Source organism: Stomoxys calcitrans, chromosome 3 (assembly GCF_963082655.1).
Source record: "Stomoxys calcitrans chromosome 3, idStoCalc2.1, whole genome shotgun sequence".
Taxonomy (NCBI): Eukaryota; Metazoa; Arthropoda; class Insecta; order Diptera; family Muscidae; genus Stomoxys; species Stomoxys calcitrans.
In genome coordinates this window covers 180,740,908-181,029,265 of record NC_081554.1, presented here as the reverse complement: position 1 = coordinate 181,029,265, position 288,358 = coordinate 180,740,908, and the positions used below count along the sequence as shown (strand labels likewise).

Genomic DNA, 288,358 nt, shown 5'->3' with positions numbered 1-288,358 from the left:
TATAAATACAGATATGCCTAAGATAGGTTTCCAAGTCGGCGCCAAACCTAATGCTGATCAGAAAATGCTGATCAATCTCTCTAAACTTTCCACACTCAAGTCTCAGCTCACGTCTCGATGCTTCCAGCACTTAGATAGATCTGTGTTAAGCCTCTCTCTCTGTCTCTGACAGTAGTCATACTCTCATTGAATAAAGGTCACTTACACCCCAGTGGTCACACGCCCTCTAGTCAAATTGGTAAGTGGCAAATTCCGCCTTATTAGCAGCCATTATGACAATGTCACTAGAGCCCCTTCTCACACACTGAAATCATTCCCTGCCAACCACTAGCTATGGAACTGTTAAGTTAGCAATAGGGTAATTTTAAAGAACAACATCCAATGTATGCATTGGCGTCTAGACCAAGGATGAGCGATTTTCTACTCACAAGTTGTAGCACCGTATCCTCATAACTAAGATAGGGTTGCAAGTTGGTGCTAAACCTAAAATAGACGCTAGCCAAACATCTTTCCACACCTCCCTTATGTACAAATGCTTACCTAGGTTTATAGCAGAGTCACACCCGCTAGGAACCTGCGGAAACCCCAAAGTTGATTGCAGTATAAAGTATGATTGTACTAAGGCTAGCCAAACATCTTTCCACACCTCCCTTTTGCACAAATGTCTACCGCTTATTGGATATAGCTAACCACCGTACAGTTGATGTCGCTGTCATCCAGGATTGAAGCAAAGTCACACCCGCTAGGAACCTACGAAGAACCCGAAATTCATTGCAGTACAAAGTACGATTGTACTGAGGCTAGCCTCCTTTTTAAACAAATGTCTACCCTCCATTCGATATACCTAACCACCATAGAGTTGATGTCGATGTCATCCAGGATTATAGCAGAGTCACACTCACTGGGAACCTACGGAGAACCCTCAGTTCTTTTCAGTATAAAGTTCGATTCCACTGAGTTTTCCGACCAAGCCATACTGATAATATCCGTAGTGTTTCCAATAGACCCACAGGCCGAAAAGCAAATAACATCTTCAAAGCGAGGCCGAACGTCCAAGTCAAAAACATAACTGCTCAAAACATAAGACATCAGATAGTCCAGTAGTGGGTAAAGCAGATGGGACTGTGGAAGCTATGAAAGGTGTGAGAGTTGATAAAAGATTGCAAATTATGGTCTATAAATGCTCAAAGATAATGTGACAAAACTAAGCCGTTTTGCTGTTGGCTAACTTAAATTCACACTCATCACAACAAATCCACAGTCCATTTGCGGGTTTTTATATTTGGTAAAATTTCCAATAAAAGTTGCCGCAATTCTTTTAAGCCCTTTGCCACATTTTCCGGGGTCTCGCGAAGCTCCTTTCTAGCTACATCTTTGGCAAATTCTGTTGGTTCTCCGATATCCAATTTTAAATCACAACTATCACATTTTATGTGAAAAGAGTCATTTTGATAGCAATACATTTTCGCGTTAAATTTTCCGGTCTTTCCTTAGCCTTCCGTGGCAAATTCATTACTGTAGTTTTCAAATCGATTCGCTTTAAAAATTATATATTCAATAAACCGTGATCTTTGATTTCCATGGCACACTTAAATACGATTGCATAAATACTTATAAAAGTTTACACCCCGAAAAACTATAAATATACGAAAATTCGTTTAATTTAATTTTGAAAAATTTTACTTTCAAAATTTTTTAAAAATCATTTCTAGTCGCAATATTTTATGACAATTAAATTTGGAAGAAATTTTGTAAAGAAAGTTTCGGAAAATTATAAATCCCTTACCAATTGAACTGATTCAATACTCGAAAATCCAAGAACAACCGACACGGAAGCGACAGACCAATGAATCAAACCTCCGAACCCGTTACCAACTCAGCTACTGGGCGCTTTATCACCATATTACCAGTAACAAGTAAAAAGGCGTTAAGTTCGGCCGGGCCGAACTTTGGATGCCCACCACCTCGGGTATGTATGTAAACCACCTTTTGCCATAGTCCGGAGCAAAATGCATAATTTATGCCCATATAGCAGCTTTATCGAAATATGGTCCGATATGGGCCAAATTCGGCACTCATATTAACTGGTCTATTAAGTTCAAGTCACATTGTTCTATTTTGTAGAACAAAATATTGTGGCCTTTATGGTAGCCATACCCAAATATAGACCGATCTGAACCATAAACGACACGGGTGTCGAAAAGCCTAACATAAGTTACTGTGTCAAACTTGAGCGAAATCGAATTATAATGGTGCCTTTTATGGGGCCAAGACCTTAAATCGAAAGATCGGTCTATATGGCAGCTATATCCAAACCTGGACCGATTTGAGCCAACTTGCAGAGGGCTGTCAAAGGGCTTAACACAACTCACTGTCCCAAATTTCGGCGAAATTGGATAATAAATGCGCCTTTTATGGGCCCTAAACCTTAAATCGAGAGATCGGTCTATATGGCAGCTATATCTAAATCTGGACCGATCTGGGCCAAATTTAAGAAGGATATCGAAGTGCCTATCTAAATAATCCTAAATTTCAGCAAAATCGAATAATAAATGCGCCTTCATATGCCCAAGACCTTAAATCGAGAGATCGGTCTATATGACAGGTATATCCAAATCTGGACCGATCTGTAACATATTGCAGAAAGATATCGAGAAGCCTAACACAAATCTCAACACAACTGTCACAAATTTCGGCGTCATTGGACAATATATGCGCCCTTTCTGGCACCAAAACCTTAAATCGAGAGATTCGTCTATATGGCAGCTATATCCAAATCTGGACCGATCTGGGCCAAATTGAAGAAGGATATCAAAGGGCCTAATACAACTAACTGATCGGGTAATAAATGCTCCTTTTATGGGCGGAAGACCCTAAATCGAGAGATTAGTCTATATGGCAACTATATCCAAATCTGGACCGATCTGGGCCAAATTGCAGAAAGATGTCGAAAGGCTCAAGACAATTCACTGTACTAAATTTCAGCAAAATAGGATAATAAATGTGGCTTTTATGGGCCTAAAACCCTAAATCGGCGGGTCGGTCTATAAGGGGGTTATATCAACATATAGTTCAATATAGCCCATTTTCGAATTTAACCTGCTTATGGACAAAAAGAGAATCTGTGCAAATTTCAGCTCAATATTTCTATTTTTTAAGACTGTAGCGTGATTTCAACAGACAGACGGACGGACATGTCAAGATCGTCTTAGATATTTACGCTGATTAAGTATATATATTCTTTATAGGGTCGGAAATGGATATTTCGATGTGTTGCAAACGGAATGACAATATGAATATACCCCCATCCTTCGGTGGTGGGTATAAAAATATACCCACTAATACATATTGCAACATCGTCTTACCTTTTCTGTGTCCACGAAAATGCTATTCGCCTGCGATTCAATTCTTGTATATGAAACTATGTAAGGCAAGCCACAGGCATTCCCACAAGGGATACACAATCTTTCATGCGAACATGCGAGTTTCTTTTACAATATGCATAAATACGTATGGACGGGCCGATCCGTTGCGCCCGATAATGCTATGTTGGAGAGTAGTATTCTAAATTTGGAAATATCTGCTTAATATTAGTTGAAAATGTATTCCAATTTTCCTGTGGATTTTTATACCCCCATAGGGTAGGGGTTTACTAATCTAGTCATTCCGTTTGTAACACCGCGAAATATTGATCTGCGCCAAGTATGCTCCCAATCAATTCAAAACCTGATATTGCTTGCTCCTTTTTAAACCTGTTTCGAATCTTGACTTCTTAAGCATCTAGACGGCGCTTAAGAAGTCAAGATTATACGATTTGGCTAAAATTTTGCATGAATTGTTTTTTTTTTTTAACATCCAATTACTGTGCTTAGTATGGTTCAAATCGGTTCATAACCTGATATAGCTCCCATATAAACCGATCTCGAATTTTGAATTCATGAGACCCTACAGGGCGCAATTATTATCCGAATTGGCTGAAAGTTTTCGTTAAGTGTTTTTTTTTTTTTAACTTCCAACTACTGTGCTTAGTAAGGCCGCAATCGGTTTACAACCTGATATAGCTTCCATATAGGCCGATCACCCGATTATACTTCTTCAGCCTCTAAAGAGCGAAATTCTTATCCGATTTGGCTGAAATTTTGCACAACGACTTCCACTTTGGTCTCCAACAACCAAAGCAAGTATGAACCCAATCGGTTCATAACTTGGTATAGCTCCAATAGCATACGAGGGTTGCCTTTTATATTTCGGGATTAGAGAACAAAAACAAATATTAAATATCGAAAATCGCTTTAATGTTTTTCAAAATATTCCCCATTAAGATCTATTCACGTTTGCATTTGTTTGAATCAATTGTCGATGTACTTTTGCCACTCTGATTTCGGTATCTCCAAAACCTGCATTTCGAACGCATCAACCGCTTCTTCAGGAGTCGAAAAACGTTGTCCTCTCGTTTTATTTTTTACGTACCGGAATAAAAAGAATCATTCGGTGCCAAGTCAGGACTATACGGAGGATCGATGTTTTGAGTGCTCAAAAATGCAGTTGTTTGAGCCGATGTGTGAGAGCTCGCTTTGTCGTGGTGAAGAGTGATCCGTATTCGGCAATTGGTTTTCATGATTTCTTGGAAGACAAGTGGCAAACAAATGGTTGTGTACTACTCAGAATTGACTGTTCTGCCTTGTTCTAGTGGTACGATTGCGACATGTCCAGTTTTTACAAAAAAAAAAAAAAACAAGTGATCATTTGCTTGGTGCGCGAGCAACTTTTGTTGGATTTGGCTCATCTTGAAACACCCATATAGTCGACTGCTGTTTACTTTCGGACTCATACGCGTGAATCCACGATTTGTCACCTGTAACGATGCCATGGACGTGTTTCGAAGCACCGCGATCGTATTTTTGGAGCATTTTTTGCACGATTGACAAATTGTGTGGGATCCAACGCGAACAAATTTTTTTGGACGGTCAAATGTTCATGCAGTATAGAATGTATGCTGGACTCACTAATGCCTAAATTTGACTCAATCTCACCATAGATCACATGACGATATTGCAATATCAGTTGGCGCACAGTACAATGGTTTTTTGAGCAAAAACTGATTTTGGACATTCTTCACGAAATTCGTCTTGGAGTGAACTACAACCTCGTTTGAATTCACCATACCATCGATAAACACTGATCCTTGATAGAGCTTCATCGCCAAAAATTTAATTAAGTTCATCGATGCGCTATTGTTGAGTTAATCCACATCGAAAGTTGTAAAAATAATTGCACGAAAATGTTCACGATTTAATTCCATTTTTTGGGCGAGATGAATCTTTTAGATTACTGTAAACAACACAAATATCGCTCGTATGTCAAAGCGTTCTGAGTATGTATAACCTCAAAAATGTCAAGCTTTACGATAAAGCTGTCAGTTGGCAGATTGCAACACAAGGGTTGTCCAATCCCGGCAACCCTCGTGCATTATCCTTTGTTTGCCTATAAAGAGATATCGGGTAAAGAACTTGATTAATGCGATTCATGGTGGAGGGTATATAAGTTTCGGTCCGGCCGAATCTTACTGGTCTTTAGGTCTTACTTAGGGACTTACAAATTTTTACAGTCTAACTTACTCTTCTTTTTCGTTAGTGTATCACAATGGGCCAAACTGGATCGCGAGTGATCACACCTTTATGGTGGGCTACCCACTCAATCTAAACCATTACCTCACAATGTAAGCTTTCAAAACGCCGATACTCCAGTCTTTTAATTTTGACTTCTGTTTAGTATTTCTTTTTAAATTTAAAACAAAAGAGTTTTAAAAGCAAAGAAAATAGTTTAAAATTATCTTCTCTGTGTCTTTGAACACATCTGTATATAACTCTATTTGCTACAACCATATTGTGAAAATACATAGCGATCCTTTTCATATTTTTTTAACAATTCATAAATTTGAGGACCATACGATTGCCTAGCGGCCTTTAAAGTGCCACCATAGCATTCCGGCAAGCATTCGGGTGCAATGTGACGATGCAGTGATGCCATATCTGAGCCATGAAAGTGTAGACGATTGACAAATTTTTCCCTTATAAATGGTTTGCTCATGGTATAGAGAGCATTGACAATTTTCGGTTGATTTAGAATGTGGTAACCCTTCAAACGAATTCCCATACCATCTTGGAGATATTCTATCAGAGATTTTAAGAAACCCAAAGTGTAGTGTAGGGATTGGCGTATAGTTAGGTTCTCCATATCCAATAATATGACAATGCCGCAAATTTGTGTTTCAGGTTCGCATCTTAGACTTTCACATTGAAGAATAAATGATCTTAAGGGATATTCACGTTTCCATTTTTGGGTATCCCAATATTCTGAATAAGAAAAATAAATAAAATTATAGAAAAATATATATATATATATAGCACACTTACTGCCTGAAAGACCCACATATAAACGTCTTCCAAGTTGATCACGCTGTGGCAGCATGGATCCGGTATAGTCATGTAAGTGACCCTCGAATGTTTTTAAATTTAAATCCTTAAAAAGTTCTGGGTATTTGAGGCGATAGTTGAAATAGTTGCGTATCTGTGAAGTATTTTTAGGAATAGTAAAATTTTGCTGAAGGTCCTTTCACATTTTGAGAGACTTACCTTATGCAATGCCTCCTCGGGATAAAAGTGAGCAAGTCTTAAAAAACTCATTAGCCATAAGTCATTGTCTAGAGGGCAATTGAGATTGGATTCATCTGTAATAAAAACAATAATTCAAACATTATTATATATGATATATTGGGTTGCCCGAAAAGTAATTACGGATTTTTTAAAAGAAAGTAAATGCATTTTTAATAGAACTTAGAATGAACTTTATATATTTTTTTACACTTTTTTTCTAAAGCAAGCTAAAAGTAACAGCTGATAACTGACAGAAGAAAGAATGCAATTACAGAGTCACAAGCTGTGAAAAAATTTTTCAACGGCGACTATATGAAAAATCCGCAATTACTTTTTGGGCAACCCAATATATACATGATCAGTATACTGATAAAAAGAAATCGATATCAAGTATTTAAGATATGGTCTAAAATGAAAAAAATTGGGTATAATCACTTTTACGACAAATCACTTTTATTACGAAGATTTTCTTTTATTGTAATAGTGTCGCTTCGTTTGCCATAAATGTAGGAATATTGAAAGAAACTAACTTTGTTTATTGTAAAGACTTCAGCAGCTTCGCCTACGGAAAAAAACCTTTCTTTAGTTGTGAAGCCAAAAACTCTTTAATGGCAAAAGAGTTTCGATAACCGCAAACGATTCTTCGTTTAGCGGACCAATATATAATTCTCCCCAACTAGAGAGAAAAAATGAGGGGGTGAGTATTTGAGCGTATAGGCCAGTGATGGGAAAAAATTATCACATACACAAGAAAATAATACCAAGCTGGCCCATGGGCTTGTGCATATTACAATTGTGTGATTGCCACTGGTATAGACACGTTCTCACACACACCAATTTCTCTTTTTTTGACTGAGCAGAGAGAAGCCAGCATGTTGAAAAGATAGGAGCGGATTAAAACTTCGGAAAATAAAAATTTTTAAGTTTCGGATTAGGTAAAAAAGGCTCCTATGTCCAACAACAAAAATCATTAGAGCAACAAACTAATGGTTGCCCAGGTACAAGACAACAAAATAAAAATTTCTATGCCACATACATTGTATGGTAAGATTTACGCAATAAAGAAATACCCACCCAAAGTAGGAGTTGAAATGTGCGAAAACAAATTGCAAAGATTAATATCAAAAAAACATGTACTTTCATCTTAAACCAAGCCCAACGTTGTTCACAAAAGAAGTTTGCTTGTCGCAAATTTTCTTTATGAGAAACGAATTATTTTTTTACGTGTCGGTTGTTTTCTGGTAGAAAACAAAATAAGTCATTTTAATTTTAAATGTTTCTAGGAGTTCCTAAATGTGATTTTATTGAAATCTTAAGCAATTTTGCCATTCCAGAACGTTGAATCGTTGAGTAAATATGTTGCGTTGTTCCTCCTTTGGTTTTGTCATTCAAATTGAATGATATGTTTTGATAAAAGGCGATAGAAAGCGACGATAAGATTAGCCACTTAGCTAATCGGGGATAGCATTTTTATACCCCCCTCCATAGGATGAGGGTATACTTATTTCGTCATTCTGTTTGTAACACCTCGTAATATGCATCTATGTATTCTTGATCGTCTTGACATTTTAAGTCGATCTAGCCATGTCCGCACGTCCGTCTGTTGAAAGCGCGCTAACTTTCGAAGGAGTAAAGATAGGCGCTTAAAATTTTGCACAAATACCTCTTCTTAGGGTAGAACGGTTGAGATTGTATTGGGTAGAACGGGTAGATTGGTTGAAATTTTGAATAGATCATTTTGGTATGACTTCCAACAAGTATGGATGATAACCTCATCATCCATACCTGCCATATAAACGGATCTACCAATTTGACACTCTGAGCCACAGGAGGGTGCAATTGTTACTCGATTTGCCTGAAATTTTGGAGGAGGTATTTTTCTATATCTTCTAACAGCCATGACAAGTACGGTCCATATCGGTCAATAACTTGATGTTGTCCATACATATTGAAAAAGTCATTCAATGAACCTGACAAATGCGATCCATGGTGGAGGGTATATATGATTCGGCCCGACCGAAGCACGCTTTTACTTGTTCTTCATACAAACATCCCTAATAATGAACAAGTAAAAAGGCGTTAAGTTCGGCCGGGCTGAACTTTGATACCCACCACCTTTCGTCATAATCCGGTGAAAAATGCATAATTTATGCCCCTATCGCAGCTTTATCAAAATATGGTCCGATTTGGACCAAATACGACACGTATATTAATTGGTACAAGTCCCTTTGTTAAATTTTGTAGAAAAAAATGTTGGTCTTTAAGGTAGCCATATCCAAATATAGACCGATCTGAACATTATACGACACGGATGTCGAAAATCCTAACATAAGTCACTGTGCCAAATTTCAGCGAAATCTGATTATAAATGTGCTTTTTATGGGGCCAAGACTTTAAATCGATAGATCGGTCTATATGGCAGCTATATCCAAATTTAAACTGATCTGGCCCAAATTGAAGACGGCTGTCGAAGGGCCTAAAACAACTCACTGTCCCAAATTTCGGCGAAATCGAACGATAAATGCATCTTTTATGGGCACAAGACCTTAAATCGAGAGATCGATTTATATGGCAGCTATATCCAAATCTGGACCGATCTGTGCCAAATTGATGAAAGATGTCGAAGGGCCTAACACAACTCACTGTCCCAAATTTCAGCAAAATAGGACAATAAATGTGTCTTTCATGGGCCTAAATCGGCGGATCGGTCTATATGGGGGATACATCAAGATGTAATCCAATATAACCCATCTTCTAACTTAACCTGCTTATGAACAAAAAAAGAATCTGTGCAAAGTTTTAGCACAATATCACTATTTTTGAAGACTGTAGAGTAATTTCAACAGACAAACGGACGGACATGTCTAAAATTTTTACGCTGATCAAGAATAGATACAGAATGACAAAATGAATATACCCCCATCCTTCGGTGGTGGGTATAAAAACGCCACATTGATACCATCGCCTTCATGCAGTTGGCAACATTGGTATTAAAAGAAGAGGAAAGTCACAATTTTCCAATGTCATTAATAAAAGTGACTTCTGAGTACTCGCAAGTGTAACAAATAGTACTTTTCGGCAGTCACAATGAGCAAAGGAGTTAATGAGCCTTTCAAAAAATTATTACATGACTTTGAAAACAATTCTTTGAATTGTGGAGAGTTATGCAATAGTTAGTGTAGATCTTGCTCGGCAGCATTCCACAATAGTATCACAGTAAACAGCAGGCAGAATGGCATGGTCAGTTCTAAAGTTTGCTCTGGCTAACTCTTCATCAGGTTGTTCGGTTCTGTCCCTGTCTCTGGCGGGAGGACATAAAGGGTCATTTTTTTTGAGGTTAGGATTTTCATGCATTAGTATTTGACAGATCACGTGGGATTTCAGACATGGTGTCAAAGAGAAAGATGCTCAGTATGCTTTGACATTTCATCATGAATAGACTTACTAACGAGCAACGCTTGCAAATCATTGAATTTTATTACCAAAATCAGTGTTCGGTTCGAAATGTGTTCATTCACCGTAACGTTGCGTCCAACAGCATCTTTGAAAAAATACGGTCCAATGATTCCACCAGCGTATAAACCACACCACACAGTGCATTTTTCGGGATGCATGGGCAGTTCTTGAACGGCTTCTGGTTGCTCTTTACTCCAAATGCGGCAATTTTGCTTATTTACGTAGCCATTCAACCAGAAATGAGCCTCATCGCTGAACGGTGAATGAACACATTTCGAACCGAACACTGATTTTGGTAATAAAATTCAATGATTTGCAAGCGTTGCTCGTTAGTAAGTCTATTCATGATGAAATGTCAAAGCATACTGAGCATCTTTCTCTTTGACACCATGTCTGAAATCCCACGTGATCTGTCAAATACTAATGCATGAAAATCCTAACCTCAAAAAAATCACCCTTTATAAGATATTCCTCCATGCCAATACTTTTAATCCTAGTGGGTAAAGAAGAAACGGATCTTAAGGCTATATTGATATTAAATAATGTGTATTGAATTTATTCAATAGCAAAAAAATTTAATTTTTTTTAAACTAACTCTAAAAGCTTAAAAGATGATGGAAAATTTTTCTTATATTTGTATATTGGTATTTAAGCGCAAATACTCACAGTAGAAACAAATTCAATAAATCATTTGTTTCTAAATGCTTGCAAAAGTTACTTTGAATTTATTCATCGACACAAGAAAGAATTGTCTTTACAATCCAAAGTTACCGTTACAAGAGAATATCTAGTCTGGGTATGTAGCTGTACGAAACAGAAAAATGTGTGTATATGTGTAGGGAAAAGAGAAGAGAATAAACACTTTTAAGTCTGGTCACCTTATTTCATTGTGTACGAGTGCCAAGTATGCACCGTTACTTTACAGAAAAAGAGACACTTAAAACCTGCCTAATTGCGAGCTAATTAATCGGGTGGGGGAGGGAGGAATGTTAAATTTAAAGAGCTACACTATTAAGGGTTTTCTGTTTAAATACAGGATAGTTAGCAATTTTATTCTGTATGATGTGATTATATATAAGGTATTAAAAGTACACTTATATATATGCACGTAGAGGAGCATGTTTACATATGTGTATATGTATGCAGAGTATGTACACTTAAAAGATCATATGAATGTATACGTAGGGGTTTCACGTTAGAGTATAAAGTTAATAATAGTTAAAACATTTTTGACACTTTAGATAAAGTAAAAAAAATAGTGAAATTGTGGCATAAATAAGAAAATGTAGAAATTCAGAGAACCTTTAAAATATCTGGGAAAATTTAGGGATCTAATGATATGTTATAAAAAAGATTAATTTAGCAAAATTTTGAAGTAATTAGGAATTTTAGTGACCAATAGTGTGGCGGGTGGTTACCCGTGGTGCCGCTGGTCATTCGCGGCTGCATAAGAAAATATCGTCAAGGCAGTTGCCAGTAACAAGATATTGGTTGCCCAAAAGGTAATTACGGATTTTTCATATAGTCGGCGTTGACAAATTTTTTCACTCTGTAATTGCACTCTTTCTTCGGTCAGTTATTAGCTGTTACTTTTAGCTTGCTTTAGAAAAAAAGTGTAAAAAAAGTATATTTGATTAAAGTTCATTCTAAGTTATATTAAAAATGCATTTACTTTCTTTTAAAAAATCCGCAATTACTTTTTTAGCAACCCAATATATTCATTTACAGGTAGTGGCAGTTGTCCAACAACAAAATATTGAGTACACTATCTGTCAAAATCTGTAATTAAAGCAACTCCGATTTTGAGTATAGTAATAGTTCGCGCCATTTTTCGTTGTTTTTTGTGTGTCACGGTTCTTAACTATAATACACACACAACCAAAACTGGTCGACAGTTAGTACTCAGCTGTTTACGGTACTGGTAATTATGTCATGGGCAGTAGTGTCGCTGGTGCACATGGGTAGGTAAAATAGAAAAGGCGCAAGACTTCCGCGTTCGAACAATATTATGAAATCACTCTACTCCCAGAGTCAAATCAAGGAAGATTTATTAAAAATCCCAAGCACCAAACGGGTCGCTACCTCAAACCGCGTGTCGCCACTTAAAGCAAGCACTTAGCTTTCATAAAAGCAAAATATTCACTTCCACGATTGCTGATCGTTGACGAGTGTCTGATGCCCACTACCAGAATCAATTAAAAAAAATCCTCTTGTTCGGGGCAGCGTTTATTTCCTCTTATGTGTATGTGTGTGTGTACATTTAATTTGAGACCGACTTTAATTAAAATGGTATAAATTAAAATAGTAATCGGTACGACTTAAATAACAATCCTCGGCGATGCGCGTAGTAATGGGCACAATGAAAGCGATCCGTTACAATCTAAAATGGAACGATAGCCCTAAATGGCTTGATCATTTAAAAAAAAACTATCTATCGGGTTTTCCAACAAGAACTTGAACACTTTTTTACTCTTCAATAAATCGATTGTAACGTGTGCTGTGTAGCATCTTCCTATTGAAATTATATGTTGTCCAGGTCCATAATTTCCAATTTAGGCCAAAAATTATAAGTGGGCATGATGCGGCAGCGTTCTCGATTCATGGTAACGTGACGATTGGCATCATCGACGAAGAAGTTTGGCCCAATAACGCCGCCGGCATTCAAACCGCAACAAACAGTAATTGTGGCTACTGACGAGCCCATTAAGCCAAAAAAATTGGAGTTAACGCTCTTAAAGTAGCGGTAATGGACTCCGAACTTGGTATGATTTGCAGACGTGGTTTGTTCTTGTATTTTACCACGATGAAAATGTTGAGTTTAATAAGTAAGAGTTCGTTCAAAAATGAAATTCAAAGCTGTCAAGTCCGTATTAGAAATCCTTATATATTGGAGGTGGTGGTGAAAATTTTGTTTGTTTTGGACCACTAAACGAAGAGGATATTTTGGGAGCTTTTGAACCAAACAATTTTTCAGCGGAAGGGGAACACAACATACAAAATGAAGTGGGTTAATTATTTTCTGTTACGAATGAATTGTTTAGAAAAGATATTTAGACTCGGTAGAAAAAAATATTGCTCAGAGAATGAAACTGGAAGCAAATTTTGGGTCTTATCTTTCATATTTTTCTTAAAAATAAACATTGAAAAACTGCTAACCAAACTAGACATAATTGAGTTCAATGTCTAAAAAAGTTGCGCAACTATGGGTGTGGACTTTAAGCGAATACTACTGCTGTGATCTTTACTGTTTATACTATGGCTATTGAAAATTGCAGATTCGTACCATCCTATCCCCTTTTGTGTAGATACTTTTGTCCATTCTCTGCTGTATTCTCGGGCTCTCAAGGGTGTATCGTGTGTTCTTTCTTTTATTTTATCCAGTATTCTAAGGCTCTCAAAATTTACGATGTGGCCAGTCTTTTTGATAGGATCTGCCACAATGCTACATTTTACACAAGGATATGCGATTCAGTTCTTTTTTTTCCGATATACTAATACGTTGTTGTTTTTACTTTATTTCATACCTTTTAAAAGTCGTCGTAATTCACTTAGACCATTTTTCACATTTTCCGGTGTTTCGCGAAGCTCCTGTCTTGCCACATTTTTGGCAAATTCCGATGGTTCACCGAGATCAAGTTTAAATGTAAATCCTTTATATTGGATGTGATGAGTATCCTTTGGTGAGCTGTACATGGTTCGCAATTTTAACAAAATTTAGCTTGGCGAGCTATTTCAAAACTATGAATGTACGAGTATGTGTTCGATTGAAAATGTCCGACTGTACTTGGAAAAACCACCTTCTGCCGTATTCGAATTTCTGAGGCCGCTAATGCCTGGGAAATGACAATTTATTAATGTCAAGAAACAGAATGTTGACATAAAAACATGCTGTAGTTACAATTTAGCACAATCATAAATATTAATGCTATGCAATTATACGAAGCTTATAAAATATTTCCAATAAATTCATTGTCAACTTCATGAAAAAAAAAAATATGTATAAGGGGTACGTTGGATAGCAATGTGGGTAATGGTAAACTCAAATAACCTATCAGTGCTGTGAAAATGCTCAAAGATTTTTTTTTTTCATTTTCAAGTAGGGCAAAGATCATTAAATTTCACCTTTTTTACACCCACCACCATAGGATGGTGGTATACCAATCTATTCATTATATATAACACCTCGAGATACTGGTCTAGGACCCATAAAGTATAAATATTCTTGAGCCGTGTCCGTCCATCCGTCTGTCGAAATCACGATAGCGGTCGAACGAGTTGAGCCAGCCGCTTGAAATTTTGCAAAGATCCTTAATATCGATGTAGGTCGTTGGGGACTGCAAATGGGCCATATCGGTTCAGATTTGGATATAGCTCCCATATAAACCGATCTCCCGATTTAACTTATGGAGCCAATGGAAGCCAAAATTTTTGTCCGCTCTGTAATTTTGCACATAGTGTTCTGTTACGACTTCCAACAACTGTTCCAAGTACGGTTCAAATCGGTCAAGAACCTGATATAGCTCCCATATAAACCGACCTTCCGATTTGATCCTTGAGCCCTTAAAAGCAGCAATTTTTGTCCGATTTGGCTGAAATTTTGCACATACTGTTCTGTTATGACTTCCAACAACTGTGTCAAGTTCGGTCCAAATCGGTCTAAAACCTGATATAGCTCCCATAGAAACCGATCTCCCGATTTGACTTCTTGACCCCTCGAAACCGCAATTTTTGTCCGATTTGGCTGACATTTTGTACATGGTGTTCTGTTGTGACTTCCAACAACTGTGTCAAGTTCGGTCCAAATCGGTCAAGAATACGATATAGCTCCCATATAAACCGATCTCCCGATTTGACGTCTTGAGCCCCTGGAAGCCTCAATTTTCATCCGATTTGACTGAAATTTTGCACATAGTGTTCCAGTTTGACTTCCAACAACTGTGGTAAGTACGGTTCAAATCGGTCAAGAACATGATATAGCTCCCATATAAACCGATCTCCCAATTTGATTTCTTGAGCCCCTTGAAGCCGCAATTTTTGTCCGATTTGGCTGAAATTTGCTAAGTACAGTTCAAATTGATCAAAACCTGACATAGCTCCCATATAAGCCCTTAAAAGCCGCGATTTTTTTCCGATTTGGCTGAAATTTTGTACATGGTGTTCTGTTATGACTCTCAACAACTGCGCCAAGTACGGTCCAATTCGGTTTATAAGTAGATATAGCTCCCATATTTTAGCAGCATCCATGGAATTGGGTTCCCAAGATTCGGCCCGGCCGAACTTAGCTTTTACTTGTTTTATTTTTATACTCTACACCACTACTGTGGTACAGGGTATTATAACTTAGTGCATCTGTTTGTAAAACCCATAAGGAAGAGATATAGACCCATTGATAAGTATACCGATCGACACAGAATCACTTTCTGATTCGATTTAGATATGTCCGTCTGTCTGTCTGTCTGTCCATGTCCATTTGTGTACAAACTACAGGCCGCAATTTTCACCCGATCGTCTTCAAATTTGGCACATTAATTTTTTTTGGCGTAGAGACGAAACCCATTGAAATTGAAAAAAATCGGTTCCTATTATAATATAGCCCCATACATATGTTCGTCCAATTTGCAGTAATAATGTAATAAAATGGTCATTTGTTAACCGATTCTCTCGAAATTTGGCAGGAAAGATTTTTCTCTTGACTCCCACCATTATTGGTAGATTTCATGGAAATCGGTTCAGATTTAGATATAGTTGCCATATATTTATATCGCCCAATTTTAACTTCTGGAATCACTGCAAGCGCATTTATTGACCAATCTTGCCAAAAATTGTGCACAACATTTTCCTATACGACTTGCACAATATCTGTAATGTTTGGTCGAAATCGGTTCAAATGAGTATATGGCCCCTATATATATTTTCGTCCGATTTTAAGAAATATTGCAGTAAAGTGCTCAGTTGTTAACCGATTCTCTCGAAATTTGGCAGGACGGATTTTCCTATGACTCTCGACATTACTGACGAATTACATAGAAATCGGTACAGATTTAAATATAGCTCCCATATATTTCATTCATCCGATATGGCCTTTTGTAGATGTGGAGTTTTAAGGCTGTAGCAGCCACATTCTAGCATTACCAAATTTGGCACGGGTGCTTTATTTGACATCTTTTAAGATTTTTCTGTAAATAAATTTATTCAATGATTCCAACTTTGAACACTTTGGTAATTAATTGCTAAGTGTTATCAAATAGTTTAAAATGTATTCCATTTCCTGTATGTATGTTATACAATTGAGGCAATTGTATGGGTTATTTTGGATTAAATATGAATTTTTCCCATTTTGTTTTCTGCATGTTCGAGGGTGGCTTTCGTTTAATGAGAGTTCAGTCGATTGAATATAATTTGTATGGCTTATTAAAGTGACCTTAATTATGGAGGGCATTACAACCAGTGTTGCCACACTCTGCAGCCTATACAAATAATGTGAATAGTATAAGGATGACCTATATCTTGTTAAAGAACAATGATGAGCTCACTAACACAGTTGAAAATAATAAATTTTGTTTGTATGGGGGCAGCAAATCTCGACCAATCAACCAAGTGCAAAAAAACAACAATGCGTCCACCGAACAAAAGCACACGAACTTCTTACACTATTCGTGTGCTTCTATTCGTTTTTTCTATGCCTGCGGGCGTAGGATTTTATATGCGGTTGGGTGTTGTTGCCCACCTACACAAAAAAATAACGGCTTCAATCAAGAAATTAATTGATAACCACTGTGGTACAGGGTATTATAACTTTGTGCATTTGTTTGTTACGCTTAGAAGAAGAAGAGCTGATAAGTATACCGATCGGCTTAGAATCAATTTCTGATTCGATTTAGCTATGTCCGTCGGTCCGTCTGTTTGTCCATGTATTCTTGTGTTCAAGTTGCAGGTCGCATTTATTGTCCGATTGTCATTAAATTTTGCACAAGTCTCTCCTTGGGCCCAAGGACGAACGCTATTGATTTTGACCGAAATCGGTACAGATTTAGATATAGCTCTCATATATATCTTTCATCCGATATGGCCTTTTAATGTTGTAGATGTGGAGTTTTAAGGCTGTAGCAGCCACATCCGATCATTAGTCTTCTTTCTATCAAGAAATTAATTAATCCAATGAATTTTTTAATTGAAACTGCTTCAATCACGAAAATGCTAATATCAATCACAAATTTTGAAAAAAGTGATTGAAAAAATTGTCAATTAAAAAAATTAATGAAAATTCGTGCAATTAAGAAAATGATTGATATTTTTGAAATTTTTAATTAACCACTGTGGTACAGGGTATTATAACTTTGTGCATTTGTTTGAAACGCTTAGAAGAAGAAGAGCTGATAAGTATACCGATCGGCTTAGAATCAATTTCTGATTCGATTTACAATAGCTATGTCCGTCGGTCCGTCTGTCTGTCCATGTATTCTTGTGATCAAGTTACAGGTCGCATTTATTGTCCCATTGTCATGAAATTTTGCACGCTATTGATTTTGACCGAAATCGGTAGAGATTTAGATATAGCTCCCATATATATCATTCATCCGATATGGCCTTTTAATGCTGTAGAAACCACAATTATGGTCCGATCTTTACAAAATATTGCATGGTGTGTTTCATTCAACGTCTTCAATTGTGTGCAAAATTTCGCCAAAATCGGTCCAGATTTAGATATAGCTCCCATATATAAGTTTGATCCGTTATAGAATTTTATGGCTATAGCAGCCACAATTTTGGTCGGATATTTACAAAATTTTGCACGAAGTGTTTTCTTCGAAGTTTCAATACGACAGCAAAACTTTATAAAAATCGGTTCAAATTTAGATATAGCATCAATATATATCTTTTATCCGATGTGGAGTTTTAAGGCTGTAGCAGCCACATCCGATCATTAAATTTCCGACCCGATCATTGAAATTTTGCACAAGTCTCCCTTTTGGCCCAAGGACGAATGGCATTGATTTTGACCGAAATCAGTAAAGATTAAAATATAGCTCCCATATATATCATTCATCCGATATGGCCTTTTAATGCTGTAGATGTGGAGTTTTAAGTTTTAATTTTGCACAAGTCTCCCTTTTGGCCCAAGGACGAATGGCATTGATTTTGACCGAAATCAGTAAAGATTAAAATATAGCTCCCATATATATCATTCATCCGATATGGCCTTTTAATGCTGTAGATGTGGAGTTTTAAGGCTGTAGCAGCCTTTACCAAATTACCAAATTACACACGGGGTGCTTTATTTGACATATTCTATTGCGTGGAAAATTTCATAAAAATCGGTTCAGATTTAGATATATCTCCCATATATATCTTTCATCCGATTTGGACTTCAAAGGCTGCAGTAGGCATAATTTTGGCCCGGTTTCTACAAAAAATTTTAAAGTCCCAATGCGAGTGCAAAATTTCATATAAAGCGGTCTCGATTAAGACATAACTCCCATACATATCTTTTGTCCGATATGGTCTTTTAAGGCTGTAGAAGCCACTATTTTAGTCCGATCTTACCAATTTATAATACGAGGTGTTTTATTTGGCGTCTTAATACGTGTGCAAAATTTCATGAAATTTTGTTTTAATTTAGATATAGGTCCCCGATATATCTTTCATCCGAAGTAGACTTTAGCCTGTAGAAACCACAATTTTCGTCCGATTTTGCTTGAGACGTTTTACTTGGCGTTCCAGTACGTGAGCAAAATTTCATTAAATTCGGTCCTGATTTATATATAGCTCCAATGTTTATATTCTATCCGATTTGGACTTTTGAGGCAATAAAAGCCATAATTTTGGTCACATCTCTACAATATAGGGGGTAAGATGTTCTATTTGACGTCCCGGTATGTGTCATCAAAACTGGCACAGGTTTCGATATAACTACCTTATAATCTTTTATCCGATATGGCCTTGATGTGGAAATCCAAATTTGTTGTCCTATCGTAGGAAATTCTTACAAGGTTCTATTTGATATTTCAATAGGTATCTAAATTAAAGTCTGATTAGATTTCGAGGTAAGTTCTACATATAAAAAGTTCTATGTGCACCAGGTAGTGTAGGGTATTATATAGTTGGCTCCGCCCGACTTTCGCCTTTTCTTACTGTGGTTTTTAAACTAAGTTAGGTTGAAAAGAGGATGCGGATTTTAATACGCCCTATGCCACTATGGATATACACCTAAGCCCGTAATTGGCTCGAAGAAAATATCCAAGTTAGGAATACCGTGCTACTTACAAAATCCTTAATTGTTTTCCATGCAACGCCCCTAAGATGGTTTATATCTGGTATTGTGCCCCTAAGTGCCGGTATCTGTTACACGCGAAAGCCGAACAATGACATAGGAAATGCTCCAAAGTCTAATAATCTTCACCGCATGTCCTGCACATGCTATCAATAATAGCCTCGTCTTCTCACGATCTGGGTCTCCCATAGAAGTTTCGGCGTCCTACCGACCATTTCACTGCTCCACAGTGTTGCATGCGCATTCGTCGCCCACACCCTTAACTCGAACTGCCTCGACCCGAAAGGCTTCGGGTTAACCAAGCTTATTGTCGGCAGTTTTCTGGCCTTCACTGCCAAATCGTCTGCTTTCTCATTCCCAGTTACTCCGCTATGGCCCGGCACCCAAACGATGAAAACGATGAGATGAGTGCCATCTTCAGAGAAGGCGCTGGTCTCCTTCTTACATTTCAAGACTGTTCGTCTCCTTACCATCATGGTTGTTATTGCCCTTATGGCCTGTTTATTGTCCGTAAAGATGTTCACACCCGACGTCCTCGCGTTAACACCACACCACCTCACGCATTCCGCGACCTCCCGGATCTCCACCTGCAGGTCCATATTATGGTCAGGCAACAGATCTCAGTCCTTGGGAACTCTATGTAGACTACCAGGCTCACTCAGTCCTCTAGCTTTCATCCATCCGTGTAACATAATCTTTCAGATGGCAATACTAGGGTTTCGTCAATCAAAGACTGTGCCGCAAGCAGAAGTGCCTCGCAATAGGCCTCAAGTGTCGTCTCAGGTATCCGATCGGAAACCTCTTTCATTCCTTCAGGTTTCCTATCGTCGCCTCCATTACACCGCGATGGTATGACCAGCCCCTATCATCAATCCACTTGTCTCATCGCCTAAAGCCTCATAGCCGCAATGGCTGTCTTACACTTAATCTGTGTGTCTATGGATCGGATATCTAGAATGGCTTCCATTGCGCTAGTAGGAGTGGTCCTCATCGCTCCGCCTATGCCAAGACAACATGTTCTCTGAACCTATTGTATTATCCTTACGTTGCACTTTTTCTCCATAGCAGTCCACCAAACTACTGAGACAATCCTCGGATTCGGGCCCCATTTCGAGCCTACGGCCCGTCTACATAGGTCGTATTTTTATTTCGGGCAGATTAAGTTTGACTATAGGCCATATCTCAATGATAAGGGACCTCCTTTTTATAGCCGAGTCCGAACGGCGTGCCGCAGTGCGACACCTCTTTGGAGAGAAGTTTTACATGGCATAGTACCTCACAAATGTCGCCAGCATTAGGAGGGGAAAACCACCGCTGAAAATTTTTTCTGATGATCTCGCCAGGATTCGAACCCAGGCGTTCAGCGTCATATGCGAACATGTTAACCTCTGCGCTACGGTGGCCTCCATTATTGAGCTTTAACTTGAATCGGACTGCACTCATTGATATGTGAGAAGTTTGCCCCTGTTCCTTAGTGGAATGTTCATGGGGAAAATTTGCAATTTTATAGGCCATATCTTGATATCAACTGATCTTCAGATTTTACTTCTTCAGTTCACAAAAGGAGTATTTGAAACCAAATTTAACTAAGATTGAGTACAAAAAGTTTTTAAGGAGCATTTTTTTATTAGTCCAAATTTCCTGATGAAATTTCTTTCTCTCTTTTAAAGAGAGAATATACCCCCACCGAAGGATGGGGGTATATTCATTTTGACATTCCGTTTGCAACACATCAAAAATCCGTTACCGACCCTATAAAGTATATATATATTCTTGATCAGCTTAAAGATCTAAGACGATCGAGCCATGTCCGTCCGTCTGTCTGTTGAAACCACCCTACAGTCTTTACAAATAGAGATATTGAGTTGAAAATTTGCACAGATTCTTTCTTTTGTCCATGGGCAGGTTAAGTTCGAAGATGGGCTATTTCGGACTATATCTTAATATAGCCCCCATATAGACCGATCCGCCGATTTAGGGTCTTAGGCATATAAAAGCCACATTTATTATACGATTTTGCTGAAATTTGGGACAGTGAGTTATGTTAGGCCCTTTGACATTCTTCTTCAATTTGGGCCAGATCGGTTTAATTTTGGATATAGATGCCATATAGACCGATCCGCCGATTTATGGTCTTAGGCCCATAAAAGCCACATTTATTATCCGATTTTGCTGAAATTTGGGACAGTGAGTTGTGTTAGGCCCTTCGACATGTTTCTTCAAATCGGTCCAGATTTGGATATAGCCCCCATATAGACCGATCTCTCGATTTAAGGTTTGGGGCCCATACAAGGCGCATTTATTATCCGATGTCGCCGAAATTTGGAACAGCGAGTTATGTTAAGCCCCTCGACATACTTCTGAAATATGGCACAGATCGGTTTAGATTTGGATATAGCTGCCATATAGACCGATCACTCGATTTAAGGTTTGGGTCCCATAAAATGCGCATTTATTGTCCGATGTCGCCAAAATTTGGAACAGTGAGTTATGTTAAGCCCTTCGACATACTTCTGAAATATGGCACATATCGGTTTAGATTTGGATATAGCTGCCATATAGACCGATCACTCGATTTAAGGTTTGGGGCCCATACGAGGCGCATTTATGATCCGATGCCGCCAAAATTTGGAACAGTGAGTTATGTTAAGACCATCGACATACTTCTGAAATATGGCACACATCGGTTTAGATTTGGATATAGTTGCCATATAGACCGATCACTCGATTTAAGGTTTGGGGCCCATAAAAGGCGCATTTATTATCCGATGTCGCCAAAATTTGGGACAGTGAGTTGTGTTGGACTCTTCGACTTTATTCTGAAGCTTGGCCCAGATACGTCCAGATTGGAATATAGCTGCCACATAGACCTATCTCTCGATTTAAATTCTTGGTCCTCATAAAAGGCGCATTTATAATCTGATTTCACTTTTCGACATCCACATCGTATATGGTTCAGATCGTTTTATTTTTAGATACAGCTACTAAAAGACCAATATTTTGTTATACACAATTGAACAATGACTTGTGCTTATTAGTATTTGGTACAAATCGGAACATATTTCGATATAGCTGCTATGGGGCACAAGGTATGCATTTTTCACAGGATTTTTACGAAACGTGGTTTACATATATACCCGGGGTGGTGGGTATCCAAAGTTCGGTCCGGCCGAACTTAATGCCTTTTTACTTTTTGATTCTGCATATACTCCAAATCTGGAGTAATTTGGACAAAGCTGCCATGAAAATCGATATTTTAGAATTCTTCAGTTAATTTGACCGATTCGTTCGGAAGATTGGGCTATATTGGACCCATCTATATCCGTGGTAAATATAGTCGTACATTTTCCCACCTTAGAAGATAAAAGTTTCCAGCTTGTGGATAGGTGAAGAAATATTGGTTGCCCAAAAAGTAATTGCGGATTTTTCATATAGTCGGCGTTGACAAATTTTTTCACAGCTTGTGACTCTGTAATTGCATTCTTTCTTCTGTCAGTTATCAGCTGTTACTTTTAGCTTGCTTTAGAAAAAAAGTGTAAAAAAAGTATATTTGATTAAAGTTCCTTCTAAGTTTTATTAAAAATGCATTTACTTTCTTTTAAAAAATCCGCAATTACTTTTTCGGCAACCCAATCATTTGTAAGATAGCAAGGAAGAATGAATAGTTGTAAAACTATGTACTTTAAAATTGGCGCTGTCAAAATCTCGCTCTGTCCAGCTCTGTATGTCTATTAAAGCTTAACAGGAATCTGAGCAACACATCCTGCAAGAAACTAAACTACCCACCCACCGGAATTGTAATATAGATTTCGTCCCATACAAACTTTACTCTGCAATTTTATTTTCTTAGTTTTGTAACAACAAAAATCTCAAATCTTTTATTTTCTATAACCATATTGAGCAAATTGTTGGTAATCTTGCTCATATCTCTTAAACAATTCATAGACTTGAGGACCGTATGATTGTTTTGCCTCCTGCAGTGTTCCACCGTAACATTTGGGCAAGCATTCTGGTGATATATGGCGATGCAGCGATGTCATATCTTTGCCGTGAAAATAAATGCGAGAAACAAATTTCTCCTGTATAAAAGGCTTAGCCAGCGAATAGATGACATTTGTTATTTGTGGCTGATTAAGTACATGGAAACCCTTGATACGAATGCCCATGCCACTCTGGACTAACTCTACCAGACATTGAAGATAGCGCACAGTAATAAGCAAAGCTTGGCGTACTGTTAAGCTATCCATATCCACTATTATGTGTATGCCGCAAATTTGGGTTTCTGGTTCGCATCTCAGATATTCAGAATGCATTAAAAAAGATTTCAGTGAGTAATCTCTATGCCATTTTTTGTGATTCCAATATTCTGAAATGAAAATATAAAAAAAAAAATATTAGAAAAAAAAAGAATATTAAAGAAATTATAGCAAACTTACTGCCACATAGACCTAAATATATACGCCTTCCACATTGATCCCGCTGTGGCAACATAGATCCATGATAGCCTTCCAAGTACTCTTTTATTGCAGACAAATTCAAATTTTCGCATATTTCCGGATACTTGAGGCGATATTTATAAAAATTTTGTATCTATTAATGGAAAAGTACATCAATTAAAGCATATATTGGGTTGCCTAAAAAGTAATTGCGGATTTTTTAAAAGAAAGTAAATGCATTTTTAATAAAACTCAGAATGAACTTTAATCGAATATACTTTTTTTACACTTTTTTTCTAAAGCAAGCTAAAAGTAACAGCTGATAACTGACAGAAGAAAGAATGCAATTACAGAGTCACAAGCTGTGAAAAAATTTGTCAACGCCGACTATATGAAAAATCCGCAATTACTTTTTGGGCAACTCAATATTTGGATCCATTATTTTTATACCCACCACCGTAGGATAGGGGTTATATTCTTTTATCCATTCCGTTTGCAACACATCGAAATATCAATTTCCGACCCTACAAAATATATATATATATTTTTCGGATCGTCGTAAAATTCTTAGACAATTTAACGATGTCCGAGTGTCTGTCCGTCTGTCTGTCCGTCCGTCTGTTGTAATCACTCTACAGCCTTCAAAAATTGAGATATTGAGCTGAAATTTGGCACAGACGTATCTGATGCACACTGGTTAAGTTCTTGAACAGGCCAAATCGGACTATATTCGGATAAAGCTGCTGCATAGGCCGATCTGCCGTTAAAGGGTCTAATGCCCATAAATGCTTTATTTTTTATCCGATTTCGCTGAAACTTGAAACAGTGAGTACTTTAAGGCTTTCCGACCTCCCGATCTGCCGATAAGGGGTCTAAAGCCCATAAAAGCTTTATTTATTACCCGATTTCGCTGAAATTTGAAACAGTGGGTTAATTTAATAATTCCCAATATCTGACCCAAATAGTGTTCAGATCGGACTTTATTTAGATATAGCTGCCATATAGACCGATCTCCCGATTTAGGGTCTGAAGTCCATAAAAGCTTTATTTTTTTACCGACTTTGCTGAAATTTGAAACGGTGAGTAGTTTTAGGCCTCCCAACATAGGACCCAAATATGGTTCAGATCGGACTATATGTAGATATAGCCGTCATTGAACCGATCTGCCGACAAAGGGTCTGAAGCGAATAAAAGCTTTATTTTTTAACCGATTTCGCTGAAATTTTAAGCGATAAGTAGTTTTAGGTCTCCCAACATAGGATCTAAATATGGTTCAGATCGGACTATATTTAGATATAGCTGCCATACAGACCGATCAGCCGATAAAGGGTCTGAAGCCCACAAAAGCTTAATTTAATACCCGATTTCGCTGAAATTTGAAACGGTGAGTAGTTTTGAGCCTCTTGATATCCGAGCTTAATATGGTTAAGGTCAGACTATATTTAGTTATAGTTGCCATATGAACCGATCTGCCGATAAAGGGTCTGAAACCCATAAAAGCTTTATTTTTTATCCGATTTCGCTGAATTCGTTGATTTTAAACAGTGGGTAGTTTTAGGTCTCTCGACATCCGTCTCAAATATGGTTCGAATCGGACTGTATTTAGATATAGCTGTCATATAGACCGATATGCCGATTAGGGGTCTGAAACTCATAAAAGCTTTGTTTATTGCCCGATTTTGTTGAAATTTGAAATACAAAATTCAATAGTGACTTATATTTAGTAGACCACTCAATGTCCGTGCCGAATTTGGTTGCATAAATTATCCAATTTTAACCGGGTTGCGACGAAAGGGGGTTTACATATATATCCGAGTTGGTGGGTATCTAAAGTTCGGCCCGGCCGAACTTAATGCCTTTTTACGTGTTTAATGTTCAACCTTCTTTAGGGCTTCCTCCGGATAAAAGTGAGCTAGTCTTAAGAAACTCATTAGCCATAAATCATGTTCCAAAGGACAGTGTAAGTTGGGCTCATCTGCAAAGTTGAAGTTAAAAAGATAAAACAGTATTTTTAGATGTGATATGATATGAAGATTCTGATATTATCAGATTTATAGTCCAAATATGAAAGGAGAATATTTTTGCTGCATTTTAGGATTTTGTAACATGGGGTTTTTAGACCTCTTATTAGTTGTTGAAAAATTTGCAAATTATCCTTTATTTGAGTTAACCTCAAAAACGTGTTGATGTTGGTCTGTCTGTCTAGATTAATGAATGTTGGTCTGTCTGCCCAGCTTAATCTTAGTGTTATAGTTAAGCAGTATATAAGATTGATATATTCATTAAAGGATTGACTATTTTACAAATGCTGTACTAAAGGAGAATGACGTTCAGAGGCAGGAAATTCCTTCAGCCAATCCCCTTTCAGGATCTACAGTGCACAAAGGTCATTTATTTCCGCAATGACTGGTCAGTGACGGATTCTTGTTTGAACCGTTGATTGGAGCGGACGTATTGTTATTTCACTCCGCAAGAATTTTCCTGTAACTCGTAATAGGTCGTAATAGCGGCACATCTAGAGCATGGGAATAGGCCTAAAATGGACTCCCACGACCCAACAGCTGCGGTGGTGGTATCAGGTCGTAGCATGTTGTCTGCTACTGAAACCTCGACTTTTGGAGCGGCTGCTCCAGGCTCCACTAGCCAACAGACCACTGGTCAGCAGGGGCTTTTGACGAGTATACCTGGTTCGAGTCTAAAGGACAAGACTGAACCTATACTTTCTTCGCATGCCTATAAATTGCTTAGGCCATCGGCCTTCCCCGGCAAACCAACACGCTCTTTAAGAGGTTAGAATAATAGAAGACGCATCGCTTTCAGGTTTATTGAGAGGCTTGGTGCGAATGATCCTAAGACTCTCACTAATAGGGAGAGAGACTCCCTAAATTGGGCTCGGGAATTCGCTGCACAAGCTACCCCAAAGACTACATGTCTAGATTCGGAAATTGCACCACAGTCAGCCAAAAGGCTGCCGTCACATGGTGGGCATCTCATGCCTAAAAGAAATAAGGCGAGCAACAGTAAGATGGGTCCAAGAACCTTTGCTAATGTTGCTAGGGACAGTTTTGTAATGGCAGTTGACGATAAGGGAGAAGAACACGCCTGCATACAAATACAAATATTGCCCATGAACATTCCACTAAGGAACAGGGGCATACTTCCCACATAGCAATGAGTACAGTCCGATTAAAGTTTAAGCTCCCTTTTATAACCAAATCCGAACGGAGTGCCGCAGTGCGATACCTCTTGGAGAGAAGTTTTACATGGCATAGTACCTCACAAATGTTGCCAGCATTAGGAGGGCAAAACCACCGATGAATTTTTTTCTGATGGTCTCGCCAGGAATCGAACCTAGGCGTTCAGCGTCATAGGCGGACATGCTAACCTCTGCGCTACGGTGGCCTTCTAGGCCAGCATACCTAGGAATAATTGGAGTGGGATGGTCAATGAACTGTCACCAGTATACTCCGATGTGCTTGCGGAATTTCCTGGGTCTCCTCCAGTTTAGATACTGACTAATTGCCTTCGGGGATCAAAGCTTCATTGAAATGTATCGTTGTGTGCTAAAAAGATTGGTGGGATCTGGCCAGGTGCAGCACTATATTTAGTCAAGAAGGAATATATTCCTTGTTGACCAATGGCGCATGCTTGGATACCAAGGAATCCCTCAGATGCTGAAATCGATACTTGGAAGACTAAGGGAATGTAATCCCAATCTTTCAACCACCGACTGGAAGATTGGATGAGGCTAATGGTAACCGGAGACATGTAGTATTTGTACTAAACTCCGGCTGTCTCGCAGACCTCAATAAGTCTGATGATGTTGTATCCTACGGATTCAACAAGTTGAAACGGAAGGTCTATAGAAGCGGTGGGTTTGAGGAATCAGGAAACGACTCAGCAGTTGTTGCTGAACACTTGCCTGAGAAACTATCGACCACATCGCTAAAGTCTGGCGGATTGCAGGAGACTAATAATCTCCCTGCCACGATCGAGACAGGAAGGGATGGCATCGAAATGGGACCCCACAAGGGTCATAAAGTTGGACTGGGCTCAAAGTGTGCGCCAGCGGGAAAGCACGGAACTCAAAAAGTACTTCGACAGCAGCAGTTAGCGAAGCATCTAAGGAGAAATCGTCCACCCCGCAAGTGTCCAGTGTCCTGAGGAAGAGTGGTTCCACAGCTGTCTCACCTGCCCCTGGATGCGTACGGAAGCTCATCATGACAAATTCTAATGAATCTTGTGAGGATGAACTCCTGGTGGAATCATAAGAGGTGGCTAACACAACAGTGGTTGAAGTTTTGAATACTGACTATGGTCCGGTTTCTACAGATAAATCTCCACCATTGTAAGGCCACTTCGGCGCCACTAAAGGTCCCCGTACTTCTCAAGGGTACGGGGGAAAGTAGACACAGGGGCTGTATTCTTTGAAAGAGTAGTCTAAATGTTTTTCTTCTTCCGTTGCTAAGCTCTGAAGATTAAGTAGTAGCCAACCTTGAAATAAACAGGTCTCATTACAGGCTGGATTCCCTATATATGGCACACGATTCAGAGATGGCGCCTTCAAACCTTAATTCGCTGGTTGAAGCCGCTTCTGTATGGAAGAAAAGCCTCATTGTAGGAAGTGATGCTAATGCACTTCACCAGATATGGGAAAGTTCGGATGTCAACGAAAGGGGTGAGCTGCTTATTGAATATATATTAAGGTGCAATCGGACGATTTATAATTGAGGGGATATACCGATCGGAAGATGCGAATATGCGACTGGGATGTGTTGGATGAACACAGCTCCTCTGATCATCGTTATTTTACTTTCAGCATTGGAGAAAATACTGCAGTAGTGGTCCCTCGGCTAAACAAAAGAAAGAAGGATTGGGATAAATTTCTATCCCTTCTAGACCAGAAAAGGAAGTGGAAACTATGGAAGATATATACATAGTGGTCAAGCGAACCACGAAGACCCCGAATGACTCGCTTGTGTCAGCATGCCCTAGTGCCAAGCCAAGGGGCAAACAGCGACCGCCATGGTGGACCCCAGAGCTGGTTGGTCTAAGGAAGGACAGCAGAAAACTTTTAAACAGAGCTAAGAAAATATAAGGGCGAGCTGAGAAAGGCTCAGAACAAATCTTAGGAAGAATTATGCAGCTCCGTGGAGGATATATCTGAGGTCTCCAGGCTAAGGAAGATTCTGTCCTCGAATCTTGGGGTATATTCAGAAGACAGAGAATGTATGGTCAATCTCTTCAGAGGGAACAGGGTTGATACACATTTCCCGGGAAATTCTTCAACGGACAACATGACGCTGGAAAAGGTAATCACTGGTATGCATTAGTCGAAGGTTATTAGGGAAATAGTGTCTCAGCCCAAAATCCTTTGGGCGTTAAGAAGTTTCAACTCCTTTAAGTCGCCAGGCCCTGATGATGTATCACCGGTTGAATTACAAGCTGTGTCTGATAGACTGATCCCTGTCTTAGGGAGATATACTCTGTTTGTATCAGAATGTCATATATACCTGTGGTATGGAGGGACAGGAAGGTCGTTTTGATTCCCAAAGCAGGAAAAACTTACCATACGAAGGCGAAAGATTTTCGTCCTATTAATCTGTCATCCTTTATGCTGAAGAATCATGAGAGGATTATAGAAACATATCTTAGGGCAAAGGTCCCTGGAGATCGCCTGTCACGGCGGCAGCATGCATATGCAAATTTTGCCACATGAACAACAGGGGCAAACTTCTCACATATCAATGAGTGCAGTCCGATTCAAGTTTAAGCTCACTGATAAGGGGCCTACTTTTTATAGCCGAGTCCGAACGGCGTGCCGCAGTGCGATACCTCTTCGGAGAGAAGTTCTACATGGCATATTACCTCACAAATGTTGCCAGCATTAGGAGGGGAAAGCCACCGCTGAAAATGTTTTCTGATGGTCTCGCCAGGAATCGAACCCAGGCGTTCAGCGTCGTAGGCGGATATGCTAACCTCTGCGCTACGGTGGCCTCAGCATGCATATAGTAAAGGCAAATTCACTGAAACAGCCCTTCACGACCTAGACGGCTACATAAAGGGTTCTTTCGCTATCAAGCAATATACAATGGTAGCATTTCTTGACATTGAAGGTGCCTTGGAAAAATGGTAACCCGACGTCAATCATGAAGGAGTTGGAGTTTCTAGGCATCAATTCTACCGTAAGAAAGTTTATTTATAACTTACTTACTAAAAGATGCATTACGGCAGGCTGGGGATCTGTGGATCTAAAAAGATGGGTCCGCAGAGGAACACTCAAGGAGGTGTACTGTAACTGATGACGTGGCAATTTCGGTTAGGGGAAAGTTTCCCAGCATTCTAAGAGATATACTTCAGGAAGCTCTACGTGCAACAGCGAAGTGGGCTACCGAAAGTAGTCTAGGTGTAAATCCGTTCAAGACACATGTAGGTCTTTTCAGCATGAGATAAAAGGTACTTTCAGTGGCATCTGTTCACTTGGGAGGGGAGTATGTTTCATTTACTGAAAGCGCAAAATACCTGGGGGTTTGACTAGACAGGAAATTTCACTTCAAATCCAACATTTTTGAAAAGGGAAGAAAATCAACTCTTGCCCTATATACCTTCAAGAGGGCTATTGGCAAAAGTTGGGGGGTTTAAACCGCGTGTCATGCACTGGATATATACTGCAGCTGTCAGACCTATAATGCTATATGGTGTTGTAGTCTGGTGGACGGCGCTTCAATGCCTCTGGGCATCGTGGCTAGACAAATTGTTGCGACCACTGCCGTTAGGCTAAGGGAGCTTTCCCTTTGGTCATGCGGCGCCTACGTACACTGTGTTATTCTTCATACATTGCCCTATTTTCCAGGCATTATGGATTACACACTGTCTGAGCCGCTTATTGATCTGTTGGAACTACAATACAATATCCCTGGTAATAAAAGTAGAATAGACTTCAACACGGATGGATTTGTACTTGAAACTACCATTTTGTAGAAAAATTAGTTCTTGCCCTATATACCTGCAAGAGGGCTACTGGCAACAGTTGGGGGTTTAAACCGCGTGTCATGCACTGGATATATACTGCCAGACCTATAATGCTATATGGTGTTGTGGTCTGGTGGACAGCGCTTCAATGCCTCTGGGCATCGTGGCTAGACAAATTGCTGCGACCACTGCTGTTGGGCTAAGGGAGCTTTCCCTTTGGTCATGCGGCGCCTACGTACACTGTGTTATTCTTCATACATTGCCCTATTTTCCAGGCATTATGGATTACACACTGTCTGAGCCGCTTATTGAACTACAATATCCCTGGTAATAAAAATAGCATAGACTTTAACACGGATGGATTTGTACTTGAAACTACCATTTTGTAGAAAAATTAGTTCTTGCCCTATATACCTGCAAGAGGGCTATTGGCAAAAGTTGGGGGTTTAAACCGCGTGTCATGCACTGGATATATACTGCCAGATCTATAATGCTATATGGTGTTGTGGTCTGGTGGACGGCGCTTCAATGCCTCTGGGCATCGTGGCTAGACAAATTGCTGCGATCACTGCTGTTGGGCTAAGGGAGCTGTCCCTTTGGTCATGCGGCGCCTACGGACACTGTGTTATTCTTGATACAATGCCCGATTTTCCAGGCATTATGGATTACACACTGTCTGAGCCGCTTATTGATCTGTTGGAACTACAATAAAATATCACTGGTAATAAAAGTAGAATAGACTTCAACACGGATGGATTTGTACTTGAAACTACCATTTTGTAAAAAAATTAGTTTTTAGCTTCATTGACAGCCATAACTGTTTTCTACCAAAACAACGCTTTACACGCCAAAAAAAAAGTTTAATTACAATTAAACAAATTAGCAACACTGTTGGAAACATAGTGAGATTTCACAAAGTTTAATTGATGTTTACCAACTTTTTGCGCACAATCGAAGTCACTCTTTCTCTCACACAATTTCACACCAAGTTCTGATTTGAATTCTCTGATTATTTTACACTTTATTTTATTTTCTTCAAAGCCTCAATATTTATATCCTCGTACATATCCTTTTGCATACCTCTCAATAGCCGACGTAATTCTTTCAAGCCATTCTCCACATTTTCGGGAGTTTCTCGAAGTTCCGTTCTAGCCACATCTTTCGCGAATTGACTTGGCTCGCCAAAATCAAATTTAAAATCAAATCCATCATGTTGTATTACAAAAGGATCTTTTAAGGATTTATACATCGCCACGAAATTTCGTTAAATAATTTTAGAAAGCTACTCGTAAAGTTTCGTTATATATTTTCTGTGCCTGCAAAGCAACTAAATGTTATATTAAAATTTATATGTGATTTCAGTTTAATATAAAAATTTGTTGTTGGAAAGAATATATTAAAAATATTAACATGTTGAACAAATTTTCTCAATAAAAAGTGTTGGTCTTCCAAACACTCTACAAAAATAATGATTCAATTAGGTTGTATAGCAGGTTTGTTAGGCTGACGTTCAAAGCATTGCACATATGGAGCAACATATGAGTCTTATAGAGACTGAGAGATGTATTCAACTGTGATAATAAAGTCAAATTGCTTTATCAAGTTGGAGGCCATGACGCTGAACGCCTAGGTTCGAATCCTGGCAGGTACATCAGAATATTTTTCAGCGGTGTTTATCCCTTTCTAATGCTAGCGACTTTTGTGAGATACTTTGCCATGTAAAAACATCTCCCCAAAGTGGTGTCGCTCTGCGGCATGCCGTTCGGACTCGGCTATAAAAAGTAGGTCCCCTATCATTGAGCTTAAAATGGAATCGGACAGCACTCATTGATTTGTGAGAAGTTTGCCCCGGTTTTTTAATGAACAAATTTGGAATTTGCATTTGCTTTATCAAGGTCGATTTAGACCTGGCAGATACGACATAGAACAGTTAGTCTTCTAATGTCAAACCCAAAAAAAAGTATCCACACATACCATCTTTTCGTGAACTACAAAAGACTGTCTGACAATTACTAACACACTTTCTTCAGTTAAAATAGAAGGGAGCTTATACGAATCCGAAATGTGGTCTTTCTTATATCCGTTATTGCAATCCTCTTTGGCTACGATGCTTAGTTGAAAATCGTACAAATGACTTAAATTCGATCCATATTGGAGGGTATACAAGATTCGCCACAGCTGAATTTGAAAACAATTCTTAAACAAATCGATTTACAGTGACTCACAAAAGTATTCATTCTTCAGTTTTTTTTTCTTTTTCAAATACAAGTATATTCGATTTTTGTAAAAATGAGTTTAGTCATATATATTGGGTTGCCCAAAAAGTAATTGCGGATTTTTCATATAGTCGGCGTTGACAATTTTTTCACAGCTTGTGACTCTGTAATTGCATTCTTTCATCAGTCAGTTATCAGCTGTTACTTTTAGCTTGCTTTAGAAAAAAAGTGTAAAAAAAGTATATTTGATTAAAGTTCATTCTAAGTTTTAATACAAATGCATTTACTTTCTTTTAAAAAATGCGCAATTACTTTTTGGGCAACCCAATAGAAAAGCGAATTATGATTTCTTGGCGTATAGTTGCCCTTTTGATATTTTCATGACTTACTTAATGGTTTCGGCTGCAGGTCAGTTAAAACAAAGTGTTTTAGGGTGTTGTTTCAATTTATTTCCCGATATATCGGTGAACTTTGTCTAACCGTTTTCACAGGCTGTTTTTTTAACAAGATACAAAACAATAAACAATTAAGTAAAAAAAATCACAATAAAATTAACAAAAAATTTTTACATTTTAATTGATGACTTACATTCGAAGTGCTGCTCTTCGTCTGACTGTCAGTTGTCAACTATTTTCTCTTTCCATGTTTACTTTATACACTTTACGATATACTCTTTATTCTCTCATCAGGACGAATGTCAATAATGTGCATCATCTCAAGAGTGAATCTGCGTTTGTAATGATTCTCCTGAGTGAGAAACTTTACGTCTTTGAAGTTCGGTTTGTGGCCAGTTTAGGCACAGTGGGGAGCAAGGGCAGTTTTCTGCTCTAGTGGTTTGTTTACAGCCTTTTGGTCTGACTTGTGTCAAGAGAGTCTAGTTTGCAATTTTGTCATAGTAGTGCCTATATATGCCATTGGGCATATAATTGCGGATTTTTCATATAGTCGGCGTTGACAAATTTTTTCACAGCTTGTGACTCTGTAATTGCATTCTTTCTTCTGTCAGTTATCAGCTGTTACTTTTAGCTTGCTTTAGAAAAAAAGTGTAAAAAAAGTAAATATGATTAAAGTTCATTCTAAGTTTTATTAAAAATGCATTTACTCTCTTTTAAAAATCCGCAATTACTTTTTGGGCAACCCAATATGTTAACGGGGGGACGGGGGAGAGTAAACATATTGACCTCAGCGTTGAATTTTAGACAAATTTATGCTAACAAATATTTTTGGAACGCTTTGGAATCACTGAAGATAGATAATGTAAGTCCAACAGTTAAGTGGTGGTGTAATAATGGTTTGGGGTTGTATGTCGTCATCAGAAGTTGGAAATATAGTATTGGGTTGCCCAAAAAGTAATTGCGGATTTTTTAAAAGAAAGTAAATGCATTTTTAATAAAACTTAGAATGAACTTTAATCAAATATACTCTTTTACACTTTTTTCTAAAGCAAGCTAAAAGTAACAGCTGATAACTGACAGAAGAAAGAATGCAATTACAGAGTCATAAGCTGTGAAAAAATTTGTCAACGCCGACTATATGAAAAATCCGCAATTACTTTTTGGGCAACCCAATATTTATTGATGGAACAATGGACGCCAACATGTATTTAAACATTTTAATATTATACCTTCTCTCGAGCTCTAAAAAAATCGGTTTCCAAGATAAAGAATTTATGTTCCAGGAACATAACGACCCCACCAACACAGCATCGGACGTCAAAATGTGGCTTCTTTACAAAACACCACCGAAAAGTGCAGACACCAGCCCGATAGAAAAGCTTCGATCACTTACGGAACGCCGGATTAGACGACTCCAAATTTCTAGACCAATCCTTAAACAAGTGCTCCAGGAAGCATGGAACAAAAACAACATCACTCCAGAAATATGTCGAAAATTGATAGAATTGACACCAATATCTTGGTGTCTTATCTTTCTTAAAGATAAATTTATCGACAAATACTTTTGTCAGCAAGATTTTTTATTTTTTTTTTTCTATTTATTCAATGAAATTGTATTTTTAAATTTTTATACCCTCCACCATAAGATGGGGGGTATACTAGTTTCGTCATTGTGATTGTAACTACTCGAAATATTCGTCTGAGACCCCATAAAGTATATATATTCTTGATCGTCGTGAAATTTTATGTCGATCTAGCCATGTCCGTCCGTCCGTCTGTCCGTCCGTCTGTCCGTCCGTCTGTCCGTCCGTCCGTCTGTCGAAAGCACGCTAATTTCCGAAGGAGTAAAGCTAGCCGCTTGAAATTTTGCACAAATACTTCTTATTAGTGTAGGTCGGTTGGTATTGTAAATGGGCCATATCGGTCCATGTTTTGATATAGCTGCCATATAAACTGATCTTGGGTCTTGACTTCTTGAGCCTCTAGGGTGCCCAATTCTCATCCGATTTGAATGAATTTTGGCACGACGTGTTTAATTATAATATCCAACAACTGTGCCAAATATGGTTCAAATCGGTTCTTAACCTGATATAGCTGCCATATAAACCGATCTGGGATCTTGACTTCTTGAGCCTCTAGAGGTCGCAATTATTATCCGATTTGCCTGAAATTTTGTACGACGGATTCTCTCATGACCATTAACATACGTGTTTATTATGGTCTGAATCGGTATATAGCCCGATACAGCTCCCATATAAATCGATCTCTCTATTTTACTTCTTGAGCCCACAAAGGGCGCAATTCTTATTCGTATTCGCTGAAATTTTACACAGGTCTCCAAAATATAAATTAATTATGGTCCAAACTGGACCATATCTTGATATCGCTCTAATAGCAGAGCAAATCTTTTCTTATATCCTTTTTTTTGCTTAAGAAGAGATGCCGGGAAAAGAACTCGACAAATGCGATCCATGGTGGAGGGTATATAAGATTCGGCCCGGCCGAACTTAACACGCTTTTACTTGTTTTTTGCAAAGTACGCTTCTTTATACAAAGCATCTCGATAAAAATATTTTTTATAAAAAGCTTCATAGGCCTTCAAAAATCTAATATATTTGTAGAAAACAGAAGAACGAATTCTTTAGTGAGACACTGTATATACCCTAGGGCGGTCACATAATCATCATGCCTGTATTGCATTCTTTTTATGCCCACCACCAATGGATGAGGGTATATTCATTTTGTCATTCCGTTTGCAACACATCGAAATATTCTTATCCGATCCTATAAAGTATATATATTCTTGATCGTCATAAAAATCTAAGACGATCTAGCCATGTCCGTCCGTCCACCTATTGAAATCACGCTACAGTCTTTAAAAATAGAGATATTGAGCTGAAACTTTGCATAGATTGTTTTTTTGTCCATAAGCAGGTTAAGTTCGAAGATGGGCTATATCGGACTTACTTTAATTTACTTTAATTGGCTATGACAGAATATTTGTTCCACTAGCCGAACGTAGAATAGCGTTCCAAGCGCCTCGATCTTCTGCGCTCATTCTAAAATCTCTGACACCAAGTTTCGAGGTATCTCCCACAACTTGATCTTTCCATCGGGCTTTTGGTCTTCCCGGTTTGCGTGTACCACCGTGTTTGCCTTCAAAAGACTTCATTGCTGGAGTTTCTTCATCCATTCTGACAACATGACCTAGCAAACGCAGCCGTTGTATTTTGATGAGTGTAACTATGCTATCGTCGTCATACAGCTCGTGGTTCATACGTCGCCTATATTCTCCATTAACGCAAACTGTCCATATATTTTACAAAGAATCTTTCTCTCAAATACTCCAAACACTGCCTCATCTGCTTTCACAAGTACCCATGCTTCAGAACCATATAACAGCACGGGTAGTATCAGTGTGTTGTAAAGTGTAATCTTCGTCTGTCGAGAGATGGCCTTGTTTCTAAACTGCTTACTTAGTCCAAAGTAGCATCTGTTTGCCAGTATTATTCTTCGCTTTATCTCAAAACTGGTGTCATTCGTTTCGGTTACGGCGGTGCCGAGGTAGATAAAGTTGCTGACTAACTCAAAGTTGTGGTTCCCAACTTTCTCCATTTTCTTTATCTGCTCGGTTGTGCAAGGCTTTTGGGAGCCAACCATCCATTTCGTCTTATCTCCATTTACTTCCAGACCCATTTTCACTGACTCTCTTTCTATATCGGACTATATCTTGATATAGCCCCCATATAAACCGATCCCCTGATTTAGGATCTTAGGCCTATAAAAGCCACATTTATTAACCGATTTTGCTGAAATTTGGTGCAGTGTGTTATGCAAGGCCAATCGACATCCTTCTACAATTTGGTCCCGATCGGTCCAGATTTGAATATAGCTGCCATTTAAACCAATCTCTCGATTTTAGGTCTTGCTCCCATAAAAGTCGCATTTGTAGTTCGATTTTGCTAAAATTTGAGACAGTGAATTGTGTTAGGCGCTCCAATATTATTCTACAATTTCGCTCAGATCAGCCCAGATTTGGATGTACCGATCTCTCGATTTAAGGTTTTTGGGCCCATAAAAGGGGCATTTATTGTCCGATTTCGCCGAAATTTTGGACAGTGAGTTGTGTTAGTCCCTACGACAACTTTCATTTGGTCTATATTGGTTTAGATTTGGATGTAGCTGCGATATAGACCGATCTCTATGTCTATATTTGAATTTAGTTACCAAAAACACCAATATTTTGTTCTATGTATAAAATTGAACAAAGACTTGCACTTATTATACCACTCAATGTCCGTGTCGAGTTTGGACCAAATCTAACCATATTTCGATATAACTGGCATGGGGGCATAAATTATGAATTTTTCACCGGATTATGACGAAAGGTGGTTTACGTATATATACCCCAGGTGGTGGGTATCCAAAGTTCGGCCCAGCCGAACTTAACGCCTTTTTAATTATTATGTTTCTTCTGCTGTTTCAATTTGTACTTGAGACGATGACCTAATACATATTTAAAAGTATTTCTAATAATGCATTCAAAATGTCATAATGCAAATTTAGCGTAAGTATAACATAGACTATTTAAAATTCAATAGGTGGTGATGCATCATTTTCCGCACTATGTCAGAGGAGGCTATAGAATTTGACAATTTTTTTTTTAATGAAACGCAAACCATTTGAGATATTTCAAAAACTTTATTACCGCCCTGTTGAAGCCAATAATAATCAATAAGCATAGTGCGGCAGCGTTGTCCATTCACGGTACGTGATGATTGGCATCGTCTACGAAGAAGTATGACCCAATAACGCCGCCGGTATGCAAACCACACCAAACAGTTATGTTTTGTAGATAATGTTGATTTTGATTTTTACTTGACCAGTAACGAATATTTTTATTGACGAACCCTATTAGCCAAAAATGAGCTTCGCCACTGAAGATGATTTTTCCCGACTCCAAATTTCGGTAGACAATTTTTATGATTTTTAGACGTTGTTCGTTCGTGTACTTTACCATGATGAAAATGATGAGTCTACTGGATAAATTGACAATGACAGTTCGATGATTAATGTGCGAGTGCGTTCAACACATTAAATTCAATGTTGTCAAGTCCCTATTCGAAATCCTTTTATAACCAGCATGCCTTTGTCAAAAGGAGATCGGTGGAGAACGCCCTACTCGAAATTCCGCATAGAATCGAAGAACCTTTTGATTTTAAGATTTGCACATAAGCAGTATGTATTGACATCGAAGGGACTTCTAACAATATGAGGATCGACATACTTATTCTATCCATAGACCAGTATCATGTGGACCGAAGCCTCAGGGACTGGATAAGTCATAAGCTAAAGAACAGGTGGATAAATTGGGGGTCCCATGACATATGGATAAATTATAAGGTGGCACAGGACACGCCATAGGGGATATTTTATTGCCACTCCTATAGGTGACCACTAGTCTACTACGGATGCCAACTAAAGAGGGATTTGTTTTAATACTTCTTAGGTGTAGGAGTGCGAACCAGTTATACAGGAAAGCCGAAAAAATCCAGAGAAAGAATATGACTGGCCTGTTTACGAAAAAGACTATGGTGTGTCGATTCAAGGCGCCACGTTTCGTCAACAGAACGATTTCGATATCTGGCGAGGTCAAATGGGTATTTTTGGATGGGAAACTGAAGTGTCATAGTCACGAGCGTACTGGGAGGGCCTTATCTATGGATTGTACCATACGCAGCTTTCGGGTGCCGAAGTAAGAAGAAACGAGAGGATAGGTCACTTGTCTCTGACATCAGTAAATGTGATGAATACGAAGCTTTTCAAGGCAAGAGCATTATATTATATTATTACAGCAGTCCACAGAAAAATTTTACCTTTTTCGGAGAACTGAACTCGGTCGACGCTCAAGATGTCATTTCTGACAATTGGTTATTGCGACAGCTATATTAAGTTTAGATCCACAATCTGTGCTCATAATGGCATGTGTAGTAGAAGTCGTACCATAAATCATATAAAAGATACGCGCTTTAGAAGTCATGTAAGGATATCAGTTTTAAAGCAGCTAAACCATTTCCAGAAAAAGATAAAGATGTTACAGCAATTTCAAACTTGATTGAGATTTTTTTTTTGCATTTGTCGGAAGTTTGCAAAATTAAGAAATTTAGAGCAATAGCAAACTCACGTTGGTTTTTTTTTAATCTTTTGGATATGAGATTTTGAAGCAATGCTCTAAAGTTTCTAAGGAAACAGAAAAGAGTATAGCTTCGTCCAGCACCATTACGGAAAGAGATTTTCTTCACGAATCCAACGGTGTCCTCAGAATTTTGAAATTTGCAAAACTAAAGATGTTACAGCAATTTCAAATTCACCTTGATTTTTTAGCATTATGCGATTTTGAGCTTGTTTTTTGAAGAAAAAACATAGGAGTTGCACTAATCCGAATTTTTCGCCATAATCTTCAATACTGTATACTCAACTCGAAAATTTTTTTCGCATCAAAAATTGCAAATTTTCATAAGGGGTTAGCCTTTGCTAAAAAAATTCAAAAAAAATAAAAAGTGAAATTTTAAGTAATTTTGTTAATTGTTCAAATCTTCTTCGAATTTTGAATTGCGGAATGCTGGGAAATTTTCGAAATTCGAAAAAATTAAGGAATTACAGCGTTTTTGGTCTTGAAAACGACCTTGAATTTTTACGCCCAAAAAAATTTGGCTTTAGCAATGTTTTTCACAGAAAACTTTACAGTATTGCTTCATCTACGGAAAGAGTTTTTCCTCACGAATCCAACGGTGTCCGAAAAATTGTGAAGATTGCAAAACTAATGAAGTTACAGCACTTGCAAACTCACGTTGGTTTTTTTTGTATTTTCTGGATATGAATTATGCGTTTTTGAAGCAATACTCTATAGTTTTTAAGGAAACTGAAAAGAGTATTGCTTCGTCCAGCACCATTACGGAATGAGATTTTCTTCACGAATCCAACGGTGTCCTCAGAATTTAGAAATTCGCAAAACTAAAGATGTTACAGCAATTTCAAACTCACCTTGATTTTTTTAGCATTTTTCGGATATTAATTATGCGATTTTGAGCTTGTTTTTTGAAGAAAAAACATAGGAGTTGCACTAATCCGAATTTTTTGCCATAATCTTCAATACTGTATACTCAACTCGAAAAATTTTTTCCCATCAAAAATTGCAAATTTTCATAAGGGGTTAGCCTTTGCTAAAAAAATGCAAAAAAAATAAAATGTGAAATTTTAAGTAATTTTGTTAATTGTTCGAATCTTCTTCGAATTTCGAATTGCGGAATGCTGGAAAATTTTCGAAATTCGAAAAAATTAAGGAGTTACAGTGTTTTTGGTCTTGAAAACGACCTTGAATTTTTACGCCCAAAAAAATTTGGTTTTAGCAATGTTTTTCACAGAAAACTTTACAGTACTGCTTCATCCAGCACCTCTGCGGAAAGAGTTTTTCCTCACGAATCCAACGGTGTCTGAAAAATTGTGAAGATTGCAAAACTAATGAAGTTACAGCACTTGCAAACTCACGTTGGTTTTTTTGTATTTTCTGGATATGAATTATGCGTTTTTGACGCAATACTGTATAGTTTTTAAGGAAACTGAAAAGAGTATTGCTTCGTCCAGCACCATTACAGAAAGACATTTTCTTCACGAATCCAACGGTGTCCTCAGAATTTTGAAATTCGCAAAACTATAGATGTAACAGCAATTTCAAACTCACCTTGATTTTTTTAGCATTTTTCGGATATAAATAATGCGATTTTGAGCTTGTTTTTTTGAAGAAAAAACATAGGAGTTGCACTAATCCGAATTTTTTGCCATAATCTTCAATACTGTATACTCAACTCGAAAAAAATTTTTCGCATCAAAAATTGGAAATTTTTATAAGGAGTTAGCCTTTGCTAAAAAAAAATGCAAAAAAAAATAAAATGTGAAATTTTAAGTAATTTTGTTAATTGTTCGAATCTTTTTCGAATTTCGAATTGCGGAATGCTGGAAAATTTTCGAAATTCGAAAAAATTAAGGAGTTACAGCGTTTTTGGTCTTGAAAACGACCTTGAATTTTTACGCCCAAAAAAATTTGGTTTTAGCAATGTTTTTCACAGAAAACTTTACAGTATTGCTTCATCCAGCACCTCTACGGAAAGAGTTTTTCTTCACGAATCCAACGGTGTCTCACGTTGTTTTTTTTGTATTTTCTGGATATGAATTATGCGTTTTTGACGCAATACTGTATAGTTTTTAAGGAAACAGAAAAGAGTATTGCTTCGTCCAGCACCATTACGGAAAGAGAGTTTCTTCACGAGTTCAACGGTGTCCTCAGAATTTTGAAATTCGCAAAACTAAAGATGTTACAGCAATTTCAAACTCACCTTGATTTTTTTTAGCATTTTTCGGATATTAATTATGCGATTTTGAGCTTGTTTTTGAAGAAAAAACATATAGGAGTTGCACTAATCCGAATTTTTTGCCATAATCTTCAATACTGTATACTCAACTCGAAAAATTTTTTCGCATCAAAAATTGCAAATTTTCATAAGGGGTTAGTTAGCCTTTGCTAAAAAAATGCAAAAAAAAATAAAATGTGAAATTTTAAGTAATTTTGTTAATTGTTCGAATCTTCTTCGAATTTCGAATTGCGAAATGCTGGAAAATTTTCGAAATTCGAAAAAATTAAGGAGTTACAGCGTTTTTGCTCTTGAAAACGACCTTGAATTATTACGCCCAAAAAAATTTGGTTTTGGCAATGTTTTTCACAGAAAACTTTACAGTATTGCTTCATCCAGCACCTCTACGGAAAGAGTTTTTCCTCACGAATACAACGGTATCTGAAAAATTGTGAAGATTGCAAAACTAATGAAGTTACAGCACTTGCAAACTCACGTTGGTTTTTTTGTATTTTCTGGATATGAATTATGCGTTTTTGAAGCAATACTCTATAGTTTTTAAGGAAACTGAAAAGAGTATTGCTTCGTCCAGCACCATTACGGAAAGAGAGTTTCTTCACGAGTTCAACGGTGTCCTCAGAATTTTGAAATTCGCAAAACTAAAGATGTTACAGCAATTTCAAACTCACCTTGATTTTTTTAGCATTTTTCGGATATTAATTATGCGATTTTGAGCTTGTTTTTTGAAGAAAAAACATAGGAGTTGCACTAATCCGAATTTTTTGCCATAATCTTCAATACTGTATACTCAACTCGAAAAATTTTTTCCCATCAAAAATTGCAAATTTTCATAAGGGATTAGCCTTTGCTAAAAAAATGCAAAAAAAAAATAAAATGTGAAATTTTAAGTAATTTTGTTAATTGTTCGAATCTTCTTCGAATTTCGAATTGCGGAATGCTGGAAAATTTTCGAAATTCGAAAAAATTAAGGAGTTACAGCGTTTTTGGTCTTGAAAACGACCTTGAATTTTTACGCCCAAAAAAATTTGGTTTTAGCAATGTTTTTCACAGAAAACTTTACAGTACTGCTTCATCCAGCACCTCTGCGGAAAGAGTTTTTCCTCACGAATCCAACGGTGTCTGAAAAATTGTGAAGATTGCAAAACTAATGAAGTTACAGCACTTGCAAACTCACGTTGGTTTTTTTGTATTTTCTGGATATGAATTATGCGTTTTTGATGCAATACTGTATAGTTTTTAAGGAAACAGAAAAGAGTATTGCTTCGTCCAGCACCATTACGGAAAGAGATTTTCTTCACGAATCCAACGGTGTCCTCAGAATTTTGAAATTCGCAAAACTAAAGATGTTACAGCAATTTCAAACTCACCTTGATTTTTTTAGCATTTTTCGGATATTAATAATGCGATTTTGAGCTTGTTTTTTGAAGAAAAAACATAGGAGTTGCACTAATCCGAATTTTTTGCCATAATCTTCAATACTGTATACTTAACTCGAAAATTTTTTTCGCATCAAAAATTGCAAATTTTCATAAGGGGTTAGCCTTTGCAAAAAAAATAAAATGTTAAATTTTAAGTAATTTTGTTAATTGTTCGAGTCTTCTTCGAATTTCGAATTGCGGAATGCTGGAAAATTTTCGAAGTTCGAAAAAATTAAGGAGTTACAGCGTTTTTGGTCTTGAAAACGACCTTGAATTTTTACGTCCAAAAAATTTGGTTTTAGCAATGTTTTTCACAGAAAACTTTACAGTATTGCTTCATCCAGCACCTCTACGGAAGGAGTTTTTCCTCACGAATCCAACGGTGTCTGCAAACTCAAGTTGGTTTCTTTTAATTATTTGAAATCCCAACCATCCTATGATGTGGGGAATAAAATGATATTTTCTTTTTGGGGTTTTCCTACCTTATAAAAAAATACATTTTATTTATTCATAAAAATTCAACTTAAATTATTTTTTATATCCATAATTATAATTTCTAATAAAATCTTCTTCGAACATTTTTATCACTTCGTAAAATTGCGGCCCATAGTTAAGTTCCAGTTTCATGGTTCCCCCATAACACTCTGGCAAACATTCTGGTGAGATAAATTTATGCAACGACTCCATATTGTTACCATGAAAGTGAATACATTTGGACCACTCCTTGTTTAGAAAAGGACGAGCCAGTTTAAAGCAGGCATGAAAAAGCGATGGTTCATTGACAAAATGCAAGGCACAAGGACGAAACGATGATCCCTCCTGATAGGATTCCACATTACGTTTGGTATATTTCAATGTAAGTTTGAGAGCGTGTTCCACAGTCAGTCCATCCATGTCGCATATAGACACTAAACCGTGAATTTTTGATGCTGGCTCCATGGCGCAAAGTTCATGACACATTCCACCCGCTTGAAAGAAATCATCTTTGTGAACTTTTTTTAAATCCCAATATTCTGAAACCATAAAACATTAAATACAAAGATTTTTAATATGTTAAAACTGATTATAGTGAAATGTAAGGTAAACTTACTTCCTGACCGCACCAATACAATACGCCTTTCACATTGATCACGTTTAGGGAGTGGCAGAGCAAGGCTCATATCAAATATATGCTTCAGTCGGCTAGGCATAGCTGTTTTAGCCAAATTTTCGTAACGCTTTCTGAATTGATAGTACATTTTGATCTATAAATGGAAACATATACAATTAAGGTTAATAGGTACAGGTTGGTTAGGTTAGATAAGGGTGGCAGTCCTTTACGGGCTCACTTAGACAATTTTAAGTCCATTGTGATACCACAGTAGCGACAGACCAAGGCTTCTGGCGGGAATCGAACCCACGACCCCTGCACTGGTAATCCAGGCGCCCAGTCCTCAATTCAGCCGGGCTGAATCTTATATACCCTCCACTATGGATCGCATTTATCAAGTTCTTTGCACGGATAATGAATAGAAAGCAGAATTCCCCTATTCTCTATCTCTTGGCTCATATCGCTTACTGGCTCTGGCTCAGTACAATCGGATGGAGACAAAGCTCTGCGGTGGTCCTGAGCTAAATACAATACAGAGTAAAATTCGGTTTTAAACGAATGCATTTCTTGCAGTCATGCTCAGAAGACCTCGTTTCAGGATATCAACTGTGGTGGAAAATACAATTCCTTTTATCTACCCCACCACGCAGTCGTCCGTCCAGAACACAAGTCCACGAAAGTGAGAGTCGTGTTCAACGCATCTCGTAGGAGCAAATCGGGTTATTCTCTGAATGAGTCACTAAAATGTTTATATCCTCCACCATAGGATGGGGATATACTAATTTCGTCATTCCGTTTGTAGCGCCTCGAAATATGCTTCTAAGACCCCATATATTTTTTCTTGATCGTCATGACATTTTAAGTCGATCTAGCCATGGTCGTCCATCGTTCTGTCGAAAGAACGTCAACTTTCAAAGGAGCAAAGCTAGGCACTTGAAAATTTACCAAATCGGTCCATGTTTTAATATAGCTGCCATATAAAACGATCGTAGGTCTTGGCTTCTTGAGCTTCTAAAGGGCGCATTTCTTATTTAATTTGGCTGAAATTTTGCACGTGGTGTTTTGGTCCTACTTCCAAAAATTGTGCTAAGTGTGGTACAAATCAGCTCATAACGTGATCAGTGTTGCCACTCAAGAGTTTTTTTTTCTATGAGTGAACACATCAAATTATGCATCATACAAAGTATACATACTAGATCGTCGTTTGTTGAAATCACTCTATTGCCTAAAATTCAAAGATGGTCTATATGTTGATATAGCACCATTCATACCGATCTCCCCATAATAAATCTTGAAATTTAAATTTTTAATGAATGATGGAGTTACGAATAAAAGCCCATTTCCCTCTAGGATGCATAGTTTAGGAGATACAGTCATTTTAAGTTTGAAGAGTTTGGACAAACCGATCTCCCGATTGAAGTGTTTGTTCCTAGTAATACGCTTTTACTACCCATTTTCGCTTTTAAGGTAAGTTGCATACACCCTCATACTCAACATCTGAGTATGTACCAGACCTGAACATATTTGTATGCATCTACCATATAGACCTATTTTACGAGTGAAGGCACTGAACAGGTCAATTTTAAACTTATCCACAATTTACGAAATTTTAAAGAGATCTCTTAACACTGGTACTTACTGGTTACTGCCAATGTAAGAACTTACGCCCTGTTTTCTAAAATTTCAAGCAGTGAGACGCCATGTATCAGTATTTGGCCCCTCCAAATCCATGGTTTTATTCTGCACTCATAACGAATATACACAGAAAAAATTTTTTTGAAAAACAACTTTTGTCAAAAAAAACGACGACGAAATTTGTTAATTTTACTGCAACAATTTATTTTGAGTTTCAACGACCCAAAGTACAAAATTTGTTGTTGAAAGGCACTCTTTTCAAGCCAATATATGACAACAACAATATGTCCATAGGTAAAACAAGAAAACATTTAACCAGCCACCACATGTGCTTTGCTGCACAGATTCGGTGTGGTGGTGTTTTTAGTTTCTCTCGCGCTGCTTGTCTTGTTCGTTAACTGCTTTGCTCTCAGAGTTTTTCTCTGCCACTTTCTCTCTCTCTCTCTCTCTCTAGTAATACCCTAAAATCCAATTTTGTTAATTTTGCCGCCGCGTGATTTGAGCCCATGATTTCATATTCGGTAGTCTTGCTCGCATTCTCTACAGGGGCAAACCTCTCACATGTCAATGAGTGCAGTCTGATTCAAGTTTTTTAAGCTTAACGATAAGGGGCCTCATTTTTATAGCCGAGTCCGAACGGCGTGCCGCAGTGTGACACCTCTTTGGAGAGAAGTTTTACATGGCATAGTACCTCACAAATGTTGTCAACATTAGGAGGAGAAAACCATCGCTGAATTTTTTTCTGATTGTCTCGCCTAGATTCGAACCCAGGCGTTCAGTGTCATGCTAACCTCGCAATAAAATTCGATTTTAAAAATATATAAAAACCACTTTTAAAAAATAAAATTTATTGTTGACCAGCCTGGGGTTTCGAACCTGTGTTTTCAAGTACTTAATGGCATGGGAGTCTTGTGTGCGACATGGTAGAACGCACATTTTAACAACTAACCCATCAAAAGAATTTGTTGAAAATCCACAAAATTCCAATTATTTTGTTTGTCAAATCTCTACAAACCTACTTCAACATATAGTCTTCAGATCAATGATAAAATTCGTTGACAATTTAAAATTTCACTACCAATTCGATAGTTGGGTTTTTCTCTGAGTTATTTTTTCTTTCCAGAATCGACAAGAAATGAAATAATTTTGAGTTATCCACGGCAATTTGCTCAGTAATTAACCTAGTATTTATATGTTGGAAAAACCTACCAAAAATTGAGGTCAGCCAACCTGCCAAGAGAATAACAAGTAAAAAGGCGTTAAGTTTGGCCGGGCCGAACTTTGGATACACACCACCTCGGGTATACATGTAAACCACCTTAAGTCAAAAGCCGGTAAAAAATACATATCATATGTCCCATAGCAGCTGTATCAAAATATGTTCCGATTTGGACCAAATACTTATAAGTATAAGTCATTGTTTAATTGTGTATAACGATATAAACCGATCTGAACCATATACGACACGGATGTCGAAAAGCCTAACATAAGTCACTGTATCAAATTTTAGTGAAACCGGATTATAAATGCACCTTTAATGGTTCCAAGACATTAAATCTAGATATCGGTCTATATGGCAGCTATATCCAAGTCTGGACCGATCTGGACCAAGCTTCAGAAAAAAGTCAAAGAGCCTAACATAACTCACTGTCCCAAATTTTGGCGAAATCGGACAATAAATGCGCCTTTTAAAGGCCCAAAACCTTAAATCGAGAGATCAGTCTATATGGCTGCTATATTCAAATCTTGACCGATCTGGCAAAATTGCAGAAAAATGTCGAAGGGCCTAACACAACTCACTATCCCAAATTTCGGCGACATCGGACAATAAATGCACCTTTTATGAGCCCAAAAACCTTAAATCGAGAGATCGGTCTATATGGCTGCTATATCCAAATCAGGACCGATCTGAGCCATATTGCAGAAGTAAGTCGAGGGGCTTAACTTAACTCACTGTCCCAAATTTCGGCGACATCAGACAATAAATGCACCTTTTATGGGCTCAAAACCCTAAATCGAGAGATCGATCTATATGGCAGCTATATCCAAATCTGGACCGATCTATGCCATATTGCAGAAGTATGTCGAGAGCCTTAACTTAACTCACAGTCCCAAATTTCGGCGACATCGGACAATAAATGCGCCTTTTATGGACCCAAAACCTTACATCGAGGGATCTGTCTATATGGCAGCTATAGCCAAATCTGGATCGATCAGGGCAAAATTTTGGAAGGATGTCGAAGGGCCTAACACAACTCACTGTCCCAAATTTTGGCGACATCCGACAGTAAATGCGCCTTTTATGGCCGCAAGTCCTTAAATCGAGAGATGGGTGAATATGGCAGCTATATCCAAATCTGAACTGATCTAGGCAAAATTAAAGAAGGATATCGAAGGGCCAAACACAAATTACTTTCCCAAATTTCAGTAAAATTGGATAATAAATGTGGCATTTATGGGCCTAAGACCTCAAATTGGCGGATCGGTCTATATGGCAGCTATATCCAAATCTCGACCGATCTGGGCCAAATTGAAGAAGGCAGCCGAAGAGCCTAACACAACCCACTGTCCCAAATTTCAGCAAAATCGGATAATAAATGTGACTTTAATGGGCCTAAGACCCTAAATCGGCGGATCGGTCTATATGGGGGCTATATCTAGATATAGTCCGATATAGCCCATCTTCGAATTCAACCTGCTTATGGACAAAAAAAGAATCTTTGCAAAAATTCAGCTCAATATCTCTTTTTTAAAGACTGTAGCGTGATTTCAACAAACAGACGGACGGACATGGCTAGATCGTCTTAGATTTTTACGCTGATCAAGAATATACATATACTTTATAGGGTCGGAAATGGATATTTTGATGTTTTGCAAACGGAATGGCAAAATGAATAAACCCCAATCCTTCGGTGGTGGGTATAAAAACCTACCAACATTGGTAGGAACCTACCAAAAACGGCAACACTGAACCTGATAAAGCTGCCATATAAACCGATTTCCCAATTAGAGTTCTTGAGCTTCTAGAGAGCGTAATTCCTATCCAATTTGGCTGAAATTTTGCATATATCCTTTTGCTATGACTTCCAACAACTATGCCAAGTAATGGTCTAAACCACATAAACAAATCTCACGATTAGACCTCTTGGGCTTCAAAAGGGCGCCATTCTTATCGAATTTGGTTGAAATTTTGCAAGTGTCGGTTTGTCATAACTTTCAACAACTTTTGCAAGTATTGTCTAAATCGGTTGATAACCTGATATAGCTGCTATATTCACCGATCTCCCAACTCGACTTTCTGGGCCCCTAGAGGGCGTAATTGTTACTCGATTTGACTGAAATTTTGGAGTTGGCGTTTTTCTATGACTTCTAACAGCCGTGACAAGTATGGTACACATCGGTTAATAACTTGATATAGCCCATCTATGTATATTGGAAAAAGTCATTCAAACTACTTGACAAATGCAATCCATGGTGGAGGGTATAAAGGATTCGGCCTGGCCGAACTTTATTTGTTCTTACTCACCTTTTCATAGGCACTTTCTGGATCGAAATTACGCAGTCTTAGAAATCCCAACAGCCATGAGTCACTCTCCAGCGGGGTTTTCAATTGGGAGTCATCTGAAAATTTAAAAAAATACACAATTTCAGATAATGTCTTACAAGAATGATCTATCTATATTGACCTTTAAGTAATTGTCTCAATTCTCTCAAACCATTTTCAATATTTTCCGGTGTTTCGTTTAATTCTCTTCGGGCATACTCCAGCGTCAATTCACTGACCTCAAACAATTCTAATTTGAAGAGAAAATCTCCAAACTTGGCTAGAGGATCTTTGGTTTGAGTGGTAAGCATCGTTAGGTTGCAATGCTTGTAAAATATTTATTCCCCGCTTGCACAGCACTTCTGCATAGACTCGTACTTGACCAAAAACTAATTGTTGGACTGACTGTCTTTTGGGCACTCGAGCTTTGCTGATTATTCCCATGGTCGTTTGTGAGGTGATCGTTTGTATTGGGTTTTTATTAATTACTATTGTAATAAATGTGCATATAAACTGTTGGAACATATTGCCATTTGAATGGTAAAAAAAAAACGTAGAGCAACAAATGGAACCATACATGGGCATGACCAAAATACGAGGAAATAGTTGAGAAGGTTGGTTTGGGGGGGCTTGCTGTGACAAATATAAAACTAATCCAAACCATTCAAATAATTAATTTCATATTAGGCAATTATTGTGTGCTTCCAAAGTATGAAGACTGGCTTAATAGCAGGTAGATGGTAGGAAGGTTATGTTAAGCAAACTCAAATACTCACTACATTAAGACCAGGTGGTTACAAATATATCCCCAACATATATATAATCCCAAAAGACCCCATACAGATGCATACAACCCCATTTTTTGGGATGATTTCTCTGAAATTTATCGCAGCCCATACTGAAAATGTTTCAAATAGGACCGTATTTTGATATAGCTGTCTTATAATTATATTGCATATCATATTTTTCCATATATGCTGTATATACTGCATAGAGACCCGATCTCCGGGTTGTACACCTTTAGCCCACAGAAGGCGTATTTTACTTGATACTACACAGAAAAAAATAATTTTGAGAAACAACAACTTTGGTCGAAAAAACAACTATGAAAGTTGTTAATTTTCTCGCAACAATTTATTTTGAATCTCAACGACCCAATGTACAAATTTGTTGTTGAAAGGCACTCTTTGCAAGCCAACATATAACAACAACCTTAAGCAAGGCAAAAAAACATTTAACCAGCCAACGGATTTGCTTTGCATTCGGGTGGTGGTGTATTTGTTTTCTTTGTTCGGCTCGCGCTGCTTTGTCTCGTTCGTTTTACCGCTGCTCTCGGGTTTTCCTCCTTCACTCTCTACTATTACCCTTAAAAACAAATTTTAATAATATTGGTGCCGCATTGAACTGAACTCATGATCTAATGTTTGGTAGTCTTGCACGCATTCTCTAGTCTACCGACAGAATCTTCCTCATGATGAAATAAAGCAATAAGTACTGCTGCACAGTAATAAGTGTCTCAGTTAATTAAATTTAAAAAAATTTTCTGAATACGAAATTCATATTTTTTATGCCGAATTTTCTAGAATAAAATTAATGAAAAAAAATTTAATTTTTTTTTGGTCGACCGGGAACTCGAACCTGGGTTTTCAAGTCATGAATGGCATTGGGGTTTTTTCTCTTCATGGTAGTACGCCTATTTTAACAACTACCTCAACTAAAGAATTTGTTGAAAGTCAACAAAATTTCATTAATTTTGTCTATCAAGTCTCTTGTATTGACTTACTTACGTACTTCAATAAATAATGTCTTCGATTCAATGCTAAAATTCGTTGAGAATTTAAAGTTTCACAGATAAATCTGGTAGTTGGTTTTTTCTAAGATTTTTTTTTTCTGTGTAGCCATAAGGAGCCACAATGTTATAACAAAATGTATGAGCGTGCGCATATATATACTGTCTCTCTCTATTTCCCTCTCTTTTGCCAAATGAAAGAGATAAACAAGGCCAAGGAATTATCTTTACGCGCAACAAAGCTTATTTTGCTGTAAACGAAAAGAGTCATGCTTTACCGTAGGCCAAGTTCCTAAAGGTTTAACCATTAATGTGTGGGCAGAGTGAACCCGCTACTGAAGCCTAGAAAGTACACAGGTAAGAGAGAGTCCTACAGACTGATCTCACTTCTCTAGCCGTTAGTGAAGACACTTAAAAGACTTTTCCTCCAGAGCCTAGTTGGCAAATTCCCATTTGTTGAGCACCAGCATGGATTTCGAAGACTGCATAGCACAAGAACTGCTTAGCATGCCATCAGCGCACACATTATAATCAGCCCAAGCCATGTGATAGGACGGTCCTCATGGCACTGGACCTATCGAAGGCATTCGTGGCGGTCAGCTATGCTAAACTATTTGAGGACTTCGCCAACAGGTCCATTCAACCAGGCCTGAAACGCTGGGCAGCGAATTATCTGTGATGACGCCAGTCATTAATGAATTTAGGGATAATAAGTCGAAATATCGTAGAGTGAAACAGGGTGTTTCCCAAGGCGGTTGATATCTCCTGCACTGTTTAACCTCTACCTATATTTCAATTTGGCACAGATACTTTCTATTGATTGGTTTGATTGATCGGTTCAGATTTGGATAGCTCCCATATAAACCGATCTTGAGCCCATGGAAGCCATAATTTTTTCTGATTTGGCTGAAATTTTGCGCAAAGTATTCTGTTATGATTTCCAACAACTGTGGCAAGTACGGTTCAAATCGGTCTAGAGCCTGATATAGCTCCCATATAAACCGATCTCCCGATTTGAATTATTGAGCCCATGGAAGCCACAATTTTTGTCCGATTTGGCCGAAATATGGCATATAGAGTTCTGTTATGACAACTGTGTCAAGTACGGTTTAAATCCGTATATAATCTGATATAGATCCCATATAAACCATTCTCTCGATTTGAATTCTTGAGCCCATGGAAGCCATAATTTTTGTCTGATTTGGCTGAAATTTTGCATGCGGTACTCTGTTATGACTTCCAACAACTGTGCTAAGTACGGTTCAAATCGGTCTCTATCCTGAAATAGCTCCCATATAAACCAGTCTCCCGATTTGACTTCTTGAGCCCCTGGAAGCCTCAATTTTCATCCGATTTGGCTGAAATTTTGCACAAAGTACTCTGTTATGACTCCCAACAACGGAGCCAAGTACGGTCCAAATCAGTCTATAATCTGATATAGCTGCCATATAAACCGATCTTCCGATTTGACTTCCTGAGCCCCTAGAAGCCTCAATTTTCATCCGATTTGGCTGAAATTTTGCACAAAATATTCTGTTATGACTCCCAACAAAGGAGCCAAGTACGGTCCAATCAGTTTGTAATCTGATATAGCTCCCATATAAACCGATCTCCCGATTTGAACCCTTACAAGGCGCGTTTTTTCCGATTTGGCTAAAATGTTGCATATAGTGTTCTAGTATGACTCTCAACAACTGCGCTAAGTACGGTCCAATTCGGTCTATAACTAGATATAGCTCCCATATTTTAGCAGAATCAATGTTGGTATGTTCCCAAGATTCTTCCCGACCGAACTTAGCACGCTTTTACTTGTTCATAACTCCCCGTAAGCGGCGATGAATTCGAGATAAAAATACTACCAATCACCGAATGAAGGTTGTTTTCCAAATTTATCTACTAAACAGCAACTTGTGCGTTTTACTTTCTTCAGTGTCTCGCTCTTCAGTAGACTTGAAATACAACATCGTGTGGGTTCAGCGTTCACGAATAGTCACCAAATGGTCTTGTGCAGGCCTTTGTTTCTAGCGTCAAACGAAAAATTCCTCCGAAGGCGTTGTTGTAAGTCCAATAACTCATAAACTTTTAGAGATTTTCCAGACTTTTCAACATGTTTTTTGTAGGGGTTTGCAAGGTCCATAAATGGCTGTTTGTGAAGCAATTAAAAATTTGACATGCTCGTGGTGACCAAGCCCCATGAATCAACTTCTGGCTTATTTTCCGCTTATTTTGTGCAAGAAATTTTATCATATCCGCAATCAAATATCTTCATTCACACTGTTCACTGCACACTGTTCACTTGGGCAGTTAAATGTGAGAGTCGATGGTGTAAGGTTTCAACCACCAACAATCTCAAAATACTTGATGTCACATTTGACAGCATTTGCAGGTCTTCCGGCCAAGTCACTTCCATTTACGACGAAGTCAGAAGCATAAACAAGGTCCTCAACTTGATTGCCATCAAACAAAAATTGTTGACTACGTATAAAGCAATTGGCCTGCCAGTGGTAAACTATGCAGCGCCGGTGTAGACTCGCTATCTGAGCGTCACACAGTGGAAAATTCACACCTGCCATAATGCTGCCCTACACTCATAGTTCTACTATTACAGCAGTAGTACTGCAATTTCAGAGTAACAGGTTTTCAACAGTAAGAAAAGTCTGCTGTTGGCTGAAAATGACTGCTGCTTAATTATGAAGGGAAAGTTAGAAGAAAAATTGAACACATATGTAAATGTGTGTCTCAGTGGATGTTTATAATCACCACTGAATGCATACTTTCCATAATCTTTTTTCTTAAAATTTAGATACAAAAGGCCATGCAAGTCATGTGCACATTAGTAGAGCAATAACAAAAAATGCGAGCTGGCTCAGCTATATTTCGAAATGTATACCAATGTAAAGAAGCTACCCAATCCAGTAGCTTCTTTACAGTTATATTCCACAAATTAAAATCATCTCTTCCAACAAAATTTCTAAAAATATCCTAAAGTAATCAAAACAAGTAACACGCAACCATTAAAAGTAGCATACACATTTTTTCAGCAGATTTGTGTACTCAAAAAAAGCAGCTTTCCCATTTTCAGCAGATAAAAACTGCTGTTTTAGCAAACATTTTTGCTGTTTTGAAGAACAAATTTGGTTAAGTGTACGTGCTGCGACGGGAAGTCTCCCAGTTCTCAAATTAACCGCCTCCATCAGCAGCATACTACATGTTGTCTAAACAGTATCTACTGGGCTGCTATCACAGCCACAGATCAGAGACATCAGATTGGATCTTCAAAAAGAGAGCTAGAGTTTCAGCGCTAGAAGAGAGAACCTCTCAATCAGGCGGCGTTTCAAGCGGATATCAGACACATTTGCAAAAGTGGTAAACAGCTACCGAGTGAACACAGTTTGCGTTTCGGCCGATGCAGCCATCTCAGTTCCTACAGAGCTAGGATTGATGTTAGCTTGCTGAATGGGAGTCCCAATTGCAACCTGGGGCTATACAACATGCCCCAAATGCTTAACTGCGCAATCAATCTCACTCGACTCAGGGCTTAGATCCCTCTAGATGCACCCACTCTTAGTCGCAGAATCCCTGAATCTAGATATTTAACAGAAACTAGCAGACGAATGGATGAAATACAATACACCACAACCACACACCGACGACAACACAACCTGTACTTTGATTACATGAATACACCCAGAAAAATTAGTCTGCTGATATCAGCATACACTGTCTGCTGACATTAAAGAAAAATTAAATTTTTTAATTGAAAACACAATTCAAACCACACACAACAACAACACAACCTGTACTTTGATTAAATGAATACACCCAAAAAAATTAGTCTGCTGATATCAGCAAACACTATCTGCTGACATTAAATAAAAAATTTTAAATTTTTGAATAAATACATTCAAAATGTTTGAACTTTCTAGCAATTATTGGGGCATTTGCTACATATTCATACAAAAATTTGTCAATTTTAAACTTAATTATATTGTCTGCTGCTGTTTAAATTCGTTAAAAAATTAGCAAATTGTAGAAAATTTGACATAGCAAAATGGAGAGATATGCTGAAATATAAACATTTTTGAAACAATTATGACTTTTTTTGAACGTTTTTTAACTTTTTCAAATTTAAAAACAGCTGAAAATGTTTGCAGTTTTAGCAGACTTTCTGCTGTTACAGCAAACATTTTTGCTGCTTTTACTAACAAATTTCCCTGAGTGTACATAGACAGATAGACAGAATCAGGTTGTTATTCTAAGCTCATTAGTGTGATTGAACATGAGTCTAGCTCTTTTCCTTCTTAGCGTTGCCAACAAATGCACATAGTTATATTACTCAGCTACACAGTAGTGGCGTGGGGTATATAAACTAAAATTAATAAGCAATCATAGGCACTAAATTGAAGACATTGGATTTTTAATTTTCAGTAGGTAAATAACCATTAATATGTAAACATACAAACACAAGTTTACAAATGGCAGGTTTGAAGGTGAAATTCTAATGAGGGACAAATGTGCAATATTCAATATTCCATTTACTTTATATGAGTGCATACAAATAAGAAAAATCACACTCCCATATATAGAAGCTATTATTTTCGTTTTGGACTGATGTGGTATTTCGCTGATGTATATACATATGCTTCCGTACAAAAAGTTTTCTTTCCACCTTGAAAAGTTAAGAAGCTATTTATTTGTCGATATTGGCAAGCAGCTCCCTGCTTCCGGTCTTAAACCAAATATCTCCTGGTCATGTGTGTATGACTTCTATCACCAATATTTCTTTAGACTTTAATGAGAAAATATGCAGCAGCATCCTCACTGTAAAAGATCGAACAACGAAGCTGCAAACACAACAGATGGCAATAACATACTTCACCCCACTATACGAATAGCTTGAAGAAGCAATCCTTGTCCTGATGTTTTAGCAGCACAATGACAAACCATTGCCCACATGCCACAAAATCCAAATGCTACCCTCAAGGAACACCCATGCTTTTGTCAAATCAGCCACGTTGCCTTCGTAAGAATTTCGTACTACGAAAGCAGACGATAAGAAAAATACTTTGTCTGAAGCAAACTGTACCCGAATTCATGCATTGGGCAACATGCACTTACTGAAATCTGAATCAATCTCTCTTTTTTCATTCACTCGTGTCTTGTCATCTGTTTAACTCAGTTCTCAATTGTCTTTTACAATGTTGTATCTTTAAACGAAGAGTTCAGTTCTTGAAGTACTCTATGGTTGTAAGTGTATCTTAAAAAAAGAAATGAATGGTCTTGCACAGGCCTTTACTTCAGGTATCTTGCAGCTAAATAAGCGGCAAGTTCGTTGAAGAAGACATTTAACCTATCCCAGATGTCACAATAGGTCACACCGGCTTGGGGAACTCCCTGTTTCACTCTACGAGGTTTTGACTTTTTATCCCTATTTTCTACAAACAATTGCCGAGCACACAGATAATACGTGACGTCCCTGGCTGGAGGGACGTGTTGGCAATGTCCTCAATTAGTTTGGCATGGTTGACCGAATGCCTTCGATTGGTCCAGTGCCATGAGAACCGTCCTCGTCTGATTGAAGCCACGGCAAATGTGTGCGGTGATGGCATGCAAAACAGTGATTATGCTATGCAATATTCAAAATCTTTGCTGACGCTCGACGGATGGACTATTTTTTATGCATTATTATTGCAAATCGGACGATATATATGGGAGCTATATCTAAATCTGAACTGATTTCGACTAAATTTTGTAGGTATTGTGGAAGTCATCGAGGAAAGCGTTTTACAAAGTTTTGGAAAGATTGGTCAATAAATGCGCTTGCAGTTGCTCAAGGAGTGAAAATCGGACGATATGTATATATAAGAGCTATATCTAAATCGGAACCGATTTCTTTGAAATTCCCTCTACAACGCACAGTTTTGGAGATACAGCCATTTTATGTTTTTCAAGTGAAATTTCTATTTTTAAAGGATTTTTGATGGAGTCACGAATTAAGGCCCAATTTTTCCAAGTGAAATTTCGATTTTTAAATGGATTTTTTATGGAGTTTCGATTTTTAAAGGGTTTTTGATGGAGTCACGAATTAAGGCCCATTTCCCTCTACGACGCATAGTTTAGGAGATACAGCCATTTTAAGTTTTCCAAGTGAAATTTCGATTTTTAAAAGATTTTTGATGGAGTCACGTTTACCTTTACGACGCATAGTTTAGGAGATACATCCATTTTAAGTTTTCCAAGTGAAATTTCGAATTTTTAATGGATTTTTGTTGGAGTCTCGAATTAAATCCGTTTCCCTCTACGGCGCATTATTTAGGAGATACAGCCATTTTAAGTTTTCCAAGTGAAACGTCAATTTTTAATGGATTTTTGATGGAGTCACGAACTAAGCCCCATTTCCCTCTACGACGCATTGTGTAGGAGATTCAGCCATTTTAAGTTTTCCAAGTGAAATTATGATTTTTAAATGGATTTTTGATGGAGTTACAAATTTAAGCCCATTTCCCTCTACGACGCATTGTTTCGATTGGAGTTTCGATTTTTAAATGGATTTTTGATGGAGACACAAATAAAGGCCCATTTCCCTCTACGACGCATAGTTTAGGAGATACAGCCATTTTAAGCTTTCCTAGTGAAATTTCGATTTTTAAATGGATTTTTGATGGAGTCACAAATTTAAGCCCATTTCCCTCTACGACGCATTATTTAGGAGATACAGACATTTTAAGTTTTCCATGTGAAATTATGATTTTTAAATGGATTTTTGATGGAGTCACAAATTTAAGCCCATTTCCCTCTACGATGCATTATTTAGGAGATACAGCCATTTTAAGTTTTCCAAGTGAAATTATGATTTTTAAATGGATTTTTGATGGAGTTTCGATTTTTAAAGGATTTTTGTTGGAGACACGAATTAAGGCCCATTTCCCTCTACGACGCATAGTTTAGAAGATACAGCCATTTTAAGTTTTCCAAGTGAAATTTCGATTTTTAAATGGATTTTTGATGGAGTCACAAATTTAAGCCCATTTCCCTCTACGACGCATATTTGAGGAGATACAGACATTTTAAGTTCTCCAAGTGAAACTTCGATTTTTAAATGGATTTTTGATGGAGTCACAAATTTAAGCCCATTTCCCTCTACGACGCATATTTGAGGAGATACAGACATTTTAAATTTTCCAAGTGAAATGTCGATTTTTACTGGATTTTTGATGGACTTAAGGCCCATTTCCCTTTACGACTCATTGTTTAGGAGATGCATCCATTTTAAGTTTTCCAAGTGAAAATTCGATTTTCAATAGATTTTTGATGGAGTCACAAATTAAGGCCCGTTTCCCTCTACGACGCATAGTAATGTCGAGAGTCTTAAGAAAATCCTTCCTGTCAAATTTCAGAAAATCGGTTAACAAATGACCATTTTATTGCATATTACTGCAAATCGGACGAACATATATATGGAAGCTATATCTAAATCTGAACCGATTTTTTCCATTTTCAATAGCCATCGGCTCTAGTCTGAAAAACATGCCTATACCAAATTTGAAAACAATCCAATGGAAATTGCGACCTGTAGTTTGTACACAAACTACAGGTCGCATTCCATGTTGATTCCATGTTGAATCAGAAAGTGATTCTAAGCCGATCGGTTTACTTATCAGTGGGTCTATCTCTCTTCCTTTTGGGTGTTTCAAACAAATTCACTATGTTATAATACCCAGTAGTGGTGTAGGGTATAAAAAGTACGAACCCGTACACTGAGGCGGCAGCCCTTGCCAATGAACAACTCCATCGGGCCAATGCTGTACATACAACCGGCTGGATGGGGGAATGACTAACAATAGGATCCTCTGTAATTAGTCTAACGATTTTGTATTACTTCGACTTCCTCCCCCAAAAATAATCATAGATTTTAGTATTTCTTGTTTTATTCTTTCAAATATATATCCTCTTATAAATATACTACATACATCGTGTATTGTGTATGTAACATACATACATATATAATTTATATATGATCATATCATTACATTTTACAGTGTGATTTGTAAATTTTAATTATTTAATTCTTATTTTTTGTCTTGAAAGTAGGTTTTTCTTCACACATAAATTCTCTTGAGTTGTAACTAAAATTATTTTGGAAAAAATTTTATACTTATAAGTTTGTTCATCTATATTTATATCATATGCATAAGTTTTTATATAAAATTATATATATATATACTATATGTAACATTCTCGGTTTTCTAGTATTGTCAATAGGTATAAAAAATTTAATTTTTCATTTTTGTTTTTCGTTTTTGTCATTTATTTAAATGTAAACTATACTATAGTTTAAGGTCATTAATGTATAATAAATGACTAATATGGCTATACCTTGTCTGTTTTGAGTGTTATTACTATTGGTAGTATATGGGATACTCCACAATGAACCGATAGAATTGTATAGAGGAAAATTTAAGTCGGAAGCAGTTTCTCATAAAAAAAACGAAAAAATCCATGAAATTTCCTCCGAGAAAAAATTTCAAGAAAATGTCGTTTAAGACAAAATTTTTTACATCGAAAAATTTTAGAATATTTTTTTTATTCTTTTTCTGTAAAATTCTTTATAAAGACAAAATATCTGTGAAATTTCTTCTAAAACAAAATTTTTGTGAAATTTTCTCTCAAGACGAAAATTGTAGCAAATTTTCTCTCAAGATAAAAATTTTAGGAAATTTTGTCTCAAGACAATAATTATAGAAAATTTTATATAAGAATACAAATTTTGAAAGAAAAATTCTTAAGCAAAATTTTCTCAATAGACAAAATTTCTAGGAATTTAAAAAAAAAAATTACAAAATGTTTTCTAAAAGAAATATATTTAGGAAATATTTCTAAGAAATTTTTTTGGGAAATTTTTTTCTTGAAATAAAATTTCTAAAGTATTTTCTCTGAAGAGAAATATAAAAATCTTTAAAAGCCCTGTTCAATTTCAGATATGTGCTTTACAACCCACTTTAGTTAGTTTGGTATGTTAAGCACCATGATCCATTTGACAAATTCCGCTGATGAAGATTCTTGGCTAATCAGAAATCGCGATACAGATAGACGGGTCAAATGCTTTTTAGCAACATCACACATTTTGCTGTGCTATTCTGTGAGTAGAAAGCATTGAACGAAATGGTCTATAGCCGGACAATATCCTGCAATGGAATCTTAATAAGATTTTAAGACCAAAAAAAGAAAGCGAAGGTATTCATGGAAAATTTCCCTAAAGACAAAATTTATGGAAAGTTTTCTACGCGGACAAATACGTATTCCTGGAAATTTTCCTTGAAGACGAATTTCTAGAAAATTTTCTCTGAAAACATTTTTGAAAAAATTTCTGCGAAATTTTCTCTTAGACGAACTTGTTGAAAATTTTTTCTTAACACAAAAATTTTACAAAGACAAAGATTTTAGGACATTTTTAAAAAAATTTTATCCGAAAAAAATTTTGGAAAAATTTCTTTGTAAATCTCAGAAAATTTTTCTCTAAAACGAGATTTCTGGGAAATTTTCTCTTAGATAAAATTGGTCGGAAATTTTCCCTTAACACAAAAATTTTCTGCGAATATTTACCTGAAGACAACATTTTAGCGAAATTTGCTCTAATTACAAAAGAAAAACATTTTTGGGGTATTTTCTACACAGACAAACAATCCTTCAAATTTTCCTTAAAGATAACATTTCTTGAGAATAATTTCTAAAAACAAAGTATCTGTAAATTTTTTTCCAAAGAAACAAATTTTAAGGACATTTTTAAAAAAATTCCAATAAGTTCTCCATGAAAAAAATTATTGGAAAATTTTCTCTAAGGGTAAAATTAATTTAAATGAAATTTTCTCTCAAATAAAATTTCCTTTAGAAACTATATTTCTGGGAATTTTTCTCTTAAAAAAATATGTTGAAAATGTCTCTTAAGACAAAAATTCTACGAAAACACTTCTGGGAAATTTTTTGAAAAGACAAAATTTCTGCGAAAATTTCTCCAAAGACAACATTTCTGCAAAATTTACTCTTAGGACAGAAAAAAATATTTTTGGAAAATTTTCTACACAGACAAATATTCCTGGAAAAATTTTCGGAGAATTTTCAACTAAAAAAAAAATTTTCTCTAAAGACAAAATTTTAACGAAATATCTAACTGGTTCGTATCCTAACGCGGCTAGACAACTAGTTCGCATCCTATCGCGACTGGTAAGTAGTTCGCATCCTAACGCGACTAGGCAAATAGTTCGCATCCTAACGCAACTGGGCAACTGGTTTGCATCCTAACGCTGATTCGTTCGCATCCTAATGCGACTAGGAAACTAGTTCGCATCCTAACGCGACTGGGCAACTGGTTCGCTTCCTAATGCGACTAGGAAACTAGTTCGTGTCCTAACGCAACTGGGCAACTGGTTCGCATCCTAACGCGACTAGAAAACTAGTTCGCATCCTAAGCAACTGAGAAACTAGTTCGCATCCTTACGCTGATTCGTCCGCATCCTAACGGGTCTAGGCAACTGGTTCGCATTTTAACGCAACTGGGCAACTGGTTCGCATCCTAACGCGACTAGGCAACTGGTTCGCATTCTAACGCGACTGGGCAACTGGTTCGCATCCTAATACGACTGGGCAACTGGTTCGCATCCTAACGATGATTCGTTCACATCCTAACTTGACTAGGAAACTAGTTCGCATCCTATCGCGAATGGGCTACTGGGCAACTGGTTCGCATTCTAACGCGACTTGGCAATTGGTTCGCACCCTAACGCGACTAGGCAACTAGTTCGCATCCTAACGCGACTGGGCAACTGGTTCGCATCCTAATGCGATTAGGCAATTAGTTTGCATCATAGAACATAATTTTCAATTTTACTTACTGAAGTATACTATCAATTAAACCAGTACTGCGTACCCAGAAAGAGATTTATAAGTGTGTTATTATTTAAGGTTTGTGGGTCCTTAAAGGAAAACCCTGGACGACTGCTGGCCTACCTCAGCCGTAGATAAAACCACGTTACAAATGCCTATTAAATTATTGCAAAATCCGACGGTCTCTTTCTTTGTTAGAACACAAACAACAACAAAGACAACAGTATTGAAGCAGAGTTGTTTCCGCCCATTTCGTGAGCATTTAAATACATTTGCAATTAAAATTGTGCTAAATTTATTCTGATGCAGCGACCTGGCACATGCTACTATTTTGCTAGAACTTTTGCATAGAACTCAGTACCACTTGTACGGAATGTGTTCGCATTATCTTCGTCACCATTTTTATAGTGCATTTTGACAGTTGTTCCTTTGAAAAATCGAAGTCAGTACTAGGCGTAAAGACAAAATTTCTGATAAATTTTTTTAAGCCAAACTTCTTAAAAGTTTTCTCCGAAGAAAACATTTCCGGGAAATTTTCTCAAAGAACAAAATTCTCAGGAAATTTTCTTAACCACAAAATTTCTCCAATATTCTCTTTAAAGCTAAAATTTCTAGGAATTCAGTCAGAAAGCTAGAAGCCCTAAGGATTTAACCACCAATGGCATTTGTTCGCATCCTAACTGACGGATCCGTTGGTACCATAAATAATAAATAACAGCGAAAACTAGTTCGCATCCTAACGAGACTGGGCAACTGGTTCGCATCCTAACGCGACTAGGAAACTAGCGAAATATATTCTAAATATATCCTGATGCAGCGACATGTCGCTACTATTTTGCTCATAGAACTCAGTACCACTTGTACGGAATGTGTTCGCATTATCTTCGTCACCATTTTTATAGTGCATTTTGACAGTTGTTCCTTTGAAAAATCGAAGTCAGTTCTAGGCTTAAAGACAACATTTCTGATAAATTTTTTTTAAGCCAAATTTCTTAAAAGTTTTCTCCGAAGAAAACATTTCCGGGAAATTTTCTAAAAGAACAAAATTCTCAGGAAATTTTCTTAACCACAAAATTTCTCCAATATTCTCTTTAAAGATAAAATTTCTAGGAATTCAGTCAGAAAGCTGAAGCCCTAAGGATTTAACCACCAATTAACGGTATTTGTTCGCATCCTAACTGACGGATCCGTTGGTACCATAAATAACACGACTAGAAAACTAGTTCGCATCCTAACGAGACTGGGCAACTGGTTCGCATCCTAACGCGACTAGGAAACTAGCGAAATATATTCTAAATATATTCTGATGCAGCGACATGTCGCTACTATTTTGCTCATAGAACTCAGTACCACTTGTACGGAATGTGTTCGCATTATCTTCGTCACCATTTTTTTATAGAGCATTTTGACAGTTGTTCCTTTGAAAAATCGAAGTCAGTTCCAGGCTTAAAGACAAATTTTCTGATAATTTTTTTTTAAGCCAAATTTCTTAAAAGTTTTCTCAGAAGAAAACATTTCCGGGAAATTTTCTAAAAGAACAAAATTCTCAGGAAATTTTCTTAACCACAAAATTTCTCCAATATTCTCTTTAAAGATAAAATTTCTAGAAATTCAGTCAGAAAGCTAGAAGCCCTAAGGATTTAACCACCAATTAATGGTATTTGTTCGCATCCTAACTGACGGATCCGTTGGTACCATAAATAACACGACTGGAAAACTAGTTCGCATCCTAACGAGACTGGGCAACTGGTTCGCATCCTAACGCGACTAGGAAACTAGCGAAATATATCCTAAATATATCCTGATGCAGCGACATGTCGCTACTATTTTGCTCATAGAACTCAGTACCACTTGTACGGAATGTGTTCGCATTATCCGCCAATTTTTTATAGTACGTTTTGACAGTTGTTCGTGTGAAAAGTCGAAGTCAGTAATAGGCTTAAAGACAAAATTTCTGATAAGTTTTTTTAAGCTAAATTTCTAAAAAAATTTCTCCGAAGAAAACATTTCTGGGAAATTTTCTATAAAAACCAAATTCTCAGGAAATTTTTTTACCCGCAAAATGTCTCCAATATTCTCTTTTAAGATAAAATTTCTAGAAATTTGTCTTCAAAGACAAAAATTTTGGGAAATTTTTTAAAATCTGCTCAAAATACCCTAACCCGCTTTCCAAAAAAAAAAGAACTGGTCACCCTAGTTCATATTATACTTTTTCACAACATAACCAGGCTTTATGTAGCCAATGTCGCCAAATGAGTAGTAAAAGCTTAAGTTCTCAAAATTGGCTCATCAATTTCTTTAAGTCCAGTCTAGAAATTTTCTCGCAAAATGTCTATTTTTAACTATTCAATTCATAGCGAAATGTCCCATATGTACATGTAACACTAATGAGTTTTAAGACTTTCGGGATATACTTTTTTATCCTATAAAAATTAAAATATTGATATGCTACAATTTGCTACAGTTTTTAGTTTTTTTTTTCTGGGGGGACTTGGTACTTTATACAAGTTCTAGTTTGTTTGCTTAGACCTTATCATTAAGTATTGGTTTTTTCTAAAATCATGTTGAGTTTTTGAAAAAAAAAATACAAAAAATAAAACACTCTTTTACAAAATGTAAAAACTCAATAATTAAAGAAAATATTAAACATTTTGGCAACTGACAGGCAATCAGAAGGAAAAATGTCTAAACACTCCTTCCATTTCATACCAAACAAAAAAGGCATTAATACTAATAAGGCAACTAAAGAAGTTGAAACAAGTAAAAAGTCGTTAAGTTCGACCGGGCCAAACTTTGGATACCCACCACTTCGGGTATATATGTAAACCACCTTTCGTCAAAATCCGGTGAAAATGCATACTTTATGCCCCATAGCAGCTATACCGAAATATGCTCCGATTTGGACGATTTGGATCTGGACCGATCTGAGCTAAATTGAAGAAGACAATAAATGCGTCTTTTATGGGCCCATGACCTTAAATCGAGAGATCGGTCTATATGGCAGTTATATCCAAACCTGGACCGATCTGAGCCAAATTGAGGAGAGATGTCGAAGGGCCTAACACAACTCACTGTCCCAAATTTCAGCAAAATCGGATAATAAATGTGTCTTAAATGGGCCTAAGACCCTAAATCGGCGGATCGGTCTATATGGGGGCTATATCAAGATATAGTCCGATATAGCCCATCTTCGAACCTAACCTGTTTATGGACAAAAAAAGAATCTGTGTAAAGTTTCATCTCAACATCTCAATTTTTTAAGACTGTACCGTGGTTTCAACAGACAGACGGACGGACATGGCTAGATCGTCTTAGATTTTTACAAAGATCAAGAATATATATACCTTATAGGGTCGGAAATGGATATTTCGATGTGTTGCAAACGGAATGACAAAATGACTATACCCCAATCCTTCGGTGGTGGGTATAAAAACAATGTTTCGAGGGGTAACCCTAGAGCAATTAAAATCTAATGACTACTTAGAAAAATTATTAATATACAAAAATGTGGTTAAATATTAGAAACTATTGGGTAAGAAGGTCTTTTGGATGAAAAAGTCCTTACATTTTCTTAGCCTTAGGCTACTCTTTTTTTCTTCAACTAATAAAATAAAATAAATTAAAAAACAGCATAAATTAAGTACATACGATTTCCATTAGAGGAGCTACATGCAAAAACACAGATATTAGGCAGGGCCAATCGATAGATGTACAGTTACCATTTAGGGGAAGATTTTTTGTGTGGTTATTTACAACTGGGATTCTTTCCTTTACAATTCGGACATTCATTTACTTGTGTATGAACGCCTCCCCACTCTCCATAGCATCTTTTATTTTGGTTTGACTTTTTCATACATAAAACGTTGTATCTGTTTCTTATCCGGTTGCATCAGTTTCCTTTTGGTGAATTCAAATTGGGCCAATGCAAATTCATACAATTCTGTTTCCATTTTCCATATTTTAGACTCCATAATAGCTGCTACCGTTGATTCGCTTGGAGGACGTTTATTTAGAGTGTTGCGGAGATTGGATTTATTTGAATGTTGATAATATTCGCGGAAACCATGAAACATTCTAGAAAAAAAAATGAAGGATATAGAGGAGTTAATAAACGGATAATATAACCAGCACTTGAAACCGAGAAACCAGCTGTGCCGAACCCTCCACCATGGATCGCATTTGACAAGTTCTTTGCCTCATATTTTTCTATAGGCAAACAAGGATAATGGATAAGAATTGATCTTTTGGAGCTATACCAAGTAATGAACCGAATGGCACAATTTTTGATTTGACACTTGGAGACCAAAGATGGATGGGACCCATCCATAAAACCGATTTCTGGGGGAACTTTATGGCCATTGGTTATTTGAAGGCACATATAACTCGTATCGTAACTTCATATTGAGTATCAGTATTTAAGCAAGAGCAGATGCTGCCTGGCTGATTGTCCGGGACTGCAATTGCAGCTACTAGTCGGGAAAGGTTGTTGTTGTTGTAACAACATTTTCATGTGGAGGTGGCGATCCTCGTTAAGCTCCTATAGGTGAGCAAGCCCGCTCTGGAATAAAGAACCGATCGCCGCGGGCACAGGTTTGCCTTGGTTATTTAAAGGCGCCAATAACTCGCCTTGTCATATCGAGCATCGTAGGCACTCAGTATTTGTGCAAAAGCCGGTGCCACCCGACCTCTCACTGAGACTCTTCACTCTTTACCGCTGATTGTCCGCGGCTGCAGTTACAGCTACTCTGGATGAAGCATTCCACTATCCGCAACCAGTGGACGCACCCGGTAGCTCGCAGCTAAGCATCTCGTGACAGCAATGAACACCACACAGATCGGACATCAATGTTCCAGCTTGTGTGGTGTTACAGCACTTCCGTGCCGGGATAGGGCTTTTGTAGAAGTGTACGAATCTGGTATCCCAATTTAGCGCCAAGTAACTAGGGAACGCCCCAACCCAAAGGAAGGCACAAACGGAAAGTCTATAATAGTAATAAAGGACTCAAATAAAACGTCTTAGATAGTAAAGCATGAATCTGAAGGAAGCTCCCCACCACGAAACCCCCAAACTGAGATCTGGGAAGACCAGGACAATGTGGCAAATGAATGGTATATATGAGTAGGATGGGGTCCCGACGAGGGACCTACAAACAGAATTGTAGGTCGATCGGTACTTGTAAGCGCTAACTTTCTGGCGAGCCGTTCTAACCCAAAAAGAATATTAAAACGGATATTTAGGTTTTTCGGGACAATATGGGGCTCAAATGTAGTCATTGGGAGAAAAATACTAATCTCGTTATACAAATTCGGCGCCACATGGCTAGGCTCCATTCCACACTCACAAAAAAAAATCCAAAAGGAGATGGAGTTCTATCGGGGCAACATGGGTCTTAAATTTAAGCTCTCCGAGTTAAACGTCTACTAAGCGAGGTTGCTAGTCACGTGTCCCACAACTCCTAACTCTAACTAAATAGCAACTCCAATCTACTGACCCAATTTCTTAGAGTTTGATAGTAAGGACTAGCCAACCCATTTTCCATACTACTATAGTGGAGATGGATAGATTGGTAGATGGGTATTTTTACTCCTAATTCGCCTAGATGTTTGAGCTTTAATATTCCGTCAGGGCACATAGCCTTTGATGGCTTAGCCCTCCTAATAGCTTCGGCAACATTTACGCCTCCGAAAAGCTGTGGTTCTGCGTCGATCGGGAGACTTCTTGCATTCCGTAATACGCTCCTTTTGCCTTGTCATTCAATTGGTGCTCGACAAATTGTCTACTAAAATGGGCGTCACACGATTCCGCACTTGGTCACATAATTTCATTGAAGATTATCGAGAGAGATTTATTTGCACTTCCGATATGCGGACAGGAAATTTGATTTCATGGTATTCGACCGGTGGGGATGAAGCAGATGAACCTGTTCTGCGCTGCGAACATCAAAAGGGCGGACCTGCAGCTAACCCGTATGGAGCATTCCACTATCCGCTACCTGTGGACGCGCTCAGTAGCTCCCAGCTTAGCTTATCGTGGTAACAAGGAATATCACACAGATTGGAGCTGATGCTCCTAGTTATCCCGTGCCGGGTGATAGATGATAGACGTTCATGACAATTCCCATTGGTTTAATGTTTACCTTTTGGATTTTGACAGTTATTTCGCCGCAAATAATCTAAAGATATCAGCATCAGCTACAGTTTAACAAAAAAATATAGTTTCGACAGCTTGACAATACCGACCATAAACGGCGCCCAACTACATTGTCACTTCTGTTGTTTTCACCAGGATTCGGACTTTTTTATACCGAATGGTAACCCACTTACGTCGATTAAGTTATTGTTATAAAGCTTTGCTTATACAAGTAAAATTTTCTTTTTTACTACATAGCTTATTAATGGTCCAATGACTTGGCTATTATTCATTTCTCCTTACCTTGGCAGTGAGCGCTCCAGCAAATCCACAAAATCCTCCATTTGCTCCGTAACTCCAACAAGAAAATATTTATTAACTAAATTCGTCTTAGCCATGTCCAAAGCCCATTGACTGCCAGGTTCCCAACATTCGGCAGCATGACCGCAAAAGAAAGGAATTTGTAGCCACATATTTTTGGGATCACAGTCGGGTTGTTTCAGTTTTACACATTCATCAAATGTCTGTAAAATAAAGGCCTTTCGATTAGTACTCATGTTACCAAATATGATAAAGTGTTATATAAGAAGACTTACAATTTTATTGCCTGCTTTCTTACGTACTAAGTTCGGACGATAGTTATCACCATAGCGTAAAAAATAATAATAGGATACAAGTCTATCCAGAGGTTTGCGTACTATATTAATATAGATAGGATTATGGGCAATTTGGAATCTGTAAAAGAAAATGGTTTGCATTTAGTGAAGATAGAGATGTCAAAAAGCTCTAAATAGGCCCTCATTACAAGTCTTTCCGAGGTGCCCCTGCAATTTGTAACAAAGTCGGGTATAGAAATAAAGCCCTGAAATTTGGTTGGAGAAACCCTGTTTACTACACATAAGACAATTGGCCGCCCTACACTAAAACTCCTATCGGAAAGGGTTTACCCAACATCCATGAGGATATAGTAGAAGAATTAATGACAATATTGGAGACCATAAGCTGTCAATGTCTGATGATGAAGTTAAGTTTTTGGAACAAACTAGAAAATTTTTGGCTCAATTATCTTTCAGCAAATGCTGACGCCTCTTTTGCCATGAGTATCGAATTGATGTCAATATATTATATGTATGTACCACTTGTAATCAAAAACCATTCGAAACACTTAGTAAGTATAATTGATTTCTTTGTGACTAAGAATTTTGAAAATTCCTAGATGTTTTTATATATAGACGCAGACTCAAAAGCCACATTTCCTACATATATATTTTCTTATCAGCGACAAAAAATTTACAAATGCTTAGTAAGCTTTTTGTTACAGGTACGTTCCATTTCATTGAACTTACTTTGAAAAATCCAAATATGCCACATGTCCATGGTATAACGCCGGCTTCATTTCATGCCACTTGGTGACATTTCGAACAAAGGAGACCTTTTGACAAAATTTTTGTGTCATTAGAAATAATTCCAAGAAATTGAAATAAACACTGCCTACTAGATTACCTGATTGGGCAATGACAAGACATGACTATTCGCTGTTATATTAATATGCAGCACATGAAAACGATTTCGTTTGCATAGATCATAGGCGATATTTACAAAAGTGGTGGAACCCGTTTTGGGAACTCTATTATAGAGCACCACCAGTTGTTCCTCATAATCGAAATTGTCCACGGTTAACAACGAACCTTCCAAGGCAGTGGCTGAATGTTGCAATTTTGTTATCGGTTTCAAAGCTATTAGATAAAGAAGTTGTTATATTACTCATATAAAATAAATTAGAATTGCTCATACTGACCGGCTATCTTTACTTCGGATCCCAGCACCCAATAGCCTATAACCATCATTAGACATACGGCAGCAAACAAAAAGAGCCATTGCTTGGTAGTGGACATTTTCCTCATTCCCGGAAATATTTTAGCACTCAACTCAGCGGACACACTATTCTAGTTGTTTACTTGTTGGCAGTGGTTTTACTTTTAATTTACACATGTTGTACTTTGTTTAATACAAATACAAACAAGACAATCTGCTTAAAAGGGGGTGTTTGTCTGTATTAATTAATACTTTTAAGGTTTTATTTTGTGTTGTAATAGAATTTCAGTTGTTTTTTTTTGCCGAATACCAATGGAAAACAACAGAAGTGAGAGTGAGAACAAACTGTCATTTAAAAAAAATGACACTAGGAGCGAGAGAGGTTGAACAGATTTCGATTGATCTAATCAAAAACGCACAGCGCAACGTAAAATTATATGCAATCAGCTGTTGCTGGTATTAATTAATAAACACAGCCCAATAATTGAAGATTAAAGGCTGGTACCAAGGCGGATTTAAAAAGGTGGTCTCACGCGAACAGCTGTTAACAGCCGGCCAGATTTGACGGTATTAAGATGTAAAATTTTTATTTGCATTCTCTTTGTTGTTATCTTCTTTCGAATATTTTCTGGTTATGTACGCACAAACGCACACAATCTTCTTTGTCTGTGTTTGCAAAACGTCGTTCCGCTTGATGACAATCTGGCAAAATGCACCATATGATTTGTGGTTGTTGTGCAAATGAGACCACCTTTAATTGTTTTGCAATGGGCTAAAAAAATAAATAAAAGTTCGTGTTAGCTAACCGGAACATTAATTTACTGTGGGGATAAACCTCCTCTTAACAAATTTGGTTTTCTCTTACACTTTTAAGGTAGTTTAGAAGGTAAGGAAACATAACGCAGCAACAGCAATTAAGGTGGAGTTACATACCTCGCGCAGCATGAACGCGTTGAGATTTGTTTATGAGCGTTGCGTTGAAAATGCAACTATGCAAATAAATCCCACAAAAGCCACACCCAAGAGTTAAAGAATTTTTTAACTTCTGGTTTCTCTGCAAATTGTTTCTGGATAAGTACGCGAACACACTGTTATATTATGCAGCAATCGGTAAACAAACTACAGCTGTTTTTATCGGGACGATTAGTCGCTAAATGTGCTATTTCACGGCATGTACGAGGGTGCTTCGGAAACTTCTTAGCCTAGCACAAAAAGCGCGGTATAAACAGAAAAAAGTTAAGAGTTTTGAAAATTTCCATCTCTGCTATGAACACATGTTAAATTTTGTTTCGATCTGGCAACTCTTTCATATAGAAACAGTTGTTCACAAAAGACGCATCTGCGATTTTTTTACAATGGAAAAATTTGAAATGCGTGATGTCATTAAATATTTACATAAAAAATGTTTATCGAGACAAGAAATTCATAATGATATGGTGAATGTGTTAGGTGAAAGTGCTCCTTCATATGCAACATTAAAAAATTGGGCTACAGAATTTAAGTGTGGTCGTACAAGCACTGACGATGAACCACGTAGTGGATGTCCAAAAACAGAAACAACAACACAAATTGTAGCCAAAGTGCATGATACGGTATTAGATGATCGACGAATAAAAGTGTTCAAGATTTTCCAAATAACTGTTTTCTGTACCTGGACACTAGCTGCTGCCATGAATCTTCATTAAAAGTAAATAAAAATGAAACAAATTGAATTATTCCCAGTAAACTATTGTATATTTTTATTTGTTACTTGCCTCTGTCTTTTTGATCCATTTTGCATTTTCATATAACGACTGCTTTTCATAAAACAGCTGACCTTTGCAAAACATCTGTTCAAAGTTGCAAATTTTTGTTTCCAAAAAAAGTCCCAGTAGAAATTTGCAGGTTCTTTATTTTCGAACTGTCAAAATTTGCTCTATCTCACGCTCTTTTCTGATGGCAAATAAAGTACGCCAACGACTTTCAGTAAAAATTTGTGTAAATTTACACACATTTTTGAGTTCCCGAACACAGCTAATACCGTCAAACTAGCCGGCTGTTTTCAGCTATTTGCGTGAGACCACCTATATTAATCCATCTTGGTAAATACGCTTTAACGTTACTGCTTGGTATTACGTTAGTATAACTATTTAAGTAATGGCACGTTAACCCACAGTTGTAAAAATAGCATAAGCATATGCAACACTGGCAACAGCTGCAACTAAACAAACGAAAGCGGCTTTTTTGAGGTTATTTTTGCGCAAAGGAGACATTGCAAAAACTTTTGAAACACTTGGCGGTCGTCGTAATTTGCTAAAATTGTTGTTTGTTTCTTTTATAATTACATAAATATTGTTAAAAAATATGGCTGCTACTTTTTCATTTGCTAACATTGCCAAAGAATTGCAGGATGTTAAGGAGGAAGGTGTAACATTTGAAGATAAGCAACTAACTTGGGATACGGCTGAGGATGGTGAGGGCTTCTTTTTCCAACAACCAACAGGAAGCTAATTAACTGTACTCTGTATTTTTGTCTTTATCTTTATATTTGCAGTCAAGGATGTCGTCTCAGCTTTGGAAACACAAAAGGTGGTCCATTATCTAAAATTGGATGGCAATACTTTGGGTATAGATGCGGCTGCAGCCATTGGTAAGGCTTTGGAAAAACATCCAGAATTTCGCAAGGCCTTGTGGAAGAATATGTTTACGCGACGTTTAAAGACTGAAATTCCTCAAGCTTTAAAGCATTTGGGCAGTGGGCTCATGGTAGCGCAGGCTCAGCTCACAGTATTGGATCTTAGCGATAATGCTTTGGGTCCCAATGGCATGGTGGGGCTAGAAGACCTTTTAAGATCCAAAGTCTGCTATACACTGCAAGAGCTACATTTGAACAATTGTGGTTTGGGCATTGGTGGTGGACAAATGTTATCAAAGGCTCTGTTGGACTGTCATCGCACCAGCACGGCGGCTGGTACGCCTTTGAAATTGAAGGTTTTTATAACAGGTCGAAATCGTTTGGAGAATGATGGTGCCAAAGCAATAGCAAAAATATTTTCCACCATTAAGACTTTAGAAGAGATTGCTATGCCACAAAATTCCATCTATCACGATGGGATAGCTGCCTTGGCCGAGGGATTTAAAAAGAATCCCAACTTGAGGGTGTTGAATTTGAATGATAACACAGTGACCAGCAAGGGAGCTCAGCATTTAGCGGAGGCATTTAGTTTTACACCACAGTAAGTTTGAATTTAAATGAGTAACGAAAAAAAAAGGAATAGGAAACAAAGAGTTTAGAGAGTTTATGAAACATTTGGGTTTTATTTTTAGTGTCGGAACATATTGAAAACTTTCTTTTTTAATTTTCAGTCTTCGTGAAATAAATTTCGGTGACTGCTTGCTAAAAACCAATGGAGCCTATCATTTTGCCGAGGCTTTAGAAGAATCTCATCTCGAATTAGAGGTGGTTGATTTAGGCTTCAATGAAATTTGTGCCGATGGTGGTTTGGTCTTGGCCACTGCCATGCATAATAAACCTCATCTTAAAAGACTAAATCTGGATGGCAATCAGGTATATGAAAAAAAGTTATATACAATTGAAAAGAACATAAAAACTTTAATTTTTGCCTTTTATAGTTTGGCTATGAAGGTCGCATGCGTATAAAAGAGGCCATGGAGTCATCCCCTAATCCCAATGCTTTAGATGAAATGGAGGAAGATCAATCTGAAGGTGAACAAGACGAAGATGAGGAGGTTGATGATGACGACGAGGAGGAGGATGAAGACGATGATACTGTTGATGAGGAAATCGATGAAGAGGATGATATTTATGGTGAACATCATAATGATACCACTGAAGAAGCCGATGAAGATGACTATGCAGAAAATGCTGCCGAGGAGACAGCCTACACCACCACACAAGCCTTTACCTCAAAAATGCTAAATGCCAATGAGTCATTTGCCTCCAATAAAAGTGTAACATTTGCCGAGAATACCACCACCATAGCTGGGTCCACAGCAGAAACCTTTTGTCTCAGTCAAAAGCCATGTAGCCTGCAAATGTTTGAATCCCTTATCGAAGCGGACAAGCTGGAAGCCTTTAAAGGTGTTATAGAGGTATGACAAAACTTTTCATTTGCCCTATGGAAACCATGTAATTAAGCTATAATTTTTCCAGCAATTTAATGATGACAACTATTTGCTATTACTCATCTTTACTACCCTAAAATGTGGTCATTTGGCACAATCCTCTCCCGTTGCTCTAGATTTGGCCATGTCTTTGTATAAGGAATGCATTGATTATGCTGTAAAAACCAAACAAGAGCGTAGAGTTCTAAATTATATACTACAACAATTGGGTTTATTGCGCAGCGAGTTGAAATTTCAATCTTTGTATAATATAAAATCATGCCGTTATGCTTTAAGAGAAACCTTGTACAAGAAACCCTTAGCCAGTGAACATATGAAGAATACCTTTAAGGTATTTCTAGATCAATTGGATGTTTAAGTATGTATACTAACACTAGTAAGTAAGCAAACATCTTGTCTCATCATCGACATTCCCCCATCTGCCAAGGTTCATGACTACTACATTTTGATAATTTTTTATTTTGTTCTTCATGTTAATTCATTCTGAATGTCTTTTGTATTTCTATGATGTACTCTTAATTTTATTTATTAAAAGGCAAAATAAAAACAAAGAAAACCAAAAAAAAAACGGAAATAATAGTGCAGCTATTAAGCAGGTTGTCAATACAGAAAATAAAAGTGCTAGATGAAGCAATATTGTAAAGATTTCTGTGAAAAACTTTGCTAAAACGATTTTTTGGGCGTAAAAAATCAAGGTAGTTTTCAAGACCAAAAACGCTGTAACTCCTTAATTTTTTCGAATTTCGAAAATTTTCCAGCATTCCGCAATTCGAAATTCGAAGAAGATTCGAACAATTAACAAAATTACTTAAAATTTCACATTCTATTTTTTTTTGCATTTTTTTAGCAAAGGCTAACCCCTTATGAAAATTTGCAATTTTTGATGCGAAAAAAATTTTCGAGTTGAGTATACAGTATTGAAGATAATGGCAAAAAATTCGGATTAGTGCAACTCCTATGTTTTTTCTTCAAAAAACAAGCTCAAAATCGCATAATTAATATCCGAAAAATGCAAAAAAAATCAAGGTGAGTTTGAAATTGCTGTAGCATCTTTAGTTTTGCGAATTTCAAAATTCTGAGGACACCGTTGGATTCGTGAAGAAAATCTCTTTCCGTAATGGTGCTGGACGAAGCAATACTCTTAAAAACTATACAGTATTGCGTCAAAAACGCATAATTCATATCCAGAAAATACAAAAAAAACAACGTGAGTTTGCAAGTGCTGTAACTTCATTAGTTTTGCAATCTTCACAATTTTTCATACACCGTTGGATTCGTGAGGAAAAACTCTTTCCGTAGAGGTGCTGGATGAAGCAATACTGTAAAGTTTTCTGTGAAAAACATTGCTAAAACCAAATTTTTTTGGGCGTAAAAATTCAAGGTCGTTTTCAAGACCAAAAACGCTGTAACTCCTTAATTTTTTCGAATTTCGAAAATTTTTCACCATTCCGCAATTCAAAATTCGAAGAAGATTCGAACAATTAACAAAATTACTTAAAATTTCACATTTTATTTTTTTTGCATTTTTTTTAGCAAAGGCTAACCCCTTATGAAAATTTGCAATTTTTGATGCGAAAAAATTTTTCGAGTTGAGTATACAGTAATGAAGATTATGGCAAAAAAATCGGATTAGTGCAACTCCTATGTTTTTTCTTCAAAAAACAAGCTCAAAAACGCATAATTAATATCTGAAAAATGCTAAAAAAATCAAGGTGAGTTTGAAATTGTCGTAACATCTTTAGTTTTGCAAATTTCAAAATTCTGAGGACCCCGTTGGATTCGTGAAGAAAATATCTTTCTATAATGGTGCTTAAAAGCGGAAAAATCTTTTGTAATTTTCAAAACTTTGGTTAGCGATATATTTGGATAAGGGTAGTTTTAGTTCCCTTTCTCTTGGGTAATGGTAATTTTAGTACCCATGGGTAAGAGTAGTTTTAGTACCCATTCCCTTGGGTAAGGGAAGTTTTAGTGACCATTCCCTTGGGTAAGTGTAGTTTTAGAACCCTTTCCCTTGAGTAAGAGTAGTTTTAGAACCCTTTCCAATGGGTAATGGTAATTTTAGTACCCTTTCCCTTGGGTAAGGGTAGTTTTAGTACATATTTCATGGGTAAGGGTGCTTTTACTTATGGGTAGCCTCATGGGTAAGGGGCAGTTTCAGTATCCTTTCTCTTGGATAAGAGTAGTTTTAGTACCCTTTCCCTTGGATGAAGGTAGTTTTAGTACCCTTTCCCATGGGTAGGGGTAGTTTTAGTACCCTTTCTCTTGGGTTAGGGTAGTTTTAGTAACCTTTCTCTTGTATTCCCTTAGGGGAAAAGTTTATTACTTTTACTTAAAGCAATAAAACACATGAATATTTCATTTTCTAACATTTGAAACACACCCCTTCGATACACCCATTAAAGATTTGGGCCCCCGTTTTACATGGTCCATATTTGAAAATTGTTTATATTTTGTTTGTTTATATATTTAACTCTCAAATAACTTTTATTAGTATCCCATATTGTCCTCATTTGGGGCGTTATGTTGGGTTGGGGCGACTCCGCGAGAATTGACCCCAAATTTTTATATAATTTTAAAATTCTACTCTCAAAAACCTTTCGCTTGAGTTCCATCTTGTACCGTTCAATTTACATATCATTCTCATGAATAATTTTGGGGTAGGGCGACCCGCCTGAGAATTGATTCCAAACTTTTATGTAAGTTTCATATTCTTCTCTCAAGTACCCTTCGTTAGAATCCCATATTGTCCCGATAGGCCAACACGCCCGTTTGAAGGTGATTTATGGATTTTGGCGGACCCCCTAAGATTTGACCCCAAATTTGTATAGAAGTTCCGTATTCTAGTTAGAATTGACCCCATCGGTCATTTTTGGGCAGTTTTTGGTTCTTTCTCTTCTCTTAAATACCTTTTACTTGATACCCATATTTTCTCATTTCGGTAAACATGTCCGCTTGGGTGGGTTTTGGGGTAGGGTGTCCCCCACGGTTATTTGACCCCAAAGATTTTTACCAATTTTGTGTGTTTTGGTATGTCACCATATGGTGCCATGGGGGAGGATCCGCCACCCTCGCGGATATCACTAAATGAAGTACCATGTTTTCACGGGAGGGTCATACCCTACCATCTGTGAACATTTCAAGAAAATTGGTTCAGCCGTTTTTGGAACTATTCGGAACAAACAAAGCGCAACAAATTCATTTTTATAAAAAAAGATTTTTTAAAATTTTGTAAATTTATCTAATGCGGAAATTTGTTTAATTCGGGCTCATGTTTGGTTTGAAACGGCCAATAAAGATTACATTAAAACAAAAATGATTCTTGCAAGAGTGCTGACTGTTTCGTACTCCTAGACTATCTTGGCCACGTTAACAATGACCTTGATGAGGTGACTTGCACATGCATTGAAGTTATGACACCATCAGATTGTTCCGTGATTGATCACGGTATGGCTTTACTACAATAATCATTTGCCATCCAACATATTTTGTTTGGATGGGATATGTATATCTTCCCGATTTTCCCTTCTCAGGAAGATAGTCTGGAATCTTTAAAGAACAATTTGTGTAGCCTAGATGTCCCATTCGTGTCTTACAATCCCTTTTAGTATTTAGTGCAGTTTTATTCTTGCATATCTGTTTTCCTTTGTGGAATTGATAAGGTCTTCCCGGTATTTTTCCCAGGTTTGGACAAACTTTCCCACTCTCTTTGTTACTGTATGGCTATATGTCTCCATCAGAAGTGGAACCACTGTGCCCAGATTATCCTTAGTATGTGTCCATTATGGCTACACTGCTATCGCTGGCTTTATTTTGCCTGTCTGGAAAATTAGGTTTCCTTAGAAGACCCTGTGGGGAACACAACACAGTTGCCCAACAACAAAATATTTAGTGCACTATCAGTGATTAGTGCAACTCTGATTTTGAGTTCGCGTGTGTGCTATGGTTCTTAACTATAACGCATACACACCACCAAAACTCGTTGACAGATAGTAGACTTCGCGAAAAAAATTGTACTCAGCTGTTTGTTATACACCCAGGTAGGGTTAATACGTCTTGTAAAAACCCACTTAGGGTCATGGCATGGGAAACAATTAGGGATTTTGTTAGTAGATTTAATATTGTTTTTGGCAAACTTTCGAAGGAGTAAAGCTGAAATTTTGCACAAATACTTTTTATAAGTGTAGGTCGGTTGGGATTGTTAATGGGCCAAATCGGTCCATGTTTTGATATAGCAGCCATATAAACCGATCTTGGGTCTTGACTTTTTGAGCCTCTAGAGGGCGCTATTCTCGTCCAATTTGACTGACATTTTGAACGTTTGTTTTGGTATCACTTTCAACAACTGTGCTAATTATGGTTTAAATCGGTTCATAACCTGATATAGCTGCCATATGAACCGATCTGGGATCTTGAACCTCTACGGGGGCGCAGTTATTGTCCAATTTTGCTGAAATTTTGTACAACGGCTTCTCCTGCAATTCATATCCGATTTGGCTTTGCACGTGGTGTTTTAGTATCACTTCCAACAACTGTGCTGAGTTTGATGCAAATCGGTTAATAACTTGGTGTAGCTGCCATATAAACCGATCTTGGATCTTGGGTTCTTGAGCCGCTGGAGGGCGCAATTCTCATTCCGATTTGGCCGAAAATTTTGCATGAGGTATTTTGTTATGACTTCTAATAAATGTGCTAAGTATGGCGCAAATCGGTACATAACCTTCCATGACCTTCAACATACATGTGTAATATGGTCTGAATTGATCTATAGCTTGATACAGCTCCCATATATACCGATCTCCCGATTTTGCTTCTTGAGCCCCTACAAGGCGCAATTCTTATCCGAATGAACTGAAATTTTACCCAATGACTTCTACAATGATCAGCATTCAATTCATTCTTATGGTCCGAATCAGACTATAATTTGATATAGCTCCAATAGCATAAAGTTATTATTCATGATTCTTTGTTTGCCTAAAAAGATATACCGCGCAAAGAACTCGACAAATGCGATCCATGGTGAAGGGTATGTAAGATTCGGCCCGGTCGAACTTAGCACGCTCTTTCTTGTTGTAGCTGATTTTGATGAAGTTTTGATAGACATCTTTATAGGGTATTTACCCGCTAGAAACCCATCTCTAGAAATGAAAAATTGTTCACTTTACTAGATTTTCTCTGGCACTCCCTTGAGCGTTAACTATCTACTAAGAGCATGTCGATTTAACTTAGCCGAAGTTCAGCCATTCGTACCATTAAGATAAAGATCTTAATGGTCTGAGTGTTCAGCATCGCTAGTGGCATAAAAATGAGCACTTGACTATCAAAGTTTAAGGCCGACTATTCTTCTTATATATTGGGTTGCCCAAAAAGTAATTGCGGATTTTTTAAAAGAAAGTAAATGCATTTTTAATAAAACTTAGAATGAACTTTAATCAAATATACTTTTTTACACTTTTTTTCTAAAGCAAGCTAAAAGTAACAGTTGATAACTGACAGAAGAAAGAATGCAATTACAGAGTCACAAGCTGTGAAAAAATTTGTCAACGCCGACTATATGAAAAATCCGCAATTACTTTTTGGGCAACCCAATAACTTAAAATGGTTGTATCTTCTCAAAAATCATCAATTCTTGCTTCCTTTTTGAAGTTAAAATCTGCTCAGGACTTGTCCCACCAAATGCAAATTTGACCATGAGCATTCCGATTCAAGTTTAAGCTCAGTGATAAGGGGCTTCCTTTTTAGAGTCTAGTCCGAACGGCGTGTCTCAGTGTGACACATCTCTGGGGAGAAGTTTTCACCTGGGATAGTACCTCACAAATGTCGCCAGCATTAGAAGGGGATAGCCAGCGCTGAAAAAATTTCTTCTGATGTTCTCGTTAGTATTTGAAACCAGGCGTTCAGGCGGACATGCTAACCTCTGCGCTACGATGGCCTCCTTTATTTTTTTTTTATTACTTTGTCTAAAAACAAAAAAACATATATTTAATTTTCTAACATTTGAAATATTTATTTTTGATTTTTATTTAAAAATTTTTAAAATTTTTTAAATTTATCTAAAGCTAAAATTAATTTAAATTAAAATAAAATTTAAAGATGTATTTTTTTCGAGTGTATACAATATGGTATAGAAAGACCTATATATGAGGATAAATGTATGTATATAAAGTTAGGCATATATCTTAGAAACTAAAAACACAATATTTTAGAAATACTAGGAAGATTTATGGGTGGGGTGGGGGTTTTAGTTCTTAATGAAATTGCTCAATGATTGCCATCTTAAAAAAGAAAATTTTTTTTAAAACAAATAACTACAAATTATAGTTAGGGAATAAAAATAAAAATTACAAAACAAAAAATTTAAAATTTAAGAGAAATTCATAATTCAGTTTTACAAAAGGAATATTTAATTTTTTTCTTCTCACAAATTTAAAAAAAGTTTGCAACTTTTCTAATCTTCATTAGAGGTTTCTTTCTCTCTTATCACACAAAAGGTCCGGCAAAATAGATTTTTCTTTTGGAGGCATTCAAAGAAGACTTGCCGCCATTCACCATGGTCGTGTTTTCTATGAATTTTTCAAAATTGGCCAAATTCTTTTTGATTTTCTTGGCCTTGGCATGATTATTGGCCACTAGAATGCAATTGATGGCCTCATTGGGTTGCTGGTTCGAGCGTTCTTTGTGAGCCCTATCACCATCTTCCAGATCATCCCTCTCATCATCAGAGTACTCCTCATCCAAATTGTATTCATCGGCAGTGTTGATTAAACTCTCGCCATCCTCTTTGATATCGGCCAATAGGGAATTGGTCATAACACCATTGCCTAGCATATCCGAGACCTTGGGCCCATGATCTCCGGGTGTAGAATTTTTACCATATTCCACATCTAAATTGTACCAGTCAAATTCAGCCTGTAAAGGCAGACTGTTAAGGGATTCATTGGCCTCCAAAGAGGCGGAGGCGGAGGCAGAAGATTTGGAGCCGCTTTTGTTATTATTAACGCTATTGGGAGTGGGTGGTGTAACCGGTGAGTTGGGCAAACTCAAGCGTTTATTGATCTCTTGCAGAATATTTGGCATATGTTTACGCTTATATTGCGGCTGTTGGTAATTGTTAGGACTTCCCGAGGCTGTTAGCTGTCTCAGCACTGGCGAGTTTTCCATTTTGGGACTGGCCATATAGCCATTCTGGCAACCATTCAATGAGGACAAATTCAATTTCAAGGCCGAGCGGTCGGGCTTTTGTTTAGCCCCGGGTGATGCTAAGGCCATTATGCCTACGGGCTGCTTTTTGGAAACTGCCTCCTGCTTGGGAGTCATAACCAAATATTCGTTTTGCTTTAGGGCAGATTTTGGTGCTATAATGGCAGCCACATTAGGTAACTTTGGTATATCAGCGAAAATCTCTTCAATTTCTTCAGTCTTTTGGGAATTGGCCTCGGAAACCACAGTGGCCGCATCCAAATCATTGTCATTTTCCACCACCGATTCCAAATCGCGTTCTGACAAAGGAGCTCGATGTATATCGGCACGTATCTGAACACTGGTAATGCCCACATTGACCTCGGATATGGAGCAATAGTCGGGCTCCACCAAAACCTCACCCTCATGAGACTCAATTAGCTCATCATGAGTCTCCTCATCCAATTGTTGCAAGGATTTCTTAAATTTCAATAAATTTGCAGGTTTGGGGGGCAAAGCTGGGGGCAGTTTACTGGCCTTAACTGCCTCGCTTACAGTGCTTTTATCGCAACCGTTTTGGCCATTTGGGGTCATAGCTGTGGTCGATTCCATGTCCACATACAAATTGGAGGAATTCATTTCTGAGCCTATGGGCTCATATTCATTGCTGTAAATACTTTCGTAATTGAAGATTTCCAAACGCTCTGTTTCCACCTCCTCCTCTTTGTCCATCAGGGCCGGTGAATGGCTGATGTAGGAGGAGCTCACTGAGCTCATTTGATAATTTGAGATCACATTGGCCATTGCTTCGTGGGCCTCTTGCTCATCCTCGTCTTCGGTCTCATCGTTGCGCGGCACATGTACCATGCTATTTTTGGTGGAGAAATGTACACGTTTGCGGGTCAAAGTACCATTGCCTGAATTGGGGGCAGCACCATCGCTAGCACGGCTATTGTTACGCTGATTGTTTCTACGATCGCTTAAAGAACTACGTCTAGGTAAAGTTGTTGTCGTCGTCGTTGTTGTTGTTGATGTCGTTAAAGAATTTTTGGGTGTCTGAGATCTATCCTCCATGCCTTCCATGGATTGTTGTAATAGTATTTGATTGACACATTCCAGCACTGGATTTACTGCACCCTGGCCATAGCATTTAGAGGCATTTGCAGCCCCTGGCGTAATGGTCTCTTCCTGATCGGAAGCACTGGCATACCAATCATCGGTGGATGTTTCATAGATTTGTTTGGGTGAAGCCTCCGAGAAAGCTTCCAAAGCTCTACCTCTAACAATTTTCAATTTTCCCATTACTACATCCTCCTCTTCAAAATCCTCATCTTGTGTGGGTGAGAATATGCCATCATCCTCCTCCAAGGCATTACTCAGATCACTGGATTTGCTTGAAGAACTTTTGGAACTTTTCGTGCTGGCCCTTGAATTGGAACGCGTCACCGATGACGACGATGTATCCAGGCCGCTGTGTTCCTCGGAGTCACGTTCGCTCTCACATTTGACACCATGCATGCGTTCTATGGTTCTTGAGTAGATATTCTCTCGCGAATCATCGTGACTCAGGGTGCTTGGATATTCTTCGGAATTGTTGTCGGCTTCCAGGGAGGGATCATCAATGTTCATGGCACGCGAACGCATGTAATCGCGAAATGTGCCCGAGGTTCGTTTGCTGGTATAGCGTACACTGCGTCTAGCTCCAAAGAATGATGAGGAGACGGTGTCATCACTCGAAGAGCCATGTTCAGTTGTGGGATCATCTGGAAAGGAAGAGAGAGAGAGGGAGAGAAGAAGAAAATTAGGATTGTCAACAACAAAACAAGAACATGTTTGGTAACTCCTTGCAACAAAAGAGTGATTGGTAACGAAAAAGGGAAAATCATGATTGGCAATTCTTTGAAAGAGTAACGGGAGAAAGTTAAATACACATGTAAATGCTAAAATCAGAGAGAGAAGCCGAGTCGAAGCCGGCCAGCGGCCTGCCGCCTCCTTTTTCGTTGACTTATATTTAGCCGCCGATATTTGCAAAAAATCCGCTGAGCCAAAATAATAATATTAAAATCAAAATATGTCTCTCCCATGGCATAATTGCAAGGTAGTGTACCGTTAACAGCTGAGTACAATTCTTTTCGCACTATTTGTCAACGAGTTTTGGTTGTGTGTGTGTGTGTATTATAGTTAAAGCATTAGCGTGGATAAAGTGCAAGCTCAGGATGAATTTGTATACACAACCGAGTGCTGTGACACATAGAACCAAAAGGAGTACTGATTGCTGGTCCGTTCTTCACAAAACAATAAATGAGACTTTGTACTCGAATTTGTGCCGCCAATGTTGTGCCCAGGCTGGGGGAACTCTGCATGCTAAATCTGGTCAAGTGGGGACACATTTTAATTTTGAATACAATAGGCACTTAATAAAGTTTGGTAATGGTAGTAGACTATCAAGCGAAATGAAGCCTCACGGTTGATATTCCCAAAGTCGGGGACTGGACATAGTTTTGTTCTTGAATGAATATAGCATAAGAAATGAAAAAAAGGAAATCTTAGATAAGGTTAGGTTTCAGTGGCAGTCTGCCATCAGACTCACTTAAAAATTTTCTTCCATTGTGATACCAAAGGAACAGGAAAAGGAAGATGCCGTCTAGTTTCTTCTTTCTAGTTCTTAGGTTAGATAGGGCTTAAGTGGCAGTCTGCCATCAGACTCACTCAGACATTTTCGTCCAATGTGATACCACAGGAACAGGAGAAGGAAGATGCCTTCTAGTTTCTACCGTTGAAACATCCAGATAGCTTTAAAAATCCCCTACATTAGAACCTAAAGTGGAGAACCTTCTGACTGCCAGTACGGGCCACATACACAGCAAATGTTCTATACTCTTCTTCTTCGAAGTCCTCACAAAAGTCGAAGTCTGCCAGCATATTTTCCGATCAGACAATAAACTGTCATGACGGACATGTTGGGGAAGGGGCGGTGCCCCAAATACATGGTCCCACATTTGGATATCAGATTCGTATTCTACTCTCGAATTCCTTTATTTGCGCCCCATATTGCGATGGTGAGTAAATAATTGCTGTTTTAGGGAAGGGGTAGACCCGAATGTGGGTATAAATTTCGTGATCAACTCCACAATACCTTTCATTTGAGCCCCACATTGACATGGTCTCTAAATATTGGGTTGCCCAAAAAGTAATTGCGGATTTTTTTAAAAGAAAGTAAATGCATTTTTAATAAAACTTAGAATGAACTTTAATCATATATACTTTTATACTTTTTTTCCAAAGCAAGCTAAAAATAACAGCTGATAATTGACAGAAGAAAGAATGCAATTACAGAGTCACAAGCTGTGAAAAAATTTGTCAACGCCGACTATATGAAAAATCCGCACTTACTTTTTGGGCAACCCAATATGACCGATTTAGGGGTGTTTTCGGGAGTGGGGTGTTCCCCGAAACACTTAGCTCCGAAAATATATCAGGATCGTGCTCTACTCTCAAATATCATTTATATGAACCCCATATTGTTGCAATCTCATGGCAGCCGGTTGTACGTACCGGATTGACCTGAAGAAATCCTTCATCGGGCTGCAGCCTCGGTGTACAAAACACTTTTACAATAACAACAATAACGGACACTGACTGAGATGTCTGTTCTAACCTAAGCCACCTGATTTTGGAAAGCTCACAACCCCTCGCTCACAAGACTTTGCGCTTTAGTTGAGGAAACTCACTATTCTAAAGAAAGACTGGTACTTTCATATTTACATTTTGAATGGATCGATATAAAGGAACGAAAAAGGGATGGTTTCGCCATACCTAGCAAATATCCTATTTCCGGTGAGAATTTTTAATGTACATTTCTAAGACTTAGTATTATTTATTTTTACATATTATATGGTGTTAAAACCGTAAACTTAGCAGATGGCTCCAAGATAATACCTGGGATGGGGCATAGTTTTATTCCATTAGAGTATGGCAGAACTCATAGCCTGGAATCCTAGAAAATTTAAATAATTTACAGTGTGTTTTAAGCAGATACAACCATTTTAAGTTATTCAGAGAATTTTTAAGACTGGTAGTCAAATTTTAAGTTGTAAGATGGGTAGTTCGAGTTTGCACCTACAAACTTCGATTTTAGTTGCCCCGTGTCCACAGCCATTCAAGCGAATCTGTCACGAATTAATGGACCTACCGTCTCAATCCGACCATTGGTAAAACTCTTTTTGTGGAGTAAGGCTTTGGCTATGGTTTCAACCCAATTTCCAATTAAATCCGGGGAATCCGGTTCTATGAAAAAAAAATTTGTCCGAATTTTAAAGATTCGAGCAAACTTAATTTAAAGATGATACATTTTTTAAGTTAACATTTCCCTTGGTTAAAGATATTTTTCTTGTTTTTAGGGATTTTTTTTTAAATTTTATGTTAGTAGAAACTTTATTATGCCTCTTGTTATTAAAGACAAAAGTCTAAAATGAAGGTCAAAATATCGTTGAAAGTTAGGAAATTGACCTTGGGACAAGAAAACAGTGAACCGTAGTGAAAGACGCCAAATAGCCTAACAAATAGCAGCGTGTTTAGATGTTTCGTTTTTTTAGGCTAAGAAGCTAAGTTTATCTATAAAGTAAAATAAGAATCAATCAGCGAACAAAATTTGAAACGGATGATCATGTCCGCTAGTAAATTAAATTTAAATATAACATCTTTATTTCATTAGTTTTAGTTCTTGGGCTCGTTTTCATTACCAAAATCCTATGAAAAGGGAAAAATCTTAAATTTTGGGATAACTTTTTTTCAGTGAACTTCCCTATGTGCCCTGGGAAGTCAGTTCTAGTCAGTCTAATGGAAAGTTTCCCTTTGGCGTGTTGTCTACATGTTGAACTGAAAACTGATACAGAGTTAATGCTCGGAGTGAGCCTGTATTCTTTACCGAGTACCGTGGTCCACTGGAAAAAATGAGTTCTGGGAGATGACCAAGTGCGTCATAATTTTGAAATGTCTGTGATCGCTCAATTCGGCGTGGTTCACCACAGCTGGCTCTTTAATTCTAAGGGCTATCATTTCTTTACTCGCCTCTTTTGCCAAACTTACCAATATTTCTATTGCCACCGACATCCTTCAGGATACCACCGCTAACGTTACCGCCAGCACCTGCCATGGTCAATGTGGTCTGTGTACAGTTCTCTTGCACCTCAATATCATAGAATTGCCTACGGCAATTAATGCATTGCAGGGCTTCCAAAACAAGACAGTCTTCCAGTAGGTCCTTAGCATCTGCTTCATTCTCTGCCTCATCATCCTCCACCACACCCTCGTCGCGGGTACATGCGCTGGCCTCCTCCTGCAGGCGGCACATTTTCTTACGCAGGGCACGATTTTGTCTTACCAAACGGCATATTTCCACATCCTTATCCTGCAGGCGTTGGTTAAACGATTTCATGTCATTCTTCAGTTTTGATTCGAAGCATAGCAAAGATTTGACCACACAGGCCAATTCTTCGGAACGTCTACGTTTCTCTTTGGCTAGTTCACGTTGCAACAGCTTATTTTGTTGTTCATAGGCGGTCAACATTTGCAATAGCTTGCGTCGCTGTGCCTTATCCTGTGCGGAGGCGGGAGTTCCAGAGGTGGAGGAGTTTGGTGTTAGGGTTGAGGTCGTTGGTGTTGAAGGCTCTGTGGCCGATTTGGATTTTTGTGGAGATTTTGGTGAGTTTGATGAGAGGTTGAGTAGCTGGGAGAGAGGAGTTTTGGGGGGTTGTGGTGTCATGGCTCCTTTTTTACGCTCTCTCTTGGAAAGGCAATCACCTGATGAGGAGTTTGAGGAAGACGATCTATGCAGGTCGATTACCTTGAAACTGGGTATCAGAGAGGTTGTTAGATTCAGGGTCACAGAGTGATCAGTTATCTAGAAAGAAACAGAATTATACAAAAAAAAAATTATTATTATTATCACTTTTATTAAATAAACTGTAGCTACCCTCATTTTTGATAAATATCGTTTAAAAATAGTCTTTTTAGATATCTTGCGTTTCGTTCCTTTTTCACTGGCGCTGCCTTTTGTACTGAATTGCTAAATTGGCAAGGTGTTGTGAAAAACCAACGAACTCGTCGTCATCAGCACCACCACCATGAGCTTATCAATGGTCTATACAACCCCTTTTGATGTTTTTTTTTTTGTTTTTCAACGTTTTGTCACCCAGCTAAAGTGCTATACGCGAATTGCAAGAGAGTGATATGGTAGGTGGTTTCCTCACTGCATTTAGTTCAATATATTGTTTTTGTTAGTTCTTGCCAATTTTATTCATACCATGTTTGTTACAACCATATTGGTGTTTATACCACACAGACTTCATGGAAGCAGGAATGAATGTTCTTTTTATGGCGGGAGTTTATTTGAAGATTGATAATGAAAACCCCCCTGAAAGTTTGTTATATGATTAACTATACTTAATTTGTTTACTGCAAAAACTAATACCATAAGGAAGCAAGAAGAGCGGAGGTTTTTGTTTTGCTAAGGGAAGAATGGGATACTATAATGGGGTGGTGGCAAAACCAATTTTCTGCTAGGTGAAATTTGTGGCACGTGCTATGGTTTGCCCAAAAAGTAATTGCAGATTTATCATATAGTCGGCGTTGACAAATTTTTTCATAGCTTGGGATTCTGTAATTGCATTCTTTCTTCTGTCAGTTATCAGCTGTTACTTTTAGCTTGCTTTAGAAAAAAAGTGTAAAAAAAGAATATTTGATTAAAGTTCATTCTAAGTTTTATTAAAAATGCATTTACTTTCTTTTAAAAAATCCGCAATTACTTTTTGGGCAACCAATATTAATAATAAATATTATAAATTACTATACAAATTTTTTGGAAGGTTTACTCTAAAGTTGGGTAATCTTTCGGTCAATATTTTTTCCTATATACCTGCTTGACTTGATGTTGAGATTCCAAATGGAAAAACTATTTTTAGCGCTTCCTAAGAAGATACAACCATTTTAAGTTATTTGGAAGATTTTTGACACTACTAGGCAATTATTAATCCACTAGCCGACATAAAAATTCAATTGAAAAAATTATTTGGAACGGTTTTAAAGGGGATACAACTATTTTAAGTTATTTAAAAGGATTTTTAAGATTGGTAGTTAAGTCATAAGTGTCTACTCATAAAATACTCTATTAACTCAGCCCGAAGGTCTGGGACAATGGTTGTTGCCTGGCTATTAGGAGTAACCCCTTCTAGGGGGGTAACTTAGTGGCTTTGGTTTAAGCTGATATCAAAGCTATCTAAGGATAATTAAACTTTAGGTTTGTCCAGCGGGCCCAAGATTAAGTCATGGACGGCGGAAAGTTCTTTGCCTTAATAATCATGAAGTCAAAGCCTTGCATTTTTATTATAACAAATTTTGCGCAGTTGGGTTGACTTAAAGTTAAGATGGTTAGGTTAGGTAAGGTTAAAGTTGCAGTCTGCCATCATACTCACTTAGACGTTTTCGTCCATTGTGATACCACAGGAACAGAAGAGGGAAGATGCCTTCTAGTTCCTACCGTTGAACTATCCAAATCGCTTTAAAAAGCCCAATAACTTGCGAATGTTCACATCAGCTAAATCAGATAGGTTCTCAAAGAAATGAGAACCTAAAGTAGAACTCCTTCTGACTGCTAGTGCGGGACACACACACAGAAGGTGTTCTATAGTCTTTGATGTCCTTACAGCTTCTGCAAAAGTCGTTGCTGACAACTTTCAGTCTATCAGCATGTTTTCCGATTAGACAGTTACCTGTGATGATGGACACAATGACTAAAACATCTGTTCTAGCCAATGACAGGACCTGGTCCTGAAAACTTAGCTTACATGTCGCTAGAGGCATATCCACAGATTCCAGTATCCCTGGAATGTGGAGGGTAGTTCCATTTTTTCCGATTAGACAGTGACCTGTGATGACGGACACAATGACTGAGACATCTGTTCTGGCCAATGACAGCAAAGCGGCAGACCTCTTCGAACCCAGATTAGGCCATATAGTTTTGGAATGCTCACAGCCCCCTCTTTGTGACCATCTATCATTCGTTGTCCTTTGGAACTGGTCCTGAAAACTTAGCTTACATGTCGCTAGAGGCATACCCACAGATTCCAGTATCCCTGGAATGTGCAGGGTAGTTCCTAGTCTCGCGAGCTCGCAATTCCCTGGGATATCTCTGTGGCCCGGCACCCAGAAAAGGTGAATTTGAACTTTTCAGCCATCTCGTTAAGAGATCTTCGACAGTCGAGGGCGGTTTTCGTGTTCAGAATAAATTCTCCAGGGATTTAATGATCTGAGAAGATATTTATGCAAATCGTCGTAATGACATAATATCTTAGCCATTCCACCACTATCTTAATTGCAAGGATCTCTGCTTGATACACACTGCAGTGGTCGGGTAACCTTTTCGATATGACCAGTTCTTGATCTTAATGACCGATATGACCAGTTCTTGATCTTAAGAATCAATCCTACCTGGTCGTTTAGTTAAGATATCGAGAGGAAAATTTATTTGGAACACTTTTTAAGAAGATGCTATCATTTTAAGTTATTCAGTTGGATGTTGATGAAGAAGGACATACACGTACTGTATATGTGTATTGTATTGGCAAGCAGAAGTAGTTCCACTTAAGTTAAGGAAGGAACTAGAAATAATCTCCTTTTCCGTTCCTGTGGTTTCACATAGAACGAAAATGTCTAAGTGGGACTGATTACAGACTGCCATTAAAACTTAAATTAATCCAGCCACAGAAGTGGAATGTACCAACCCATTCATTTAAACCTGTGCCGGGCATTCGTCCCAACTGAATTATCAGATGTGGATACTTGTCGCGACAAAGTCGTTTGTCACGAATCCAAATCGCAAATTGCAAAATACGAAGCAGATCTCGGTCAAAATTGCTCAAAAAAAAAAAAAAAAAAAATCAAGTCGAAAATCTTCGAAACCAATGGAGATATTGTAGATGTCAGACTTCTTTTGTAGGGATTTTGGAGCACTATCTAGTAAAAAAGAATTTCGAAATCAGACCATAAATGAAGATTTGGCAGCTCGAACAATTTTTATACCCACCACTATAGGTTGAGGAATACTAATTTAGTCATTCTGTTTGTAACTCCTCGAAATAATCGGTCTATAGCTTGATACAGCTCCCATATAAACCGATCTCTCTAGTTTACTCTTGAGCCCCTAAAGGGCGCAATTCTTATTTGAATAAGCTGAAATTTTACTCAACGACTTCAACTATGGTCTCCAATATTCATTTCAATTGTGGTCTGAATCGGACCATAATTTGGCATAGCTCCAATAGCATAGCAATTCTTTTCATTTATCTTTTGTTTGCCTAAAAAGAGACACCGGAAAAAGAACTCGACAAATGCGATCCATGGTAGAAGGTGAGGGTATATAAGATTCGGCCCGTCTGAACTTAACACGCTTTTACGTGTTCGAAATAACGTGGTGATCAAATCTAGGATCCTGCCCGGACAACCTAGGGCCTTGAACTTTTGAGAACGATCTCGTTAATACTCCAGTTCTAACCATTTACAATTTCAAAGAGGTATCTCTACAAGTCGATTTTCTCCGACTGTGCATCGCTTCATTCAGTTAGAATGTTGATATAGCTGGTGGAGCTTCAATAGAGCACAGCACTACAGAAGAGCCTAGGGATGAGAGTATAACAACCCCTGACGCCTTTAGAGATTTGTATATCCACGTTTAAAGCTCAATATCTGTATTGAAATTCTAGTGAGTACATTACGACTTTTTCGTTCGAACTCTGCTTTCAAAAGAAGAGCTCTTGTCATTGCACTTAAACTTGAATAGGGTAACACTCATTGATATATCTCGGAGGAACATAAAAAACAATTCCCTGGTGTGAATTCTAAGGACTTATTAAGGAGATACAGCCATTTTAAGTTTTTGCTTTAAACGTTCTCGATCCATATATCATCGCATTGGGGATGTGGTTCCTCGTGAGCTGAGATGGCAGGGTCAATGCCGTCAGCGTATCCCACCATAAATGTGATTCTGTGTGTCTTCATCCTCAGTATTCCTTCATAGCTGACGTTTCAGAGGTCGGGATCAAATATGGCCTTGGGTATGACCCGACGTTACTTTATAGCTTCCCATACTTTCGGTAAATGCGTAGAAGAGCACTCGGTTTCTCAGATAGCTTCTCATGATCCTCATCAGATACTCTGGCACTTTACAGATCATCATCATGGCGCGCTGCTGCACTAGCTCAGCTACGACCATTAGGTCTATTTATATTACTGTCGACTTCTCTAAGCGAAATATATAATACCGCTTATAGAGTTCTCCTCCCGCGGCGATTTTCTACGTGAGTATAGGCTTTATTACACGCTCAAAAAGCTTGCCCGCTGTGTCCAACATACCCAGTGGCCTGTAAAGATCACCTTTCCCTTGTTGATGAAAACCATCCTTTGGAGTACATTATATTTTTTCTGACAAAAATCTGTTATAGATGTCCAGACCATTTCTGGTCGTCTTACGGCGATTATTTCAATACCATCTACTGGGACCAGGCGCATTTCTGCTTTGAAGGCTATGTGCAGAGAGTTGGAATTCTTCGAGTGTGAAATTGGGAGTGTGTTCGTCTACTCCAAAGATTTCCTCATGGAAATGTAAATTTTGCCAATGTCCGATTTAAGTTTAAGCTCATTGATATGGGCCTCCTTTTTATAGGATTCCGAACAGCGTGTCGTACTGCGACACCTCTGTGGAGAAATATGAACTTTAGGGAATAGCGTGGTTAAAATAATCCGCATTGTTTTATCACCATCTCCATATGTACACTTTTCATTTAAAAATTTTTCACTTCAATTTTGTAACCAAGTCCCTAAGTGTCCCGCCTCAGAATTTGTTTGTTCCTCCCAGTTGTCTCTTTCGATTTTGGTAATGGAGCTCCCGAGTGCCTTTTTCGCCTCTCTCGGGTATAATCTGTTTCTGTTGCTTCCTTGTTTTTAGCTGATTAAGTTTTAGCTGACTTAAGTTTAAGCTCATTGATATAGGCCTCCTTTTCATAGGATTGCGAACAGCGTTCCGCACTTCGACACCTATGTGGAGAACTATAAACTTCAGGGAATATCGTGATTACAATATTCCTCATTGTTTTATCACAATCTCCATATGTGCACTTTTCATTTCAAAATTTTTCACTTCGATTTTGTAACCAAGTCCCTAAGTGTCTCGGCTTAGATTTTTTTGTTCCTCCCAGTTCTTTCTTTCGATTTTGGTAATGGAGCTCCCGAGTGCCTTTTTCGCCTCTCTCGGGTATACTTCGAGGAAGGTATAATTTTCACACCTTCTATAGCTGGATTATGGTGTTCATAAAGTCGACAACCTTTGACAAAAAATGGGACAGCAACCATTTCTTTTGGATTTTTGGGTCCAATTGAGTCTTCATTTGTTATAACTACCTAAATCTTCCCAAAATATACCTTCCTAATTTCTTAGTAGTAGTTTTAGTAGTTCCTCGTTATGGAGTTCACAAAGTCTATGACAAAGAATGGTCAGCAACCAATTCTTTAGGATTGTGGGGTCGGTCCAAGCGAGTCTCCATTTGTTATAACTACCTAAATCTCCCCAAAATATACCTTTCCAATTTCTCCTCATACCAATAGCCTCTGGTAAAGTTCATGGACTTTCTATTGCAATATCAGTTTAATAGTTATTGAATATCTTATCTTGCTCCCAAAAACACCATCTGCCATAGATTCAAACTTCTAAATCCCCGATAACATTGATGATAATTTAATGAAGAATTAAAGAAACATTAATGACAAGTAGACAAGACAGGGAAACATCTATAATAGCATATAAATCATCGTAAATTTTTCATAGAATTGATAAAAGAAGTTTCAATTGGAGCTTTTGTAATGTGGAAATTCCCAAAATGGGTATTTTGGTCGCACGTTTAATTTTTCTAATGAAACACAATAAATATATCGAAAAGTTGTTGTGATTGGTATCAGGCAAGTTGTAGTGTAATTTATGAACTCTCTAGAAATGCTTGTTTGATGAATGGAAAAGATAGACAGTAAATGAGTGGTAAGAGTAACACTCTTATCAATCAACTGTGGGCAAAAAGTTATATTTTATACCGAGTACGAAAACTATGGGAACCTAGAATAGGATAAAGGGAAGGTTGTTGGAAAATGATATGGACCAATATCCACTTGACCAACTTTAAATTATATTTATTGACATTCTTATACCCACCGTAGCTCAGAGGTAAGCAAGTCCGCCTGTGACGCTGAACGCCTGGATTCGAATCCTATCATGAATATGAGAAAAAATTATCAGCGGTGGTTAACCCCTCCTAATGCTGGCGACATTTGTGAGGATTTGAACCATTTGGTATGATAGCCTTGTTAAATCTTTCATCCAAAGAGGTGTCGCACTGCGGCACGACGTTCGGACTGGGCTACAAAAAGGAGGTCCCATTTCATTGAGATTAAACTTGAATCTGTTCCTGTTCCTCTGTTCCATAATGGAACGTTCATGGGAAAATTTGCATTATTCCCTAAAAGCAATCACAAAACCCAAAACAAATTTTGGAAAAAACTTCTTTTGATTGCGCTACACTCAATAAGCTGAAATTTTACGCAACGACTTCAACTATGGTCTCCAACATTCATTTCAATTGTGGTCTGAATCGGACCATAATTTGGCATAGCTCCAATAGCATAGCAATTCTTTTCATTTATCTTTTGTTTGCCTAAAAAGAGACACCGGAAAAAGAACTCGACAAATGCGATCCATGGTAGAAGGTGAGGGTATATAAGATTCGGCCCGTCTGAACTTAACACGCTTTTACTTGTTCGAAATAACGTGGTGATCAAATCTAGGATCCTGCCAGAAGGCGCCCGGACAACCTAGGGCACTGTGGCACGACGTTCGAACTGGGCTACAAAAAGGAGGTCCCTTTTCATTGAGATTAAATTTGAATCTGTTCCTGTTCCTCTGTTCCTTAATGGAACGTTCATGGGAAAATTTGCATTATTCCCTAAAAGCAATCACAAAACCCAAAACAAATTTTACAAAATCTTTTTATGATTGCGCTACACTCCAAAAAAATCTAAAGCTGTTTGATAGTGTTTCTATATGGAAAGGATTCCGGCAGGAACAAAATAATTTTAAACTACAATTGAGAGACATTTTAAATGGCTTCTGCGAGGAGATGCAAGCATTTTAAGTTATTAAGTTTGGAGGCCTCCGTAGCGCAGAGGTCAGGAGCAAACTTCTCTCATTAATATGTGAGAAGTGTGCTTCTGTTCCTCAATGGAACGTCATGGGTAAATTTGCATTTCCAAGTTTGGATTTTAATGATTACCTATTGGAAATTTAAATTTCAAGTTAGTTAGTCGACTTAAAAGTCAAAATAAGGTGATGCAACCATATTTAGCTATTCAGTTTAGATTTCGATCACAAAGTGTTAACTTTGAAGACAAAAGGACCAAAAAGACTATCTTAAAGTCTGATTATTGAATTTGAAGAAGCCAGCATCAACTTATATGCTCCAGAGCAGAAATAGTTCGTCGACTTTGAAGTGAAAATGAGATGTTACAACCAATTTAATGAATTCAGTTTTTAGTATAACCGACAAAATTCAGGTTAAAATTGGTTAGAGGACTTTGAAGTCAAAATTACCAAAAAAGAAGATCTTGTGTGATTATTGTTTACACCAGCTTATGTGCTCCAGAAAATAAAGAGTTAGTTGACTTTGGAGTCAAAATGAGGTGATACAACCATTTTAAGTTATTCAGTTTAATGGAAGTTTGATTATCGACTTGAAGTTGCCAACAATAACTTATATACTCCAGAGCGTAAAGAGAGTCAACTTTGAAGACAAACTGAGGTGATAAAACCATTTTCAGTTATGCAGTTTAAATTTTTATGGCATACTGTTACAAATTTTCCTTCTAAAGGTGCTATTACACGGCATGTAGATGTCTTATGACATGTCACTTTTTGTATTCACATGTAATTGAAAATGTTTGTCAAATTTGTCAATTTACATATGATTCATCATTTTTGCTATCACACGTATATGTTATTTTCGTATGACATAACCTAAAAATTTGAGCAAAACCAAATTTTTTTAAGAGTTATAATTGTTGTGAGTAAGCTGATTTAATCAGCTTTGTGAAAACAGTTTAATTTGGGGTTGCTTTCATTTGACTGACAACAAAAACAGCAGATTTCTTTATATTTTTGTCAGAAGGAATAGAGTACGCTCTAATCGAAAAAAAATACATGTGCTATTTTGAAAAGTGATTTTCATAGGTTAGGTTGAAAAGAGGGTGCACATATTAATCTGCCCCATGCCACAATGGACATACACCTAAGCCAGTAAACGGGTTGTAGTGTGCTCTAAAAACTATAAAGTAACCTCTAAAAAGAAAATTTTAAGTTAGAAATTCCGTACTATTTACAAAATCCTTAATTTTTTTCAATAACACTCCCCTATGTTGGTTCATGTCTGGTATTGTGTCCCCCACTTCAGTGCCGGTATCTGTTAGACGCGAAGCCGGGCAATGACAAAGGAAATGCTCCAACGTCTCATCATCTCCCCGCATGTCCTACACATGCTATTACTTGCCGCACCGATTTTACACAAGTGAGCTCGTAGTCCTATGTGACCCGTTATGATACCAATAGCTATACTGACTTCCTTCCAGTAATAGCCTCGTCTTCTCACGAATGGATCCTCCCATAGGATTTTCGCCGTCCTACCGACAGTTTCGCTGTTCCACAATGTCGCATGCGCATTCGTCGTCCACTCCCTTAACTCGGACTGCGTCGACCCTAAAGTCTTCGGATTAACCAAGTTTATTGACGGCAGTCCTCTGGCCTTCACCGCCAAATCGTCTGCCCTTTTATTTCCCCTTACTCCGTTATGGTTCGCACCCAAACGATGCGGATTTTGTCATCCTCAGAGAAGGCGTTGATCTCCTTCTTACACTGCAGGACTATTCGTGACCTTACCGTCCTGGTTGTTATTGCCCCTATGGGAATTTTACTATCGGTAAAGATGTTCACACTCGACGTACTCGCGTTAGCACCACACCTCCTTACGCATCCCGTGATCGCCCGGATCTCCGCCTGCAGGACCGTATTATAGTCAGGCATTCTAAAACAGATATCAATCCCTGGGTTCTCAATGTAGACCCCCCAGACCCACTCTGCCCCCTATCATTAATCCATCCGCGTAACATGATCTTCCAGATGGCAATACTAAGGTTCTGTCAATCCAAGAATGTGCCGATGGCAGCAGTGCCTCGCACTCGACCTCAAGGTTCATCTCAGGTTTCCGATCGGAAACCTCTTCCCTTCCTTTCAGGTTTCCTATCGTCGCCTCGAATATCCCGCGATGGTATAAGCTGCTCCCATTCTCAATCCTTTCTCCCACCGCCTTAAGTCTCATATGTTAGTTTCGTTTGTATCACACAACATTTACAACTCCATATGTGCTACATTTGACATGTCATACGAAAACTACATGCCGTGTAATAGAGCCTTAAGTTGTTAGACTTTGAAGGCAAAAGGGTCAAAACGGAAGTTATTGAAGTTGGATTATTGACTTTGAAGTTGTCAACACCAACCTAGAAGATCCAGAGCTTAAAGTGTTAGTTGGTCGACTTGGAAGTCAAAGTGAGGTGATGCAATCATGAAAATGAAAATTCAACTTTAAAATTATTTGGCGTACTTTGAAATCAAAAGAACCAGAGAAGAAGACCTTGAAGTCTGATTATTGACTTTGTAGTAGCCAACACCTGGTTATGTGCTCCAGAACATATTAAGTCAGTTAGTCTACTTTGAGGTCAAAATGAGGTGATACAAGCATTTCAAGTTAATCAGTTTGAGTTTTAGGGAAAAATTCAACTTTAAAGTTGGTTGGTGGATTTTGTAGTCAAAAGTCTCAAAAAGAAGACGGTGAAACTTGATTATTGACTATAAAGTTGTCAATACCAACTCATATGGACTTCTATGAGTATGCAGCCAGATAGATTGTATATAGTTAATTTTAGACCCAAAATCTCTTTGATTATCTGGCACATCGCACTTTCATTTTCAACAGAATTGTCTCAATTTAATGAGTGGATTATTCATTCATTCATTCCTTCATTCTTTTTACCAGACAAACTTTCCTGGGGATCTTAAATCCTTTACTATACTTACCCCCTCCAGTTGTTGTTGCACCTGCGAATTTTCCCCATTTTTCTCCTGCTTCTGGGAACTTTGTGAGTTTCTAATAGCGCCAAACGACAGTCTTTTATAAATATTCGATGAAGATGTTGAGAAGCTAGAAGTATTGCCACCAGCACTAGAACTTTGGGTTGTGGTGGTGGTATCACTGCTGCTATTGAATTCTCCTGAGCTAGCACCACTAGAGGCCACCAATAGAGAGTCTACTAGCAAATCATGTTCACTTTCGGGAATTTTCTGATAATTTTGTAAGGTGGCAGGTCCTTGGACCTCAGGTTCAACAGCCAACAGATTTTTGGAGCACTTTATGGTCATTTCGGAGGATTTATGCAGATCCCGGTTAGTGGTAGATGATGTAGGTGTCACTATTCCCTTTAGCTCCTGCAAATCTTTGCTGGCTTTCTTCACGTTAGTCTTTTCATAGAATTCACCATCAAAACTGTGGCGATAGCTGCCCTGTAAGCAATTAAAGGTATTCGCAAACCCTTGCTGGCTCTGCTGACCCTGCAAGGGGTCAGAATGGCGTTTATTTTGAGCACCACTTGCTGAGAAATTGCGATAGTTCTTCAAGGTGTCATAGGTATTTAAAAAATCGTTTTTGAGAAATTTCTCCAAAAAATTTGTGGGACTTTTTGAGGTAAGATTTGAGAGAAATTTGCTGCTGCTGCTGCCACTCGTATCGGAAATGGAAGATGAAGTGCGACGATGCCCTTTGGAGGTGTGATTTTGTGGGGCAATAATGGTATTTGGTATGGGGGATGTTGAGGATATAGTAGTTGATCCTGCTATATGGGCATGGGTTTGAAAATTATGTTGTTGTTGTTGGTTTTGCTGTTGCTGCTGGTGTTCATGTTCTGAATGCGTAGATGCTGGATTTATGCCATAGATTTGTGTAGTGTTCAAGAGACCAAACATGCTGTACTATGCTCTGCACTAGCAACATGTAAGGTTCGTGTCTTAACTTAGAATACTGCCGAAGTTGAGTTGTATTGCCCTTTTAGAGTTTCCATAGTGGATGAGTGCTTGGTAAGTGGACAGTATAAAGATTCTGTAATGAGAAAATATGAGAAACAAATTAATATCATTTAAATAATTTAAGGAATTTAGACTATTAAAAAGAATTTCAAAAATTTTAATATCACAATGCATTTTTACATTGTTTTAAGAAATATGTTGGGTAATTTAAAACTCTTGCTTGTGGCATTCCTCAAAAGCATAGCTATCACGCCTGACTGCTTACATAATTATTGTGGCTCCATATTTCTGAAATTCCATTTCATCTGTTTTCGCATTGTTTTTCCAGCCCACTTTTGTGTGCAATCTAATATTACCCAGCTTTGTAATGCTTATGGAAAATATGGAGCATAAGCAATTGATGTAGGGTTTGATTTGATTTACATTTTCTGTTAGACTATGGAGTCTAGGTTTATAGGGAAGTGGTTTTTGATTTTTGGTGATGAGATTTTATTACTTCTTGTACTATTTTTTAAGTTATCACAAGGTGGTTGGAAAAAGAAGGAAAGAAAAAAGAAGAAAGGAAAGATATTGACTTACAATGAAGAAGAAGCTCACTCAAAATGGAAAGAAATGAAATCATCGAACAAATGTCCAAAACTAATGAAATATTTTTGACAACATTTACAATCGACGTTTTTATAAAGTCGAGTGTGAAAGATTGCATCCAGATGTTCTGCTATTCTATCATTGAGAACCCTCAGAGCCAACATTACCATTTTCACTGTGAAGGAGGACATGATTTCTTAGGTTGCATATCAAATATAGTTCTGATTTCGATTTCCGACCTTACAAGACTTGTGGGAAATAAAAACGAAGCCAGAAAATAAGCGTCTTCCAATGACAGTCTTTAAAAACATTTTGAACTGTAATTCAAGGGTTATCTTCGCAATTGCAAATGCAATTTGAAACTGCATGTAAAATTTTTCTTTAAACGATTCTTGGAGGGGATACAATCCTCTTCTGATAAGAGTGATACCTTTCCACGCACCAGCGAAAACTTATATTAGGGCAAATTACAGTTTTAATCTACAAGGTCACCATTTTCCGTAAAGGGTTCTTTAAGGTGATACATACATTTTAAGTTATTTGAGCTGGATTTTGATGAAGAGAAAAACAAGCAAAAAAAGGCGTTAAGTTCGGCCAGACCGAACTTTGGATACCCACCACCTCGGGTAGATATGTAAACCACCTTTTGTCAAAATCCTGTGAAAAATGCATACCTTATGCCTCATAGCAGCTATATCGAAATATGTTCCGATTTGGACCAAACACTTATAATTACAAGTCATTTTTCAATTGCATAAAAAAATATTGGCCTTTTTAGTAGCTATAACTAAAAATAAACCGATCTGAACCATATACGACACGGATGTCGAAAAGCCTAACATAAGTCACTGTGTCAAATTTCAGGGAAATCTGATTATAAATGCGGCTTTTATGGGGCCAAGACTTTAAATCGAGATATCGGTCTATATGGCAGCTATATCCAAATCTGGTCCGATCTAGGAAGAAGGATGCCTAAGGACCTAACACAACTCACTGCCCCACATTTCAGCAAAATCGAATAATAAATGTGGCATTAATGAGCCTAAGACCCTAAATCGACGGATCGGTCTATATGGGGGCTATATGATTCGTACCCAGGCGCTGAACGTCTGGCGAGAACAACAGAAAAATTTTCAGCGGTAGTTATCCCCTTCTAATGCTGGCGACATTTGTGAGGAACTATGCCATTTAAAAAATTGGATGCCATGTAAAACTTCTCCCCAAAACAGGTGTCGCGCTGCGGTACGCCGTTCGGAGTCGGCTATGAAAAGGAGTCCTCTTATCATTAAGCTTTAAACTTGAATCGAACAGCACTCATTGATATGTGAGAAGTTTACCCGTTCCTTAATAGTGTAGAATGTTGATGGGCAAAAACAGGTGTCGCGCTGCGGTACGCCGTTCGGAGTCGGCTATGAAAAGGAGTCCCCTTATCATTGAGCTTAAAACTTGGATCGAAAAGCACTCATTGATATGTGAGAAGTTTACCCGTTCCTTAATAGAATGTTCATGCGCAAATTTGCATAGGCGCCTATTGTTACCTTGTGTATATTTAAAACGCTAGAATTTCAAATTGTAAAATGTACTAGACCTTTTAAATTCCACCCTTGATATCAAATATTTGTTGCTTTGGGATCTGATTTACCTATTTGGCAAATTGAGTTGGTATTTGTTTTCCGTTTTTACAGAAATTTTGGAAGCCAACATTGTCTATATTAGTTTAGTTTTCCATACTCAAAGTATGAGTTTCATTAGAAATTTGAGTTTGCACTCCAAATGCAGATTAACAATAAATGAAGTTATTATAGTTTATAATTTATACAGTATTCCATATAAAGTCATGCTAGTTGGTATCCAAAGTTAAGTCGGTTTTTATAAATTATTTTTCCCTTCTCTCTATAAATTAGTTTGTTAATAATATTTTACATGGTTCTAGTATAAGCATATTAATAAAATTCCTTATCATGCATGTCTGCTTCTTCATGGTTGAGTTATGAAAATCAAAATGTTCTTGTGATTAATTATACCGCATCTTATAAACCGAGGTGCGAAGAAGTTGTAAAGTTTCCCAAAAACGTATATCTTATCTTGGCAGGTTGGGAAGATTTGTAAAGTAATCATGTAATTATTATGACTATGACTATGCAACATTTCAGGGTTATCATAATAAAGATATCAAACATATGGAGAACAGAAGAACAGAGATTAATTGCTTTATTTTATTTTTTGGAGCATGAAATTTATATCTACTGAAGGCTAAATGAAAATTTCGATTATTCTGAATGTTACCATACAAGTGGAAAATGAAGTAAGATACTTGTATTTACATAAGCGATTTAGATAAACATTTTTATGAATTATTGAAATGCAAAGATAAGAGTATTTGTAAGAATGAAGATTTCACATAATATTACCATATATGCGGTAAAGATACGAGTTATGGTAAAGAGTTGAATAACAAAAAGTGTGAAATCTTATTTTGAAACTTTTATGAACAATAATTGTACCTTGGTAGTGGTATTACAACTTTAAAAAATTAAATTTATTTAATAGGCTGCTACAGCAAAAAAAGCAAACTTTTTCACAAACATCCCATTAAGGAAAATGGAGTGGAAGAACTTCTTCTATTTTAGTGATTCAAGTTTTAGCTCAATGATGAGTTATCAATACCGCTTCAATACCGCCAGCATTAGTAAGACCATAACCTACGCTAAAAAATTGTTTTAAGATTCGAACTAAAACATTCTAGGTCATAGACATTATTCCTCAAGTCACTACAGCAACATTCAATATTTTTACATTATAATAATGCTATCTCATTCTTGAAAATCATCATTTAGAAATCCCTTGTCATGTTTAATTAATCCATATATAATTCTCACCGCCTTTATCCTTTTTTCCTATGCCATTTTGATGGCTTATTACAAATTTGGATGAAAACATTTGTACTATAATTTATGTTTTATTTGTGGTAAAGAAAACTCCTCTTCACGCACTTCGATGCTGGTGTCTATAGGAATTTCCAGGGATTAATCTTGAAAATGACTGCTACTTTCTTTAAACATGCTGGCAATTACCTGAGACAGTTGAGATAGTCCAACTAATCAGGCTGGATATTGAAATTCAAAGGATTAGCAGACATAGCACTTGAGTGGTATGGCATATTGACATACTAATTAGGCATAGGATGGGGTTCTAGGCACCATGTTAATCCACCACCACCTGTTAATAAGGAAAACCCAAAACCAACAGTAGCTGTAATGTGAAATTGTGGTATTAGTCAAGGATGTAATTCTTAATCAGTTCCAAGCAAGAACAACTTTACTAAGTAGGATAAACTCATAAATGTTGAAATAATAGAAGATTTGTTCTAATTTGATATTAAATTCTGTACTCCTTGCCACGGGATGAGGGAATATTTATTCAGTCATTTGGTTTGAAACATTGCAACTGGGATTTCTGACTCTACAAGATATATATATATATATATATTTTCTTCAATTGTAAATTGGCCAGGAACATTCTATTAAGGAACAGGGGGCAAAAATCTCACATATCAATAGGCGCTGAATCTCCTTTGAGATTCCTAGGTATTGCAGTACATTTCAGTCACAGATAATGACCACAAGAGAAGATATACTGGTCTACAAAGAGATGTGATCGAAATATTCAGGTTTTGTGTAAAAATTAAAGCAGAACTTGTTTAGTTAGATTGTGTGTCAGACGAATTTCTGTCTTGGATCTGTCTTGGATCTTAAGTAATCCATGTTTTTAAGCGATTCATTGAGGCGATATAAGCATTTAAAGTTATTAAGGTTGGACTTAAACGAGAGAAAAACAAAATGGCCATCAAAAACGAATCAGAAATTAGATTGTTCAGCTTCAAGCAGGATTTATTAGGGATTTTTCATGTTTCATGGGAACTCCAAAACTAAAGGTCTAAAAGAGACCTAATAATCCTTTCGCAATAGTTGTTTAAAGGTATAAAATTTAAAAATCCCTTTGTACATATCAATGAGTACTGTCCGATCCAAGTTTTAAGTTCAATGATAAATGATACATATTTTCTTGATTGTTGTAATATGCTTAGACGCCCAGCAGGTAGCGTCGTCAAGACGTCTTAAAAGACAGATGCATGTCCATGTTAAATCGTTGAAGATATATGGCCGAAAACCCATAAAAATCTTTGACGACATTATCATACAATTGTCGTGAAAATCATGAATGACATTTTAAACGACATTGTGAACGAACATGTCATCATGTCTTATGACAATTCAAGTGACAGGTGTGTTACGATATTCTTTAGAGAGCGTCCGTTTTTTCGAAGCAAAAAAAAAAATAAAATTTTAAATTTCTCAATAAAAAAAAAAATTGTGCTGACTTCTTCGTGGACCCGGTACAAGTAAGTGATCCATTAAACGATTCATTGAGGCGATGTAAGCATTTTAAGTTATTAAGGTTGGACTTATTTGCGGATCTGCATCTGGAATGTCCGCACTCTTTATAGAGAAGGTGCAGTACACTCGCTGGCGGATTTATTAGAGAAGTACAAGGCAGATATTATCGCCTTACAGGAACTGCGATGAAATGGGAATGGCGTAACTATAACCCCAAACGGTGACGAACTATACTATAGCTGCCATAACACTAGGCATTTGTTTGGCTGTGGATTTTTGGTTAGTCGGAGACTGAAACACCTTGTCTACAACTTTACTCCGGTGGATGAGAGGCTAGCCACAATCCGCATGAAAGCCAAATTTTTTTTTCAACATCAGCCTTATTTTTGCCCATGTCCCGCCGGGAAGTCAAAGACGAGCAGACCAAGGATATTTTCTACGAGCGCCTAGAGAGAGAATATGACCGCTGCCCCGCCCATGATATGAAAATCGTTCTGGGAGACTTTAATGCGAAAATAGGGAAAGAAGACATTTTTGGTCCAACAGTCGGAAAGTTTAGCCTCCACGAGATAACGTCCAGTAATGGGTTTAGGCTGATAGTTTTCGCCGCGGCCCTAAACATGGTAGTTAGTAGCACCAGATTTCAACATAAAAATATTCACAAAGCCACATGGCAGTCACCCGATCAAAACACGAGAAACCAAATTGATCACGTTGTGATAGATGGAAGGCATTCATTCAGCGTGTTAGATGTGCGATCGATCCGTGGAGGGAATATTGAATCGGTTCGCACCCGTTTGAACATGGCGAGGAAAATACGATTTGACGCTGCACGGAAGCTGGACATTGAAAAGCTGCAAACACAACAGATGGCAGCGGCATACTCCATTCGACTGAGCCAACTGCTTGATAAAAGCTCTCCTTGTTCCGATAATATAATGCCGCAATGGCAAACTATTGTCCACTCCATGGAAAATGCCTCGAAATCCGCACTTGGGTACCGGAAGCCTCCTCCAAGAAACCCATAGTACTACCAAGAGTGTCGAGATGCTACTAAAGCCAAGAATGCGGCATATAGAGGAACCCTGCAGTAGCAACGCGCCAGATGAAGGAAAGGTATCGGGGGAAAAGGAGAGAGGAAAAACGTCTATTCCGCAGAAAGAAAAAGGATATGGAAAGACGTGAGTGTGAGCGAATTGAGATGTATAGAGGTCAGAATGAAGTCCGGGAATTCTACCAAAGAATTAAACATCAAACCGATGGCTTTGGTGCAGGCACATCCTCCTGCAGAGACAAAGAAGGAAATCTGGTAACAGACACAGAGAGCATGCTGAGGATATGGAAAGAACATTTTACCCAACTGCTTGTGTCCGACGTTGGCGGCAAAGAGGATACCGCTGAACGAATGAGTTCCAAGTAGCAGTGAGGTCCAGTTAGCAGTACCCCGACTAAATAACTACAAGGCAGCAGAAGCCGACGGGTTACCCACTGAACTATTTAGGACTGGAAGCGACACGTTGATAAGGTGTATGCATTAGCTTTTCTGCGCAATCGCATACCCCGTGATTGGAACCCCAGCATAGTATGTCCCATACCAAAGAAAGGAGACAAGACGGAATGTGCCAACTACAGAGGAATAAATCTTCTCCCCATCGTATACAAGATACTCGCGAGCGTACTGTGTGAATGATTAAAACCTAAAGTCAATGAGATAATTGGACCCTATCAATGCGGCTAGGAGACAGCCTATCGTGTGATCTCTTTAATATCCAGCTGGAGAAGATTACACGAGATGCGAATAGATGTGAATAGATATGGCACACTAATCACAAGAGAACACATGCTACTCGCTTATGCCGACGACATCGACATCACCGGATTGTGACGAAAAGGGGTTTACATATATACCCGAGGTGGTGGGTATCCAAAGTTCGGCCCGGCCGAACTTAATGCCTTTTTACTTGTTTCTTTATATACCCTGTCTTGTATCTTTTTCTTTAAATACCCACAATTTACACCTCTGTTTTTCAATATTAGGGTATTATTTCCCAAATACAAAAGAATAAAATTAAGTGTTAATCTCTAAAATAAACACTTGCAAATATCTATAATAACAAAAGAAAAAAAAAACACAACGATCACCACCTTTTATGATTTAATTATGGCATATAAAGTTCCCTCCATTCGCCAAAAGTCAACACATTAAACTAATACCAAACCAAGCCAAGCTTTGAACTTCTGAAATGTCTGTTTTAAGACACACCAACGCCATTAGCAGACATTTGGTGGCATTTATATTTCAATATTTGCATTTCAACTAAAACAAAAATGGCAACAAGCAACAGACTATTGAAAATATTTTGTAAATAAATATGTTTAACGTCTGATATAGATGTTATTATAATTTTTTCTTCTTCAAACAAATGGCAGTTGTATAAATATGGAACAAATTCCCAATGAAATTGTTTGGAGTTTCCATTTGCAAATATAACAAGTATAAAAGGCGTTAAGTTCGGCCGGGCCGAACTTTGGATACCCACCACCTCGGGTGTATATGTAAACCACCTTTCCTCTAAATTCCGTGAAAATGCATACCTTATGCTTATGGCAGTTATATCGAAATATGTTCCGATTTGGACCAAATACTAATAAGCACAAGTCATTGTTCAATGGTGTATAACAAAGTCACTGTGTCAAATTTCAGTGAAATTGGATTATAAATGCGCCTTTTATGGGAGCAAGACTTTCATCGAGATATCGGTCTAAATGGCAGCTATATCCAAATCTGGACCGATTTGAGCCAAGTTGCAGAAAAATGTCGAAGAGCCTGACACAACTCACTGTTCCAAATTTCGGCGACATCGGACAATAAATGCGCCTTTTATGGCCCCAAAACCTTAAATCGAGAGATCGGTCTATATGATAGCTATATCCAAATCTGGACCGATCTAAGCCAATTCTAAGAAGGATGTCGAAGGGCATAACACAACCCACTGTCCCAAATTTCGGAGACATCGGATAATAAATTCGCCTTTTATGGGCCCTAAACCATAAATCGAGAGATCGGTCTATATGGCAGCTATATCCAAATTTGGACCGATCTAAGCCACATTGCAGAGGTATATCGAGGGCCTTAACTTAACTCACTGTCCCAAATTTTGGCAAACTCGGACAATAAATGCGCCTTTTATGGACCCAAAATCATAAATCGCGAGATCGGTCTATATGGCAGCTATATCCAAATCTGGACCGATCTGAACCAAATTGAAGAAGAATGTCGAAGGGCCCAACACAACTCACTGTCCCAAATTTCGGAGACATCGGATAATAAATTCGCCTTTTATGGGCCCTAAACCATAAATCGAGAGATCGGTCTATATGGCAGCTATATCCAAATTTGGACCGATCTAAGCCACATTGCAGAGTTATATCGAGGCTCTTAACTTAACTCACTGTCCCAAATTTCGACGACATCGGACAATAATGCGCCTTTTATGGGCCCAAAAACTTAAATCGAGAGATGGGTCTATATGGCAGCTATATCCAAATCTAGACCGATCTGAACCAAATTGAAAAGACCAATACAACTCACTGTCCCAAATTTCGGCGAAATCGGACAATAAATGCGCCTTTTATGGCCCCAAAAACTTAAATCAAGAGATCGGTCTATATGGCAGCTATATCCAAATCAGGACCGATCTGAGCCATATTGCAGAAGTATATCGAGGGACTTATCTTAACTCACTGTCTCAAATTTCAGCGACATTGGACAATAAATGCGCATTTTATGGGCCCAAAAATTTAAATCGAGAAATCGTTCTTTATGGCAGCTATATCCAAATCTGAATCGATCTGAGCCATATTGCAGAAGTATATCGAGGGGCCTTACTTAACTCACTGTTCTAAATTTCGGCGAAATCGAACAATAAATGCACCTTTTATGGGCCCAAAACCTTAAATCGTCGTATCGATCTATATGGCAGCTATATCCAAATCTGGACCAATCTGGGCCAAACTGAAGAAGAATGTCTAAGGGCCTAACACAACTCACTGTCCCAAATTTCAGCAAATTCGGATAATACATGTGGCTTTTATGGACCAAAGACCCTCAATCAGCAGATCGGTCTCTATGGGGGCTATATGAAGATATAGTCCGATATAGCCTATCTTCGAACTTAACCTGCTTATGAACAAAAAAAGAATCTGTGACAAATTCCAGCTCAGTATCTCTATTTTTAAAGACTGTAGCGTGATTTCAACAGACAGACGGACGGATGGACATGGCCAGATCGTCTTAGAATTTTACGCTGATCAAGAATGTATGTATATTCTTTATAGGGTCGCAAATTGAAATTTCGATGTGTTGCAAACGGAATGACTAAATGAATATACCCCACTATCACCGTAGGATAGTGGGTATAAAGAGGTAAATACAAGTTGTTAATAGAAAATAATAATGACTAAATGAGATGTGTTATAAAAAAAAATTTGTATTTTATTGACTTTTTTATACCATATCGATTGGTTTGTTTATTTAACGGTCATTGACAGTTTATTTATTGCATACATTTTTAATGCCCATAATTTAACATACATAAAAAAACGGTCATGCTGCTTTTATAACTATGATTTTTTATTAGTTTTCAAGCGAGTGTATTACACTTAATTCATTCACTTATAGGATTTATAAGGTGTTGGGTGCATGTTTTGGTTCATTATGCTTTATGCATAATAATTATTATTGTTATAGGAAAATGTGTAATAGAAAAAGAAATGTTAATTATACACATCTGATAGACAACGAGGGTTTTCTACTATGTTATGATATTGTAGTTTGAGCAAAAATGTGTTAATGTCATTGCGGGTCGTGTAATTTTTTGTCCGTCTGTCTGTCTATATCTTGGAAGGTTATTACAATTATAATACTTTCCAAAAAATTTACAAAATTTACTTCGAACATCCCGTTAAGGTATAGCGGGAAGACTTCTCCCATATCAATGTTTGCTGTCCATTTTAAGTTTTTGTTGAATGATATAATACCTCTTAGTTATAGACGAGTCGAAAAAGGGTACTGTTAAGCGACACTTTTTTGAAGAAAACTTTTAGGTGCCTGATGAGCTCATAATTCTACTGGCACTAGCAAGGGGATAACAATAAGCGCCAGGTTTTGAACCTAGGCGTTTAGGCAGAAATGGTAATATACAGAGATCCGGAACGGGTTTCATTTTTCCGCTCCGATCCATCAATTTTTTTTTGCTCCGCTCCCGCTCCTTTACATTTATTTTGACTATTTATATTTAAATTTTCTTCTTATACAAAAAGTACTCTATGAAGTGAAACATTAATTTTGTCATTACGCTTACAACATTCCACTTCGAATATTGTTTATATCGGACTATATCCTTGTAAACTTACAAATAAACCGATCTCCTGAATTGATTTCTTGGGCCTCTAGAGGTCGCAATTCTTATCCGATTTGACCTCCAACATTTTCTAAAGTATAGCCTCAATCGATCAATAACCGTTTACAGCCCCCATATAAAGCGATCTCCCGATTATACTTCCTGAGCCCCTAAAGGGCTCAGTTCTTATCTGATTTGGGTGAAATTTGCATAATTTCTCCAAAGACCTCCAACTCCAGTATAATCTGACCTAAGCGTCTAGAGAGCGCAATTATTATTTAATTTGATTGAAATTTTACATAATTATTTCTCCTTTAACGTTCAATATCCATGCCAAGTACGGTCTGAATCCGTGGCTATATAAACAGATCATCCGACTTTACTTTTTTAAGCATATACCGGAAGCAATTCTAACCAAAACTAAAAAAAAAACGTTTAAAAACGCATAAGATACCCACCAACTTTGGATACTATATTAATGCCCAAGTATGGGCCGATTTGGATCATATTCGGTTCAGGTACCGATAAGTACACAGTTTAAGTCACAGTTTAAAAACTTCAAGGAAATAAATTTATAAATTAGGATGAGGACGCTGGAAATCCCCGATCTTCAAATATGGTCTGTTATGGTCCATACGCGGCTCGGATATTGGGTGACCTAGTGCAACTCCATGCTACTAATTTATATAAAGCTTGGTCCGATCTGGACCAAATTGGTTCGGACAACAGGAAATCTAGTTCAACTCATTGCTCTTAGTTTTAGCGGAATAGGAAAATACGGCTTTTTATAGGCTTAAGACCCTAAAGATAGAAAGGTAGATCTATTGATATAATTGATATAATATATGACATCTATTTTCAAATATGGTTCAATCTGGACTATGTTCAGTTCGTACAATGGGAGGCCTAGTACAACTAATTGTTTCAAATTTTATCGAAATCGAATAACAAATGGGGCTTCTTACTTTACTTTAACTTTAATTGGCTATGACAGAATATTTGTTCCACTAGCCGAACATAGAATAGCGTTCTATGGGTTTAAAACCCTTATCGGAAGATCGGTCTGCAAGTCAGCTATATCTAAATATGGTCCAATCTGGACTATGTTCAGGTAGGACAACGAGAGGCCGACGGAAGACAAGGACCGGTAGACCAAGGATATTTTCTACGAGAGCTTAGAAAGGGAAAATGACCGCTGCCCCGCCCATGATATTAAAATCGTTCTGGGAGATTTTAATGCGAAAATAGGAAAGAAAATATCTTTGGCCCAACAGTCGCAACATTTAGCTAACACGATAAACTTCCGGCAATGGATTGATGCTAATAGACTTCGTCGTGGCAAAGAACTTGATAGTTAGCAGCACCAGATTCCAACATCGAAGGATTCACACGGCCACATGGCTGTCACCCGATCAAAACACGAGAAACCAAATAGATGGTGTTGTGATAGATGGAAGGAATGCAGCGTGTTAGATGTACTATCGATCCGAGGGGAGAATATCTATTGGGATCATAACCTTGTGGTAGCAATGGTTTGTACACGTCTTAGTGTGGCGAGAAACGTACGATCTCTCACAGCACGGAAGCTGGACATTGAAAAAATGCAAACACAACAGATGGCAATACTACACTCAACTGACCCAACTGCTTGACGAAAGAACTCCTTGTCGCGATGATATAACGGCACAGTGGCAAACCAATACCCACTCCAAGAAAAATGCTGCGAAATCAGTACTTGGGCACAGGAAGCCTCTCATAAAAAACCCATGGTGCGACCAAGAGTGTCGAAATGCACCTGAAGCCAAGAATGAGACCCTGAAATCTGTAGCAACGCGTCAGATGAAGGAGAGGTATCGGGAGAAAAGGATAGAGGAGAAACGTCTTTTCCGTAGAAAGAATAAAAAGGAAATAGAAAGGCATGCCTGTGAGCGAATTGAGTGTACAGGGGTCAGAATGAAGTCCGGAAACTCTACCACAAAATCGAACATCAAACCGATGGCTTTGGTACAGGCACATCCTCCTGAAAAGACAAAGAAGGAAATCTGGTAACTAAAAGGTGATTTTTTAGTTATTATCTTTTTGGCAACACTGGTTTTTTGGCTACACAGGTTTCGTGTTTTGTTTCACTGTCCAACATCTTCAGTTTGGTCTATAATTTAACCGTGAATCGTCGTACAAACGAACAACGCTTGCAAATGATTGAATTTTACTATCAAAATGCGTGCTCTGTTAAGAAAGTTCATCGAGCGCTTCTTCCATTTTACGTACTTAGCTCAATGGGTACGTAAATAAGCAGAATTGTCGATTTTGGAGTGAAGAGCAGCCAGAAACATTGCAAGAGCTAGAAATGCATCCAGAAGAAGTCACAGTTTGGTGCGGTTTATGGGCTGGTGGTATCATTGGACCGTACTTCTTCAAAGATGATGCGAATCGTAACATTACTGTGAATGATGAGCGCTACCTTGAGATGATATCCTACTTTTTTCGCCCAAAATGCAAGAGCTTGACTTGCATGACATGTGTTTCGTGCGATTTAACGCCTTCAGACTATTTTTTGTGGGGCTCATGTCTATACAGACAAGCCCGCTTCAATTGATGCATTGGAAGACAACATGGAAGCATTTATTCGTGAGATGCCGGCCGAAACGTTGGAAAGAGTATGCCAAAATTGAATTAAGCGGATGGACCATTTGAGGCACAGTCACAGGCACAGGCACAATCTTCAAACATTAAATTATATGGACCGTACTATCGATTCAAATAAAGATTTCATGAATTTTTCTGAATTTTATGTGTTTTTTTAAAGCTTTCCTATAGCTCTTAAAAAATCACCCTTCATTAAACATAGTATGCTGAGGATATGGAAATAACATTTTACCCAGCTTCTAGTGACCGACGATTGCGACGAAGAGGTTACCGCAGAACCAATCCCTGATGATGGTATAGAATATATTCCTCCTAGTCAGAATGAAGCCCAAGTAGCTGTGACCCGATTGAAGAACAACAAGGTATCAGGAGCCAACGGGTTACCCGCTGAACTATTTAAGACCGGAGGCGACACCCTGATAAGGCGTATGCATCAGCTTTTCTGCTGGTTCTGGCCAGAAGAACGCATACCCGATGATTGGAACCTCAGCATACTATGTCCCGTATAAAAGAAAGGAGACAAAACGGAATGTGCCAACTACAGAGGAATAAGTCTCCTCCTCCAAGAAACTCGCGAGCGTTCTGTGTGAAAGATTAAAACCTAAAGTCAATTAGATAATTGGGCCCTATCAATGCGGCTTTAGACCTGGCAAATCCATCATAGACCAGGTATTCACACTACGCCAAATTCTGGAAAAGACCCGAGAGGGACAAATCAACACCTACCATATCTTTGTTGACTACAAAGGCACTTCTATAGCTCGTTCAAAGATTTTTTAAGCAATACTTGCTGAAACACTGTCTTCAGAAAAAAAATGTAAATAATCTCTTCGAATCATTTATACCAAACGAGGTTTCAGACAAGAAGACAGCTTATCGAGTGATCTCTTTAATATCCTGCTGGAAAAGATTATAAGAGATGCAGATGCGAATAGATATGTCACACTACTCACAAGACAACAAATGCTACTCGCCTATGCCGACGACGTCGTTATCATAGGTCGGTCACCGGAGGTAGTAACTGCAGCCTTTGAAAGTATCGAAAGAGAATCAGTGGAAATGGGTTTGGCAGTAAATGGAGATAAGACGAAATGAATGGTATCAACTCCCAAAACGCCTTGTACAACCGATCAGAAAATGGAGAAATTTGGGAATTAGAACTATGAGATAGTCAGCAACTTTATCTACCTCGGCATCGCCTTAAAAGAAACGAATGACACCAGTTCTGAAATAAAGTGAAGAATGATACTGGCAAACAGATGCTACTCTGGATTAAGTTGGCAGTTTAGAAACATAGCCATCACTCGACTGACGAAGATTACACAATACAAGATACTGATGTTGTTATATGGTTCCGAGGGATGGGTACTTGTGAGAGCAGACGAGACAGTGCTTGGAGTGTTTGAGAGAAAGATTCTTTGTAAAATATATGGACAACTTGGAGTAAATGGAGAATATAGGCGTCGTATGAATAACGAGCTATTGTTATATGGTTCCGAGGGATGGGTACTAGTGAAAGCAGACGAGCCAGTGCTTGGAGTGTTTGAGAGAAAGATTCTTTGTAAAATATATGGACAAGTTGGCGTTAATGGAGAACACGTATAGGCGTCGTATGAATCACGAGCTGTATGGCGACAAAAGCGTAGTTACGCGTATCAAAATATAAAGGTTCCGTTGGCTTGGCCACTTTGTCAGAATGGATGAAGAAGCTCCAACAAAGAAGTCTTTTGAAGGCAATCACGGTGGTACACCCGGACGACCAAAAGCCCAATGGAAGATCAATTGGTGGGAGACACTTGGAAACTTGGGGTCAGAGATTTTAGAATGAGCGCAGAAGAACGATCGGCGCTTAGAACGTTATTTTACTTTTGGCAAATGGGACAAATGTTTTGTCAAAGCCAATTAAAGTAAAGTGAAGTATGTTTTGTTATGACTTCCAATTACTGTGCTAACTATGGTCCAAATCGGTTCAGAACTAGGTATAGCTGCTATATAAACCGGTCTCGGATGTTGACTGTCTGAGTCTCTAGGGGGCGCAATTATTATCAGAGTTGGCTGAAATTTATAACGACTTTGTTTCGACTTCGACAATTGTGCCAAGTATGGTTCAAATCAGATCATATAGCTCCCATATTTTTTGAGCTTCTATAGGGCGCAATTCCTATCCGATTACGTTGAAATTTTGCGCAATATCTTCTACTATGGTCTCCAACAGTCAAACCAAGTATGATCCAAATCGGTTCAAAACCTGATATGATAGCATAGCAATTCTTCTCCATTATCTTTTGTTTGCCTATAAAGAGATACTGGGCAAAGAACTTGCCAAATGCGATCCATGGTGGAGAGTACATAAGATTCGGCCCCAGCTGAACTTAGCAAGCTTTTACTTAATTCTAATGACTAACATTTAAGCTAATAGTTCATTGGGACAATGAACAGATATTTGTGGGAAGTTTGAATTTTAAATAGCTAGAAAAAGAGAGGGAGAGAGAAAAAAACCAGCCGCATTGTTAGATTTTAAATAGCAGGTATAACGGCTATGACATGTGCGAGGTCTTCAGCTAAATAAAATAGTTCACACTCAGCTATAAAAGGAAGATCCCTCATTATTGAGTTAAAATTTAAATTTGACATCTCATGCAAATGAGAAAATGGAATGTTTGGGGGGGCAAATTGCAATGAGATTTCGTTTCGTTTCGGCAAAAGAAGACGACGATGAGGAAATGGGTTAAATGTGCAACTGGGCCACACCATGGTCGAATAAACGAAATGACAATATAAGAACGGAAAAAAAACATTAGAAAACTTGAAACTATCTTCTTTCTGGACGTTTATCTAAAAGTTCTAGACGTCATGAATTAGAGAAAATTAAAAAAAAAAAAAATCTGGAGATAGTTTGCAAAACAAAATTAACAAAAAAAATCGAAAAAAAAATTAAAAAAAATCGATAAAAAAATTAAAAAAAACCAAAAAAATAAAAAAAAAAATTACGAAAATATTAAATAATAGAACTATAAAAAAAAACAAATAGAAATTGACAAAAATTTCTGAAGAAATTAAACTATTGAAAATAATTCTATAAAAAATGTTGCCTGTTTGTGCTCTTTAATTTTGACCTTTAAAATTCTCTGTTGATTTTTCGAACATATTTTAGCTCTAGGTCATTTAATTTCAATTTTTCTATTGAAAGATTAGCATAGAAAAGAAATTACAAAAGTTAAGCAAGTGTGTGCGTTGTCAAAAGCCTTTGACTGGCATGGTGGATCGCAATTTCTGATACCTTTGCCAAATTGATTAAGGTGCTCTACATACCCATCGACTATTGAGCACGTTGTAGAGCACGCTTTTGTTCTGAAACAGGGCTCAATAAGTCCCCTAGCTCTACCAAGCGCAGTATAAGAGCAGAAAGACTTATTTTTCATTATTCCGGCAGAAACTAATAATCATGCTTAGAACAACAAACCACATCAACATTGCCAAACTCTTTTTGTCAAATTCTAGTATTTCTAAATAGAATTTGACAAAAAGAGTTTGGCAATGTTGATGTGGTTTGTTGCTCTAAGCATGATGATTAGTTTGTGTCGGAATAGTGGAAAATAAGTCTTTCTGCTCTTATACTGCGCTTGGGAGAGCTACAAAAAAGTTGTATGTAAGTTGTATTTTGAAAACTTATTTGTAAACTTACAAAAAAAAATTCCACCAGTAAAAGCGTGTTAAGTTTGGCCGGGGCCAATCTTATATACCCACCACCATGGATCGCATTTGTCGAGTTCTTTTCCCGGTATCTCTTTTTAGGCAAACAAAGGAAAAATAAAAAGAATTGCTATGCTATTGGAGCTATATCAAGTTATGGGCCGGACTATTCGGACCATATTTGAATTGAATATTGGAGACCATAGGAGAAGTCATTGTGTAAAATTTCATGCAATTCGAGTAAGAATTGAGTCCTTTAGGGGCTCAATAAGTAAAATAGCAAGTTCGGTTTAAATGGGAGCTGTATCAAGCTATAAACCGATTCAGACCATATTTGACAAATATGCTGATGATCATGGGAGAAGTCGTTGCTCAAAATTTCAGCCAAATCGGATAATAATTGCGCTCTCGGAAGGCTCCAGAAGTCAAGATTCAAGATCTGTTTATATGGCACCTATATCAGGTTATGGAATGATTTAAACAATATTTACCCTCTAGAGGATAAAGAAGTCAAAATCAGTTTATTTGGCAGTTGTATCAGGTTATGGACTGATTTCAACCATACTTAGGACAGTTGTTGGAAATCATAACAAAACCTTTCATGCTAAATTTCAGCCAAATCGAATAAAAATTGCGCCCTGTAGTGGCTCAAGAAGTCAAGACCCCCGATCGGCTTATATAACAGCTATGTCAGGTTATTAACCGATTAAAAACATACTTTGCACGATTGTTGGAAATCATAGCAAAAAGTTTCATGCAAAATTTCAGCCAAATCGAATAAGAATTGCGCCCCCTAGTGGCAGCTATATCAGGTTATGGACCGAATTAAACCATACTTGGCTCAGTGGTTAGAAGTCACATCATGCAAAATTTCAGCCAAATCGGATTGGAATTGCGTCCTCTCGAAGCTCAAGAAGTCAAGACGCCGAATCAGTTTATATGACAGCTATGTCAGGTTACGGACCGATAACAACCATACTGAGGACAGTTGTTGGAAATCACATCAAAACATTTCATGCAAAATTGCAGCCAAATCGGATAAAAATTACGCCATCTAATGGATCAAGAAGTCAAGATCCAAGATCACTTTATATGGCAGCCAGGGACGTAGCCACGATTTTCTTGTGGGGGCCTTCTTCTTCTTTTAAAGCCTTCAAAATGTGTTTGTCTTCACGACTATCTTAATTTTATAGTGATAATTTTGGCGAACCAGCTTCAATATTTTGATAACATTTTTATACGCTACACCACCACTCTGGTACAGGGTATTATAGATTTGTGCATTTGTTTGCAACGTTAAGAAGGAAAAGAGTTAGACCCATCGATAAGTATACGGTTCGGCTAAGAATCACTTCCTGATTCGATTTAGCAATGTCCGTCTGTCTGTCTGTCCATGTATTCTTGTAATCAAGGTACAGGTCGCATTTGTTATCCGTTTTTCACAAAATTTTGCACAATTTTTTTTTTTAATTTTAAAATAAAAATTTCTTTTAAAAACATGTAAGCACTTAGATGTTTGCTTGGCTTTCTTAAATCTAGAGAAAGTTATCAAAGCACTTCCTTTTGTTTCCTTTATGAAAGAATTTTTAACGATATTCTTTATACGAAATAATTAAAATGGTCTTGAAAAGTCTAAAGAATACCTTAAAAACCCTAATAACTGTAATTTAAGAACAAAAACCTAAAGAAATCATTTAAATTGATTTAATGTACTCAAAATTGTAAGAACATTACACAGCAAATAATTGGTAACAATTAAAACTCAATTGTCCATTTTTCTGAGAATCTTTTATGACTTCTTTTCTACTTTCCAGAGAAAGCATTACTAATGCCCTTCAGAATAATTTCATTAAAAATTTAAATATAAAGTTATTTCGTTTTTCACCTCTTTAATGAGTTGACTCCCGCCCGAAGAAAGTAAGGTCCCCCCAATTCAAAGAAAATGGGAGAGAAAATCATCTTAAATTTCCATTAAAAACTCAAGACATTTGCATCAGTGAAATCTTTAAGAAAAAAACAAAAAACAAAAAAAGACTTTGAAAGCCCAAAGGGGGGGTTACTACATTCTCAAGCTTCATACTTTTGTTTTCTTTATGACAAATTACCCTTTGATGACAGACTGACCTATATTCCTCACTTGATGGTTTTCTTTGTCTGTCTCTCTGTCGTGAGCGGGAAAGGCCAAATTTCAATACAATTTATACGCCTCCTCTTGAGCCAAGTGTCAGCCGTTATGTTAATGTGCGTTCATGGCATGTCTTTGAGTTGTTTTTTTTTTTTAATTTTTTTTGTTGGGGCTTTTGTTTTATGGATAACCTTAACACCTTTTTTCCTACCTTTTTTCATTTTCTTTACTGGCTTTGTGTGTTTTGATGGTCAATGAGAGAGACAGAAGGAGGGGGAGATTCTTTGATGGATCATCTTAATGATATAAATTTCAATACAATACAAGGGTATTATAATTATTGTAGAGTGGTTCTTATTGTTGTAGAGTGGTTCTTAGCATTCTTAAAAACAGTATCCAAATTATGTATAACCGTTAGGAAGTGTGCTGCGCTCTATTTTTTCAATGCCAGAAAGTAGGAATTCAATGATCTGATGATTAATGATGCTGCAGATGGAAAAGAGATCACAAGAATTATTTTTTAAAAGATACTCCAAGCAAAGAAAAGAAGTTTCTTGGGACAAAATTAAAAGACTCCATTTGGGTTGTTTGAAAAAAAAAACTTGGATTTTAGGTTCTTAAATTTAAGAAATAAAAAAGAGTTTTGTATTTTCCTCTAGAGAAAAACTTTTCAAGTTGGTTGCCAGCATACATAAAACATGCCTTTATTCTATTTTCAATAATTCTACAGTGGCAAATAACATTTTATTATCAAATGCAGTAAACATTCTGCAATTTTCTTTACACGTTGGGCGCCAGTATGATGAAATTTGCGATAACTTAATTTTTCACAAGTTTTACGACATATTAAATTATTTAATGACAAATCAAGTTTGTTTTGCTATTCGGTATATGCGATTCAACATATGACATTTTCTTCCACGTTGGGCGCCAGTAAAAGCGTGCTAAGTTCGGCCGGGCCGAATCTTATATACTCTCCATCATGGATCAAAATTGAAAATTTTGCCCATGAACATTCCACTAAGGAACAGGGGCAAACTTTTCACATATCAATGAGTGCAGTCCGATTTAAGTTTTAAGCTCAATGATAAGTGGCCTCCTTTTTACAGCCGAGTCCGAACGGCATGCCGCAGTGCGACATCTCTTTGGAGAGAAGTTTTACATGGCAAAGTATCTCACAAATATTGCCAGCATTAGGAGGGGAAAACCACCGTTGAAAATTTTTCTGATGGTCTCGCCAGGATTTGAACCCAGGCGTTCAGCGTCATAGGCAGGCATGCTAACCTACGCCATGGTGCCCTTCAACCACCACCATGGATCACATTTGTCAAGTTCTTTGAATGACTTTTTCAAATATATATGAGCTTTATCAAGTTATTGGCCAATATGGCTGTACTTGTAATGCCCTAAAAGTCATATAAAAATATCACCTCCAAAATTTCAGGCAAATCGAGTAGTAATTGCGCCTTCAAGAGGTTCAGAAAGTCAAATTGGGAGATCCGTTTATATGGCAGCTATGTCAGGTTAAGAATAGATTAAGACCATTCTTGGCACATTTATTGGGAGTCATGCCAAAATATTTCGTGCAAAATTTCAGCCAAATTGGATGATAATTGCCGCTTATGACTCAATTAGTCAAATCAGGTGATCGATTTATATGGCGGCTATATCAGGATATGGACTGATTTAGACCATACTTGACACAGTGTTTGAAAGTCTTACTAAAACGATATGTCCAAAATTTCAACCAAAGCGGATAAGAAATGCTCCGTCTAGAAGCTCAAGAAGTCAAGACCCAAGAACGGTTTATATGGCAGCTATGTCAAGTTATTAACCGATTTAGACCATACATGACACAGTTGTTAGGAGTCATACTAAAACACTACGTGCAAAATTTCAGCCAAATTGCCTAAGAATTGTGCCGCGTAGGACTCAATTAGTCAAATCAGGTGATCGATTTATATGGCGGCTATATGGACTGATTTAGACCATGCTTGACACAGTTGTTGGAAGTCATACTAAAACGATATGTGCAAAATTTCAGCAAAAGCGGATAAGAATTGCTCCAAGTTTAGCACCAATATGATTAAAATATATGTAAAATTTATTTTCTAAAAAATTTACAGCATACAAACTTATTTTTAAACAACAAAGCAATTTTTTTAGCGTTTCTATTATTTTAATGAAAAATCGAATACTTTTAGTGATTCTGTCATAATCTAATGCAATTTTCTTCAGTTAAGGCTTTCAACGTTGGGCGCCAGTATGCCAAAATATGTGTTTACTTTATTTTCTAAAAATTTTCCCACATATTAGCAAATAAAATTCTTTTAGTAATGCTGTTATAAACTTAAGCAATTTTCTTTTGTTAAGCCCTTCCACGTTGGGCGCCAGTATGATAAAAATATATGTAAGCTTTTTTTCTGGAAATTTTTGGAACACTCCTACTTATTTTAATGGAAAATAAAATGTTTGTTTCGATTTTATTATAAATTCAAGCATTTGTATTTAGTAAACGTCTTCCACGTTGGGCGCCAATATGGCAAAATAAGTGTTCACTATCTATGCGTCAACTTTACGACACATTAACTTAGTTAAGCATCAAAGCAATTTCTTCTGGCGATTCTATTTTGAACTTAAGCGATTTTGTTTAGGTTAAAGCCCTACACGTTGGGCGCCATTAAGATATAATATCTGTTCACTTTATTTTCATAAATTTTGCATATATTAAGTTATTTTATGCAAGTTCGTTAAGAGATTTTGCTATAAAATTAAGCAATTATTTTCATAAATTTTGCATATATTATCTTTTTTTATGCAAGTTCGTTAAGCGATTTTGTTATAAAATTAAGCAATTTACCTTCAGGAAAGGCCCTCCATGTTGGGCGCCAGTATGATAAAAGATAATTTTTTTTGTCATTTTTAGCAACATATTTGCTTATTTTTACAACAAACAAAATTTTTTAAGCGATTTTGGTAAAAGCTAATGCAATGTTCTTCAGAATATGTCTTTCAAGTTGGGCGCCAATATGAAAAAAATATGCATAAACTTTATTATCTAAAAATTTTATAACAAATTAACCTACTTTTTAGGACAAGTCAATTTTTTTTAGCTTTTCTGTTAAAAACTGATGAAATATTTTGTTGCAAACTTTTTTTCAAAAAATTTTGCAACAAACAAACTTATTTTGACCGCAAATCAAAAAAAAAATAAATTTTACGACACATTCGCTTATGTTAACAAAAAATAAAGTTTTAAAGCGATTCTGAACTGTACTCAATTTTCTTAAGTAAAGGTCTTATAAGTTGGACGGTAGTATGCTAAAAACATATGCAAACTTTATTTATTTTGGTCGCAAATGAAATTCATTGGGCGCTAGTGTTATAAAATAATGAAATTTTCTTCAGTAAAAGTCTTCTACGTTGGGCGCCAGTATGAGAAAATATGCGAAAACTCTGTGTTCTAGAATTTTTGCAACATATTAACTTATTTAAACGAGAAATCAAATCATTTAGCTATTCTGTTATAAACTTGCTCAATTTTCTCTAGTACAAGCTTTTAACATTGGGCGCCAGTATGTGCTAATTTTAATTTTTACAACGTATTAACTTAATTTTAGTAAGAATTTTCCACGCTGGGCGCCAGTAAGATATTTTTATCCACAATATTAACATATTTTACATTATTATGCAATTTTCTTCAGCCCCCCACACGTTGGGCGCCATTTGGCCATATAAATAAACTTAAGATATTACTCTAATTTCACAACATCAAATTAACAATGCAATTTGCTACAACGCCCCCATTAGGTTTTGTGTTACGTTTGAATTTTATGGAGCAAGACATCTCAAAAAACCATTAATAACACGAATCATTCAAAAAAAAAACAGCACCTCATAAACGAGCAAATGAATGCATTGTAAGCTTTGTAGTCAAACAAAAAACACAGAAAAAAATTTACATAACTTCCAGACGACATACATAACTGTAGCCAATTTTATGTCATTTGAAATGTAATACTGGCTGCGTCATCGTCAACACCTACAACTTTACTAGATTTTATGCATATTTTTTATGTATATATATTACTGACATTTTCCGTTGCCTTGATTTCCTCTTTTGTCAAATCTACTATACTTCCATTTCCATTCGATGGCATAATTCATAGGAAATTCGAACAGGTAGTTAAGGTAACGGCATATCGTAGCCTAGAGTTTGGGAAAAAAGAGAGACAAAATTGAAAAAATTTCAGACAATTACCTTAGAGTGCATAATATTGACACCTTTTTAGCCGCATTGACAGTATGGTGCACTGTGCACGTGTCAAGTCAATGCAAAGTTGGACATTCACTTTTTCTGTGTGACTAGTGTGTGTTGGTGTAGATTTTATATGGAAATATAGACAAAGTAGTTATGCCACCTTTAAGCAGGTAGTCAGTTATTCTATATATCCGGTGCTTTGGTGACCTTAGGAAGCATAGAATATGCAATAGCAGAAAACACAGTAGGAAATAGCTATGAATAGAAGAGTCTTTGTACAATATGTTGTAAAAGAACAAGTGCCTTTCTTGGAAAAAAATAAACAAAATAGAAGGTTTGACTTCTTGTGGCAAATACTTTTTGCTTTATGAAACGTTCAACAAAGGTTGATTTTTTGCACTACTATTTGCCCTTTATATGGTTATTCTTCATTGAATAATTTCCATTGAATTTTTCAACTCGTGTCAGATATTCCAAGGTTTGCTTACAAATTCAGTGAGTTATTATTTCGGGCGCCTTCCCAACCAAGAATCTTTTTTTTGAAATAAAAAAAAAAAAAAAAATTAAATTGTGTTCTCGAGGTAAGCGGCAATCATAGAAAAAAGCTGCTTTTACCTTTTTTATAACAAATTACAAAAAATATATTTCCGAGAATTGAACATCAGATTTATAAATTCTGAAGAAACGTTTGGGCGCCAGTATAGAATAGTATAGATTTGCTCCAATATTCCATCTTTTCTTAAAAAATTTATAATTTTTTAATCATTTATATCACAATGTACAAATTTATTATGCGTCTAAAATGAAAAAATTAAACAGATGCTCGGGCGCCAATTTTATATACCCTATAGGCTATGGCCTCATATTAAAATTTATTATTTGCCGTTTGCTTATTTGTTGTGCATTAATAAACAATGTAACTGGGAGGCCATCGAAGCGCAGAGGTTTGCATGTCGACCTATGATGCCGAACGCCTGGGTTCAAATCCCGGGGTAAACATTAAAAAAATTCTCAAATGTGGTTATCTCCATACTAATTCAGGCTTAATAAGTGAGATATCCTGTCATGTTAAATTTTCTTTACCAAGTAGTGTCGCTATGCGGCACGTCGTTCGGACTCGGCAAAAAGCAGGCCCCTTATCATGAGCTTAAACTTTAATCAGACTGCACTCATTGTTATGAGAGAAATATTCCCTGTTCCTTAATGGAATGTTCATCGAATATTATATACTGGATAAAATACGAAAGCATTAAAGAATAAGAAAATGTTTTACCACGTTGGGCGCCAGCTTTATAAATTATAGCTTCGATATGTGGAAAAAATCTAATGTCTAGAAAAAGTGAGGGCCAAGGATATGTTGTACGAGTGCCTAAGAAAACATATGAAGGCAACCTTTGCGAGGGGAAAGGTTATCAAAACTTTTTTTTCCTAGAGGAAAGGATATTAATACTGCCCTTTGCGAGGGGAATAGGTATTAATACTACCACTTCCGCAGGGAAGGGTTTAATACTACCCTTTCCGAGGCGAAAGGACATTAATCGTACAACTTCGGAGGGCAAAGGGTATTAATTGTATCCTTTCCGAGGGGAGATGGTATTAATACCACCCTTTCCGGAGGGAAGGGGTTTTAATACTACCCTTTGCGAGGAAAGGGTATTAATATTACGCATTTCTAGGGGAAGGATATCAATCTTACCCTTTTCGAGGGGAAGAATATTAATCTTATACTTTTTGCATGGAAATAATATTTAAACTAAACTTTTTGTAAGGGAAAAGTTATTAAACTACCCGTTTTGCAGGGAAAGGGCATTAAAACTACCGTTTTTGTAAAGAAAGGTATTAAAACTACCCTTTCTGAGGGGAAAGGTTGTTTAAACTACCCTTTCCAAGCGGATAGCTATTAAAACAAGCTTTTATGAGGGGGAAGGGTGTTAATACTACCATTTCCGAGGGGAAAGGATGTTAGAACTACCCTTTTCAGAGGGGAAAGGATATTAGAACTACCCTCTCCAAAGGAAAAGGTTATTAAAACTGGATCTATCCTCTCCAAAGTAAAATGCTATTAAAACTACCCTTTTTGTAGAGAAAGGCTATTAAAACTACCTTTTTTGTAGAGAAAGGGTATTAAAGCTACCCTTTTTGCAGAGAATATGTATTAAAACTACCATTTTTGTGTAAAAAGGGTATTAAATTGCCCTTTCCGAGCGGATGAGTATCAAAACTACCCTTTCCAAGAGGAAAGGGTATTAAAACTACCCTTTCCAATGGGAGAGGGTATTATAACTTCCACCCTCTCCAAAGGAATAGGTTATTATAACTACCCTTTCTGGGGGAAAAGGGTATTAAAACTACGCTATCTGAGGGAAAATGGTACACCCATAGAAAAGATGATACCAAACGTGCTCATTTCAGTATACGGTATTGATAGTAAAGCAACACCGTTTGGTGCAAAAACAATACCGGATGGTATGGATGAAACATAAAATGATTAGTACCGCTTGGTACTTGCATAATACCTAATTGGTATTGGTTTTAATACCCATCTGTTATTGGTTTTAGCACCAGACCGTTATTGGTTTAGTACCAAACCGCTATTTATTATTCCAGCTCCTAATGAACAAAAAAAAAAACCATTGAAAGTAATTTTAATCTATTTGGTTGCCCAAAAAGTAATTGCGGATTTTTCATATACCCGGCGTTGACAAATTTTTTCACAGCTTGTGACTCTGTAATTGCATTCTTTCTTCTGTCAGTTATCAGCTGTTACTTTTAGCTTGCTTTAGAAAAAAAGTGTAAAAAAAGTATATTTGATTAAAGTTCATTCAGTTTTATTAAAAATGCATTTACTTTCTTTTATAAAATCCGCAATTACTTTTTGGGCAACATAATACAAAATTTTATAAAAATCTGTTCAGATTTAGATATAGCTCCCATATATATGTTTCATCCGATTTGGCCTCTTAAGGCTGTAGAAGCCACAAATTTCATTCGATATGAACTTTTAAGACAGTAAAATCCACAATTTCTATTTCATGTCCCAGTATGTGTCATTAAAATCGGCACAGATTTTGATATAACTCCCATGTAATCTTTTATCCGATATTGCCTTTTAAATATGTGGAAATCCAAATCTTTCGTCCTATGGTAGGAAAATCTTAAAAGGTTCTTAATTGTTATTTCAATTGGAATCTAAATTAAAGTCTGACTAGATTTAAAAAGTACTACATGCACTAGGTGGTGTAGGGTATTATATAGTCGGCACCGCCCGACTTTTCCCTTTCCTTACTGGATTTATTTGTTTAACAAATATTTTATAAAGGCGTCAATATTTTGTACGAATCTCAAAAACACTTCTGCCCCGATGACAAGAATACAAATGGGGACGCCGTCAATTCTTAACGGCCTTCCTTGTCAGGTATTGAATTGATACCAAATAGTATTAAAAATGACGCAAACAAAATAGTACCAGCCGGCATTGGCTGATTTGATTTTTACAGTAAAGATGAAATGTTTTCTCTTCCAAAATCCGTCTAAGCACCATTTACATTTGCTATACAAGCCAGATCTTAATGAGAAGAAAACGACGTATATTTTCATGGGCCAGTTAAATAGAAAACCTGCACATATGTAAATAAACAAATGACTAAAAAGTATACAAATAAATAATTATCTCTTATTGTTGTGCGTTATTCTTTTGTGAGGTTGAGTCGTAAAAATGTCACCTGACTTTTTTGTTTATCTTTGATCCGCCTACTTTTCCAACTAAAACGGTTGCCAGAATGCGGCAGTCAGGCTAAATTTAACGCCATTTAAGTATTTTTCTTTCGATTTTATCGCTATGAAAGACATTCTTGTTTTCATGTAAATCCATAAGAAAAAACATATCAAATTTTTTTATTACAAATATTTAAGGCTATAAGAAGTGTATTTGGTGCGCCTTGTGTGTAGACGGATATCTACCTGTTTCCACAGAGACTACCCATGAGATATATTAAAAATTAATAAAAAATTTTATGGATATGGGATGCATACAATCAGCGGCATATATAATCTTGTTATTATTGTCATATTGTTTAAGGGATTATTTTTATGACTTTTTTATGATTTGTATAATTTTTATAGAATTGATAATTATGTTGTATTCTAAATTTAAAATAATGACCTGATTGGGAATCACTTTTAGGCAATGAAATAAGAAAAATTGTATTTAAAAAAATGTTTTTTTTACCATATATTGGGTTGCCCAAAAAGTAATTGCGGATTTTTTAAAAGAAAGTAAATTCATTTTTAATAAAACTTAGAATGAACTTTAATCAAATATACTTTTTTTACACTTTTTTTCTAAAGCAAGCTAAAAGTAACAGCTGACAACTGACAGAAGAAAGAATGCAATTACAGAGTCACAAGCTGTGAAAAAATTTGTCAACGCCGACTATATGAAAAATCCGCAATTACTTTTTGGGCAACCCAATACTTCTTTTTAGCTAAGAATCGGGGCCATAAGAATGCTCTATTGGAAACCAGTCTATATTTTGTTCAATGATTGAAGTTTGTACTTATCCCGTACTTTGGGTTTTGTGGGCTTTTCAATTAACATTTTCTGTGTACTAATTTCAAAACTTCTTGGGCAAACACTTGCATTACAAGATCTCTATGTTTACCTAACTAATTATGATAATTATCTTATTTGTAGAATCAGTTTCAAAATTCACTCTCCCTCTTTAGTTGAAACATGTTTGTTTTTTTTTTATTTGTTTTCTTTCTTCTTGGTTTGGTTTAAAGTAAACAACAATGTCTCTCCATATAACGGAAAAAGAAACTTTTATTTCCTATTTGATTATAAATGAGAAGGCAAAAAGTCCGGTAAGGCATTATGCGAAAGTAATCAACATTACCATTAGAACTTTAAAATTAATCGTAGGCATTCTGGTTAGATTACTGGTAGTTCCCATATGCTTAAAGATTGTGGGGTTTTGTACAAAAATAAACAATTTCCTGTATATGTGAATAAAAATAACAGAAACTAGAAATAGTCAGTAATGACAGTAGATTATAACACTTGAATTTTATTAGGTAAAGACACTCGTAATTGCTTAGCAAAGAAAAGTGAGAAAGTTATGAAATAAGCGCCGTAAAAAGGCGTGTCAAAATTTGTAATGTAAGTATACAATTAAAATTTTTCTATTTATTGGGTTGCCTAAAAAGTAATTGCGGATTTCTTAAAAGAAAGTAAATGCATTTTTAATAAAACTTAGAATGAACTTTAATCAAATATATAATTGCCATTTTGTTCGATAACCTTTTGCCATCTTCCTGGTAAATTTAGTATTCCACGCTCATAGAACTTCTGGCCTTTATCTGCAAAAAACTGAACCAAGTGCGATTTTATATCCTCATCATTGCCGAAAGTTTTACCATTTAAGGAGTTCTGCAAAGATCGAAATAAATGGTAGTCTGATGGTGCAAGGTCAGGGCTATATGGTGGATGCATTAAAAGTTCCCACCCAAGCTCACTCAGTTTTTGGCGAGTGACCAAAGATGTGTGCGGTCTAGCGTTGTCCTGGTGGAATATGACACCTTTACGATTGACCAATTCTGGTCGCTTCTCCTTGATGGCTGTATTCAATTTGTCCAATTGTTGACAGTAAACATCCGAATTAATCTTTTGGTTCCTTGGAAGCAGCTCAACATATACCACACCCTTCCAATTCCACCAAACAGACAGCATAACCTTCTTTTGGTGGATACCAGCCTTTGAAGTGGTTTGAGCTGGTTCACCATGCTTGGACCATGATCGTTTTCGACTAACGTTGTTGTAAACAATCCATTTTTCATCTCCAGTTATGATTCGTTTTAAAAACGGATCGAATTCATTGCGTTTAAGGTGCATATCACAAGCCTATCTGGGATCACAAACCTATCTGGGATCTTGACTTCTTGAGCCTCTAGAGGTCGCAATTATTATCCGATTTGGCAGTAATTTAGCACGACGTGTTTCAATATAACTTCCAACAACTGCGCTCAGTATGGTTCAAATCGGTTCATAATCTGATATAGCTGTCATATAAACCCATCTTGGGTCTTGACTTCTTTAGCTTTTAGAGGGCGCAATTCTTACCCGATTTGGCTGAAATTTAGCATGACGTGTTTTGTCATGATTTTCAACAACTGTGCCAAATATGGTTCAAATTAGTCTATAACCTAACATAGCTGCCATATAAACCTATCTGGGATCTTGACTTCTTGTGCATCTAGAGGGCGCAATTCTTATCCGATTTGACTGTAATTTTGCACGACGTGTTTCAATATGACTTCCAACAACTGCGCTAAGTATGGTTCAAATCGGTTCATAACCTGATATAGCTGTCATATAAACCGATCTGGGATCTTGACTTCTTGAGTCTCTAGAGGGCGCAATTCTTATCCGATTTGACTGAAATTTAGCATGACGTGTTTTGTCATGATTTTCAACAACTGTACCAAATATGGTCAAAATTAATCTACAACCTAACATTGCTGCCATATAAACTGATCTGGGATCTTGAATTTTTGAGCCTCTAGAGGTCGCAATTATTATCCGATTTGTCTGAACTTTTGTACTACGGATCTTCCCATGACTATCAACATACGTGTTTATTATGGTCTGAATCGGTCTATAGCCTGACACAGCTCCCATATAAACCGATCTCTCTATTTAACTTCTGGAGCTCCTAAAGGGCGCAATTCTTATTCGAATTGGCTGAAATTTTACACAGGTCTCCAACATATAATTTAATTGTGGTCCGAATCGGCACCATATCTTGATATCGCTCTAATAGCAGAGCAAATCTTTTATTTTATCCTTTTAATACCTACCACCGAAGGATGGGGGTATATTCATTATGTTATTTCATTTGCAACACATCGAAATATCCAGTTCCGACCCTATAAAGTGTATATATTCTTGATCAGCGTAAAAATCTAAGACGATCTAGCCATGTCCCTCCGTCTGTCTGTTGAAATCACGCTACAGTCTTTAAAAATAGATATATTGAGCTTAAAATTCTTCACAGAGTCTTGTTTTGTCCATAAGCAGGTTAAGTCTGAAGATGGGCTATATCGGACAATATCTTCATATAGCCCCCATATAGACCGATCCGCAGATTTAAGGTCTTAGGCCCATAAAAGCTACATTTATTATCCGATTTTGCTGAAATTTGGGACAACGGGTTGTGTTAGGCCCTTCGACATTATTCATCAATTTAGCCCAGATTGGTCCAGATTTGGATATAGCTGCCATATAGGCCGATCTCTTAGTTTAAGGTTTTGGACCCATAAAAGGCGCATTTGTATTCTAATTTTGCCAAAGTTTGGGACAGTGAGTTGTATTAGGCCCTTCGACACCTTTGTGCAATATGGCCCTGATCAGTTCAGATTTGGATATAGCTGCTATATAGACCGATCTCTCGATTTAAGGTTTTGGGCCTATAAAAGGCGCATTTATATTCCGATTTTGCCAAAATTTGGGACAGTAAGTTGTATTAAGCCTCTCGACACCTTTGTGCAATATGGCCCAGATCGGTCCAGATTTGGATATAGCTGCCATATAGACCGATCTCTCGATTAAATGTTTTGTGGCCATAAAAGGCTCATTTATTGTCCGATATCGCCGAAATTTGGGACAGTGAAATGTATTCGGCCCTTCAACATTCTTCTTCAACTTGGCTCAGATCGGTCCAGATTTGGATATAGCTGTCATATAGACCGATCTCTCGATTTAAGGTTTTTGGCCTATAAAAGGCGCATTTATTGTCCGATTTCGCCGAAACTTGGGACAATGAATTGCGATAGGCCCTTCGATAACCCTCTCCAATTTGGCCCAAATCGATCCAGATTTGAATATAGCTGCCATATAGGCCGATCTCTTGAGTTAAGGTTTTGGGGCAATAAAAAGCGCATTTACATTCCGATTTTGCCAAAATTTGGGACAGTAAGTTGTATTAAACCCCTCGACACCTTTGTGTAATATGGCCCAGATCGGTCCAGATTTGGATATAGCTGCCATATAGACCGATCTCTCGATTTAAGGTTTTGGGCCTATAAAAGGCGCATTTATATTCCGATTTTGCCAAAATTTGGGACAGTAAGTTGTATTAAGCCCCTCGACACCTTTGTGCAATATGGCCCAGATCGGTCCAGATTTGGATATAGCTGCCATATAGACCGATCTCTCGATTAAATGTTTTGTGGCCATAAAAGGCTCATTTATTGTCCGATATCGCCGAAATTTGGGACAGTGAAATGTATTCGGCCCTTCAACATGCTTCTTCAACTTGGCTCAGATCGGTCCAGATTTGGATATAGCTGTCATATAGACCGATCTCTCGATTTAAGGTTTTTGGCCTATAAAAGGCGCATTTATTGTCCGATGTCGCGGAATTCGGGACAATGAGTTGTGATAGGCCCTTCGATAACCATCTCCAATTTGGTTCAAATCGATCCAGATTTGAATATAGCTGCCATTTAGACTGATCTCTCGATATAAGGTTTTGGGCCTATAAAAAGCGCATTTATTGTCCGATTTCGCCGAAATTTGGGACAGTGAGTTGTGTTAGGCTCTTCGACGTCATTCTTTTAGTTGGCTCAGATCGGTTCAGATTTGGATATAGCTGCCATATAGACCCATCTTTCGATTTGAGGTTTTGGGCCTATAAAAGGCGCATTTATTTTCCGATTTTGCGAAAATTTGGGACAGTGAGTTGTGTTAGGCCCTTTAACATCTTTCAAATCACCCAGATCGGTTCAGATTTGGATATAGCTGCCATATAGACCGAACTCTCGATTTAAAATCTTGGCCCCATAAAAGGCACATTTATAATCCGATTTCGCTGGAATTTGACACGGTGACTTATGTTAGGCTTTCCGACATCCGTGTCGTATATGGTTCCGATCGAGCTATATTTGTATATGTCTACCAAAAAGGTCAGTATTTGGTTCTACAAAATTGAACAATGACTTATACTTATTAGACCACGCAATGTCCGTGTCGAATTTGGTTTAAATCGGATCATATTTCGATAAAGCTGCTACGATATTCAACGGATTATGTCGAAAGGTGGTTTACGTATATACCCGAGATGGTGGGTATCCAAAGTTCGGCCCGGCCGAACTTAACACCTTTTTACTTGTTTTGCTTAAGAAGAGATTCCGGGAAAAAAACTCGACAAATGCGATCCATGGTGGAGGGTATATAAGATTCGGCCTGACCGTTTTTTTAAGTTTTGCAGGGGAATTTTCAAACTTCATCCTCAAACGATTTTGATACCCACCAACATAAGATAGGGAGTATATTCATTTAGTCATTTCGTTTGCAATACATTGACATATCAATTTCCGACCCTATAAAGCATAAATATTGCCCATCGTCGTAAAATTTGATTTAACGATGTCCGTGAGTCTTTCCGTCCGTCTGTTGTAATGAAATTAATACCTTTTCACCTGTTGTTAAGTTTAGTTTTGTAGAATAATCAAGACATCAAATTTAAGTTATCTTAATTACAAATTTAAGTAGACCAAACTCATGTATCATCAATGTAGTTATTTGACTATACGAATTGATAAAGCTAATCCCAAAAAAAAAAAAACACATGCCCCTCAAAATGTTACATTGGTATGCGACCATGGTAGTGGCTTAGGCTTAATCGCAAATCCCCAATGCGATTGCAATTAAAATGTAATTAATCATTGGCCAATGTGGTAGCAAAGGAGTATGCTGGCTCCTTCCACAACTTCCATCAAAATATTATAATACGATATTTTGCAAAAAATTGTTCGTTTCTTTGCTGGTCTTATTATTTGTTATATTTTTTTGGGAACAAAATCCACATAAATCATTGTTTTCTATGAATTCACAGTCATTCAATTAAAAATGACTTAAAAATGTGTTTGAACAAAAGCTTAGGAGTTTATTTAAATAGGTCAAAGAGGTTGCATAGAAATGACTTAAATTAAAAATTACAAGACTGAAAGAAACAAAGAAAACATTTATTGAAACTAGGGCAAAAAATGAAAAACATTACAAAAAAATGAAATAAAATAAATTAAAAAAAAAATAATAAAGTTAAATTAAATTAAACAAAAACGAATAAAATAAAATAAACAAGTAAGAGCGTTCCAATTTTGGCCGGGCCGAATCTTATATACCCTCCACCATGGATCGCATTTGTCGAGTTCTTTGCGTGTTATCTCATTTTAGGCAAACAAAGAATAATGGATAAGAATTGTTATGCTAATGGAGCTATATCAAGTAATAGTCCGATTTGGAACATAAATGAATTGAATGTTGAAGACCATAGTAGAAGTCATTGTGTAATATTTCAGCTATTCGGATAAGAATTGCGCCTTGTAGGGGCTTAAGAAGCAAACTCGGGAGATAGGTTTATATGGGAGCTGTATCAAGCTATTGATCGATTCAGACCATATTAGTCACGCATGTTGAAAGTCATGCGAGAAGCCGTTGTAGAAAATTTCTGCCAAATCGGATGAGAATTGCGCCCTCTAGAGGCTCAAGAAGTCAAGATCCCAGATCGAATTATATGGCAGCTATATCAGGTTATATACAGATTTACGCCATACTTAGCACTTATTGGAAGTCATAACAAAAGACCACATGCAAAATTTCAGCCAAATCGGATGAGAGTTGTGCGCTCTATTGGCTCAAGAAGTCAAGATCCCAGATCGGTTTATATGACAGCTATACCAGATTATGAACCGATTTGAATCATATTAAGTACAGTTGTTGAAAGTGATACCAAAACACTACGTGCAAAATTTCAGTCAAATCGGATGAGAATTGCGCCCTCTTAAGGCTGAAGAAGTCAAGACCCAAGATCGGTTTATATGGCAGCTATATCAAAACATGGACCGATTTGAACCAAACTTAGCGCAGTTGTTGGAAGTTATACCAAGACACCATGTGCAAAATTTCAAATCGGACGAGAATTGCGCCCTCTAGAGGCTCAAGAAGTCAAGACCCAAGATCGGTTTATATGGCAGTTATATCAAAACATGGACCGATTTGGCCCATTTACAATCCCAACCGACCTACAATAATAAAAAGTATTTGTGCAAAATTTTAAGCGGCTAGTTTAACTCCTTCAAATGTTAGCGTGCTTTCGACAGACAGACAGATGGACATGGCTAGATCGATTTAAAATATCATGACGATCAAGAATATATATACCTTATGGGGTCTCAGACGAATATTTCGAGTAGTTACAAACAGAATGACGAAATTAGTATACCCCCATCCTATGGTGGAGGGTATAATAAAAAATAAATAAAATTAAATTTAACAAAAACGAATACAATAAAATAAACAAGTAAGAGCGTGCGAAGTTCGGCCGGGCCGTATCTTATATACCCTCCACCATGGATCGCATTTGTCGAGTTCTTTGCGCGGCATCCCATTTTAGTCAAATGGATAAAAATTGTTATGCTAGTGGAGCTATTTCAAGTAATAGTTCGATTCGGGCCATACATTAATTGAATGTTGAAGACCATAGTAGAAGTCATTGGGTAATATTTCAGTCCATTCGGATAAGAATTGACCCTTGTAGGGGTAAGAATTTCGCCTTGTAGATTCTGTTGAAGACAACGATATGGATGCACTGGCGATGGATTTGGTGACCCATGACACCGTTCATTGGGTATTAAATACCTTTCGACCCTATAAGTCTCTTGCTTCAGATGTCATCTACCTCAAGATGCTATTAATGGGCTTTGACTGTCTGGCCGATGGCTACGAGTACTTTTATGTGCCCTAGTCTTGAAGCAGCGTGAAGGTCGCAATCATACCGAAGGCGGGAAAGCTGTAATGGAGTGCGGCCAAGAACTTGAGGCCGATTCGTCTCTCATCCTTCTTCGAGATGATATTGAAGAGGATTCTGTACTTTCATATCAAAGGAAAGCTAGGAAGAGATAACTCTCCAGGTGTCAGTACGCATATATCAAGGGCAATGCAAATCTGCTCAAGCACGTTCCATTAAATAACAGTGGCAACTTCTCACATATCACTGAAAGCTGTCCGATTCAAGTTTAAGCACAATGATAAGGGGCCTCCATTTTATAGCCGAGTCTGAACGGTGTGCCGCAGTGCGACATCTTTTTCGGGAGAAGATTTTACATAGCATAGTACCAGCATTAGAAGGAGATGTTCACCTATGACTATGCATTCAGAGTCATAAGTGGACATGCCAACGTCTGCTCTATGGTGTCCTCCTATGAGAGGACGGCTTATGCTGCGCTTCATAGAGTGGTGCATCAGTTCTCGGAATTTGAAGAGGATTCTGTAATGTGCATCCATCTGCCATAGGGGTGGCTTTTAAGGATACCGGGTGTAGGGAGCGGCATTACAGACTGGACTGTGAATATGCTTCCATATGGGGAGATCAAAGCCAATATTGGGGCCACCTCGGTGAAGGTAAATGAAACGATGGGAGTTATTTCGGGCAGCTTTAAAGGATACCGGGTGTAGACAGCGGCATTATAGGCTGGACAATGAATAAATATGCTTTCGAGTGGGGAGATCAAAACCAGTATTGGGGCCACCTCGGTGAAAGTTTATGCGACGAAGGGTGTTATTTCGCCTCTGCTATGGATTGTTGTGATCGATAGAATTCTATGGAGACTTGAGACGATGGAGGTCAGGATGTGTTCTTATGCTGACGACATGGTTATTCTGGCCGCCGAGCTGCCAAGGTCGGCAAGGTTCCTTGGGATTATTCTGGATAGTTAATTGAACCGGTGCTTGAATATGGCGTCTAGGGTGAGCAAATCTTTCGGGGCTCACTATATGTGCGGCTTGCTGGTAGTCAATCTCCGGCCTGAAGGTCTGCTACTTAGATAGGAGAAGGGAGATGAAGGCCAGTATTGGGGCCAGCTCGGTGAAGGTAGATGTGACGAGGGAAGTTATTTCGCATTTGCTATTGATTATTGTGATCGGTATGATCCTATGGAGACTTGAGACGATGGAGGTCGGGGTATGCTGGTGACATGGTTATTCTGACCACCGAGAAGTTCGTGCATACCCCGCTCTTGGAGTAATGGCGTCTAGGTTTACAGGGTGTGAGTAAGGCTTTCGGGGCTCTCTACTTGTGCCAGGGGCTTGTTGGAAGTTGATCTGCGGTCTATAGATCTGCTACTTAGATTGGGATGAGATCAAAGCCAGTATTGGGGCCTCCTCGGTGAAGGTAAAGCGACGAGGGGTCTTATTTAGATTTGCTATGGATTTCCATAGGGGCGGCTTTAAAGGATACAGGGTGTAGGGAGCGGCATTACAGGCTGGACAGTGAATATGCTTCTAAATGGGGAGATCAAGGCCAGTATTCGGGTCACATCGGTGAAGGTAAATGCGGCGAGGGGTCTTATTTAGCCTTTACTATGAATAATTGTTTTCGACAGGATTCTGTGGAGACTTGAGACAATAGGATCAGAATGTGCGCTTATGCCGTCGACATTGTTATTCTGGCTACCGAGAAGTTCGTACATACCCAAACTGGGGCCATTCGTGCATACCCTGCCTGGGGGTTTCGACCCCGCTCTTGGAGTTATGGCATCTAGGGTTACTGGGTGTGGTCTGAGGGTGAATGTCAGGCAGACAGAATTGGTATTGCTCACAAGAAAGGGGAAGTTGTCTGGGTTAAAATTGCCGTGGCTGCACTGCCTTGGAGCTGTCAAGGTCGGCAAGGTCCTTGGGGTTATTTTGGATAGTTCATTGAACTGGTGCTTGAATCTGGAGTCTAGGGTGAGCAAGGCCTTCGCGGCTCTCTCTATGTGCCAGGGGCATGTTAGTAGTTAATCTGAGGTATAAAGGCTGGCTGTACTCGGCGGTGGTGCGAACGTTGATGAAATATGGTAGTCATATTTGGTGGCCTTGAAGGAGTTCGCTTCGCATGTGAGGGATCTTGATAAGATGAATAGGGTGGCTTTGAGATATATAAGTGGGGATATGGGTGTTACTGTGACCAGGTCGTTGAAGATATAGCTGGGCGTTCAGCCGATTGATGTATATGCCAGGTAAACCGCCAAGAGGACCCCGCTGAGGTTACTGCAACAGGCTTCAGCTTCGGAGGCTGTCGGCCAAACATGCCGGTATACTCGACGGAGCTATGGCCGAATTGCAGATTGATTACCTGACGAGGGTGAAACTTGTGGTCTGTAGGCAGTGTTTGCTAATACCTATCCTGAGTGGCAGAAGAGACGTATTAGGTTGAGGGACTGTAATATATTTGCAGGTGGATTGAAGATGGATTCTGATACCGGATGCGGAAGTCTCAACGCAGGACTTCAAATCGAAGTCTCTCATCGCATGGGGGACCATTGAAGTATCTTTTAGGGCGAGTTCTTTGTGATTACCACTGTTGCGGAGTTAGAGCTGTCGAGAAATATTGACGGGTCAGATGGTCGTATATTTAGTGATAGTTAGTGATAACTGACCACTTTCAATTTGGAAATTTCGCAAAGTGAAAGTGTAACTCCTGTTGCAGCTGCGGTAGTGGCATTTGTACATTCTCCCGCTTAGCCCTAATACAACTTCAAATTCAGGCTTTGATTTGACAGTTTTATCTAACCATAGTCGAGTAAACGAAGATAGGCCTTGGAGAACTTCAGGATGGACAAAATCCTAAATGTAGTTCATATCCATTTGATTGTCTTCACTATAGCCAAGAAACATAATGTTTTACCAATATCCCGATTTTTGGGAAGCTCAGTAGAAACCTAATTGCATTGTCTTCCACCACCAGCTCATCAATGGGAAATAGTCGATAGGTCCCTTAATTTAAAGTAAATTTTTTTTTATCACATATTGCAAAATTTTGTGATCATTTTTAAAAACAAATGATTTGAAAGAAAAAAAATTAATTTGAATTCATCAGCTTAAAAATATGCATATAAGAGTATTTATTCATTTGTTCGCTATTATAAATGTTCAAACCCTCTTCCAATGGCAAATAAACAAAAAATACATCTGGTGCTGGTATCTGAGCCAATTTAACAATAAATAAAACACCACAATGATTTGAGCTTTTCATTCCTATGCTGGCTATTGTTAACTGTTATTAATTTTTTTTTTCATTGTTTATTTCCTTTTGGATGGAGTGTTAAAAAACAATTTTTAACAAAATATTTTGTATAAAAATGTTTTTATTTGTTTAGTTTTTATTATTATTAGTTTTTTTTATTATTGTTACCATTTATTTGTTTCTTTATTGGGCGTTTGGGAAGTGTTTTGAAGAATTGTTTTCTCGCCAAAATGGAAATTACATAATAGTTTTGAGAGCAGTTTTTTCTTTTATATGAATAATCAAAATGTTATGATATCTTCATATATTGAAATCAAAGTTTTATGAAATCATAGAAATATTTCATAATCGTTGCAAAGCAATTGGATACGGTTATGGATTTTTCAACACTAAATTACGTGCAAAAGCTTGACTTTCATTTAAACGTCAAAGAAAGGTGATAAGAAAAGGTTTTTTCAAACATATAAAAACATAGATGAATAGTTTTGAGGAAGAAATTTTAGATGGTTAGTAAATAAAGATTGATAACAAAGAAAATTTTTTAAATTTTCTCCTTTTTCTTTTTAACGTTGGGCGCCTGGAAAGCAGAGCCAAACAAACAAACCTTCTTTGTTTGTTTGGCTTAAATCATAAGAGTAAACTATTGTGGGTATCAATTTACCGTAAGTTTTAATTTTTCTTGTGCCCCACGTTGGGCGCCAAAAATAAAAAGTTCAAAAGAATTGTTTGATTTTAATTTTTTTTTATAAATTTCTTAGTCTATATTGGTGGATAAAAAATTTCAAAAATTGTCGGCTTTAGTTAGCGCCTCCACCTTCGGGCCCAAAAGTTGGGCCCCAGAAAAGCAAAGCCAAACAAAGAAGGTTGAAATAAGACTTAAATCATAAGTGTAAAATATTGTATGTATCACTTCACACTTATTATTAAAATTTTTCGTGCCCCACGTTGGGCGCCAAAAACAAAAAAAGTCATAAGAATTGTTTGATTTTAATTTTTTGTCAATTTCAATTTCTTGGACCATATAGGTGGACAAACCAACCACCTTGGGGCCCAAACGTTGGGCGCCAGAAAGGCAAAATCCAAAAAAAGAAGCTTGAAGTAAGACTTAAATCATAAGACTACAATTTTGTATGTATCGATTTACTGTAATTGTTAAAATTTTTTCGTGCCCCACGTTGGGCGCCAAAAATAAAAAGGTCATAAAAATTGTTTGACTTAATTTTTTTTTTGTGAATTTCTTGGACCATATAGGTGAATAAAAAACTTCAAAATTGTTCGCTCTAGTTACCGTCACCACCTTAGGACCCAAAATAGGAAAATGCATTTAAAAATTATTCGATCTCATATTTTTCTTTCTATATGAGAGAACTTTCTATTATCGGGACAAAAAATTATTTAAATTACTATAAAAATTGTGTGTTAAAGAATTAATGAAATTCGAAACTTGTTTCAAAGCATTTGTTATTCTGTTACTTCTAATAACCCTGGCAAGTTTAATACTAAACGGTGTACTTATAATCTGATATGTAAACTTGCCTATGAACATTCCATTACGGAACAGGGGCAAACTTCTCCCATATCAATGAGTGCTTTCCTATTCAAATTCGAGCTCAATGATAAGTAACCTCTTTTTTAACGTCGTGTCCGGACGGCGTTCCGCAGGGCGACACTTCTTTGGGGAGAAGTGTTTACATGTCATAGTACCTCATAAATGTTGCCAGTATTAGAAGTGGATAACCACCGCTGAAAAATTTTATTTCTGTTATTTGAATCCAGGCGTTTAGTTTCATAGGTGGACATGCTAACTTCTGTTCTGTTACGACCGATCTCCCGATTTGGCATTTTCGAATCCTGGAAGATTTGTGTGAAATTTTGCACGAAGTGTTCAATTACGAGTTCCAACAGTCGTTTAAGTATGATCCAAACCTGTCTTTCAACTCCCAATTAGCCTTCTTCTGCTCCCAGAAGCCTCATTTTTTGCCTGATTTTCAGAAATTTGGGTTAATTTTTGGACATTTTTTCTTATTTAAAACTAAATTCTACAATTAGGTATTACCGTTGGACGCCCATAGAGAGAGTTTACTTGTAACCAACCTGAAATCAGAAAGAAAAATAAAGTCATTAATTTATGGTCCTTATTAAATGTGGTAAAATAGAATTAAAATTTCTTTTGGTTTTTGTGTGTCAAAAGAACACTTTCCATGTTGGGCGCCATATTAACAAAATTAAGGTTTTATGAACAATTTTTTGGTGCATATTTAGTTTTGCTTAAGGTGAGTAACTAGGGTTCGAAAAAAAAATACTAAGAGTTAATTTAGAAACTATACAACTATTTTCTCTTTCGGCTCCCTCGTTGGCCGCCAAAATGTTATATTTAGGAAGAAACTTAAATGTTACATATAATGTTATCATCAATACAGATTTATTGTCATTATTATATCCTATACTACAAATGAAATTCAACAAGTCTTGTTTCGGTATGTGCACCCGCATTGGTCGCCAAGTGAAGAACCTTTCTATATAGTTTTATGACTGAGAGGTAGAGGTACTGTTTTAGAGAAACGAAACCTAAACAAGGTGTCAATATGTTCAAAATATGGATTTTTGTTTCGGTATGTGCCACCACGTTGGGCGCCAACTGAAGAACCTTAGTATAAATAGTTTCAAGACTTAAAAGTAGAGGTACTGTTTTAAGAAAACTATACCTAAACAAGGTGTCAATATTTTCAAAGTATGGATTTAAATATTTCCCAACGCAATAGAAATATAGGGTTTTCCAATAAGTAGTGTTATTTTGGTATTCAAAGAAAAATAAAATTTTTTGAGATAAATGATCGTATATTTATTTTATAATAAAGTGGAAGTTATGGCGTTAATCAAAGAGAACGAGAGCCATATGGCCACAACTACCGCACATACAGAACCATACCGGGTGATTCAAAATAACATCTCCTGTTGGAGAACCCTTCATTTTTTTCTTCTTTTTATTATTTATACAGAAGGTTTCCTCGCCTTATTGGCTCCATTAGCTTCTAAAAAGACAATCATATTCTTCTCACAGTTCCTTGTTAGTTTTATTATTATAAAGTTTTAATTAAAACATTTTTTTGTTTTGAGCTTAAACAATTTAACAGAGTTACAATTTTACTATCGTAAAACTGTTAAACAATTAAAACTTGCCTTCTTACTGTCCATTATTCTTAAATCTAGACAAACGTCGCACAAAACACAATAAGCCACAAAGGCGTGCTGGGTGATTTTGTCGTCTATATGACGCCCGTTCCTTATAAGCCACGATTTTATTTTACATGAATTCCCTTTTTTAGAAAATATGTACCACGAATGTTTTGTTATTTTTTTTTTTATTCTCTTGCTTTATTGGCCATAACCATAAAAAGCTAAATATATTAAGACATTTTGCACTACACAAAATAACAATTAAAAATAAAAAAAAAAAAATACATTGCAAAATAACAATGAAACAAGAATAAAGCATGGTTGGTTGGGTTTTAAGAATTGCGCATGCGCGCAGTTTCAAAAAGAAGATAACATCAAAGGTTTTTCCATCTAACATCATATTATAACACTTATGTACGCTATACATAACATATATTTAGAGTGACCGGCAAGCCTTTTAATGAAATTCAAGATGCCTTCAAATAGAAACCCCAAATTAAAAAGCATTCTGGGCATGATGAAACCTCACGATATCTCATAAAACTGTAAATTCATTCTAATTGTTTTTTTCTTATTTTTAATTTTTTTTTTTATATTTTTTGATTTTATGTGGGGTTTAGTAGTGTCATTCAACATTTCTGAGTAAATAGAAATACTCCAGAAAAAAACGTGCTTTTGAACTTCCTACCTTACACTACCTTGGTTTCGCCCTATATCTCACATTTCGGTGTTAATGACGGCCTATTAAAATGTAATTTGTTAGAAATTCTTTTATCGCATTGGAATTTTTTCATTGTGGGTTGTTGTTCTCCTTCCTATTTTTTTGTTTTAGTGTGCTTTATCTTTCCACACTTTCTTCATTGCCGCTCAACGCCTAGTTCTTCGTTATGGTTTTCTATGTTAATTAGATTAAAATGATGGCATTTGTGTTGTTCTGTTCTTTTTTGCTACCGCTCTGCTAATGTCTTAGAAATTTCTCTAAACATCTTGCCTTCTTGCTTGAGAAATGGGTTCTGGAACGCGAAAAAGGTCAGTGAACAGCTTAAGCAAAAATGAGAAGTTTTGCAATGTTTGTATGTCACCAGCATAAGACCATGTAATGTTAAGCTTAATTGCCGTAAAAGAGTATTATGGAATGCCAGCTAGAAATTTAAAACAAAAACAAAAAAACAAGTTATAGTCCTATTTGGACCATAAATGAATGCTGAACGTTGTAGAAGTCATTGTGTAATATTTCAGTTCATTCGGATAAGAATTGTGCCTTGTAGCAGCTCAATAAGCACAATCGGGAGATAGGTTTATATGGGAAATTTCTGCCAAATCGGATGAGAACTGCGCCCTCCAGGGGCTCAAGAAGTTAAGATTCCAAATCGGTCATAACAAAACATTTCATGCAAAATTTTAGCCAAATCGGATGAGAATTGCACGCTCTATTGGCTCAAGAAGTCAAGATCCCAGATAGGTTTATATGACAGCTGTATCAAAACATGTGCCGATTTAAACCATACTTAGCACAGTTATTGAAAGTCATAACAAAACACCTCATGCAAAATTTCAGTCAAATCGGATGAGAATTGCGCGCTCTATTGGCTCAAGAAGTTAAGATCCCAGATCGGTTTATATGACAGCTATACCAGATTATAAACCGATTTGAATCATACTTAACACAGTTGTAGGAAGTGAGAATAAAACACCTCATGCAAAATTTTAGACAAATCGGATGAGAGTTGCGCCCTTTAGAGGCTCAAGAAGTCAAGATCCCAGATCGGTTTATATGACAGCTATACCAGATTATGAACCGATTTGAATCATACTTAACACAGTCGTTGGAAGTGATAACAAAACAATACGTGCAAAATTTCAGTCAAATCGGACGAGAATTGCGCCCTTTAGAGGCTGAAGAAGTCAAGACCCAAGATCGGTTTATATGGCAGCTATATCAAACATGTACCGATTTAAACCATACTTAACACAGTTGTTAGAATTAATAACAAAACACCTCTTGCTAAATTTCAGTCAAATCGGACGAGAATTGTGCCCTCTAGAGGCTCAAGAAGTCAAGACCTAAGATCGGTTTATATGACAGCTATACCAGATTATGAACCGATTTGAACCATACTTAGCACAGTTGTTGGAACAAAACACCTCATGCAAAATTTCAGTCAGATCGGATGAGAATTGCGCCCTTTAGAGGCTGAAGAAGTCAAGACCCAAGATCGGTTTATATGGCAGCTATATCAAACATGGACCGATTTAAACCATACTTAACACAGTTGTCGGACGAGAATTACGCCCTCTAAATGCTCAAGAAGTCAAGAAGTCAAGACCCAAGATCGGTTTATATGGCAGCTATATTAAAACATGGACCGATTTGGCCCATTTACAATCCCAACCGACCTACACTAATAAAATGTATTTGTGCAAAATTTCAAGCGGCTACCTTTACTCCTTCGAAAGTTAGCGTGTTTTCGACAGACAGACGGACGGACATGGCTAAATCGACTTAAAATGACATGACGATCAAGAATATATATACTTTATGGGGTCTTAGACCCATATTTCGAGGTGTTACAAACAGAATGACGAAATTAGTATACCCCCATCCTACCCTGTAGGGTATAAATAATGATAAATTGTAGAAAAAGTTCTTATAAAGGCAACATTAATAAAGGTACCGATTCAACGTTTGAAGCGAGGGTCATTATCAAAGCCGGAATATTTACCGGGTACCTACTTCGGGGTCTGGTTTGGAGACGAATCAAAAGACGATGGCTAAATCCGGAATCCGAATTCTAGCAAATTCTCAGCAATGATAAAAGAATTCGCCGCAACAAAGATACCTCATACATTTCGTAATCTTACCAACTTGACATAATGTAAGACCTTAGCCTGAGATTTAGTTGGATAACTAGTCTGATATTTTTTATACCCTACACCACTACTGTGGTACAGGGTATTATAACTTAGTGCATTGTTTGTAACACCCACAAAGAAGAGAGTTAGACCCATAGTTAAGTATACAGATCGACCCAGAGTCACTGATTCCATTCTGATTCGATGTAGCTATGTCCGTCTGTCTGTCCATGTTAATTTGTGTACAAACTACAGGTCGCAAGTCTGCAAGACTAGCCTGCGTCGGGTTCATAGGGGCGCTGAGATCCGCAGCGCAGGCAGGCCTGGAGGCGATGCTGAATATGCCGCCCATTGGGGCCTATATTTCGAACTGCGCCGCCAGGGTCGCGCTTAGGCTGAGAGAGATCGGCATGTTGAAGGAGGATGGTTGCGGCCACTGTTCGATTCTGGGTGTTATGTATGCGGAAGGTAGACTGAGGAGTATTTCCGACTACATGCCACCGACTGGAATGAGGGCATTCGCGATTCGTTTTCCTGAGAGGGACGAATAGAGGGCGGATGGTGTGCTTGAGGAGGATGAGACCTCGATGTACACAGATGGCTCTAAGATGGAGTCAGGTACTGGATTGGGGGTCTACTCTGATGCACTCTATATCAGTATGTCTCTGAGACTGCCGGACGAGTGTACGGTCTTTCAGGCAGAGGTCTGTGCTAATGCAGTAGCCGCAAGAGAAATTCTGGCAAGGGGCCTACCGCCCTCGAAACTCAGAATTTATGTGGACAGTATGGTGGCGCTTAAGGCCTTGGGGTCGAGTATGGTGAGGTCGAGATGCGTGGCGGGCTGTTTGGAATCCCTGGATAGGCTGCGGGCCCACGATGTGACGCTGAAATGGGTTCCTGGGCATGAGGGGATTCCAGGAAATGAGATGGTGGACGTGTGCGCCAGAAGGGGTTCGTCTGCACCGGGTGGAACAGTCATCGGTCTTGCCTACGTGTCATTTGTCGAGCTACTGACCACAGTAGAGGGGATGGCCAGGGCGGCGTCGGTGGGAGACGGTAGATGGTTGCCGGATTGCGAAGGCGCTATGGCCGGTCATCGACCGGAGGAGGACGAGGGAGTTGCTGGCGTTCGATAAGAAGTCGATGAGTACATTGACAGGGATCATAACCGGACACTGTGCTGTAGGCCGCATGGCGGCGCGCATGGGCATACCGCACAATGACTTCTGTAGGAGTTTCCTCGATGAGGATCAGGAGGAGACTATTGATCACTTGCTGTGTTCCTGTCCGGGTCTGCAGAGACGTAGGTGCTCCTTTCTGGGGAGCCGTCTCTTGTGTGATTTGGGTGAAGTTGCGAACGTACTTCTGGTATGTCTCCTGAGGTTCGTTATGGGAACAGGATGGTTCCGATGGGGGGGGGGGGGGGGGGGGGGTGACACGCGCTCCGGCGTAAGTAGGTCCGTGCTTGCGTAGGGAAGGGCGGTTCTTCACCTCCCGCTCGAGTTTCTCCACTCCTCCTGTCTTTTTATACCCATCACCGAAGGATGGAGGTATATTCATTCTGTCATTTCGTTAGCAACACATCGAAATATCCATATCCGACCTTATAAAGTGTATATATTCTTGATCAGCGTTAAAATCTAAGACGATCTAGCCATGTCCGTTCGTCTGTCCGACTGTCTGTTCAAATCACACTACAGTCTGAAACTTTGCACAGATTCTTTTTTTGTCCATAAGTAGGTTAAGTTCGAAGATAGACTATATCGGACTATCTTGATAAAGCCCCCATATAGACCGATCCGTCGATTAAGCGTCTTAGGCCCATAAAAGCCACATTTATTATCCGATTTTGCTGAAATTTTGGACAGCGAGTTGTGTTAAACCCATCGATATTCTTCTTCTATTTTACCCAGATTGGTCCAGATTTGGATATAGCTGTCATATAGATCGACCAGCCGATTTAGAGTCTTAGGTCCATAGAAGCCACATTTATTATCCGATTTTGCTGAAATTTGGGACAGCGAGTTAGACCCATCGATATTCTTCTTCTATTTGGCCCAGATTGGTCCAGATTTGGATATAGCTGCCATATAGACCGATCTCTCGGTTTTAGGTTTTGGGCCCATAAAAAGCGCATTTATTGTCCGATGTCGCCGGAATTTTGGGACAGTTAGTAATGTTAGGCCCTCCGACATCCTTCTTAAATTTGGCTCAGATCGGTCCAGATTTGGATATAGCTGCCATATAGACCGATCTCTCGATTTAAGGTTTTGGGCTCATAAAAAGCGCATTTATTGTCCGATGTCGACGAAATTTGAGACAGTGAGTTGTGTTGGGCCCTTTGACATTCTTCTTCAATTTGGCTAAGAACGGTCAAGATTTGGATATAGCTGCCATATAGACCGATCTCTCGATTTAAGGCATTGGGTCCATAAAATGCGCATTTATTGTCCGATGTCGCCGACATTTGGGACAGTGAGTTGTATTAGGATTTTCAACATCCGTATCGTTTATAGTTCAGATCGCTTTATTTTTAGATACTAAAAAGATCAATATTTTGTTATACAAAATTGAACAATGACATGTACTCATCAGTATTTGGTCCAAATTGGAACATATTTTCATATAGCTGCTATGGGGCATAAGGTATGAAATTTTAACGGGATTTTGACGAAAGGTGGTTTACTTATATACCCGAGGTGGTGGGTATCCAAAGTTCGGCCCGGCCGAACTTAACACCTTTTTACTTGTTCTTTTTATTCGTGTATAACCTCTATAGTACGAGGTCTCGCTTTTTCCTTTTTCTTCCCTTTCTCCCTCTAGGGTACTACAATGGGCCTAACTCGCCTTTGGTGGGCGACCCATTAACCTAACAGGTCGCAATTTTCATCCGATCGTCTTCAAATTTGGTACAGGCATGTTTTTCGGCATAGAGATAAAGCCTAATGAAATGACTCTCGACATGTATCCGATTTTTAGAAATATTGCAATAAAGTGCTTAATTGTCAACCGATTCTCTACAAGTGCAGCAGGAAAGATTTTGTAATGATTTTTGAAATTACTGGTGAATTTCATAGAAATCGGTTCAGATTTAAATATAGCTGTCATATAATATTTCGCCCGATTTGCACTTCTATGGTCACTGCAAGCGCATTTATTCTTTCCAAAATTTTGTACAGCGCTTTCTCCGACGACCACCACAATATCTAAGAAGCGGTTCAGATTTTTGATTTTGAGACATATTGCTATAAAGTGCTCATTTGTTAACCGATTCTCTCGAAATTTGGCAGGAAGGATTTTCTTATGACTCTCAACATTACTGATGAATTTCATTGAATCAGATTTAGATATAGGTGTCATACATAAGTATCGCCCGATTTTCACTTCAATGGGCACTACAAGAGCATTTATTGACCAATCTTCCGAAAACTTTGTACAATGCTTTTCTCGACAACTTCCACAACATATGTAGAGTTTGGTCGAAATCAGTTCAGATTTAGATATAGGTCCCATATATATGTTCGTCTGATTTTTAGAAATATTGCAATAAAGTGTTCACTTTTCAGCCGATTCTCTCGAAATTTGGCGGGAAGGATTTTTTATGACTCTCAACATTACTGCTGAATTTCATAGAAATCGGTTAAGAGTTAGATATAGCAGCCATATATGTATTTGGGCACAACGCTTTCTTCGATGCCTACCACAATATCTAAGAAGTTTGGTCAATATCGGTTTAGATTCAGATGTTCGTCAGATTTTGTATAAATTGTAATAATGTTGTCATTTGTCAACCGTATTTATTACAGTTTGAACATATTTGCTCGAAATTTGATACGGATTGTTTAATAACCCATTTGAAAACATCCGCAGAGGAAATTGGTTCAGAATTAGATATAGTTCCCACTTTGTATCTATGGAGTAGGTGTAGGGTATTATAAAGTCGGCACCGCCATACTCTTGCCTCTCCTTACTGGTTTTTAATCTATTTAATCTACATAGCCTTGTCCAAATCTCTTTAGCCATATTAAACTTCTCCTACCTGTTTAAAAGGGGAAATCCAATCTTAGTTCAAAGGCTTACAAAGATTTTGTAGATCAATAGCCAAACAATAATGGAAATGCTCATTTCAATTCATTCTTAAGGGAATTTCCTTAACAACCTTCAAATGTTTTTTTTTTACAAAATATAATATTACCCTTACTTTGATGTGGTCTTTCCTTAATTTTTAGTTTAGAGCATTTAAAAACTACCTTGATTTAGTTTTTCGTGCATCACGCAACCCAAGACATCGGTCAGAGACCACCCACAATGCTTTGTTTACTTGTAGAGATTTTGCTTTTGTTCTTTGTTTTAGTTAATCCATTTTCGTGAAGGCCACTCCCGTTTGAGATGTAGAAATTTATGTCATCTGGTTTAGAGTCATAAAAGCAATGTTTATGCTAGTTTTTCTTTATTTGATTGTGCCTCTCAAAATCCATTGTTGGCAACACGTTCCTAGGTTTGAATAGGGAATCATCTGTATACCTGTGGGCATAGGATTGGTTTTAAATTGGGTAATAAATGTATCAAATTGAGGATAAGCAAGGAGATATGTTTATATGGAACGACAATAGGGAATATTTTATAAGAAACTAGCCGAACCTATCACGCTCCTCTGCGCCTTTTTTAACACTCTCATATCTTTTTAGGGTGGGGACAATTCGCCCTGAATGCGGATATCGAATTCGTGCCATTGTAGCCTATGATGCTGAACGCGTTCGAATTCTGGGAGAACATCGGACAAAGCGGTGTTTATCGCCTTTTATTGTTGACGACATTTGCGAGGTACAATGCCATGGCCATTTAAAAAATTTTCCCCCAGGAGGTGTCGCACTGCGTGATCCCGTTCTGACTCGGCTATTAAAAAAGATCCCTTATCATTGAGTTTAAACTTGAATTGAAAAGCACTCATTGATGTGTGGGAAGTTTGTCCCTGCTCGGTTCCTGGTGATTTTAAAAATTAGGGTAATGAGAAGTGTTTTTAAGGGGAGGGATGACACCGCAGACATTTCGACTCCAATATGGATATCAAATTCGTGCTGCACTTTCAAATCCCTTTAATTTAAGCCCCATATTGCCATGGCCGGTAAATATGAACAGTTTGGAGGGCGAACCGTTTTGGGGCTGGGGCGGCCACAGGCACTTTGCACTGACAACATATATCAAATTCGTTCTCTATTCCCAACGGAAATGAAGTTCTGTTTAGGGAGTGCTTTATGGTGTACCCCAAAACACTTGCCTCCAAAATTGGATATTAAATTCGTTTTTTACTCTCAAATACCTTTCATTTGAGTCCCATATTGTCATAAAGGGTCATTCGACGTATCTTTAGGAAGAAAAGCGCCACCTAGACTTGAACGCAAATTTTAATTTCATATTCGTAATCTACTCCCTAATACCTTTTAGTTGAGTCCCATACAGCCATGGTCGGCTAATATGCCCATTTGGGGGTATTTGGGGGTAGGCGACCTCCCATTACTTGGACCTAATGTTTTATACCATATTTGTAATCTAGTGCCTAATACTTTTCATTTAAGTCCCATATTGACATGAACTTTGAATATATCTTTTTAGAGAAGTTTTGGTGTGGCGGGTGGGGCACTGGGTACTTGGCCCCAAATTTTAATATCATACTCGTTTTCTGGTCTCCAATACCTTTCATTTGATACCCTTATTTGTTCCCATCCGACCACATTCGGATATGGATGGCGTTTTTGGGGTAAGGGTATATAGCCAATATTTCCTTCCAGACAAACGTACACAATCTATGAACATTTTAAGAAAATCGGTTTAGCTAAGTATCATGTAGTCATAATGGGTCATAATGGCCACCCCTCAAAAACTTCGATCTGATTCTGAATGCCAGATTCGAAATCTACTCCGGAATACCTTTCATTTGAGCCCCATTTTGAAATGAACGTCCAAAATGTCTGTTTGGGGCAGTTTTGGGGTTGGGGCGGCCTTTCGGTTCTTAGACTCAAATTTAAATACCATATTCGTAATCTACTACACCGATCTGATTCTGTATGTCAGATTCGAAATCTACTCCGGAATACCTTTCATTTGAGCCCCATATTGAAATTAACGTCCAAAATGTCTGTTTGGGGGAGTTTTGGGATTGGGGCGGCCCGATGGGTACTTAGACTCAAATTTTAATACCATATTCGTAATCTACTACACCAATACCTTTCATTTGATACTTATATTGTCCCGATCGGTCAACTTTTGATTTTGGGTTGTGTTTTTGGCATAAGGGGAAGGGTCCGTTCCCCTTCCGATACCGAAAAAATATACAGCCAATGTTTCTTTCCACACCAACATACACAATATTGCAAAAAATTCGGAAAAATCGATTCTGCCGTTTTTCAGTCTATACGGAACAAACAAACCGAGTCCCATATATCCGTGATTGGCTAATGTACCCATTTTGGGGGGTTTTTGTGGTGGTGGGGTGACCCCCTATACTTCGACATGAATTTGTATGCCAGATTCGTGATCTACTCCCGCATACTTTTCATTTAATACCCATATTGTCCATATCGGTCCACTTTTGATTTTGGGTTGTGTTTTTGGGGTAACGGTGGAGGGTACGCCCCCTTCCATCAATAAATAAAAAAGCCTATTCGTACTTCCTGACCATATTCGCAATCTACTTCCCATTACCTTTCATTTGAGTCCCATATTCATGATCGTCAAATAAACCTATTTTGAGGGGTTTTGGTGCTGGGGCGGCGCCCCCATGTACTTGGATCCTACTTTTATTATGAAATTCGTTCTTTACTCTTGAATTCCTTTCATTTGAGTCCCATATTGTCCCGATCGGTCCACTTTTATTTTTGGGTAGTACTATTGGGGTAAGGGAGAGGGTCCGCCCCCCTCCCGAAAGTAAAGAATTATATAGCCTATGTTTCCTTTCAGACCAACCTACACAATCTGTGAAAATTTCAAGGAAATCCATTTAGCCGTTTTTGAGTCTATACTGAACAAACACAAATTGAATTTTTTGTATAAGAGAAGATATTCTTGATCGTCTCGATTTTCTGAGTCGATCTAGCTTGTCCGTCCGTCTGTGGAAATCTCGCAAGCGGTCGAACGATTGAATCTATCTACATGAGATTTCCGGGGATGTCGTTGGGAATTGCAAATGTGCCATATGGGTTCAGATTTGGATATAGCCCCCATACAAACTGATTCATCGATATGACTTCATTATCCTCTAGAGGGAGCAGATCTTACCCCATTTGTCTGGAATTTCACACAATGACATCTACTATGACCTCCAATTTTCGTTTAAGTATGGCCTGATTCGGTCCTATAGCTCCCATATACACCGATCTCCCGAATGTACTCTTTGAGCGACTTTCTGAGTCGATCTAGCTTGTCCGTCCGTCTGTAGAAATCTCGAAAGCGGTCGAACGATTAAAGCTTTTAACTTGAAATTTTCGCACACATACTTTTTTTTTGATGTAGGTCGTTGGGGACTGCAGATGTGCTATAAGGGTTTAGATTTGGATATAGCCCCCATATATACTGATCCATCGATATGACTTCATTATCCTCTAGAGGGAGCAGATCTTACCCCATTTGTCTGGAATTTCACACAATGACATCTACTATGACCTCCAATTTTCGTTTAAGGTATGGCCTGATTCGGTCCTATAGCTCCCATATACACCGATCTCCCGAATGTACTCCTTGAGCGACTTTCTGAGTCGATCTAGCTTGTCCGTCCGTCTGTAGAAATCTCGAAAGGGATGGAACGATTGAAGCTACCTGCTTGAAATTTTGCACACATAATTCTTATTGATGTAGGTCGTTGGGGATGGCAAATGTGCCATAGGGGTTCAAATTTGGATATAGCCCCTGTAAAAACTGATCCATCGATGTGACTTCTTTAGCCTCTAGATGGGTCAGATCTTTGGAAAGCAGTCCTGTCTAAGATAGACGAGCAAAAACAAATGCGATCTATGGTGGAGGGTATAGAAAACTCGGCCGGGCCTACTGTGGCGTGTTTTCAAAAGGCGGACAGACGGACTAGAACGTCTAAGATTTTATACATACTTTCGGTTTAGGGGTCGGAAATGAATATTTCAATGTGTTGCAAGCGAAATGACAACATGAATATACCCTCATCTTTCGGTTTGGGTATAATAGACAACTAATTAAATTAAATGTTGTCCCAAAAATTATTTTTGTTGTTTTATGTCATCTTGATGGCTTAAGGAAACTTTTACTTTTAAACTTTCTTCAAGACCCATCACCTTTTCTAGTAGAGCACTTACATAAATAATTCACTCAGACTGTTTGATGATAATGCTGCCAACATTAAATTCATTTTCATCACAATAATGCCTCATAAACACATTTATTTTTTAGCAAAGGTCATTTGATTTAATGAAATAAACCTTCAAGAAAAAGTCACAAAGTCATGGTAAAAGTTTTAATTAAATGGCAACCAAAAACTGTCTTATCTCCCCCATATATTTAACATTGGCTTAAAATGGTTACCTTTGATAATAATTACGACTTGCTTATCCGAAAAAAATATTGCAAAATTTCCAAAACCCTGAAAAATGAAAGTGACAATCAATACCAAATAATTTAAAAAAAAATCTTAAAATGTGTTTCTTAAATTACCAAGAATTCAAAAAAAAAACTCAAATTATGAAATATCTCCTGCAGGTTTTGGTTAAGACCATGTTGATTGTTCCAAAAAATCTTTAACTTATGAGCTACTTAAATTTTCTTTTGGTAAATGCTTGGAGGACAAGGAACAAATCACATAGCTTGATAAGGCAATGAAATCAAAAGTGACCTTATGAGGGCGTCATTCATTGTAACTTTTATTTACCCAATAAGGTATCGTATCGCTCATTGGCTATGCTGAGGTTGGTGTGGAAGATAATGATGATCAAGTGCTGATGTTAAGAGGAGACTGCAACAGCTGTTGTACCAAGTTTAACCAGTCACTCAGCCAGCCACAACCCATTTGATGATGAGTCTGATAATGATTTCATGTGGGTTGACTTTGGAAATTATTAAGCTTAACCTTTTTCCCCCTGCGGCCAATAACTTCTGGCTGTGCAGAAGAAGACGCTTTACCAAGTTGGTGTCCCTTAAAACACATATTGTTTCTTGTATTTTAAGAAACAATCTTGAATTGATAAAGAAGAAAAAGAAAAAACTTAAAAAACAACTAAGTTGACCATGCTGCATACATAAACCATCAGAAACTTTCACTTTTTTCTCTTGCCAGACGTCTTGGCTGGTGGCTAGATGTTGAGGCTTAAGAAAGAAGAAACAACACAGACACACACACACAAAATAAACTCTTCTTTTCTTCTGAGTGAATTTGAATTTCTTATGGCATCTGCATGTAGTCACCTTCACCGAGCCTCTCTACTCTCCTCTAAGACCCACTAAGTCTCGGAGTCTGTGAAGCACATCTTAGTTATGAATATAAAGTTTTTTTTTTGTTTTTAATCTTTTTTCTGTTTTTTTTTCCAATGTGGAAACATGTTCCTCCATTATTTACTCCCCAATCATCCATGACGAAATGATGAGTTTTCAATATTCTTTAAGAAATGTTGTTCAAAATTCACTTTCATTTGATTGGTATGCCACAAAGTGGGCTAAACTCCATGGTGGTGTAAAACAAATTACTTCAATGATTCTTCTATTATGGAATTTCTAGAGTTACAATTGCATCACGCTTTTGAAGAGAAGAAGAAGAAGTTCAAAAAACAATTTCTTTTTCTTGCAGGCAATTATTTTAGATATTATTTAGGCTGTTGGAGAAAGATGATGATTGTGTGGAGTGGGAGCGTAGTCTCTGGAGTAAGAATTGAAATCTCGATGAGCCAAAGTCAGAACAAAGACAAAATTATGGAGAATTTTGTCTGCCTTGTTCCTCCAGTTGGGTTTATGATTGCAAACCCCAGGTGAAATAGAAAAGGAAAACAAAACACCGAATTAGGATTGTTGGAACAAAAAATGGATTTTTATTTTGGGTGCTGATAGACGATCTTACCAGTGCCAAGGTTGGATTTGAACAAGAAGGAGCTTAAGTCAAGTCTATCGGAAGTTGTATCTTCGACATGATTGGTAATTTCGTTAAATCGATATGCTATCTGCAATGATAGCATGAGTAGGGAAAGAAAGTAATTGGGGATTTCTTTAGAAAGTATAGGGATCGCGAATTGAGGTTGAGATCTGCGGGATTCTAGTTCGGCGTTAATAATTGTGTTTCAGCGTAAACATTGCCGCCCGCCTTGCAGTACGGCTGCAATAAATGCATTCCAATCATATCGACTATACAAGATCCAAATATAATTTAAATGTCTGAATGGTGTGTATGATTAGGATAAAGAAATGTAATTTAAATCAAGTTATTTCAAAATTTTAATACATATTATCAATTCATTCATATATTCCAATTATGTTTGAAATTAATTCAGCAGAAAATAAAAAATCAATTATGCCATTAAAAGGATAGACAAATTAGCTATACATATAAGTAAAAAATTCTTAAAATCGAATGAGGGTCTGTAGCTAGTTTACATATAATTCTTTGCAATTCAGTTGCTAGTGCGAAAATGGTTTCAATTATTTTGTTGGAAATCTGATTGCGCTCTAAATTATTGAGTTACTTCGAACAAAGCCCATAAAGGGACCACCCAAATATAGTGTTTTGAGCAGTGGGAAGCCCATATTTGTTCAGGATCCCTTCCCGGATTACCCGAGCGTAAATATCGATGCCCAGAATTATGTCAACGGAACGCGACTTAAAGAATTCTGTGTCCGCTAACAGGATGTTGCGAAAGTTTTTTCGGAAAGACGCTGGAATTGATTCGCTAGGAGTAAGCATGGATATGCGATTTTTTACTTTAAGGATTGTTTGTAATTGGACGTTGTGATCGTGGATAGAGATCATAGTAAGTGGACAAATGGTTTCGTCTTCTAGTGCCAAAGTGGCCAAATGTAATTTTTCCACAATGCGGGAGGTTATGCAACTTGAGCGAGAGCCGGAGTCAAGAAGGCACCTAACAACGTTATCTTCGGATTGGCAGCAAATCTTAACCAGGATTGTAGGCAGCAACGTTATAGCGTTTTGCTTTAGAAGAGCAGAGAGCGAAGTGTGATCTAAGTTGGAGTATGATCTCATCGGAGGTGTAGAAAGCTCTTCCTTCTTTGCGGTTTCAACTGCTTTAGAACGGTCCCCCGATTGCCTGGGAGGTGAGCTGCTAGTTTGACATCTGGGATGGGAATGAAGAAGGGTATGGTGTTTCTGGTGACATATTTTACATCCTGTTTTTGTGAAACATGAACCTTCGGAATGGTTGTGAGCTAAACAATTGACGCAGTATCCGTAGGTTTTCACAATACTTTCCCTTTGGGTTATGTTCATATCCAAAAAACGGCTGCATTTTCTTAGTGCATGTGGGTGTCGACATATTCTACAAACATAAGGCAAATCTCCCTTCGATTTCCTAGGATCGTTTTTGTTGTGGCGCATAGTTAACTAGTAAATACAAGAAACAGGACAATTTTTCAGATCTATGTACGAATTCCGGTTATATGTGGAGCAGAGTGGTTCATGCTGTTTCGTTTGGCAAAATTACTAATTTGGTTATTGGTCTAGTAATGGTTCCTTTGGCAGTCATAACGTCAGCGACTCGAATTCTGCCATCACTGCCTGAATACACCTTTGAAACACGGCCAAGTCGCCAGGAATTGGGTGGGAGATTTTCGTCTCGGATTACTACCAACATATCTTGTTTCAAGTTCTCCGTAGCTCGTTGCCACTTATGGCGTTTATGAAGTTCCTTGAGATACTCATCTTTCCAGCGAATACAGAAATGCTGATGGATTGCCTTGAGTCGTTGCCAACGATTAACAATGGATATGGGAGTCTCTCGAATGTCTGGATCGATGGGAGCTAGAATTGGCGAACCGATGAGAAAGTGCCCAGGAGTAAGGGCATCGAGGTCGGATGGATTTTGGGACATGGGAGAAATTGGACGGGAGTTCAAACAGGATTCGATTCTGGATAATAATGTTTGCAACTCTTCGAAAGTGTACTTGGAGTTACCTGCAACTTTGCGGAAGTGGAGCTTGAAACTCTTTACACCCGCTTCCCAGAGGCCTCCCATATGAGGTGCCCCAGGTGGGATGAAGTGCCAGGATATATTTTGGTGTGAATAATTGGAAAGGATCGCTTGGTGCGAAGTTTGAATAAAATCTTTGGCGAGGGTTCTGGAAGCGCCTACAAAAGTTGTCCCATTGTCCGAATGGATATGCAATGGGCAACCTCGGCGAGAAATGAATCTACTAAATGCCGCTAAAAAAGTGGAAGTGGAAAGATCGGATGTGGCTTCGAGGTGTATTGCCTTCGTAGAAAAGCACACGAATACACACACGTAGCCTTTCGTAATCAAACAAGCCCGTCCAGTGTAATTTTTTACATCAAATGGTCCCGCGAAGTCCAAACCAGTGTGGAAAAATGGGCGAGAAATCTCAACTCTCTCTGGGGGTAGTGCCGCCATTAGTTGGACCTGACATTTGTGCTTGTATAAAATACATGGCTTGCATTTGTTTATAGTGGCTTTTATTAGAGTTTTTACCTTCGGAATCCAGAATTTCATTCGAAGCAGCCTGAGAACTAATTGATTTCCTCCATGCAAGGATATTACGTGGATGAATCGAACCAATAACCGGGAAAGCGGACAATTATATGGCAATATAATGGGATGCTTCTCATTGTACGTCAACGTTGACGAAGATGCTAGCCTACCACAACTACGGATAATCCCATCTGAATCGCAGAATGGATTAAGACTTAATATTGTACTGGATTTTGATATTATCTTTTTAGAAGATAATGAAGAGTATTCGTTCGGATAATAAGCCTTTTGACACAACAATATTAACAGGTTCTCAGTTCGAACGAATTCCGAAGACGAAATAGTTCTAGAATATGTCTGACCATTTGACCGAAATTTAGAATGTGTCCTGAAGTAGAAGCGATAAACGTATGCCATGACACGAATGGCCCTCGGGAAGGATGAAAACCGATCAAGAACGTCCTCAAAGTTTTCGAAATAATTAAAATTGACTTTGATACTTTTCTGCTCTATTTCTACGATGTCAGTGGGAAGACGGTTCGGTCTAGGCCAGTCAACAGAATCATATTTTAACCAAGATGGTCCTCTCCACCATAGATCATTGTCAACAATCTCTTGTGGACATATTCCGCGGCTAGCCATGTCGGCAGGATTGGACTCTGATGGAACATGGGCCCATTTGGATGGATGAATAACTTCGCTAATCTTTGACACTCTATTTGCGACAAATGTGGTCCAATAGCATGGAGGTTTAGCTAACCAAGAAAGCACAATGGTGGAATCGGTCCAACAGTGCACAGTGTAGGCAGGCACATTCATCTGAGGAATAATGTTATCTATCATTTCGGCTAACAGGGCAGCGCCACATAATTCTAAACGTGGAATGGAGAGCGTTTTTATGGGCGCCACTCTGGTTTTGGATGATATAAGAGTTGTGAGAATGGAGTTGGATGCCTTCACACGAATATATAAGGCGGCCGCGTATGCCTTTTCGGACGCATCACAGAACCCATGGAACTGCACCTCACAATCCGGAGAATAGTGGATCCAACGAGGAATACTAACGGAATTTACAATTGGATAGTTCGTCTGAAAAGATCTCCATTGAGATAATGTCTGTGGAGAAATATCATCATCCCAATCCATTTTCTCCATCCAGATGCTTTGCATTATTATTTTTGCAACAACAATGCAAGGAGAAAGCCACCCGGCAGGATCAAATAGCTTTGAAATCTCGGAGAGCACCTTTCTTTTGGAAAAGGTCGTGGACTCAGAGAATGGTTGTATAGAGAAGAAAAAACAATCAGACATTGCATTCCAGCGAATGCCCAAAGCCTTTGCCGTACTGCTATCATCAAATTTAAGGAAGTCCTCACGAAGTAGATCTTCTTGGGGTATGTCGGACAGAATTTCCCTACAATTCGCGGTCCATTTTCTCATGGTAAATCCAGCAGATTTGAGAGCCTTAACTAGCTGACCCTTCGCCTCCTTGGCATCAGAAACTGTGTGGGCCCCCACCAATGCATCATCCACATACATATAATTACGCAGAATATCACTCGCCAAAGGATATTGCGTTCTTACATCTTCCGCTAATTGACAAAGTGTGCGAATAGCCAAATATGGCGCACAGTTCACCCCAAAAGTGACGGTCTTCAATTCATAATCTTGGATTGGACAATTAGGACTTCTCCGGAAAAGGATTCGTTGAAATGGAGTATGTTTCTCATCCACCAGAATTTGACGATACATTTTTGTTATATCGCCATTGAAAACGAATTGAAAAAACCTCCATTTCAAAATAAGGATCGTAAGATCATTTTGTAAGACCGGCCCGATGAGCAACACGTCGTTAAGACTGGTCCCATTGGACGTAGATGACGAAGCATTAAACACAACTCTGACTTTAGTAGTTGTGCTTTCGGGTTTTATAACTGCGTGGTGTGGCAGATAATAGCAATGGCTGAAATCTGTAGGATTAGAAGAAGAAACCACACGCATGTGCCCCAGACTGATATACTCCTCGAGGACATCATCATATTCTCGCTTAAAATCGGGGGTTCGTAAAAGTCGTGATTCATTTTTAAGAAATTGAGCCATTGAGCTTCTCCTAGACTCGCCCAAATTAATCTCCCCAGGAAATTCTCGCCGGAATGGAAGGGACACTATATATCTCCCAGTAGAATCTCGCGTGGTAGAGCGGGTAAATAAGTCCTCACACAATTGATCAGCAGGGGACATAAATCGTCTCCGTGGAGGCTCTTCCACCTCCCAGAAGCGTGAAATCTGTTTCTCTAATGAGATTTCACAAAAATTCGAAACAATTGTGGTAAATGAGCTAGTGGTTTGGATAGGTATGGGGCCCGTAAGGATCCAGCCAAATACTGTTTCCTGGGCTAGTAGCGATCCACAAATTGGATTTTGTATACCGGAAAGCATGACAAACGGAATTATGTCTGCGCCTATAAGAACATCTATTTGGGAGCTCTGAAAGAAGTTTGGATCGGCCAGAGGAATATTAGGAAGCTCTGAAAGAAGAGCAGGATCAATAGTCCTTGATGGAAGGCTGCCAGATAAATGAGGTACCACCAAGGCAGATGTTGAAATGTCTATGCTACTATCCGAGCAAGACCCCAGTGAAAAGGTGCATTCTTTCCGAACCGATGCAGAAACGGATTGGTTCAAGCCCGAAATCGTGGCTGAAGTCCGCTTAAATGGGAGTTTCATAACGTTAAACAGTCTCTCCGATATAAAGGTACCTTCGGACCCTGAATCCACCAAAGCCTTTGCTCTATAAGTCAGCCCATTGTGACTTACTTTTACAAGAGCTGTACCCAAAAGGACACCCTTTGAATTCGTTGCGAAATAAGTCTGAACTACACCATCCTGAGACGAACTAGTGGACTGTATAGGGTTGGCATGAAATGGTGCAGAGTTTGGATCGAGGCTAGAAGTAGAAGGTGATGGTGCCGATGGAGATGATGGACTGTTCGAATCGTCTTTATGGAGGAGGGTGTTGTGTTTTTTGTTACACTTATAGCAAGAAAACTTGCTAGAACAATTCTTGACAGTATGAACTTTCGAAAAGCAGTTAATACAAAGACTGTTTTTCTTGATCTCGGAGAATCTTTGTGCCTGCGTCATCTTCAGGAATTTCGGACATTTCCGGATTATATGGTTCTCCTTAGGACACAAGTGACAAACGGGTTCAGTCACTTTGTTTTGAAAGGCACGAATGTTGTTGGATGGGAATTTCGGATTGGACTTTTGACATGTCTTCGAACCCGGCTTGGAACTAGAGCTAGGAGTATCAACAGGTTTCCTAATCTCAGATACGGATTCCAGAGTCCTATGCCTGTTGGTCAGAAAGCTGTCCAACTTTGACCACTTAGGAATACATGATTTGTCAGACAATGTCTGTTCCCACAATGTCAGGGTCACATTTGGAAGGCAGTTGGAACAAACGAATACAAAGATGGGGTCCCAGCTATCCACATCAACCTCGTACAGTTTCAGCAAAGAGATACATGAGTTAATATCTCGTTGAAGAATCTTAATGTTCGAAGCAGATTCGTTGGAAATTGCGGAAAGTCCAAAAAGCTTCTTCAGCTGAATGTTAATGAGTACCCTTTTGTTCTCATATCTTGAACAAAGACTGGCCCAAGCTACCTGAAAATTTTCGCCAGTAAGGGGAAGTCTCCTGACAATATCGTTTGCCTCACCCTTGGTCTTCTGGTGCAGGTGGAAAAGCTTCTCCACTGAACTGAGTCTCGTATTTCGTATACAGACTGCCTCAAACATATCCCTAAATGTGGGCCAGGCTGAATAGTCGCCCTCAAAGAATGGAATCTCGCATGGCGGTAGCTTGAAACCAAAACTAGCTTGTCCGGACTTCGGAACAGTCGCGGAAGCAGAGAGCTCCTGGATAAGCTCGCGAATCCTAGTATTACATCGGCAATATGTAACATATGCACTCGAATATTTGTGCGTAACTGTGGTAATCTCCACCCGTTCTTCCGCTCCGTCATCTCCCGAGAGCTCACCCTCAATATCGGCCAGGCATCTCTCATATGACTCCTTTAACTTTCCCCAGATCGAGGCCAACTCCTCCTGGTGGACCTCAAGAGAGAAAACCGAGGACATAGGAAAATCCTTATCGTTCAAACTGGCCTCGAACACGACCAAATGATCGGATTGGCGGATGAACTTTTCTAGGGACATAGTGAGATCGTTCAGTCTCGAGAAAGAAACCAAAAGTGTAACGAGTGAAAGGACGGAAGGATCGAAAGAATGAAATCGGAATATTGTCACTGATAGCAAGTAATGGAGGATAATGTATATAATGGATAAGAAAATCAGAAAAAATCCAATTCAAATTCAGAAAATCGCAGTCAATGACTTCCTTTCTTTTCATCTGGTCATGAAATTCATAATGAGTTTACTAAAGGATAAGACTCTGAGAAAGTTGAAAAAAAAAAAAAAAAAAAAAAAAAAAAAAAACCCTGTCATAACGACAAACAAACTAAAAAAAAAATTTGGATTTATTTCTATTGAGATGTACGACGTTGAACGAATATTTAATGTGGTAGATCTATATAAAAACGAAATTTGAATGAAACTTTTTTTCATGGGAATCCGATTTAACAAAACAAAATCAAGTCTCAAAGAAATTCTGTACCAATAATTTTCAAAATTAGTCACTACGGATATTGGCCTTGGATCCAATATCTTACCAAACAAAGCGCAATTACTTTCTAAGAAGAACAAATTAGTCGACAATTTTTTTCCAAACCTTTAGCTAGTTTCTTTTCTTTTTTATTTTATTATTTTTTTCTAAATCGAATTTTGACACTATCTTAAGTATTTATTAAATATTTATCATGTAGGCTATATAAAAAAAAACATGAAAAAACCGACCTATTAAATGATCTCCTTGGTCCCAAAATAACCAAAGGGATACATCTCATATAAAATAGAGTAAAATAAAAAGATATTATATCTTTATCGCAGCCAAGACAGCGACAATAACTAGAAAACAACAGCTGTTCGAAAGTCAATGTCTTTCTTCCTCTCGCTTTGATACATGGATTAGAGGAACACATGGAACTACGGGCCAAATGACAAATGTGGAGTTCATTAACCTTTCCCTTTATTTCTTCACTAGAATCGTAAATAGAGGACGAATGGAATTGCGAAACAGAAAGAATGCAAATTACAGCAGCAACCAAACACCCACGAATCAACGTATCACAATGGACGTTTGTAACAAAGTGGGGGAGGTGTGAATTGCGGCTCACCAAAAGCAAGAGTAGGAATGATCAAAACAGAACCGTCTGTGTCGACTGCTCACTATTCTGCCAACGGCGCTTTGTCAGTGAGCACGAAAGAGGGTTTGTAAATGTCTCCACAAGAGAGTGGAGCGGTTCCAACCAGAGAGTGGAGTGGCTCCAGCCAAAGTGGGCTGATGTTAGAGAATGGATAAAACGTAAACACTCAGAATAAAATATAATAGAGAGGAGATCTCTGGATGATATTTGAGTGTGGCGGGAATTTAACTCCAATTACCAAACAATAAAGGCAAAATGTGGGAGGCAAGAACATGTAAATAAAAAACTATCGCATGCGATATATGGCATCCAAATATCATATGGAGCAAGATATAGCTGAAATAAATGTTGGCATTCATAAGCACATGGGTGCTTGCATTCAGAAATACATTGATGTTGATAACAGCGCTATAAATTCACAAATAGCGTGGCTTTGATAAAAAAAAACAGCATACGTAACATGAGGTGGCCAATCTGTTATATATAAGAACCTGGATTCCACGTGTTTTCCGTCTACAATATTCTTATGAAAAACTCACCAGCGTATGTTTTTTTCAGATTTCGTTCAATATATTCTCATATAGCTAAGATTCCTTACATATGTTCCATAATTTTTAATATCCTTTGCCTTTCTCGGTCTGTTCGGCTTTCAGGTAGTTTTTGCGGGAAATCTTCTATAATGGTTTTTCTTTTTCGGCTTTTAGGAACCCTCTCTTATTTCTTTTCAATTCCGTATAAAACAATTTTATTTCCTTTTAATTTTTGGCGATATTTTTCAAAATATTTTCCATGCGTTTAACCGCATGACCACTCATTTTCGCACTATGATACAACTAACCAATTTACAAAGAAAAAAATGCAAACTAACCTGCTTCAGTGTTTGTCACAATGGAGAGACAAAGTCACAAGATGAACTCTCTCGAGTATTTCCCAATATAAGTCTCCAAATAAACGCAGCAATCCGGTTCGAAGGACCAAAATGATTGTGTGGAGTGGGAGCGTAGTCTCTGGAGTAAGAATTGAAATCTCGATGAGCCAAAGTCAGAACAAAGACAAAATTATGGAGAATTTTGTCTGCCTTGTTCCTCCAGTTGGGTTTATGATTGCAAACCCCAGGTGAAATAGAAAAGGAAAACAAAACACCGAATTAGGATTGTTGGAACAAAAAATGGATTTTTATTTTGGGTGCTGATAGACGATCTTACCAGTGCCAAGGTTGGATTTGAACAAGAAGGAGCTTAAGTCAAGTCTATCGGAAGTTGTATCTTCGACATGATTGGTAATTTCGTTAAATCGATATGCTATCTGCAATGATAGCATGAGTAGGGGAAGAAAGTAATTGGGGATTTCTTTAGAAAGTATAGGGATCGCGAATTGAGGTTGAGATCTGCGGGATTCTAGTTCGGCGTTAATAATTGTGTTTCAGCGTAAACAGATGATGAATTGTTTGGGCAAAGATGTCTTAAATGAATAATAATGAGTTAATTTGGAGCAGGCCTTACAAGAAAGTTAAATATTTTTAGCAATGTTAAGTTGTAGAAAACTTTGGATGGAATGTATTGGGAGTATATAATGTATTGATGGAAGAACTATATTCAAAATCATTCGTATAGAAAAGATGAGCTAACAAAGTATCTTATCTTACACACATAATAACATTTTATAATATTCATGAATCCCAAGAACGAAACTTTCTACTAAGCCAAGCCAAAACAAGATATCAATTAAATGATTGCACAGAAAACAAAATTGATTATTTTCGTAGATATTCAATTTCTTTGGCATGAAAATTCAACACTTAAAAGAGCAAACAATAAGATGTTTTATATTTTTTTATACCCAAGATTTTTTTTTAAATTTAAATGATTGCACACATGGTAAAACTAAATGTTTTTGTAAAGCCGAAATAAGCAACATTTAGGAAAAAGCAGTCATTTCATGACATCAATTCATTTGGGATGAAAATTCAACATTAGAAATTATATGTTATGTAATACAATTCTTAGTAATAAATGAATGCACACATCTTACAATGTTAAGTCTTCAAAAATGTGAAAGAAATATCGTTTAAGTAAATGTCGTCACTTCATGACATCAATTCATTTGAGATCTTAGTCCAACATATGAAAGAGAAAATTATATGATGTTCTTGAGCACTAGTATTTGACCAATAGGTATTATATTATTACACACATAATAATATCTGATATATTCGTAAATCCAAAATAAACTACTTTCTCGGAGTTCTAGCACCTAAATAATATCAATTCATATTGGGTAAAAATCCAACATTTAAAAATAATATTATTTCAAATGCAACTCTTTTGTCTCAGGTTTTTTGGCACAAATATACTAAATGAATGCACACATACTAAAATTTTACATTTTCTTAAAGCCGAAGTAGACATCATTCCCGAATAAGTGGCCACTTTTTTAAAACAATTCGTTAGTGATGAAAATTCAATGTTTATTTGAAAGTGAATCCCGTTATATTATATTTTATACATTTTAAGGATTTTTTCATTATATATAAATTGCTTGCACACATAGTGAAATTTAGTTTTTTCATGAAGCCGAAACCTACCAAATTGTAGAAAAGCAGCCACTTCTGCATATCAATTAATTTGGGTGGAAAAATCAACATTTAAAACTAACATGATTTCTAATATATTTTCTGCGCCTTAACTTTTGCCCAAAGTGTACTGAATGCACACATGATAAAATTTGATATTTTCTTAAATCTGTAATAAACAACCTTCTACAAAATGCAGCTACTTCATTATATCAATTCATTTGGACTAAAAACCGTTATAAGATGTTTAATATATTTTTAAGCCTCAAGATTTTTTTTCCAATAAGTATTACATAATTGCACACAAAGTAAAACTTAATAACTCCGTAAAGCCGACACGATCAACTTTATAGAAAATGCAGCCACTTGCTCAAATCAATTTTTTAGGAATGAATATTCCAAATTAAAATGTCCTATAATGTCTAATACAAAACTTGTGCCTTAGGTTTTTGGCATAAATATACTAAATGATTGCACACACGATAATATTTTACATGTTCTAAAAGCCGAAATGGACGACATTGATGAAAAAGCGGTCACTTTTTTATATCAATTCGATAGGGATGAAAATTTAATATTTATTTGAAAAATAATCCCATGATATGATGTTTTATACATTTGAAAGATTTTTTCAGTAAATAATAATTGTTTGCACACATGGTCAAATTTAATTATTTCATTGAACCGAAACCAACCAAATTCTAGAAAAAGCAGCCACTTCTTCATATCAGTTCATTTGGGATGAAAAATCAATATTCAAAACTAACATGATTTATAATAAATTTTTTATGCTTCATCTTTTGGCCAAAAAGTACTAAATGATTGCACACATTATAAAATTTTATATTTTCATAAGTCTGTAATAAACATTGTTCTAGGAAATGCAGCAACTTTATTACATCAATTCATTTGCACTGAAAACTCAACGTTGGATACGGAATACCGTAACATGATGTTTTATACATACATGTTTTATACATATACATAGTTCTCACGATTTTTTTCCAATAAGTATTATATTTAGCACTCATAGTAAAACTTAATACTTTCGTTAAGCTGAAATACACATCATTATGGAAAATGAACCCACTTGCTGACATTAATTATTTAGGGAAAAAACTTAAAAGTTTAAAAATCCAAAAAAATGTTAAATGAATGCACACACAGAAAGATTTTACATTTTCTTAAAGCCGAAGTAGACAAAATTCCAGAAAAGGCTGCCACTTACTGATATCAATTCATTTGGGATGAAAAATTAACATTTAGAGCTAGAATAATTTTTAACACATTTTTTGTGCTTCACCTTCGACCAAAAAAGTACTAAATGATTGTACACATGATAAAATTTAATATTTTCGTAAATCTGTGATAAACATCGTTCTAGAAAATGCAGTCACTTCTTAATATCAATTCAATTGGAATGAAAAATCAACATTAAAATCTAGCAAAATTTGTAATACATTTCTTGTGCCTCAAATTTTGTCCAAGAATACTAAAAGATTGCACACATGGTAAAATTGTATATATTTGCAAATCAGAAATAAACATCGTTTTAGAAAATGCAGTAATTTCTTTATATCAGTTCGTTTGGAAATTCGACATTTAAAAGAAACACCCATAGCATTAATTCCCAAAATATTTTCTAATAAGTATGAAACGATTGCACACATAACAAAATTAAATATTTTCGTAAAATCGAAACAGGCACCATTCAAGAAAATACAGCCACCTTATCATATCAATTCAGATAGGATAAAATCAAACTATTCAAATATGTTAATGTATAATAAAACTCTTGTGTATTAAGCTTTGGCAAAAAAAACCAAAATATAAAATGTTTGCACACATAGTAAAATTTAATATTGTCGTAAATCCGAAATCAATATCATTCCAAAAAATGCACCCACTTCATGATATCAATTAATTTTGGATGAAAATTCAACAAAATTAAAAAATATATGACATATAAAGTAAAATTTTTTCAACCCTACAAGTATTCTGCACACATATCCAATTTTAATGTATTCATAGATCCCCTTTCAATAGCATTCTACTAAATGCAGCCACTCCATAATATCAATTCATTTGGTTTGAAAATACAACATTTGAAAGAGAAAACCACAATATGATGTTTAATACATTTTTATTCTCAAGATTTTTCCAATAAGTATTAATAGTTGCACACATAGTAAAGTATAGTATTTTCGTAACATCCGAACATCTCCCCAAAGAGATGTCGTACTACGTCATGCCGTTTGGACTAGTTTGTAAAATAAAGGTCCCTTGCCATTGAGCTTAAACTAAAATCGAAGAGCGCTCTTTAATAAGTGAGCAGTTTGCCCTTGTTCTTTTATGGAATGTTCTTGGGCAAACTTAAATTTGCTCATTCAATTTAATATATCCTCTTACTATTGCTGGCGACATTAGTAAGATATTCGGCCATGTAAAAATCTTAACAAAGAAATATCGCTCAGCGGCAACCTTTGGCATCATTGAGCTAAAATTTCAATCGTAGAGCACTAATTCATATGGGAGAGCTTTCGAAGAGGTTCCTTAAAGAAATTTTGTGAAAAAATTTGCAATGCATTCTATCAAAAACTTGTTACGCTTTTGCTTTACTCACAATTTTTTGATGTGATCAATGATTTCAGAGACAAAAAACGATATGATCTAAATGGACGTGTTAATGTGAGTGAAGTACAACGAATAACAATGTTCTTATCAATCCATTATGAGTTGAACAACTTCGTTTCATTTTAATTGAAATATTTAACAAGGCCATTTAGGTATAGTTACAATTTTTTGTGAATTTTCCGCTGGTTTTTTCTTTGATATTGCAAGAAAGTCATCATCATTCCAAAAACCAAAATACATCGATACACTTGCCCTATCATAGTCATCAAATTCTTAATGTAAGTAATGAATGAATATTGCCATTGAAGATCTTCATAAAAAACCAAATTGTATGAAATTGTTGTTATTTTTGCTTCGATCGTAGCTTCTTAAAGAAATGATGTAAAATGTGAGGCATTTTTGCAAAAACAAACAAATGAAGACAAAAAAAAAAAACTGAAACGCTTATGAGAATTCTGTATAATTGCCCTAACATGCTTTTTTACTTTACAGAGCAAAAAAAAATGAAACAGAACAGCACAAAAATAAACCAAACAAAATGCTATTTTTGCATTAACTACAACTGAAGAAAGAAAATTGCCGTAAGAATCTTATCTATAGAAAAAAATTCTATATGTACAAGAATGTTGATTAAGAAAAGCTTGACATTGACATTTTAGTAATTAAAAAAGTACAAAAAAAAACCATTGAGAAAATGTGTACTAAGGACAAATAGTTCTACAGAAAAATGCAAATTATTCTTAACGTTGAAAAAAACAACAATAAAAAATACATATGACATTGAATAAGATAGTAAATATTTTTGAATGAACAGAGAATATAATTGTTAAAAGTATCTGATAAATGGTTTCTTCAATAGAACTATATGGTTAAGTTTTTTTTTGAGGTAACAAAATTGATGAAATCCTTTATTTTCTACAAGAACAGTTACTTAAATTTTATGCCCAACCAGAAATTGTACATCTTCATGATGTGTGCCAGATTTGTATTGATAGACCTACTAAGATGGTTATCACAAAACTTTTGTTCAACTAGACGAACTAATATTGGTTTCTTCCCAGATGCCTTTCTCCACTTGATCTTTCCATCGGAGTTTGGGTATTTTCAAACCAATGTTGTTGTTCTTTTACAGTTCAAAGTGGTAAATACAATCATCTCAAACTATGTGAAGAAAAGTTTGTTAATGGATACCATGACTATGGCTCTTAAAGTGAAAATCGAACCAAACTTATATAGGTGAGCTAAAAGCAATAACTTTACAGCACTTCAAAAAATAAGGAAAATATTACCGATGGCTCTTCCCACAGTGATTACTAAAACTGGAAAACCGTTTTTTCAAATTCATATTTCAAGAAGAACTAATATTAAAAATTTACTCGTGTGCAAATTTTACATGGCGATCTGAAAAACCAAAATTTAAATAGTTGGCATGCAAAATCTGCAATCCAGTCTGGGAATCTGGGACTCTGCAAGTTTGTATGAGTCGGAGTCTCAGGCAAATAAAGCAAGTATTTTGACCAAGCATTACTTAGTTCAGAGATTATAAGAAACTGAGAAGTTGACACCTGCCAAGACACTGTACTTATCGACATCCACAAAAAAAAAGGAGAAAGGTTGACCATACCCTAAGAAAGCAAACAACCGACTTAATTTGACTGGTTGTTAAATGGAATTCTTGAGGAATATATCGAGGAGTTTGACTTTCTTAAGTCAGATTGTTACACTAACTACCCACAAAAGAGGGTAGCAAGGATTGATGTCAACGTGCAAGATGCATGTCCCGATTGTAACATGGGCCCACATGATACACGTCATCTGTTTAACTGCCCAGCCAGACCGACTCGACTCAGACCCAGATCAATGTGGAAGCACCCCATCTTAGTCGCAGAGTTTCTGGATCTTGACACTCAACAGAATCAATAAGACGAAAGAATACAACAAACTGCTACAACATCAACAATAGTAGTGTAAGGTATAAATTTAAAAAAGGGAATATTTTTGGGGAACTACCATGGCGGCGTATATCTTCAAGTCGGTCTATGATACTGAATGCCTAGAAAATCTTAGCAAGACCATAAACAATCAACGTTTAGAGAGGATTATAGATGCTCTCGGTGTTACACTGCTGCATGTAGATTGGATTTCTTATCAATAATTGGCCAGCAATCTTTTCAGTAAGGTAATTTCCCCTTGTTTCTTAAATATCTGTGGTTGTTTTGCGGTATTTGTACGCTAATTAGTCTGGAGAAACATTCCATAGGTGAATCTTAAGCCATACCGAATTTCAATATCCAAAATTTCTACCAGATGGATACGAACTATGTGCTTTAGATGCTCAAAAAGCTGAATGGGAGCATTGGGAGCTACATCAGCAGATCTATATTTATTTCTGTGCATCATAGGTAAGATGAGATAAGGTTATAGTGACTGTCAGCAACAGACAATTTGTGGGCCTCAATAGCGACAAGCTTAAACATTGGGTGGGAATTGAAACAACGAACCTCACGTTGGTAAGCCGAGCTAGCAACCGACTAAGACACCGGTATGCATGGATATAAGTAATACCAAAAGAACAACCGTTGAAATTTTAACCAAAAATAATATGAATTGTTCCTTACAGGATCTTAAGAAGTTTTAACCGATATTCAATTGATAGAGGGGTATATTAAGTAAAAGGTCGTTTTAAATCGTATTTGGCAAGATTTTGTTTTTAGTAGACCTTAACAATTGAAAATAACAATGCAGTTGTAGCTGATGGTTTGCCTGCTGAACTGTATACAACCTAAAGCGCTTATAAGGCATACGTTTCAGCTAGTTTGGGCAATCTGGGTAATAGTTCACTTACTTGCCAAAAGAACCTGCACATCAGTGTACAGTAGGGTGGAGTCAATTTGTGTGAACCAAAAAGAAATCCACCAAGTCGAAAATCGAAATCTACCACGGATACTAAGGAAAATTTGATTTTAGACCCATACTTTCTTAGGCAAATTGTTTTAAATTCCAATTTTGGATAGCAAGGAATTTCAAACATTATAGTCGAACAATAGAAATATGAGACTTCTTCTTTCAAAAACAATATAAAACAGTGTGTGTAAGAGATTGGAAGACTAAATCGTTAGGTTATTTGATATTATCAGTGCAGATATATGACTAATATAGTATATCGACAATATGTTAAATTATATACAGTGAGCTTCACAACAAAGAGCGCAATAGCATTTGTTTTGATAGGTTTTTATTCCAGCCTTTAAATTTACTTTACGAAAATAAATAAGTTTTTTTCTGGAACAACATTTTGTTTAGGAATGAAAGCAATTTTAAGGTATTTGATCAGAAACCCCAGCAAAAAAGTATGGCCTTTATACATTGCAAGCTGATGAGGCCCCTGGCATAGGCTGAAATCACGATCTTTGCAACCCCTTCCTAATACATTATACACACCACAATTGCTGAGACTCTTTAAAGGGTTTTTGTTGTTTTGCTTTTTTATTTGAAATAGAAGCAAAAAATAACAAGTAAAAGCGTGCTAATTTCGGCCGGATTCGGATTCTGCTTAAAATGTATTAAAATAAATTAAGTTGTAAGGCATAATTTTATTCTACATACCAAACTTCTGTCAAAAATTAAAGCTTCTTGGAAGCGAACAAAGATGAACGAGAGATCGGCTTACTTAGGGATATATCAGGTTATAAACTGATTTTTGCCGTACTTGGCACAGTAATAGGTCATAACAAAAAACACTACATGCAAAATTTCAGCCAAATCGGACAAAAACTGCGGCTTCTATGAGCTCAAGAAATCAAATCGGGAAATCGGTTTATATGGGAGCTATATCAGATTATAGACCGATTTAGACCGCACTTAACACAATTGTTTGAGGTCATAACAGAAAACTACATGCAAAATTTCAGCCAAATCGGACGAAATTTGTAGCTCCCAGGGGCTCATGAAGTCAGATCGACTTATATGGGAGCTATATTTTAATCTGAACCGACATAGACCATTTGGAACCCCACGACCTACAACGACATTAAGTCTGCGCAAAATTTCGAGCGTCTAGCTTTACGCGTTCGACCTCTATCGTGATTTCGACAGACGGACAGACGGACGGACATGGCTAGATCGATTCAGAACGACGAGACGATCAAGACCAATATTTCTTTTGAAGAGATGTTGGCTGTTAGATTTAAATTTTTTCTTATTAGTGAGTAGGTGGAGCATGTAATCTTTTAGTGGCATCGCAAGCTGATGAGGCCCCTGGCAAAGGCCGAAATCGGTATCCTGGCGGCCTCCCGCTTGTCTAAATATTCTAACTAAAACAAACCGATACTAGAGATGAATACCCCGATTTAAGCGGATTTTTCATAGAAATCTTTTGCCTTCACGAAAAAAAATCCAACTTTACCAAAAAAAAAATTGGGTCAAGCAAGCTGAGGGAACGCTCCATCCGAAAACCAACAAAGGGACATATTGACCAATTATGAAAGTAAAAATTACAAATTTGCCTATTAACATTTCATTAAAGAACAGGAGCAAACTTGTCTCATATCAATGAGTGCTGTCCGATTCAAGTTTAAGCTCAATGATAAGGAACCTCCTTTTTTTAGCCGAGTCGGCGTGCCGCAGCGCGACACCTCTTTGGGGAGAAATGTTTACATGGCTGCCATACCATTTTTATACCCTCCACCACTACTGTGCTACAGGGTATTATAACTAAGTGCATTTATTTGTAACACCCAGAAGGAAGAGAGATAGACCCATTGATAAATATACGAATCGACTCAGAATCACTTTATGATTCAAACTTTGTATGCTTTCCTCGACGACTTCCACTATGTCCATAAAGTTTAGTCGAAATCGTTTCCGATTAGCTCCATGTATATGTTCATCCGATTTTGAGAAATATTGCAATAAAGTGTTCATTCGTTAACCGATTCTCTCGAAACTTGATAGGAAGGATTTTCTCTTGTCTCTCGACATTACTAATGAATTTCATGGAAATCGGTTCAGATTTAGATATAGCTGTCATATATGTATACCGCCCGATTTTCGCTTCTATGGCCACTGCAAGCACATTTACTGACCAATCTTGCCAAAATTTTGTACAACGCTTTCCCCGACGACCACCACAATATCTAAGAAGTTTGCTAGAAATCGGTTCAGATTTGGATATATCTCTCCGATTTCTAGAAATATTGCAATAAAGTGCTCATTCGTTAACCGATTCTCTTGAAATTTGGCAGGAAAGATTTTCTCTTAACTTTCGACATTACTGATGAATTTCATGGAAATCGGTTCAGATTTAGATATAGCTGTCATATATGTATACCGCCCGATTTTCGCTTCTATGGCCACTGCAAGCACATTTATTGACCAATCTTGCCAAAATTTTGGACAGCGCTTTCCTCGACGACCACCACAATATCTAAGAAGTTTGCTAGAAATGGGTTCAGATTTAGATATAGCTTCCATATATATGTTCGTCCGATTTCGAGAAAAATTGCAATAAAGTGCTCTTTTGTTAACCAATTCTTTCGTAGTTTGGCAGGAAGGATTATCTCTTGACTCTCGACATTATTGGTGAATATCATGGAAATCGGTTCAGATTTACATATAGCTCTCATATATATATATATGTCGCCCGATTTTGAGAAATATTGCAATAAGGTGGTAATTTGTTAACCAATTCTCTCGAAATTTGGCAGGAAAGATTTTCTCTTAACTTTCGACATTACTGATGAATTTCATGGAAATCGGTTCAGATTTAGATATAGCTGTCATATATTTATACCGCCCGATTTTCACTTCTATGGCCACTGCAAGCACATTTATTGACCAATCTTGCCAAAATTTTGCACATCGCTTTCCTCGACGACCACCACAATATCTAAGAAGTTTGCTAGAAATCGGTTCAGATTTAGATATAGCTCCCATATATATGTTCGTCCGATTTCGAGAAATATTGCAATAAAGTGCTCATTTGTTATCCAATTCTCTCGTAATTTAACTAGAGGGATTTTCTTATGACCCTAGACATTACTGGTGAATTTCATAGAAATCGGTTCAGATTTAGATATAGCTGCCATATATGTATATAGCCCTATTTTCAATTAAAGAGCCACTGCAAGCGCATTTTTCCACCAATCATGCCAAAATTTCACAACACTTTCCTCGACGACTTCCACTATATCTGAGAAGTTTGCTCGAAATCGGTTCAGATTTAGATATAGCCGCCATATATATGTTCGTCATTTGGATATAGCTCCCACATTATACTTATAGGGTATACAGTCGGCACTGCCCCGACTTGCCCTTCCTTATGGGTTCTTGTTTGTAATCATCACCAGAAGTCTTATTTCCTTTACTTAAAACTTTTACATTTTTCTTGCTAATCATCAGCAATTTTGAGGTATCATTATCATTCAATTTACAGTTTAAACGTTGTTTTGTAAAGCTTCAAAAAAGGTTTCTTAATATTTCTTTGTTTGCTTTTGTGGGCTTTTTTTCTGTTGGCCTGCCTAAGGAATTCGCTAAATTGCCAAATGACGAAGGCACAATAAGCCAAATGACGAAGGCACAATAATCATGGGAGAATGTGTTATTCTCTTTTGGCCTTTAAAAAAGTAAGGAATTTTTGGCAACATTTTTTCGCTGATGGTATTGGTTAAATAAGTTAAGGATAGCTCTGTGTTTTGAGTCTAGAGTTTAGACACCCATGTTTTAGCTTGAAGGTTAATTGAACAACTTCCCTTTTAATATGAAAGTGACCTTAAAAAGGAAATACAATGCGTATTTCCGGTATCTGATACGTAAATAAATTGCAATTTACACAAACCCCCCAAAAGAAAACCTCAATGCTAAATTAACAAATTGTGGTTATTTTTTCTGATCTTTTAAAGAGAAACTTCGAAATTAAGTCACACGTGTTCCAGACTTTATGCGATCTTAAAATTGCTGTCAGAGTGTTTTTCTGGGTGTGAAATACAATTGTGTTAATCGACGACCTAATAAAATAAAATATAAAAAATTGATTTTCTGATGCAGCTTGGTAGAGTAATCATATAAATATTGAGGTTTTGTGGTGGGCCTATATGCATTTTGTGTTATTCTTAAATTAAGCGCATAAACCGAGTGATATACACGGTTTATGCGTGAATTAAGAAAAAGCTCTCAAAAAAACTCACTTAAAAATATGACAAAAAATGAAATTTTGCCATATAGCAGACAGACCATTTGTACCTAAAGTTTTCATTCAATTTTACATTTGCAACGTTTTTATTTGTTTTGTTTGGTTTTTTTCTTGTTTTCATTCGCAAAACAGCTTGTTTGGGCGATTGTAGTCTTTCTGGCACACATTTGACTCATAAACTTTGACAAGCCTCTGGAAATTGTGAACGTTGTCGTTGATATTAAAGTCTGACATCAGGTTACACTACTTTTATTCCTTGTTGTCAATGCTGCCTCCCCTCATCTCAACAACTCCTGTTGTGTCCCAGCATTAAAAGCCCATTTTTACTCCAACCCAAGACATTTTGTTAGCCATTAAGCAAACTTTGTACTCTAAGTGTATTTGCCATCACCTGGGCATATGAGCTCCATAATCGTATTACCCAGGCTAGTGAGGGGCCCCAAGAGGGTCCATGTAGAAACCAAAAAGTCTTAGTCTGCCTTTCATTAAACTGGCTAAGAAAATGGTACATTCAATATGGTCAATAGCATGAGTCATTGTGGGTTTGTGTAAGCCATACGCCGTAATTCATGCCCCACACTTTAACAACTTTGTGCTTGGGTGAGAAAAAAATTATGCTAAACAAATGTCAGTCATAAATTTAAAAACACAAACTTACACACTCTCTGTTATATTGAGGCAATTGTCAATTATAAATGCAAATTTTCAAGTAATAAAAACTAATTTAAAAAGAGTATTCTTTTTATAAGCACAAAACTCTTTCTGGTTTTTTTGACCAATATTCCTGATGAGGTCATGGAGAAATGAAGTTTTTAGAATTTTTAAATTAAAAAAAAAAAACGGAATTTTCAAAATTCTACTTTTTAACTTAACGAAAGGCAAAAGTCAGGCGGTGCCGACTTTATAATAACCTACACCTACCCTATAGGTACAAAGTGCTCGAGCTATGTCTAATTCTGAAACTATTTTGATGGACCTCGCCTAATGTTTTCAGATGGATTGTTAAACAATCCGTATCACATTTCGAGCAAATATGTTCAAACTGTAATATCTACAGTTCACAAATGACAACGTTAGTGCTATAGTGGGATCTATATCTAATTCTAAACCGATTTCGAGCAAATTTCTCAGATAATGTGGTACACGTCGAGAAAAGCGTTGTGAAAAATTTTGGCAAGATTGGCCCAAAAATTGCAATTGAAATGGTTCTAGAAGTGAAAATTGGGCGATATACATATATGACAGCAATATCTAAATCTGAACCGATTTACATGAAATTTACCAGTAGTGTCGAGAGTCAAGATAAAATCCTTCCTAACAAATTTCAAGAGAATCGGTTAACAAATGTCCATTTTATTGCAATATTACTGCAAATCTGAACAGATTTCAAGCAAACTTTATGGACATTTTGGCAAGATTGGTTAATAAATGCGCTTGCAGTGGCTCTAGGAGTGAAAATCGGGAGATATATATATATATATATATATATATATATATATATATATATATATATATATATATATATATATATATATATATATATATATATATATATATATATATATATATATATATATATATATATATATATGAGAGCTATATCTAAATCTGTACCGATTTCTAGGAAATTCGTCAGTAATGTCGAGAGTCAAGACAAAATCCTTCCTACCAACTTTCAAGAGAATCAGTTAAAAAATTACCATTTTATTGCAGTATTACTGTAAATCGGATGAACATATATATGGGGCCTATGTCTAAATCTGAACCGATTTCGAGCAAACTTTATAGACATTGTGGATGTCATCAAGGAAAGCGTTGTACAAAGGATTTGTAATTGGTTTAATGGTTGGATTGGTTAATAAATGCGCTTGCAGTGGCTCCAGCAGTGAAAATCGGGAGATATATATATATATATATGAGAGCTATATCTAAATCTAAACCGATTTCCACGAAATTCACCAGTAATGTCGAGAGTCAAGAGAAAATCATTCCTACCAAATTTCAAGAGAATCGGTTAACAAATGACCATTTTATTGCATTACTACTGCAAATCGGACGAACATATGGAAGCTATGTCCAAATCTGAACCGATTTCGATGAAATTCGCTCGTAATGTCGGGAGTCGTAAAAAAATCCTTCCTGCCAAATTTCGTGTTGAAAGTCAAAATAAAACACTTGGTGGAAAACTTCAGCCAAATCGGATAAGAATTGCGCCCCCTAGAGGCTTAAGAAGTCAAGATCCTATATTGGTTATATGGCATCTATACTAAACCGTGGACCTATTTGGCCCATTTACAATCCCAACCGACTTGCACTAATAAGAATATATGTGTGCAAAATTTCAAGCACCTAGCTTTTCTCCTTCCAAAGTTAGCGTGCTTTCGACAGACAGATGGACGGACGGACGGACATGGCTAAACCGACTGAGAATGTCAAGACGATCAAGAATATATATACTTTGTTGGGTCTTTACGACCCCATAAAGTAAATATAGTCCTGATCGTCTCGACATTCTGAGTCGATCTAGCCATGTCCGCCTGTCGAAATCATGTACGCGGTCGGACGCGTAAAGCTAGCCGCTTGAAATTTTGCACAGATACTTAATATTGATGTAGGTCGTTGGGGATTGCAAATGGGCCATATCGGTTCAGATTTGGATGTAGCTCTCATATAAAGTGATCTCCCGATTTGACTTCTTGAGATCCTGGAAGCCGCAATTTTCATCCGATTTGGCTGACATTTTGTATGAAGTGTTTCGTTATAACTTTCAACAACTGTGCCGAGTACGGTTCAAATCGGTCTATAACCTTATATAGCTCCAGTATAAACAAAACTCCCGATTTTACTTTTTGAGCCCTTACAAGCCATGATATGGCTGAATGCATGCGGTGTTCTTTTATGGCTTCCAACAACTGTGATAAGTACGGTCTGAATAGGTCAAGAACCTGATATATCTCCGATATAAACCGATCTCCCGATTTCGTCAATAACGCGATATAGCTCCCATATAAACCGATCTCCCGATTTGACTTCTTTTGACCGATTTGACTGAAATTTTGTACGCGGTGTTCTGTTATGACTTCCAACAACTGTGTTAAGTATAGTTCAAATCGGTCTATAGCCTGATATAGCTCCGGTATAAACCGATCTCCCGATTTTACTTCTTGAGCCCTTACAAGCCATGATATGGCTAAAATTTTGCATGTGGTGTTCTATTGTGGCTTCCAACAACTGTGATAAGTACGTTCAGAATAGGTCAAGAACCTGATATAAACCGATCTCCCGATTTGACTTCTAGAGCCCCTGGAAGGCGCAATTTTTTTCGATTTGTCTGAAATTTTGCACGCGGTGTTTTGTTACGACTTCCAACTACTGTGCCAAGTATGGTTCAAATTGGTCTATAGCCTGATATAGCCATATAAACCGATCTCCCGATTTGATTTCTTGGGCCCTTACAACCCTCGATTTTTGTCCGATTTGGAGGAAATTTTGCACATAGAGTTTTGTTATGACTTCCAACAACTGTGCCAAATACGATTGAAATCGGTTTATAATCAAATATAACTCCTATATTTGCACGCTTTAACTTGTTTTTGGTAAAAAGAAGTACAGGGTGCGCCGGAAAACCTTAATTATATGAAAAAACTCCCTAGTGGGGAGGCGGTCCAGAGTGGGAGCATCTGCATGAGGAAGTCCCCAAGTTTTTTTTTTTCTTTCCAGTCTGTTACTATCGTGCTCCAGTCTAGGGGCAGCAGCAGGCCTTCGCCGTCAAGAGCTTTTTTTTCAACGTGCCTTCCGCGCTCGTTTTGATACTCCTCCTAACAGACTGTTCCTATAAATTGATTCAGTTGTGGGTTAACTCATTTCGGGAGTCCGGAAGTGCCGCTAAACCCAGAAAGGAATTGCAACGGACCTTTAGAAAGGGGTAAATTATCCAAAGAGTGAGGTAGTCAGTTGTGCGTTCTACCCCGCGTTCAGCTCGCAAACAAACAGCTACTATGGAAATAAACAGCTACGAATTTTTGACTTCAACAGCTGAAAATTGAAGTTATTATTTCATTGGCATTATGTGCAAAATCGAGTTGTTTGGTTTTTGTAATATATGATGCTTGTATGTAGCTCATCGGTCAAAAAAGCAATCACCTCGATTTCGTTCATAATACCGACGAATTAAAACCGCGAATTCTCGGCAGTCATTGTCGAATATTCGAATTCGAGATACATAATAAGGGCCAATATTTTGTTCTGCATAAGAGTAATGTTTTTATACCCACCACTGTAGGATAGGGGGTATACTCATTTGGACATTCCGTTTGCAACACATAGAAATATCAATTTCCGGGCCTACAAAGTATATATATTTCGGATCGTCGTAAAATTCTAAGACGATTTATCGATGCCCGTGGACTGTCCGTCCGTCTGTTGTAATCACTCTACAGCCTTCAAAACTTGAGATGCAAATTGGAAATTTTGCCCATGAACATTCCACTAAGGAACAGGGTCAAACTTCTCACATATCAATCAGTGCAGTGTCAGTGCAGTACGATTCTCTTTTATAGCCGAGTCCGAACGGCGTGGCGTAGTGCGACACCTCTTTGGAGAGAAGTTTTACATGGCATAGTACCTCACAAATGTTGGCAGCATTAGGAGGGGAAAACCACCGCCAAAAATTTTGGTCTCGCCAGGATTCGAACCCTGGCGTTCAGCGTCGTAGGCGGACATGCTAACCTCTGCGCTACGGTGACCCTCAAAACGTGAGATATTGAGCTGAAATTTGGTACAGATATGTCTTTTTGGTGCACGCTGGTTAAGTTCTTGAACGAACTTTAAAACTTTATTTATTACCCGATTTTGATGACATTTGAAATACAAAATTCCACATTGACTTATAATTATTAGACCATTCAATGTCCGTGCCAAATTTGGGTGCATTAATAACCAATTTTGACCGAATTGTGACGAAAGGGGGTTTATATATATACCCGAGGTGGTGTGCATCCAAAATTCGACCCGGCCGAACTTAATGACTTTTTACTTGTTTTTTTTTTCCAATTTTTTCCTCATTGATATGAACAAAGTCTCCTTTTGTCCCTTAATGAGATGTTGGAAAATTGTTTCTTTTTTTCGAAACTTTTAAAATCACTTTCATTTTTCAAAACTTTTTCTTCTAGTAAACGTGAAAGTATGACAGAATAAAAGAAATTCACATAATTTCTTAATCGAATCCTGCTTTCTCGTCTACAACTGCAGTGACTGTGAAAACAATTCATTGCAAGGCAATTGTCTTTTCTAATTTCACCATTATTTAGAAAATTCTCTCATATTAGAAATGCATTTATGCATGCTGCCGATGTTTCGTTTCGCTTATATTTTTTTATGTGTTTTTGTTTTTTTAATGTTTTCAATTCTTTCTTAGATTGTCAGCGGCTTGTTTGGACGATCTTAAACCACCATGGTTGAGTTTTAATAAATATTTATTTAGAAAGTTTGTAAGTGCGTTTGACACACAGACAGCCAGCCTTCGAGAAGTCCATCATTATAGCCTAACTTGTCTCCACAGCATGTAGAATGAATTGCCACGGCGGTTCAGACAGTTCATTCTTATTTAGTGTCATTAAAGGCTATCCGCAAAGAAAGTTAAGCAACCAAGATGTTGTTGCTGGCATCTTTTGAAATACTCCACAAGGTGAAATGCAAGCGCACAATTTCAAAACAACAAAGAAAACTAAAACTAAAAGAACTGTCATAAAATAACAACACAACTCAGAGTCTAGGGTAAAAACAATTCTCAACATGAAAAAAAAGACCAAAATTCCCCAACATGTAATTAAAAGTCAACAGAAGAAAAAGAAGTGCTATGTAAGAGAAAAGTAATGTCGCATCTTTGAAAGGCAAAACTGCACCTCACCTCATCAACGTCATGATGGTTATAATGACAGGCGGTGGCGGCTTTCGTTTATGATGCTCAAACTGGCCATGGCATGTACTGTTGAATGTCATCCGCAAACAAGCCCAAAATCAAGACACTGAGCATCAGCTTGGGAATCAACATCCCTCAGGTGACAACATTGAAAAAAACTTTTAATGAAAATGTCTTTCTTCCTGGTCGGTCGGTGGGTTGGTTGGCACTTAACATACATTTCTTGTTTTTCTGTTTTTTTTTTTGGTAGTATAAACATTTTGGGTTCTTGTTTTCTTTAAAAAAAAATTATTAGGGAATTTTTACTTACCTTTTTTTGTTAAATCTTTAAAGTGTAAAAACTCGTTATTTGTCCGCTGAAAAAGAAAAAAAACAAAGGGAAAAAAGGTTAAGTTTAGTCATATAGGCAAATAAAAATCATAAAAAGAGGATATATAATAAAGGCAGTGTAAATTTAAAATGTTTTCATAACCTAATTTCAATAAACCGAGATCTGTTTACCATTACAGGGAAAAGTGGGTTTCCAAAACAAAAAATAACAAACAAAAGACAATATTTCCTTAAGAATTTTTGAATATGATTCTCAGGCTAATGGAGAATGTCGACGCACAGTGGGATGAGACAAGCAAAAAGTGGGAAAAAATTCACTTTTTTGGGCGCACCTCCTATTTTTTTTTTTAATTATTGCACCCCCCTAATTTTGACACGAGGAACACGAATCTGAAGTCCGATTTTGGGGCAAAGGCCCTTCTAGGTACATTTAAGGGCACCACCCCCCCCCTTGGGGAAAGTGCTCCAACCTGGGCAATAAGGATACCAAATGAAATGCATTAGCGGGTAGATTACAAATATGCAAAAACTTGCCTAAAATTGGACCCGGCAGGCACTACGGGGTCTTGAGAACTTTGGGGAAAGTTCTCCAACCTAGACGGGTACCAAATGAGATGCTTTAGCGGGTAGATTACGAATATGCAAAAACCTGTCTAAAATTGGACCCGGAAAGGACTACGGGGTCTTGAGAATTTTGGGAAAAGTGCACCAGCCTAGTCAATATGGGCACCAAATGAAATGCATTAGCGGGTAGATTACGAATATGCAAAATTGGACCCGGTAAGAACTACGGGGTCTTGAGAATTTTGAGGAAAGTGCTCCAACCTAGGCAATATGGGTATCAAATCAAATGCATTAGTGGGCAGATTTCGAATGCGCAAAAATCTGTTTAAAATTGGACACGGAAAGGACTACGGGGTCTTGAGAATTTTGGGGAAAGTGCTCCAAACTAGGCAATAGGGGCACCAAATGAAATGCTTTAGGGGGTAGATTACGAATATGCATAAATTTGTATAAAATTGGATCCGAAAAGGACTACGGGGTCTTGAGAACTTTGGGGAAAGTCCTCCAACCTAGACGGGTACCAAATGAGATGCTTTAGCGGGTAGATTACGAATATGCAAAAACCTGTCTAAAATTGGACCCGGAAAGGACTACGGAGTCTTGAGAATTTTGGGAAAAGTGCACCAGCCTAGTTAATATGGGCACCAAATGAAATGCTTTAGCGGGTAGATTACGAATATGCAAAATTGGACCCGGTAAGAACTACGGGGTCTTGAGAATTTTGAGGTTAGTGCTCCAACCTAGGCAATATGGGTATCAAATCAAATGCATTAGTGGGCAGATTACGAATACGCAAAAATCTGTCTAAAATTGAACCCGTAAAAGACTACGGGGTCTGGAGAATTTTGGGGAAAATGCTCCAACCTAGGCAATATGGGCACCAAATGAAATGCATTAGCGGGTAGATTACGAATATGCAAAAATTTGTCTAAAATTTAACCCGGTAAGGACAACGGGGTCTTGAGAACTTTGGGGAAAGTGCTCCAACCTAGGCAATATTGGTACCAAATGAAATGCATTAGTGGGTAGATTACGAATATGCAAAAATCTGTATAAAATTGGACACGGAGAGGACAACGGGGTCTTGAGAATTTTGGGGAAAGGGCTCCAAACTAGGCAATAGGGGCACCAAATGAAATGCTTTAGGGGGTAGATTACGAATATGCATAAATTTGTCTAAAATTGGACCCGGTAAGGACAACGGGGTCTTGAGAATTTTGGGGAAAGTACTCCAACCTAGGCAATATTGGTACCAAATGAAATCCATTAGAGGTAAGATTACGAATATGCAAAAATCTGTCTAAAATTGGACCCGAAAAGGACTACGGGGTCTGGAGAATTTTGGGGAAAATGCTCCAACCTAGGCAATATGGGTACCAAATGAAATGCATTAGCGGGTAGATTACAAATATGCAAACATTTGTCTAAAATTTAACCCGGTAAGGATAACGGGGTCTTGAGAATTTTGGGGAAAGTGCTCCAACCTAGGCAATATTGGTACCAAATGAAATGCATTAGTGGGAAGATTACGAATACGCAAAAATCTGTTTAAAATTGGACACGGAAAGGACTACGGGGTCTTAAGAATTTTGAAGAAATAGCTCCAATCTAAGCAATATGGGTACCAAATGAAATGCTTTAGCGGGTAGATTGCGAATATATAACAATCTGGCTATAATTGGATCCTAAAAGGACTACGAGGTCTTGAGGTATAGGTACCAAATGAAATCCATTAGAGGTAAGATTACGAATGTGCAAAAATATGTCTAAAATTTGACCCGGAAAGGACTATAGGGTCTTGAGAATTTTGGGGAAAGTGCTCCAACCTAGACAATATGGGTACTAAATGAAATGCATTAGGGGGTAGATTACGAATAAGCAAAAACCTGACTAAAATTGGAGCCGAAAAGGACTACGGGATCTTGAGAATTTTGGGGAAAGTGATCCAATCTAAGCAATATAAGTAAAAAATAAAATGCATTAGCGGGTAGATTACGAATATAAAAAAATCTGGCTAAAATTGGATCCGGAAAGGACTACGGGGTCTTGAGAATTTTGGGGAAAGTGATCCCACCTAAGCAATATGGGTAAAACATAAAATGAATTAGCGGGTAGATTACAAATATGCATAAATCTGTCTAAAATAGGACCCGGAAGGGACTATGGGTTCATGAGAGTTTTGGGAAAAGTGCTCCGACTTAGACAATATGGGTACCAAATGAAATGCATAAGCGGGTAGATTACGAATATGCAAAAATTTTTCTAAAATTGGACCCGGTAAGGACTACCGGGTCTTGAGAATTTTGAACCCCCCTTAACCTAAAGCAATGTAGGTATGAAATCAAAAGTGTTAGCGAGTAGACTAAAAATATGGGAAAACCTACCTAAAAATTGAACCCGGGAAAAACTTACGGGGTCTTGAGACTTTTGAACTCTGTAAATATAGGCAATATGGGAACCAAAAAACAGGTATTAGCGAGTAGAAGAAATTGTGCCCAAAAGTGGTTGATAAAAGGAGCTACCATTGTCATTGGCTTAACCCAGGAATTATCCCGTGGAGGTGACAATCAGATTTTAAACCCTTGCGCGAAATTTTTTGAAAAATTTTGCATTTCGGGCTTATAATATTTTTTTTGGAGCAATGATAAAAATTTATTTTTTTTCTAAGATATCTTTTAGATCTTAATAAATTTTTTTGCATATCTATCGTAATCTACTCCTTCGAACCTTTTATTTGATACCCACATTACCTAGGTTGGATCATTGCCCCCCATGAGGGCTTTTTGGCCCCCAGTGGAGTCCAGGGCCTTTGCCCAAAAACTGAATTCAGATTCATGTTTCTGGGGTCAAACCATGTCTGCATAGCAAATTTCAGCGAAATCGGATGTGAGCCCTATAAAGTGCAGTTGTGCCGCAGGGAAGTCAAAAAAACTTAAAAAATCGCACTATGCCAAATTTTAAAGAATTCAGGTGTGAAATGTGCGTTTTATGGGTCAGGACATTAAATAGGGAGATCGGTCTGTATAAGGGGCTATATCGAAATACAAACCGATCAGTATTAGACACGGATGTCGAAGGGCCTCGCACAGCTTATTGTGCTAAATTTTAGCTAAATCGGATAATAGATGCGCCTTTTATGGGCCCTTGGCTTTAACTCAGGAGATCGGTATATAAGGCAGCTATATCCAAATATAGTCCCATCTAGACCATGGTTAGGGTAGGTTTAAGTGCCAGTCTGCCATCAGACTCACTTAGACGTTTTCGTCCATTGTGATACCATAGCAACATAAGAAGGAAGATGCCTTCAAGTTCCTATGGTTGGACCACCCAGATCCCTTTAAAAATCCCAATAACTTGCGAATGTTCAAATCCGTTAAATCAGTTAGGTTCTCAAAGAAATGAGAACTTAAAGTGGAACTCCTTCTGACTGACAGAGCGGGACATACACACAGAAGGTGTTCTAAAGTCTCTTCTTCGTTGATGTCCTCACAGCTTCTGCAAAAGTTGTTACTGGCAACCTTCAGTATCTCAGCTTGTTTTCCGATTAAACAGTGACCCGCCATGACAGACAAAATGACTGAGACATCTGTTCTAGCCAGTGACAGCAAAGCGGTAGATCTCTTCAAGTCTAGATTAGGCCACATTGTTTTGGAATGCTCACAGCCCCCTCTTTGTGACCATATATCATTTGTTGTCCTTCGGGCCTAATGCTGAAAACTGGGATAACATGTCGCTATGGGCATACCCACAAATTCCAGTTTCCCTGGAAAGGTAGTTTCTAGTCTCGAAAGCTCGTCCGCTTTACAATTGTCTGGGATATCTTTGTGGCCCGGCACCCAGAACAGGTGAATTTTCAGTTGTTCTGCCATCGGCAGATCTGCGACAGGCAAATCTCTCAACGCGGGCGGTTTTTGTGTTCAGAGTTACGTTCTCCAACTATTTAATGGCTGTCTGAGAAGATATTTATGCCAATCGTAGATTGACATTATATCTTAGTCATTCCACCACTTCCTTAATTGTAGGGATCTCCGCTTTATAAACGCTGCAGTGGTCGGGTAACTTTTTCGATGTGAGCAGTTCTAAATCTTTAGAGTACATCCCACCTGGTCGTCTAGTTTGGAACCATCCTTGTGGAAGCCAATGTAACTTATATAACCAGGGACATAGTAGTTCCAATCGGTTCTTTCAAGAATAGTGGTACAGAACACAGTGTCTGTAGCCGCCACATGACCAAAGAGAAATCTGTCTTCGCCTCATGGCGTTGGTCGCACCAATTTGTCTAGCCACAATGTCAAGAGGCATTAGATGTAGCATTAAATTCAGTGCATCAGATGGTGTCGCCCTCAGTGCATCTGTAATGCACAAAAAAGTCATCATTTGGATCCGGTTGAGTATTGAAGAGTAGGTGGACTATTGAAGCGCCGTCCACCAGACCACAACACCATATAGCACTATAGGTCTGACAACTGCAGTATATACCCAATGCATGACGCGCGGTCTAAGCCCTCAACTTTTGCCAATGGCTCTCTTGCAGGTATATAGGGCAGGAGTTGCCTTTCTTGCCATTTCCAAAATGTTGTATTTTGAAGTTCAATTTCCCGTCCAGCAAAACACCCAGGTATTTTTCGCTTTCTGTAAATGGAACATTCTATGATCCCAAGGAGATAGGTGCCACGGTAGGCAACTTGTATCTCCAGCTGAAAAGAACTACTTCTGTCTTGCACGGATTTACACCTAGACCAATTTCGGTGGCCTACTTTGCTGTCGCACGTAGAGCTTCCTGAGGTATATCTCTAAGAGTGCTGGGAAACCTTCCCCTAAGGGCAATAGCCACGTCATTTGTATACGCGACGCTTTTAAACCTTCTTCCAGAAGCAATAATATATTGTTAATGGCTATATTCCAAAGTAGAGGAGACAGTACACCTCCTTGAGATGTTCCTCTGCTGTCCCATTTTTTATATCTACAGATCCCAAGCCTATCGTTTTGCATCTTTTAATAAGTAAGTTATTAATAAACTTTCTTACGGTAGAGTTGATGCCTAGAAACTCCAATTGCTTCATGATTGACGTCGGATTTACTTTATTGAAAGCACCTTAAATGTCAAAAAATGCTACCATTGTATATTCCTTGACAGCAGGAGAAACCCCTATTTAGCCGACTAGGTCGTGAAGGGCTGTTTCAGTGGATTTGCCTTTACTATATATGCATGCTGCTTCCGCCACAGGCGATCTCCAGGGATCTTTGCCCTAAGATATGTTTCTATCAACCTCTCAAGAGTCTTCAGCATAAAGGATGACAGACTAATAGGACGAAAATTCTTCGCCTTCGTGTGGTAAGGTTTTTCTGCTTTCGGATGAAAATGACCTTCGTGTAAGCAAGCAGAGTATATCTCCCTAAGCCAAGAAACCAGTCTATCAGACACAACTTGTAATTCAATCGGTGATACATCATCAGAGCAAGCAGAGTATATCTCCCTAAGCCAAGAAACCAGTCTATCAGACACAACTTGTAATTCAATCGGTGATACATTATCAGAGCCCGGCGACTTAAAGGACTCGAAACTTCTTATCGTTCAAAGGATTTTCAGCTCAGACACAATTTCCCTAATAACCTCCGACGAATGCATACCAGTGACAACCTTGGAGAATTTCCCGGGAAAATTGTATTAGTAGTAGTAGTTCTAGTGTTTCCTCACTAGACATTGTCCATACATTCTCTGCATTTTGAATATACCCCACTCGAAGACAGAAGCTTCCTTAGCCTACAGGCCTCAGATGTATCTTCCAGAAATCCACCCAGGATTTGTTCTGAGACATTTTCAGCTCGCCCTTATATTTTCTTAGCTCAGCCTTGTAGATGTCCCAATCGTGTGGTGCTCTTGTGTCTTTCGCTCTGTTGAAAAGTTTTCTGCTGTCTTTCATTAGACCAACCAGGTCTGGGGTCCACCAAGGTGGTTGCTGTTTGCCCCTTGGCCTGGATACTAGGACATCTAGACCATGCTCGGTACGAATATTGAGTGCCTTAAACAACTTGTTAGGACAAATTTCAGCGAAATCGGGCGCTTTACAGGGGTGGGTCTAAATTCAAATATAGTCCGATCTGAACGACACAAATCAGTAATGCCAAGAGGCCTAACGCAACTGTCTATGCAAAATTTCAGTGAAATCGGGCAATAATTTTTTGTTTTAAGGGGTAAAGGCCTTAAATCGGGAGTTCGGTCTAATGGCTGCCTTATTCTGTTATGGACCTTAAATCGGCAGTTCGATTTAGTGGCTGCTTTATTCAGTTGTGGGGGACATGGGTTCACTGAAGTTAGTGCAGTTTAACGTGCACCACTCAGAGGCAGCCACGTATGAGCTGCTGAGAACTATGTGAAGAGACGGCACTGATTTGGCCTTCATTCATTTACCGTGGTTACAAGGTAACAAGATTTTTGGACTCAGATCATGTAATCTAAATCTCATCTCCCCCCAGCAGAAGGTAAGATTAGAAGCTGTATCACACCCGGTAGAGATTTGATTCCAACTCGGATTTCTCGTTTCTGCAACAAAAATTTAGATAGATTAGACAGATAAGTCCAAGTTCAAATGTTGTTTTATGCAGGCAACTGTCGTGTTGGCTTAATCCAACAGGGCTCTTAACTCCGGGTGAATATAATGCGTCTACCAACGTCCCCCATACATGATCGAAGCCATCATGAGTATCAATTCGATCTTTCGTTGTTTAGACGTGATCTCTCCCTTGGTTAGGAGCACCATCTAAAACTCCTTCCGATCTGTTGGTCACGGCACCCGATTAATTACCTGCTACCCAACACAGAGCATCGGCACCCGATTGATTACCTGCAACACCACACTGAACAACGAAATTACCTTCATGCGAAATTAGGTCTTAATCACAGCCACCACGTTGCTCCTAACATGGGCCTCACCTTAGTCAGGCTGGAACCTACGTTCCAGGGGATCCTGACTTCCGAGGTACCCGATTAGGGAGTTTTGTCCTACCACGTAGTCCAACTACTCAAATCAATTAAACTTTATCGGTTGGATATGATATGACTATTTTCTCCAACACGACCTATTTTAAATGCGTTTACAGTTTTCATTTTGACAGAAGATACTTTTGACCTAATTTCAGCAAAAAAATAATTACTTAAATTGATCTTAAGTAGGATACCATTATTATATACAACTAAGACAAGCGAACAAGCTCCAGGGTAGGTTGTGGGAAAACTATAAGAGCGGCTTTTTTTATGTACAGCCATGCAAATTATCTTAAAGGAGAGGGGTGGAGAAATCAAAAAGCCAAGATATTTAAACTAAATAAATGCAAATGTGATTTAAAATTGTATCCAACTATGACCTAATTTAAAAGCGTTTTTTGTATTTAATAAGAAAGAAAAAACATTTGGCCTCATTTTAACAGAAAAAAAATATAATTACTAAAATTGATCTAAAGTAGGTTGCTGTTATCAATTTCTAAGCCACAAAGTTTGACCTAATTTAAGAAAACTACGTTTTCTTGAAATTTTTTAACATAAATTATTATGTTAATTTTGAAGATGCAATCAACTCTACATGACTTTCTATGAGTTTCCCACACGCCAACTGACAAAAATGACAACCAAAGCTATGCAATTAGGGATAGCGTGATATGTCAGCGAACACAATTGGTCTGTCCGCCTTTGAAGAAGACGAAGAAGGTGTTTTGAAAAAGACATCGAAAAAGGCGTTCGTGAGTGTCATATCATTTTACACCTTGTCATTTTATTATTTTAAGAAGATGTATGAATAGTAAAATATTGAAAATTTGACAAAAAAAAAAATTAGTCATATGACAAATTGGCTTTAACCCATTTAAATTTTTGGGGGTAGAGGTCCATATACCTTAAATATTGAAAAAGGTTAAAAGTTATTTTGAAGATGGCAGTTAAGCACTTGATCTTACATTGGTTGTTGCAACAAAAGCCACCAAATAACGGCTGAAATTTCCAATTCTTCAAGTAGCGTTAGGTTTCCTCATCAACAAAATGACAGGTTCAAGGTTGTGGGGACAATTCCGAGTTATCATATGGTAGTTAATTATTCCTACAATGAAAATTTTTAAAAATGTTCAACAGAATGGTATAGAATGCCAATAGGGAGAACTAAAATCCCGATTCGTCTTAATGTCATTTTATTTGACGAAAGGGTCGGCAGTTTTGCCAAAAATCTTGTTTCTACACTAACAGAATTTTTTTTGTAAAAACAGCAAAAGAGATTGCTGAAACAGCAGAATGTCTGCTGAAAATGGCATATCAGAAATTTGTCGCTAAAACAGCAAATATTTACTGTTGTTTTAAAATATTTAAAAAAAGCTCAAAAATTTTAAAAATTTTTATATTCAATATTATTTTTAAATTTTACAAACATATAACATATTTTTTATCGAATTTAAATAACAGCAGACAAAATAACTATTACCTTTAATATGTGCTTTTAAACAAAAAATTAATTGAATTAACAGTTCAAAACTTTTAATTTAATATCAGCAGTCAGTGTTTTGCTGATATAAGCAGACTAATTTTTCTGGGTGTATGATATTACAACATAATTATTGAAATTTAACAGAATGTTATAGAATACCAATATGGAGAACTAAAATCCCGATTCATCTTAATGTCATTTTATTTAACGAAAAAGGTCGGCACATTTGCCAAAAATCTTGTTTCTACACTAACAGAATTTTTTTTTTTGTAAAAACAGCAAAAGATTTTGCTGAAACAGCAGAATGTCTGCTGAAAATGGTAAAGCAGAAATTTGTCGCTAAAACAGCAAATATTTTCAGTTGTTTTCAAATTTTTAAAAAAAGCTCAAAAATTTTAAAAATTTTTATATTCAATATTATTTTTAAATTTTACAAACATATAAAATATTTTTTATCGAATTTAAATAACAGCAGACAAAATAGCTATTACGTTTAATATGTGCTTTTAAACAAAAAATTAACCACCAAAAGTTTAAAACTTTTAATTTAATAGCAGCTGGCAGTGTTTTGCTGATATAAGCAGACTAATTTTTCTGGGTGTATGATATTACAACATAATTATTGACATTTGCGCGGACAGGGGCCTTTGCCACAAAAACGGATTTCAGATTCGTGTTTTGGGGGTCAAGTCACACCTTCACACCAAATTTCAGCGAAATCGTAGGTGCACTCTATAAAGTGACATTTTGTCTTTAATATTAAGTATGGTATGCTTTTTTGTCTACAACGGCTTTTTGGTAATTTCAGGTGTATTTTTGAGTCATTCTTACTCCAGCTTTTTGGTAATTTCAGGTGTATTTTTGAGCCATTCTTACTCCAGAGCCCGGTTTAGATAATTTTTTTTGAATAATTTCTATATCCTGATGTCTTTGGAATGGCGTTAATGTCCGGGGATTGTCCTGGTGGCGTCATTAATTGTGAGCAGTTGTAAGTACACTGTTGGAATCACTCACCAACGTATCGAAGGATCCGTTGCGCCGTGTTTCCACATTCTGACTTCGTGGTCTCGTCATGTCTACAACCACATTCACTTAACAACACGTGAGGAAATATAGTCCGATTTGGATTAAATTCAGCACGAACATTGAGTGGTGTAATAAGTACAAGTCATTGTTTAATTTTGTAGTACAAAATGATGGTTGCCCAAAAAGTAATTGCGGATTTTTTAAAAGAAAGTAAATGCATTTTTAATAAAACTTAGAATGAACTTTAATCAAATATACCTTTTTACACGTTTTTTTCTAAAGCAAGCTAAAAGTAACAGCTGATAACTGACAGAAGAAAGAATGCAATTACAGAGTCACAAGCTGTGAAAAAATTTGTCAACGCCGACTATATGAAAAATCCGCAATTACTTTTTGGGCAACCCAATATATCCAAATATAGTCTAATTTAAACCATATACCATATACACGGATGTTGAAAAGATGAAGAAGGATGTCGGAGGTTCTAACACAAATAGCTGCCCCAAATTATGGCAAAACCGGACAATAAATGCGCCTTTTATGGGCCCAAGACCTTAAATCGAGAGATCGGTCTATATGGCAGCTATATCCAAATCTGGACCGATCGGGGCCAAATTGAAGAAGGATGGAGTGTGGCCTAACACAACTCACTGTCCCAAATTTCAGTGAAATTGGATAATAAATGAGGCTTTTATGGACTTAAGATCTTAAATCGGCGGATCGATCTATATGGGGGGCTATACCAAGATAAAGTCATCTTCGAACTTAGACTGCATATGGACAACAAAAAAATCTGTGCAAAGTTACAGCTCAATATCTCTATTTTAAAAGACTGTAGCGTGATTTCAACAGACAGACGGACGAAAATGGCTAGATCGTCTTAGATTTTTACGACGATCAAGATATATTAGGTTGCCCAAAAAGTAATTGCGGATTTTTTAAAAGAAAGTAAATGCATTTTTAATAAAACTTAGAATGAACTTTAATCAAATATACTTTTTTTACACATTTTTTCTAAAGCAAGCTAAAAGTAATAGCTGATAACTGACAGAAGAAAGAATGCAATTACAGAGTCACAAGCTGTGAAAAAATTTGTCAACGCCGACTATATGAAAAATCCGCAATTACTTTTTGGGCAACCCAATATATATACTTTATGGGGTCGGAAATGGATATTTCGATGTGTTGCAAAAGGAATGACAGAATGAATATACCCTCATCCTTCGGTGATGGATATAAAACCCCAAAGCAAAGGACAGAGTCCCACTCAATGAAGTTAACGCCGGCTCTATTCCTATGGGCAGGCGACATTCAGGCAGCGAGTAGTTTCAGTGAAAGCAACTGTCGCCAGCGGTTGGCTCCGCGAACATACATACTCTATATTTGGTTTTCGCCACACATAGGTCATGCCATCCGAGCCAAACGTGTTGAACTTTGACTCATCTTCAAATATATGTAACTAACTGTATTTCAGAAGTCTGGATAGTCCGTATTTGATATTCGCCAGTTTCATAGGCCATGATATTCGAGCAAAACATGTTGACTTTGAAAGGATTTATTTGCATTTAAAGTTATGGGAAATCTACATTTGCTGTCGTAATAGGTTTTAAAATCTTAAAACTTTTTGACACTTCATCAAGTTCATTTTATGAAAAGAAATTTTTAAATATATAAGAACACTAGCTGACCCGGGCCCGCTCCTATGCGCCTTCTTTTACTTTGTATGGAACAAAAGTTTCCTTGGAGAGAGGTGGTCCCCCAGATACTAGGCCCCGAAATAGGTTCTCAAATTCGTTTTCTAATCTCATTTGAACTTCTTATTGCAAAAGTCAGCAAATATGTCCGGTTTGGGGTATTGACCCTAAAAACTATAAATATTTAGTTCCACTCTCTTTAAGACCCAAATTGTCTTGGTGAACAAATACGTCTATTTGGGGGTTGTTATGGTGGTGGAACATCCGCTAGACAGTTGGAACCTAATGTTGATATGAGATACGTGGTCAACTCCCACATACCTTTAATTTGAGCCCCATATTTCCATAGTCGGTAAACATGACAGGTTTAGGGGTGTTTTGGGGGATGGGCGGCCACTCAGTGAGTTGGCCATGAAAATATATATGGGATTCGTGTTCCACTTTAAAACCCCTCTTATTTGAGCATCATATTGCAATAGTCAGAAAATACTTACTATTTGGGTTGTTTTGTTGGGGTGGCGCGGCCCCAGAGACACTTTGCCCGAATATTGATATCAAATTCGTGCATTACTTCCAATGACCTTTCATTTGAGCCCCATATTGCTATGGTCGTAAATTTGTCCCATTGGGGGGATGTTTTTGGTAAGAGGCGGCACCCCCAACACTTTGTCCCATATTTGCATATCAGATTCGTATTCTACACTCAAATACCTTTTATTTAAGCCCCATATTCCCATGGTCAGTAAATAAGTCCTGTTTGGGGGGAGTTTTGGGAAAGGGGTGGACCCTCAGAAACGTGGTCCCACATTTTGATATCAGATTCGTATTCTACTCGCAAATACCTTTCATTTGAGTCCCATATTGCCATGGTCGGTAAATATGTCCGATTTAGGGCTGTTTTGGGGCTTGGGGTGCTCCCCTTAGCACTTGGTCCGACAATTGGATATCAGATAGGTTTTCTTATCCTAAATACCTTTCATTTGATTCCCATATTGTCGTGATTGGTGTAAATATATGTTTGGTAGGTTTTAGGGTGGGGCAGCTCCCCTAGGTACCCCATCCGAAATTTGGATACCAAATTTTTATTTTTAGGGTACTATATGAGACCACACAAAATTTCGCTTAAATCGCACTACCCATCTTCGAGATCTGGCGTTTCTGAAAATTAGGGTAAGGGGGAGAGTAAATGTTCATAACATTTGAATATTCCGTCATAGTTTTTAGTTGTAAAAACTTGAGGTCGAGTGCGAGGCACTGCTGCCAACGTCACAGTCTTGGACTGACGGAACCCTAGTATTGCCGTCTGGAAAATCATGTTACACGGATGGTTGATTCATCCTAGGGGACAGAGTGGGCCTGGGAGTCTACATTGAGAATCCAGGGACTGAGATCTGTTTTAGACTGCCTGAACATTATGCGGTTTAGCAGGCAGAGATCTGGGCGACCACGGAATGCGTGACGTGGTGTGGTACTAACGCGAGGACATTGAGTGTGAACATATTTACGGACAGTAAAATGGCCATAAGGGCAATAACAACCAAGACGGTAAGGTCACGAACAATTTTGGAGTGTAAAAAGAAGATTAATGCTTTCTCTGAGAATAGAAAAATCCGTATGGTTTGGGAGCCGGGCCATAACGGAGTAAGGGGGAATGAAAGGGCAGACGATTAGGCAGTGAAGGCCAGAGAACTTGGTTAAACCGAAGCCTTTCGGGTCGCAGCAGTCCGATTTAAAAGCGTGGGCGACAATCATTGTGGAACAGCGAAAAAGTCGGTAGGGAGGCGAAAATCCTATGGGGTGATCCGGATCGTGAGAGAACGAGGCTAATACTGAAAGGAAGTAAGAAGGAGGTCAGTATAGCTTTCGGTGCCATAACAGGACACATTGGACTACGTGCTCACTTAGGCAAAATCGGTGCGGTAAGTGATGGCGTGTGGGGAAGATGATGAGATGTTGGAGCATTTCTTATGTCATTACCCCGCTTTCGCGGCTAACAGACACCGATACTTAGGTGGGGACACGAAACCAGACATGAACCAACTTAGGGGAGTGGTATGGAAAACAATTAAGGATTTTTTCAGTAGCACGGAATTCCTAACTTACATTTTTATACCCTCCACCATAAGATGGGGGGTATACTAATTTCGTCATTCTGTTTGTAACTACTCGAAATATTCGTCTGAGACCCCATAAAGTATATATATTCTTGATCGTCGCGACATTTTATGTCGATCTAGCCATGTCCGTCCGTCTGTCCGTCCGTCTGTCTGTCGAAAGCACGCTAACTTCCGAAGGAATAAAGCTAGCCGCTTGAAATTTTGCACAAATACTTCTTATTAGTGTAGGTCGGTTGGTATTGTAAATTGGCCATATCGGTCCATGTTTTGATATAGCTGCCATATAAACCGATCTTGGGTCTTGACTTCTTGATCCTCTAGAGTGCGCAATTATTACCCGATTAGAATGAAATTTTGCACGACGACTTTTGTTATGATATCCAACAACTGTGCCAAGTATGGTTAAAATCGGTCTATAACCTGATATAGCTGCCATATAAACCGATCTTGGGTCTTGACTTCTTGAGCCTCTAGAGTGCGCAATTCTTATCCGATTGGAAAGAAATTCTGCACGACGTGTTTTGTTACAATATACAATAACTGTGCCTAGTATGGTTCAAATCGGTCCATAACCTGATATAGCTGTCATATAAACCGATCTTGGGTCTTGACTTCTTGAGCTTCTAGAGTGCGCAATTCTTATCCGATTGGAATGAAATTTTGCAGGGTGTGTTTTGTTATGATATCCAACAACTGTGCCAAGTATGGTTCAAATCGGTCCATAACCTGATATAGCTGCCATATAAACCGATCTTGGGTCTTGACTTCTTGAGCCTCTAGAGTGCGCAATTCTTATCCGATTGGAATGAAATTTAGCACGACGTGTTTTGTTATGATATCCAACAACTGAGCTAAGTATTGTTCAAATCGGTCCATAACCTGATATAGCTGCCATATAAACCGATCTTGGGTCTTGACATCTTGAGCCTCTAGAGTGCGCAATTCTTATCCGATTGGAATGAAATTTTGCACGACGTGTTTTGTAATGATATCCAATAACTGTGCGAAGTATGGTTCAAATCGGTCCATAACCTTATATAGCTGTCATATAAACCAATCTTGGGTCTTGACTTCTTGAGCTTCTAGAGGGCGCAATTCCTATCCGATTTGGTTGACAATTTTCATGAAGTATTTTATTCTTACTTTCAACAACTGTGTCAAATAAAGTTCAAATAGGTTCAAAACCTGATATAGCTGCCATATAAACCGATCTTGGGTCTTGACTTCTTGAGCCTCTAGAGTGCGCAATTATTATCCGATTTGCCTGAAATTTTGTACGACGGATTTCTCATTACCATCAACATACGTGTTTATTATGGTTTGAATCGGTTTATAGCCCGATACAGCTCCCATATAAATCGATCTCTCTGTTGTACTTCTTGAGCCCCCAAAGGGCGCAATTCTTTTTCGAATTGGCTGAAATTTATATAGGACCATATCTTGATATCGCTCTAATAGCAGAGCAAATCTATTCTTATATCCTTTTTTGCCTAAGAAGAGATGCCGGGAGATGAACTCGACAAATGCGATCCATGGTGGAGGGTATGTAAGATTCGGCCCGGCCGAACTTAGCACGCTTTTACTTGTTCTTCTTCAAAGTTACTTTATAGCTGTTAGAGCGCACAACAAGCCGATTACTGACTTAGGTGTATGTCTGTAGGGGCATGGAGCGGATTAATATTACCAACCTCTTTCCAACCTAACCTAGGGCATCAACAAGCTCTCTCCTTCGTTAGCCAAAGCCTTGGCTTGATTCCACGATATATGTGTTGACTCCAACTCTCTTTTAGTACAGCGGATCCATGTGTTTCTTGGACGTCCCCTTCCTCGCTGTCCTTGCTGGTTGCAGTTTAGGACATTTCTTGTGTACATGCAATAATCTCCCAGTCGTTTTCAAGTGATTCGTTTATAACGATTTGTTTGGATACTTGAAAGGAATTTGGCAGCACTGCGCTATTCTCTTTCAAATAAACCTGGCATCACTTTTAAATATTCCTTCCTTTAGCTTCGTGTTACTTTTTTGAAGTTATGTTACTGATATGAGGTTGTGGTTTTTCGGCTCACCCGTCTTTGGATTCATTTAATATTCTTGCTGGGCTCTGTACTCATAAAATTATCTTTAAGATAAGGTCGGCAGATTTCAACAATTTACTTTTTTTTTTGTTGTTTTATACAATCCTTGGCTTCATTTAAATACTTTACCATTCATTGCTTCTTGTTTTCGAACTCTTTAGGATTCCTTTGAGTTTAAGGTAAAAATCAGATTTCTGATTTGTTTTTTTCATTGAGCAAATGAGTTGACACAAAGAACTATGGCTTCATGCTAGTTTTAAGCTTACGAAGCCCTCATGTCATATGGGGCTATTAAGGCATTGGAGGTGCGTGATTTTATATCCACTACCATAGGATTTTTTCTAAAGAAGAAAAAGAAGAAGAAAAGACTAATAACTTCCGCTTTTGTTTGAGGTTTTTCCTTGTTTTATTTTATTTTTGTTGTCTTATGCCCGCAATTCTAAGTAATAACATGGAACTGATGATGACTGGGGACAGACCGACAGACCGACAGACAGACAGATGAGATGGCTGGAGGTGGAAGGAAGTCTTACAACATACGGCTATAGCCTATGCAGCATGGTGTTCCCAGACTGACTGCGGGCTTCTTTGCCAATTGCAGATTTTATGTCTGTCTATCTGTCTCGTTGTCTTGTCCATTTGTGTAGTGCTGTCTGCTAGCTGCAGTTTTGCCTGCAAGTGGTCCCTGCTCTTAGGTCTTTCAGACAAATGTGATATATTTGTTTTGTGTCTCCTTAAAAAGCCCACTATTCCCAGTGCCCCAAACAGAACGCAAATTGCATACAAATTAGCAAAAACTGAAGAAAAAAGCAGGCGCAAAATAACCACACAAAAGCTAAACCAAATAAACTAAATAAGAATACAAATACAAATTTTTACAAAGAACATGAAATTAATGATGGCGGTAAATAGAACTCCACTTTTGTTTAAGTCATTCATTAACCCAGAACATTTTCGCTCAGACTGCCTGCCATAGATGTGGTCATAGGCAGTCATGGTGTTGTTCCCTTTTGAAGGTGATAAAAGAGTAGTGGTTCCATGTCTGCTCTATTTCCCCATGGGCGTTTTGACATTTTTCCATATCATCATCACCACCATGAGTTCTTTGGGGGGTTTTTTGTTCCTTCATTTTTGTGTGTTTCTTTAAAGCCAGCTCTGAAGTAGGTCTGCTGGGTTATCGCTTTATGTGGGTTATTTATAAGGTAGTCACTTTTGGAAGCCATTTAAGTAGAGCTAATTTTCAGTTGTTATATGATAAGTAAAGTTGAATGACATCGTCAATAGGGGTCTATAGGTGATAAATTGAAAATAAATTCAAGCGATTTTCTCACGATGGTAGTTTTAATAAAAAGAAAACAAAAAATTTAAATAAAAATTTTGAACAAATTTAGAAGAATGCCTATAGATGAACTAGAAAACATATTGTGAAAAATTTTCTATATAGTCGAAAAGTTAGCTACAGTTGCCAATAAAATCTTATTGGGATATTGCAACACAATTATTTTGATGATCGGACAATGACAATGACGGTGTACTGAGCAATGACCGATGTACTGAGCTTAGTATGGGAGTTGACACAACACAATTACTGATTAAGGACTCCTTACCATCGGAACGTTTTTAAGGACGACCCCTATTCCCAACTGATCGTACGTATACGAAAAAGCTGAGCTGAGCTCAATGGATTCTTTCAGCATTTTAATTGGAAACTTTTTTTTCTACATGACGATATAAATGCTACTGCTGAAATGATTGAGAAGATAATTTTAAATGGAATGAGGACATTTATTCCCGTTAGACAATAACGGCTAAATCAGACGACAAAAGTTGGTTTAACCAGACATGCAGAGATGCTGTCAGATCGAAAGAGGTGGCATTCAGGAACTGGAGCTTGGATAAAAATGCCAATACTGAACTGATGCGCAAACAAGCAAGATCTTCATGTGCCAATGTTTTTAGGCGCGAAAAATTTCTTTACGAACAGCGTCTGCGTACTAAGATTCTTGCTTCTACACGAGGAAGTAAGAGCTTTTGATCGTTCGTGAAAAGAGTAAAGAGTAGTTCTTCTTCTATTCCAACTTAAAGACGATCCAACGTTCAATGACCCAGTTGATAAGACTAACCTGTTGGCTGATATATTTGCAGGGAACTCTTCCTTGCCGGATAGCAATCAACCACTCGCCTCAATCGAAAATGTATCTGGCATCATGACCCAAATATTTTTTCGAACTCGTGGAGTTAAAAGGGTTCCTGAAAATCTAGACGTAAATAAATCCCCGTGCCCGGATGGCATATCAACACTTGTCTTACGCAAGTGTTCTTCGACGCTCGCTCGTCCCTTACGCAACCTTTTCAACCTTTCCTACCATGCGGGAGTCTTCCCGGCGCGTTGAAAGGTTGCTAACGTTCACCCAATACCCAACAAGGGTGAGGCAAACAACCTTGCGACACATCAGCCAATTCCGATATGCTCCGCTCTCTCCAAGGTCATGGAGAGCATGGTTAATCACCATCGTATGAGGTATTTAGAGTCTAATGGACTTCTAAGCGACCAACAGTATGGGTTCGCTCTACGGACGACTTCATGGCACTTCTGTCGAAACGTTGGAGTCGCTTTATCCACCAGTTGGGTGAGTGTAAGTTTGTGGCTCTGGATATCTCCAAGGCATTTGATAGGATTTGGCATGGTGCACTACTATCAAAGCTTGTCGCATTTGGTGTCGGTATTGGCTTTGTTCGAGCTTTCTCAGAGATCGCACTATACGACTTGTTATAGATGGGTTCTCATCCAATGAGCAAAAATTGACCGCAGGTGTACCCCAGGGCTCTGTTTCTCCTTCTCTTTTTCTAATTTTCATCAACGATCAGTTGGGTCAGACATCGAATCCGATCTACTCATTTGCGGATAACAGTAATCTTGGTCATTCGTACTCAATCGACCATTGGCCGAGTCTTCGAGAGATTGAGGACAAGAGGCGGGTTATGGACGATACACTCTGCCAGGATTTGCTGGCCATTTCTGAAGACTCATTGCTGCTTGTTGTCACACAAACGATTCTCTGACCCATTTACGATCATCTTTGTCTATCAACGGTGTAGACGTTGAGCAATCCAGAGCTCTTGATGTTCTGGGCATGAAAATACAAAGTGATGTCCGTTGGACTAAACATGTATTTGAAGTGTCGAAAGAAGCATTTAAATGATTAGGCTTTCTTAAACGGTGTAAAAATTAATTCACTCCGTCTAATCTTCTTAACTTCTACACCACTTTCATAAGGCCGAAAATGGAGAAAAACTCACATGTATGGACTGGAACTTCAAAATCATCCCTGGAGCTACTGGACCGTGTACAGAGGAGAGCGATGGCGTTAATTGGGGACAGTGGGGTATCCAACTCTATTGCCTCCTTGAAGATCATCGCAATGTGGGTTGTTTGACACTGTTCTAACAGTACTTTCATGGTGTGTGTTCGTCTGATATTAGTCTTTTTATTCCTGATGTTAGGAATATTAATCCGCCCCATGCCACCATGGACATACACCTAAGCCAGTAATCGGCTTGTTGTGCGCTCTCGAAACTATAAAGTAACCTCTAAAAAGAAAATTTTAAGTTAGGAATTCCGTGGTAATTACAAAATCCTTAATTGTTTTCAATACCACTCCCCTAAGTTGGTTCATATCTGGTATTCTGTGCCCACCTAAGTGCCGGTATCTGTTAGACGCGAAAGCCGGGCAATGACAATGAGGAAATTCTCTAAACATCATCTTACCCGCATGCCCCACATATGCTATCACTTGCCGCACCGATTTTACATAATTGAGCTCCTAGTCCAATGTGTCCCGTTATGATGCCAATATCTATACTGACCTCCTTCTTGCTTCCTTTCAGTAATAAACTCGTTTTCTCACGATCTAGATCCCCCATAAGGTTTTCGCCGTCCTACCAACCGTTTCGCTGTTCCACAATTAACTCGGACTGCGTCGATCCGAAAGGCTACGGGTTAACCAAGTTTATTGACGGCAGTCCTCTGGCCTTTACCGCCAAATCGTCTGCCCTTTCATTTCCCCTTACTCCGTTATGGCCCAGCACCCAAACGATGCGGATTTTCCCATCCTCAGAGAAGGCATAATCTCCTTCTTACACTTCAAGACTGTTCGTAAGCTTACCGTCCTACTTGTTATTGCCTTTATGGCCATTTTTCTGTCGTTAAAGATGTTCACAATCGACTTTCTCGCGTTAGCACCACACCACTTCACACATTCCGTAATCGCCCGGATCTCCGCCTGCAGGACCGTATTATGGTCAGGCAGTCTAAAACAGATTTCAATCCCTGGGTTCTCAATGTAAACCCCCAGGCCCACTCTGTCCCCTGACTTTGATCCATCCGTGTAACATGATCTTCCAGATGGCAATACTAGGGTTCGGTCAATCCAAGACTGTGCCGATAGCAGCAGTGCCACGCACTCGACTTCAAGGTTCATCTCAGGTATCCGATCAAAAACATCTTCCCTTCGAAAGATAACATGAAAGATGTCTAAGGGATACATATAATACTACAGAGCTCAAAGAGGAATATTGAAAGATGTGGAAGAAATGTTAGTTCGGTATATTCGAAAGGAAGTCGCAGTGGGCTGAGTACAATCGATACTATTTTGGTGAAGAAGGTTTTTTTGAAATGCTCAAATCTGACAGTTATTATAGAGTGCAGAAATCCTTCTCTGGCATCCTTATGGCATTCTTCTTCACAATTTATTTTTTGGTAAAGAGAGTGATTGCTGACATCCAAGTCGGGCTGAGTTTGAATTCTGCTGAGAAATTCTCTTGTTACTAAATGGCAGCTATATTGCGAGCACTTTATGTTTATAAAACTTTTTTGGAAAAAGTTTTCTAGGTATTAGCTTAAACAGTATCCAATGGTTCTCATTGATATTAGAAATCTTTTTGTCTCTCATTTTCCATTTAGTCGCCTACAGCATTTCCACCTGAATATCCAAATGCAAATTAAAATCAAACTCCTGTTTTTTTGGTGAAATTTTGACAAATCATTTCTACTTGGATATATTTGCATTTAAAGTTATGTAACTAAACAAATATTTGCTTATAAAACACATATATTTTTTTAAATGATTTAATGCCCTCATGCCTTTCTGGTGGTGTTTTTTTTTCGACAAAACCAAAGAAAAGAAAGTATAATTCTCATATTTCACAAACAGTTATCAGTTATTGGCTATGTTATAATTATAGATTTGTTTGAAGGGTATATATTAAGCATCTTCTTAACTACAGCGAATGAGTTTGCCAAGACTAAGGAACTTATTTAAAAAAAAAATTTAAGCGTTTTGTGTGCAAAATTCCAGTTTGTGGTGAAGATTTTTTTGATCTTAAAGATATTTTTGAAAAGTAAAAAAGGAAGAGCTAAACATCGATCATGAGTAGGTGATTTTGTTATACAAAGCGTACCTAAGCAATCAGGAGAAAAAAGAAACAGGCTATCAATGGGCTACACATTGGCTACACATCAAAAGTGCTGCTAAGTTTTTTCAAAATTACAGGGTTCATAAGCCGTTTGTGTTATACAAAGCAAACAAAAGTTATCGTTAGAAAAGGAAAACCAGGATGTGTATAGGATACCCATTGAGATACCCCTTTGTTATTTTTTGTCAAAAGTGCTGCCAAATGTCTTAAAATAGTGGTGGTTTTGTTATACAAAGCAAAACAAAATATATCATGATAAAAGGAGAACTAGATTATTTAAAAAAAAACCCATTGGGCCATTCCTTTGTTGTTTTTTGTTGTCAAAAGTGCTGCCAATTTCCTTAAAAAAGTACTATAACTATCAAATGATTTGTTATACAAACCAAAAAAAAATTATCCACAAGAAAGGGACAACTACACTATCAAATAACCATTGGGGCACCCTGTTATAGATTTTTGTCAAAAGTGATGCCAAATTCCTCAAAAAGTGCTGCCACCACACATATGGTTTTATTTTACAAAGCGAAAAAAAAGCTATATTATAAGAAAACGAGATCTAATTTAGTAATTAGCTACCCACTGGTACAGCCCTTTGTTGATTTTTGATAAAAATGCTGCTAATGTCCTAAGAAAAGTGCTACCCATAAAGAAGTAATATTATTTCATATTACGTTTAACCATAAGTTTTGTTATATCTAGCAAACAAAAGCAATCTTTAGCCGACTAACGCGTTAATTAGGTTATCAATACATCACTACTTTTGAGTGCTGCCAATTTCCTTAAACAAGTGCTGCCATCGCACATATGATTTTATTTTACATAGCGAACAAAAGCAATGCAAAGAAAGCAGAACCAGTTAAGTAATAAGCTAACCACCTTTGTTGATTTCTTGTAAAAAGTACTGCCAATTTCCTTAAAAAAAGTGCTACCCATAAAGAAATAAAATTATTTCATATTATGCTTGGCCATGATTTTGTTATACCTGGCAGACAAAAGCACTAAATACTACACAAAGGCACTAAGTAAGCTATCAATGCAACACTCTTTTGGAATGCTGCCAAGTTCCTTAAAAATGTGCTGTCATCACACGCATGATTTTATTTCTTCAGGGCGAACAACAGCAATCAAAAGAAGGGGAGAACCAGTTTAGTAAGGAGTTACCCACAATTGTTGTTTTTTGGTCATTAGTGCTGCCAGTTTTCTTAAAAAAGTGCTACCCATAAAAGACAAGATTTGATATGGCCTTCGGCCAAAAAGTTGTTTTTCGATGCATGCTAAAGCTTTTACCGGTAATAAATAGTGCGATTTTCAATAGGTTTTTTTTTTACATCACACCTTTAAGTGCTGCCAATTTTCTCAAAAGGTGCTGCCGATGATGAAATTTAAATATACCATATTGCTTTCAACTTGTATTGCATTTTTCCAAAAGTAAAGCTTTCATCAGCTGATTGTGTTATAAAAACCGAACAAAGGAGATTGCAAGAAATTTAGAACCGAGATATATACACTTAATGGGACACTCCTTTTTCGATTTTGTAGCAAAGTGCTGTCAATTTCCTTCAAAAAGTTCTATGATCACCAAATAATTTTTTTAACAAAGCTTACAAATAATATCTTGGGTAAAGGAGAACTCAACTATTAAAAAAAAGCCCATTGGAACACCTTTTTGTTGCTTTTTTTTGTAAAAAGTGCTGCCAATTTCCTCCAAAAAGTGCTATCATTATCAAATGATTTTGTTATACAGAGCAAACGAATATAATCATAGGAAAAGGAGAACTAAACTATTAACATAATGCCCATTGGGACATCCCTTTGTTGATTTTGGTCGAAGATGCTGCCAAATTCCTTAAAAATTTTATTTTATTTTACAAAGCGAACAAAAGCAATTGTAAGAAAAAAACAACCAGTCTAGTAATGAGTTACCCGTTGGTACACCCTTTTGTAGATTTTTTGTCAATAGTGCTGCCAATTTCTTTAGAAAAGTGCTGCCCATAAAGAAATAAAATTATTTCATATTACTCTTGGTCATGATTTTGTTATATCTAACAGACAAAAGTGCTCATAAGGCTATCAATGCATCACTACTTTTGAGTGCTACCAAGTTCCTTAATAAGTGCTACCTATAAAGGACAATAATTGATATGGCCTTCGGCCAAGAAGTAGTTCTTTGGTACATGCTAAAGCTTTCTCCGTTGATAAATATTGCGGCTGGGCTTTTCATGACATCACCCCTTTTAAGTGTTGCCAAGTTCCTCAAAAAGTGCTACCAATGAGGAAATTTAAATAAACCACAATGCTTTCAACTTGTATTGCATTTTTCTTATTTAAAATATTTTTCCATCATTTATTTATATTTCTCACTCCATTTGTAACAATTTTCCAACAATTTTTAAGGCATTTTTATTATGTATGGCTTTTTAACGGCTGCGGTTATGTGGTGAATTTAAATTTCTATGAATTGTAGGACTTTGACTTTGTAATCCACATTGTAAAGAAATTAAATTACTCTTTTCACTTTGTCAGGCATTAGGAAAACAAAATAATGGTATGATAAGAAGAAAAAAAAAAACAAATCAAGAGAAACAGTAGCGGTAGGTAGCATTGTTGACGCTGGTGGCAACCTCAATCTATGGTTAATATTGCACAGCGATAAGTTTTGTTTGTTTGCGGCCTGTGTGCCTACTAACCACTCACTCTCTGCATTACAAATTGAAACCATAAATATTTTTACACATTCCAATCGATTGAAATCAAATGGCATGGCGCATACAGTGCGAACCTCCGCGTTGTTTGTTTGCTTTGTGTGTTGAAAGAAATGTCAACTCAATGTAATCTCATATAGAGCAAACTTGAATTATAGTTCAGAGTCGAGTAAAAGACAAGACTCTTCAATGGCTAGATGGTTGGGTTGCTTGGACGGTGTTTGGTCGTTAGGTGGCTTGAAGGCGTCCCTGCCTTGGTTCGTGGTGGTAATTAGTTGCTGCTAAACATGCTAAGAATTTAATGCCATCAATAACAGCTGCCTAGATCCCCCTTCAAGATGTGGCAAAGACGTAGCAGCGTCAACCATGCAGCAAATGACTGAAAGACGACAGTTAATTTTCTTTTGTCACCGAAGCCATAGAATAAAGACCAACATACCGCGATCATGTCAATTGTTTTTACGATTCTGTTTTTATTATCATTTCTCTCAAGAAAGTTGATGATCTGTATTTTTAATGTCTCTCCTGTTGCAGAGTTAAAAAGTCAAAGAAGAGAGCTTTAATTGCTGTCAAGAATTGTAGAAAAAACTGCTTCACTTTCTTTTTGTGGAAACAATTGAAAAGAGAAAATAAATTTAAAAAGAACTTTCCATCTTATTAGAAGTGGCTTACATTCACTTGCCTGGACATTAAATCCGGCATGGCCATGATAAGTGTCATATCAAAGTCAGGTATCAGAGATTATTGATTGATAACTCTGAGCAGCCAACCAGTTTTTAGGGCCTAAGGTTATGAATGCTTTTTATAACCAGAAACAAAACTTGGCTTAGAATCTTGGCTTCTTTTTTTTTTTGGTTCCCATGTCAACACCATAACCTACCAAATACCAAAATAATGCATCAGCATTGAAATTCTCCAAAGCAAGCCTTTGTGAAACATTCAATTTTGCTGCTGGTCATTGCTCCAATTTATAACCTCTTTATTAATTAACCGTGCCGAGCTAATAAAACGCTGGGGAGTACGTACGTGAGCCAGCTGCCTTGCGCCAGTAAAAAAAATATTTGGCTTGGAGATTGTTGTATTTTTTGTTCTTTAAAAATAATAAACATGTTTCTGATCATGAACCCCAAAAAAAAAATTAGAGGAAGGAAAAGAATAAAAATAAAATCAAAAACAGCAAAATGCTGTACGTGTTACCAGGTCAATTGGAAATAAGTCAAACAGAACATTATTGAATTAGGGTACAGTTATGGCTTAAGATAACACTGGACTAAAAAAAGGAATGTCATATTTGAAACTCTTAACGAATTTGAAAGTAAAAATGAGAAAACTTTCAGTTTGGAGACATTCCAAACCTTGGTGGAGGTGATGAATTTTGGGACATTTGCTTTCAGGTGGATATATTTGCATTTGGCAATTGCTTTCGTGTGGATAAATAACATGCCATATCGTATATACCCTCCTTTATGGATTGGAGGATCCTGTCACAGGTTTATATTGGCTTAGTATCTCTCAAATGTTACCAACATTAAAGCGAGGAAAACCACCGCTGAAAAAATTTTCGGATGTTTTCGCCAGGATTCTGTCACAGGTTTTCTTAGGCTTTATGTCCGCTAATAACGTACACGCCGCCTTGGGTTCCAAGTTGTGCTTCCATTGGATATATTTGCATTTAAAGTTATTTGAAAGAGCAACTGAGCGGATGTAATAATTCATTCAAACCTGTCAATTGTCAGCAGATGGACGGTTGGAACTAACATTCTAAGACAATCCAACATGGAGTTATGGGTAGTTATTATAAAGTATCACTTCTAGCAGTGGCTCTAAGAATATCTAATAGAGCGACAGCTTCTAAGTCTAGGGTTTGGCTCAATATTATTGTGAAAGATTTTGCAACGGAAGATGTATGATGGCGACTGATTGCAGATATTCACAATTAAGCCCCAAAGTTGGTTAACTAACATTTATTGTATCCAACTATTGGGTTGCCCAAAAAGTAATTGCGGATTTTTTGAAAGAAAGTAAATGAATTTTTAATAAAACTTAGAATGAACTTTAATCAAATATACTTTTTTTCTAAAGCAAGCTAAAAGTAACAGCTGATAACTGACAGAAGAAAGAATGTAATTACAGAGTCACAAGCTGTGAAAAAATTGTCAACGCCGACTATATGAAAAATCCGCAATTACTTTTTGGGCAACCCAATACATTAAAAGCTTCTCTAGCTTCAAAAGCCTTCTAATCCTGCCGCCAATGTGAAGCAAAGAAATTTCATTCTGAAGACAAGACCAATCCTGGTGAAAAACGACAATAATAGGGAGTCCCGTAGGCATCAGAGGACAAACAGGTTAAGAACAAGTGACTATCCTGGAGCAGAGCAATCCCTAAGACCGATTGTGGAGTGTTAGGAAATAAGGATAATGTTACCTGATGAATGGACCGTATGTTGCCTCACCTACTAGGAATTACACGAAGGACCCAAGTGAAAGGAACTTGTGTCTGGCACCAGCTCTAGGAAATGGAAACAACCGCAAAGCAGAAGCGTTTCATTTGTCTTCAAAGCCCGTAAATTTCAGATGAGTGTACACCCTGCAAAAAATTCATTCTAATGACGATACCAAAACTGAAAGAAAAAAGGCAGCGATCGATAGATGCGCTATCAACTCAGGACAAACGGTTCAGGAGAGCAATCAGTCCTACATCAACGTCAGAACTTAAAGTGACTGTCTTGGTCCAAAACAATCACGAAGGCTAGTTGTGATTTATGGGAAAACACTGTCGTGGAACGTAAGTCAACCTATAAACCTTAGATTACACAAAGGCCTTAAGGAAAAATAAGAAGATTTCAAGCTTTAGGTCCAGAAGAGAAAAAACTGCAAATCTGAGGACTTTTAAAATACCGCCAAAGGAAAGATAGTGAGAATAGTGCACTCCCAGGAAAGAAATACTGCCGTCATTTTAATGACAAACGGCAGCAATCGAGCCTCCCGCAGGCACCAGAGTTCAAATGGGTTGAGAAGTCCATCAGTTTATCATGGATGTCTGAACTAAAAGTGACTTCCATGGAACGAAACAATCCCAAAGACCAACTAGGGATAAAGATTAGGCCGAGCTCCGCTGCCGGCGGGATCAGCTGGACGACATATAGGTCAGCTGTGAAGAATAAGCAGCCCCCCGAATACAAGCGGCAAAGATCGAGGGCATGCGACCAAAATACATTTATACCCATAACAAGGCGGACGTATGTCGCCAGTTGCCTAAACGTGGAAACAGCGCGTTGAACTTTGTTGTAAAAATGCAACTTTGCCCACAAATCCCAACAATGCAATGCGGAAAAGTAAACAAAACCAACTTTGATGCGTCATTCTGTGCTACCACACATGAAGTAGTGTTTTTAGTCATCAAAGTCAAAAATGGTTTAATTTTTCCGAGTTGGTTTTTTTGACATTTGTTTGCAGAGTTGCACTTTTCAACGCGACTTTCCTCAACGTTCATTATGTTTATGCCTTAAAAGTCCACTTACAAGGTCCCTTACAGACAACTGCAATCTGGGGAATTATGATGCCCCCGTGGACTCTGTTACCTGAGTAGGAGGGAGTGACATCCCTCACGAAATGGCTTTCAGATAAATGCCACAACTGCCTCCGTTCTGCTTAACTCCTAGGAGGGCTTGCAGAACGCTCTCTATCTCGTAACCATCAAGTTGGCAATATAGATATTCAGATTAATGCCCGACCTGGCCCTAAACACATGTACCCACAAAGACTTGTCTGAACTTTCGCGAGAACCTCACTGTCTGCAAAGGAACCTTCGGGGTCAACCTAAAGGGCGGACAAAATAGTAGCTCTACGTTGAGATAAAATCAAACTGGAGACACCAAAAAACAGAGCAGCAAGGGAGATGGAGTCAAGAAGATCAAAAGTAGTCCAGTCAATGGTAAAATCCCACGATCCTCCGGGCACAATGTCCATAAAAGGTAGTGAGAGTGGGAGAGATGTGATAAAAGGAAGAGAGTGAGACGTTAGACTGTACCCTAGCAGAGAATAACGCAGAAGCATTCGAGAACAGGACCAGTTCTCCTAAACTAGAGTTCAAGAGGAAGCGTTCGGAAAATGCAATAAAGTTCTTCTATAAATGCAACTGGACATATGTAGGTAGAAAAATATCAGCGAGGATATCCCAAATGTTGCGTCAGAGGTAATAGAACAACGTAGAACGTAGAAAGCTGCCGCAAAAACTAAAAACTTGTAGAGAAGCAGAAACAAAATAGCAGAGCCTCCTACGAGATTGTGGAACATGCCGACAGCTTTGTCAGCACAGAATAAGAGGAGCGCACCGAGTCCCGTCGATGATAACCCCGACAAGAAGAAATAGGATAAAGGTATAGAAAACGGTTGAAAAGAAGTACGACAAAGTGAGCGCCGAAGTTGATCTCGTTCCGAAAACGGCGAGCACGAAAACCTAGGCATTAAGCGGAGTCCGTTAACCATAAAAAAGCCGAAAGAGGGGAACATCTATGCAGACGCACATGTTATCGATTGGGATAAAACTGCATTGCAAATTATCTGGTGAGCTCAACAATACCACATTTCTACTGTTCGGGACAATATGACACTCAAAAGACCACATGTTTAGGGTAGTATAGGAGTCTGAGAAAAAGAGAAATGCTCGTCCCAAAAATCCCAAGCGGCGCACATAGAACAGATTGGGTTAATATGGAATTGTAGGGTGAAATTTTTCGTTCCTTAAACCGCACGCAGTGGACATGGGTTAGATTGGGTTTATATGGAATTGTAGGGCGAAATTTTTTGAAGCTTCCCCAGATCAAATACCAACGATGGGATATTTCGAGCGATCGGAAGAGGAAAATCTGCTAAGACTTAAACAAGAAAAAGCGTGCTTAGTTCGGCCGGGCCGTACCTTATATACCCTCCACCATGGATCGAATTTGTCTTGTTCTTTGAATGACTTTTTCAAATAGAAACACACAAGTCATAGAAAAATACCAGATTCAAAATTTTAGGCAAATCGAGTAATAATTGGGCGCTCCAGAGGTTCAAAAAGTCAAACTGGGAGATCGGTTTATATGGGATCTATATCAGGTTATATACCGATTTAGACCATACTTGGAACAGTTGTTGGAAATCAAATCAAAACGATATATGCAAAATTTCAACCAAAAAAGTAATACTGCGCGAAGTGTATGAATCTCACATCCATTTCTTCGGACAAGTGACTGGGGAAAAGTTTAAAGCTGAAATATACCCCGTTTAGGACAGAATGAACTAGAATAGGAATCTGTAATCCCAGTCGTCATAGGTGAGCATGCTAACCTCTGTTCCGCGGTAGCTTCAAAGTGGTTATATTTGCATTAAAAGTTATAAGAGAGAATAAGAATAAGAGGAACGGTCATTAAAGTAACTGGGGAAAACAATCGTCCCAAAAGAAACCCCAGCCAACAAACATGTGACCAATTGGGATGTAATTGTTGGGAAAAATTTTTGATAGTCTTCTTAGTCCCAAATATCAAATGACAGCCCAGTTTCTTTATTGGGGCCAGATCTTTGGAATGCCACATATTACGAAGATAGACATGCCTGACAATACCTGGCATAGGTACCGGTAGCTTCAAAGTGGTTATATTTGCATTTAAAGTTATTAGAGAGAAGAAGTAAGAGGAAGGATCATAAAATGAATTGGGATGAAATTGTTAGGAAAAGTTTTTCGTAACCTTCCTAGTTCCAAATATCAAATGAGCAGACATTTCGACCGAACGGGACAATATGGGACTCAAACCAGTAATACTTTGTTTGGGGCATGAATCTGACATCCAATGGACTTCAAATAAAAGTTATTTAAGAGTAGAATACGAATCTGTAACTATAGATGTCATAGACGGACATGTAAACCGTTGTGTCATGGTAGCCTCCAAGTGGTTATAAGAGTAAAATATGAATCTGTAATTCAAGACTTCTTAGGCGGACATGCAAACCTTTGTATCACGGTAGCCCCCAAGTGGTTATATTTGCATTTAAAGTTATTTGACGAGAATAAGAAGGAGGATGTATCTAATTCCAAAGAGACATATATATAGTCCGATAGGGATTAAAAGATATAGAGGTGGCTGAAAATTGAGAAGATGCTGTTAGCTCCATCGAAAGTTAGAAGAAAAGAGGAGGAAAACGGAGTTCGATGACCAATAGCCACCCATGACTACGTCCCTGTATCAGACATACAAAGAATTTATATTTTTCTGTGTACAAAAATTATCCGAAAATTTTATTTTCTCTCCTTCTTTTTCGTGGTTTATTTATCATTGTAGCATATGATAGTACTCCAAAATCAATAAGGGATTTAATTTCCCTCATTTCTTTAGAAAATTTTCGTATCAAATGGAGCGGAAATTTAAATTTTTTTTGTATTCCTCTACAACCAGTTGCTGATAAAATGTGAATGAAGTAAAGGGAAAGTTTTGTTTTGTATGTTTTTTTGTTGTTTATAAACCAATCTTGTCAATAAATTTCAATTTCCTATGACTTTGACCCAGTTTCAGACCCAGACTCAGTTAAAGATTAAAATTTTTTTTATGTTTTGTTTGTTTGAGAACCTTTATCAAAATTCATTCGAAATGTTCTGCTCCAATAAATCTTTACCTTGTTGTGAAGAATTAACCAGAAAACAAAGAAAAAACTTAATCCGCATTGTTTTGAATACGATAATTGCTACACTTCATTTGATTTCCTATGGCGATCATGATATTGTTTGTATATCATAAAAGCCATGCTTATTATTATAAAACTATAATAGTACCAAATAGTAGTTAAGAGCATGGAGATATACTTTAAGTACCATGCTGTTGTTTGTATTTTTCCAAATGCATGTGGCATGTTAGGAACTCCCATACCTCTAACCTTGATCTATCAATTCTGTAGCTGTGTTTTCATGTCTCTATAAAGATTTAATCTTTAACATGGATGTAGAAATAGAGGTATTTTTTTTTTAAGTAACGAACACCTTTATCCCCTAAACAAGATTTTTAAATTCATTCTAAATAGCACTTTCATTGTTTTGCTGGAATGACGACGATGACGATAAGATGACCTCTAAGAGTTGGCCAGCCAACAATGTTGAAGGAAAAATTTTTGGTGTTTTATTTGTGGATTTTTTTGTTGCTGCTAACATTGAATTGGAGTTATTAACCATTGACTCATGAGTGATATTTTTGGAGTTGATGTTTGTCTCTGATTTTGATCTATAGTTTAATGAACTGTCCAGCAGTGTCTGTCTGTCTTCTTGTCTGTCTTGCCTTACTTGTTCATATCTTTTCTGGCTGCCTTTCTTAAGCACTCACACTTGAAGTGTGGCTAGAAAACTAGTTTTGTTTAACAGATAGTCAGAGGTGTGGGAATGGAGGAAAAGTAGGCTTTTGAGTGGTAGATGTTGAAAACAATTTTGCTAAATTTTTATATGAAAATCTAATTTTCGTAAAAATAATTTCAGTACATGAAAAGATTTTTTGGGAAAATAATTTTTGAACACTTTTATGATATTTGTATAACATGCCAAGGTTATACAACAGAACAATTTTTTTATATCGCCAAGTCGCCTCAAGGGAGTTATTTCCAGAAGTCGCTATGGATTGCGACCCTGAAAATGTCCACTAGAAGTTCTCAAAAAGGCAATCGACGTAGTGCAAGCGACACAAGACATGAGTCATTTTACAAAACCGGTCATATTACTAGCGATCCTGAACATCAAGAATGCCTTCAACAGTCTAAGTTGGTCAGATGTAATACAAGCCCTAGTGACGATCTTCCATGTATGGACTTGATTACCATATGAGGAAGATAAAAATCTATCTGGAAGATCGGATTATGATCTACGACACGTTTTTAGGATAAGCCAAGTCGCCGCATGGGAGATCTCTTCAGAAGACTGTATGAGTTTCGACCTGGAAAATCGATACTAGGAGCTCTTTAAGAGGTAATCGGTACAAGACATCAGTCAGTTTACAAGACCGCATATATTACTGGCGACCCCAAATATCATGAATACCTTTGGCAGCCATCTATGATGAGACTATGAAGATAGACATGCCTGTCAATACCTGTTTAGTGGGCAATGCAGATGATATAATAAATATGAGGGCATGGAGCAAATTGACGATGCACTGACTATAGAAGAAGAAAAAAACATCAAGAGATGATAAAAAAGCTGGTTAAACGAGACAGAGGATAGGTGGACATATCGACTAATCTCCGATATCTTAATGTGGAGTGATAGGAGGCATGGAGAATTGAATTTCTACCTGACTCAGACGTTATACGGCCATTAGTATTTCAGGAAGTACCTACCTAAGAGATACATCAGCTTATCTCAAGGTATCAGAAGAACCAAAAATTGCAAATTTTGCCAATGAGCATTCCACTAAGGAACAGGGGCGAACTGTTCACCTATTAATGAGTGCAGTCCGATTCAAGTTTAAGCTCAATGATAAGGAGGCTCCTTTTTATAACCGAGTCCGAACGGCATGCCGCAGTGCGTCACCTCTTTAGAGAGAAGTTTTATATGGCATATTACCTCACAAATGTTGTCAGCATTAGGAGGGGAAAGCCACCTGATGGTCTCGCCAGGATTCGAACCCATGCGTTCAGCGCCATAAGCGGCCATGCACTACGTTGGCCTCCATCAGAAAAAGCCGTCCTTATGATCGCTTAAATGAACACCATTGACCTCCTCGTATTGTAGCGGCACAAGTTTTTAAAGGCCAAACATGAAGGCATGGAGCAAACTTACCATGTATAGGCTGTAGAAATAGGAAAGAAGATCGAGAGATAGCAACAAAGCTGGTTAAACGAGGCACGGGGTAATTGGACAAATCGATTTATCCCTATATCCATGAGGAAATGGACCAAAAACAAGAGAGTAGTGCCAATTCCTTTTAAAAAATAATTTGTAATTAGTATCAAGTGGTTATATTTGCATTTAAAGTTATTGAAGAGAAGCAATAAAAACGATTTAAGTTTGGCTTTGACAAACCTGTACGAAGAGCAAGGAAAGTATTATCGATTCATGGAACAGCACCTTTACAAGTCACATCAGTTTAACGCACAGTATAAGGAGGGGCCGTCTCAGTTATCGCTGTAATGACCATCATTAATCTCCTCGCAATGCATCAACACAAAACTTTTAACGCCTAAGCATGGACCAAACTGACCATGCACCGGCTATAGAAGAAGAGAACATTGAGTGATGGCAAAAAGCTGATGCAACGAGACATAGGGTAGTTGAACACAACGACTAACCCCTTATATCCGCATGTGCAGAGACAGGATAGATGGGAACGTGAATTTCTACCTGACTCAGATGTTATATGGCCAAGGGTATTTCAAGAAGTACCAGTTTACGAATCACATCAGCTTATAGCCCAGTATTAAGAGAAGCTCCATTGATCTTCTCGCAGTGGAGAGACACAAGATTTTTAGAGCCAAACATGAGGGCTTGGACCAAACTGGAGTATTGAAGAAGAGGACATTGAGAGATGACCACAAAACTGGCTAAAGAAGGTATGAGGTAGGTGGACACATCGATTTATCCCTGATATTCAAAGTGAAAATATCGAATGTTGCGATTATCGATAGTTTGTCAGCTCAAGCGCATAGGCTATAAAAGAGCGAAGATCGAGAGATGGCAATAAAGCTACATAGTTAAACGAGGTACTTGGACATATCGACATATACTGTGTGACGACGAAACTCAGCAGGCTTCGTTTTTGCCCAAACCTTAGGTTAAGAACAATGCATTGAATAGTAAATCAACGTATTTATCGAAAGCTAAGTTATTTCTTTTTGGTCTATTACCGAATAAAAGCAATAACAAAGCACACGGACTTGTTTACACGCCAGGATGGGCGCATACAGAAGGGAGTCCCAACGAGTACTCGAGCCAATCAACCAAGGATTCAGAAGCTGTGGAGTGATCTAAGGCCACTGTAGCGCAGAGGTTAGTATATCCACCTATGACACTGAACGCCTGGCTTCCAATCCTGGCGAGACCATCAGAAAAAATTCTGTACGCGCCCAAAAAATTCTGAGGCTCCCTATCATTTCTATTTGGTCTTTAACCAAATAAAAGCAATAAGAAAGCACACGGACTTGTTGACACGCCAGGATGGGGGCTTACAGTACTCGAGCCAATCAACCAAGGATTAAGAAGCTGTGCAGACGTAATGAGTAGAGTGATCTAAGGCCACCGTAGGGCAGAGGTTAGCATGTCCGCCTATGACGCTGAACGCTTGGGTTCGAATCCTGGCGAGACCATCAGAAAAAAATTTCAGCTGTGGTTTTCCCCTCCTAATGCTGGCAACATTTGTGAGGTACTTTGTCATGTAAAAACTTCTCTCCAAAGAGGTGTTTTTTTTGGGAACGTCGATGGGACTCGACTACAAAAAGGAGACGACTTTACATTGAACTTAAACTTGAATGGGACACAACTCGGTAAAATGTGAGATAATATGCGCAAATTTGCATTTACGAAATCTTCGTGTGCCGTTGATCTCTACATTTCCATACAATGCCATGTAAAACTTCTCTCCAAAGAGGTGTCGCACTGCGACACGCCGTTCGAACTCGGCATTAAAGAGGAGGCCCCCTATTATTGAGCTTAACATTTGATTCGGACTGCATTCATTGATATGTGAGAAGATTTCTCCTGTTCCTTAGTGGAATGTTCATGGGAAAATTTTGCATTTTGATCTAAGAGTACCTTACTGCCTCAAACCTATCAGGATGTTCCCATTCTTCGTCCAGTGCCTAATGTAAACAGAATGCCCTCTTGCCTCCTTGTGATCGCGAATGAACAGTGCCGTATATTGGACTAGGTTAAATGCACAAAGCATTTTTTTCCACCCCAAACCCAAGTGGTTATATTTGCATTTAAAGTTATTGAAGAGAATTACAATTAAAAAGATCAAAGTTTGTGCTAGTAGAACTTATACAAATCGAAAGACTTGGACTTATATGCCATTTTTAAGTGGTTTTTGGCTTTGCTCTCCTATTGGATACATTTCATTACCACGCCCCTGTCGAAACTTCAATAGCTATGTCAGTTTTAAGTGGTAATAATTTTCTGTTACCAGCATTTTTTCTTTCTCTCCACTTTGCAGTCTATTTTCAGCAAAGATCACATTTGTCATTTGTTATAAGTTTTTGTTAATAACAAAATTGAGTATTTGTATGTGAGTTGCTTGCTCTGGTCAACTAATTATTCATAGGAACGCAGCATTTTTGTATGGGTTGACCAACAAATTGTTGTAGGGGTTGGAAGGCAGTTACTACTCGTAAGAGTATGGCTGTCTAACTCTCAAGTATGTCATAATTGATGTCTTGGGACACTAACATCAGAAGAAGTGGAAGAAAACAAATGTGATTCTACTCCAATATGGGTGGGTTTGAGTTAAGAATCCCCCAACTTGAAAAATGTGGATAATTATTTTGTTAATATTCAGTTTTTTTCTACATCTTCAAGTCTAAAGAGTTGAGACCAGCTGTCAAAAAATTTACCTTAAATAGTTGCAAGGGAGTTGGTGTATTTCAATGGACCATCACAAAATATTTTGAAAAAAAAAAAATCTCCATAAAAGGCAGCAATACTTGTATTGAAAAATTATCCAATATCCGTTTAATTGTTTACAACAAACAACTTGGGCACTTTGTCAAGCTTGGGCACTTTGTCTCTGTTTTGGCCAAGAGTACGGAGATACAGATCATATTTCAAGAAATATTTGTGATTTGTCTTGTTTTATGAATAGAAGTTTTGTCTTTGGCATTTTGTCATAATTTCTTGTGTGAGTTTCTAATAGTTATGGAATAATTTCCTATTCCATAATATATGACATTTTTGCTTTTGTTTATTTTATGGGCTCTACAGAAAAACGCCCCCATAGATTTTTTTAGCTCTTTTGGGATTTCAAGAATGTTTGAAATTTCAATATTGTCAACATGAGCTTATAATTAATTGTTCTAAAGAAAAGATATTTAAATCGATAGTTTGTCATTCTTAGTAGTTTTCAAAAGTTTCATAAGGGTGTCACAGGAATTTGAGGAAATTAATTATGATCGGCTTAAAAATTTGGTTGGAGATATTTTGTTGGAGGCTAATGATGAAGAAAGAAGCTTTGAAATATGTATATAAATCTAGAAGTACTATACCTAGCATAGAATGATGGATGCCACCTAAGGAGGCATTGCGAAGGATGATATGCGGGAACAACTTGACCATGCTGTTGATCTTGGTTGCCATATTCGATAGAGAGAGTGAACCAGTTATCCAGGTTCTGTGGGGTACTCTTTGAGAAACCCTTGGATGTATTGTGAGAGACGACTGGGGAGCATTCTGAAAGTTGGCGGAATCTAAGTCTGAGAATTTCGAAATGCAGGCCGTCCATTATTGCGCCACAGTGACTATGTTTATATAGTGCCGTGGCGCGAATCGATAGAGGGAGTGAACGAGTCCTACAGGTACTCTAAAAACTCGCGAAACTCCTTGGGAACATTTTGAGAGATTGCAGAACCTGGATGGGTCTACCTCGAAGACTTTCGAGATACTGACCGCCTATGAATCTGACGTGTGAGCCAAACAGTCTAATAATCATTGTGGGTCGCGGCTTTTTCTTCACTATTACGGACCTAGTTCAGGGGCCATTGAAGAAGTTGCCTGGGTGAGGTTTATAGAGGTGATAAGAGCTATTCTCATCAATGGACGTGTAATATGGCGCGAGGCTCTGTGCAGCTGTCCCCTTCAGCAACATGATAGAGGAATTACACGATTCTGCACAGATGGTGATCTCTAGAGCAAGGAGGATTGGCCTTGAACAAAACTAAAGCAGTTTGAAAATTTGCGTTACTTAAACTTTAGGCGCTCTTCAATTGTAAAGGTTCTAAGTTATGGGTGTGGCGGCAGAAAATGTTCGACGCGACTTATTATGTGCCAGGTGAGTCCTTTCACCTTTCTCAGGAACTTCCATATAAACAGGGGACCTGTTGTCTGTGGGGTAGAGTTGCCTCTCAATCTGCAGGTCAATTAAATGGGCGTGATTCTTGACCAGAAACTAAACAGTAGAAGGAACGTCTCGAGGGTCAGAAGGGGACTAAATATGCTTTAATACTAAATATGAACATGAAGATTCCATTGATGAACAGTCCTTATAAAATGTATGCTCAATGATAAGGGGCCTCCTTCCTTATGCCGAGAAGTTTTAACATGACAGGATATCTCACAAATGTAGCCCGCACCGCTGAACATTTTTCTTGTCTTAACACCGGGATTTGAACCCAGAAGTTCAGCGTTATAGTCGGACATTCTTACATCTGCGTCACGTTAGCCTCCATGTGCTTGACATTCTTCTGTCCTTATGGGGTAGTTTTGTGGTGAAACTTGGTGCAGGTTACATACGGCGTGGCTGATTACACTGTGCAACAATTCAGGAAGGGGTTTTCTTAAGGTGCTGGCATTATGTCAGTAGAGCAAAACCCCAAAAGGGATTGGAATTCTGAGGCCAGTCTTGTTTGAGCCATTTTTATTTAATAACAACTTACATTATATCCCAAAAATTCAAATAAGGTACCCAATTTTGGATCTAGTAGATAGGGGGACGCCCCCACACAAAAACCCACGCACGGGCATGTAGACCGATCGGTATAATATGCAGGACAGTCAGGCGGGGCAGTGAGGAATCATGCGATTCGCATCCTTTTGGCATTTTTGTGTTCTGATGGGGTAGTTTGGTGATAAGGCTTAGCGGCAGGTTACAAACGAGGTGACTGATTACACTGTGCAATAATATCAGCATCAGCTCAGTAGAGCAAAACCCCAAAAGGGACTGGAGTTTTAAGGCCAATCCTGTTTCGGTCCTTTATATATAACATTTGCCAAAATATCCCTCACACAAAAACCCCCAGACGGTTATATAAACCGATCGCTTTAATATGAAGAACAATAAGGCGCACACTTTTGGCATTCTTAGGTTCTGTTGGGGTAGTTTGGTTATGAGCCTTGGCAGCAATCCGCTTGACTGATTACTCTGTGCAACAATTTCAGGATCAGCATCTTAGAAGGGGTGTCATAATGTCAATTGAAAAAAAATCTCAATGGAGATCAGAATTCTTATGCCAATCTCGTTTGGGCCCTTCTTATAAAACATTTACCAAAATATCCCAAAAATTCAAATAAGACATCCAATATTGGATTTAGTACCTAGGGGGACGACCCCACACAAAAATCCCCGTACGGGCATATTGACCGAACAGTACAATATGGAACTTAAAAGAACGATATTTGAGAGTAGATTAAGAATCTGCCATAAATCATAGGAACCAAGAAACAGGAGGACAGTCAGGCGGCGCTGAAGGCTCTGGCGTTGGGTCATGTAAAGTCAAATTTGGTTAGGACATACAAAGCGTTTTTTTCGAAACATAGTGAGATTTACGGGTCCGCAGGCTTTTGAACCATCAATAAGTGGAAGAAGAGATCACTGATGAGCGCTGATTGTGCCGACTGAATCAGTGAATCTTTCCCAGTGAGAGCTTTTTGACAGGGAGAAAGCTTTCTGCACTGATCTCGCAATTGAAGCCCTATTGTGGGTCGTGGGCTAATGCCCAAGCATCAGTCTTAGACTTTGCGCTTAATACAGAGGGATACGGATTCGGCGAGGACTGTGGGTAAGGGTAAGACTTGGAAACGGGTTAACGCCTTTTGCTTACATACCCCAAAAATGCGAGACGACACAAGATTATGGGTGGACATATTTTTCCGGGCATGGATTCCCCCCAGGTATTGACAATTTTACTATAGGCAGATTAAATTTGAAGATGAGCTATATTGGACCGTATCTTTATACTAGCTGTATCTGGCCCGCTCTGTTGTGCCTTCATTATCACCACGCGAAAAATAAGTTTCTTACTTACTACCATATGTATTTCCCCAGTACAATTTGTTTATCTACTACGAAATACCTATTATTGGACCCCATATAGCCATGATAGACAAATATTCACATTTTCGGAGGGGTTTTGAGGGATAGGCAATCTCCTATCACTTGAACCTCATTTTTAACACCTTATTTGTAATCTACTCCCAAATATATTTTATTTGAGTCTCAAATTATCAAGATCGTCTAATGTGCTCATTTGGGACGGTTTTAGGGCGGCCCCCTTGGTAATATCATTCAATTTTGAATATTCGATAATCATATTCGTACTCTACTATCGAATACATGTCATTCCATATTGAACCGATCGGCCCACTTTTGGTTTTGGGCGGTACTTTTGGTGTGGTTTTGGGCGTAGGGCGGCGCCCTAGGTACTTGGATTCAAGTTTTGACATCATATTCGGATTCTAATCCCGAATACTTTTCATTTGAGTCGCATATTGTCCCAATCGGTTCACTTTGATTTTGGTGCGGTTTTGAGCTTGGGACAGCTCCCTAGATACTTGGATCTAATTTTAAATATAAAATTCATACTTTACTCCCGAATATCTTTAACTGGAGTCCTATATTGTCCCGATCGGTCCAAGCTTTATTTTGGGTGGTACTCTTCAGGCGACGCCCTAGCTATTTGAATGCAACTTTTGACACCATATTCATATTCTACTCCCAATCACAGTCCAATTTCAATTTTAACGGTACTTTTGGGGCGGTTTTGGGCTTGGGACGACTCCCAAGGGACTTGAACCGAATTTCTAATACCATTCTAATACCATTCGTATTTAAATCCAAAATACCTTTCATTTAAGTTCTGCTGGGGGGTTTTGTTTTAACTCCAAAATACCTTTGCTTTGAGTTCTATATTGTCCTAATCGGTAAATATGTCCTGCTGGGGGGCTTTGGGGATGAGGTCCCCTCAGACACCAAGGCATAAATTTGTATGTCAGATTTGTACTCTACTTTTAAATACCTCTTATTTGATACCTACCCATTTTGCCCAAAGCGGTAAAAGTGTACTGCTGGATGCTGTTTTTGGGCTGGGAGACTTCCCCGACACTTTGGATGACATTTCTATGCCAAGTTCGAACTCTACTCTTAAATACCTTTCATTTGACACCCATAATGTCACAATCGGTAAACTTGTCCTTTCAGGTGGATTTTGGGATGGGGCGTCCCCCTCAGGTTATTTTTGACCCCAAAATTGTATACCAATTTCGAGTTTTTGGAGAACCATAAGCTGGCATTCAAAATTTGTTTAAATCGGCGCACTCATCTCCGTTTATGAAAATGAGGGTAAGGGGGAGCGTCCGCCCCTCCTCCCATTATTGGATATAGCTTGCATATAGATCGATCAGTTGATTTAAGGTCTTGAGCCCATTAAGAGTGAATATGTTGGAGATCGGACCATATTTGGATATAACTAACATAAAGACCGATCACCCGAATTAAGGTATTGGGCCTATAAAAGGCGATTACTAGAATTTCGTGTAATTGCAAAAAAACGCTCTTCTTAAGGAAAAGCCGTCGAAGTTAATTTCGGAGAAAATTTTTTTAAAAAAATTATTTTCTTAAATTTTTTTAAAAAAAATATTTTCTTAAATTTTTTTTTTATATCATTTTCAACTTTTAGACACAAATTTTAACTAAAAAAACCCCAAAATTTGTTTAACGAAAACCTTATTCAAAAATTCCCATGTCTTAGCTTCTCAAAACAAAGAAAATTAGCCCCCCCAAAAAATCTATTTGTATCAAAACATTGAAACTAAACCAAAATCATGTGTGACCTATTTCTCGATATAACCAAAAGAAAAAAAACACAGACAAAAAACGAAACCAAACCATAACAATGCCCAAATATGCGCCTCAGAGCTAAACATGAGCCATGTTACTGTTGTACTTTGAAAATTGGACTTGAATACGGTACGCTACTATGAAGCCAATGCGCTACAAATGTCAATTGCACTAAAAACGTGTTCGTACTAATAATAAAGTGAATGCTAAATAGTTGAAAATGTAGTCGCAAAAGACACGAAGTAAAATCGAAAAAAAATTAACAACATACACCAGAGATATCAGAGGAGGAGTTGGAGGGCAATCCATAGTATAGTGGTGAGAACACTGGACAAACGACCGAAGTTATAACTCAAGACAAATGTTTAAAGAAAAATGTGCTGAGCATACAAATCTACAATTCAGTAAAACAAACCACAAAAAACTTAATTTCATTAATAAAATTCCAAAAAAAAAAAAAAAATAAAAGAAGCGTACACAAAAGAATCAGAAGAGTCCAAGTTCAAAAAAACGTATCAAATAAATTTAAAATCGAGCAAAAGAAGAGAAAGAGAGACACAGTAGCAAGAAACCCCAAATAGCTCATATGGAAGGAAGGACAGACATACAGGTAGACTGACTGACTTACCAGACTATATGTTATTTGAGCCACTTTGCATCAGGTGGCTACATAGGCAAAATGTTTCAAACCAAAAAACAACCTCTAAAAGGAACAGAATTGAAGTCTAGAACCTTGTAAACAAACCGGAAGTAGTTGATAGACTCCACCACTCAGCATAAGAATTTCAATTTCTTTGTATTCTTGGTAGTTGTGCAGACAGGTAGTTACAACCGCAATTCAAGTAGCAATAATCAATCGTTCCATCAATTGTTACAACTCATAGTAGGACCAAAGGTAAAAGAACAAGGCTATTAACACCTTGGAACGATAAGATGGTAATGGAAGGCACAGAGATGTCAAGTCATTCATTATAAAGGGTGGAAGTGACTGACTAATGTAAAGAATATTAAAAAGAAACATTCTAAGAGATATGTTGGGAGAGAAAAATTATAAAAATATTTAGCAATATCTCTGATTTAAAAAAAATAAACAATTTCAGCAAAAAAAAACGTCAACATAAGATTTTCAAGGTCAAATGTCAACATAAAATTTTAATTTGAAATTTTGTAAAAAACTATTATAAAAGTATTTTAAAGATTTTTATGTTATTAGCAGATTTTTTGAAAATTCGTATTTTTTCACAATTTTTTTTTTTAAATGAGACAAATTGGGATATTTTTCTGACCCAAGAATTTTGAAGGTGAAAGATGCCAAATTTTTAGAGACCCATACGTTCGTATATGCTCAAAAGTTCTCACCCTTTTTTGGGGTTACTACAATCCTCAAATACTTAACTCCCAGTTTTGTTGTCAACTGAGTGCTATACTCTCAAATAACGTTCCTATATGGCCCAATGACTTGAGGGTAAAAGATGCAAAATTATTAGAGACCCATACTTTCATATTTGCTTAAATGTTCTTTCAGAACCATTTTTGGGGTTACTATGACCCTCAGATACTTATCCCCAAGTTTGGATGCCAACTGAGTACTATACTTTCAAATAACGTTCCAATGTACCACTTTTTTATGTTGAGACGACCCCTTAAATACATGGACATAATATTATTACCGGATTCGTACTGTACTCCTATACACCTTTTATTTAGCCCCATATTGTCCCTATCGTTAAACAAGCCCGCTCGATAGGATTTAGATGGGGGGAGTTCTCCACTACGAAGATAGATATGAGACCCTTTAGATATGTAGACCCCAATTGTATTATTAGATTCGTCCTCTACTCACAAATAACTTGAATTTAAGCCCGAAATTGACCATATTGGTGTATAGGCCACCTCAATTGGGTTCGAAGTCGGCGTACCCCACAGTGCACATGTCCGCTTGATGTCGTTTGAAAGGGGGGAGCTCCCCACAGAAATAATATCCCATCTAACTGCCATTCGAGGTCACCCCTAAATATTTGGACCCACATCTTTTTATCAGGTGCGTTTTCTACTTCTAAATACCTTTCATTTGACCCCCAAATTGTCCCTATTGGTGTATATGCCCGCCCGATGGCGTTTAGAAGGGGGAGCTTCCCACTGTAAGGTTAGTTTAGTATTATCAGTATTAGCCCAGCATCACAAAGAAGTTTTTATACCCTCCACCATAAGATGAGGGTTTTCGTAAAGCTCTCCTATATACCATTAATTGGAGCCCAATATTGTCTCTATAGGTGTACATGTCCTCTCGGTGCCGTTTGGAAGAGTCGAGTTCCCCACAGAATAACTATATTGTATGCCCCATATAAAGTCCCATCTATTGGTTGCCCAAAAAGTAATTGCGGATTTTTCATATAGTCGGCGTTGACAAATTTTTTCACAGCTTGTGACTCTGTAATTGCATTCTTTCTTCTGCCAGTTATCAGCTGTTACTTTTAGCTTGCTTTTTATTAAAAATGCATTTACTTTCTTTTAAAAAATCCGCAATTACTTTTTGGGGAACCCAATAAATGCCATTCGAGGTCATGCCCTAGCTATGTCAAGCCACATTTTTTTTATCAGATACTACTCCCAATTACCTTTCTTTATGCCCCAAAACATCCCTATCGGAGAGTGTGCCAACTAATTGGGGCATTCTCCACAGTTAGGTTAGGTTCGGTTATAGTGACAATCTCAAATTAGACTCTATACGTAGTATTCTCCTAGATATCCTATCTTTTGAGCTTCATATTGTCTCTATGGTTGTAAATGTTAGCTCGTTGGGGCTTGGAAAAGGGGAGTTCCCTATATAATAACTTTCCTGTGTGACACTTATACGAATATGGTCATATCTTAATACCCTTCGGAGGATTTTTGGGAATAGAGCGACCCCTTGGACATTTGGAACCTTATTTTGTTATTAAATTCGTTTTCTACTCTTCAATAACTTTCTTTGAGCCCCATATAGTCTTTATAGGTGCACATGCCCGCTCGGCGGGTGTTGAAGGGGGCGTTCCTCACAGTTAGGTTTGATGATAGTGGTAGTCTGAACTCAGATTTACTAAGACATTTTTATACCCTCCACCATAGGACGAGGTATTCCTTGTCTTCCCCTGGATACCTTCCATTTGAGAGTCATATTGTCGCTATCGGTGTACATGTCCGCTTAGTGGGGTTTGAGGGGGAGTTCCCTTTGTTAGGTTAGTTTATAGTAACAGTATGTACTCAAACTACTACGACATTTTTATACCCTCCACAATGGGATGGGGTTATACTGCTCTAGTCATTCCGTATGTAACATCTCGAAATAGAAGTTTAAGACCTTATAAAGCATATATAGTCCTGATTGATATGATAAGCCTTGGTCTTTCGCAAATGTGATATCATTATGGACTAAAATTGTTTGTGTAAGTCTGTAAAGAACAGCCACGCTTACCTTACTTTACCTAATCATCGCTCATCGCATTTTAGCACAATACAAATGGCCTGCTCTCCTCAAGTTTTCAGGATCAGTCTGAATTTCTTCTTGAGCTAGGATGAGCAGATCATTCCCTAACCCGATCCACATGGACCGGGAAACCTCTTCCTTCGCCAGATCGAATATAGTCCATGACAATATGCCTTTGAGCGACATTGTCAAGGTTTTGTCTCCCGTGGTTTCATGTATATGAACCCCTGAGGACTGCCTTCCTTTAGTAGAGGTGTTCTACTATTACAGAAGTAACTGTATCAGAGAGAAATTGGTCGACTTATAAGAATCCATGAAAGGTAATTGAAAGCGACTTTGAAATCGACAGACTTACATAGTCCTAAATAGGGATCCAGGTATATACAGCGCTTCTCTCCCATTTCACCCCGAATTTTCAAGACAAATAAAGGCAATCACAACGCTTCTTTCCGTGTTCCTAGCACACGCCTAGATTATGTTTAAACCCGCTTATACACTGATCTTAAAGGACTCAGCCAAAAGTCTCAAGAGGGGTACCTTTATGAGCTTTGATATACATATAAGGAACACATATTGACCTCTGATGACAGTCTACGCTATGATAATTATTTAAAAAGGCAGTTTAGATCAATAAATATGCCGCCCACGCACTCCTGTATAACGATCCAGAAGATTTCACACCGTGATACTTCTCCAACTACGATGTATAGGCTATCCCCATATGGACTGATCTTAAAGAACTTCGTCAAGCACCTTAAGACCTTACCCATCATAAGGTTTCATTTATATACAGCATAGACGGATCCCTAAGGGCAGCTTAGCTCAACATTCCAACCCAGAATTAAATGCCCAAAAGAGATAGTTCCGGACAACCTATTACTTCTAATCATGTGATAAGCCTACGCAATGAAAGGTATATGCCGAGGACATAATGAACTAAAATCTGGTACGCGATACTGGATGTTACTCTTGTAATGGGGAATATCATCAGGAAGGTGTGTGACTGGGTAGTCTTGAATATTTTCTTCTTCTCCGATCCTTATCATTTAAGTGCTTTTAAAATCAACAAATATGCCGCTCCCACTGACTTGTATAACGATCCAGAAGATTTCACCTCGAGTTACTTCTCTAACTACGATGTATAGGTTATTCCCATGTGGACTGGTCTTAAAGAACTCAGTCAAGCACCTTAAGAGCTTGCTCATCATGAATTTCCATGTATATGAAGCACAGATGGATCCCTAAAGACAGCCTAGTTTGACATTCCATCCCTGCAGTAAATTCCCCAAAGAGATAGTTCCGGATAACCTATTACGACTAATCATGTGATTACACTACAAAATGAAAGGTATATGCCTTGAACATAAAGGGATAAAATCTGACACGCGATCCCCATTTAACATGGAAGTTTAAGCCTAGGTGAATATATTTGCATTTAAAGTTATTTTAACCTTTACAAGAATAATGATATGAAATCTAAATATTTACGACACTCGGGAGTTTTTATTTACAGGCTATTAAAATCAACAAATATGCCGTTCGCGCAGTACTGACCAACGATCAAGTAGATTTCACCCAGAGTATGGAGCACAGATTGCTCAATAAGACAGCCTAGCTCAATATTCTATGCCAGAAGTAAACGCTTCAAAGAGACAATTCCGGACAACCTATTACGACTAATAATGTGATTACACTACGCAATGAAAGACATATGGCAAAGACACGTTTGGCGTTCGACCCGCATACATAGTTCTTAACATTAATCCAGGCATTTATAGTGTTTTTTTTTCGAGTTCCCAGCACGATTCGCACATGCGCTTATCGTAAGAACTCAGCCAAGCATTTCAAGAGCGGATTCATCAAGAGGTTTCATACATATATGTATATGGAGCATAGATTGCCACTTGAGGACAACCGCTCTTAACATCTGTTGCTACCACCAACTACTAAACCTCTTCTATCACAGAAATAATTTCAAGGACAAAGTTTTCCAAACCCTAATTTTATGATTACACTAGTACAACCGTCTTACCCAATCCTGCAAATAAAGCCTTTATATGGCAGGGACATATTTAACACTCGTATCGCTCACAAATTCCTGTCCTTGGCGTCTGGCATCCAGAATGCTCTTTTTCACTCTGAAGTCTAACCTGAACGGGAATGTGCCCTTATCATAGGTATCCCAAAGTTTTATCACAATAATAGTCTACAATTCTTTTGCACACGATCTTGCATTGCTCTTTAAAGCATCAGGCGATTCCAGAAGGACTACGACTTGAGCATATCCCCACCTGACAGAGAAATAACCATCTTCGAAATAGAGAGATAATCAAATCGCTTCTACTCGAAATGATGGTCGACAGGTGACCTTCTGCTACTTTGCCGAAAGACACTGCCCGTTTCCCCAAAAAGATCTCAGCCATTGTTAAGCCGCTTAGGTGGCTTTAAAGGTTCATCTGATGTCAGGTTGATTTCACCTTATTCTTTTACAGAAACCATAGATCCTTAGAAACGTTATTCTCGCCGGAAGTAATCTCAATATTTATCTTCACATACAGAGTTAAAATCTGACACGCGATCCCCATATACAATAGGTGGATATGTTTGCATTTAAAGTTATTTTACCATTTACAAGAATAATGATACAAATGAAATAGAAAATGTCTAAGTAAAAAACGAAGGAAAATGTAAATATTTACATGTGGAGTTGTCACTCTCCAATTGTATGTTATTTTTGTAATGAAGAATATCATCTGAAGAATTTGTGGCTGAGAAGTCTTGAATGTTTTCAGCTTCCCCAATCCGTATCATTAACCAGCTATGTTTCTTAAGATTGCAGCTCATTTTCTACAATCATCACTTAGTTTTGGGTTTTTTTAGATTGACAAAAATTAAATACACCAGAAAACTAAATGCAGACGAAAATCATTAAAAAGAAGGTCACCGTTACACCATACAAAAAAAACGCTCACGCAGTTTGAGCTGTTTTTTCCGAAACATTAAGTACCGTAAGCTGTCAATGAATGCCAGCGAATGTGCAACAACACCGAAAATTACAAATGTCAGTGATGACAAAGTGTCAACTTTATGGTGTTATTGTTTTTGTTGGCGATGAACTGAAGTGTCATTATGCGGACATAAAAAATTAACTGTAATTTACATATGAACAACGAAGACACACCAAGTGTATGTTTATGAAGTTTGTAGTTGAAGAGGTAGCTACACATAACTGCAGTAAGTATATCAAGTACTTTAAGCACAAGAGTACGCAACGTAACGTTAAAAATTTTCCTCTCAACACACAAAATGGTAATTATATGGCATTTTACAGTTAACCGTTTCATGTTTTATCTAATTTTTTTTTCAACCAAAAAGAAACTGGCGTTTGGATTTTCGTAATGGAGATAAATTTTGACCTTAACTTAGCTAGCTGTTGTAAATGGCCTGGGTTTAGCTTTAGCCTTTATGGCATAAGGTAATAGGGGTTTCTAATGTTTTTTTTTTTTTTGGTTTTTTTGTGCCTTGGCTTCCTTTGCCTCGAAAATAATTATAGTTTAGATTATATGACACATTTGTGTGATAAGACCCTGGTGTTTCATTTGCCCAGGGTATAGAGTCCAAAATTTTGTTGCTTTAGTTATCCATGAATACAAATAGAAAAAGCTACCCAATGACGACGACCCTATCGCAACTGCTTTATTTATTTAGGTTGAGTTGTTTGAGTATTTGTCTTTTAAGCAATTAATTCAATGCTATTTTAAACTAATTTTTTTTTCAAAAATGTTTTATGACCAACTGTAAGGTAGCTGCTATTTTTGGCAATTAAAAACGGAAGATATATATAATTCGAAGGTGAAGATAACACGTGAAATACCTAGCCCACAGAGGCAGTACGCGGCAACAAAAGCGCCGAAGATAACGGCCCAATTAGGGCGATTATTAGCGAACATCGGAGGACCTCTGGCAGGCAGACGTAAGGTACTGATAGAGGCCTGCAATAGTTTTCTTGTATATGGACACGAGATTTGGGGTTAAATCCTACACACCAGATGAAGGGCCAATGCGCTATTTTCGATACCGAGGACGTCCGCTCTAACAGCTATGTCAACTCATCAAACAGTGTCTTAATCAACAGTTCGTCATTGCCGGTCTATGGTGCCAATAGACATACAGGCCCTAAAGCATATAGAAATATTTGGAGCTAAACTGAACTTTTTCTCAATGTTGTCTATACTACCAGACAGTTCGCTTCTTCGGATGTTATTGTAAATATCCTGAGGTAAAGAAGGTGGGGAGTTTCCAAGATATACAGAAACTTACAACTCCACGATGACGATCTAAGAATTCAAAACACGGTTTATGATTGGAACATGGAATGTCAGAACTCCCTCAGATTCATAGAGACCAAGTCCAACATAATATCGGCATTTACGGAGACTGCCACCTCTATCATAGGAGTTGCTGGAAGACGCCAAAAACCTAGGATAATAAACGAAACTATAGAGACGAAAAACACCGAAAACCTCTAAGCAATACTGTAAAATGCAAATTTGTCCATGAACATTCCATTAAGGAACAGGGGTAAACTACTCAACACTCTGGTACGGGCAAAATCGAGTATAGGAAAAACCGCGGCCAAAACTAAATATTGTGCTTCCACCTTGCTATCACGTCTAGTTTGCAGGGGTAAGCGAATTTATTTTAATATGATAGCAGAGTAAACCGAAAATGCAGCTTATACTGAAAATATGCGTGACATTTACGATTCAAAAAAACATATGAGTGGCAACAACATAGGACCAACGGCAATAATAATGGATGAAGACAGATTAACAACAACCCAAAAGCAATTAGAGCTTTGGCGCTGATTTTTCAGTTATGTAGAACCAGCAAACGAGTTCGCAGGTTCTGACCCTCTTATTCCCCCAGTGCGCCGAAACCCACACAGTCATACATCTATAGCCCCACCAACCTGCGAAGAAGATGAGGTCGTTTGGTCTCGTTCAAAAATTGAAAATTAGCCAGACTTGACTTCTTACCTGCCCAACTGTTGCGATATGGAGCACATGCCATAGCTCAATCAATCACCCCAATCCTCAGAGAGGCATGGGATACAAATGTTATTTCCTCAGAAAAAAAGAAGGGAATTATGATTAGGATCCCAAAGAAGGGGGATCCTAATTTGGATTGGAGAGGGTTTAAATTGATAAACGCAATAAATAAGAAAATTGTAAGCCTTCTGCTTCAGCGTATTTCGCCTGCACTTGACTGCATTTTGCGGAAGGAACAGGCAGGTTTCCGGCCGGGACATCAACTCTCTTTGCGCATAATTATAAAACAGTCAGTAGATCTTTATACACATCTCTAACTACTATTAATCAAATTCGTGCCTGCTTAAGACACAGTATCGCGGGACTCTATGTGAAGCACGCTGTTGAATAAGGGAATCCCTATAAAAATCGAAATCTCAATTAGGGAGCTGTATAGGAATGCTGAAATCTCTGTCCGTTTCGATGGAAAAGAAAGACGACCTTTCGAGACTTATAGAGGAGTAAAACAAGAAAGTATTCTATCGCCAACACTATTTTTAATTTTACTGAACTGTATTTTCAAGCCAACGAATGCTCAGGCACGACATTAGCTGGGGCATAAACGACTTCCTTGGGGACATCGACTACGCGGATATTATATTCCTCTTTTCTCCACGCTTTGATCAAAAGAAAGCAAAATTTGAATGTTTGTCTTCAAGTGCTGCCATGGAAGGTCTGAAAATTAACAGAGTTAAGACCAAGTTGATGAGGATGGTCACAACAAATATGACCCGCTATGAACACCTATGCCATAGCAGACGTGGACTTCTGTTATCTTGGCAGCAAAATTACCAACGATGAAGGATCAGAATCATATATTCGCGACTGAGATTAAACTCAACAAAGTTTGGAGATGCAGTGATATATATAAGACAAAAGTCAGAATCTTTCAACTGTAGTGTGAAATCTATTTTATTATATGGCTGTATAACTGGGAGCTCGACAAAAGTGACTACCCGCAAAAGCCAAGTGTTTATAAATCCCTACCTACGACAAATACAATAATTCGAATTTTCTGGCTAAACCGAATTTCAAATGAAAATTGCAGCAAAGTCCATCACCTCTGTCGATATAGAAATCCGGAAGAGAATATGGACTTGATTGCTTCATATCCTACGCGATGTAGAGCAAAAAAGACCATTGTTGGAACCAGCGAGCACAACGAAGGAGGGGACGCCCGAGAAACAAAAAGAGAGATTCAATCCATACATCGTGGAATTAAATCAAGGCATTGTCTAAAGATAGAGCTAGATGGAGAGAGCTTGTTGCCCTATTTTTTGTAATATATTTAATATATTCCAATTGTGAGTAAGGAACATATATAAAGAAGACCTAAAACATATTTCTTGATGGATATATTTGCATTTAAAGTTCATTTTTTTTATACACTTAGAACAAAAGTTCATTGGATCAATGTTAACAATCAAACTTCCTAGCTCACGCCATACAATTTACACTAAGTTTAGACTTTGACATATAATTTTGGTTATTAATAAATATTGGGTTTTTAAGAACTTCTTATCACCCACAAAAAGGCCAAAAATTTGAAAACTTATCTCAAAAATAGATCACTAACCTTTATGCATATAGGAAGCTGTATGGCACAATGAACTGAAGGACTTTAATGGACAATCAATCATTCTAGCCATACAAAAATATAGCACATATAAAAAAATATATTAAATAGCTTAACAAAGTGTACTTGTTGTCCCTCCCTCATTATTAATTATCACCTGACATTTCTTAACGGTGGTTAAAACAATCTTCCGCTTGAGCTCATTGCATGCTCTTACGCATGCGTTCGCTCGCTCCTCTTTGGCAAAGAGACCAAACCTAAACGTTTTGTAGGTCATAACATCAAATGGGTAACCTTGACTTGACGCCGCCACAAAAAATGGTAACGTTCAAATATCATACCCCAAAGTTTTTTGGGATTTTGTTTTTCGAATATATGAAACAAAAGATATACAAGTATCGACTTTTTTCCTTAGGAAAAAAATTGTCTTTTTTATGGAATGTTAATTTTTCGGTTTGGGCCACAAGTTTTGTGTGCAAAATCACAACAAACCGTAGACAACGACAAAGAAAAAACGCTTAACAAAGCAAATAAATTTAATGTGAACCCTTTTGGGGGGAAACAATAGCAGTGACAACTTAACTGCACTAAAAACAAAAACCAATATTTTTTTTTTGGTAAAACAAAACAGTGATCGAAAGACTAATGTCTTTTTGCTGACCATTTCATGTTTTGTGGGATTTGAATTTAAAATTTTTTTGTGGGTTTTTGACATTTTTCTCCTTTGTGGGTAGCAAAGATACATTAATAACAACGAACCGTTACAAAAAAAAAGTATAATTGAATTTAAATTTGATATTTAAGCAACAACATGTGTATGTATGCGCATATGAGTAGCAGGAAACAATTGTCATGGCTAAAACATTGGATGAGGCATAGTTTAGTTGGTGTTTGTGTCAAAGGTTATGTTTAACACCAAAAAATTACGTTAAGACAAAAAAATATGAGCTTATTAGAAACTGTTTTGTATCCTTTTTTCTGTACTGATTCTTAGGTCATAAGCTATCATTTAATAGTTAGTCTTGCCAAGGAAGCTACGATTGACGTTATATTCTGCCAACCTAGCCAAGCCCCAAAATCCCTTGAAATTGAACCAAGGCTAACAAGTTCTAATGGGTATATTTGAATTTAAAGTTAATTGGGTCATGCCCTTTAAGTTTGGTTGCCGGGTACCAGACGACATGGCTGTAAGAACCAGAGGACAGCTATCAATAAACTTTGTGATTGAGAAGCATTTTAGGACGACGAGCTTGCGTATATCACTGTGCTTCATATAGGTGAATTCGGATAGTGGGGCCAATGTTGAGGGGAAGTAAGAAGTAGGTCAACATGGCTTTGTTTATCACTACACTGAATAGGTGAGGCAAGTGATAGCGTGAACAAATCATGTGGGGAAGATGATGAGATCTTGAAACATTTCGCAGTATTCCAATACATTGGTTCAGATGCGATACCCGACTTAAATCAACTTAGGGCTATGGAATAGAGAACGATTAGGGATTTTGTCGTACACCCGCAACTCCTAACATAGATTTTTCAGCTTTCGGTATGTATTTAGAGCCCACTACAATCCGATTGTCGGCTAGGTGTATGTCTAACTTCCAATATGGCGAGAACTTCAGAAAAAAATTGTCAGCAGTGGTTATGCCCTCCTAAAGGTGGTTATCGCCTCCAAAAAGGAGGCCCCTGATCATTGAAATTAAACTTAAATGGGACAGCACTCATTGATATGTGAGCATTTTGCCCCTGTTACTTAATGGAGTGTACATGGGCAAATTTGTTGTATTTGTGGATCAATATGTCGAAATTTTACAAACGTAATGACTAGAATGATCTCCCACCCTATGGCGGTGGGTATAACAACTCTTAATGGATATATTTGCATTTAAAGTTAATTTGGTACATGTAAAATTATTCTCCCAAGAAGAGAATAGCAAAAATTATTTCAATAACGGCATCAGTAAAAACCTAAATTTTGTAAAGAATTTTGTTTGCTGGAATCAAATTTCTAAACGACATTTGTTTGCCTCACAGAATTTTCTATATAGAGACTTGGATGCAACAAATGTTACGAGTTTACTGGAAACTTAAAGAAACTTATTTGTAGCAAACGAATTTCTTTTATAAACTTTTTTTGTCCCAAACAAATTTCACCCAGAAACTTTTTTCCTCAAACAAAATTCGTATAAATACTTATTTTTGGCAGACAATTTCTCTTAAATTTTTTTTTTTCGCGAACTGGAAGAAACTTTTTTATCTTAAGTAAATTTTATAAAAAAAAAACTTTGTTTGCGGCAAACAAATTTTTGATATAAAAATAGTTGGGGGCATATAATATAGAGTTTCCCTTATATAAAATTTTTAGAAATTAAAATCTGTACATTTTCTTACAAATAATTAATTCTCTATATTTTTGGGAGTGCCCCCCATATTTGTTTTCTTTTCCAAGCCAAACAATTACTATTGGCGCCTCTTAAGCGATTTGCTTTAAACTTGTTTTTGTTGCTTTTTTTTCGCTGACTGTCAAAGAAGAAATCGCTTTATTACCCATCTAGGTTGCTTTGTTGTTAAGCGCTTATGCAATTTTCTTTTTATTATTGCCAGTTTCATAAGAAACATGTGGTGCCACAAGATGGTCTCATTGCTGTGGCAGGTTTTCAAGACTAGAACAAGAATTAGATTCAAAAAAAGAAATACATATGCAAATTTTTTTGTTTTGCCATGGCGCCTTCTAGACTTGGTGCAAAAACAAAATTTTGCTTTACTGTTAGAAAAAAAAATCGAATTTATCGCTCATTAACACCCCTTGTAAGCTTCAACCAAGGTTTTCTAATGCACTTTTTTGTATGGACGGTAGTTTTTACAATGACTTGCCATGTTGGTTGCCTTTGGTTTGTCAGTAAAATCAATTAAGACTCATGTAGTCTATTTGTTTTGTAATGAAGTACAAGATAGTAAACTAAGGGCTAGAATTAGTAATGGGTTGCTCGAAACTAAGTAATTTTTTTGCTTAAGGTGATACATTCTAATTGAAGGGTGTTTTGGTATACAAAATGCTGAATTACAAGAATATTGTGGATAAGTTGATAGAATTTTACCTGCAATGGACGTCTAAACACAACGAGGCCCTTTTCAATGGCACCGTTTGCGTAATTTAGAACAAAGTTTTCAAAGTAAATTGATAGTTACCTGAAAAAAGATAAAAAGAAAAGAAATTAATGAAAATGTTTTAATAAAAAATTAAATTTAGTCAAATTGATACAAATTTCTGCCTGTTCATCCATAATGGTATGTGCCTAGACAAAATTGTAGGCACAGCTCTAACTTAAGCCCATAACAGACTTAGGTGTATAAGGCAGCTTCAATCCCACACCCTCATACCAATCAAGCTAACTTAATAAAGGATTTCTTTTCCAACTCCTACATTATGTGTTTATTGGCCACCGCTTTTCAAATATGACCACTCAACCCTAACTTAAATCAAGAATTAAATTCCATATCCGCAAAGTTATTGTTTTCCACATCAACAACATTATGATGATCAATATCCATTGACCTCACCCCTATTGTGGCTATTTAATGGTTGTCTTGTGGCATTCTCTCAAGTTAAACTTACCCAGCTATTCTACAATCTTCAAAGGCCTGAGGTTTTTATAACATGGTCCAAAGCGTTGAATTTTTTTCTTGGCTTAACTTGGCTTATGGCTTGACTTGATTTGTAGGAAAAGACAATAAAACACAAAGTTGAACATAGTGCACCAATAAATGGGTTTGGCTTGGCTTTGGCTATATAACCCCATCTGGGTATGTTTTCTCAGTAACACCATAAATAAAACATATAGTGTAAATAGATAAACACTGACTTACAAAGTTTTTATGACTTATTTTCATTTTTCTTGTCATATTTTTTTTAACCTAAGTTTGGCAAACCAGCCCTTAGTTTGTAAACTTGGCACATAGATTTGCTACTCGCCATAGGTAATACATAAGCCAATCTATTACAATGGCAGATGAAAGGCTCTAAATGTTTAAACTTTTGCTTGGGTTGGGTAATAGATCTCATAAAAAGATTGCAGCTATAGATTTTCTTGGCTGCACTACTAAGCCTTTCCAATAGAGGAGAGGTTTGAATGAACGATTTTATGACTTCAGTACCCACAAAGTGGCAAAATATTGTGTTATTACCATTCACAATGCTCACAGACTTAATGAAAGTTGTCTTTAATATTTGCCTCTATTCGCATTATCGATGATGAATAGAAGAACATTCGATTTTGTCTTATGCCTCTTTGAATTGAGGTCTATAATAAAGGGTGGTAATTTTAAGATGATAAAATTTCAGTAGGAAAAATTGCACGGGCAGAGTGAAAAACGACTGTTTAATTGGTTAAGGTTATTATTATTACCCTTTTACTAGAGGAAGGGTACCATGGTTACCCTTTCCCCATGGAGAGTACTAATATTCTCCTTTTCCTTTGGGGAAGGGTCCATTTATTATTCTTTACCTTGTAGAAGGGTCTATTTATTACCCTTTACCTTGGGGAAGGTTACTTTTATTACCCTTTTCCTTGGGGTGCTTTTGTTTCCTTTTACTTAGGAGAAGGGTACTTCTATTACTTTTGGTACCCTTTCCATTGGCTTTGCCTAGGGGAAAAGTATTATTATTACCCTTTCCCTTGAGGAAGTGTTCAATTATTACACATTCCCTTGGGGAAGGGCACTATTTTAATAATTTTCCCTGGGGAAAGGGTACTCTATCAAAACCATTTCCATGGGGGAAGGGTTCTGTTTTAACCATTTCCCTGGGGGACGCACACTATTATTACCTTCTTCTTGTGCATAGGTACTTCTATTCCCCTTTGCTGTGTGGAAGGGATCTTTTTTACCCTTTCCTTTTGGGAACGGGTTTTATTATCCTTTCTTTTGAGGAAGGGTAATTTTATTTTCCCTTCCCTTAGGAGAGGGTACTTTTACTGTCCTACTCTTTAGGAGAGGGTACTTTTATTGCTCTTTGCTTCAGGGAAGTGTGTATTTTACTCTTTTCTCTTTGGAAGAGTGCTTTTATTATCCTTTACCTTGGGAAAGCGTTCTTTTTTTACCCTTAGTCTTGGAGAAGGGTGCTTTTGCAACTTTTCACCTTGGAGAGGATGTTTTCATTACCCTTTCCCTAGGGGAAGGGTGCTTTCATTACCCTTTCCCTAGGGGAAGGGTGCTTTCATTACCCTTTCCCTAGGGGAAGGGTGCTTTCATTACCCTTTCCCTAGGGGAAGGGTGCTTTCATTACCCTTTCCCTCGGAGAAGTGTTGTTTATTACCCTTTCCCTGTGGGAGGGTGGACTTGTTACCCTTTCCCTGGGGGACTGGTGTTTTGGTTATTGTTTCTTTTTTTACCCTTAGTCTTGGAGAAGGGTGCTTTTGTAACTTTTCACCTTGGAGAGGGTGCTTCATTACCCTTTCCCTAAGGGATGGGTGCTTTCATTACCCTTTCCCTAGGGGAAGGGTGCTTTCATTACCCTTTCCCTCGGAGAAGTGTGGTTTTATTATCCTTTCCCTGTGGGAGGGTGGACTTGTTACCCTTTCCCTGGGGGACTGGTGTTTTGGTTATTGTTTCCCTGGGGGAAGGGTGGTTTTGTTACTATGGGATGAGAGTGGTTTTGTTATCCTTTCCCTGTGCTAAGATTGGTTTTATACCCTTTCCCTGGGAGAAGGGTGGTTTTGTTAACCTTTCCCAGAGCATTGTTTTTGTTACCCTTTCCCAGGGCAGAGATTGGTTTTATTACCCTTTTCCTGGGAGAAGGAGGGTTTTATTTCCCTTTCTCTGGGTAAAGGGTAGTTCTGTTACCCTTTCCTTGGGTTATGGGTGGTTTTATGACCCTTTCCCTGGGGAAAAGGTGGTTCTATTACAGTTTCCCCGGAGAAGGGTGGTTGTATTGCTCTTTCCATTAGGCAAGGGTGGTTTTGTTACCCTTTCGCTGAACAAAGATTGGGGTTACTACAATTCACTTGGGGAAGAGTGGCTTTTCTACTTTTCCGTGGAGGAAGGGTGGTTTTATTACCCTTTCACTGGAGGAATGGTGATTTTATTACCCTTTCACTGGGGGAAGGGTGACTTTTCTACCCTTTTCCTGGCGGAAGAGTGGTTTTTCCACCCTTTTTTTGGGAAAAAGGTAGTTTTCCTACCCTTTTCCTAGGCGATGAGTTGTTTTATTACCTTTTCCAAGGGGGAAGGGTGGTTTTACTTCTCTTTGAAGGGTGAAGGGAGGTTTTTTCTTTTCCCTGAGGGAAGAATGGTTTTTCTGCCCCTTCCCTTGGGGGGAGAGTGGTTTTCTACCCTTTCCCTGGGGGAAAATTGGTTTTTCTACCCTTTCCCTAGGGGAAGGGTGGTTTTTCTACCCATTCCTTAGGGGAAAGGTGGGTTTTTACCCTTTCCCTGGGGAAAATGTAGTTTTTCTGCCCTATCCCTCGGAGAAAGAGTGGTTTTTTACCCTTTCCCCGGGGGAAGGGTGGTTTTCTACACGTTCCCTTGAGAAAGGGTGGTTTTTCTACCGTTTTCCTGGGGGAACTGTGGTTTTGATACCCTTTCCTTGGGGGAAGTGTGGTTTTCTACCCTTTCCCTTGAGAAAGTGTGGTTTTTCTACCCTTTCCCATGAGAAAGGGTGGTTTTACTAACATTTCAATGGGGGAAGGGTGGTTTTTCTACCCTTTTACTGGGGGGAAGGTTAGTTTTATTACCCTGCAGGAAGAGTGGTTTTCTACCCTTTCCCTGGGGGAAGGGTGGGGGTTCTCTGCCTTTTTCCTGGTGGTAGGGTAGTTTCTCTACCCATTCCCTGGTGGAATGGTGGTTTTTCTAACCTTTCCCTAAGGGAAGGGTGATTTTTCTTTCCTTTGCCTAGGGAAAGGGTAATTTATCTACCCTTTTCCTGAGGGAAGGGTGGTTTTTCTACCCTTTCCTCGGGAGAATCGTTGTTGTATTACCCTTTCCCAATATTTCATTAGTAAGGAAATAAGCGATAAAATTTGTTTCTGATGTCAACGCAGGGATTTGAAACCAGTTGTTCGGCGTCATTGGATAATCTGTGCGTAACGGTGGCCTCCATTAGGCCTTTGAAACATACATATGTGTTTTAACTGTTTGCGTCTGAACATATGAACATTATATAAGGTTTAATATCCATTTGCAACCATAGTCAAAGACTTTTCCAGGAATCACAATTAAAAAAATTACAATACATTGCTCTTCATATATGCTTTTACTAATGCCACATTTAGCATATGTTCTATCATTTGATCCATAATATGTTCTACAATGTTTTCATCACACTATTAATAACTTTATCATATTATAAAGACAAAACAACAGAGTCATTTAACATGTTTCAGTCGTATGTCTGTGAAGACATTGAATACTTTATGTTGAAAATTCAGATGCTGAAAAAGTTCTCGTCTTACATCAGCAATAACTGAAAAAGATAAAAAAATTAAAGATGCCTTCATTCAACTAGCACTGAATGATGTGGTTTTTATCTTCGGTAAAGCGTTTTTTATTGCTACACTTTTGGGTTTTTCCTATTCTAATCTTAAGTCTATGACCATCTCAAGTCTCATTTCTCTCATTTGCCATGATATACAACACCTTAACAAGAAGAAACATTTGTTCTACAACTAATCTGAATGTTTGGAAAATGATATACCTTCAAATTACGCAGTCTTTACACAAATAATAACAGCTGCTAAACACCGTCATTGTCGCCACCACCAACAATGAAATCCAAGATAAACAAAAACTGAATTTTCGTTTAATTAAAAAAGCCCCCTTAGAATAATGTATGTGCTGTTTGAGAGATTATTTGGAATTTTCGCCCCTGAATAGATTTCTAATTACTTAACGGAGAACGTAAAACATTTTCTTTACCAAAGTGGAGCACGGATTATTACAACCCAGCAAACTAAGAGTAGATGAATGAATTTACTTCCTATTACTTAACGAAGTAGGTAAAACATAATATTTTCCTGAAAAAATAGCAGTGATTATCTTAAACCAGCAAATTAAATAGAATAGAACCAAAACATTAAAAAAACATCTATTTCCATATTAAATGAACCATATTAAAAGAACACTTTAGTAAGCGATAACCACTTATACTTATTGATGGAAAAATTGTCATTCTATGAAGCTCATGAATTATGTTTGAGTATGATCTCCTTAAACTTTTGCAATTCTGCGAATTATTTTCTTGATTGGGAGAATTTACCTTACCTTTAACACCTAGTTCAGTCAATCGTTCAGAAGGTGAGTTTTATAAAGAAGGAAAAAATTTAAAAAAAAGTATTACTGCATTACTCACCAAATCTTATTATTAAACCCAAGTTATTGTTTCCTTGTAATATCTGGGGATTTTTTTTTATTTTAATTTTCCCAATATTGATCCATTATTACATTTTCCTGAAATTATTTTGTTTCATCCCTCAATGGGTTATTGTTTATAATTAAAATGACATATTCCAACACTAAACTGAATTTAAACAACTTGAGCTTGGTTGTATTATTATCCACATGACTTGGTTTTTACTTTTAAACAATCTCGCTCAAACATATGATTTTTTTTTTTATTGATTTTTGTCTGCCACAAGGCGCCCTCTTAACAGTTCATGGTATTCGTGTAATTATTTAAACAAGTGTTTTTTACAGTATTTTTGTCTTGAAACTATTGAAAGGAATTGTTTTTGTCTTTGTACTTAAGCATGGCCAAAAGTTCTCCACAAGGAAGAACAATAATAATGACAGTGTTTTTTTGGAGCAAAAATCTATATAGGGTTAATGCACTACCAATACAGAAGGTTGAATATTCAATGTAAGCTGTGGTTAAAAAAGAAACCAATAATGGTTCACCAACAGAACAACAGTGCTTTTAATCTTTAACGGTTTGAAAGGAAAAGAAGGGAACATTTTTTTGCTTGCAGATTTAAGTAATAAATGGAGACTTTTGAAATATTCGAAAGGAAAATAATTGAAGTATGATGTTGATAGATCTTCTTTACAAAGCTTGAGGGAGTTGTTGATAATTCCAGTTATTTTCGTAAAATGAGAGAAGAGGCATGATTTTTTATGTTTAGTTAATTTTTGTAATTACAATGAATTTAACATCTAGGCAGGAAAAATAATTAATAAGTCTTCCAAACATGCAGTTAATTTGGTCTCATTTATAGAGATCAAAGGTATCATTTATAGAGATCAAAATACAACTAGATTTACAGTACATTGAAGTAGTAATACTCTTCATCTTCTTATTGAGGTATGTATACTGAGTTCGTAGTTCCATTCATATCCCCAATGTTGCTAAGATTTTGTATGATCTCAGCGAATAATGAAATGTAGAGCAAACACAATATCCTTGCCACTTCGAGAATAAGGTATTATAAACTCGGTATATTATGAATTTTCTCTATAATGATTGAATACTAAAAATTGGTATAAGGTGCACAATTAAACTCATTCCAAATATGTTACGCAGAAATGGTTTAGAAAAAAAGAAAAGTGTCCAAGAAAATGTCATTAAGGAACAGCAGATTACTTTACTTAATGGAAGAATTATTTGTCATTCCAATATTAAAGCTTGGTAAAGCTTCTCCTTTGTTGTATGTTGAATATATACTGGATGATTAAATTACTTAAACTGATGTTCACATTTAATCAGAACTTTATTACAAACCTTTCTTAATTGGGATAGAGTGAACATTTATGTTTTTCTTTACAAAGTTTGAAGGAATTATGGATAATTCCAGTTATTTTCGTAAAATGAGAGAAGACGTATGATTTTTTTTAATGTTTAGTTCATTTTTGTAATTACAATGAATTAAACATCTAGGCAGGAAAACTAATTAATAAGTCTTCCAAGCATGCAGTTGATTTGGTCTCATTTATAGAGATTAAAATACAACTAAATTTACAGTACATTGAAGCAGTAATACTCCTCATCTTCTTATTGAGGAATGTATACTGAGTTCTTAATTCCTTTCATATTCCAAATGTTGCCAAGATTTTGGAGGATCGCAGCGTATGAAGAAATGTAGAGCAAACACAATACCCTTGCCACATCAAAAATAAGGAATTATAAACTCGGTATATTATGAATTTTCACTTTCATGGTTGAATACAAAAAAAAAAAAAAAAAAAAAATATAAAGTGAAATTTAAACTCATTCCCAATATTTTGCACAGAAATGGAAAAGTGCCTATGAACATTTCATTAAGAAACAGCATTGCATGAATTATTTTCATTCCAATATAAAATCATGGTACAGCTTCGGATGAATAATAATTGCTTTCTCCATTGACGAATATTCAATATATACTGGATTATTAAATTATTTTAAATAACTTAATTCGTTTAAGGTTCCATCTGATACATTAATTAAACCATCCAATGTTGTTTCGGTTTTGAGTTGACTTAATTGTTAGTACATATGGGAGAAAGGAAGACTCATCTAAAGCTTGGAGTTCAAAAAGATAGACCAGTGGATCTGGACATAAAGGCCAAAATTTTCTGGATGATTAAATTTTTTCAAATAACTGATGTTCATACTTGATCGGAACTTTATCACAAACCATTTTTAATTAGTTGAAGGTTCCATCTGTAATACTAATTGAACCATCTAATGTTGTTTCTGTTTTGAGCCGACTTATGGTTCCATCTGTAACACTAAATAAACCATCTAATGTTGTTTCTGTTTTGAGCCGACTTATCTAAAATTTGGAGTTCAAAAAGATAGACCAGAGGATCTGATTTTAAATGACAGCTATATTCAAACAATGTATCAGCATCCGTTTCTTTGTTACACTTTAGTAGAGAGACTCCGGTAGATGAGAGGCTAGCCACAATCTGCATAAAGGTCAAATTCTTCAACATCAGCCTTATTTGCGCATATGCCCCGACGGAAAGCAAGGACGAACATACCAAGGATATTTTCTACGATCGCCTAGAAAGGGAATATGACTGCTATCCTACCCATGATATTAAAATCTTTCTGGCAGATGATAATGTCAGAACAATTTTAATATCAAGGGCAGGAAGCGCTCTTACCTGACGGTTGAATGTGACCGTGGCGCCGCATTGTTGTTGTAATTTCTGGTAAAACATTTGTCCGTTCCTGGTTGTTGTTGCTGTTACCTAGAATACTGCAAGATGCTCTATCACTTAAGAAGAAAAAACTTATTTACTCGGCCAAAATCTTCAACATCAGCCTTATTACTGCATATGCCCCGACGGAAAACAAGAACGAACAGAACAAGGATATTTTCTACGAGCGCCTAGAAAGGGAATATGACCGCTATCCCGCCCATGATATTTAAAACTTTCTGGCAGATTATAATGGCAGAACGATTTTAATATCAAGGGCGGGATAGCGCTCTTACCAGACGGCTGAATGTGGACGTGGCTCCATATTGTTCGGATAGTGCTTCACCAACCATGATTTGATCTTTCTGTCCTACGACTTTGAGATCCATAGAAGAGAGGAGTCTTATTCATTTAGAGATTTCAATAGTCTGGAGTACGAAGCCTTGCCTTCGCTAATTTCTAATATCGATTGGAGTTTGCTGTATCATATGGAATCGGTAGAAGATCAGGTGAAATGTGTGAGTGATCCAGAATCTTATGCTCCCGGTCAGAATGAGACGAATCTGTTCGAAGACTAAACCTTGGTTTTCGGTAGATATTCGTGTTGCAATTGAGACCCTAAACACTGCATACCGTAGATGGAAGAGTTTTAGGACGCCGCACCTACGAGAGGAATATCGGTCAAAGTCGACTACTACCTCAGATGTTTCACCTCTGCGATTGGTTCGAAGAAGACTTGGAAGACCATTCACGACATTGACATCGGTCGGAGATCAGCTTTACAAATATCCCAGCATACCCCATAGATCTTAGTTTCTATTATTTTGATTTGACTCTTGTGGATCGTCACAGTGAAGGTTTCGAATTCTCGGGTATAGAAAAAAGTAATGTGGTATTCGGTTACTCAATGGTGAAATCAAATGCAGTTGGATTCAATGGTATTGAACCAAAATTTCTTAAGGCACTGTTACCATATATTTTGCCACATATTACCCACATTTTTATACCGACCACCGAAGGATGGGGTATATTCATTTTGTCATTCTGTTTGCGACACATCGAAGTATCCATTTTTGACCCTATAAAGCATATATATTCTTGATCAAAAATCTAAGATGATTTAGGCATGTCCGTCCGTCCGTGAAATCACGCTACAGTGTTTAAAAATAGAGATATTGAGCTGAAACTTTGCACAGATTCTTTTTGTGTCCATAAACAGGTTAAGTTCGAAGATGGACTTTATCTTGATATAGCCCCATATAGACCGCTCCTCCCATTTAAGGTCTTAGGCCCATAAAAGCCATATTGATTATCCGATTTAGCTGAAATATGGGACAGCGAGTTGTGTTAGGCCAGTCGACACCCCACTTGGCCCAGATCAGTGCAGATTTGAATATAGCTGTCATATAGACCGATCTCTCGATTTAAGGTCTTAGGCCCATAAAAGACAGATTTATTGAAAGATTTTGCCAAAATTTGGGACAGTGAGTTGTGTTAGGCCCCTCGACATATTTTTGCAATTTGACCCAGATCGGTCCAGATTTGAATATAGCTGCCATATAGACCGATATCTCGATTAAGGCTTTTGCGCCCATAAAAGGTGCATTTATAGTCCGATGTCGCCAAAGTTTGGGACAGTGAGTTGTGTTAGACCCTTCGACATCTATCTGCAATATGGCACAGATCGGTCAAGATTTGGGTATAGCTGCCACATAGACCGATCACCCAATTTAAGGTCTTGGACTGACAAAAGACGCATTTATTGTCCGATTTCGCCGAAATTTGGGACAGGGAGTTGTGTTAGACCCTTTTACAGCCCTCTTCAATTTGACCGTGATCGGTTCAGATTTGGATATAGCTGCCATTTAGACCGATCTCTTGATTTAAAGTCTTGGCCCCATAAAAAGCACAATAATCCGATTTCGCTGAAATTTGATACAGTGACTTATGTTAGGCTTTTCAACATCCGTGTCGTATATGGCTCAGATCGGTCAATATTTGGATATGGCTACCATAAAGACCAATAATTTGTTCTACAAAATTTGACAATGACTTTTACTTATAATGCCTCTCAATATCCGTGTCGAATTTGGTTCAAATCGAACCATATTTCTGTAAAGCTGCTATGGGGAATAAATTATGCATTTATCACCGGCTTATGACGAATGGTGGTTTACATATATACCCGAGGTGGTGGGTATCCAAAGTTCGGCCTGGCCGAACCTAACGTCGTTTTACTTGTTAACAGTATCTTGGCTAGGGGTGCATTTCCTGTGGCATGGAAGTACACTACCTGAAGTCTAAATGCATGAATGTTAAAAATAGGCTTTCATGTTACTCTTGTGACCCTGTTGTTATTGTTGCTAAAGAAAGATTGCCTTGCGATAATTGTAATAATAATAAATTTATTCACTTGCCATATTTCTCTCTCAAGAATGTACATACATGTCAAATTTCCAATTTTCATAGATTAGCATTTTTTTGTTTGGTTTAATTATTTGATTGTTTTTATACAGTTGACTCTTTTTCTTCTCCCAAATATTACAGAATGACGATAATGGAAATTTTTCAATATAATTTGAAAATATCTTTTGCATAACTTAATTCTTACAATGCCATTCTATGAAATTAAAAAAAAACCTACGAAGAATTTAAAGACGTGACATACCACTGGTTGCAAATCATTTCATTGAAATGGGATACTGAAGAGAAAAATTATCTTCCAATTCATGGCTATTGTAAAATGTTGCAAGAAGGTTAAAAAGTTATGTATAAAAAGAATAGAATGCTAGTTTGTCATTAATATGAGATGATTACAAAGTAGAAAAAATGAAAAGTGTGAAATTACTGAGAACTGACATGGAAAGTTGAAAGAAAAAAAAAACAGAAATTTTTTTGGAGAGCCCTCAGTTAAGGCTTCTTATTAACAGAATGAGGCCACCATAAGATTCTTTAGTATTTAAAATGTCGGTCTGGGATGGTTTGGATTATTTTGGTAATTGAGTCTAATTTAAAGATATGTGATATGTTTCAAATTCTGGTGAATTAAACCACCGGAAGTACATGCTGCACTCGTACTGAAAAAGCATTCACAAATGAATGAAATCTCACCAACAAAATTTCATGACCTCCCAGTTTATTCCTACCAAAATTATAACGATAGTAAAATTTCCTCCTAATTAAAAGAAAGCTAATAAACATTTGAAAGTCGTTATTGAGATACCTTCCGCTTTTCAGAGCCAATAAAAAAATGCTAAAAAATAAAAGGGTTCCCTAGCTAGTTTTCGGAAATATTAGCTTTTTCCCAAGGCTTGTAAAGATATGTCTAATAGTTTGCTTCTATTTATGCAGAACAACGTCTTGGCATAAATTACCCATTTCAAAGCCGGCGAAGAAGAAGTTTCTTAAGATGATGCTTTGGTTTAATCTCATTTTTTCTAACCATCATTTGCCTCTAAAACACTGCAGGCTATTGTCTAAAATTTTGTTTCTATGTTTTATATATTTTTTCTACCTCTTTCGGAGTAGAATTTCTTTTGTGTGCTTTTTGTAATTTGTGTGTGAATGAGAAATGTCGATTTTTTGCTTTTGTTTAGAGAGACTTGTTTTAAAAATGAAGAAAAACGTGACTTTTAGCTAAAACACGAGATTTTGATTTGTTGTTAAGCTAATGTTTTTGTATGATTTTATTGGCATTATACCGGATTGCCGCAATTAAATCTGCTTTTGAATTGACGGGGAGGCAACAAAGGAAATGCCTAATAAAGCAAGCCAATGATGTATAATATGGAATGTGTTATAACTCAAATGAGCAACGAGGGAGGTGAGGAAAGGCCAAGTCTAAAAATTTTGTTATTGCAAAGCATTACATGCCAAATTTCAGTCAATCGGAGGAAAAAGTTTAGGAGAAACTTCAGCATAAGATAACTGAGCAGTGTTGCAACTGCATCAGGCTTAGATTTCAGTCAATCGGATGAAAAAGTTTAGGAGAAACTTTAGCACAAGTTAACTGAGCAGGATTGCAACTGCATCAGGCTTAGATAAAATAGATATATAAAAAAGCTCGCCACAAAAGCACACAGAGAAAAAATAGATCCATTTCAAGAAAAAGGAGGATTTTTGTAACTGGCACAAAAACCTAATAATAATGTGGATATTTTTGCATTTAAAGTTTAATCTAATATATAAAAATGAAATTGTTGGGCTTTGTTTGTTTGTCTGTTCCGTATAGACTAAAAAACGGCTGAACCGATTTTCATGACATTTTCACAGATAGAGTTTGGGCCCCCGGTGAAAATGGAGTACTACATTTTTTGATATCTGAAGGGAGGCGCACCCTCCCCCATACTCCGATTTTCAAAAATTTCAGATCTCGGAGATGCGGTTTAAGCGAAATTTGATATACCACCCCACGAAATTGGTAAAAAATTTTGGGGTCAAATAATCTGGGGGACGCCCCATCATAAAACCCACCCGAACGGACATGTTTACCGATTGGTTCAATATGGCTATCAAATGAAAGGTATTTAAGAGTAGAGTACGAATTTGACAAAGAAATTTCACTTTTAAGTTTTGGGGGGGTTCCTCCCCCAAAAAAAGCCCCAAGAGGACACTTTCCCCGCTTTAGGCAATATGGATATCAAATGAAAGGTATTTGAGTGTAGAGTACGAACTTGGCATTAAAAAGTAACCCTAAGTGTCGGGGGCCCCCCACACTTTAACCGCTTTGAGTAATATTGGTATCATGTAAAAGGCATTCAAAAGACGAATACAAATCTGAGACAAAAAATTATTATTGGTGTCCGAAGGCCCTCTCCACCACCCAAAACCCCCTAGCAGGATAAATTTACCGATTGGGAAAATATGGATATCAAATGAAAGCTATTTAAAGGTAGAGTCCAATACTGATATAAAAATGTATTCCTTGGTGTCTGAGGCGCCTCCCCACCCCTCAAAATCCATCAACAGGGCATGTTTACCGATTGGGACAATATAGTCCGTAAACGAAAGATATTTGGAAGCTGAATACACATCTGTTATAAGAATTTGGTCCAACGTGTCTAGAGGGCCCCCCCTAATCCAAAAAACCCCCAAAACGGGCATAAATGTTTAACGTCACAAAATGGGTATCGAATAAAAGGTCTTTGGGACTTGACTACGAATCTGCCATGCACAATTAGGACAGAGTCTGGGACCGACCCACCCACAAAATACCCTTCAATAGGACGTGTAGTTCGATCGGGATAATATGTCAATTAAAAGAAAGGTTTATGACATTATATTCCGAATCTAATGTTAGTATAAGGATTCAAGTATCTGGGTCACGTTCTACCATTCCGCATAACAGTAGATCGCGACATTAAAAGACTCAAATAAATTGTCGTTTGGTTCTTAGCATTGGGGGGAACGACTCTCTCCCCCCAATAAATGCATTGCCAAACTGTCATGTAGGATGACCGAGAATATATTGTACTCAAATGATCAAGGACGTGTCAGAAGGCAATCCCCCTCCCTGCTTTCTTACCCAAAAAAAAAGGAATTAAGAATAATATATGAATAATATGAAATAATATATGACGGCCGATCAGGATAGAATAGGACAGCAATAAAAGGTCTTTGGTAGTAGAGTGCACTTTTAACCCTCAAATTGGGATAGACATAGGAAGACCTGCGCATATTTAAGAATGTAGTTTCCCAAGTGGTCGCTTGGAAATATGATTTTGAATGTAATACCACCAAAACCACAGTAATATAAGGCTCAAATGAAAGGTATTTGGGAGTAGAGCACGAAAATGATACCACATTGGGGTGAAATATCTGAATGGCCGTACCAGCACCCCAAAACAGGACTTATTTCTCGCCAATGTCAGTTTAGGACTCAGATAAAATAGGAGAGTGAAAGAAGGAGTGGGAGCGGGACCTGTCCAGCTAGTTTTATATAAAAATGTGTTGCCTTGCGACCCTTGTGCATAAATTACAGATGCAACTGCATCAGCCTTAGACGAATAATCATATAAATATAAGAGAGGTCGCCACAGAAGCTCGGCGGAGATGTAATACGATCAATACAAGAAAGCTCTGAAGATTTCGAAATTGATTTTGAAAGATGACGAAAAATTGAGCCAAGCCAAATTTCATAATGGCCCCAAAAAACTGTGTGTATAACAACAATTAAAAAAAAAGTTGTACTCTGATTGTAGAATGACACCAAACATTTAAAGTACGAGAAAATCCTCTAAATGATTTACAGTTTGCCCCAATTTGGGGCCATTGATCCGAATTTGGGGCCACTGATCCGAATTTGGGGCCATTTATCCGAATTTGGGATCATTGATCCGAATTTGGGGCCATTAATCCGAATTTGGGCCATTGACTTCAATTTTCAGGCAGTTTAAATTTTGACCCCAAGAAATAACAACCAACATTTAAAAAGAAAATGTGCCCCAATTTGAAGATCAGCAACAAAAAATTTCGGGACCATTTTTGTCTTTTTGGAGCATGTTTTCATGTTGCCATTGGATTCAATTTGGGTTTCCTCAACTAAATCCCAACCTTTAGAACAAAATTAGGGAGCAAAATATGTCGGAGCATATTTTCCATTTACTGTGGGGTCTTTTTCACACTTTTTGGGATTTTAATATTAGTTTTTCCACAAAACCTTATATGGGGGTACATTTTCTCAAATTTAAATTTAAGAGGTATCAACAAAAACATTATTTTGAGAATTGTTTGAAATCTAACCCGAAATTTTACACCAATTTAATTTGTTATGTTTGGGATGCAGTTGCATACATTGGGGGTGAATTTGTTTTTAGGGTTATTTTTCAGTATACAAAAACACCCTAAATTTATGATCTTTGTACTTTCTTTTTCAATTTGGGGCGTATTATTACGGGTTTTTATTTGTTTTAAAAACCAAGTGGCTTAGGAAATAAAAATATTTTTTTTTTTAAATTCTTTTCAAAAATTAAATTTTTTTTTAATTTTGTTAAAAACCTCAACATTAATGCTCTAAATTAATTATATATGAAATTTCATAAAAATCGGACAAGGGAATCGAGGATCAGGCGTTAATGGGTAAATTTTGGGCAAGACCCTTGATTTATGTTTGGGCCCAAAACTTTATATTTCAACCCCAAATTTTGGGGCATTTTTCTCAATACGAATTGAGTAATTTTTACATGGGGGCATTTTGTTCTTATTCGTACCCACATTTGGACAGCTTTTGGGCTAATTTTTCAGGGAGTAATTTAAATTTTTTTAAATGGGACCACCTTGGAGTATAAGTGTCGGGTTTTAAATTCGCATGAGGGCATCTAAAACACTTATCAGAGGTGGTTGTATGTCAATATATGATATATAACTATTACAGCTCTTTAAGAGTTCTTTTTAAGATGTGTCATTTGTATGCTTTAAAATTGAGGGTAAATCACCTTACGGTAGAAATTTACTTATCTCCTGATTTTTCTTCGAATTTTTGTAATTTTTTTTTTCAACTTATTTTTTTTTAATTATTTTTAAACATCGCCTTAATAAGGAAGAGAAGACAATTTAATTTTTTTATTTTAAATAAACCACAGAAACAAAAACTCTGTAAAAATCACATCAAAACCTGTTTGAGACAAACCTTTTGGGGCAACTAACAACACACATAAACGACAATGCAAAACCCAAGTTATTGGTCAAAAACAGGCATCGCTAAGGGGGATGTAGAGGGGGGCATGGCAAATCAACTCAAAGACAATCAGTTTTTATTTTCTTAGAGCCCATCAAGAGACAAACCAAAAAAAAATCCAAGTCGTAACAAAACAAAACTGATGAAACTTTAAGCAAAGCTGGCAAAGAAGCAGACAAACCGCCAAACTAAATGAAACACTGAAAACTAAGCCAAAAATAAGCACAGAAGACAAGCAAAAGGAGAAGAGGAGGACAAAGGGGAAGAAGTTCCAGCAAAACGAAACCAACGAATGAATTTTGAAAATGTAAAGTCCACAAAAAACCAAAAGATCCAGCCATTAAGAAGGCAAGACAAAATCCAATATGGAAAAACTCGAATCATCATTGTTGGAAGATCCAGCAACGGCAGCAGCAGCCGCAGCATTACCATCATCATGATGGTCATGGTCATGATCATTGACGCCGCCGCCCAATGGGATTTGATGCGGCGCAATGATCATGATCAGCGGCCGCACCAAATCGATGGTTGCCTCCGCAGAAGCTTGGCTGCCTTAAACAAACCGTAAAGAACTAAGAAGACCCAATACTCACTCGTATCCTTAGTTTGCAGGCTGTGAAGTTTTAGTGAAGACTTGTGTTCTGCTTTGAGTTTTGAACAACCTGTTTGCTTGGGTTTCTTAGGAAATTTAAAGAAGCATTTCAAAAAAATGAACCAAAAAAAAAAAAAAAACTAAATGATAATAAAGACGAGCGAAAAAAAAAAACGCAGAACCCACTACCAACCTTTAAGATGACGAATAACATAAACCAGAGAAACTAAGCTAAATAATTCTCAGAGTCTTACCGTTTTTGTTTTTTTTTTTCAAAACCACACATCGAATCTTCCATGAAGCCTGAACCTGAAACCAGGAGGCTCGATTATTTACCAAAAAAAAATATATATCATTAAGCAAATGTTGAACCCATAAAAAGAGCGATGTCTGAAGACAGAGTTTCCTCCTCTTGAAGAGGAAACCCCAAAAAGGTCAGGTTTCTTATGAAGAATCCAATTGAGTGATGTAAAGGGGCAGATGCCTTACTCAAGACAGACGCTAAGGCATACTTCACACAGTTCCGCTTTGATGATTGGCAGATTAACAGCGACTTAGGGAGGTCCTACATGCTGGTTGTATGACGAGCCACAGGTTTAGCAGTCTTAATCATCAAAACAGGCATAAATGACCTGTTTGTGGCGAAATCCCAATCTGGCAAAATCAATGATGTAGATGACAGGGAAAGTTTAAGAGATCAAAACTGTGAAAAGGATTATGGCTAGTCATCATAATTAAAGTTGAATAAAATGCAGGTCAATTGAAATTTAATCAGAATAGGTCATAAATAGGACATAGTAGTTGGTTCATGGAAGTAGAATCAACAATCGGGGGTTGGGAAATTTTATGTAAAGATGATGCTATTAGGTCAGTCGAGCAAAGCCCCAAAAGGATTTGGAGTTTCAGGCCAAATGTTTTTATGGGTCCCCCTATTATATCATCTTAACCGAATAGAAAGGGGCGCGTGCGATATATTCGAGATATATCGTATTGGGGTCAAACTCAGGCGTTCAGCCTCATAGGCGGACATGCTAACCTCTGTGCTACGGTGGCCTCCGTTGTTGGTTAGGTTAGGATTAAGTGGCCGTCTGCCATCAAACTCACTTAGACGTTTTCTTCCATTGTGATACCACAGGAACAGAAGAAGGAAGATGCCTTCTAGTTCCTACTATTGAACCATCCTGATTGCTTTAAAAAGCCCAACAACTTGCGAACGTTCATATCCGCTAAATCAGACAGGTTTTCAAAGAAATGAGAACTTAAGTGGAACTCATTCTGACCGCCAGATCGGTACACATCTTCGATGTCCTCACAGCTTCTGCAAATGTCGTTGCTGGCCAACTTCAGACTGTCGGCATGTCTTCCGATTAGACACTGACTTGCCATGACGGACACAATCACTGAGATGTCTGTTATAGCCTATGACAGCAAAGCAGTAGACCTCTTCAAGTCTACATTAGGCCACATAGTTTTGGAATGCTCACAACTCCCTATTTTTAACAACATAGTGTTGGTGGTGTGGCATTTTCTGACTTTATTTTTCCATTGCGAAAAATTCTTCGATAATTAAGCACGTCTCGAAAGGGAAATAAAATGATAAGTCCCCAAGCAGTTAAACAGACCCAACGGTACAAGCTGTGACCCAAGTTAAAAATATTTGGGTGTGGTCTGATAAAAATAACTAGGGGACAAGGGTCAGGGGGACGCCCCACCCAAAAAACCCACCAAACGGGCATTGGAGGCAAAGTAAGAAGAAAGTAAGAAAGAAAAAAAATTAGGCAACACTGACTATAAATATATTACTAGATTGCTAACAGCTTTAATTTATGAAATTTAGTTGATTCTGGTTAATCTTAATGAGTTTGGGAAATTTCAAAAAATTTCTTAAAAATACCCAAAATTTCTATTAGTGGAAAAATTCGACGAAAATTAATTTATTACAACTACTATTGATTTATTTCCAGAAAAAGAAACCAAATATTTGAATTTCTAAAATTTTCAAAAATCCCGAAAATTCCCTCAAATGAGAAAAGTCGCAAAATTTTTTAACTATAGGTTATAAATACTAATTATCAGAAAAAATCTTTATTTCGGGATTCCCAAAAACATTTTGAAAATCCCCAAAATACCCAAAAATTGGGTAATTCAGAAATTAGGCTAATTATAGCAAAGATAAATAAATTTTCAGAAAAACCGCAATAAGCGAAGAAAATTTTTCAAATTTCAAGAATTTGCAGAAAAATGCAAAAATCGAAGAAGATTTTTGAAAATCCAAAAATAAAAATTTGTCGACAATTCCCATATTTTTCCAAAAATCCCCAATTTGCCCCAAATTAGAAAATATGCCAAATTTCAACAAAATTTAAAAAAAAAGTCCTCTCAACTTTTCAAATTCCAAGAATTTGTCAAAATCCCCAAAATTCCTTACAATAAAAAAATATGAAAAATTCTAAAAATATTTTTAAGAAAAATCCTCAAAACTACCTAAAATGAGATTTTTTAATTTCCAAGAATTTGTGGACGATCCCCAAAAATGTTTGCAAAATTTCAACAAAATAAAAAAAAAATCAAAAACTCCAAAAATTTTCGAAAAATCCCCTAAATTCCCCAGTATGAGAAATTAGCCGAATTTCAACAAAATTAAAACAAAATTTTTAAACTTTTTTTTTCTCAAATTTAAAGAATTTGTCTATTTCGGGATTCCCAAAAACATTTTGAAAATCCCCAAAATACCCTCAATTGTGGGAACTCAGAAATTAGGCTAATTATAGCAAAGATAAATAAATTTTCAGAAAACTCGCAATAAGCAAAGAAAATTTTTCAAATTTCAAGAAAGAAAAATGCAAAAATCGAAAAAGATTTTTGAAAATTCAAAAATTTGTTGACAATCCCCAAATTTTTCCAAAAATCCCCAATTTTCCCCAAATTAGAAAATATGCCAAATTTCAACAAAATTTAAAAAAAAATCCTCACAACTTTTCAAATTCCAAGAATTTGTCAAAATCCCCAAAATTCCTTATAAAAAAAAAAAATATATGAAAAATTCTAACAATATTTTTAAGAAAAATCCTCAAAACTCCCTAAAATGAGATTTTTTTAATTTCCAAGAATTTGTGGACGATCCCCAAAAATGTTTGCAAAATTTCAATAAAATTAAAAAAAATCAAAAACTCCAAAAATTTTCGAAAAATCCCCTAAATTCCCCAGTATGAGAAAATAGCCGAATTTCAACGAAATTAAAATAAAATCTTTAAACTTCCTAAAATAAAAAGTTTTCTCAAATTTCAAGATTTTGTTGACATTTCCCAAAAACTTTTCCAAAAATCTCCAAATTTCCCCATAATCAGAAAATATGCCAAATTTCAACAAAATTTTTAAGAAAAATTCTTACAACTCTCTAAAATGAGAAGATTTTTCAAAATTAAAAAAAAAAACTTTAAAGCTCCGTAGAATGAGTAGATTTATCAAATTCCAAGAATTTGTCGGCAACCCTAAATTTTTTCCAAAAATCCCCAAAATTCCCCATAATGAGAAAATAACAAAATTTCAACAAACTTAAAAAAATCTCAAGACTTCCTAAAATGAGAAGATTTTTCACATTCCAAAAATTTTTCGACAATCCCCAAAATTTTTCCAAAAATCCCCAAAATTCCCAACAAAAAAAAAATATGCCAAATTTCATCTAAATTATAAAAAAAACTTTAAATCTATCTAAATTGAGAAAGTTTATCAATTTCCAAGAATTTGTCGACAATCCTCAAAATTTTTCAAAAAATCTCCCAAAATTCCATATGAGAAAATATGCAAAATTAAAAAAAAAAACTTCAAAATTCCCTAAAATGAAAATCAAATTTCAAGAATTTATTGACAATCCCCAAAATTTCCTTTGCAATTATAAACATTGAACATTTTTCTCAAAAAATTTAATTTTTTTAAATCCTTAAAAAATTACCAAAATTCCCAAAAATGAGAAAATTTGGGATACTACAATATTCTTGTAAATGAGACAGTTGACCCATATATCAAGAAAGGTTCGGTCTCTTTGAGCGAGGCAGCGACCAACTTAACATATGTATGTGCCGTTTGTCAAACCTTGTGGACAAAATGGGCAATATGGGAACATAACCATAACTGATATGTCATCGGGACAATTTGAATTGGCCTAAGATTGAAAAAAAAAAATGCACAAATTGTCAAAAATTTTATTCTTTTATAAAGCTAGATGTCCCAATTTTTTAAAATGTGGTTGGATTTGTGACGAGATTAGACCAAGAGGTTTTTTGATTCTTTTTAGAATAGGTAAGAAAAATAATTTGTTAGGTCAGGTTGAACAGAGGGTGTGGATATCCGCCCTATGCCACTATGGACATACACCTTAACCAGTATTCGGCTTATTGTGCGCTCTAAATAATAAAAAGTAACTTCGGAAAAGTAAATCTAAGTTAGGAATTCGGTTGTACTAAGTCGGTTCATATCTGGTATTGCATCCCTACCTTTTATGTGTCCATTTGGATAAAATTTCTGTTGGAGAGGATCCAAAATCTTTTGACTCCAAATTTCAATGTGATATAGGCAATCTACTCGTAAATACATTTTATTTATTTTTTTCACGTTAATTTGGGTTTTTTTTTGGGCGGCACACTTTCTCATTTACTTAGGGCCAAATAATTAGACCATATTCATATTCTACTCCCACATACCTTTTATTTGATACCCATATTGCATCCGCCGACCAACATGTCCGTATGGGGGATTTAAGGATGGGGCGTTACCCCCAATTGATTGACTCCTAATTTAGATATAGGGGAGTAAGGGAAAGTATATTTCAAGGATTTTTTTGTTAAAGAGGATCCCAATCTCTTGACTCCACATTTCAATGTGATGTAGATAATTTGTCTTTAATACATTTTATTTTTTTCTTACGTTAATTTGGAGGTTTTTGGGACGGGACATTCCCTCATTTACTAAGGGCCAAATAATTATACCATATTCGTGTTCTACTCCTACATACCTTTCATTTGATTCCCATATTGCCGCCGATCAACATTTCCGTATGGAGGGTTTTAGGGTGAGGCGTTCCCCCCAATTACTCGACTCCTAATTTAGATATAGAGTTTTGTTACTATATCGAATTAGGGAAAGGGGAGTAGAGGAAGTATATTTCAAGCATTTTTTGTTGAAGAGGATTCCGAAATATTGACTCCACATTTCAATGTGATATACATTTTATTTTTTTCTCACATTAATTTGGATGTTTTTGGGAAGGGACATTCCCCCATTTACACAGTGCCAAATACTTATACCACATTCGCGTTCTACTCGTAAATACCTTTCATTTGATACCCATATTGCTTCCGACGAGCAACATGTACGTGTGGGAGGTTTTAGGGTGGGGCGTTCCCCTCAATTGCCTGACTTCAAATTTAGATATAGGGTTTTGTTACTATATCGAATTGAATAAGTAGAAGAGGAGTAGCGGGTAGTACACTTCAAGCTTGATTAAAAAAAAATAAAATATGGGATTTTTTAAAAAATTTTGATTTTCGCCACAGATACCATACATTAGACTGTCCAATGTTATAAAGAAGGTTTTTTTTTTGCAAATAGAGAACCGCAAACCCTTAAATTCTCTCCTAGCATGAAATTGGTAAACTAAGTCTATATTTAAATAAAATTTATTACAAAACCAAAACAGTACCCAGCACCACCACTGTAGCTGTGAAGAAATGTGTAGTTTGACTCATAAATTCTCGCAAGTTCGGCTTAGGCATGTTCGTCTGTCCGCATATCCTTTCTGTACTGATATGTCCGTCCGTCTGTCGTTTTTTATGCCCTCCACCATAGGATGGGGTTATACTAATTTCGTCATTATGTTTGTAACTACTCGAAATATTCGTCTGAGACTCCATAAGGTATATATATTTTTTATCGTCGTGACATTTTATGTCGATCTAGCCATGTCCGTCCGTCTGTCTGTCCGTCCGTCCGGTCGTCTGTCTGTCGAAAGCACGCTAACTTTCGAAGGAGTAAAGCTAGCCGCTTGAAATTTTGCACAAATACTTTTTATTAGCTTAGGTCAGTTGGGATTGTAAATGGGTCATATCGGTTCATGTTTTAATATAGCTGCCATATAAACCGATCTTGGGTCTTGATTTCTTGAGCCTCTAGAGGGCGCAATTCTTATCTGATTGGAATGGAATTTTGCACGAAGTGTTTTGTTATGTCCGCATATCCTTTCTGTACTGATCCGCCCGTCCGTCTGTCGTTTTTTATGTCCTCCACCATAGGATGGGGTTGTACTAATTTCGTCATTATGTTTGCAACTACTTAAAATATTCGTCTGAGACTCAATAAGGTATATATATTCTTTATCGTCGTGACATTTTATGTCGATCTAGCCATGTCCGTCCGTCTGTCTGTCCGTCCGTCCGGTCGTCTGTATGTCGAAAGCACGCTAACTTTCGAAGGAGTAAAGCTAGCCGCTTGAAATTTTGCACAAATACTTTTTATTAGTGTAGGTCGGTTGGGATTGTAAATGGGTCATATCGGTTCATGTTTTAATATAGCTGCCATATAAACCGATCTTGGGTCTTGACTTCTTGAGCCTCTAGAGTGCGCAATTCTTATCCGATTGGAATGAAATTTTGCACGACGTGTTTCGTTATTATATCCAACAACTGTGCCAAGTATAGTTCAAATCGGTCCATAACCTGATATAGCTGCCATATAAACCGATCTGGGGTCTTGACTTCTTGAGCCTCTAGAGTGCGCAATTCTTATCCGATTTGACTGAATTTTGGCACGACGTGTTTTGTTACGATATTCAACAATTGTGCCAGGTATGGATCAAATCAGTCCATAACCTGATATAGCTGCCTTATAAACCGATCTGGGGACTTGACTTCTTGAGCTTCTAGAGGACGAAATTCCTATCCGATTTAGCTGAAATTTAGCATGACGTATTTTATTATGACTTTCAACAACTGTGCCAAATAGGGTTCAAATCGGTTCATAACCTGATATAGCTGCCATATTAACCGATCTGGGATCTTGACTTCTTAAGCCTCTAGAGGTCGCAATTGTTATCCAATTTGTACGACGGATCCTCTCATGACCATCAATATACGTGTTTATTATGGTCTGAATCTGTCTACAGCCTGATACAGCTCCCAAATACATCGATCTCTCTATTTTACTTCTTGAGCCCCAAAAGGGCGCAATTCTTATTCGAATTGGCTGACAATTTTCACAAGTGTCCAACATATAATTTAATTGTGGTCCGAACCGGACCATATCTTGATATTGCTCTAATAGCAGAGCAAGTCTTTCCGTTTATCCTTTTATCCGGGAAAATATTCGGACAAATGCGATCCATGGTGGAGGGTATATAAGATTCGGCCCACCGAACTTAGCACGCTTTTACTTGTGGTAACTAAGATGGATATCGCATTATTTATCCAATCACCACGAAAATGAGCATTTATCACTTTTTTATTCCAAAGACTGTTCAGGTTTAGATTAACCCTTATTAAGGCGTAGTTACTACAATTTTCGGTGGATTTGCATGAAATTTGGTATGAAATGTTGTATTACTCATCTGAAAGTTTGTGCTTAATTTTATCTAAATCGGTTCAGATTTAGATGTACCTAAACATCATGTGGAAAAATCAAAACGGAGGATAGGTATATAAGCGAGTCGCATCTAATATGGCTTTATGGCCCATAAACAAATCCCAAACAATCTAGATCAATAAGAAGCATCAGAATTTGGACTCATCGAAGGACAGGTGGCCAGATATTGCTTGATGGACCAAATACGTCATGACAAGAAGCTTAGGAAATCGATGTCATTAGCCAAAGCCTTTGAAAAAAATTCCAAGATTTTACAAAAGCTCCTGCTAATAGTTGACCACATGTCTATATTTACCAAAGTCCGCTTTAACAGGAAATCATTCCCATTGCAGTCTTTAAAATATAAAAATGCTCTCATAATAATGTATTCATCACCCCATAATCTTTGTAAAAGCTCATCAACTCATAAAATTCAAGTTCTTATGATCCTACAACAACTTTATCTTACTTTATAACCTATAATCCCGTTTGTTTGGGTAGGGTGTTCAGCAGTGGCGTTCCATATGAAAAAAAACCCCATTATCTTGGGATAATTTGTCGCACATGTCGTCATATGTCGTCGTTTCCAACCAACCTATATTTATGAATATGCTTGCATATGCTTTAAACTCATAAATTTTCGATGATTATGACAAACACAAAGAACAGAAAATCCCAACATCCTATAGGGAAGTGAATAAGCGCATGCGTATGGGCCATTAGCGCAGAGCTGTACAATTTCACATTCAATTCAATAACAGCCGGCAAGCATAAGAAGTGATGCTGAGGTTGGAACAGGAAAAGAACAGCTTAAACGGTTATCATGTTGTCATTTAGTTGAATGTTAAGCTGCTAAGAAAAAGTTTAAGCCTTTGCCGCTTAACGTTTTCATTTGGGAACTTAAACGCGAAGAGAACAAGTGTCAAACCATTCTGCCAAAAGACAAATTGCCTTAGCATCCCAAATCATTGGTGGGTAGTATCATAAAAGTCTTTCATTTTCTTTTTTCTTAATTTTTTGGTGACTTTATATCTTGACTTATTGGTGTTAACTGACAAAATCAAGGTTTCGTACAAGTGTAAGACGATTTTATAGTTTAATGCCTTCCTTCTGATGATAGTGACATAAAACCACAACCACAGCAGCAGCTAAACGTTCAATGGCCCCGGGTGTAGAGGAAGAAAGTACTTTCAATTTTTTTTTTTATTTTTTTCGTTTTTGGTTTGATTTCATCGTTCGTTTGCTTTTTGAAAATTTTTATGTTCATGTAATTTTTTTAATTACACACACGAAAAAACGCATTCACGAGTCTTTCAATCACACAGCAAAATGTTTCAACAAAAAAAAAACACAAATTTCTTTAGAAAGTTTTAATACTTAATTTCCGTGGCTGTTGGGATTTTTATTTTGTGGTTGTTGTTGTTGCTTTCGATGGAATTTGATTTAAGTGATGAATAATGATGTGCAAATAATGCGACAAATAAAACTTGGAGCGAACATTTTTTAATAATAATAAAATCTTAACTGGCTGAATAAACTTTAATTCCGTCTGGCTGAATAAGGTTTCCCATAGGAAAACTTCAATTCAGCCTAGCTGAATAAGGTTTTCCATAGGAAAACTTCAATTCAGCCTAGCTGAATAAGGTTTTCCATAGGAAAACTTCAATTCAGCCTAGCTGAATAAGGTTTTCTATAGGAAAACTTTAATTCAGCCTGGCTGAATAAGGTTTTCCATAGGAAAACTTTAATTCAGCCTGGCTGAATAAGGTTTTCCATAGGAAAACTTTAATTCAGCCTGGCTGAATAAGGTTTTCCATAGGAAAACTTTAATTCAGCCTGGCTGAATAAGGTTTTCCATAGGAAAACTTTAATTCAGCCTGGCTGAATAAGGTTTTCTATAGGAAAACTTTAATTCAGCCTGGCTGAATAAGGTTTTCTATAGGAAAACTTTAATTCAGCCTGGCTGAATAAGGTTTTCTATAGGAAAACTTTAATTCAGCCTGGGTGAATAAGGTTTTCTATAGGAAAACTTTAATTCAGCCTGGCTGAATAAGGTTTTCTATAGGAAAACTTTAATTCAGCCTGGCTGAATAAGGTTTTCTATAGGAAAACTTTAATTCAGCCTGGCTGAATAAAGTTTTCTATAGGAAAACTTTAATTTAGCCTGGCTGAATAAGGTTTTCTATAGGAAAACTTTAATTCAGCCTGGCTGAATAAGGTTTTCTATAGGAAAACTTTAATTCAGCCTGGCTGAATAAGGTTTTCTATAGGAAAACTTTAATTCAGCCTGGCTGAATAAGGTTTTCTATAGGAAAACTTTAATTCAGCCTGGCTGAATAAGGTTTTCTATAGGAAAACTTTAATTCAGCCTGGCTGAATAAGGTTTTCTATAGGAAAACTTTAATTCAGCCTGGCTGAATAAGGTTTTCTATAGGAAAACTTTAATTCAGCCTGGCTGAATAAGGTTTTCTATAGGAAAACTTTAATTCAGCCTGGCTGAATAAGGTTTTCTATAGGAAAACTTTAATTCAGCCTGGCTGAATAAGGTTTTCTATAGGAAAACTTTAATTCAGCCTGGCTGAATAAGGTTTTCTATAGGAAAACTTTAATTCAGCCTGGCTGAATAAGGTTTTCTATAGGAAAACTTTAATTCAGCCTGGCTGAATAAGGTTTTCTATAGGAAAACTTTAATTCAGCCTGGCTGAATAAGGTTTCCTATAGGAAAACTTTAATTCAGCCTGGCTGAATAAGGTTTCCTATAGGAAAACTTTAATTCAGCCTGGCTGAATAAGGTTTCCTATAGGAAAACTTTAATTCAGCCTGGCTGAATAAGGTTTTCTATAGGAAAACTTTAATTCAGCCTGGCTGAATAAGGTTTTCTATAGGAAAACTTTAATTCAGCCTGGCTGAATAAGGTTATCTATAGGAAAACTTTAATTCAGCCTGGCTAAATAAGGTTTTCTATAGGAAAACTTTAATTCAGCCTGGCTGAATAAGGTTTTCTATAGGAAAACTTTAATTCAGCCTGGCTGAATAAGGTTTTCTATAGGAAAACTTTAATTCAGCCTGGCTGAATAAGGTTTTCTATAGGAAAACTTTAATTCAGCCTGGCTGAATAAGGTTTTCTATAGGAAAACTTTAATTCAGCCAGGCTGAATAAGGTTTTCTATAGGAAAACTTTAATTCAGCCTGGCTGAATAAGGTTCTCTATAGGAAAACTTTAATTCAGCCTGGCTGAATAAGGTTTTCTATAGGAAAACTTTAATTCAGCCTGGCTGAATAAGGTTTTCTATAGGAAAACTTTAATTCAGCCTGGCTGAATAAGGTTTTCTATAGGAAAACTTTAATTCAGCCTGGCTGAATAAGGTTTCCTATAGGAAAACTTTAATTCAGCCTGGCTGAATAAGGTTTCCTATAGGAAAACTTTAATTCAGCCTGGCTGAATAAGGTTTCCTATAGGAAAACTTTAATTCAGCCTGGCTGAATAAGGTTTCCTATAGGAAAACTTTAATTCAGCCTGGCTGAATAAGGTTTTCTATAGGAAAACTTTAATTCAGCCTGGCTGAATAATGTTTTCCATAGGAAAACTTTAATTCAGCCTGGCTGAATAAGGTTTTCTATAGGAAAACTTTAATTCAGCCTGGCTGAATAAGGTTTTCTATAGGAAAACTTTAATTCAGCCTGGCTGAATAAGGTTTTCTATAGGAAAACTTTAATTCAGCCTGGCTGAATAAGGTTTTCTATAGGAAAACTTTAATTCAGCCTGGCTGAATAAGGTTTTCTATAGGAAAACTTTAATTCAGCCTGGCTGAATAAGGTTTTCTATAGGAAAACTTTAATTCAGCCTGGCTGAATAAGGTTTTCTATAGGAAAACTTTAATTCAGCCTGGCTGAATAAGGTTTTCTATAGGAAAACTTTAATTCAGCCTGGCTGAATAAGGTTTTCTATAGGAAAACTTTAATTCAGCCTGGCTGAATAAGGTTTTCTATAGGAAAACTTTAATTCAGCCTGGCTGAATAAGGTTTTCTATAGGAAAACTTTAATTCAGCCTGGCTGAATAAGGTTTTCTATAGGAAAACTTTAATTCAGCCTGGCTGAATAAGGTTTTCTATAGGAAAACTTTTATTCAGCCTGGCTGAATAAGGTTTTCTATAGGAAAACTTTTATTCAGCCTGGCTGAATAAGGTTTTCTACAGGAAAACTTTTATTCAGCCTGGCTGAATAAGGTTTTCTATAAGAAAACTTTAATTCAGCATGGCTGAATAAGGTTTTCTATAAGAAAACCTTAATTCAGCATGGCTGAATAAGGTTTTCTAAAAGAAAACTTTAATTCAGCCTGGCTGAATAAGGTTTTCTATAAGAAAACTTTAATTCAGCCTTGCTGAATAAGGTTTTTATTTCTTCAATTTTTTGTTTAACTTAAGAATTTGCTCTGTTTTATAACTTTGGTCAATAGTCAATTCACATTCATATAAAAATGTCATGGGACAAAGACATTCCATGACATTTCTAACATATTTGTCTCTATTGTGGTGAGAATTCTTTCACACACAATTAAATTGTCAATATTTTTGATATGCTATTGTTGTTTTGATTTCTTAAAGCCCATGCTAAAATATGGCTATATCTCACACCATTCTGGTTTGAGGCTTTTGTGTTTTTATTTTAAACACAAAACATATTTTTTATTATTATATATTTGAAGAGATCAAATAAAATTTGCATATGGAAGAATTTTCGTCAAAGCCAAAGATGAAACCAAATACAGCTTGACTTAATTATGAATCATTAACTTACATATATAAATTTCTTGAATGAAGTGAGACTCAAACGTTTCTTTGATAAGTTAATCATGTACACATATTCTTCGGGGATTTTTGTGATGAAATTAATTAACAGATGTTATGAAATTAAGCAAAAATTGCTAAAGAACTAACGAAGTTTTAAGATACAATAAAAAAAATATCTAAATCTCAAAACATTTAAAAATATTCTAAAAACCCGTTATTTAGCCAGGATATATAAAAGTTTTCCTATAGGCCGAAAAACATGACTGTACCAAAATTGAAGACAATCGGATGAGAACTGCGACCTGTAGTTCCTACACAAATTAACATGGACAGACGGACAGAAAGACGGACGGACATACAGAATCAGAATCAGAGAAATAATTCTGAGTCGATCGGTATACTTATCAATGGGTCTATCTTTCTTCCTTCTTGGTGTTACAAACAAACGCACTAAGTTATAATACCCTGTACCACAGTTGTGGTGTAGGGTATAATTAAAAGAAAACCAGAGATCCGCACCGCGGGCAGGCCTGGAAACGATGCTGGATATGCAGCCGATTTAGGCCTATATTCGGAATTGCGCCGCCAAGGTCGCGCTTAGGCTGAGGAAGCTCGGAATGCTGAAGGCGGGTGGTTGAGGCCACAGTTCGATTCCGGGTGTTATGGATGCGCAGGGTAGACTGCGGAGGATTTCCGACAATCTGGCAACAGTGCCGACTGGGGTGAGGGCATTCGCTATTCGTTTTCCTGGGAAGGATGAGTAGAGAGTGAATGGTGTACTTGAGGAGAAAGGGACCTGGATCTACACCGATGGCTTCAAGATGGCGTCAGGGATTGGATTCGGGGTTTTCTCTGACGCAATCAATATCGGTAAGTTTCTGAGACTGCTGGGCGAATGTACGGTCTTTCAGGCGCAGGTCTGTGCCATTACAGTATCCGCAAGAGAAATTCTGGGAAGGGATTTACCGCACTCAAAACTCAGGATTTATGAGGACAGTATAGCGGCGCTCAAGGCTGGGGGTAGAGGATGGTGAGGTCGAGATGCATGGCGGATTGTTTGGAGTCTCTGAATAGGCTCCGGGTCCACAATGTGACGCTGACAGGGGTTGCTGGACATGATGGGATTCCAGGAAATGAGAGGGCGGACAAGTGCGCCAGGAGGGGTTTGTCTACTACGGGCGGACCAGCCACCGGTACTGCCAAGGTGCCATTGGTCGAGCTACTGAACATAGTATCGGCATCGGTTGCGAGATGATTGCTCGGTGGATGGTTGCCGGACTGCAAAGGCTTTCTGGCCTGTCATCGACCGGAGGAGGACAAGGGAGTTGCTGGCGTTCGATAAGATGTCGTCAAGTACCTAACCAGGGGTCATAAACGAGCACTGTGCCATATGGCGGCGCGTATGGAAGTACCGCACAATGACTTCTGTAGGAGTTGCTTTGATGAGGATGAGGAGGAGACTATCGAGCACTTGCTGTGTTCATGTCAGGGTCTGCAGAGACGCAGGCTCTCCTTTTCTGGGGAACCGTTTCTTCTGCGATCTGGTTGAACTTGCGTACGTACCTCTGGTAGTTCTCCTGAGATTTGTTGACGAAAGAGGATGGTTCCGAAGGGGGGTGCCATAAGCTCCGTCGTAGATACATGCGAGCTTGCGTGGTAATGTTTTTCTTTTATTCGTATATATTCTCTAGTCCGAGGTCTCACATATTCTTTCTCTTCCCTTTTTTCTAGGATACTACAATGTGCCTAACTGGCCTCTGAGTGAATTCACCTTTGGTGGGAAACCCACTCAATCTAACCTAACCTTATCTTAAAAAAAATTCTTTTAAATTTTATCTTTAGAAAAATTTTTTTCCATACTTTTTCGAGAAAATTTTATTGAACTTTCGTTGTAGAAATTTTTTATCAAAATTGTGTCTTTCTAGAAATGGTTTCCACGAAATTATTTTTTAAAGTCTTCTCTATAGAAAAATTTTATTTTTAGAGAAAAATTTCTAAGAAATTTCGTGTTTAAAAATTTTGTCCTAAAGAAAATTTCTTAGAAATTATGTGTTAGGAGAAACTTTCTTGAAAAATTTTACTTGATGCAAAAAGTCTTTAATTTTTTTTTTTGAAAATTTTGTCTTCGGAGAAAATTTCTTACAACCTCTGTCTTTAGAGAAAATTGCTTAGAATCTCTGTCTTTAGAGAAAATTTCTTAAAAATGTTGTCTTCAGAGCAAATTTCCTGAAAATTTAGTTTTTAAGAATTTTTTTTGGAAATTTTGTCTTTAGAAAAAAATCTTAAAAATTTTGTTTAAAAAAATCCTTAGAAAAGATGCCTTAAAGAAATTACGTTTTAAGAGAAATTCTAGAAAATTTTGTCTTTCCAGAATTTTTTTTTTCCAAATTTTGTCTTCAGAGAAAATTTGTTGAAAATGTTGTTTTAATTTGTATATCCTCCACTATAGGATAGGGGGTATACTAATTTCGTCATTCCGTTTGTCTTCCATCATAACCAACCAAGTATGGTTTAAATCGGTTCATAACCTGATATAGCTGCCATACAAACTGATCTTGGGTCTAGACTTCTTGAGCCACTAGAGGTCACAATTCTCATCCGAATTGGCTAACATTTTGCGTAAAGTGTTTTGTTATGACTTTGGTCGGTCCATAACCTGATATAGCTGCCAGTTAAACCGATCTTGGATCTTGACTTCTTGAGCCACTAGAGGGCGCAATTCTTATCCGATTTTGCTGAAATTTTGTACAACGGCTTCTCCCATGACCTTCAACATACGTGTCCAATTTGGTCTTAATCGATCTGTAGCCTCATACAGCTCCCACATAAACCGATCTCCCGATTATGTTTCTTGAGCCCCCACAAGGCGCAATTCTTAACCGAATGGACTAAAATATAACCCACTGACCTTCAATTCAATTCAATTATAGTACGAATTGGACCATAACTTGACATATCTCCAATAGCTTAACAATTCTAATCCATTAAAATTTGTTTGCCTCAAAGGAAATACCGCGCAAAGAACTCGACGCTGCGATCCATGGTGTAGGGTATATAAGATTCGGCCTTGTTTTTTTAAATTATGTCTTTAAAGAAAATTTCATAGAAAATTTGTCTTTAGAGAAAATGTCTTGAAAATTTTGTCTTAGAGACAATTTCTCCGCAAATTGGTCTTTAGAGAAAATTTCTTGGCAACTTGGTCTGTAGAGAAAATTCCGCGGAACTTTTGTCCATAAAAAAATTTTGTCTTTTTACAAAATTTCTTGAAAATTTTGTCTTTAGAGAAAATTTCTTGAAGATTTTGTCTTGAGAGAATTTTTTTTAGGAAAAAGCTTAAAAGTTTTGTCTTTGAAAAATTTTTTTTGCAAATTTTGTGGTTTTACAAAAATTATTGAAAATGTTATCTTTAAAAAAATTTATTGAAAATTTTGTCTTTAGAAAAATTTCATGGGATTTTTAGAGAAAATTTCTCCGATATTTTGTCTTTAGAGAAAATTTCGTCGAAATTTAGATTTTAGAGAAATTTGTTTAAGAAAAAAATTAATTTCTTAAAAATTTTGAGCTCCGAGAAAATTTTTTAGAAGTTATGTCTTTAGAAAAAACTTCTTAGAAATTTAGTTTTTAAAAATTTTTACACAATTTTCTACAAAATTTCTTGAAAATTTTGTCTTTCTACAAAATTTCTTGAAAATTTCGTCTTTAAGGGAAACTTTTTAGAAATTATGTCTTTGGAGAAAATCTTTTGTAAACATTGCCTTTAGAGAATTTTTTTTTTTTGAAATTCTGTCTTTTGAGAATGTTTCTTGAAAATTTTGCCTCTAGAGAAAATATCTTCGAATTTCTGTCTTTGGGGAAATTCTTTAAAAAAATTTCATTGCAATTTGTTTCTATTTTTGGAGGTCTACCCTCTTCCTAACTTCTTTCAGAGCCACAATAACAACAACTTCTCAATCAACTTCTTACACACAGCACACATATTATGCAAATTTGTTTTTCTTGGCTTTTGTTTTGCTCTTGTTCTTGGCAAAAAAACACACACACACACACAACTCTTTCTAAGCTCCTCTCAAACAAGCAATCAGCCAGGCATTCAACTTACTGCCAACATTTGTCTACCCCTTAGTTGTTGTTGTTCTTGTTGTTCGGTCAAGTTTTGCATATGTGAAAAGATTATTTGCTCCCATGGGCTGCTGAGAGAGATCTTTGAAGAAAAAAAAAAAAAAAAACAAAAAAAGCAACAACAGCTTAGAGGTGAATTGACAAAAAAAAAAACCAACACTAACAACAAACACAGTGTAAAGGCACTGTAACGATGACAGTGACGACTGCAACAACAACAACAACAACGGCGAATTGGCAACATGAAAAATAAGCCCCACATGACAGCTGGTCTGAACCAGTAAAAACAATCACATACACTCTCATAAATAAACGTAACGAAGAAACAACAGTTAATGGTGCTGGGGTATGTTTGGAGACATGCAAAACTCTGTTCATTGCATATCCAGCCACAGTAAGGCAGTATGCAAAACAGCAGCATTCAAGCGCCAAGTATACATTTGGGGGAAAAAAACACTTAACTTACCTTTGTATATTTCAAGTTTTTGTTGGTTTCTATCAGAGTAATCCACTTTGTGAAATAAAATCCAATTTAAAAAGTTTGGTTTTCAGATTTTTATTGTTGGTAACCTTCACTTAATTTCTTGTAAGCCAATTAATGGTTCTTAAATTTTTAAATTCTTTAAGATTTGTTTTTTTATAATTCTTCCTTAGTATGTATTTTTGAATTTTCCTTTTGTTGTTACGCGCACATATGACAACACTCACTCAAACACCTTAAAGCCTTCTATGTATTTTTAGCCACACTATTTATTTATTCTTTTTTTTGCAAATTTATTTGCCTTGGCTTACTCCAAAAATATCACTTCTTTCAATTTGTGGTTACCACTGCCGCTGTTGTTGGATGCGCGCTTCTTCACACAAACTTTTTTCTTTGCTTAAAAAGGAAACTTGTTTTCACGATTTTTCTTTTGCGGACATTTAATGATGTTTTTGTTCGAGAGCACTGGTTTGAGCGAGAAGGCAGCCAATAAAAGATTGCATGCAAAAACGCGTTCTTATTTAAAAAAACCAATAGCGACACTTGTTTAACAAATAAAGCAAGTCAAAACTGCCAACTTCTTTCTTATAATCAATTTTAGGTAATCACTTTTTGTCTAAATTTTAACGTTTTTTTGTGGTTATCATTTAAGTTTACGTTTCAACGGCTACAGCACCCCCGGCCCGGAAATTCGAAAATTTAAAATAATACCGTCACAATCAACCAACTCGCTCAGCAGTCGTAGAAGAACTGAGAAATAAAAGTCGTTGCTTTCTTTTCACCCAACAAACCAACCCAAACAACCAACCAAGGCTGGAAATGTCTTAAGCAAACACAAGCAGTGAGCAGGTAAATCGCAATGAATGAGTGTGTGTGCGTGTGGGGGGGATCTAACAGCCCTACTTCTCTTTAACCAGATGGTGTGGTGTGGTGTGTTGTGCTGGTGCCTTGAGAAAATGACTGGCTTGAAAATACACCACTCTGGGTAACCCTTTGAGAGAAACGTTAACATTTGTGTAGAAGTAGTCTTTTCCCCCCAACCAGGTGAGTATAATATGGGGTTATAAATACTCTCTCGCACATATATGTATTTGCAAGCTTACTCTTTCTCACACTCTCAATTTAAGAGTCTTTTTTAAATATGCTGTTACTTGTCTTTTTTCACCTTTTCTTATAATCTCACCTGAATTTTGTTGGGATTCTTAAAGGGTTGCCAGATTTTGACTGATGAAATGGCAGAAAAGTGGGAAGTACTACGGGATCATAGCAAGGTGAGACGATATGGAATAAAAGAAATAAATGTATGCATATGAATTTAAAATTTTTTAGCCAAGTTTAAGGAAAAAAATTCAAAGTAGACAAAATAAGTCGATATTCCATTTTTTAAGAAGAAGGTCTAAAAAAATTTAATTTTTTATAGAAAAATAATTTATATTTTATTTTTCAGAAAATAACAAAATAATTAATATTATTTAATTGATGTAATTTAATTATATAAAAATTAACTTAATAAATTAAATCGATTAACGATTCGTTTAACAAATTGAAAAGTTTAGAATTTTTGTAAAGTTTATTTAAGAAATCAAATTTGAAGAAAATTTCTAACGAAAACAAAAAAAATTTAAAAAAATTTCTACAAAAATAGTACTTTAAAAAAAATGTCATAAGAAATGAAATGTGAACAAAATTTTTTTCTATAATGAAAATTCAGCCAGGCAGAATCATACATGGATCGCATGTGTGGAGTTCTTTGGTATGTTTCTCCTGAAAAGCGAAAATAAAAAACGGTCAAACAATAAATACCAAGGTTTTTATACCCTACACCATGGGAGGGGAGGTATACTAATTTCGTCATTCCGTTTGTAACACCTCGAAATGTGCGTCTAAGACCCCATAAATCGGGAGATCGGTTTATATGGGAGCTATATCCAAATCTGAACCGATATTCCCTATTTGCTATCCCCACATCGATACTTGGTATCTGTGCAAAATTTCAAGCGGCTAGCTCTACGCGTTCGATCGCGTATCGTGATTTCGGCAGACGGTCGGATATGGCTAGTCCAAATCAGAATTTTGAGACGATCAAAAATATACATACTTTATGGGGTCCTAAATCAATATTTCGAAGTGTTACAAACAGAATGACTAGATTAGTATACCTCCTATGGTGGTGCCGTGCCGAACTTTGGATGTATAAAATAACCCACCACCATGGATAATATAACTCCACTACTATGTATGCATATAGTTATATCTTAATAGCGACTGGACTGGATCATATTTTATTCAGGTCCCGGGAACTCATATACAAGCAACAGTTTCAGCGAAGTCAAGCAATAAATTCGCTTTTTAAGATTAAGACCCTAAATTAGAAGGTCTATATGACTGCTATATCCAAATAGTATGATCTGAATCAACAACTCGCTACTTCAAATTTCAATAAATCGGGTAATAAATAAAGCTTTTATGGGCTTCGGTCACTTTATCGGCAGATCGGTCTATATAGCAGCTATATCCATGAATGGTATATATGGTCCGATTTGAACCGTTCAAGAACTTAACCTGCGTGCAGCAAAAAGACGTTGAAGCATTCTTGAGATACCGGCCGAAATGTTGGAAAGAGTATGCCAAAATTGGACTAAACGGATGGACCATTTGAGGCGCACTCGCGGTCAACATTTGCATGAAATATTATTCAAGCATTAAATTGTATGGACTATCGATTCAAATCATAATTTTTGAAAAATTTCCTATAGCTCTTAAATAGCGCTTCTTTTGAACAACGTTTTGCAAAAAATTCCGCTGGTAAATGAACTTAACACCAACCTTGAGAAAAAAATTTATTTTTGTTATTAAAAACAGATTTATAGATATTTTGTCCTTAGAATTTTTTGTCATTAAAATTTTGTCTTTAGAGAAAATTTCATTAGAATTTTATCTTTAGAGGAAACTTCATTAGAATTTTGTCTTTAGAGAAAATTTCATTGCAATTTTGTCTTTAGATAATATTTCATTGAAATTTTGTGTTCAGAGAAAATTTCATTAAAATTTTGTCATTAGAGAAAAATTCATTGAAATTTTGTATTTAGAGAAGAATTTATTGAAATTTTGTCTTTAGAGTAAATTTCATTAAAATGTTGTCGTTTTGTCATTAAAATTTTGTCTTCAGAAAAAATCCCATTGAAACAATGTCGTTAGAGACAATGTTATTGAAATTTTCTCTGTAGGGAAAATGTCATAGAAATTTTGTCTGTATAATTGAGTCTTAAATTTATTCGAATTTTTAAACCAATCCTACAATATTTCCTCATTCAAATAGAATAGAACGGCAACGCTAATATTATTAATTTAAATCTCTCTTAAGTAAACTTAAACATTCCCTCTTCTCATCAGTCAATTCAAATCTCTCTTAGTTGCTTTCCTACTAGTGGTGAATATGTTATACTTGCTTACACCTAGTCCCCTACTAACGCGGTAGTTGAGAGAACTCTGTTTAAGCGTCTTTTGAGAATACTGCTTGCCTATGGTAACAAATCCATGCTCTCCTGTCAACACACTGGTAAGTAGCACTTAACTGCCTGATGTTTTGTTTACATCAGAGCATGACTTCATGCTCTCTCACCATGTTGGAAGTGTGTCGTGGCTGAAGTGTCTACTTCTCACATTAGTTACAAAGTGTTTCTCACATTTAGAGACGAGAATTAAGTTTTTAGAATCGATTAAACAATGAATTAATTATACCCTACACTCTTACTGTGGTGCAGGGTATTAAAAATTAGTGAATTTATTTGAAATGTCCGATTTGGACTAATATTGCAAAGGAAGCATGGGTTGTATGTATTTTCAAGTCCTTCAAGACGAGTTAAACGACGTCTATAAATCATACATTCTACTCAAAATAAACACATTTAAAATTTCAGGCATATCGGATAATAATTGCGACCTCTAGGGATCAAGAAGTCAAGATCCAAGATCGATTTATATTGCAGCTATATCAGGTTATGGACCGATTTGAACGTTATTTGACACAGTTGTTGAAAGTAAGAATAAAATACGTCATGCAAAATTTCAGCCAAATCGGATAGGAATTGGGTTCTCTAGAAGCTCAAGAAGTAAAATCCCCAGATCTGTTTATATGACAGCTATATCAGCTTATGGACCGATTTGAACCGTACATGGCACAGTTGTTGGATGTCATAACAAAATACTACGTGCCAAAATTCATTCAAATCGGATAAGAATTACGCACGCTAGAGGCTCAAGAAGTCAAGACCCAAAATCGGTTTATATAGCAGCTATATCAAAACATGAACCGATATGAACCATACTTGCCAAAGTTGTTGGATATCATTACAAAACACGTCGTGCCAAATTTCATTTCAATCGGATAAGAATTGCCTACTCTAGAGGCTCAAGAAGTCAAGACCCAAGATCGGTTTATATGGTAGCTATATCAGGTTATAGACCGATTTGAACCATACTCGGCACAGTTGTTGGATATCATACGAAAACGTCGTGCAAAATTTCATTCCAATCGGATAAGAATTGCGCCCTCTAGAGGCTCAAGATGTCAAGACCCAAGATCGGTTTATATGGCAGCTATATCAGGTTATAGATCGATTTGAACCACACTTGGCACAGTTGTTGGATATCATAACAAAACACGTCGTGCAAAATTTCATCCCAATCGGATAAGAATTGCGCACTCTAGAGGCTCAAGAAGTCAAGACCCAAGATCGGTTTATATAGCAGCTATATTAAAATATGGACTGATATGGCCCATTTGCAATACCAACCGACCTACACTAATAAGAAGTATTTGTGCAAAATTTCAAGCGGCTAGCTTTACTCCTTCGGAAGTTAGCGTGCTTTCGACAGACAGACGGACGGACACGGCTAGATCGACATAAAATTTCGCGACGATCAAGAATATATATGCTTTATGGGGTCTCAGACGAATATATCGAGTAGTTACAAACAGAATGACGAAATTAGTATACCCCCCATCTTATGGTGGAGGGTATAAAAACGGCTGAACCGATTTCACAGATGATAGTGTTTGGCCCCCCGGCGAAAATAGGGTTCTTCATTTTGTGATATCCGAGAGGGCGCCACCCCTCTCCCCCTAGCCCAAATTTTCAAAACGCCATATCTTAGAGGTGAGTGCTTCGTTTTAAGCGAAATTTTGTAGGCCCCCTTATAGTAACCCAAAAATACAAAATTGGTTGAAAACTTTGTGGTCAAATAACAGTGGGGGACGCCCTACCCAAAAACCCACCCAAACGGTCATGTTTACCAATTGAGACAATATGGGAATCAAATGACAGGTATTTAAGAGTAGAACTTTATATCCCAAGTGCCCGTGACCCGCCCCACCATCAAATTTTACATACTCGGTTTTACCGTTTGGAGAAATATGGGTATGAAATGACGGTCGCCCCTCCCTAAAAGCCACCCCCAAACGGACATGTAGGCCGATCGAGAAAATATGGGACTCAAACGAAAGGTATTTGAGAGTAGAATATGAAACTTATATTAAAAATTTGGGGTCACTCCCCATGGGTGCCGCCGACATGTAGGCCGATCGGTCTAATATGGGATTCTTTGAAAAGTATTTCAGAGTAGAATACGAAAATTTTGAAAGAGTTGAGTCAATTCCTGAGGAGTCGCCCCTCCCAAAAATTATGAACCTCTCAATTAACCCAATTTTCAAAATCGCCAGATCACAGACATGGGTGCATCGATTTAAACACAAAATTGGTAGAAAACTTTTTGGTCAAATAGCAGTGGGGGATGCCCTACCCAAAACCCCACCCAAAAGGACAGGTTCACCAATTGGGACAATATGGGTATCAAATGAAAAGTATTTAAGAGTAGAATTCGAATTTGATACAAAATTTGTGCACGGGGATCCGCCCCTCCATCAAAAACCACCCAAAAAATTACATGTTTACCGATTGGGGCAATATGGGTATCAAATGAAAGGTAATAAGAAGTAAATTTCGAAAATTATATAAAAATTTGGGGTCAAGTCCCATCAAGGCCGCCCCACGACAAAAGCTATCCCCAAACTGACATGTAGGCCGATCGAGAAAATATGGGACTCAATCGAAGGGACTTGAGAGTAGAATACGAAACTTATATAAAATTTGTGGTATATTCCCAGGGGGGTCACCCACCCCTCCCCAAAATTATGCTCCATATGGACATGTACACCGAATGGGACAATATGGGACTCAAACGAAAGATATTTTGGAGTAGAATATGAAACTTATATAGAAATCCCCAAGAGGTCGTCCACCCCAAAATTATGCCCAAAATGGACATGTATACCAAATGGGACAGTAGGGGATTCTAATGAAGGATATTCGAGATTTTAAGCGAATAGAAATCATTTTTAAATTTGCATCATGTCAAAAGGGAGCCGTAAATACTTAAGTGTGAAGCGAAGCACACTGGGGCAGTTACTAAGAGTACATAAAACAAATTTAAATATTTTCTTTTGTTCAAACTTTACTAATCCATTTTTTATATCCACCACCGAAGGATGGGGGTATTTTCATTTTGTCATTCCGTTTGCAACACATCGAAATATCCATTTCCGACCCTATAAAGTATATATATTCTTGATCAGAGTAAAAATCTAAGAAGATCTAGACATGTCCGTCCGTTTGTCTGTTGAAATCACGCTACAGTCTTTAAAAATAGAGATATTGAGCTGAAACTTTGCACAGATTCTTTTTTTGTCCATAAGCAGGTTAAGTTCGAAGATGGGCTATATCGGACTATATCTTGATATAGCCCCCATATAGACCGATCCGCCGATTTAGGGTCTTAGGCCCATAAAAGCCACATTTATTATCCGATTTTGTTGAAATTTGGGACAGTGAGTTGTCTTAGGCCCTTCGACTTCCTTCGTTAAATTGGCCCAGATCGATCCAGATTTGGATATAGCTGCCATATAGACCGATCCTCCGGTTAAGGGTCTTAGGCCCACAAAAGCCACATTTATTTTCCGATTTTGGTGAAATTCGGGACAGTAAGTTGTGTTAGGCCCATCGACATTCATCGTTAATTTGGCTCAAATCGATCCAGATTTGGATATAGCTGCCATATAGATCTATCCTCCGATTTAGGGTGTAAGGCCCATAAAAGCCACATTCATTATCCGATTTTGCTGAAATTTGGGATAGTAAGTTGTGTTAGGCCTTTTGACATATTTCTTCAATTTGGTCCAGATCGGTTCAGATTTGGATATAGCTGCCATATAGACCGATTGCTTGATTTATGGTTTTGGGCTCATAAAATGCTCATTTATTGTCTGATGTCGCCGAAATTTGGAACATTGAGTTTAGTTAAGCCCCTTGACATACTTCTGCAATATTGCACAGATCGGTCCAGATTTGGATATAGCTGCCATATAGACCGATATCTAGGTTTTAGGTGTTGGGGCCATAAAAAACGCATTTATTGTCCGATGTCGCTGAAATTTGTCACAGTGAGTTTGGTTAGGCTCTTCGACGTCCTTCTTCAATTTTGCCCAGATCGGTCCAGATTTGAATATAGCTGCCATATAGACCGATCTCTCGATTTAAAGTTTAGGGCCCATAAAAGAGGCATTTATTATTCGATTTCGCAGAAATTTGGGACAGTGACTTATGTTCGGCTTTTCGACATCGTGTCGTATATAGTTCAGATCGGTAAGAGGTATATGAGTATAAGGTATGAAATTTTCACCGAATTTTGATGAAAGGTGGTTTACATATATGCCCGAGGTGGTGGGTATCCAAAGTTCGGTCCGGCCGAACTTAACCCATTTTACTTGTTTTACTATTAACTATCTACCCTAACAATTGGAATATGAAATGTTGGTTTTCGTTAACCTAATAGTCCTTAGGCTATTTTTTTCTTTTCTTTCTCTCAATTTTATTAACAATTAATTTCAAGCAAGTGTAAACAAAACGCAGAAGAAATGGAATGTGGCATGCAGTGCTTGCTGTGGCATTGCTGGTCCATCAATATATGACAAATTTAGTAGGCTACTTAAAGAAATGGGGTTTCGCCCCCTTTTGGGTGTGTGTTAATAATAGCCTTTCATTGTCTTCATATTTCATTTGAACATAAATGGGGCCCTAAACAAATTTTCTTCTAAATTCAGACAACACCTTCCTAGCTTAAAGACTTGACTTTTGCCCTTTCCTTTAGCGTTTTTGGAATTTCTTTGTTTTGCTCTCTATGGCTGAAGGGTAATTTATCGAAGTATTTAGAAATTAGTAAATGTTTAAAGACATGCAATAAAGCGCCTCCAAAGAAATTGAATGAAAAGAATCCATGTTGGTTTTGTTGCTGCTGAAAAGATGCCTCAATTTTCTATGAAAAATTTCTTTTGGCCTTTATTTGTGGTGCAGTTGATGTGGCTGTGGCTATGGCTTCTGACCATTTACAGACAAATGATGTTTAATCAAAAGGTTGGGGTTAAATGCAGGCTTCTAAAATGAAATCACGTTTTTCCATTCAGATTTTTCTTGGGATTTTCTTTAACATTTTCCTGGCCCTCACCATGAAGCGTGAGTCATAAGACAGCAAAATGGTTTATTAAATTTTTGATATGTGTCCCAGCCTGGTGTCTGTCTGCATACAAAGAGTGCTGAAACAAGCCATGAAGCGCGAAGAGAGTTTAAACTAATGATTATCTTAAGGAACATGGTGTGTTGCTGATGACTGGTGGTTTTTGTTTGAGTTTTCCAATGGCCATGAAAAGAAAAGCCTAGCCATGTAACAAATTAACATAGTTTTCCTAAAATGAAAAATAAAAACAAAAAATAACAAAAAACACACACAAGGATGCTTTAGACCGTTCATGCATGTGAAGATTAAATGCTTTGGAGGCGCTGTGTCGATGCCCTTGATGAATAATTCGATTTGTTTAACTCTCCATAGCTAGGGATATGGTATATATGGGGAACAAGTTTGTTGCTTAAGTCTTTTGTTTTTATATGGCATGCCAGCCAAGGCTGCGAAGTGGCATGAGCACGTTTCAGATTAAGACTACTAAGCTATCATTATTAAGGAAGTTTTAGAAGTTTGGTTAGAAGCCTCATGGTAATCGTTACTTGTTGTTGTTGTTGTTTTGTTTTCCGAACAGCTATCATTACATGGAGATGCTACTGAGGCCTGGTTCGGTTTCTGTTCTTCTTCAATTGTTTTTTTTTTTTGTGTTATTTCTTTCATCTAACAAATGCATGCTTAAAGTCATTAGCATTAAGATCAGCTAATAGCTTATTTAACATGCCTTGAGGCTTACATACTTGTTAAATATTTGGTTTAATATAGGGGCATCATTTTGAAATTCCAAACGATTAGCATGGAGTAAACTTCTAAAAGTTTGAAATGCTTACATTGTATAATGGAAGTCAGCCAAACAGAGGCACTTTCGTATAATGGATCTTTTTTTGCATTTGGTAAACAAAACCCTTCGTTATGGATAATTAGGAACGTCCACCTTTTTTACTTCATTCCTATAAAAAGAAATTGATTATTTTTAAAAAATATTTTGAAAAAAGAGATATTTCACCTTAGCGCTTACAACCGCAACCCTGGAAGGAGGTGCAATAGATTATTAGAGTTGTCACTACAACACCGCAATATTTAAGAGTTGTGCTATTGCTGGCCATGGTACCATCGAAATATCCATTTCCGGCCTTATAAAGTATATATTGGGTTGCCCAAAAAGTAATTGCGGATTTTTTAAAAGAAAGTAAATGCATTTTTAATAAAACTTAGAATGAACTTTAATCACATATACTTTTTTACATTTTTTTTCTAAAGCAAGCTAAAAGTAACAGCTGATAACTGAAAGAAGAAAGAATGCAATTACAGAGTCACAAGCTGTGAAAAAATTTGTCAACGCCGACTATAAGAAAAATCCGCTATTACTTTTTGGGCAACCCAATATATTCTTGATCGTCGTAAAATCTAAGACCATATAGCCATGTCCGTCCGTCTGTATGTTTAAATTACGCTACAGTCTTTAAAAAAGATATATTGAGCTAAAACTTTGTACAGATTCTTTTTTTTTGTCCATAGGCAGGTTAAGTTCGAAGATGGGCTTCAGACTCTTTCTTTATATAGCCCTCATAGAGACCGATCCGCTGATTTAAGGTCTTAGGCCCATAAAAGCCACATTTATTATCCGATTTTGTTGAAATTTGGAACAGAGAGTTGTGTTTAGCCACTCGACATTATTCTTCAATGTGGCTTCGATAGGTCCAGATTTGGATATATCTGCCATATAGATCGATCGCTCGATTTAAGGTCTTGCGCCCATAAAAGGCGCATTTATTGTCCGATTTTGCCGAAATTTGAGACAGTGAGTTGTGTTAGGCCTCTCGGCATCCTTCTTTAATTTGGTCTAGATCGATTCAGATTTGGATATATCTGACATATAGACCGATTTAAGGGCTTGGACCCATAAAAGGCGCATTTATTATCCGATTTCGCTGAAATTTGAAACAGAGACTTTAAGCTTTTCAACATACGTGTCTTATATGATTCTGATAGGTTTGAGTTTGGATATATTCGGTTGCCCAAAAAGTAATTGCGGATTTTTCATATAGTCGGCGTTGACAAATTTTTTCACAGCTTATGACTCTGTAATTGCATTCTTTCTTCTGTCAGTTATCAGCTGTTACTTTTAGCTTGCTTTAGAAAAAAAAAGTGTAAAAAAGTATATTTGATTAAATTTCATTCTAAGTTTTATTAAAAATGCATTTACTTTCTTTTAAAAAATCCGCAATTACTTTTTGGGCAACCCAATAGCTGCCAAAAAGACCAATATTTTATTCTATAAAATTGAACAATGACTTGTCAGTGCCGAATTTGGTCCAAATCGAACCATATTTCGATATAACTGCTATGGGGGCATGATTTACGCATTTTTCTCCGGTTTATGAGTAAAGGTGGTTTACATATAAACCCGAGGTGCTGGGTATCCAGATTTACTCCGGTGAAGGAAAGGAAAAAAACAAGGATATATTTTACAAGCGCTTAGAGAAAGCATATAAAATCTGTCTCGCACATGACATTTAAACCGTTCTTGAAGTGTTTCACAACAAGATAGGAAGAAAGAATGATCTTTGGTCCAACGGTCGGTAAAGTTGACAAAAGGGAAGTGCAATTAGTGTCAGCAAATTTTATATATTTTAAAACTTTCCCATTTGCATTCCATTTAGAAACATCAGGGATAAGTCTTTAACCTCATAGATAAGGGGCCTCCTTTTTATTGCCGAGTCCAAACGGCTTACCGCAAAGCGCACCACTTAGTAGATAAGTTTACACGGTTGATTACCTAAGGTAAATACGTCACAAGTGTCGCCAGCACTAACAAGGGATAACCTAAATTTTCCCTAAACATTCCTTTAAGGATACTTATCTTATATCAATGAGTGCAGTCTGTTTAAGTTTAAGCTTAATGATAAGGGGCCCCCTTTTTTATGCCGAGTCCGAACGGAGTGCCGCATAGCGACACCACTTGGTAGAGAAATGTTAACATGGCAGGATACCTCACTTATTAAGCCAGCATTAGTATGGGGATAATCACCGCTGAAAACATTTTCTGATATTCACGCCGGGATTTGAACCCAGACGTTCAGCGTCATAGGCGGATATGGTAACCTCTGCGCCATAGTGGCCTCCGTGCCCTTTTACTTCTTGTTTATACCCTCCACCAAAGGATGGTGCTATACTAACATCGCTATTCCGTTTGATAGTTCCCATACAAACCGATCTCCCGACTTGACTTCTTGATGGCTAACTAACGATACTCGCAACATTCGATATTTTCGATAGTTTTAATAATAAATATCGATAGTATTGTTATTTTCTCATCTCCTATATTTCAAACGAAAATGAGAACTAAAAATCAGGAGATCGATTTATATAGAAGCAATATCAATGCACAGACCATATAAAACCAAGTTTAATAAAGTCAGTTGGAAGTCATGAGAGAAATCATTGTATTGTACAAAAATTTTTGTCCGATGTGGCTGAAATTTGGCATGTAGTGTTCTGCTATCACTTCCTACAACTGTGTCAAGTACGGGTCCAAATCGGTCAAGAACCTGATATAGCTCCCATATAAACCGATTTCCCGATTTGACTCCTTGAGCTCCTGGAAGCCGAAATTTTTTTCCGATTCGGCTGAAATTTTGCATGTGGTGTTCCGTTATGACCTCCAATAACAGTGCCAAGTACGGGTTTAATTCAATCTATAACCTGATATCTTCTTATATATAAAAATCAATGTTTGTGTGTTCCTTATAGACTCAAAAAAAGCTGAACCGATTTTCTTGAAATATTCACTGATGGTGCATAATGATCCCGTGGTGAAAATAGGGTACTACATTTTTTGATATCTGAAGGGGGGCGGACCCTCCCCCCTTACCCTAATTTTCAGAAACGTCAGATCTCGGTGATGGGTGGTTCGATTTAAGCTGCGATTGTGCTGTCTTATAGTAACCTAAAAATAAAAATTTGGTATCCAAATTTCGGATGTTGTACCTAGGGGGGCCGCCCCACCCTAAAACCTAACCAATATATATATATATATAGACCAATCACGACAATATGAGACTCAAATGAAAGCTATTTAAGAATAGAAAACGTATCTGATATCCAATTGTCGGATCAAGTGTTTGGGGGACCACCCCCAAACCCCAAAACACCCCTATATCGGCCGTATTTGCCGACCATGGCAATATGGGACTCAAATGAAAGGTATTTGCAAGTAGAATACGAATCTGATATCCAAATGTGGGACCAAGTTTATGGGGGTCCGCCTCTTCCTCAAAACACCCCCAAACAGGACTTATATACTGACCTTGGCAATATGGGGCTTAAATAAAAGGTTTTCGAATGTAGAATACGAATCTAATATCCATCTGTAGGGCCAAGTGTTTGGGGACCGCCCTCCAAAAAATCCCCAAGAGGAAAAATTTACGACCATAGCAATATGGGGCTCAATTGAAAGGTCTTTGGGAGTAAAGCAAGAATTTGATATCAAAATTTGGGAAAAAATGTCTATGGGGCCTTTGAGAGTAAAGCAAGAATTTGATATCAAAATTTGGGAAAAAATGTCTATGGGGCCACCCCACCCCCATAGCACCACCATATAGGACGTATTTGCTGACCATTCCCATATGGGGCTGTAATAAGAGGAATTTTAGAGTAGAACACGAATTTGATATATACTCTAAGGGCCAAATCACTGAACTGCCGCCCAATCCTCCAAAACACCCCACTAAACAGAGGTTTAGTTTGAAAATAAGGGGCTCAAATGAAAGGTATTTGGGAGTAGTCCATGAATCTGATATCAAAATTCGGGACCGACTGCCTAGGGGACGTCCCACCCCCATAACAAACCCCAGATTGGACATATTTGCTCGCCATGACAATTTGGGTCTTAAATGGAGTGGATCTCGATATTGATAGTTTTTAAGGCCCACACCCCAAACCAGACATATTTGCTGACTTTTGCAAATGAAGGGTATTTGAGATTAGATAACGAATATGATATCCAATTTTGGGGCCAATGGCAATGTGAGGTTCAAATAAGTGATATTTGAAAGTAGATCCTGATGCTGATATACTTTCAGGCCTAAGTGTTTAGGGTAGCACCCCTCTCCGCAAAACACCCCTAAATCGGGCATATTTACCCATATGTCAATGTGTAGCCCAAATGAAAGGTATTGGGTAAAAAAGTACAAAATTGATACCCACTTTCGGGACCTATTATCTGGAGGCCTACCCCTTCCCCAAAACACCCCACAAACAGCAATTATTTACTGACCATCATAATACGGGGCTCAAATAAAGGTATTTGGGAGTAGAATATGAATCTGATATCCAAATGTGGGACCATGTATTTGGGGCACCGTCCCTTTTGCAAAACACCCCCCCAAAGAGTACAAATTTTGGGGACAAGTGTTTGAGGACGCCTCATCTCATAAACTTCCCTTTAACCAATGGCAATATGGAGTTCAAATTAATGGTATTTGACAGAAGAGCACGATGCTGATATTTTTTCAGGGTCTAGGGGACCACTTCACCCCCAAAAACACCCCCAAGCTATGACATTTTCGGACTGAAATAAAGACTTTTAAGAATTGGAGTATATCGAAGACCCTAACGTTTATGATCCTTATCCCTTCGAGCGAATTCATAGACCAATAAAGATCATAATTCAGATAAAGGGATTTATATTTTTACACTGTTAGTCAAGCGATATACATATACTATTTTCGTAGCATGGTATTTCACTAAAAACTCTTTAATTGTCGAAAATAAACATTCAAAGTATGATTTTGTTCTATATACAGTTAAAGAAGGCGCAGCGGAGCGGGCCCGGTTCAGCTAGTAGCTCCCATATAAACTAACCCCTCGAAGCCGCAATTTTTGTTCAATTTGGCTGAAATTTTGCATGCCGTGTTATGTCATGACCTCCAAGTAAATCGGTCTATGACCTGATATAGCTCCCATATAAACCGATCTCCCGATGATGACTTCTTGAGCCCTTACAAGCCACAATTTTGTCAGATTTGGGTGAAATTTCGCATGTATTGGTTTGCCCAAAAAGTAATTGCGGATTTTTTAAAAGAAAGTAAATGCATTTTTAATAAAGTTTAGAATGAATTTTAATCAAATATACTTGTTTTACACTTTTTTTCTAAAGCAAGCTAAAAGTAACAGCTGATAACTGACAGAAGAAAGAATGCAATTACAGAGTCACAAGCTGTGAAAAAATTTGTCAACGCCGACTATAAGAAAAATCCGCAATTACTTTTTGGGCAACCCAATAGTGTTTTGTGCTAAGTACGGGCAAAATCAGTCTATAATCTGATATATAATAGCTCTCATGTAAACCGGTCTCTCGATCATCCTTGTTCGGTTCCTTGAAGCTGTAATTTTTGCTGGTTTGACAGAAGTTTGCTATGTAGCATAAAATTATGACTTTTTTTAGCAGAATCCATTAGAATCTTGGGAACCCAACCCAAGTTTCGGGGCTTTTACTTATTCTTATATTGCAAGTTCCCCTTTTTGGTTACGTAGATTTCTATTTGACTATTTTAAAATAGAAAATTTCATTTATGTTGCAATATGGTATTTCTTTGTAGATCTCATTGTTTTACTATGTAACACATGGTGATTTTTCTTTAAGAATTGCAAAAAAATCCAATAGGCAAATTCCCAAGGTGTAGTTTCATTTGCATGCAAAGATCGGCAAACCCTCCTTAATCAATGGAATATAAAACATGACCAAATACCCAAATCTAAAAACAAACTGGAAAATACATATTTATGACATTGCTGAAAAACTCCTAATTGGAAATAAAATTTTCCAAGCTATACCTCAACCAGTTGTTCTCTTCTACCTGCTTTCATGTACTGACATCGCCATAAATTAAACGGTGTATGCCCTTTTTAAAGTAGATTTTTCTTTTATTATTAGTGTGACAAAGTTCCATGAAATGTCTGTGACTGTGAATTTAGTACTCAATACGTATTTGGGTAGTTTGTGTAACGCTGGTGGTTCCTGCTTCCGGATGCTACGTCATGCTGTCGGTATATAGAGATAGAGCAACTGATGACATGAAGTCTGCAGTTATCGGAAAAAAGACAAAAAGAAAATGATTTTGAAATTCTTAAACTAAAAATTAACTGGCATGAAAAGTGTTTTGCATTGAGGATGAGAATTACATCATTGAACAAGAAAAACCGCCTGAGGCTATTCTCATTGTCACTATGGCTTTACAAAACTAAAAATGGACAAAAGTGGATAGTGAAAAATCTCTGCCCTTTTAACTTTCAAAACTGGGAAAATGGTTAAAAAAGGTTGATTTTTTATAAAAATTATAGCAATGAAAAACAAAACACACTCAAAGAAAAAATGTGATCAATATTAAAATATCGGGTAATAAATAATCCATCTATGGTTGAAACAACTATAATAGGGAGATCGGCCTATAGGGGCTGTATGGTTTAGATTGAACGTATTTGGAGCTCTTTATTATACCCTCGACCATAGGATACGGGTAAACTAATTTCGTCATTCCGTTTGTAACATTTCGAAATATGCGTCTAAGACCCCATAAAGTATATATTGGGTTGCCCCGAAAGTAATTGCGGATTTTTCATATAGTAGGCGTTGACAAATTTTTTCACAGCTTGTGACTCTGTAATTGCATTCTTTCTTCTGTTAGTTATCAGCTGTTAGTTATCAGCTGTTACTTTTAGCTTGTTTTAGAAAAAAAGTGCAAAAAGTATATATGAGTAAAGTTCATTCTAGGTTTTATTAAAAATATATTTACTTTCTTTTAAAAAATCCGCAATTACTTTTTGGGCAACCCAATATATTCTTGATCGTCATGACATTTTAAATCGATCTAGCCATCTGCCGTCCGTCCATCTGTCGAAAGCACGCTACTTTCGAAGGAGTAAAGCTAGCCGCTTGAAATTTTGCACAAATACTTCTTATTAGTGTAGACCAGCAGGGATTGTGAATGGGCCAAATCGGTCCATGTTTTCATATAGCTGCCATACAAACCAATCTTGGAACTTGATTTCTTGAGCCACTAGAGGGCTCATGTTTGCATGAAGTGCTTTGTCATGACTTCTTGTATCTGTGCTAAATATGATTCAAATCGGTTTATAACCTGATATAGCTGTCATGTCGTGTTTGTTTGTTTGTGTGTTCCTTACAGACTCTGAAACGGCTGAACCGATTTTCTTGAAATATTCACTGATGGTGCATAATGATCCCGTGGTGAAAATAGGGTACTACATTTTTTGATATCTGAAGGGGGAGCGGACCCTCACCCTTACCCTAATTTTCAGAAACGTTAGATCTTGGAGATGGGTGGAGCGATTTAAGCGAAATTTTGTGTGCTCTCTTATAGTAACCTACAAACAAAAATTTGGTATCCCAATTTCGGGTGGGGTACCTAGGGGGGCGACCCACCCCAAAACCTACCAAACATATATATACACCAAACACCACAATATGGGACTCAAATGAAAGGTATTTAAGATTAAAAACGTATCTGATATTTAATTGTCGGACCAAGTGTTTGGGGGACCACCCCAACCATCAAAACACCCCTAAATCGGACATATTTATTGACCATGGCAATATGGGAATCAAATGAAAGGTACTTGCGACTAGAATACGAATCTGATATCCACATTTGGAACAAAGTTTCTGGGGGTCCACCCCTTCCCAAAAACACACCTCAAAAAAAAACTTATTTATTAACCATGGCCATATGAGGCTTAAATAGAAGGTATTTGAGTGTAGAATACGTATCTAAAATCCAGATGTGGGACGAAGTGTTTGGGGGGCCGCCCATTCCCGAGATCATCCCCTAAAGAAGACAAATTTACGACCATAGCAATATGGGGCTCAAATGAAAAGTCGTTGGAAGTAAATCACGAATCTGATATCAATGTTTGGGAAAAGTATCTATGGGGCCACCCCACCCCCTTAAAATCACCCAAATAAGAAGTATTTGCTGACCATTGCAATATGAGGCTCAAATAAGAGTTATTTTAGAATAGAACAGGAATCTGATATATATTTTCAAAGTCAAGTCACTGAGTGGTCCCCCATCCCCCCAAACCGGTCATGTTTGCCTACTATGGAAAAATGGAGCTTGGATGGTACTTGGGAGTAGACCATGAATCTGAAATCAACATTCGAGATCAACTGTCTAGGGGACGTGCCACCACCATAACAACACCCAAGTAGGACGTATTTGCTCACCACGACAATTTGGGTTTACAAGACAGTGGAGCTCGATTCTTATAGTTTTTAGGGCCTATACTCCAAACCGGACATATTTGCTGGCTTTTTCAATAAGGGGTTTAAGTGAATTGTATTTGGGATTATAAAAAAAAATGAATGGTATTTGGGGTTCAAATATATGAGAAGAGAGCACGTTGCTGATTGTGTTTGGGGGACCACCCCTCTCCCAAAAACATCCCTAAATCGGGCTTTTTTACCGATCATGTCAATGCGGGGCTTAAATGAAAGGAATTGCGGGGTGGAAAATGAATTGTACCCACTTTCAGAACCAATTTTCTGGGGGTCTACCCCACAAACAGCAATTTTTCACTGGCCATCGCAATATGGGGCTCAAATAAAGGTATTTGGGAGTAGAATACAAATTTGATATCCAAATGTAGGATCATGTATTTAAGGCATCACCCCTTCCCCAAAACACCCCCCAAAGGGTGAAAATTGTTCGACCATGCCAATATGTAGCTCAAATGAAAGGTATTTGAGATTAGAAAACGAATTTGATAACCAATTTTGGGGCCATGTGTTTGGGGAACGCCTCATCCTGTAAATTCCTCTTAAGCCAATGGCAATATGGGGTTTAAATAAATGGTATTTGAAAGAAGAGCACGATGCTGATAGTTTTTCAGGGCCAAGTGTCTGGGGGACCACCTCACCCCCGAAAACACCCGTAAGTCAAGCGATATACTATTTTCGTAGCATGGTATTTCACTAAAAGCTCTTTAATTGTCGAAAATAAATATTCCAAAGAGAATTTTGTTCCATATAAAGTAAAAGAAGGTGCAGCGGAGCGGGCCCGGTCCAGCTAGTTATACATAAAATTCAATTTGTGTTTGTTTGTATGTTTGTTTGTCGGTTTGTTTGTTTGTTCCGTATAGACTCAAAAACGGCTGAACCAATTACCTTGAAATTTTCACAAATTGTGTATGTTGGTCTAGAAGGAAACATAGGCTATATAATTATTTGATATCGGGAGGGGGGCGAACCCTCCCCCTTGCCTCGAAAATACTACCCAAAAGTAAAAGTGAACCGATCGGGACAATATGGGATTCAAATAAAAGGTATTCAAGCTTCGTATTCTACGAATTTCGTAATAAAAGTTGGGTCCAAGTATCTGGGGGGCCGCCCCAAACCCAAAACCCCTTAAAATAGGTTTATTTGACGATCATGACAATATGGGGCTCTCGCCAGGATTCGAACGCGTTCAGCGTGATATGCTACAATGGCACAAATTCCATATCTGCATTCAGGGCGAAGTGTTCCCACCCTAAAAAGACATTAGGGAGTTAAAGAAGGCACAGCGGAGAGGGCCCGGTTCGCCTAGTATTTTATACAATTGAATATTTCAATGACTTGCAGACGAAATGTTTCGGTTTTGTGTATAAAAAAGCATATTTTGTATCAATTTTAACAACCTTTTAATTTCTTCAATTAGTTGTGTCTATCGAGCTCTCTCAGTAATAGAAATTTACTTGCTTATCAAAGCATTTTTTTATTTTCTTCTCTTAGATATACATATATACCTCATCTAGATTTCTTTCCTTTGTTCTTCTGTTTTAATTTGAACATTTAATTTTGATAATGAACACGAGGGTCTTCCCGTTGCCATTCCATTTCATTTGCTCCACTCAAATAGATCTGGAACTGAGATAAGACAAAATGATATCATTAGCACAAATACCAACACCACCACTTCTACTACGATTCAGGTGTTTACCTATTGGCTTGGAGTGATGACGATGATGATAATGAAACATTGCCATCAGAGACCCCAACTCGAACTCCCATAGATTGAGGATACTGTTAGGAGGCCAATGAGATACTAGGTGTATGATGCGCCGAACAAGTGCATGTTTGTTTAAATAGTAGAAGGCTAGCTGAGAGTTGGTCGCTGTAGAGTTGATGATGATAAGCAAACTAAATAAGAAACAACAAAAAAGAGCTAAGTTCGGCCAGGCCGAATCTTGAGAACCCACCACCATGGATTATAGTAAAAATGAACTTGGTTTAAGGGCATATGTGTACTGTACCTATTAAATTTCGATATTTGTAAAATTACCACTTTTGTGCAAGGGCAGCAACTCCATTGCTTTTTCGAGTCCACCTTGGTTTACTTTGGTCTATGATAGTGTGTCCCTCGGAAATTTATCCGCAGAAACCGTACCATAGTCAGGATTTAGAATTTCCGCCACTGTTGCTTTAGCCTCGTCTTCTGAGTCCACCGCAAAATTCATCATCACAAGGTTCGTTCGATTTTGTCATGATGAGTTTCCTTGCGCATCCAGGGGTAGTTGAGAAAGCCGTGGAATCACTCTTCTTTAGAACACTGGACACTTGCGCTGTGGACGATTTCACCTTAGATGCTTCACTAGCTGCTGCTGTCGAAGTACTTTTTATGTTCTGTCCTTCCCTGCTGGCGTACACCTTGAGCCCAATCCAACCAAATGACCCACCCACACAGGGCTTGTCGGGTCCCATTTCGATGCCTTCCTATGCGGTTCCGATCGCGGCAATGGGACTTCCAGTCTACTGCAATCCTTCAGACTTTAGAGATGTGGTCGATAGCACTTCAGACAAATGTTCTGCAACAACTGCTTCTACAGCACTGCAGCTTCAATTAGTAGAATCCGGACACAACTCCTTCAGACTTGTTAAGGTCTATGAGATAGCCGGAGTTTAGTACGAATACTGCATGCCTCCAGTCGTCATCAACCTCATCCAATCTTCCAGTCGGTGATTGAAAGATTGGGATTGCGGTCCCTTAGTCTTCCAAGTATGGATTCAGAATCTGATGGAATCCTTGTTATCCAAGCGTGTGCCCTTGGTCGAGAAGGAATATCTTCCTTCTCGACTAAATCCATTGCTGCACCTGCCCAGATCTCGCCAATCTTCTTTAGGGCTCAACGATACGTCTCAATTGAGCGTTAATCCGCAAAGGTTATTAGTTCGTTTCGGCCGATCGTCGCAGACTGGAGGAGGCCCAGGTAATTCCGCAAGGACATACAGATGACTTTCCATTGTCTTCTCCCTTGTCGACAACTACATTCACCAAGATGTCCTTAGCGACGTTAGCAAAGGTCCTTGGACCCATATTACTAATGTTCGCCTTAGTTCTTTGGGCATGGGATGCCCTCCAGGTGACCGCGGCCTTTTGGCTGTCTACGGTGCTGTTTCCGAATTTAGTATTGGGTATAAACCCATAACCATACAATGGAAGTATACTGATCTAGTCATTCCGTATATAACACCTCGAAATGTTCGTCTAAGACTCCATAAAGTAATGTATATACTTTGATCCTCTCGACGTTCTGAGTCGATCTATCTAGTGCGTCCGTCTGTCGAAATCGCGATAGAAGTCGAGCGCGTAAAGCTAGGCGCTTAAAGTTCTGGGGATTACAAATGGCCATAACGGTTCAGATTTGAATACAGCTTCCATATAAACCGATCTCCCGATTTGACATCTTGAGCCCGCCCCTAGAAGCCTAAATTTTTATCCAATTTGGCTGAAATTTTGCACGTGGTGTTTTGTTACGACTTCCTACAATTATGTCAAGTGCGATCCAAATAGGTCAAAAACCTGATATTGCTCCAATATAAACCGATCTCCC

The 288,358-nt window shown here is 37.4% G+C and overlaps 7 protein-coding genes and 1 long non-coding RNA gene across 9 annotated transcripts in view; 1 reads left to right on the top strand and 7 right to left on the bottom strand.

The window, feature by feature from the left end:
• Window positions 1-785, bottom strand: part of LOC106087036 (uncharacterized) — a 5,656-nt gene extending 4,871 nt beyond the window's left edge. The window contains exon 1 of the long non-coding RNA XR_009397822.1: window positions 541-785. This is a non-coding gene — a long non-coding RNA (uncharacterized LOC106087036). The remainder of the gene's footprint in view (window positions 1-540) is intronic.
• A 4,985-nt stretch (window positions 786-5,770) lies between these two features.
• LOC106087040 (clavesin-2) lies at window positions 5,771-14,098 on the bottom strand. Its single transcript, XM_059365176.1, has 5 exons — window positions 14,011-14,098; window positions 13,637-13,945; window positions 6,636-6,730; window positions 6,417-6,570; window positions 5,771-6,356 (listed from the first exon to the last, which is right to left on the bottom strand). The coding sequence occupies exons 2-5, from the start codon at window positions 13,803-13,805 to the stop codon at window positions 5,869-5,871; spliced, it is 906 nt and encodes a 301-aa protein (XP_059221159.1). The 5' UTR covers window positions 13,806-13,945; window positions 14,011-14,098; the 3' UTR covers window positions 5,771-5,868.
• Window positions 14,099-23,190: 9,092 nt separating this feature from the next.
• On the bottom strand, window positions 23,191-32,114 carry LOC106088847 (alpha-tocopherol transfer protein-like). The gene is made up of 4 exons (XM_013254545.2): window positions 31,872-32,114; window positions 25,700-25,794; window positions 23,820-23,973; window positions 23,191-23,749 (listed from the first exon to the last, which is right to left on the bottom strand). Exons 1-4 carry the CDS (start codon window positions 32,038-32,040, stop codon window positions 23,262-23,264), a joined length of 906 nt encoding a protein of 301 aa, XP_013109999.1. The 5' UTR covers window positions 32,041-32,114; the 3' UTR covers window positions 23,191-23,261.
• Window positions 32,115-43,727: 11,613 nt separating this feature from the next.
• On the bottom strand, window positions 43,728-49,950 carry LOC106088845 (alpha-tocopherol transfer protein-like). Its single transcript, XM_013254544.2, has 4 exons — window positions 49,661-49,950; window positions 49,501-49,595; window positions 44,340-44,493; window positions 43,728-44,262 (listed from the first exon to the last, which is right to left on the bottom strand). Exons 1-4 carry the CDS (start codon window positions 49,827-49,829, stop codon window positions 43,778-43,780), a joined length of 903 nt encoding a protein of 300 aa, XP_013109998.2. The 5' UTR covers window positions 49,830-49,950; the 3' UTR covers window positions 43,728-43,777.
• Window positions 49,951-59,329: 9,379 nt separating this feature from the next.
• On the bottom strand, window positions 59,330-70,461 carry LOC106088850 (heparin sulfate O-sulfotransferase). 2 transcript variants are annotated; one of them, XR_001221521.2, is made up of 7 exons: window positions 70,117-70,461; window positions 69,822-70,054; window positions 69,665-69,750; window positions 68,915-69,053; window positions 68,622-68,842; window positions 65,837-66,262; window positions 59,330-59,433 (listed from the first exon to the last, which is right to left on the bottom strand). XR_001221521.2 is itself a non-coding variant. In XM_013254550.2 (6 exons), exons 1-6 carry the CDS (start codon window positions 70,220-70,222, stop codon window positions 66,019-66,021), a joined length of 1,029 nt encoding a protein of 342 aa, XP_013110004.2. In that variant the 5' UTR covers window positions 70,223-70,461; the 3' UTR covers window positions 59,457-66,018. The 2 variants fall into 2 exon arrangements, 1 of the variants encoding a protein (XP_013110004.2); XM_013254550.2 differs by lacking the exon at window positions 59,330-59,433 and having other exon boundaries at window positions 59,457-66,262.
• A 1,879-nt stretch (window positions 70,462-72,340) lies between these two features.
• LOC106088844 (ran GTPase-activating protein) lies at window positions 72,341-74,724 on the top strand. Its single transcript, XM_013254543.2, has 5 exons — window positions 72,341-72,585; window positions 72,667-73,348; window positions 73,479-73,680; window positions 73,746-74,225; window positions 74,287-74,724. The coding sequence occupies exons 1-5, from the start codon at window positions 72,477-72,479 to the stop codon at window positions 74,614-74,616; spliced, it is 1,803 nt and encodes a 600-aa protein (XP_013109997.1). The 5' UTR covers window positions 72,341-72,476; the 3' UTR covers window positions 74,617-74,724.
• A 5,634-nt stretch (window positions 74,725-80,358) lies between these two features.
• Window positions 80,359-267,688, bottom strand: LOC106088848 (uncharacterized). Its single transcript, XM_013254547.2, has 5 exons — window positions 266,885-267,688; window positions 179,471-179,516; window positions 97,651-98,725; window positions 86,523-87,336; window positions 80,359-83,197 (listed from the first exon to the last, which is right to left on the bottom strand). Exons 3-5 carry the CDS (start codon window positions 98,590-98,592, stop codon window positions 80,736-80,738), a joined length of 4,218 nt encoding a protein of 1,405 aa, XP_013110001.2. The 5' UTR covers window positions 98,593-98,725; window positions 179,471-179,516; window positions 266,885-267,688; the 3' UTR covers window positions 80,359-80,735.
• Window positions 155,412-159,739, bottom strand: LOC131996228 (uncharacterized). The gene is made up of 2 exons (XM_059365714.1): window positions 156,111-159,739; window positions 155,412-155,568 (listed from the first exon to the last, which is right to left on the bottom strand). Exons 1-2 carry the CDS (start codon window positions 159,737-159,739, stop codon window positions 155,412-155,414), a joined length of 3,786 nt encoding a protein of 1,261 aa, XP_059221697.1.
• Window positions 267,689-288,358: the final 20,670 nt, after the last annotated feature.

Coding starts and splice junctions, on each gene's coding strand:
- LOC106088845 (XM_013254544.2), bottom strand. CDS start 49,829: ATGCTTACCACTCAAACCAAAGATCCTCTAGCCAAGTTTGGAGATTTT. Junction 49,596..49,660: donor ATTGAGACAATTACTTAAAG/GTCAATATAGAT, acceptor TTAAATTTTCAG/ATGACTCCCAATTGAAAACC. Junction 44,263..44,339: donor TGTATTGGTGCGGTCAGGAA/GTAAGTTTACCT, acceptor TTATGGTTTCAG/AATATTGGGATTTAAAAAAA.
- LOC106088850 (XM_013254550.2), bottom strand. CDS start 70,222: ATGAGGAAAATGTCCACTACCAAGCAATGGCTCTTTTTGTTTGCTGCC. Junction 70,055..70,116: donor ATCCGAAGTAAAGATAGCCG/GTCAGTATGAGC, acceptor TTTATCTAATAG/CTTTGAAACCGATAACAAAA. Junction 66,263..68,621: donor CTGGAGCGCTCACTGCCAAG/GTAAGGAGAAAT, acceptor TTTTTTTTCTAG/AATGTTTCATGGTTTCCGCG.
- LOC106088848 (XM_013254547.2), bottom strand. CDS start 98,592: ATGTTTGGTCTCTTGAACACTACACAAATCTATGGCATAAATCCAGCA. Junction 87,337..97,650: donor TGCAACAACAACTGGAGGGG/GTAAGTATAGTA, acceptor GTTTCTTTCTAG/ATAACTGATCACTCTGTGAC. Junction 83,198..86,522: donor CGGTGGCAATAGAAATATTG/GTAAGTTTGGCA, acceptor CTTCCTTTCCAG/ATGATCCCACAACTGAACAT.
- LOC106087040 (XM_059365176.1), bottom strand. CDS start 13,805: ATGTACAGCTCACCAAAGGATACTCATCACATCCAATATAAAGGATTT. Junction 6,731..13,636: donor ATTACGACGACTTTTAAAAG/GTATGAAATAAA, acceptor TTTTTATTACAG/ATGAATCCAATCTCAATTGC. Junction 6,357..6,416: donor ATATGTGGGTCTTTCAGGCA/GTAAGTGTGCTA, acceptor TTTCTTATTCAG/AATATTGGGATACCCAAAAA.
- LOC131996228 (XM_059365714.1), bottom strand. CDS start 159,739: ATGTCCCTAGAAAAGTTCATCCGCCAATCCGATCATTTGGTCGTGTTC. Junction 155,569..156,110: donor ATTGTTGACAATGATCTATG/GTGGAGAGGACC, acceptor CCTTGCATGGAG/GAAATCAATTAGTTCTCAGG.
- LOC106088844 (XM_013254543.2), top strand. CDS start 72,477: ATGGCTGCTACTTTTTCATTTGCTAACATTGCCAAAGAATTGCAGGAT. Junction 72,586..72,666: donor TTGGGATACGGCTGAGGATG/GTGAGGGCTTCT, acceptor TTATATTTGCAG/TCAAGGATGTCGTCTCAGCT. Junction 74,226..74,286: donor CCTTTAAAGGTGTTATAGAG/GTATGACAAAAC, acceptor TAATTTTTCCAG/CAATTTAATGATGACAACTA.
- LOC106088847 (XM_013254545.2), bottom strand. CDS start 32,040: ATGTATAAATCCTTAAAAGATCCTTTTGTAATACAACATGATGGATTT. Junction 25,795..31,871: donor ATTACGTCGGCTATTGAGAG/GTATGCAAAAGG, acceptor TCAACTTTGCAG/ATGAGCCCAACTTACACTGT. Junction 23,974..25,699: donor CGGAGGAAGCCCTAAAGAAG/GTTGAACATTAA, acceptor TTCCATTAATAG/ATACAAAATTTTTATAAATA.